At 40.4% G+C, this 279,568-nt stretch overlaps 13 protein-coding genes, 4 long non-coding RNA genes and 3 other non-coding genes across 31 annotated transcripts; 8 read left to right on the top strand and 12 right to left on the bottom strand.

Annotated features, from left to right (window-relative positions):
* Nucleotides 1-16,534: 16,534 nt before the first annotated feature.
* Nucleotides 16,535-23,643, bottom strand: LOC116720901 (uncharacterized). 2 transcript variants are annotated; one of them, XR_004339484.1, is made up of 2 exons: nucleotides 16,970-23,643; nucleotides 16,535-16,711 (listed from the first exon to the last, which is right to left on the bottom strand). XR_004339484.1 is itself a non-coding variant. In XM_032564342.1 (2 exons), the coding sequence occupies exon 2, from the start codon at nucleotides 22,969-22,971 to the stop codon at nucleotides 17,194-17,196; it is 5,778 nt and encodes a 1,925-aa protein (XP_032420233.1). In that variant the 5' UTR covers nucleotides 22,972-23,202; nucleotides 23,461-23,643; the 3' UTR covers nucleotides 16,535-17,193. The 2 variants fall into 2 exon arrangements, 1 of the variants encoding a protein (XP_032420233.1); XM_032564342.1 differs by having other exon boundaries at nucleotides 16,535-23,202; nucleotides 23,461-23,643.
* A 262-nt stretch (nucleotides 23,644-23,905) lies between these two features.
* LOC116720900 (uncharacterized) lies at nucleotides 23,906-30,649 on the top strand. Its single transcript, XR_004339483.1, has 2 exons — nucleotides 23,906-24,979; nucleotides 30,175-30,649. It is a non-coding gene; the product is annotated as an uncharacterized LOC116720900 (long non-coding RNA).
* A 15,300-nt stretch (nucleotides 30,650-45,949) lies between these two features.
* cyp7a1 (cytochrome P450, family 7, subfamily A, polypeptide 1) lies at nucleotides 45,950-52,251 on the top strand. The gene is made up of 8 exons (XM_032565780.1): nucleotides 45,950-47,385; nucleotides 48,091-48,331; nucleotides 48,421-48,630; nucleotides 48,807-49,001; nucleotides 49,106-49,305; nucleotides 50,840-50,973; nucleotides 51,127-51,305; nucleotides 51,577-52,251. Exons 1-8 carry the CDS (start codon nucleotides 47,303-47,305, stop codon nucleotides 51,877-51,879), a joined length of 1,545 nt encoding a protein of 514 aa, XP_032421671.1. The 5' UTR covers nucleotides 45,950-47,302; the 3' UTR covers nucleotides 51,880-52,251.
* Nucleotides 52,252-54,636: 2,385 nt separating this feature from the next.
* tmem70 (transmembrane protein 70) lies at nucleotides 54,637-60,305 on the bottom strand. The gene is made up of 3 exons (XM_032565782.1): nucleotides 60,107-60,305; nucleotides 57,074-57,173; nucleotides 54,637-55,268 (listed from the first exon to the last, which is right to left on the bottom strand). Exons 1-3 carry the CDS (start codon nucleotides 60,221-60,223, stop codon nucleotides 54,832-54,834), a joined length of 654 nt encoding a protein of 217 aa, XP_032421673.1. The 5' UTR covers nucleotides 60,224-60,305; the 3' UTR covers nucleotides 54,637-54,831.
* Nucleotides 60,306-65,245: 4,940 nt separating this feature from the next.
* mrpl37 (mitochondrial ribosomal protein L37) lies at nucleotides 65,246-73,147 on the bottom strand. The gene is made up of 8 exons (XM_032565781.1): nucleotides 72,660-73,147; nucleotides 71,697-71,880; nucleotides 70,072-70,187; nucleotides 67,995-68,183; nucleotides 67,765-67,919; nucleotides 67,509-67,640; nucleotides 65,694-65,768; nucleotides 65,246-65,544 (listed from the first exon to the last, which is right to left on the bottom strand). The coding sequence occupies exons 1-8, from the start codon at nucleotides 73,018-73,020 to the stop codon at nucleotides 65,467-65,469; spliced, it is 1,290 nt and encodes a 429-aa protein (XP_032421672.1). The 5' UTR covers nucleotides 73,021-73,147; the 3' UTR covers nucleotides 65,246-65,466.
* A 506-nt stretch (nucleotides 73,148-73,653) lies between these two features.
* Nucleotides 73,654-75,924, top strand: LOC116721292 (uncharacterized). The gene is made up of 3 exons (XR_004339570.1): nucleotides 73,654-74,923; nucleotides 75,191-75,281; nucleotides 75,726-75,924. It is a non-coding gene; the product is annotated as an uncharacterized LOC116721292 (long non-coding RNA).
* Nucleotides 75,925-78,128: 2,204 nt separating this feature from the next.
* On the bottom strand, nucleotides 78,129-80,978 carry LOC116721380 (uncharacterized). Its single transcript, XR_004339585.1, has 3 exons — nucleotides 80,650-80,978; nucleotides 80,437-80,526; nucleotides 78,129-78,667 (listed from the first exon to the last, which is right to left on the bottom strand). It is a non-coding gene; the product is annotated as an uncharacterized LOC116721380 (long non-coding RNA).
* Nucleotides 80,979-88,015: 7,037 nt separating this feature from the next.
* LOC116721869 (casein kinase I-like) lies at nucleotides 88,016-106,694 on the top strand. The gene is made up of 11 exons (XM_032565895.1): nucleotides 88,016-88,145; nucleotides 91,286-92,221; nucleotides 93,781-93,850; nucleotides 96,255-96,403; nucleotides 96,493-96,727; nucleotides 97,715-97,800; nucleotides 97,919-98,003; nucleotides 98,112-98,260; nucleotides 100,662-100,742; nucleotides 104,986-105,092; nucleotides 105,696-106,694. Exons 2-11 carry the CDS (start codon nucleotides 91,973-91,975, stop codon nucleotides 105,748-105,750), a joined length of 1,266 nt encoding a protein of 421 aa, XP_032421786.1. The 5' UTR covers nucleotides 88,016-88,145; nucleotides 91,286-91,972; the 3' UTR covers nucleotides 105,751-106,694.
* Nucleotides 106,695-108,189: 1,495 nt separating this feature from the next.
* On the top strand, nucleotides 108,190-119,845 carry LOC116722226 (major facilitator superfamily domain-containing protein 12). The gene is made up of 11 exons (XM_032566430.1): nucleotides 108,190-108,968; nucleotides 111,275-111,394; nucleotides 114,666-114,876; nucleotides 114,953-115,070; nucleotides 116,812-117,027; nucleotides 117,106-117,198; nucleotides 117,277-117,369; nucleotides 117,834-118,004; nucleotides 118,130-118,224; nucleotides 118,673-118,803; nucleotides 118,875-119,845. The coding sequence occupies exons 1-11, from the start codon at nucleotides 108,821-108,823 to the stop codon at nucleotides 118,916-118,918; spliced, it is 1,440 nt and encodes a 479-aa protein (XP_032422321.1). The 5' UTR covers nucleotides 108,190-108,820; the 3' UTR covers nucleotides 118,919-119,845.
* Nucleotides 119,846-124,847: 5,002 nt separating this feature from the next.
* On the bottom strand, nucleotides 124,848-170,619 carry depdc5 (DEP domain containing 5, GATOR1 subcomplex subunit). 7 transcript variants are annotated; one of them, XM_032565188.1, is made up of 43 exons: nucleotides 170,121-170,611; nucleotides 169,543-169,610; nucleotides 169,364-169,451; nucleotides 169,198-169,244; nucleotides 168,153-168,238; nucleotides 167,986-168,069; nucleotides 167,570-167,619; nucleotides 165,156-165,225; nucleotides 163,392-163,470; nucleotides 163,242-163,303; nucleotides 160,932-161,001; nucleotides 160,781-160,853; nucleotides 160,598-160,701; nucleotides 160,432-160,506; nucleotides 158,787-158,921; nucleotides 158,635-158,696; nucleotides 157,794-157,867; nucleotides 156,720-156,789; nucleotides 156,584-156,620; nucleotides 156,388-156,508; nucleotides 155,742-155,965; nucleotides 155,469-155,669; nucleotides 154,537-154,672; nucleotides 154,342-154,436; nucleotides 153,809-153,865; nucleotides 152,691-152,874; nucleotides 151,200-151,360; nucleotides 150,813-150,933; nucleotides 150,296-150,463; nucleotides 142,125-142,347; nucleotides 138,930-139,066; nucleotides 138,749-138,848; nucleotides 138,480-138,542; nucleotides 136,307-136,413; nucleotides 136,072-136,152; nucleotides 132,500-132,632; nucleotides 132,166-132,265; nucleotides 130,933-131,106; nucleotides 127,038-127,207; nucleotides 126,757-126,928; nucleotides 126,371-126,431; nucleotides 125,811-125,893; nucleotides 124,848-125,738 (listed from the first exon to the last, which is right to left on the bottom strand). In XM_032565188.1, exons 2-43 carry the CDS (start codon nucleotides 169,598-169,600, stop codon nucleotides 125,440-125,442), a joined length of 4,695 nt encoding a protein of 1,564 aa, XP_032421079.1. In that variant the 5' UTR covers nucleotides 169,601-169,610; nucleotides 170,121-170,611; the 3' UTR covers nucleotides 124,848-125,439. The 7 variants fall into 7 exon arrangements, with proteins under 7 accessions (XP_032421079.1, XP_032421078.1, XP_032421076.1 ...); XM_032565187.1 differs by having other exon boundaries at nucleotides 130,873-131,106; nucleotides 152,691-152,847; XM_032565185.1 differs by having other exon boundaries at nucleotides 130,873-131,106; nucleotides 170,121-170,610.
* An 864-nt stretch (nucleotides 170,620-171,483) lies between these two features.
* LOC116721873 (ras-related protein Rab-36-like) lies at nucleotides 171,484-183,479 on the bottom strand. The gene is made up of 12 exons (XM_032565900.1): nucleotides 182,833-183,479; nucleotides 177,323-177,392; nucleotides 176,595-176,679; nucleotides 174,371-174,462; nucleotides 173,840-173,941; nucleotides 173,702-173,766; nucleotides 173,543-173,594; nucleotides 172,878-172,959; nucleotides 172,711-172,801; nucleotides 172,482-172,595; nucleotides 172,318-172,358; nucleotides 171,484-171,759 (listed from the first exon to the last, which is right to left on the bottom strand). Exons 2-12 carry the CDS (start codon nucleotides 177,382-177,384, stop codon nucleotides 171,544-171,546), a joined length of 1,002 nt encoding a protein of 333 aa, XP_032421791.1. The 5' UTR covers nucleotides 177,385-177,392; nucleotides 182,833-183,479; the 3' UTR covers nucleotides 171,484-171,543.
* LOC116721872 (zinc finger BED domain-containing protein 1-like) lies at nucleotides 180,307-181,878 on the top strand. The gene is made up of 3 exons (XM_032565899.1): nucleotides 180,307-180,428; nucleotides 180,514-180,984; nucleotides 181,081-181,878. The coding sequence occupies exons 1-3, from the start codon at nucleotides 180,327-180,329 to the stop codon at nucleotides 181,606-181,608; spliced, it is 1,101 nt and encodes a 366-aa protein (XP_032421790.1). The 5' UTR covers nucleotides 180,307-180,326; the 3' UTR covers nucleotides 181,609-181,878.
* Nucleotides 183,480-185,902: 2,423 nt separating the features above from the next.
* On the bottom strand, nucleotides 185,903-185,976 carry trnan-guu (transfer RNA asparagine (anticodon GUU)). The gene has a single exon. It is a non-coding gene; the product is annotated as a tRNA-Asn (tRNA).
* A 783-nt stretch (nucleotides 185,977-186,759) lies between these two features.
* Nucleotides 186,760-189,562, bottom strand: LOC116721119 (uncharacterized). Its single transcript, XM_032564632.1, has 2 exons — nucleotides 188,358-189,562; nucleotides 186,760-188,261 (listed from the first exon to the last, which is right to left on the bottom strand). Exons 1-2 carry the CDS (start codon nucleotides 189,070-189,072, stop codon nucleotides 188,089-188,091), a joined length of 888 nt encoding a protein of 295 aa, XP_032420523.1. The 5' UTR covers nucleotides 189,073-189,562; the 3' UTR covers nucleotides 186,760-188,088.
* Nucleotides 189,563-192,365: 2,803 nt separating this feature from the next.
* On the bottom strand, nucleotides 192,366-192,439 carry trnan-guu (transfer RNA asparagine (anticodon GUU)). The gene has a single exon. It is a non-coding gene; the product is annotated as a tRNA-Asn (tRNA).
* A 242-nt stretch (nucleotides 192,440-192,681) lies between these two features.
* On the top strand, nucleotides 192,682-192,752 carry trnag-gcc (transfer RNA glycine (anticodon GCC)). The gene has a single exon. It is a non-coding gene; the product is annotated as a tRNA-Gly (tRNA).
* Nucleotides 192,753-197,860: 5,108 nt separating this feature from the next.
* On the bottom strand, nucleotides 197,861-224,604 carry LOC116721259 (homer protein homolog 3-like). 4 transcript variants are annotated; one of them, XM_032564880.1, is made up of 12 exons: nucleotides 224,127-224,604; nucleotides 223,982-224,030; nucleotides 219,927-220,083; nucleotides 218,730-218,861; nucleotides 218,518-218,622; nucleotides 216,549-216,557; nucleotides 216,111-216,223; nucleotides 211,427-211,583; nucleotides 204,516-204,623; nucleotides 204,352-204,432; nucleotides 198,510-199,535; nucleotides 197,861-198,349 (listed from the first exon to the last, which is right to left on the bottom strand). In XM_032564880.1, the coding sequence occupies exons 2-11, from the start codon at nucleotides 224,002-224,004 to the stop codon at nucleotides 199,350-199,352; spliced, it is 1,071 nt and encodes a 356-aa protein (XP_032420771.1). In that variant the 5' UTR covers nucleotides 224,005-224,030; nucleotides 224,127-224,604; the 3' UTR covers nucleotides 197,861-198,349; nucleotides 198,510-199,349. The 4 variants fall into 4 exon arrangements, with proteins under 4 accessions (XP_032420771.1, XP_032420769.1, XP_032420772.1 ...); XM_032564878.1 differs by having other exon boundaries at nucleotides 216,111-216,244; nucleotides 224,127-224,602; XM_032564881.1 differs by lacking the exon at nucleotides 204,352-204,432 and having other exon boundaries at nucleotides 216,111-216,244.
* Nucleotides 224,605-224,755: 151 nt separating this feature from the next.
* On the bottom strand, nucleotides 224,756-254,301 carry LOC116721258 (regulator of nonsense transcripts 1-like). Of its 2 annotated transcripts, none has more exons than XM_032564876.1 (24): nucleotides 253,915-254,301; nucleotides 253,277-253,413; nucleotides 252,783-252,872; nucleotides 251,079-251,246; nucleotides 250,814-250,994; nucleotides 249,375-249,536; nucleotides 249,183-249,267; nucleotides 248,587-248,685; nucleotides 247,996-248,104; nucleotides 247,745-247,904; nucleotides 247,523-247,641; nucleotides 246,626-246,790; nucleotides 244,842-244,980; nucleotides 244,589-244,732; nucleotides 244,245-244,458; nucleotides 243,780-243,897; nucleotides 242,560-242,716; nucleotides 242,159-242,301; nucleotides 241,800-241,974; nucleotides 241,608-241,689; nucleotides 239,432-239,593; nucleotides 239,115-239,353; nucleotides 227,744-227,863; nucleotides 224,756-227,595 (listed from the first exon to the last, which is right to left on the bottom strand). In XM_032564876.1, the coding sequence occupies exons 1-23, from the start codon at nucleotides 254,083-254,085 to the stop codon at nucleotides 227,747-227,749; spliced, it is 3,336 nt and encodes a 1,111-aa protein (XP_032420767.1). In that variant the 5' UTR covers nucleotides 254,086-254,301; the 3' UTR covers nucleotides 224,756-227,595; nucleotides 227,744-227,746. The 2 variants fall into 2 exon arrangements, with proteins under 2 accessions (XP_032420767.1, XP_032420768.1); XM_032564877.1 differs by having other exon boundaries at nucleotides 244,842-244,956; nucleotides 253,915-254,300.
* Nucleotides 254,302-262,859: 8,558 nt separating this feature from the next.
* LOC116722188 (uncharacterized) lies at nucleotides 262,860-263,408 on the top strand. The gene is made up of 2 exons (XR_004339727.1): nucleotides 262,860-262,927; nucleotides 263,075-263,408. It is a non-coding gene; the product is annotated as an uncharacterized LOC116722188 (long non-coding RNA).
* Nucleotides 263,409-267,435: 4,027 nt separating this feature from the next.
* On the bottom strand, nucleotides 267,436-274,228 carry LOC116720898 (pyroglutamyl-peptidase 1-like). Its single transcript, XM_032564337.1, has 5 exons — nucleotides 274,056-274,228; nucleotides 273,646-273,698; nucleotides 270,863-270,979; nucleotides 269,712-269,944; nucleotides 267,436-269,617 (listed from the first exon to the last, which is right to left on the bottom strand). Exons 1-5 carry the CDS (start codon nucleotides 274,084-274,086, stop codon nucleotides 269,416-269,418), a joined length of 636 nt encoding a protein of 211 aa, XP_032420228.1. The 5' UTR covers nucleotides 274,087-274,228; the 3' UTR covers nucleotides 267,436-269,415.
* Nucleotides 274,229-279,568: the final 5,340 nt, after the last annotated feature.

The raw sequence follows: 279,568 nt of genomic DNA, 5'->3' as shown, positions 1-279,568 counted from the left end.
TTTGATTAATCTTTACCTTTATTAATAATACTGATTGAGAGCAATTTTATTTTATAAAATTTATTTTAATTCATGACTAATAATTTATAGTAAGTAAATGAATTTCATTATTATTCAAGGTCACTGTCTGGTTGTAGCTGCACCAGGTTGGTTATAGCTATGCAAACAAGTGCACATTCACATGCCTGTGCACATGTGTGACTCAGCACTCACCCAGAAACAAACCAACTTCCTGAATCTGCTGGTAAATTAGGAAAATTAACTATTGCCAACCTAAAACTGCAGCCCTCAATATAAGAGAGAAAAATGTTTTGTCAGGTTTTATGAGGTCAAGGTGCTAAAGTGTTTATTGAATTCCTATTATCACCAGGTTTAACCTTGACAGTTGCAAACACCAAAGATAGGATAAAGATCTTCAGTTTGTTTGACCTTGTAACACAGCAATCTCCACAGAAATTGACACATCATTGTTAGAGTTCTTTGCACTGATATAAATGTTTACAACTTTCCCATATGTTAGCGTATGAGGGCTTAGAGATATATGTCGATTATTTAAAATAAGGTAGCTAATTAACATAATCAAATCATAAGAACTTGTCTTTATTTGTTCATCTTTGCAAACTTATCAGTGAGAGAAAATAATTGAAGTATATATCAAATAGTAGAAATTTTAGTCTATACAGGACATCTGGCTTGTTATTTATAATATAACATCATGTGAGGTAGCAAACAAATCATGTTGCTTTTACCCAAGGTTCACTATGAAGATGACAGATTTATTAACACATAAGTTTAATATTTCTGCACATGTCTAGTACATTTCTTTGACAAACCTAGTTCTCCCTCATCTGTACTTTTGAGATGTCTTACAAAAACTCTCCCTCACAGTGACGTGCGGTCAGGGGAGCCTCACCTGTCATCATGGAAAAATAATATATAATAATAAAATAATTTATATTGCTATTTTCACCCTGTGGTTTGTACAATAAAGTACCTATTTTTCATTTAGCTTAACCAATTCTGATTTTTTTTTTTCTTCAAAATTGCTGAATTTTCTCATTCAAATGCTCAGAAGTGAAGCCTGTGAGGCAGCAGTGAGCTGAGCCTCACCTGGGATTGATCAACCTCTGGCTAACTTCTCTGGCTGCCACTCTATGGGAACATGCTCCTCCTGTCTGTACGTCGCCAATTAAATGGTTAAAAAACATTTAATGTATGAACTGATTTTCCATAATTTAGCTTATATAATATAATGTACAGTGTTTTTTGTTACCAACTGTGTGTGTAACGTGATTCGTGTGCTGAGGAGCGATCAGAAACGGCAGAGAACAGATTCGAGGTGAGGCAGGCAGTTCTCTTGCCTCATAGCAGGGGGCGCTCATGATCCCAGACATTGTGGCTTCACAACTGCAGAGTAAGAGACAGTAACAGCGAGCTAGTGATACAGTACAGTCAAGTGCAGCGACATATTTATAGTTTTCTCCTCTTACCACAACAATCACTTATTAATAATCGCAAAAACCATAACCTAAAACCATACTACTGCAACACACTGAATGTTATGCTCTTTGTGTGGGAAATATTTGAGTGTTTTTTTGTTTGTTTGTTTTTTGTGGCGTTGTTGTCAGTTGCTATGGCAACGAGTCTGCGCGTAGCTGCACTGATACAGAGGGCCAGAAATAAGTGGTTTTGAGTTGTACTTTAGCGGTTTTTCCCTTTGCTGTGGAGCATAGCACAAAATTAATAATATCTACATGTCCAAGTTTGATGGAGTTAACGGAATTATTCTACGCCGGCAGCGCGGCTACGGATGGCATGTAAAATAATAGTCTTTTTGCCCTCCAGCTTTGTCCGCATGCGCGGAATTTCTTCATGTAAACAATAACATGTAGGGAGTCTATATCTGATTATAATTTGACCTCACCCAACCCAGAATGTGTTGCCTCACCACCTGGCCACACCAGCTATGAACCTCACCGCAGGTCACTGCTCCCTAAATAGTTTTGCAGGTACATCAAGTCTTAGCAGCTGTTTATATTGTTGACTGAAATTGTTGTAGCTTAATAATTTATCATTTAGAACTTTATGCTTAAATGGTTGCCACTGCAAAAAAATAAAATTTAATTAAAAAAAATCACTGCACTTAGTAAGGAAAAGTGAGTATGGGTCTAGTTGAAATTACTTTAAATCAAGATGAGTAGTACAATGTTTTTATTTCAAAGAGAAACAGGTTCACTTTTTTTTAATTCAAATCAGTTCAATTTATTTATACAATGCTAATTCACAGTACATTTAGTCACAAGGCCATTTACAAAACAGTCAATCCAATCAAATATTACAAATTTCAAGTCAAATACTCACATTCCAAATGGATCCTTGTTATTAAACAATCCATCCGTCCGTCCATCTGTACATCCATCTATTGATCCATCCACTTAGTCTGAGGTTGAGCTGTGAAAGTAGCAGCCTAAGCAGAGAGGCCCAGACTTCCAGGTCCACAGCCACTTAGGTCAGCTCCTCCAGGAGAATCCCATGGTGTTACTAAGCCAGTCAAGAAACATAGTCCCTCCATCATGTCCTGGGTCATATTGATCAAGAATCTAATATTTAATTGGACTATACTCTATCATTGTCATCATGTGGGGACAATGCAAATCAAATGTCTATGTTTCCCCAAAATGTATAAAGTTGCTGTTTCTGCTGCTGTCAGAGCTGGAGGGCTGTGTTGATCTGAGACTGTAGCTATTAAACAGACCAGAGGCCATACTTCACTGGTTATGAAGTATATTATGAAATAACAAATTTACTAAATAAACCGTAATAATGTCTGTTTAACCTCCATAGCAACTTGGCTGCAGACTGCTATAAAGATCAGAAAAGCTGAGACTTTTTACCTCTACATAATTTTTGATGTTAGCACCTCAGAGATCTAAAATTGCAAGACTGACAGATATCAAGGCAAAGAAAACACCGTCACTGCCAGTCGGCCCCTCCAGACATTCAGGGGCCTTTATTAATGGTTGAATTGTAACATTGACCATAGATCTAAAACTTTAGCATTCATTTATTGAGAATGACAGTGCTATTAAATTTTATTTAATGTGTCCAGCAGAGATAAAATTTCAAACAAATTGGGAAGTTTATTTTGTAAAATTTACTTTGTATTTAAACACTGTTAGTTATACTCATGTCATGTCTCAGCATTAAGGAGGGCCTAAATCAGACGTCTCCAGCCAGCTGCTCCAGCACACCAATACTAATGAAGAGCCTTCTGGTGTAGGTGCATCACTGAGGTGTGGGGACTTTTTTCTCTCTTTGTGGTCTTATGGCAGACTGAGCCCAAATTTAATTGTACAACAGACGTTATCACTTACAACATCTTCATGACACGCACATGTAGGGCTATGGGTGTAGACACATTTAACAGCATTCAGAGGGGGTTCTATTCAATCAGCCTCACTTCTGGTGCCTGCTCCCATTTCCCAATGTTGTTGGTAGACATGGAGGGTTCTGGCTGAGGGGCTAGGATGTGGGGGGAGTGTCCAGCTAATCTCCCATGACCCTATAAACTCTATAAAAACATACATCAGCACCGCATTTGAGCAGTTGAAGACAGGAAAAGCCTGGAGATTTTCCACACCCCATTTTGGGGTTGGAGGCTGGGCAGAGGAGTGGTCTGTCTGGACTGGGGTTGGGCGTCAGGTCTTCAGGGGTCGATTGGGGCTGGGGTTTTGATTCTCCCGGGGTCACTCGGATTTTTTATTTTGGTTCATGGCTTCAGTGTCTGGTCTGCCAGCCGAGAGGCTGCTGGATTTCAGCAGAGAGCGGCTGTGTGGGCTTCACATCTAGGAGTGTGGCTTCACTTGGTGGCTGGTCAGCTATGTGCGCCATTAATGATGGGGGTGTGTTGTGGAATGGGGTATGCCGTCGGCATTTTTTGTACAGGTGTCCAGATAGCAGTTTTTTCTCAACCAAGTACAAGAAATTCACTTTAAATACTTGTTGATACTGAGTAATTGAGTTATTAGCAAACACAGTAACTTTTGACAACAAACTTACTTTATTTAGAACAGTCTGACTCTTCTTTTTAAGCCTAAAGTCTGTTTTAGCAAATCATAAATAGAGCATGACAAGCCGGTGATACCAGGTGCACAGTAGTACCACAGTCTTCAAATGCTTCATCAAATTACTAATTAAAGATCCACTTTATGCTAGAGTTTAGATCTACAGCCTGAGTCTGACTTGAAATTTGGACTGGATTAGGCCAAAGGTTTTGACTTTATGGTTCGGTCAGACTTGGACTTCTGTGGCACATTTAGTAAGCCTGCAATACATACACTAAGAAAGCCAAAAGAGAATGTGCAATAAAGTTGTGTTATTCTACTTATTATAGTCTAAACAGAAAATTTGGTAGTTCCTGGTTGTAGAAGGAAAGGTGCAGATGTTGATTAGTGTCCTGTTTCTGGGAAGTCTTTTAGCCCCCATGCAGAAACAAAGTGTTATTTGCTATGTGTACAAAAGAGAAAATGTGCAAATCAGGAGACTCCATACTGGGACTGGTACAGCAGTATCTGAAAGGAAGGCAGAGTTATGCCCGTTTTCCATTAGCTCTGCTTCGGCAGCCCAGCCTCTCTCCGTTCTACTTCGTAGTGATAACTTTTCCAGACTCGGCTATAGGTCTGCAGCAGATCGCTACCTCCTGGTGGTGGGGAGTAGTGAGCCCCACCTTGAGGCGTTCTATGCCATGTGCTGTGACTTATATCTGTGGGACTGAACAAGAGTTATTTTTCTGAGACTAAAGAAGAAAGAGTTGAGCTATTTTTTATAGCCTGATTGTTTTCTTCAAGTTTCTTGTTCCTTTTAATGTGCTGCTTAACTGTTTAATTACGAGAAATTACATCTAGCTATTTTAGAAGAATAGGATATCATATAATAGAAATATTCGTTATTGTCCCACAGCAGGGAAACTCTGGTGCAACACCTGCAAAACAATTGAAGTACTTAAATTTACACAAAAATAAAACATAAAAACAAATAAAGACAAAGTTGGAGCCTAAAAATACCGTGAAGTAATTGTAAACAGGCATTCTCCAATCCAAAGAATGTGCAAATGAGTGGACAACTTCAGAAAATGTGCACATGTTTGAGCAATAAAAATAAAACAAATTGTAACCCACGTTAAAATCTGACAAATAGGAATAAATAGCTGCTCAGTTAAAATCTGAATAAATAGGAATAAATACTTGCCCATGTTAAAATCTGACATAAATAAGAATAAATAGCGGATTAAAAGTCTGAACAGAGAATAACGTCGCTGCCCCTTTAAGGAACCAGCGTCACAGACGCGACGCCTGGGTGACGCTGCGGTGCACACACCAGAGAGCAGAGGAGGAATCGGAGGAAAAGAGCAGTTGATTGATTAACGGAAAAAAAAGTTAATATTATAGTTAAGAAGACATAATTTACCTGGTCGGAAACTGACTGGGATTTTATGAGAACTGAGTTACATCGGTTTTGGTGAGTTTTGTGTTTATTTTCTTACATATTCACCGTGTTGTACTTTTCCTTTTGGCAGAAAGCTAACGCTTAAGACGTAGCTGTTTGAAAGAAATGCTCCGTTATAAACTGTGATCAGGTTAATGTATAAACGGTTATCCAGTTAATATGTTGAGTTTATGAAGAAGAATTTATTTGTATAATTTAAGGATTTAAAAAGAGTTTTGTCGTGTTTGTGGCCTGTTACACAGGTCAGGTTTTTTTGTTCGGTTGGAAGCTCGGTCGGAGCGAAGATTGGTCTGCCGTGTGCGACGTCCACATTCACAGACGGGATTCAAGATGGCGAGCCAGACCTAGACCTTCAATTCATCTTCTCCATCATATCAGGGAGGGACTCTCCTGCGTATGATAATTCGCTGCCGGAGCGGTAGGAACTTCAGGAACTGGTTCAAACCGAACTGAACAGGATTAAGAACTGATTTAAGAACTGGTGAAATTATCATTATTTTTCTGGACTGAATCAAAACTGAAGCTTTTCATTGAACTGAGAACCTGAATTCACATTTGGACTTGAACTTGAGTTTAAAGTGGCATACTTGGCTTTTCATATGTTATGTCTCTGAATGTGAATTGAATAATTGTGGTCCACTTTGATTTGTTTGAAGGTATTTCCTTACCTGTGAAAAAAAAAGCGAGTTAACTCAGAGAAAAAAATAGGAATCCTGAAATAGGTGCAACCTAAGAAAAGGAGACTGGTCTAACTAACTTAAATTAGTTTGACTAAAATAACCTAGGAAAAAGAGACTGGTCTAACTAAATTAGATTAGTTTTACTGAAATAAGCTAGGTGAACTAGTGAGTAAAAAGAAGTGATACATTTTTCTTTTTCTTCTTTTTTTAGGGGGGTTTTGTGTATTGTGTTTCATGTGTGTTTTGCATTCAGTAAATTGCCGGCTTTTTGCATTTAAAGCAGCGGTCTCTGGTGTTGTTATTCTTGCTTCCCCACTCCTTAGAGCCTAGAACTGGTCCAGTAGCGCAGTTAGCCGTGTGATACCGGTGCTACAAACTTGGCGAGCCAGCCAGGAGTGGCTTAAAGCATTTAAACTAGAAACCAGAGACCGTATAATATTGTTCTTAGTGTAAAAAGAATAAAAAATGGATGTCGTTCAAACCAGTAGTGTAAAAATCCCTAACTCAGTCATAGTTAGCGGTATAACTGATACAGAAGTAGATGACGAACTAAGTGACTTTCTGAAACAATATGGTTCCATTCAAAGGGTAATTCCAGTAGATCCCACTGAACCAGAGTCGGCCAAGCAGGTTATCGTAGAGTATGTGTATGGCATAGCTGTGCAATCTCTCTTACCTTCATTGCCATACAGGCTTAACAGTAAGACTAAGACTGATGTCACTTACCACATCAGAGCCTTAGCCAGTGTTTACACACCTGTAGCTAGCAAAACAGCTACACAGACTTACCTTTCAGAGTTAAAGGACATCGCAAAACAGACTGGTAAAGACTTTGCAGCTGTCCTCAGAGAAGAGCTCTCTCTCATCAGTGAGACTGTCGATCTAGATCATTCAGAGTCCCAAGATGGAGACGCAGAGCAGAACTCACCTGATACCCCAGAGCAACATGCCCCTGAAAATGCTGCACAGGTAAGCCCTCTGCCCAGTATGGCTCCGCAGCAGCATGCTCAACATCATTGGTCCCCACCATCGACACCATCTAAAGAAAAGGCACAACCCGCTCTGAAACTCTCTGACGTCAATCCATCTGATATACAAAAAGTAATTGTTGAGCACATAGTGAGAAATGAAGACTCTGCTCTGCAGGTGCACACTTCCTTGAGACTCAGACCCTTCTCTGGGCGTGTCCCACGTCCCAACAGTGAAGTAGATTATGAGACATGGCGCTCCAGTGTGGAACTTCTCCTTAAAGATATGACACAGTCTGATCTTTACAAGTCGCGAAAGCTTCTTGAAAGTCTCTTATCACCTGCTATTGACATCGTGAAGCACCTGACACCTGATTCTCCCCTTAGTGCGTATTTAGAGATCTTGGACTCTGCTTTTGGCACAGTCGAGGATGGAGATGACCTCTTTGCCAAGTATCTCAACACAATGCAGGATAATGGTGAGAAACCCTCAGCTTACCTACAACGGCTACAGGTCATGCTGAGCACCACCCTCAGAAGGGGAGGTGTAACTGCAAGCGACCTTGATCGGCATCTTCTCAGGCAGTTTGTCAGAGGCTGTTGGGATAACATCTTGATAGCTGAACTCCAGCTAGAACAAAAGAAGCAGAATCCACCTACCTTTGCTGAACTTCTCCTGTTACTCCGTACAGCAGAAGACAAACGTTCTTCCAAAGCTTCACGCATGAAACAGCACTTCAACGTTTCAAAACCAAGAGTGTCTTCTCATTATCAAGGCATTTATGTGCAGAGTGAAGAGGACTGCGGCTCATCTCAGCCAGCTCCTGATCACAGGTCTGAAATCCAAGACTTAAAGAAACAAATAGCTGACCTACAGTCCCAGCTCACACGCATCACGCAGAAAGACAATAGAAAAGCTAAATCTGCTGCCAGACCACTAGCTCCCCAGACAGCTGGCACACATTCCCCAGCTATCACTCACACATCTCAAAGGTTGCAGCCCCACAGCCGAGATGCAAGCATCAGCACAAGCAATAGACCAAGGCCCTGGTATTGCTTTAGATGTGGAGAGGATGGGCATATTAAGCCTCAGTGTGAAAGCGAACCAAACCCATCTCTGGTGGCTGAGAAGAGGAAGCAGCTAAAAGAAAAGCAGTTAGCATGGGACAGACAACATGGCACTTCAAAGCCTGATCCTTTAAACTAGACCCAGTTCCGGTTGTGGGACAAACGGGGACTGGAACACAGGCAAAATGTCCCAAAAAGAAGTTGCACAGAGCCCATGTGTACTCTTACACACAAAGACAGTCAGTAACTTTGCCAAAAGGTCTGATTGGAGCCAAGTGCACCGCACAAGTGACCATAGCTGACAAAGACTGTAGCTGCTTGTTGGATTCAGGCTCCCAAGTATCAACAATTCCCAACTCCTTCTATCTAGAGAACCTGTCTCACTTGCCTCTCAATTCTTTGAACGACCTGCTAGAAGTGGAAGGAGCCAACGGTCAAAGCGTCCCTTACCTTGGCTATGTTGAGGCCACCGTCAGATTCCCAAAGAGCTTGCTTGGAGTCGACATCGAGGTACCTACGCTGGCCTTGGTTGTACCTGACATGCGCTCCACATTGTCATCAGTGCTTATCGGCACGAACACTTTGGATATTCTCTATGAGAAGTATGCAGAGATTGCACCTCAGAACTTTGAGTCTCTTCCCTATGGCTATAAAGTTGTCTTAAAGACCCTTGAAATCCGGAAAAAACAGTCTGCTGATTCCAGCCTGGGGAAGGTGAGACTTCATGGTAGAGACCTCGAGACCATTTCAGCTGGACAGACCAAAGTCCTTCAAGGATCAGTGAGCTGCAGGACATCTGACGTTGGAAAGTGGGTGATGGTAGAGTCACCAAAGTCATCGTCCCTGCCTGGCGGCATCCTGGTGGCAGATAGTCTGGTGAGTCTACCACCAAAGCCATCACGCTGCATACCAGTCACGCTCAAAAACGAGTCACAGCATGACATCACCCTGTCCCCAAAGGCTGTGATAGCAGAAATACACGCTGTCAAGAGTGTTCAACCTGTCAAGACCCCTGACTCAGATTCTCCTACAAAACCTGGCCAAAAACCAAATCTCGACTTTGACTTTACTGATTCTCCTGTACCCAACGAGTGGAAAGAGAGGATAACAGAGAAATTGAGCTCCATCCCAGAGGTGTTTGCAATGCACGAGCTTGACTTTGGCCGCACTGACAAAATCAAACACCATATAACTCTCAGTGATGAGACACCATTCAAACATAGGCCAAGACCTATACATCCGCAGGACATAGAGGCTGTGCGTACCCATCTCCAGCAACTCCTCGATGCAGAAGTCATCCGTGAATCAGAGTCACCTTTCTCCTCGCCGATCGTAGTTGTCAGGAAAAAGGATGGCAATGTCAGACTCTGCATAGATTACAGAAAATTGAACACACAAACAGTAAAGGATTCATATGCCTTACCTAATCTGGAAGAGTCCTTCTCAGCGTTGACCGGGTCCAGGTGGTTCTCGGTGCTTGATCTCAAATCAGGCTTCTATCAAATAGAGATGGAGGAAGCAGACAAACACAAAACCGCATTCGTCTGCCCTCTAGGATTCTTCGAATTCAACAGGATGCCTCAGGGGATAACCAACGCCCCTAGCACTTTCCAGAGACTTATGGAGCGTTGTATGGGGGAGTTGAACTTGAAGCAAGTCCTAGTTTTTCTGGATGACCTCATCATCTTCTCCTCTACATTGGAGGAGCATGAGGAAAGGTTGATGCATGTGCTCAACCGATTGAAAGAGTTTGGCTTGAAACTGTCACCAGGGAAGTGTAAGTTCTACCAAACTTCTGTAAAGTACCTCGGCCACATTGTGTCTGAAAAGGGCATTGAGACCGATCCTGACAAAGTGGCAGCATTAAAAACCTGGCCAAAACCAAACAACTTGAAGGAACTAAGAACCTTCCTGGGTTTCTGCGGTTACTACCGCCGGTTCATTAAAGACTATTCAAAGATCGTGAAACCACTCAACGAGCTCACTGCTGGCTATCCACCGCTAAGAAAGCACGCTAAAACCACAGTGAACTCTGAGAAGTATTTCAATCCAAAGGATGACTTTGGTGATAGATGGACGCTTGCGTGCCGAACAGCGTTCGACACTATAATCGAAAAGCTGACAACCGCTCCCATCCTCGGGTTTGCTGACCCCAAGCTCTCCTACATCTTACATACAGATGCAAGCACTTTGGGCCTCGGTGCTGCTCTCTACCAGGAGCAGCAGGGACAGAAGCGCGTCATTGCTTATGCGAGCCGAGGTCTGTCGAAGTGTGAGTCCAGGTATCCTGCCCACAAATTAGAATTTCTTGCCCTTAAGTGGGCAGTAACAGAGAAATTCCAGGATTACCTGTACGGAAACACATTCCTTGCTGTCACAGATAGCAACCCATTAACTTACATTCTTACCTCGGCTAAGCTCGATGCCACGAGCTACAGATGGTTGGCCGCTCTGTCGACATTCAATTTCCAGCTACAGTACAGAGCCGGTAAGCAGAATCAGGACGCGGACGGACTGTCCAGACGCCCTCATAGCAGAGTACCTGATGACACATCATCACAAAAAGAGTTGGAGAGGATACAACAATTCACAAAAAGACACTTGTCAGAAGCTGATTATGCACACCTGAATGACAGCTCCATCAAGGCCATCTGTGAGAAGCACTTGGTCCATGAAGTAATCAACAATCAGCCTGGGGAAACATCACCCAGCACCATCTTGGTTGTGTCACTTGCCCACCATCCAAAGGCTCTCCCTCAAAGCTTTGAAGAGGAGGATCAGCTTGGTGGCTTACCTGTCATCCCCCCGTTAGCACCAGCTGAACTAAGAGACAAACAAAATGCTGATCCTTGCATTAGTGAAGTCCTCAGGCAAGTGGAGTCTGGAGAGAAACCCCCACCATCCTTGAGGAAAGAACTTCCTGAGCTTGGTCTCCTATTGAGGGAGTGGAACAAACTGGAGGTCTCAAATGGTGTTTTGTATCGCAGGCGACAAGAGGGTGCTCAGACTCACTACCAGCTTGTACTCCCCGAAGCCCTGAGATCCGTAGTTCTAAAGAGCCTCCACGACGACATGGGCCATATGGGTACAGAACGCACGCTAGATCTTGTCCGGAAGCGATTCTATTGGCCCAAAATGTCAACTGAGGTGGAAAATAAAGTCAGAACCTGCAACCGTTGCATACGACGTAAGACCATGCCTGAGAAAGCTGCACCACTCATCAACATTGTGGCCACAAGACCACTCGAACTCGTGTGCATGGATTTTCTCAGTGTGGAGCCGGACTCAAGTAACACAAAAGACATTCTGGTCATTACCGACCATTTTACGAAATATGCAGTGGCAGTCCCACTGTCGACAGTGGCAGTGTAACCCACGTTAAAATCTGACAAATAGGAATAAATAGCTGCTCAGTTAAAATCTGAATAAATAGGAATAAATACTTGCCCATGTTAAAATCTGACATAAATAAGAATAAATAGCGGATTAAAAGTCTGAACAGAGAATAACGTCGCTGCCCCTTTAAGGAACCAGCGTCACAGACGCGACGCCTGGGTGACGCTGCGGTGCATACACCAGAGAGCAGAGGAGGAATCGGAGGAAAAGAGCAGTTGATTGATTAACGGAAAAAAAAGTTAATATTATAGTTAAGAAGACATAATTTACCTGGTCGGAAACTGACTGGGATTTTATGAGAACTGAGTTACATCGGTTTTGGTGAGTTTTGTGTTTATTTTCTTACATATTCACCGTGTTGTACTTTTCCTTTTGGCAGAAAGCTAACGCTTAAGACGTAGCTGTTTGAAAGAAATGCTCCGTTATAAACTGTGATCAGGTTAATGTATAAACGGTTATCCAGTTAATATGTTGAGTTTATGAAGAAGAATTTATTTGTATAATTTAAGGATTTAAAAAGAGTTTTGTCGTGTTTGTGGCCTGTTACACAGGTCAGGTTTTTTTGTTCGGTTGGAAGCTCGGTCGGAGCGAAGATTGGTCTGCCGTGTGCGACGTCCACATTCACAGACGGGATTCAAGATGGCGAGCCAGACCTAGACCTTCAATTCATCTTCTCCATCATATCAGGGAGGGACTCTCCTGCGTATGATAATTCGCTGCCGGAGCGGTAGGAACTTCAGGAACTGGTTCAAACCGAACTGAACAGGATTAAGAACTGATTTAAGAACTGGTGAAATTATCATTATTTTTCTGGACTGAATCAAAACTGAAGCTTTTCATTGAACTGAGAACCTGAATTCACATTTGGACTTGAACTTGAGTTTAAAGTGGCATACTTGGCTTTTCATATGTTATGTCTCTGAATGTGAATTGAATAATTGTGGTCCACTTTGATTTGTTTGAAGGTATTTCCTTACCTGTGAAAAAAAAAGCGAGTTAACTCAGAGAAAAAAATAGGAATCCTGAAATAGGTGCAACCTAAGAAAAGGAGACTGGTCTAACTAACTTAAATTAGTTTGACTAAAATAACCTAGGAAAAAGAGACTGGTCTAACTAAATTAGATTAGTTTTACTGAAATAAGCTAGGTGAACTAGTGAGTAAAAAGAAGTGATACATTTTTCTTTTTCTTCTTTTTTTAGGGGGGTTTTGTGTATTGTGTTTCATGTGTGTTTTGCATTCAGTAAATTGCCGGCTTTTTGCATTTAAAGCAGCGGTCTCTGGTGTTGTTATTCTTGCTTCCCCACTCCTTAGAGCCTAGAACTGGTCCAGTAGCGCAGTTAGCCGTGTGATACCGGTGCTACAAAATTGATGTCTTCCATGGCTGTATGTGGGCTATCTGAGAAATGACTACGGTGCATCGAGGAGTTCTGGACAAGAGGCTTTGCAGTGTAATCTTTTGCTGCTGAACCACTGCTGTGGGTTTATTTCAAATTCAAATTCAAAAATACTTTATTAATCCCAAAGGGAAAATAAATGCTGTAGCTCATCAAGCTTCTTCAAATTGATAAGAACTTTTGAAGATGGTGATGGCTGTCAGGAGAAAAGGTCTCCTGAAACGGTCTGTATCACACTGAACCTGAAAATGCCTCTGACTGAAGATACTCTGCTTTCCCAGGACAGTCTTGTGAAGAGGATGGTCAGGGTTGTCCATAATTTTCTTGATTTTATGAAGAATCCTTCTCCTGTTGGCCCACCTGAATTAGCAGACAAGCCCATGTCAGAATCCCTACAGTTTGCTTATTGCCGTTGAGCTGGAGTTGATGATGCCATCATACACCTGCTTCAACAAACCCACCCTCATCTGGACAAAGCAGGCAGCACTGTGCGGATCATGTTCTTCGATTTCTCCAGTACATTTAACATAATTCCAGGGTTTCCCCCAGAAAACTTGCTAAGCCCGGTGGTCGGGGCTTTGTATTAAAAGATGTTAAGTTGACAGGAAATATAAAAATATTACTGGGTAATTAATATGTTACGGGAAAACATCACCTGTGAAATGCTATTTAAGCCCCACAAACTATAGAGTCTTAAAAACAACAAATAAAAAGAAAATATAATGAAAATGAGTATTTGCACTTCTGTTTAATTCAAATTAAGTCAGCAGCTCCAGAAGGCCCCCCAGGCCTTCAGGGGACCATAAATGCTAACATTTTGTCACAGACCACAGATATATACATATAACATTTGTTTATTAAGACTATCAATGCTGCTAAATTTGATTTAGTGGTTTCAGCATACATAAATGAAAAGATCTGAAATTGTTTAACATTTAAATTTAAGATTTTAAGGAGCTGGCAAGTTTACTTTGTAAAAGTTCAAAGAACAATCTTCATAATTAGATTGTTTTGTTACCATAGCAACAGTCTGATGCTGAGTTTAATCTTTGCAATGCAAAGCGTCAGATGCAGTGGTCATATTGAACCCTAAGGATTAGGAATGGGATGTCATTTAAGCTCATATGTGAGGCAAGGCAGGCGAGCGGACACTTTTGGCAATATATTGTATCATTTTGCTTCAGGCAATAGCTGTCTTTTCAATTGGCCAAAAATTACAATTGAGATATGGAAGGTAGAAATGTTGTAGTATTTCAAATAGCATTTATACCAGTAGTATGACAACACAAAATGTCCTGGGCTGCTTGGACAAAGACTCATAACAGAAATGATGGAGGAAATAGGCCTGTAGGAGGCAGCTGTTTTACCTGTGCAACACACACACACACACCAAAGCAATACAATGCAACATACAGCAATAGCATTGAATCTGAAAAAGATTTTAGTCAAAAAAGCAATAAATCTGCACTTCATCCTCATCTTAGTTAACTGTTGGCCATTCCAACTATTGCCTGTGACACATGTCTTGACTCGTGAAGCCACCATACATGCCACATATTTTATAAAAACAAAAAGCTAAACTTTGAAACCCATTTGTTTTTTGCTACAGAAGTATTATTACTAAATATATTTCCTAAGCCATTTAACCCATGCAGTCAACAGTTCTCACTGCAGCTGTGCAAAGGTCTCGTAGCTATATGATAACCAGATAAAAAGCTGACAACTAATAGAAAAGATATTTGTTGTCCTTAACCTTGACCTTGACATGGTTACAGTTGTCAAGGATAGTGCCTGTTGCTTTCTATCAGCAATTTAAGCAGTCCAATTTCAAATCAATAGTAAGCTGACTTTGCACCTTGGATTAAGTATACTGGCAACTACTATAATTCATCTAGTGCAAAAGTGCAACCAAATGTTTATTATTAAATAAAAGGCTCCATGTCATTCTACAAGAAAATGTGCAGTGTGAGTATCTATGAGGAATCCCATGAGCTCATTACTACCAGAGACCAAGTATTGTGAAAGAAATGTCCTTCCAAAGATTTTTTTCTAAACACACCATAGATTGGGTAACTTGTTTGACTTGTGTCAGATTTACAGACAGTTCTCTAAATAACATCCGTTTCTTAGAATTTACCGTGACGAAATATTGGTGGATTCTAACTCTATGTTATCAGAAGGATAGTTTACATTTTGCGGGGTTGTGTGCCGTGATTGCTAGTGGCAAGTGTCTTTCCTGCAGTAGACAGCAGTGATTGTGCTCTCAGTACAGACATATGAGTTGTTTTGACTTTTATTTGACGTCCCTGTTAAATCCAGCATTTACACAAAATGAATCCGCAGTCTGTCTGGCTATGGGGGAATGTTACTGCCATAGGTCGAGAGCACACATTTTCAGTTTGAAAGCAGAATTTAATCTTTGTTCCCAAAACTTGTCATGCATGCACTCAAAACTTCTGCTTTCTTTGAAATATTCGGTAACACTTTATTTGACGGGTTGTGAATAAAACTGTCATGACACCGTCATAAACATGACATAACACCTGTTATAACATGACTTAACACCTGTCATGAACATGAGGAAGTCTTCATGAATATTTATGACTGTTGTCATAAAGTGTCATTCTGTAAATCATAACACTTTAATGCAAAGTTGACATTATTCAAAATGTCTTTACTGATTAAACTTTAACCTTAATAGCTTAAAGACAACACCGAATAAAAGTCGTTAAATTTATTAATGTTTTGAAGAAAGAAAAAAATCATGAGACACCCACACCCCCAAATAACCTTCTGTTTATCCCCTCACTCAGCTGTGTCCCTTGGCTCCGCCACATTTGCTGGAATTTTTCTAAATTTGCCATGGGCAGGGTTTAGCCTTCAGAGGTCACCTACACTTTAAAAAGTCACACTTTAAAAATTGCTGTTGATTTTTAACAGTTTAATGGTTTCTACAAATATCTTCTAGGTAGATTGTTCCAATAGATGAATAGATGAGATAGCTATCTATATAGATATCTCTTTCTCTATACAGATAGATACAGAAGTTTTATGAGTGAGGAGGAAATCTGAGCGTGAGCACAAAGATTTGAAAGAGCACAGAGAATATTTCAAAGAGAGCAGAAGTTTTGAGTGCCAGCATTACAAGTTTTGATAAAGAAATTAAATTCTGCTTTCAAACTGGAAATATGTGCTCTTGACTTATGGCAGGAAAATTCGCCCATACTTGTGCCAATGCAAACAATTCAGTGGTGCATTTTTCTGCACTATCATTAGTGTGTGTTTTTTGTTGCAGTGATTCCTGTGATGGCTGTGTTGAGGACTAAGGCTTCCATTCATGGGTTGTGCTTTACCACCCCTCGTCTTATCAAGTTTATTTCTATCACACATTTCAGCAACAGGGCAGTTCAAAGTGCTTCACGTGATAAAAACATTTTGGAGTGCGCTATAGGTGACAGCAACAACTCCAGCACTTTTAACTTTATTTTTGATTGCCTTTGTTTTAACTACATATGCGTAGCGAAGGTTCTACGTTCTAAACTTGAGGCTGGTGGAATATTTACACTCGCCACTGTGTGTCGATCAGGACAAACTGAGGAGGGGATTTCCTGTTTGTGAAGCTCTCTTTATTTGGTTGTTACAGCAGTAGTACAGGCTTGGAGTTGGATATGTGTGGATGTGGAGGTGAGGTGATGTGGTCTAAATCACAACAGAAAATAAAGCCCACGTTAATTCACCTTACACATTATCACGTACAAGTTGCTGCAGTGACATCTGCTGGCCACAAACTAACGACACGTATATTGAATGCTACAACCGATAGCTAACAGGCTAACCCACGTGGAGTTAGTAAAAGGTCGCATTAAACCGGCGACTCTTATGAATATAACATCAACATGTAATACAGACGGAACTACTAAATTAACTGCCTTGATACATTTAACAGCAATTACTTACAGTAAGTCAAGAACGCACATCGACCTCAACCGAAACGGTAAGCAGCAGCTGCGTGTCTCCACTCCCAGAGCTATAATGCTTCTGCAGCTGCTGAATGTGCAATAACGAACTCGCCACCGGGTGGCGCACCTCCCTCTCCCAGTCCAAAGTAATAAACACCCGAGCCTTTGTAACAGCCGCCCCCAAATGTATGAAGTACATTTGTTACAAACAAAGGCGACGAACTAAGTCTTCAATGATGAATCCTGACCGCCGGCTTCTTCGGGTGCCGCAGGAAGAACAACCATCCTCGCTACTGGTCGAGTGTAGACTCTGTCCTTCACTTTAACATCCACCGACCTGATGCGGCCGTCAGCGCTGGGATGCACCTTAGTCACCCGTCCAACGGGCCACAAGGCTCTGGGAAGTTGGGGGTCCATGAGCATGACCACAGCATCCTCGTTCAGGTCAGCTTGAGTGGTCTGCCATTTCTGCCTAACCTGTAAATTGGGAAGGTATTCCCTGATGAATCTGGACCAGAACTGGTCTGCCAGCACCTGGGAGTGCCGCCAGCGACGTCTGCTGGGAAATTCAGTTGCCGGGTACACGACCTGAGGCAGTGACCCATCCGGCCGCCCCATCAACAGATGATTTGGCGTCACAGGGTCAGGATCAGCGATACTGGAGGAAACATAGCCTAATGGCTTCGAGTTCAGAATGCCCTCCACTTCTATAAGAACTGTCCTCAGCACCTCCTCGGGCAATGGTTGAGCCCCGACGGTGGCATACAAAGCCGTTTTCACGGAGCGTATTTCTCTCTCCCACACTCCACCAAAGTGAGGTGCACCAGGGGGATTAAACTTGAAAGCGATCCTTTGCTTGGCGAGGGATTGCTGCAGGTCCGAAGACATCTTTGCCATGGCCTGTTGTAGCTCCCGTTCCGCTCCACGGAAGTTAGTTCCTTGATCTGAGAGAATTTCCACCGGCGTACCCCGACGGGCTATAAATCTCCTTAAGGCCATAAGAAAGGAGTCAACATCAAGGTGCGTAAGTACATCAAGATGGACTGCCCTGGTAGTCAAACACTTGAAGATTATGCCCCATCGTTTCTCGTTGCGCCTCCCGATTCTGACCTGAAATGGTCCGAAGCAGTCTGTGCCTGTGGAGTAGAACGCAGGCTTGAAGAGGCGCAGATGCGCAATTGGCAGGTCGGCCATCTGAGGAACCGTAGGCTTGGCCTTCCATCGTCTGCAGTCAGAGCATCTGGACTGATGACGTCGAACCGCTTCTCTTCCTCGTAATATCCAGAAGTTCCGACGAATGTCAGCGAACAATCGTTCGGGACCAGGGTGGCACAAACGTCGATCGTAGTCCTGTATTAGCAGTCTGGTGAATGGGTGGTTCGGATCTAGAACAATGGGATGAACCGCTCCTAGCTCAAGATCCGTCGCGTACCTCAATCGGCCACCTACTCGGATTTCTCCTGCTTCATCCAACTGGGGTGCCAAGGCATGCAACCTGCTGTTGATGGCAACCGGCTTGCCTAAACTAAGAAGCCTAATCTCTTCGGGAAAGCTGTCGTGCTGTATCTTATTGATAAGGTGTCTTTCCGCCTTGCGATAATTTTCCGCACTCAGATTTCCATCTGTCCCCTCTGCATCCTGCAGGGTCTGTGCTGTTGACTCGAGCAACTCCTGCCAGTCCTTGTAGGCTTCAGATTCTGAGTTCAGACAGGTAGATGTCGAAGTCACACCACAAAAGGCTGACTTCCAAAGTTCTATGGGTTCCTCTTCGAGTGGGATTGCTGGTGGCGTGGGCCAGTAGTCTGGAGTCTGAAGTAAAAAGGGGGGTCCTCTTGTCCATCTGTTCAGCTCAGACAACTCCTGCAAGGTCTTACCTCGGGTAATGTCATCAGCTGGATTGCTGGCTGAATCTACATAACGCCAGGACTGTGAGTCTGTTAAATCTTGAATCTCCGTCACTCGGGTTCCCACGAATACTTTATAGCGACATGAGTCCGAAAGTATCCATCTCAACACCGTGGTGGAATCTGTCCACAAGGTGGTAGTGTCAATCTTCAGGGTGAGCTCAGCGCTTAACAGCTTGGCTAGCTGGGCTCCTGTTAAGGCTGCAGAAAGCTCCAACCGAGGTATGGAAAGCTGTCGCCTGGGGGCTACCCGTGAGCGAGCGAGGAGGAAGGCTAGGTGTATTTGTCCCTGACTATCCTCAGACCTGAGGTATGCCACGGACCCATAAACCTGTTCCGAAGCATCGCAGAAGATATGTACTTGTCTGTTGATGATCAAAGCATCTTCAGCTGCATGCGTGTAATGTCTGGGTAAGGTGACTTGGGGCAGTAGTTGGAGTTCACCTTCCCACTGCGCCCATAGTTGCTGTACATCCGGGGGGAGCAACGGGTCATCCCAATCCCGCCGCTTCTCCCACAGCTGACGAACCAACACCTTGGCCCGAGTCGTGTAGGGTAGGATGTAACCCAGAGGATCGTACTGGGAGGCGAGAACCTTGTAGATGTTCCTCATGGTCACGGTCCCATAGCTGAGAGGCCTGTGTTTGTAGCCAATGAGGTCTTGCTGAGGGTTCCAGCTAAGCCCAAGTGTGCTTTCAGATGGATCGTGCTTGTCTTGGGTCAGCCAGAGCTCTGTAGCAGGGGAACGGGCCTCACATGGCAAGTGGCTGATCACCTCCATCGCATTACTTGACCATTGACGAAGGTCGAATCCTGTGGAGAGAAGCAGTGCTCTTAGCTTGTCCACCAAGGCCTTCGCTGAATCCACGAATGGTAAGCTTTGCAGCCAGTTGTCGACGTAAAAACACCGCTCCACAGAAAACCGCACATCCTCTCCATCCTGACTATGGTCAGTGACGTGACGCTGGAGGGCATAGGTCGCACAACAGGGACTACAAGTGGTGCCAAAGGGAAGCACCTGCCATTCATAAATGTCTGGTGGTCGGTCCTTGACCTGATCCCGCCACACGTACCTTAAGAGGGGTCCATCTTCTGGAAGGAGGCGAACTTGGTGAAACATCCCTTTTATGTCGCTGCTGATGGCGACGGCATGTTCCCGGAACCGCAGTAACACTCCTATAAGTGATGCACTGAGGGTAGGTCCAGGTAGTTGGAAGTCGTTCAGATTAAGGCCCTGGTACTGGTGAGAGCAGTTGAACACCAGCCTGTCCTTGTTATTATGGTTCACCATATGATGAGGAATGAACCACGACTCCCCCTTTGATGCAGTGTCTTGAGGGCCCAACTTCACCACACTACCGGCCTGGACCAGCTTCCGAATCTCCTCCTGGTATGTGTTAGCCATCGTTGGGTTCTTACTCAATCTTCTTTCATTGCTCCGTAAGTTGAACATCACCGATTCAGAAGAGGCTTTGAGGACAGGCATGGTTTTCTTCCGTAGCAGTGGTGTAGCGTAACGGAGAATCCCATCAACATACACCCGTTCGGTCCTCTTCTCCAACAGGTCTACAGCTTCTTGGTCCAGCTTGGAACGGGTTACTGTCTTCTCTTTCTGGTAGGGAAGAACGTCGGTCTGCCAGAGTTTCTCCACATTCCTCAGCAGCTCCGCATTAGCGGGGGGAGCAGATGTAAACAAACACTGGGAGTGTTGGAGACCACTGTCCTCTGTTCTCATTGGTCCCTGGAGAGCCCATCCGAGCCTCGTTCTGACTGCAGCTGGTGCTCCCGATGGACCCAACCGAACCGGTTCAATGGGAGTAATGAGGTGAGGGTTGTCAGTCCCAATGAGGATCAGAGGCTGCACATTCTTGAAAGGATGTAGAGGCAGATCGGACAGATACTTGAACTGTTTCTGGAGTCTGTCGATCGGGTACGACTGTTCTGCCAGGACCAGGCGATCGGCCGTAAAGGCTCCATTCACTGCGAAGCGGCGGCGATTGCTGAAGGAAGGAGATATCTGAAAGGAAACGGAAGCACCTCTCATGGTCTGAATGTCCTGCCTTATGGTTCTCAGATTCAGAGTCTCTGGGGTGCCCTGCAGACCAAGCTTGTGTGCAGCAGGAGCCAGGAACATGGTACGTTCAGAACCATCATCGAGTAGGGCATAGGTTTTGAGGCTCTGTTTCCCGTGATGCAAGGTGACCTGGACCACCTTCAGCAGAACTCTGCCGTACACCAGCGGTCGGCCCAAATACAGCTGGTCAGTGGTGCTGATGAGGCAACTCTCCTCTCTAGTGGTGTCTTTAGTGTCTCTGGTGTTCACATCGTGAAGCACCTGAAGATGTTTCCCCTGAGACAGGTTACAGGGTTTCCGAAGATCACACTGGGCTGCATGGTGAGATCTCACACAGTGCCAGCATCTGTTGTGATCCTTTATCCACTGCGATAGTTGGTCCTTGGACAACCTCTGAATGCCCGTACATTGGCTGAGGTAATGTTCATTACTTTCACAGTATGGGCAATAACGATTCGATTTGATGCCCGTGCTCCCCGAAGCCCTGGAAACGGAACCGTCCTTGGTTCCATGCAGCACCGTCGTGACCCTCTTCTTCTGATGTCCTGCTTTGTCTTTATTTCCTGCTCCGGAATCATAATTGTCCGAATTATGACACCAGGTCTCGTACTGGAGCCATTCAGCGAAATCCACTAACGTGTAGACTGCATTGGGATGGCGGAACATGGCTCGACGGAAGTCTGCACGCTGCTCTGCAGGTAGTTTACTCAACAAACGGGCCACATGAGATCCGCATCTCAGCTCAGCATCACCCTCTGGACCCAAAGTCCTGAGTAACCCGACCAGAGACTGAACTTCGAGAGCGAACCTCTCAAACGCCACCGAGTCACCTCGGCGGACGTCTGGAGCATCCATTACACCGGCAATCCTGTTCAATGCCATCTGGTGTGGCTGGCCGAATTTCTCACTTAGAGCCCTCATAGTGTCTGAGTATGGGGTGGCGGAGTTCAAATAAGAGTCTGCTATGAGTTTAGCTTCTTCGAGTTTGAGGTGATCCACCAGGATCTGGTACTTGAACAGCTCTGTCCCTTCTGGTGGTAATAGATTAATCAACGCTATCTTTAACCGAGCAAAGTCCCTGGGATCTCGTCTAGCGAAGTAGGGGATGCTTGGCCTAGGACCTTGATATGTTTGTTCTGTGACAACTGGCAACATCGAAGGAGAATACAAACTCGTTGGTCGATCCGGGCCTCCTGGCCTCAATGATCCCCGACGATCTATCGGCATCTTTTCTTGTGTGGGGACAGATCTCATGAACCGTGGTTTTCCGCCCTGTGGTGCCATGGTCCGATTCTTTAAGAGTTGTAGATCACTCATCAGCTTTTCCAACATGACCGAGACAGGCTGGGTTGATGGAGAAGGTTCATCCTCCTCCTCTGTCTTGGGCCACGGTGGAGGTTCAGGCCATTCCTCCTCCCCCTCCTCACCGTTACTCCACCATGTCGAAGGAGGAGGCGGGGCGTATGTCGGTGATGGGATTTCGAACCGCTGCTGTGAAGTAGCCATACTCTGTGGCATATATCCCATTCTCCTCCTCATTTCTTCCTTTAAATCCCTGAGTTCGGCTAACTCAGAACGTACTTCTTCTTTAGCCCGCTCATATTCGATTTCTTTCATCTTTAACTGCTCCAGCTCCGAGTGGTATGGTGCGAAGCTCTGCTGCTGCTGCCTGTGATGTGGAGAGCCAGTAGAATAATCTCTGTTATCCTCTTCTGCCAAGCTCTTCCGCCGCTGTGGTTCGGTAAGTGTCTGTTCGGGGTAACCAACCCACTCATCTACCGTGATTTCCCACTGCTTACATCCGGCTGCGGTAGATGGGGGGCTGAGGGGTGTCATCTTGGCAGCTCCCTCCTCCGACGGTGAATACGAGCTATCCTCACATCTCGGCTCAGCTCGCACACCTCGATAATCAAACAGAGGCTGAAACCGGTGTTCCTGATCGTTGGTTTCATAATCCTGTAAATAGGAAGGCGGGCGGGTTTGCCGCTTTGGTCTCATCGTTGCTTCACGGCTGAACTGCATGCTGAAACAGTGGTAAGTGTCCCACTCCGGCTCGAAGGACCATAAATTGTAGCGAAGGTTCTACGTTCTAAACTTGAGGCTGGTGGAATATTTACACTCGCCACTGTGTGTCGATCAGGACAAACTGAGGAGGGGATTTCCTGTTTGTGAAGCTCTCTTTATTTGGTTGTTACAGCAGTAGTACAGGCTTGGAGTTGGATATGTGTGGATGTGGAGGTGAGGTGATGTGGTCTAAATCACAACAGAAAATAAAGCCCACGTTAATTCACCTTACACATTATCACGTACAAGTTGCTGCAGTGACATCTGCTGGCCACAAACTAACGACACGTATATTGAATGCTACAACCGATAGCTAACAGGCTAACCCACGTGGAGTTAGTAAAAGGTCGCATTAAACCGGCGACTCTTATGAATATAACATCAACATGTAATACAGACGGAACTACTAAATTAACTGCCTTGATACATTTAACAGCAATTACTTACAGTAAGTCAAGAACGCACATCGACCTCAACCGAAACGGTAAGCAGCAGCTGCGTGTCTCCACTCCCAGAGCTATAATGCTTCTGCAGCTGCTGAATGTGCAATAACGAACTCGCCACCGGGTGGCGCACCTCCCTCTCCCAGTCCAAAGTAATAAACACCCGAGCCTTTGTAACAATATGAGTACAGCAAACCTGTACACAAGAGTCATCTTTCTCATTTATTCAAGAGAATAGTTGCTGACCATCAGGAAGAGCTGGTATTGATGGAGGCGTACCATTCCAGAGGAGCTGTGGAGGAGGCTGCAAGGTTGGGGCTATGCTAAAGGCTAGGCTTGCCAATAACCAGAGGTGTTGTAAATCATCACTTCCCTCTGTGATCATGGGAAATATTCCAGTACCCAGTAAGATGGACAAGTTGTCTGTGTGAGAGAACAGGAGGTGGAGTGTTACGACCCGGCTCGGCCAGGGGAAAGGGAAGTAACATTAAAGAAACCTAGGTGGTAAGGTTTAACAGTTTAGAGGTTTTATTGTTTGGGTTCAACAAAAATAAAGGGGGTAAAAATTAACAATAGTCAAAATGTAGAGACTAACAAAAGGGTACTAAACAAAACAAAACCCCAAAACAATCAATTGTAAATCAAAGAACTTAACCAAACAAAAATAGACTTTCAGAACAGGGTACACAAAACAAACTACAAATCTCTAACAGAGAATCAAAGATCCCACACAGGGACAAAGTGAGTGACACAAGCTATCCAAGCTAACAAAGGTTGTCAGAGCTAACAAAGGTTATCAGAGCTATCAAAACAAGTTTACAGCAGTCAAACCCCTAACAAAGTGGCAAGCTGTCTAAACAAAGAAACAGCCCGCGCCTTCTCCCAGGATGTCCTTGGTTCTTAAAGGGAGGCCTCAACAGTGATTGGTGGAGCCGGCAATTGATGACCCAATCACGGTAGGCCTCAGGATGTAGCACAGGACAAGCAGGGCAGCACCCACTTCCAGGTGGAGTCAATCTGATTAGCCACTGAAAAACAACAAACACAGAAAAAGGCCACTGGCCGTAACACCTCCCCCCTTAAAATCCCAAACCAAAGTGTTTGGAAGGAACGTTCCCAACCGAAGGTAACTATATAAGCTACACTCTAGATAAAGCATCTGCTAAGAAGTTGTCTGCACCTTTCTTATGTTTGATTTCAAGATGGTAATCCTGTACCAGTAAAGCCCACCGCATGAGTCTCTGGTTGTGGTTGTACATGCGAGAAAGGAAAACAAGGGGGTTGTGGTCGGTGTACACTATGATTGGCACAGGACTAGACCCTAGGTAAACCTCAAAGTGTTGAAGTGCAAGTAGCAAGGCCAGAGTTTCTTTCTCAATGATGGGGTAATTGAGTTGGCTGGGTGTAAATTTACGGGAAAAATAACAGACGGGATGATCAGCTCCGTCCCCACCTTCCTGTAACAGTACAGCACCAGCTCCAACAGCACTAGCATCCACTTCAAGTTTGAAAACCTTTGACATGTCTGGAGAAGAGAGGACAGGTGCATATGACAACAGAGATTTTATACTTTCGAAAGCATGCTGACATTCAGGAGTCCAGACAAAGTCTACTTTTGGGCTCAGCAGAGTAGTGAGAGGGTGGGCTACTGTCGAAAAATTTCGACAGAAGTTTCGGTAATAACTGGCCATGCCAAATGTTGCACACTTAATAATAAATCAGTGTGGTGTTGCGCAGGTTCTTTTATTTTGACAATTGCTGTGGAAACATGAGAGCGACAGTGAGCGCCTTCACTGACCAGCCGTTGCTACGCTTAATTGCCGTTGGCTCGCTCACAAATAAATATTTACGACATGAGTCAAATAATAAATATTTACAATACAAGTCAAATAATTAACTAAACACTTCCACATATATACCTCGCTACTCCGCCCTAGCCCACCTTCTCCACAAGAGACATAAACAGCAGCGCTAATTGACATTTACCTGTGGAAACATGAGAGCGACAGTGAGCGCCTTCACTGACCAGCCGTTGCTACGCTTAATTGCCGTTGGCTCGCTGAGTCAGGAGTGCTGCTCACCGTGCTCTATGTGCCCACTGGTGGCGAAGCGTTGTCACTGCAGTCCAGTGCATCTCAGTAAGATAAGTGGAGCTTAACAGCACAGCCAGGATAAGACAAATGGAAGCAAATAAACAAACAGAAAAGGGAGGGGGTGTAATTACATCTGATGTCCATTCTCTCACACAAAGAAACGGCGAAGGGCTTTTCTGGTGCTAGGGACAGGAAACTCAACGATGGCTTTTATCTTGGCTTCTACAGGGCATACTTGTCCCTGGCCGACCTGTCTACCTAGGTAAGTGACAGTTGCTTTACCAAAGTCACACTTTGCTAGGTTTACAGTAAGCGAAGCTTCAGCAAGCCGTGTGAACACATCTCTTAAGATTTTTATGTGTTCTTCCCTGGTAGAAGTATACACAATGAGATCATCAAGATATGCATTACAGTTTGGTAACCCAGACAGAACAGTGTTAACCAACCGTTGAAAGGTGGCCGGGGCATTACACATGCCAAACGCCATGACGGTATATTGCAAAAACTGGTCTGGTGTCACAAAGGCAGAGATCTCTGATGCACGATCCGTTAATGGTACCTGCCAGTATCCTTTTAACAGGTCCAGTTTACTTACAAAATTGGCATTGCCAATGGTATCAACACAATCCTCTATACGGGGAAGTGGATAGGAATCCATAACAGTAACTGAATTTACCTTTCGGAAGTCTGTTATAAAACGAGGAGAACCATCAGGTTTCATCTCTAAAAGACAAGGGGAGCTCCATGGGCTGGAACTATGCTTAGCAAACCCATGTTGTAACATGTAGTCTGTTTCACCGTTCATCAAAACTCTTTTAACTGGGTTTGTTCTGTACGGATGTTGTTTTATTGGTTTGGCCCCGGCAACATCAATATCATGTTTAAGAACTGAAGTTTGTCTTGGCACATCATGGAATAGTTCTGGGAAACTTTTGACCAAGACAATAATATCATTTTTTTGTTCCTCTGTTAAATGTGAAAGCTGGTTAGGCAGAACCTTCAACATTTTAGAGTTTGACAATCGTGAGCTTTGGTAAGAAATGGGACGCAATGTTAAACCATCCTCTATAGCAGAGTCAGAACAATCCCTTACAATCAATGCTGAGGAGCAAGGTGAAGGTAAGGATTGACCTGTTTGAAGGTCAGGATTACCGTTTGGGTCTCGAGAACAGTACGGTTTCAACATATTTATGTGACAGACCCGAGATTTCCTCCTTCTTTCCGGAGTGCAGATTACATAATCTGTCTCACTCAACCTTTCCTGAACCACATAAGGTCCTGAAAACTTGGCAGAAAGGGTAGAACCAGGAACAGGTAGTAAAGCTAGGACTTTTTCCCCCTTAGCAAAAGAACGGGACAGAGCAGACTGGTCATAATGCTTTTTCATAGACCTTTGAGACTCACCTAGTGTTTCTTTCGCAATAGCACAAGACTGATGCAGTCTTTCTCTGAATTTGCAGACATAATCCAGAATGTTTTCCTGGGGAGAAACATTTATCTCTAAGAGTTTCTCTTTGAGAATTTTCAGAGGGCTACGGAGTGTATGGCCAAACACCAACTCAGCGGGGCTGAATCTTAGAGACTCTTGAATAGACTCCCGAGCGGCAAACAAAACAAAAGGTATGCCTTCATCCCAGTCTTTTTCTGTTTCTGTACAATATTTTCGTAGCATAGACTTTAACGTCTGCTGCCAACGCTCTAAAGCTCCTTGAGATTCAGGATGATAAGCGCTGGAGACTGTATGCTGTATGTTCAGTTCTTTTAGGACTTGCTTAAAAAGTTTAGACTGAAAATTTGTGCCTTGATCAGTTTGAATTATTCTAGGAAGGCCAAAGGTGGAAAAAAACTTTGTCATCGCTTTTACTACTGAGCTGGAGGTAATCTTACGCAGTGGGATTGCTTCTGGGTAACGAGTTGAGGCACACATTAAGGTGAGCAGAAACTGATTGCCAGATTTCGTGTGAGGAAGAGGTCCAACGCAGTCCATGATGATTCGCTCAAAAGGTTCTCCAACCACGGGTATAGGATGGAGAGGAGCAGGAGGGATAACTTGGTTGGGCTTACCAGTTACCTGACAGGTATGACAGCTGCGACAATACTGGCGTACATCTGTTTTTAATCCGGGCCAGTAAAAATGTTTCAGAACATTCTGATAAGTTTTTGTTACTCCCAAATGTCCTGACCAGCTTCCTTCATGTGCCAAGGCCAAAATGTTTGCGGTAACCTGATGGAATCACAATTTGGTGTACCACATTCCAGTCAGCATCAGGGAGGACAACAGGGCACCATTTTCTCATCAATGCTCCATCATTTACATAAAATGCTACTGGTTCAACTCTAGCTTTGTCAGCACTTACAACACTTGAGAAGCACCTTGTATGGGTTGGATCCACCTTCTGAGCTGCACAAAGCTGTGATCGGGAGATGGGAGAAGAACCAAAATCAGCTTGTCGCACATCTGGTTTCAGCTGCGGGACTGCAGGCAACTGTGTTGTAGCCGGTAGTTTTTTCTCCTCTGAAAAGATTGACATAAGCACACTGTCAGACAAGTCTACATTTTCCTCTGAGATTCCCTTCAATTTTTGAGCCCTGGTGAGCACACAGGAAGTAGAGACAGTAGTCTGTGTTGCGTCTTCCTCCTTAGGAAGGGAGCAGGGGACATCTAATACTTCTAGGGATGGTGTTACCTTACCACCTGCAATATCATTACCAAGTAAAAGGGAAATACCTTTAACTGGAAGCGCAGAACAAACAGCAATGGGGAAAATACCAGAAATCAGTTCTGATTGTAACTGCACCAAGTGTACAGGCCGGGGGGCATAACTCATTTCCAGTCCTTGCAGAACAACACTGTAGCCACAAGATGACAACTCAGAAAATGGTAAGGAATCTGTTAAGATAACAGATTGGGAGGCACCGGTGTCTCGCAAAATATGAACTGGATGTGGATCTGCAAGTTTTCCTGGTAATGAAACATATCCAGTCAGCAAAAAAGGTTCATAACATGGATCGGGACTATAGCTAAGTTCAGCCTTTCCTAGGGTATGAGACTGGCTCTTTATTAACCCCACACCTTTAGGTTTGGTTTGTGTGTTCTGTTCTTTTCGTTTCAAGGCTAAACAATTAGCAATGAGATGACCCGTTTTGTGACAATAGAAACACTCCTTGTCATTCTTTTGAGGAGTTGATTTGGGTTGCTCAACAGCTGACTTTATAGACACACTTTTATTGAGCACGGACTGAAAGGTAGACTTATGTGTAAGCACATACTCATCAGCTAACACAGCAGCAGAAGACAGTGAGCTTACCTTTTGCTCATTCAAGTGAACAACAACACGTTCAGGTAGACAATTTTTGAACTCTTCCAATAGAACAAGTTCTCTCAGAGTATCAAAATTTGTCACCTTACTTGAAGCACACCAACGGTCAAAGAGACTTCCCTTTTCTCTGGCGAACTCTACATAGGTCTGAGAGGGGCTTTTCTTAAAAGACCTAAATTTTTGCCGGTAAGCCTCAGGAACAAGCTCATAAGCTTTCAAAATGGCAGCTTTAACAACATCATACTTTTGGGTGTCTGAAAGAGGAAGGGCGGCTACAACCTCTTGAGCTTTACCATAGATTTTGCACTGTAGAAGCAAAGACCAAACGTCAGGTGGCCACTGTAAAGCCTGTGCTATTCGCTCAAAAGCAGAGACGTAAGAATCAATCTCTGTCTCTCAAAACTCAGGTACTAAAGAGACATACTTGGTAACATCAAAGGGTCTAATAGAAGAGGGCCCCCTAGAACTACTAGTAGGGCTCTCACTGGTTGTTTGAACTGGAAATCTGGCCTTATACTCAAGCTCTAGCTGTCGAAGCTTTATAGCTTTTTCAGCCTCAATTTCCAACCGTTTAATTTCAAGCTGATATTGCCTGAGTTGTGCTTTCTCCTCAGCCTCAGCCTCAACTTGCAATCTGGCGAGACGAACCTTCAGGCGAGCATCAACTTTGGACCCAACAGATCCAGAGGAAGCCGAGAGGGGATCAAACCTAGGAAGTGTGACAGGAGTCTGAATCCCACCAACCACCTTCAGGTCCCCCACTGGTGATAGCTCCTGAGGCCTCTCTGCAAGGTTTGAGGGGCCAGCAGATTCCATCTCTGCAGCAGGCACAGCAACAGTTGGTAGAGCAGATGAGATTGGAATCTGTGAAGGCAAAGATAACACATTCAACTCAACCAGTTTATTCACAATTAGATCCCTTAGTTCCTTCTTCAGCAGTTGCTTGGAATAGGAAATGGAAAAGTAACTTGCAATCTCAGCTAAATCAGCTTTACGACAAGATGCAAGTTTTTCAAGAGAAGGCTGTTCCAAGAACTGGTCAATATTAAACTGAGCCATTTCTGAACCAACAACGCAAACTTTACAGCAGCACCTCCAGGCAACAAAGACAAACAAATTTCCCTAAACTGTAGCCACGGGATTGTGTTAAATAGATCCCGGACGAGCCCCCATTTAATGTTACGACCCGGCTCGGCCAGGGGAAAGGGAAGTAACATTAAAGAAACCTAGGTGGTAAGGTTTAACAGTTTAGAGGTTTTATTGTTTGGGTTCAACAAAAATAAAGGGGGTAAAAATTAACAATAGTCAAAATGTAGAGACTAACAAAAGGGTACTAAACAAAACAAAACCCCAAAACAATCAATTGTAAATCAAAGAACTTAACCAAACAAAAATAGACTTTCAGAACAGGGTACACAAAACAAACTACAAATCTCTAACAGAGAATCAAAGATCCCACACAGGGACAAAGTGAGTGACACAAGCTATCCAAGCTAACAAAGGTTGTCAGAGCTAACAAAGGTTATCAGAGCTATCAAAACAAGTTTACAGCAGTCAAACCCCTAACAAAGTGGCAAGCTGTCTAAACAAAGAAACAGCCCGCGCCTTCTCCCAGGATGTCCTTGGTTCTTAAAGGGAGGCCTCAACAGTGATTGGTGGAGCCGGCAATTGATGACCCAATCACGGTAGGCCTCAGGATGTAGCACAGGACAAGCAGGGCAGCACCCACTTCCAGGTGGAGTCAATCTGATTAGCCACTGAAAAACAACAAACACAGAAAAAGGCCACTGGCCGTAACATGGAGCTATACAGATCTTGGCCTGTAGCTGGACAACAAGCTGGACTGGACAAGCAACACAAAAAAGCTGGACAGGAAGACCCAGACCAGGATCTTGGTCTTACACTTCCTTAATTTTATGCATTTTTTGAGTTACAAAAGCAGATGTTCTTAATTTTATTTAATATTTTAATCAACCTTTTTAGCTAAAACAAATAAACAAAACACTGCACACAAATCTACCAAACAGATCCATAATTATAATTGATTACTAGATATTATTTTTAATCTTCAGCCAGATGCTGCTTCTATTACAAGAGTCAGTTAGGGTTTGTGCAGCGCACTCTCCTCCTCGTTGGTCTATTGACTGTTGTATCTTTCCCCGTCTTTGTTTTCAGACAATGGTATGGCCCAATATTCTCACACGTGATTGGCCACAAGGCTGCCATGATAATCAAAACAAAGTTCTAGGTGAGCAGGGCGGAGTCCACACAGCGGATCTGCTGAAAGAGTAAGAGCTGAGCAGCCAAAGGGAAAAAGGCTAAGGGTAGCATAGCTCACATAGACATTAGCTCCCAGTAGCAGGACAGAGTATCAAACTACCTGTCATATAAAATGTAATCTGAAATTATTTATAATTACTCGATGTGTCATTATAATCGGAGAGCAAAGAGTGCAGGTTTAACTGAGGGCAGACCACCAGGACACGCCATCTTGCTTCTTGGTTTGACTGCCTGTTTTTCCAGCCAGTGAACCATTCCGCCACCCAGTGGTCATTTTTTAAAACAAGTAATCTCATCTGTACCTCTCAAAAATGCACAATATGTCTATAAACGATTTTTGAGAATTATAAAGAATTACTGAAATATTCAATTTTTCAACAAAATAATGTCTTTGCCACTTTGGTACAAGCACAGTGACAAACGTGTCATTAGACAATATGTAACGGGTACCAGGGTTCCGGACCCGTCAGCAGCAGATGAAGCTGAAAAACAGCATGGAAATGAGCACATGGGAGACGCAGTCTGTGTTACTCCAACTTCTCTCAGCTTATTTATTGAACAAACCAGCTCATTTAACTGTCAATACAGCCCAATTTATAGTTCAGTAATTTACTGTACATATTAGACATATTCCATCATTGACATCAACATTCGCTTTCCTTAAACCAGAAATAATCAAATAACATCATATTTTGTCCCAATTCCCTCAGGTAACATGTACCTTCAATTCACTGCACTTTATATGCATATTTAATCACACACAGTGACATATTTAATGAGCATGTATCTGAAGTTATTGTAAACTGGCATAACTATATTAGAATTCAAACTACTTTAATTAAGTGAATGCATTACATCACAATTTAACCTTTCACCATTGTTTAGAACACAAATAAACCCTGGAGCCTGATCTACATATCCCGCTATTATCTGCCGCTACAGTGTGCTAACCAACTAGCATCACGGAATGTTAGCTACTCCCTCCAGCCACTGCTGGCTCCGAAATACAACAAAACTCTTTCGATATCTTTACACTTTGACGCATTTCCTTAAATATTTCTCGAACAGTACCAAATAATAAAAAAGTACTTTATTAAAACGAACTTGAAGGTTATTCTCACCTGAAAAATGGAAATGGAAATGAGCACACGGGAGACGCAGTCTGTGTTACTCCAATTTCTCTCAGCTTATGAGAAAACGGCAGAGCAACAGGCAGCTCAGAGTCTCCATGCGCCACCTACTGGTGAAACACCATTACTACACCCATCGTCAAAGAAATGCATGCTCCTTTTTTTCTATTGTGAGCACACACCCGTGGGCATCACAAATAGATTAGACTCCAAGCAAAAATCAGATGACCCAGCTTTCCACCAGCATTTAAACACACCACTTACTCACGAATCTGAGGCTGTCCTGGAGCGTGAAATGAGTCTCAAAAATCCTCGTGCATTCATAACCTGATCTGTGCGTAAATGCAGTTTTATCTGTGTGCATCGGGCGACTCGTGCTACTTATTTCACATTTGTAGGCGCAGGAGAAGGTTGGAATTCGGAATTATCAGATTTGTGAGGTTGAAAATAGTGTGTAGAAATTTAACGTTTGTAGAAATTGCAATTGTGTGTGTGTGTGGGTGTGTGTGTGTGTGTGCTTTTATTTTGTATTCGCAATTTCTTCATACACAGGAAAAATAGGAGAGTAATTTTTTCGGAGTTAACATCATTTTCATCTAAAAGAGTCCTGTTTATACATTAAAGAGTGAAATCATTTCCATTGGTCAATAGAATCGGAGTAAAAAAATAGAGGAAATTATATCGGAGTAAAACAAGAACACGCCCACTGAAGTTCCTTAAGTTTCGTTTCTTCCACCATCTTGTTATCCTGCAGTGGAAACGGAGGCAACGATTAGCTGTGTGCCAGGTAAGTCCCCAAATGGGTTGTAGATATATTTTACGTGGGGTTTTATGATTTTTTTTATTATTAAGACTAATTATGATGGCGTGCTGCTGTATGGTAGTGGGGGAAGGAGGGGTGCAGCGAGGAATTAACATGGTTGGCTAACTAGTTAGCATGTGTGCTTCAGCTAACTTAATTTAGCCGTTTACAACAATGTAAGCAGAAAAAAAACATCAGTGTTGTACAATTCTACGTCCATTATTTTATTTTCACAAGTCAAGGCTGCCGCTATTTTTAAGCTGAGAAACGGAGTTTAAAAGAGGAGCGAGCTGTACTATTGGAGCTAGCTCTGCTAGCATGTGGAGTCAGTATTCCGCCCAGAAAATGGCGCGGGAGGACTATGCTAGTAACTTCTCTTGAACGTAGAGCAACGATTAAAAAAAAAAAAGAATTAAAGTTGTGCTTTGTATGCAAACTGTGTAAGTTGTCAGTAAAACATTTTTGATTTACTATTTTGTCCATAAACCCCGTTTATATCGAGTTGTATGGAGTTGTTCCGTTTTAGTTGTGGTAATTGGCTAAATTCAAGTAAATCCTGCAACCAAACTGCACAATAAGTTCCCAAGCTTTATTTATTAAATCCTAAGATGGATGTGAGAAAGTTTAACAAAATGATTTTTAAAACCTTCACTTCATCTAGGTTGAGCAAGATTTTACATTGATGTTTGGGGAAGCCATCTCTGCAGAGTTCCTGGAGAAGTGGCCCACTGTCTACAAGCAGAAAGTCCTCAAACAAAGTCGTGGTCTCACACAGTCTGATGACCTTAAGAACCTTCTTGACAATGCTGAAGGCACAACAGAAGAGGAAAATGGTAAGTTGCAATGACTTATAAAGAAAGTGTTTACTGTAACAGAATTTTATATGAATTGGTTCAATATAAGTGCACCTCCTCCTGCCCTCAGTGTTTGGTAAGCTTACTCTGGAAGTATTAACATCGTTGCAAATAAGAAGTTTTGGTAACTTATGTTTATTTTACTTTTTCTTCTAGGATGGGACATTGACACGTCATCCATTTTGATCCTAGTGCACCTCCTGCCACCGTCACCTCTTGGGCGCAAGAGACCAGGAAAACTCTCAGCCAGACAAGCCAGTGAACATCTTGTGAAGTTTGTCAAGGTAAGGTTACAGTAAAGGGAACATTTATGTTGATCAAAATTCTCTATTTTTCCCTTTTTATATATATATATTTATTTATTTGTATTTCTTGTGAAGTTGGTCTTAAATTTAATTTCAACTGACATTTAAAAGATGCTGAAAAGTAATTTGCCTTATCTATTAGAACCCTGTCTTCTTTGAAACCCAAGACTAATCATGTTTTATTCTGTTTTTGCCACAGACAGGAACCAGCATCCAGGAGCACCTTGATGGCATCGCAGAAAGCCGTCAACCATTCCTGCTTGCAGTAGGGACTCAGAGGAGCGTGATTCACAAGTACTTCATTGTGATTGACAAACATGCCATACCTTGTAAATCACAAGGTTCTCTTGCCTGTTTTGATGAGCTTTTTAAAGCTCACTTTGTGTTCGGCACTTCATATGATCATAATCTGGTCAATGTGTACAACTTTCTGCAGACCTCCATTTATGAGATAGATGTTGAGACAACCAAAGTGAATCCTAGGGTTGCAGAGTTGAGGGCTCGGATGCTGCGTTAAATAGTTGTTTTGCTATGATTCAGTTACCAATCAACACCAAGGTATTAAATGTAAAATGGGCCAAACATCATGGAAATATGTATCGTGCAGATTTAGTTGTTTGTAAAGAAGTTTTTTGTGAAATGCCAGTTTTCCATAAGATCTACAATGTTGTTGTGAAAGATGAGAGGTTACTGTTTGTTACAGTAACAAACAGTTACTGTAACAGCATCCAGGAGTGTGTCTGAATGAGCATTTCAGTGCTTTTCAAGTTTTGTATACAAGAGACGGACCTCATGTTATTTATGTAGAAGAGCTTTACTGTTACAGAGCTTTTGATTTACAGGTGTCGTGTCATACAGTCATGAAGATGCAAATGTTTATATTGTTCCATACTGTTTCCTGTGAACAATAAAAATGGCTGTTCAAATACTGATTTCTGGTCTTTGCATTGTACTCTTACAAACTCAGCTGTGTATTATAGCTATAAAACAATTGCTTAGTGAGTGAAATAAAGTTAAATTTGGCACTGTTTTAGAATTTAATTAAATGTTTAACTGCACAATATGGAATTAAATTAAATTAGGAGTAAAATTTTATACTATTAAGAGCACAATTTTACACTATATGGAATAAAATGTTATTCTATTTTGTGTAAAATTTATTTTTAGTTAGACTAAAATTTTTCTCTACTTAGAATAGAATGCAATTCTCTTTAGAGTAAATTATATTCCACTTGGAGTTAAAATACGGTAGAGTACTTTTTCTTTTAAACAACTTGGAGTAAATTCTCTTGGCATTGATTAAAATTTTTGCACTAAATGGTGTTGATTTTAATCTGTAATTTCAACTCTTCCATGAGAGTAAATTTTACTCTATTTAGACTGGGACCAAATGTTGTCTTTTTTAGAGTAAAATTTTTTTCAAATTGAGTACATTTTAATCTGGAAATTTTACTGTGTATTTGTGTATGCATTTGACCACAAATTTGTGCGGAGTTATACATAAATTTTCTTTTTAGGGTTTACAACATGTTTCACAGATACATCCAAAGTTACACACAAAGATGCTTACACCGATTACAAATTAAGTATTACACACATGCATACAGGTATTTTGAGACTATTTTCACTCCATAATCCAACTCCCATTGTTAATTTCAAAGGGCCAGACACTTTTTGTCTTGCACATAAAATTCCAATGACACATATTGATGTTTGTGGTTGTAATCAGTTACTTAGTAACGCGTTACTTTTTTCAGCAGCAAGTAATCTAACGTGTTGCTATTTCAAATCCAGTAGTCAGACTACAGTTACTTATCGAAATCACTGTGCGTTACTATTTTCTTTTGTAATTTAATTTTATTTCCTCTACACGTCTTGATTAGCGACAGCCGTTTCTATGCAACAGTATCAGAAGCGACAGAAACATAAACAATGGAGGGAAGAGGGAGATGCGCATTTTGTTGCTGGAAAAATAGAAACTATTTTGAGTTTTGCTCGCCAAGTCTGATTATTATAAGCAGCTTTGGGCTTGTTTTCTTCTAAAGTCGCTTGCAGATTTAATGAGTCGCAGGTTGCGGTTTCTGGGCTTGGAAATAAGCAGACATAAACCCCAGAATGTGTCTGACATTCAGTTAGTTTTAGCTCTCCATGCTCTCCATGTCCATCATTTCCCGGATGATCCGTCCCGTTGTGTCTTTGTTAATGTCAAGTTAATATTTTACCTGACAGACGTCGAGCTTCACGTTGCGCTACAAAAAACTGCTAACATGGAGGCTAATATGAACAGTGCAATGAACGTGAAAACAGCCACGAATGAACGAGTCCGTAAAGCTGTGCAACTAAACGCCATTATAATTATTAATATTAAGATAAGAGTCACAAATCTGTGCAGCGGGACATCTGATTTGTGGAGCGGCAGGAGGAGCGCTGTGTTCTGACAGCAAACACAGGGCCGTAACGCACAACCTGGAGGCTGGGGAGGGAGAGCAGGGGGGTCTAAAACTCTTCTTAGTTTTCAGACAATACTGGAACCAGTGGCAGAGCCAGGGAGCATTAGGGGGCGCTATAGCTCCCCCTGGAAAAGTCATAGCACCCCCAGAAAATATTAGATTGTTTTTTGTTTTGTGTTTTCATCTGATTTAACATTACTTATATGTAGTTGTTGCAGCATTTTCATCAAAAGACATAAAATAGAAACAAATTATTATATACTGAGTTAAAAAAAAAAACATCCTACAAGAGGATTTGAACTTTGTCAATGCGTATTATCACTTCCGTGACATGATGGCGGCTCCGCCTCCATTCAGACGTGGAGCAATTCTCCCCCAATCATTCCAGGGTATTTGTCAGCAACTGACCAATAGGCTGTCCCAATTTGTCAGAAAGTGTACGTTCCTTATCTAGATGAACTGACTTCAACAATATTGACAGTGTTTATCATAGTAAACTACCATATGTTAGTCAGCACAAAGGTAACCGGTAGTAAGCATAACATGTTTTATCATAAAGACACTTATTGATATCAAATCAAGCCCTGTAGTAGTTAAATTAGGCAATTAAATAAACACAAGTTAATTAAAAAAACAAAACAAATATGACAATATGACCCTTTCCACCTGACGTCACTGTCTTCACCACGATGGATGTCCAAACCTATGCTCTCCTGTATAAAGCCTGTCAAAATGTATACATGTGGTAGCCTAACGTCGCTTTTATTTAGTTGATTTCGCAGTAAAAATGCTCACAAGCTGCTGGTCGGCTGCACAGACAGACAAGGGTCAAAACCAAGCTTGTCATTTTATTTTAATGAGAAAAGATAAGATAAGATAAGATAAGATAAGATAAGATAAGATTTATTTGTCATTGTCATCAACAGATTACGAGATTGAGATTTGCTCGACTCGAGATGCTGATGGACGCAGCCATCAATCATAATGACTGGCAGCTGCTGGTGTAACCGCAGATTTACAGCGAAAACTTTATACAAGGTAAGAAGATTAACGTTCATATACGTTATAAGTAAGTATAATTAGAAAGATATAAAATATAGCATTATGGAGAAGGTAGCATCTAACCATCAGCAACCATGCGAAACAATGCCACACCGTCATGTAGCCTAGCATGTATGGAAAAAAATGATTAGCATCTTGTTTTCTGTACGTTTTTAAGTTGCTCCAGTTTAAGGGGAAACGCTGTTTATGACACAGTGACGACATAAATCATGTGGTGTGAATTCAGGCAAAGTCGGTAATTTGATCTAGACGTCAGCAGGGAGGAGAAATGGGTCGGTTTTTAAGCTAGCTGTTTCAGGCTTCTGTGAATCCCACCGTCTATGAGCCCAACCAGGTATGTTACCTTCACAGACAAATTAGCTTGATTCCAGCAAGTAGAAACCATGAATAAACACAAAACCAACTTGGAAAAACAACTTTAGCCGCTCAGTTCAATACTCCCAATTCTCACTTCTGATCTACATCATGGAGCTCTGAATGATTAAGTGACGTAGTTGCAAAGGGTCAACATTAGGGTATCCCCTTTGTCATGAATGCGGTTTTAACCTAAACAATATAATATTATCTGGAAGTCATCTGGCTAATGGCTCAAGGCTTTGTGCTGACGTCTAAGCGTCAAATAAATGCAAATCAGTCTATAGTAAAATAATACTAATGCATTGATAACTATAGGGGGAAAAAAAAGATCCGTCCTAACTCCCTCAGTAAAAGGCTTAGCTGCCCCTTAGCACCTGCAGAAACAAATTCTGGAGCTGCCGCTGACTGGAACACACAAAAACACAAATTACTAAAGTTTATTTTGTACTGTTGTAACCATTAAACAATCTCCCCTTCAGTTCAACCATATAAGTGGAAATATATTGTTGATGTTACTATTATAAAATAACTTGTAATTAAGTATTGGCAAAAATCAATGTAATTTTCACGGGTGGCGAAGCGTTGTTGTTAGCAGCTGCTGAAAGTAACTAAAAATGTTACTTTTAATGTAACTTAGTTACTTTCCAAATCAAGTAGTCAGTAATCTAACTAAGTTACTCTTTCAAGGAGTAATCAGTAATCTGATTAAAGTTACTCTTTTCAAAGTAACTATGCCATCACTGGTTGTAATGTGACAAAATATGGAAAATTTCAAGGGGTATGAATACTTTTGCAACTATATTGTCTTTTTGCTTAAAATTAATGTTTTCCATATATTCAGTAAGAAGGTTTGTCCAGATGTTGATATAAAGTTGTTGCACACTCAAACAATAGACGTGCAATGGTTGTAAATTTCTTTACTTTCCGTCTTTTTCTGAAAATACAACATTCATAAATCCAACATGCGTCACACACTGATGGCTGCTGTGTTCTACTGAGTTTACGTTCTCCAACACAGATACGTAGGACCCAGTGCTGCCCATAGCGCCTGTCTGAACTGATCCCTGTCTAAACTCATTTCACTCTCAGTCAAAGTGTTAGTTACCAACATGCATATGGATACACAGCTTAATATGGACAATGAGACACAGATCTTTTTAATTAAAAAATAAAACAAAATATTCATTGGAAAGAGAAGAGAATCACATTTTTTAATGAAAGGGGGGGATTTAAAGTCCTCTGGTCCCCCACAAAGTAGCTACTTTGATTTCCTGTTAGAATTGTTTTCTTACCAAGACACAAGAAGTGGAACTTGGTATTTATCTGGAAAATGTTCAACTTCAATGTGATTGCCAAATAAACTGATAAAGTCTACAACTCAAAATGGTTGAGAATTTTTCAGTTACTGATATCCAGAATATGTGAACAGGTATGCTGGTCATAGTTGCATGAAAATAATTATTGATGCTGTTCATGGTGCATTCTGTGAAAATGACGGAATTGGCAAAACCCTCTTTAAATATTTGTGTTTGAATGATGTCAGAACTTTGAATTTTTTTTACACTGTATAAGTTGTACATTTGTGTTGTTGGTGACAAAAAAAACGTTATTACTGATTCTAGTCCAGAAATCAGAACTGGGAGAGAAGGTCATATCAGTTTCCCATTTGTGTACTGGAATTGCTGCTGTTATGGCTGAGGTGCACATATTAATTTACACAGTCCCCTCTGACCAATCATTTTTATCAATTCATCTAATGATTTAGGTGGTCCTAATAAATTGTTAATGAAGTTTATTTTATATTTAATGATGTGTTTAAGTTGAGAGCAGAGGAGAGAGAGCAGAGCATGGCGATCGTAAATGGAAAAAAGAAGGTATCCCTTCAGAGTACAGCCTTTACAAATGAAATCAAATCTGAGTATTTTTATAGAAAAGCCCTGGGACATCATGCATAAAAGAGTGCGCAGTTTTCACACGAAAACTTGATGTAAGGGCACATTTAGATAAATGTGGCGTACTTATAGCAGTATAACTATTTATAATATTTATTATTATATATTTTATTTAAAAGATTCTATCAGGGCACACAAGGTCACCTCAAAAAAAAAAAAAAGCAAACATAAAGATTGTGCCTGTTTGAACAGGAGAGCGTTCAGTCGGATTTAAAGATACAGAGAGTATCTGAGTGGGAAAGTGGACGTTTATTCTAAATAGAGAAATAATATGTATAAGTTGTACATTTGCAGAATAGAGATGCTTTCTGTCCATAAAGGGGCATTCCCAAAGCGGGCGGCTCCACTGGAGGATGGCTGCAGCAGGACCGGTACTGGTACCGCTCGGCTCCTGCTATAAGTTCTGCTCAGAGCTCCAGGATGATCAGTCTGGATTAATCTAAACAATAATAAACCATCATCAACATTTACCAGCAGATCGATGTGATCTCTGATCAATGGCTCCCTCTGAATCCTTCCATTGGGATTTTCTCCATCAGAGCCAAAACTCCACATTTATTCGACTCACATTCGTGCAGCTACTTATGTACATGTGATTGCATACACACCTTGTTCACCTTAAAAATAATCAAACCCGAACTGTTTGGAGTTAATCTGCTGATCCATATGAAATGATACCATAGTTGCATTCAGTCTTTATGAGACAAAAACTGAAGAAAAGTACTATTTACATTCGAGTGAAGTTTTCACATCCTTTTATTTTTATTTTCTTTATTTTGTGTGCGTGTTAGGTTATTCAATCAATGAATCAATCAAATTTTATTTGTATAGCACATTTCAGCAACAAAGCATTTCAAAGTGCTTTACATCATTACAAACACAAAAACACAATGCAACATAGAATCAACAAATAAAAACATTACATTAAGTCAAGAGCCATCATTAAATTCATAATTGATTATGTTTCTAATCCAACTCTAAACAGGTGGGTTTTTAGTCTAGATTTAAAGGAAGTCAGTGTTTCAGCTGTTCTACAGTTTTCTGGAAGTTTGTTGTAGTGCATAGAAGCTGAATGCTGCTTCTCAATGTTTGGTTCTGGATCTGGGGATGCAGAGCAGAACCAGAACCTGAGAGGTCTGGAAGGTTGATACAACAGCAGCAGATCTTTAATGTATTGTGGTACTGAGCCGTTCAGTGATTTATAAACTAACAGGATTTTAAAGTCTATTCTCTGAGCTACAGGGAGCCAGTGGAGGGACTGGAGAACTGGTGTTATTGTCTGAGGATAAATGCGGTTTAGTTTCATTGTTTACGTTTAAACAATAAAATATTAAAACCATGAAAAAAAACATTGGGTTTGATGCTTCTTAGTCTAAATAACTGAATGTCTTCAGATTTCGGTGTATTTAGGTGAGTTTTGACGCTTTGTAGTTTATTATTGTCCACAGAAAACGTTTGCGTGGATGCCGCACATTTTCACAGCATGTCAAAAGTTTGCATATATTTACACACATTTTCTCACCATGTTCATTTTTAGACATGATGACTAGTGCGTATGGAGCCGCACATTTTTTGTGCACACACGTTTTATACATGAGGGCCCTGGTGTGAGCATTAAGCTTAAGTTATGGTACTTAGTTTACAAGCTTATATGTTACTTCTCCCTACTTGTAAAATAGCTTCCAGGATGTTTTAATAAATGAAGATTTAATTCATTAAAAAAATCACTGTAAACCAAGTCTCTGGTAGCCTTCATAATAATCAGATTTAAGTACTTATAGGTATTAGCTTCAATTCTGCTTCTTCTCTCCCCTCCACAAGTGACATGCAGCATGTTTACGTTTTTATTAGCCAACTATATTAGAAAATACGGTAGAAAAACTTTTTTAAAAAGCAGACAATCATTTTTCCATCCAGGAAAAGGTCAAGTAAGTTAGTAAAAAACATTACATTTTGAAAGGGAAGGAAATGTCGTTTTCTACAAAACAAACAAATAAACTTGAAGTTAAGAAATTGACTTGTGGTGCTGTTGTTAGGCAAAGCATCAGAGAACAATTGTATACAGCAGTTGTGTGAAGTATATTTGGGTAGTTCTTTAAAGTGTTGGACATTGAGGAAGTTCAGTTTGGTGAACGTTAGAGAGCGAACTTGTGACTGCAGATACAGATGATTCCCTAACTCAGTATGCTGAACTAAATACCACTGCTGTGCAGTTGCCCTTTTTTCAACAAACACTCCTGTAGCATAATTGGAGAGGCAGTAGAGTTTTTCAGGAAGTTGTTGGTTGGAGTTGTAGGGGTTATTTGACCAAGTTCAGATAACTTGGTCAGCAGCACAGGAATCTACAAATACTAACCAAATTCAAATCTAAACAATATTTAGGTTTTAATTTAACTTCTTTGGGTCTCAACAATTTGTTTAATGAGGAAAACACCCATTTTTGATGTCCATAATGATAATAACCTCTATTTAACCAGACAAGAACCTAGTTGAGTTCTTTTCTTCAAGAGGGACCTGTCAAGATAGCAGCGCCATTTACTGTCAGAGGAATCCTTTAATCTAGTTATAAAAACATAAAAGCATAAAAATAGTGAAAACAGCTAATAAAAAACATAACTACCAAAAGCAGTGGCAGTTAAAGTGGTTATCCTTTAACCCACTTGGACAAACAGCAACCATCACAAAACGTTCTCTCACAGAAAACACAACAGAAACATTTAATCAAATCTACACTTCTTCCTCACCCTTAAGCTGTAATGACGTTGATAAGTTGGTAAATGATTTTCAGTCTAAAGTTTTAGATATCATTGATTCCATTGCCCCAATTAAAATGAAGGTTGTGTCTGGCAAAAAGAAATCTCCATGGAAAAATGCACAAACAGTTACAGTAGATCTGCAAGACAACTCTGCTGTAGGGCCGAAAGAAAATGGCGTAAAACTCACCTTCACGTTCATTATGACATCTATAAAGAAAGACTACGTAACTATCATTTAACACTAAAACATGCAAGAGAGGCTTTCTTTGCAGATGTCATAAACAAAAACATTAACAATGCTCGAGCTTTATTTGCAACAGTTGACAGAATCACAAACCCTCCTGTGACGTTACCACCTGAATTCCAATGTATTGGCGCCTGCAACCAGTTTTCCAGCTTCTTTTCAGAGAAAATTTAAAAAATCAGAGGATTAATCTGCACATCCACTATAAAGTCAGTACCAATGTTGTGCCCAAACAAAACAAATACAGGAAAAATGACCCAATTTCAACTACTTAATTATGAAACCCTACAGGAAATTATAAGTCAACTAAGCTCAAGTTCCTGCTGTCCGGATGTTTTACCCACACATTTCTTTAAGAAAGTCCTGCCTGTTATTGCTGCTGATCTGATCCAAATAGTAACTCATCGCTCTCATCAGGCGTTTTCCCCCAGGCTTTGAAAACAGCAGTAATCAAACCACTGATAAAAAAGAACAATCTGGACAAATAATGCAGAATTACAGGCCGATCTCTGACCTCTGACCTCCCATTCATCAGCAAATTTATTGAAAAAGCTGTTTAAACAGTTAATTAGCTTCCTAATAATAACCAACCTCTTTGACTCCTTCCAGTCTGGTTTTCATGCTCACCACAGCACAGAGACTGGCCTAGTCAAAGTGTTCAATGACATCCATATAAATACGGGCTGTGGGAGAACCACAGTGCTGGTTCTGTTGGACTTCAGTGCAGCTTTTGACACTGTTGACCATGACATATTACTGAATCGACTGGAGAGTTGGGTCGGACTCTCCGGTCCAGTGCTTAACTGGTCTGAATCTTACATAAAGAACAGGGATTTCTTTGTTTCAACAGGAAACTTCTCATCGAAGAGGTCAGAGGTCACATGTGGGGTACCCCAAGGTTCAATCCTAGGACGCCTCTTATTCAATATTTATATGCTCCCACTAGCTCAGGTTATAACAGGAAACAATATTAGCTACCATAACTATGCAGATGACACACAGCTCTACATTATGATGTCACCAGGTGACCTTTGACCCCATCCAATCACTGAACAGATGCTTAGAACAGATAAATGTGTGGATGTGCCAAAACTTTCTCCAGCTGAACAGAAACAAAACTGAAGTTATTTTCTTCGGACCTAAAGAGGAACGATCTAGAGTTATAGATCTAGAGTTATAGATCTAGAGTGCTGTTGTTGTATCAACCTTCCAGACCTCTCAGGTCTTCTGGTTCTGGTCTGCTCTATATAATGTATTATCAATTTAAGTAGACAGAAGGTAAAATGAGCCAGCAACACCACCTAGTTAAACTAGGGATGGAAAAATAGGTAACCAATCTCTGGTTAAAGTTTACCATAATTTATTACAATAAATTTATTTTAAAAAATTGCAGAGGGCAGCATCTAAATATTAAAACTAGCTGTAGAGAAGTCTGTAAGATAAAAAAATTACAAAACTAGAATCTCTGTCAATAAGAGTCTTCAGGACAGGGAGGAAGCATGCAGTCTCAGCTAGAAGGGCCGAGTCGACCTCTTGTCGTCTGCTCAGCTTCCCTTGGTGGCCTTGACCTCCGGCACTCGATCCTCTCCAAGTCAGTGCTCCTTGGTGACCTCGACCTGCAGTGAACCCCAACGCTCGGTCCCTGGCCCTGTTGTTGCGCAAGGTACTCCCTCCCCTCCCCTTCTAACTTCCACCACTGAGAGGCTAACACACTCTCCCTGTGGAGTACCAGCCTCCCCCAACTTACTTCTTTCTATGAGAGGGTCAACACCTAACCAGCTATCTCCCCCTCTGGTACTTAGATCCCTAGTCTGCAGAATACAACCCGCCTCAGAATTCCTCAAGTTCCTAGTCCGAGCTGCAATCCTGCGGGCCTCGAGCTCCTTGGCCTTTGGCCTCCTGACCAACAGGATTTTCAAGTCTCTGGTTTCCACCGGCTGAAAGGCCCACCTCCAGATTCTCTTCATGGTTCCCACCAGCTGCACAGCTGACCTCCAGATCTTCTTTATGGGTCCCTCCGGCTGTACAGCCAACTTCCAGACTTCAGGGCCTTTCATTGCCGCCAGCCTGTAGACACTCTGCTCCTTTGTCATTGCTGGCCTCCAGACTGTAATTTTCTAGCATAAGATTTATGTTTTTTCTGTCAGAAGAATGGCACCCAGAGACAATGCTTCCTTTGGGGAATGAATAATTCAAATATTACTTCTGAAGAATAAGCCAGGTTTAAGGCTTTTGGTAAGCAGTCCTCTCTCTGCCAGCAGAGTCAAAGTGGGAAAGGAACATCTCTTTGTTGTCGCCCCTACAGATGGTGGGCTGAAAGGGAGGGGCATCGTTTGGCGTAGAGGGTATACTGGGCTCCCCCACTCTGTCCACCTTTGGGCACCCCCCACTTGTCCTACCTGCTGTCAAAAAAATAAAAGATAAAAACAAAAAAGCACACTAGTGCCAGTAAGAAATGAATTATAAAAAATAAAAGGAGAAATAAAGAGTTTCTTCAGGAGGGATCTTGTCGCACTCAAACAGTGAAACTCACTTTCTTGCTGCTGAAACTGAAAGTAGGTTAATGCATTGCATTGTGGGATTAATAGTTTTTATACCACTCTCCTACTGTACAGTCCTTTATTTAAATCAAATCAAAACAAATCAAATTTTATTTGTATAGCACATTTCAGCAGCAAGGCATTTCAAAGTGCTTTACATCATATTAAACACAGAAACACAATGCAACATAGAATCAACAATCAAAACACGACATTAAGTCAAGTTCCATCAATAAATTTGTAATTGATTACGTTTCAAATACAATTCTAAACAGGTGGGATTTTAGTCAAGTTTGCATCCATAAAGGTTTACCTGTTACACTCCTACTGTGTTATATGGAGCAAAATACCTGTTGCTATTTTTATTCCCACTCACTCTCACAATCACACAGTTTAAAATGATGTAGACAGCATTTTAATGGGCTTCTGGCACAAGACTCCGTTCACCTCTTTCATGGAATTTCGAGCAGGGACTCGGCCGTCCCTCATGGGACTGGTGTAGTGCCAAGTATCTTTACCTCTTAGTAAAATCTCAGACTGATAACCAGTTGAAAAGGAGTAAATATTAAAGATTTACCATAGACCATTTAGAAGATTCATCTCTTTACCTTCTTTGATTGCAGCTTTTGAAGTTGTGCTGAGTTCATTTTCCGTCCAAGCAGATATTAAGATTAAGTCTGTAACTGCAGACTCTCTGGTCTTACAAGACTTAACTGACTGGTGAAAATGTGAAAACCTATCACTCTGAAAGAGATTTCAAAGCTTTTTAAATGGGCTTTCTGATTCTACCTTCCGCTATGCTATCTAAAAGACAGACTGGACAGGTGTCATGTTGGGGTTGAAGCTTTACTTCCACCATGGCCTCGTCCTACTGCTCACACTTACTCAAACTTTACAGAATTTTCTTTATTATTTTTATGGTGTTTGTTGTTTTTAGATGTGGTTTTTCTTGATAAACCAGTTTCATTTTCCATCCAAACCAGTTCCAACAGTTCAAATGCAACCGAAACAAAGGTGAGACCTTGAATCTATTTACTAACCCTGATGCCGTATCAGAAAACAGTCTTTCAGTAACATTGTCCATGGACTCTGGTCAAGGCCATCACTCTTGCACACGCTATGCATGGAATTCCAGTTCCTAGAGAGATCCCTGAGAGATTAGCAACCTGGGTTTCATGTTTTCACAATATCCCATGATATTTTAAAAATTACAACTTTGTTTTATTATCAAGTCTGAAAGTTTAAAAAAAATACAAAAAACCATTAAAAGATTAAATGATCAAAGAATCATCTTTGAAAAAGCCTATTGCAGACAAGACATAACTTATTTTTACTTAACATACTTTTGTAATATGCCTGAAGCAAATCATACACGTTATGTGAAGCAACATGCAACTTTAAGCTCACCTTTCCAGCTGTCCCTCCCATAAGGAGGAGGAATATAAAAGCTGTCACTTGCTGCCTGTTTCATCACAACAGACACATGCACTTACTTTTCCAGTGAATGGCAGCAACAATTGATCCTAAGTATTTCTGCACTAGAACAGAGAACTTCTATGAGAATTCCTATGGGACTTTCAACTTTAATAAACTTAATTTGATTGATCTGTATGGGGCATTACTAACAAATAAGTCACTTTCAGATTCGGATCTTGTTCTTATCTTAATTGTCGATATCGTCGTCACCATTGTAACATTCAAATGATGATAAGTATTGCTTTGATCTGGGGAGTAGTGGTTGGATTTTGTTGCCTGTTGTGGCTTGCTCTGGGGATAAGACGCAGGTAAGACTGGACTGATGAAATGTAAAATGCTACAGTACTTGGACTTTGTTTTATTTCATCCTTTTTCATGAAATTTCTGTGTTTAACCTTTTGGTGTAATCCATAAATAACTTTATGATTTAAAAAAGGTGATGAGAGGAACAATAATGGTAATACAACCTTTCTTTAGCCTGGAAAGTGTCATCGAGATCCAGCATCTCTTCTTACAGAATGATTTGCTACATTGCTAATTTACAGAAACTGTTATTGTGTTATTTATAAAGTGTCAGTGATCATTGCTATGAAGTGATGAGTCATTGTGGCTGCTATTGAGCAAGAAACACAATGTTTTGCTCCTGGTTGTTAGGAGGATGTTTGTTTAAAAAAATAGTAAGATAGATAAGAGTTCAGTAAGTCTAAAAATGTCCGGCAACACTGCCTCCGCAGAAAAACATGAATCAAACGACTTTTTGTTTATTTTTTTTATTTTTTAATTAAGGAGGAATTATACTTTAAGTGTGTATGTATACAATACATGCAGTATCTCTTACTATATCTGAAAATATGTGGGATTTCACAAGTATGACTCTTTTTTATTTACCACAAATTTACCATATTTACAACAATGTAGATTTTGCAGCGAGTGAATATCAACGTCATTAAAGAGTTGACATGTTAAAAGGGGGAATTTTTAAAATGTTATTGCTATTTTGGTGCTTTCTGCAGGCAAGCTGGTGAGCCTGTCATTGAAAATGGTTTTATTCCCTACCTGGGCTGTGCTTTGCAATTTGGGGCAAACCCTCTTCAGTTCCTTCGCAGCCGGCAGAAGATGTATGGTCATATTTTCACCTGCAAGATAGCAGGCCAATACATTCACTTCCTGTGTGACCCCTTCTCCTACCACTCAGTCATCAGACAAGGAAGACACCTTGATTGGACAAAATTTCATTTTGCTACATCTGTTAAGGTAGACACTGGTATTAATCAAACATATTGAGAAGAAAATATCTTAAGCTACAAGAACTTTAATAATAATCCATGACCTTCCATCTCTAGGCATTTGGTCACGACAGCTTTGACCCTCGTCATGGTTACACCACAGAAAACCTTCACCAAACCTTTCTGAAGACGCTGCAGGGGGAAGCTCTGCCCTCCCTGATAGAAACTATGATGGGCCACTTGCAAGATGTCATGCTTAAGTCAGACAGACTTAGTCCAAGTGAAGATGAGTGGCAGGTGGACGGGATCTTTGCCTTCTGCTACAAGGTGAGCAAGTCTTCTCATCTTCCATAGGATGAGAAGACTTGATTCAGTGGATTCCATCAATAAAGAAAGTGTTTTCAGATATTGGGCAGACTGTGTTTAAGGAATAGGATTACTGCTAAAAGGGGATGTATTTTAGCCAGTCCTGATACAGTCCTCTCTGTTTTGGCGTTAAATAGGTCATGTTTGAAGCTGGCTACTTGACTCTGTTTGGTAAAGAGCTTGGAGAAGACAAATGTCACATCAGACAGGCTGCACAGAAAGCGTTGGTCCTCAACACTTTGGAGAACTTCAAGGAGTTTGACAAGATATTTCCTGCTCTTGTAGCTGGCTTGCCCATCCATGTTTTCAAGAGTGCCTACAGTGCCAGAGAGGTCAGTGCATAGTACTCAAGATAATGTCAGGATGCAAAAATATTAAGTCATAACAGCTTTCTTAGTCCTTTGAATTTAATTTTTATGTGTTATTTAATTTGCAGAACCTAGCAAAGACGATGCATGCAGAAAACCTGTCCAAGAGGCACAACATGTCTGACTTGATCTCTATGAGGATGATACTGAATGACTCTTTATCTACATTCAATGATGTGAGCAAAGCTAGAACCCATGTTGCCCTGCTTTGGGCTTCACAGGCTAACACACTGCCTGCTACATTCTGGAGTCTATTTTATATGATTAGGTAAGAAAATTGCTCTCCAGTGTTTCTCAGTTCCGGTCCTCAGGGGCCACGGCCTGCATGTTTTAGGTGTTTCCCTTCTGTCACACACCTACTTGAATAAGTGGGTGATTAACAGGCTTCTGTAGCACTTGATGGCATGCAGATGAGCTCATGCAAACATTTGAATCAGGAATTGAGACCGGACTTGAGAAACTCTGCTTTAGAGCAACATTTCCTTATTAGCACAATGGTCATTATGTGTTGCTGTTGCTGTATTACAGATATTTGATTTGGAAGTTAAACAATAAGCCTACTGTCCTGAGCACCAGCTTCTGGTGAGCTGTGCTGGAAGATTGTATGGAAAATTGTTAGAAATTTTTAACACACTGTCATTGCTGTATACTAGCTTCCATATTTATAACAATTAATAAAGCCTCCCTTCTCAATAGGCCATTAAATGTTCAAATGTTAATTGTTTTCTTAACCAATAACTTAATATTGCCCAACAACATAAAACCTCCCAATAATTAGAGGTGGTTTCTGATATGGGTGACCTGGGCAACCACTCAGGGTGGCATGAGAATGTTGAGTTGAGCAGGTGAAACCTCTCTGCAAACAAAATGACGCAATTTTTGTCACGTGTCTTCGTCAGTGACAGCCGATTTTGGCACATTGAATGAAGTAAACAATATTTTGCAAATAATGCAATAAATTGTTTGTTATGCAATTGGCATAAAAACCCTTTAGAACGTATTATGTCTAGCCGATAATCTAATAGTACATAATAAATCCTTGTTTCTTGGAAATAAGATTTATTAATCATGTTACTTCTGTTTATATGCTGTTTGCTCTCTGAAAGCTGGCAGAGTGGATGGCATAATCCTCACAGGACACCAGCAGCACCTTGCTGCACATTCTCTTAAAAAGGCTTAACACCAATTTGAGAACAGTGTCTTGTACAAAATATGTAATATACTGACAAAATGCTTATATATGTGGATTTATAATTTTGGTAGTCATTATTTTATTATTTAGAGTGAGGTACAGTTATTACACCTAATGTAATGGGCTATAAATTAAGTTGACAAAAATGATCATTGGTCACATGACACCTTTCATTCTCAAATTATTATAATATGCTACAAAAGTAACACAAGAACCATCCAGTAATGTAATAATATTAACTTATACAAGTGGAAAGTTATTATGGTATTACCATTCAAAATGTTTATTGTATTGGCTAAATTTTTTACGTTGTATGTGTATGTTTTGTATGGTTGTATTTTTTTTTTAGGTATTTCTGTTTTAATATATAACAGTGCAGTTAACCTAGGGGTTTTTGAAATGTGCTATAGAAAATGGTCTATAGAAACCCATTTTAAATAAACCATTTAAAAAGGTTTTAAATAGTTTAAACCCATTTGGAAACTAAACTCTTGATAACAATATATTGAAAGATTTTTTTCATGTTTGTTGGAAAATCAAAACATGTCATAAAATACAGGCAACAACAGATAAAGAAACACAACTGAAATGACTTCATACTTGTGCCCAGGAGTCCAGATGCTATGAAAGCAGCTCAAAAAGAAGTCCGGAAAGTTCTGAGGGATTCAGGTTTGACAATGGACCATGATAAGCCAAACATGCTAAACCTGAGCAGAGACCAGTTAGACAACATGCCTGTGTTGGGTAAGATTACTAAAATATATCTTTGATTTCTACAAAATGAGTATCAAATATGTGTAACACAGGAAATTAAAGTTTTGAATATTTTACTTTTTCATTCAGTTAAGAAAATTTGTATTGTCAATACTTTTTTTTTTTTTAATCTATTGATTATAGACAGCATCATGAAAGAAGCCATGCGGCTTTCCAGTGCCTCTTTGAATATTCGGGTTGCCAAAGAGGATTTCCTGCTTCACCTTGACAACCAAGAAGCTTACCGTATTAGGAAAGATGATGTCATAGCCCTGTATCCACCCATGGTGCATTATGATCCAGAAATCTATGAAGATCCTTATGTAAGATCCCACATTATCCTAATCTGCTGGACTTCCTTAGATATAATACTTTTTAAAATCAATTTGAATAATAAACTTGACCACTTTGTTTGATAAATATGATAAATTGGAGTGAATGTATGACTTTAATTGAATTGACTTTTTTTCCAAAGGGCTTTGAGATGATGTGTTGTCAATTGGCGCTATATAATCAAACGGAATTGAATTGAATCTACAAAGTGAAACATTGCTCTCTATTGCTCTTCATTTCTCATTCTCTTCCTTCTTGCAGGAGTACAAGTTTGACCGTTTCCTGGATGAGAAAGGTCAGGAGAAAACCACGTTTTATCGCAATGGGCGGCGGCTGCGTTACTTCTACATGCCCTTTGGCTCGGGGGTCACAAAATGCCCTGGAAGATTTTTTGCTGTGTATGAGATCAAGCAGTTTCTAACTCTGATGCTGTCCTGCTTTGACATGGAATTATTAGACCCTGCTATCAGAGTTCCTCCTCTAGACCAGTCCCGTGCCGGTCTGGGAATTCTCCAACCTACATACGATGTGGACTTCAGATATAAGAGGAAGGAGTACCACTAAACCCAGTGCTTGCCGTGCTGATTGACTGAATTACTTACTGTAGATAATGTAAATTTTACAGTACAATCTGTGTGTAAATAGACTAAATTATTTTTCAATGTCCTGTTTTTTTTTTTTTTATAAATTCAGGTTGTAGAAGATAGGCTGTATGGAATCATTAGAAATGATCACATATTTCCAGATCTTTACTGGCATTCTGTCATATTCAGTACTTCTCAGAGCCATGTACACTAAATAGTTATAAACAGTACTTACAAACTCAACTCACCATGAACTTTAAATGTGCAGGTTAATAAAAATCTAAAGAAATAATAAAGGCACATTAGCAAAATCACAAATAAGTATTAATTAAAATTTGATTACATTTATTGATTTTCCTGTGATTTATGTCACTGCATGAGCAAATGCCAAACCTGCAAACTCCAAGCTACATCTTAACCAGGTGGACACAGCATCTGCTATCAGAGGGCAGATTATGGGGATCCCCCTTAGCAGCTCAGTGTGGAGGAGCAATGCCAAGAACACGTGTTAACTCTTGGAGCAGAATGACTGTGCCAGCAGCATGGCTCCCAAAAGAAATGGCACGTAATGAAAAAGTGAGAAATGGTGCAGATCTGGTCAACATTTTGTTGGAACTGTACTTTTGCACTGGCTAGTGTGAACACCAGAACTACAGTACATAACAGTAGGCTGGCATATTATTCCTGGTTTGGGTTTTCTTTTCAATAAAGTTTATGTGAGGATATTGATACACACATCTCTATGTGTATTCAAATTGAGAGGTTGCAGATCCTGCTAACATCATTGTAGACTTTAATCTTAGCTACTTGACGCTTTTGGCATTTTGTCTTTCGGACAAAATAAAATATCTGGGTTTATTTGGGGTCATCAAAACCATAACCTCTAGGTTCTCCATTGGTGTGTGTTGCTGCAAACAACATAATGCAGCTCAGTTGAAATAGGTGGAAATTAGAGCCAAGCGTATGACAATGATGTCACCTCTGATTTAGCCTCACCACCAAGATCATGCTCCATCAAAAACTCTGCGTGCTTCAAAGCAAGTGAGACCAACTTGTTGTCCGTCTGCTAGCTGAAGATCATCTTGATAAGCTTAAGGGGGTAAGAGATGGAGCTTTAAATTTGGTGCTACTTGGCCATTATGAGTGAAAGTTATAGCGTTTCATTTGCTTTGGCAAGTTCGCCAAGTCTGCCACTTGGCCACTCCCTCTAAACATGCTCAGAAACTCATGATATTGATAACTTTTAATCCTCCATCCCTTAACTGTATCCTGAACAAAAATGAAGCCGGCAGTGTGTAAACATGAAAAATGTCTGAAAATGGCCACCTCTCTGTACATCTTAGAGCAGGGGTGCTCAAGTCCAGTCCTCCTGCAACTTTTAGATGCATTCTTACTCCACCAGACCAGGTTCAGCTCTGAACAGGCCTGGCAACGAGCCATTCATTTGATTCAGGTGTGTTGGAGTAGGGAAGCATCTGAAAGTTGCAGGACGGTAGACTGAAAGTGAACACCCTTGTTTTAGAGCAGTGGTCCCCAACCACCGGGCCAATTGGTACCGGGCTGCGCAAGAAATAATGAACTACTTCCGGATCTTTTATTTTGAAAATCCTAAACCGGATTTTACCAGTTACGTCTTGCGAGTCAAAATTGAGCCAACTTGCAGCAGAATGAGTAACAAAACAACATCAGAGTACTGCGCGCGCGCGCACCCCCAACAACAGCATCGGACTCAATACTTACGACGCGCGCGCGCGTCGAAATGGTTTTTTGACAAAAACTATTTTGTGACAAAATAGTTTTTTGTTGTTTAAATTATCTGTGGATAGTAATCGGTCGTGGGTTGTGGTGTTTTGAGGCATGAAGTTGCTCATTTGGGCTTGGAAATAAGCAGACATAAACCCCAGAATGTGTCTGACATTCAGTTAGTTTTAGTCAGACTCTCCATGTCCATCATTTCCCGGATGATCCGTCCCGTTGTGTCTTTGTTAATGTCAAGTTAATATTTTACCTGACAGACGTCGAGCTTCGCGTTGCGCTACAAAAAACTGCTAACATGGAGACTAATATGAACAGTGCAATGAACGTGAAAACAGCCACGAATGAACGAGTCCGTAAAGCTGTGCAACTAAACAAAATTCAAATTATTAATATTGAGATAAGTGCCATCTGAGTTGTGGAGCGGCAGGAGTTTTGTGCTCTGACTGCAAATGCAGGGCCGTAACACAGAACCTGGAGGCTGGTGGTGGGCAGGGGGGGATGCTCTAAATCCCATTTATAGTTTTCCAGACAAAAGTGAAACGCACAACACGCAAAAATTACTTTTTCTTTTTTGGACTGTTGTAACCATTAAACCATGTGCCCTTCAGTTCCTCCTTCTAAGTAAGTATAGTCAAAGCTCCATGTCATTTTTGTATTTAGGGTTGTTGTCAGCAGATGCTGAAAGTAACTAAAAGTAACTTGTAATCTAACAGTTATTTTCCAAATCAAGTAGTAATCAAGTTACTTTTTCAAGGAGTAATCAGTTATCTGATAAAAGCTACTTTTTCAAAGTAACTTTTATCATTGGACATTAGCTTCATTTTTTTGAATTAAATTTAAATTAATTACATTTTCAAAGATGCTCTAATTTATTGTGATGCACCTATTCTGTAAAGTGAAAGTAGAAATTAACTGACATTCCTGATGCGTCAAACCCTTTAGATGTCGGTCGGTCTAACTGACATGGATATCCAGGCTGTCCTGATATTTAATAGTTTTTATTAAAACCAGCACATTAAACCACTAAGCATAGAAAAATCACCAAGAGGTAAAGATGCTTGTGAAAAACAATACATGAATGATGTATACCTCTACAAATAAGAAAACAATTATTTTGCCTATTTCTATTTCTATTATTAATGAATTAATCTAACATTAAGGCCGTCTTCAGTCTTCAGGTTTTGTCCATGTCCTCTTTGGTAAAGCTAAAGGGCTTATCGTAGCCCATGAGATGGTTATAGTCATGAGGAATGGGGAAAAGGTCTGGATTCACAAAAAGCCCCATGGGGCCAGCATAGAAGTTGGCGAACATCTTGCTGACAGCTGGGATCCGGACTTGACTCTGATGGAACACACAACGTTTCTCAGTCAGGAAGACACTATAGGTGATGGCAGTGTAGGTATCTCTATCTGGATTGTGGTACAGACGAATAACGTAGCCCTTTGTGATGAAATGAAGGATGACGGGGGTGAGGAAGGTGAAGAAGCTGATGATGCCACAGGAAATAACCTCAAGGGCAATGTTACCCAGTCCCAATCCAGTCTTCAAAAGGATTTGAGGCATAAGGATGAGGCTGGCGCCGCTGGTACTATAAGAAAACATCTTCACTCCTGTATAAACAAGATTCACAGGTCATTGCAAAAAGTAATAAAAAACACCTTGTATATGAATTCTAATTTAGACAGCGATTTTTTTTCCAAACAGACCTTCAGAGCAAAATAAGTGGTTAGGAGAACAAAACTTAGGACATACAAAGACAAAAATATAGGAAAACAAGTACCAGCTTAGTGAAAGAAAGAAGGATTGAACTTTTTGAGTTGTGGATCTACAGACTTTGTACCTGCATCTCCAAATGGAAAACAAATTCAGAGGGACTTACCATAATTTGAAAAACTTATACACAAAGCAGGGGCTCTGCAACCCAGAGCTCCAGGACCTCTAGCCATTATTTAGATTTTTTTCTTCCTTTTCAGAATTGGCCATTTCCAGGCACTTTGATGAGGACAGGGTCAGACCTGTGGTGGGTAATTTACTATATAGTAACATCTGCTGATCATGTTATATTACGTGCTCACCAAGCAAACCTGTCTGGGTCACACATTCAAGGTTGGATGTTGTTTTTCTACAGCTGCATAGGAACCAGATGATCATTCCCTTGTTTTGGATCCCTTATTGCTGCTATAAAACCTCTGTGTTGACTCTCCCTGGCAGAGCTTTTATTCACAACTGCTTCATTATTGTCATTTAAGCTCTCTGTATTCAAAATACAAATAAACCTACAAAATATTGAGTGATTTCATCAAGAAGGCTTGGTAATTATCTTTTTCTATAACAGACTGCACTTCAGAAAAAGGGCTTTGCAATTGCAGGCTGATCTTCTATGCTGGAGGCATTCACACAAACAGGAACTCAATCCCTGTTTACAAAAGTGTGCGAAGTTTCCGCACACTTTCTGCCGCGCTTCTTCTTCTGTGCTGTTTTCACCATCCAACTTTTACATTATTCAGCTTGTTCTGCTAGTGCCGGCTATATCCTTTGGTATTCATAACCTTTATACTTTTTATAATATTCAGATTTTTATGAATTTTTCAGCCCCATTGAAATGAGCAGCTCCCTCCTGTGGCAGAATTGAGAATTAAAATATAAAATGTCCTTTGTGTTTCAGCACCTGTTCAGCTAATGACAATGAATCATCCAGTTTCAAAGCTGTCAGGGAGGAAACAAGACAGCAGCCATCTTGAGTTTGGACAGTTAAACAGCTTACAGACTTGCTGACAACACCTGGGGAAAAGTGATTAGTTTTAAAGGACTGTTTCATATAACTTTGCATACAGGTTGTTTAAGCATTTTACATCCAGTAGATTATTGGTTGCTAATATGCTATGGTTGCATGGCGTGTTAAAATTTGCATTGTCAGCTATCATGCTAGCAAAACTAACATAATTATGATACCCTTTAAGCTAATATCATTTTAACTAATTTGAGCTTTTACATTGTTTTTTTTCATACTGCATGTAGTAAGTTTTTGTAGTCACCATGCTAGTGCTAGCCTAAATGCTAACATTAGTATTTTAGCTAGATTTAGTGTATTTTACCCTACGAACTGTTGGGACCTTTGAATTTAGCTTTGCAAGCACTGTTCTGCACCAGTTTCTAATACTGTTTGGATGGGATTTTTGCATTTTCTCCAAAAACATTCAGCATACAGCATTCACATTGCATTTTCAGAGCAAATGCAGTTTTTCTTGTTTGCTTTCTCTGACAATATGCTTCTGCAATGAAATCAAACTACGTTATCCTCCTTAGCATGTCTATGTCAAATTTTATTTGAATTATGACTGGTCCCAAATTTATAATCATCATACATCCACACTTTCTGATGATAAAATGAACAAAACATTTTGAGGTTACTGACCCCTAATAGCAGTCCCCAGGCTGCCCGTGTAAACCAGGTTTCCATCCTCAGCGTAGCTTGTTGTAGAGAGACACCGGCTGCCCTGACAGGTGGAGTGGACCTGCTTGGACAAATGAATGAATAGACACACACACACACACACAAAAACAAGAGTTACATTGATAGGTTCCATTATTTTTGCAAATATGCAAAGAATGCCAGAGGTAGAGTAAAATAAACCTAATCAGAAATCTGTCAATTTAAAAGAAACCCAAATTCAGCTGATAGCTTTAAAGTCTTGTAGAGCCTTTGTGAACAATGTAACTCAAAATTTTAGCAGTCTTCAACTAGCTTTTGACACTGAATTCACCACAGGTACAGATGATGTGATTATATATTTTATTTATCGAGTTCAAAAAACTAAAACTCCTACGACATAAAATCATTACACACAGAGCAATATATTCTAAATGTTTCTTTCTATTTATTTTCTGTTATCCTGGTTCACAGCTAATGTAAATTAAAATTTCCAGTTAATGAGAATACAATTACATAAAACCAATGGTAAAAAGAATTTAATATACTAACGTTAGCCTTGGAGGAAATGGGCATTTAGAAAATATGTCCAGCTAGGCTCCTGTACAATATCTACTCCCAGTACTTTGTCAGGGGGTCATTTTGTATGAATTACTGCATCAAGTGACTCATACAAAATGAATCACTTGATGAAGCCCACATGATCTCCCCTCTACTACAGAGGTCTGCGACCTTCAGGCTGCGTTCACACTGCAGTCTGAAGTGACCCAAATTCGATTTTTTTGTCAAATCCGATTTCTTTGCTGGAGCCGTTCACACTGCCACACATATGCGACCTGTATGTGTTCTGCAGTCTGAAAGGGCAAAGGACCTGAAAGTGTCCCGCATGCGCAGTAGAGGGCGCAACAGCGTCAGAGTTCTCAATGATCTGCCAACCGCCATAAAAAGAAGTGCTCAGTGTTTGCGGAAGTAAACATGGAGGCTAACGGTGGAGCATAGCTTACATATTTGAAGTTGTCTTTTTTATGTATTTAAAAAAAAAAATTATGAACATCTTTGTTTACAAATACAAAGAAAAACAAAGAGACAGAACACAAAATATTGCAAAGTATGCCAGAGGTGTAGATTTCAACAGTAAATACGTTGGTATGGAAAACAAAAAGAATAGAGAGCAGATATTACAGACATGACAAATTAAAAATATTCAGAGATCTACAACATTCATACAGTATATGTTTACAGCTTCTCTGTTCATACTCTTGGAACTGTTTGACTGACCGTAGCACTGAATGCTATGTGCTGTTATTAAAATATGTAACCCGACTGTGGCCGTTTAATAAATTGTTAAACGATTAAGAAACGATTCTAAGTGCTCTGGTAGTTCTTAACACAATTTTTAATGTTTCTGCCACTTCTTCATTACAGTCACATCACACTTATAACAATATTTAACCCTCAAATAGCCAGGATCACACTGGTCACAGATTTTGATGGCCATAATAATCCGTGACCAGTATCAATTTGGATACAATCGGATACGTATCGGATATGCAAGTGGCCCAGGAATTTGAAGTGTGCTGTTCAGACTGTCATGAAAAGATCAGATACAGGTCGCATTACGTCAAAAAAATCTGGATTGGGTCACTTCAGCCTGAAGTGTGAATGCAGCCTTAGAGTCAAAGAGCCATCCTGCTAAATAAATCAAAATTAAACAATTAAAACGCACAGCTCTAGAGACTGTGTGTGTACTACAGGGTTTGACAGCATTACGCAGAAAGGACTAGCTGTAGCGTTTCTTAGCACATCTGCAGTAATCTTTGGCTATGTCTGCTCATTAGGTTTATTTGTTAAAAATAATTACCCAAGTAGCTTTTTGAGAAAAAAGTACTAATAGGAGTAGTTTTACTGCACTGTACGTTTACTTGATTGATATTATGAACTATTGCTACTCTTACTTGAGTAGATTGCTTTTGAATTTAAGGAAATAGACTTCAGTGATTGGAAACATTAGATAAGATAAGATAAGATTTATTGTCATTGTCATCAACAGATTACAACGAGATTGAGATTTGCTCGACTCGAGTTAAGATGCAGGTTATGTGTATATACATAATATACAAAGATAAAGAAATAAATAGTACAAAATGAGAAATAAAGAGACATCAGAAGATGGTTGCAGCGCCTGGAGGTGTCGCAACAGAATTTACATTTATAACAAAGTGGTGTCAACAGCAGAAGTTCTTATGCCTTTGAATTTAGTGCCATGATTGCCATCAGGTAAAAACTGTTTTTTAGGCTATTTGTCCTGGATTCTTAGATTGCTGCAATGTAGGAGCTAATTCTTATGCACTTCTGAGCTTAATTCCTCAGCAATTTTTATATGTCACTGTTCACATCATTATTGTTTGTTTTGTCCTAATAAACATAGTTATTTTATTTGAAAGGTTACATAGACAATCATTATATATTTATATTAAATTATAGCCCGCATACTGTGGTCCCAGCCTTCCCCACAATAAAAAATAAGCCAGAGCCCCCCAGCTAAATTCCTGAGGAGCCAGGTCTGCCTACTACAGCCTCAGATCAACACAGCCCTGCAGCCCCAGCAGCAGCAGCAATCCCTCAACAGCAACATTGTACCTATTAGGAAAAACACAGGCTACCTTTGCTTTGCATTGTTCCCATACTATGACATTGATTCTATTTTAGATTCTTGATTAATATCTGTTGTGATTATGTTATTGTACGATGTTCTAAGATCTTGTTGCATATGCCCCTTTTCAACTTGCCCATCAGAGGGTATTGCTAATCATATAAATGATTTTTAGATCCCTTTTTAAAATGAAACGACGTATATTTCTGATTTCCAAATTTGCTAAAAATGGATTTGGACATTTACATGGCTCTCACAATTATGAACCAACAACATGAAAATGTCCTCTAAGTGTGTGACTTTAAAGTGAGTGCTAAGCTGTCTAAGTAGAGCCAGGCAGCAGCAGCCAGGGTCAGTGGTGTTACCTTGCTGCGGGGGGGAGAAAACCTCCCAACAGTCCGAAGAGACACGTTGTGCCTCCATGAGAGGGAAAAGAAACGCACAGCGGGACGCGGCAGAGACTGAACTAACCTAACCACCATAGTTGCAGAAAACTTTCAAGTCAACACTTTGAACGATCATTGCACGATCTGTTCCGGAAGCTCTAGCCACTCCAGTCGCTCATTTGCGCATGCGCTGAAGAAATACTTCCGGATTATCTAAAACTGTACATCAATAAATTCTAACATAATTATTCATATTAAAATACTACTTGTTATGAGAGGACCTGTTTTCCTAGACGACGTTATAATGATCTTAATAAATAATAATTGTCGTTGTGTTCAAAGAATACAAGTACATTTTTGTTCAGAGAGCAAAGTACAGTATAGCACATACTAGTAGAAATATCAGCCAGAGGTAGAGGTAGAGCATCCTGTACAGAAATTGAAGTTAGATTATGCACTGGGTGTTTTAATTCACCCACAGATTTTTGAATGAGATGGTAACTGAAAGTAGTTAAATAGATCAATTTTAAAAGTCACAAAGCCAGGGATTTTAATATTGAATTTACATGTGTGAATAAAAACAACTTTGCTAAAAATACAATCAAATCAATTAAATATATATTCTTTTCTTGAATACTTGTGAAACCCAACAACAACATCATCCTAATGTACAACAAAATCCTTACATACTGTTGATTACAAACCAACAGACATCTCCCCAAATCTTTTTGTATGAAACGGGATTGTTAGCTAGTAGCTATAGTTGTTTTGACAATAGACATGAATATTTATTTATATGTTTGTCCATCTCAGGGTGAAAGCTTAACCTTTGATTTTTGAAAAGATACATGCCTCAATAATATTTTGTTTATGTCAGCTCTTTGAAAGTGGTAGCTTTAAGCAAGTTAACTACATGAAATTGTTAACAATGTTATCACCACATGAAGTTAACCCCTTGGACAAATTGTGTTTTTTGAGAAAGTGACGTGTCTAGTTTAGTTATAATTTCTATTTTTGTAAAAAGGTAGATATAAATTTCTTGATATTATCGTCTTAAACAGGATCCTCTTCCTCTTGAGTTTCATTTAAGCGAAGCTTTGAGTCCCTCTGACCAACACAGAATTCACTACAGATTGTTAAACCAAAAATAATACACTTTTTGCCAAAACTGGGTATACTTCTTTTAACCCAGTGTTATATGTACACTAGGTTCACAAATGTTAACCTAAGGATTCAGAAAGTGTATAATTTACCCATAATGCCTGTTGACAGGAGGCGGTTATGAGCTGTAATTTGAAGTCACAGACTTGGGTTGAAGCCTTAAATACATTTAGGGGCCCTGAACAGATAGACCTACTTTTATACTCCTGATCACTTTTGAATTTGCCTTTGACACAAACTGTTTTATGGTCAAGCAGAAACCAGCAGTGGTTAAACTTAACTATGTGTTTTGCTTGACCTCCACATCCATAACTTTATGTTCATTTCTGTACAAATACAGGAGCATTCCATTAATTCAAATATCACTGAAAAGCAAATGTCTGGGCTCTGTGTCTTTCATCCTTCTTGCTAGACAGATCAAACTTGTCAGGTTGCATGGGGTCAGCTGTGAACAGTCCTGTCCATATCCAGCTACAAATTCTCTACTGGATTGAGATCTGTGCTTTGACTGGGCCCTCCATAACATCCACCTTGTTGTTTTCAACCCATCTCTATGTAGCTTTAGCTGCTCGTTTTGGTTCAGGGCTGAACCTCTCATATCAGCAACAGACTTTTTATCATTCTTAGATTGCACTATGCATGAAACTATATCTACTATTATTAGTGTCATTTGTAATTAGCCTACAGCATTCTACTGATGATTTTAAACCTAGAGTAGCAGCAAACAGGCAAAGATGCTCTAATTAATTAAGTGTGGCATGTTACATTGATTATGTAAAAGGAACATCTGCAAACACTGAATTTACTGCACACAAGTTAGGTTTAGCATTTGGAACAGGTCTGTAAAATGTGCAAAACATGCAATCACTAAAAAATAAGTCCAACTAGAAAATTTCGGAAGAAATTTAGCCGGGGCCTGCCAAGGCGTGCCCGTCGGTTTGGGCCCGGCGTTGTCACGCTACAAATTAGCATCGATGCTAAAGAACGCTGCAACGTAATCAATAGCATGTGGAGAATCACAAGAACGTTAAGTAAGGTGGACGTGCACCATTCAGTAAGATTTAAAATTTTCTCAAGGCTTTTATTTTGGAAGTTTTGTTAAACTTCATTTGAAAGGGCCAAACTAATCCCATGCGTAACAGTCATTGGGTTAAAATAGTTATATAATGCTCAAAACACAAGTAGTTGATGTAAAAATATTAAAGGCTTTTATTTTGAAATGTTTGTTAAGCTTCATTTCAAAGCGCCAAACTAATCCCATGTTTATCAGTGCTTTGGATAAAAAATTCACATAATGCCCAAAAGAGCAAATACCTGATGTAAAATTGTCAAGGCTTTTAATTTGAAATTTTCAGTATGCTTCATTTCAAAGGGCCAAACTAATACCATGTGTAACAGTGCTTTGGATGAAAAAGTCAAATAAAGCCAAAAAGAGCAATTATGTCATGTAAAAATATTCAAGGCTTTTATTTTGAAATTTTTGTTAAGCTTCATTTCAAAGGGCCAAACTAATACCATGTGTAACAGTGCTTTGGATGAAAAAGTCAAAAAAAAGCCAAAAAGAGCAATTACATGATGTAAAAATATTCAAGGCTTTTATTTTGAAATTTTCATTAAGCTTAATTTTTATTGCCCCAATAAACACATGTCTAATAGTCATTGGGTAAATCAGTTATATAATGCTCAAAACACAAGTAGTTGATTTAAAAATATTAAAGGCTTTTATTTTGAAATTTTTGTTAAACTTCATTTCAAAGGGCCAACCTAATCCCATGTTTATCAGTGCTTTGGATAAAAAATTCACATAATGCCCAAAAGAGCAAATACCTGATGTAAAATTGTCAAGGCTTTTAATTTGAAATTTTCAGTATGCTTCATTTCAAAGGGCCAAACTAATACCATGTGTAACAGTGCTTTGGATGAAAAAGTCAAATAAAGCCAAAAAGAGCAATTATGTCATGTAAAAATATTCAAGGCTTTTATTTTGAAATTTTTGTTAAGCTTCATTTCAAAGGGCCAAACTAATACCATGTGTAACAGTGCTTTGGATGAAAAAGTCAAAAAAAAGCCAAAAAGAGCAATTACATGATGTAAAAATATTCAAGGCTTTTATTTTGAAATTTTCATTAAGCTTAATTTTTATTGCCCCAATAAACCCATGTCTAATAGTCATTGGGTAAATCAGTTATATAATGCTCAAAACACAAGTAGTTGATTTAAAAATATTAAAGGCTTTTATTTTGAAATTTTTGTTAAGCTTCATTTCAAAGGGCCAAACTAATCCCATGTGTAATAGTCATTGGGTTAAATCAGTTATATAATGCTGAAAACGCAAGTAGTTGATGTAAAAATATTAAAGGCTTTTATTTTGGAATTTTTGTTAAACTTCATTTCAAAGGGCCAACCTAATCCCATGAATAACAGTCATTGTATAAAATCAGTTATATAGTGCTCAAAACAGCAATAATCTCATGTAAAAATTCTCAAGGCTTTTATTTTGAAATTTTCAGTATGCTTCATTTCAAAGTTCCAAACTAATACCATGTGTAACAGTGCTTTGGATGAAAAAGTCAAATAAAGCCAAAAAGAGCAATTACGTCATGTAAAAATATTCAAGGCTTTTATTTTGGAATTTTTGTTATATTCAAGGCTTTTATTTTGAAATTATTATTATCCTTAATTTTAAAGTTCCAAACTAATCCCATGTGTAACAGTTACTGAGTTAAATCAGTTATATACAGCCCATAGCAGCAAGTAGTTATAAAGGCCAGTTCAGTCCTGATCTGTTTCAACTGAGGGTTCCACTATAGATAGAACTACAGTGATGCGTATTTGTAGTCCTAATCATCAGCCAATAGCCTCTTGAGTTCCGTTGCTATGTTAAATAAGTTTCTCACCAAGGTGTGAACTGTTAGTGACAGAGCCTGAGACAGCCTAGAAAATCCTGTCGCATGACTTTGCTCTGAAGCACCGTGACAGAAAACCGTACGATCTAGATAAATTTCGAAAACATTTTACCGGAGCAGACATGCGTATCAATGTCAGGACCGATTTTGATACCAATCGTGCGATATTTGTGGGCGTGATGGCGATTTCAAAATTATTTTGGGGTGAAAAAGTTCTCTTGATATCTCACTCTAATCAGTGAGAGACGCACTCTAATTTTAGGAAAAATGAGAAACTTTGGGTCGCTTAGAGACAAATTGTGGACAAACCGTAATTGGTATCGACGAGCCGTCTTCACTTTCGAAGAGATCACAGACGTATCTACAAAATGAAATTTGAATGGCATTTCTACGTGAATTCGTGACGACACAGAAAATCCTCAAAAATAGGGTATTTCTAGGATTTTTCCCATTGACTTATAATGGGTTTTTTTTCGTAGTTTTTTGCGAATTATGTCGCCATGTTAACCCCGAATCCCACCAAAAGTAATAGCTCCAATGGCGTGAATTTTCTGCACGTTTTGATACCTCATTTGTAGGTGTGCACGCAGCGGTACGAGCCGCATTAACGGTTACGGATGAAAAATAAAGAATTGGGAGAATAGCAATAGGTTCCTGCCATTGCTTTGCATGGCAGGCCCCAATAAAGCTCCTGGAGGCCCCTTGGTGGTGTTGGGGCCCTAAGCAGCCGCTTAGCTTGCATATATGGCTTGGGCTCTGCTTCGGGTCGTTGTCTTGATGGAAAAGAAATGTTCTCTGAAGCCACAGTTCTCTTGCAGATGGAAGCTGTCTTCCAGGATCTCGCTGCATTCATTTGACCTTCTACCTTTACAAGCCTCCAGGGCCTATTGCTGAGAAGCAGATTTACACATGGGCCACATCCCATCCATGTATTGATGATCAAGTTAACTGAACTCCATGGGATGTCAAGGCCTTAGAGATTATTTTGTATTGTGCCTCTTAAGCTAGATCCATGAATGCTATCACCTTTGGTAGTAAGATTTTCTTTAAATAAGATTTTAGCTCTCCTTTATTTGAGCGACACAAGATGCAATCCTGAACCCAATTTTTTTTATTAAACTCTTACATGTGGATGGAGGCAGAAAATGGGAAGTAATTCAGTTCATCAAAGTTAACATTTAATTCTGCATCCCATACTTGACAAGCAGTGACTCTCTGCTAATAATGTGTTCATATACAAACACAATCAAATGACTGAAGTGAGCAGCAGTCCTAAGCTGCTCCATGGAGGTACAGCGCCAGGAATTTGCTGAATGTTTCTGGTTTGTATCCTGCCAGACCAGCTGGGACCTGAAAAGAAGAGCCATCTGTTAGCGTCAGTGTTCACCACCACACCTCTTCTGATGCACGACGCATGTAATGAAACCAGTTATAATATGGAGATGACTCAACAAAACATACTAGTTACAGACACTGAACTGAAAGCTGAATTTTCCTACCTTCACTTCTTTCCTCTTGATGAAGGGTCGAACCTTTGCAAAATCATACAGCTCAACATCTTCATCCAACCACGCCTACAGCAGACAAAAACACAGAGGAAAAACATTTACCTGAAGGTTAGGAATTAGTCTGCAGCTGGTTCCTGGAGTAACATCACCAAATAAAGCATAAAAAATCTAAATAAGATGAAGTGGGTACAGTTCACAGTCTTCCACTGCATCAGGACAGGACAGTTAACTTTTACTTATTGTTTTACCAAATTTAAGGAGTAACTAATCTGGGTATTAAAGTTCAATGGTCTTGTAGTGCCTCCAAGTGGACAAATAATTATTAGCTGAAATAATCAGAAAGCAGTTTGGGCAGCTGGAGACTGTCAATAAATAGGATTAGTTCTGGCATTCTCAAATGAGTGATTTTTCATCAGTGCAGACAGAGAGTCTGCACAGTGTAGCATGAGCTAATAACATTATTATTAGGTCATTTCTCCAAGGTCTGAGTAGTACTTGAGAAAGTTCCATAGCAGTGGTATTGAGTAGTATAGCTAGTGTCTAGTAGTTGTGGCAATTACATAGTGGCCGATCTAGCCTGTTGAAAAAAATATAGCGCTTGCTTGGCTTATCTGGAGATCAAACTGCCACGCTACGGTGTGAAATGTTATGATGCTGTTGATGCTGGAGCAATATTTACTTAAAGCTGTCGATCTTCCTGTGCACATCTGCTAGTGTGATGAGGTATAGCAACTCTAAAAGTTGGCAAAAAGTCTACATAGAATTGAGGATCGTGCTCATGATTGTAGAATTGTGCCATTCATTGTGGCAATATGTTAGCGTAGCTCTGTTACATTAGTTCTGAATTGTTAATTTTGTTGACTTTTGCTCATAATTTTTTGGTTGAGGAATTGCATGTTAGGACAATTTTTGGATTTTAGCATTTACATTTTTACGTTTGGACAGCTATGATGTGTAACTGTGGCAACTTTTCTCAAAAAGGTATTATTTTTACAACTAGCAGCAACTGATTAGCATTTCAAAAGGTCAAATAATACTCCTCTAAGCTATAACCTATGGCAAACATCTCAGAGGAGCTAAAATGGAGGCTTCATGGACTCAGAGCAGGACCAAAGACAGACAGAGAGAGAAACCATCTCTTCTAGGATCAAATCCAATGTCTCTCTGCCAGGTTTAACAATAATCTCAATTTAAAAAGATAAGAACCTCGTTGAGATTTATGATGTCTTTTTCAAGAGGGACATGTTTCTGACCAGGAGGGATTTAAAGAGGAGCAGCAAAAGCAAATGAGGTGGATTAGCAGAGTTTTCTAACAACTAATGGTGTCATCCAGGACATGTTACTGTGGAATATCGTCTCTGCTGAACGGAAATTGAGCTATTAGAATGTCATAACACCATACAACAGTCTTCAGTCAGAGGCCTCTCCCGATTTGTTTCAAGACTGAATGCTACAGGAGATCTATCCTCCCCTGACAAAATGTGAAAAAAAATTCAGCTGAATGAACTCTGTTGCAATCTAAAACCCTTTTTCTATTTTTTTTTAAGTACAATTCTTTACACTTTAAATCCCATCTGACTCTTTTTGAGAAAAGCTGGCTTTTCTCAAAAAGAGAGATCAGAGATTTAACTCCAGCATTCTGAATCATAGCACTTCCACATTCGCAATATTTTAACAGTAAACATGTCACCAAAAATTATTACTCAAACCCTTCTGTTTTAATCTGTCTTACAGTGACTGGGATTTTTTTCTCTTTGCTTTACTTTGTAATGAATGTAATGAAACTTCAGAGAACATCCAACCGACCTGATTCTTGATGCCGTCATCTCCAGAGAGATCCGTGGTGTTGAGCTGGAATACCAGAAACTGGAAAATTCTGCCATTGGTCCCCACTGCCTGTACGGTTATGGGACACTCCAACAGGCTATGTGGCTGTGTCTGACACACACACACACACACACACACACACACACGTTGTATAAAACAGATGAATTATCAAGACTAAGGAGAAACAGTGAGCGCTCTGACAGTTTTGCCTGTGTGTTTCTTTGTATACCCTTACCCCGTACAGTTTGTGTGCACGTGCCAAAGCATTTCCAAAGGTGAACATGATCATCTTGGCTCTGAACTGCTCTGGGCGGAGCTGACAGTTAGGATCAGATGTCTCCAGGAAGTAAAGTGTGTGGGCATGAGGATAAGGGTATTCTCCCCTAAAGCCTGAGCCAATGGGAGAGAGGTGATTAGAACTGGACCAGCTGAGCTCCATCTAAGGGAAAGCTGGAGAGGACTCACCTGTGTAGTTCACCTCCTCTTTGTACACACTAACTTGTTGAAGGTCAATAGTGGGTGAGACGGGATAGAAGCTTTCCAGGACCCGATCTGATGTCTCTAACACTTCCTGTTCCCCGCAGATCTGAGGAAGAGGATCCATGCTGCAGTGCAGCAAACCATTCTGACCTCTGATCTGGAACAGGTCTTCACCTGATAGGAAAGCAGGAATTAATTTTGGGGTTTTTTTAAACAAAAATTAAGCAACAACAGTCTATATGAGTTCACCCACTTCCAGATCCAGTCGTCCAGAGCTTTTCAAAGTGTGGGAGAGCGAGTGATAAACAACTGGAATAATATTATTATCATTATTAATATTATTATCAGGAATAATAATGTGATATTATTCCTGAGTCTTTTGTTGCTGCTGTACTTCATGTGCCAGTCAGACATGTTTCACTGATGTGAGGTTTACCCACTTTAGTTCTGCATAGTGCCATAAGATATAAAGCTTCAGTTGCCTTGTCATTTACTCTGCTAAGATCATTGTTGTAGCTCTGAGTTGAATATTTAGCTTCAAAATAAATATTTAGCTTGTTAACTAAATATTTAGTTTGAAGTGAAATTTTTAACTAATTATTTGACTTGCTAACTAAATATGAGCTTAAGCATTAGGCCTGCTGACTAAATATTTCACTTGAAACTCTCAGCGTTTCTCCTATCACTATCCAGGGGGGCTTCCGTCCCCCCAAGAAGATCATGACATAGAGGAATTGGAGGAGTTCATAGTTAATATTATAGATTTACAAATTTAAAAATACTCTATTGATCCCAAAGGGAAATTAAATGCTGTTGTAATTCATTAATTTAGATTCTTCAAAGAGTTATTATGGATAGTGATGGATGTTGGCAGGAAAGATCTCCTGTAGCAGTCTGTATTACAGCAAATTTGAAGAAGAAGCCTCTGACTGAAGACACTCTGTTTTCCCAAGACAGTATCATGAAGCATTTCTAAGTAATGCCCTCCTCCCCCCCCAGAAGATCACGACATATAGTAATTATAGGAGTTCACAATTCATTTCATTGATTTTATAAGCCTTTCTAGGTAATGCCGGATCCCACTGAGTGATTTCTGTCCCTACATGGTCGCTCCTCTACTTGATGTACGCATTGAGCAGAACGCAAGAGTGTGTGAAATAAGCCATTCTTGCCGAGTAAGCTCATGCAAGCTTGTCACAAATTTTCAAAAGTCCCAACGCCACAGTTGACTAAAGATGGACAAAACCTGAGTTTCTCCTCACCGACACGCGCTGAGTCAGATGTGCTCAGATGTGGGTGAAGATGTGTTCCCGCCAGTAGATAGAGAGCACACGCAAAAACCTGCAGAACAGGCGGGGACATCTGTTTTTAATAGGTTTTAATAGCAGCAACTTGTTCTCCTGAAGTAGAACAGGAGTAACTCTTATTGCTGGTAGAAGGCAGGAGTGCACCGATTGCAGTATTCTGGCTGATCACCGATAATTAAAAAGCCTGACTGATTTTGGTCTACACTGATGTGTTTCTGTACAAAATAGCTGCAAAGTTGGCTAACTATTGCTAAATGTAGCCATCATATCATATCAACAGAAAAGATCAGTGGATAAGATTGATTTTGCATGCAAGTATTGACCATTTATCAATCACCCAAAATTGAAGAAATCAGGGTCGATCAATCTACACAAGCCTAAAAATCCCCTCTGCTCCCAAGGCCTCTAACCTGACATTTTAATGAATGACCTGGGGAAAATAGAACTTTGAAAAACAAACCTCCATTTTTTCCTCTTATGACAGGCTAAATTAACCCAAATTATTGCTATTAAAAGTTTGACTGTTACTTTACAAACAGAATCACATAGTGGTGCATCTTCAAATCCAACACATGAAAATCACAACTGTAAGTAATCATAGTCATATTTCTTTTTTTTCTTCTTACTCACCTTAGTTCTAAAAATCTACCCGTTTAGTCGCTGGCATAAGCTTGGTGAAGTTGGCCAAATATTTGCTGTTACTTTTTCTGGTTTCATTCTTTTCCTCATGTTTTTGTCATGCAGACATACTGTACCTCGTTTCCAGGTAGCTGCTAATGAGTAGTTCTCTGCAAGGATCCTCCTTCCAACGGCTGGGTGAGTGGGCTGCAGGGACGCACAGAGGTGCAGCAGGTTGAGGAGCAGAGTGTTGCTAAAGAATACACACAGGGAGAGAATGTTTGGACATGTTGCAATGATAAGACCATCATATAATGTAAGTCTGTTACAATGTTGTTCTTTTAAAGGCTGAATTTTAAAGACCCCATGACCAGTTGCTGTTATTATGCATGATCATCTCAAACTAATAGTGTTACCCATTTACTGTTACTCATTCTTAGAAATGAGTTCAGATCACAGTGCAGATTTGTGGAAAACGCAGTAGACCTTTTTTAATTCAAAATGATGAGTAAAATTCTTAGATTTTCTTCCCTCCAATAAAATGTTAGAATATACTTTTGAAATCATAAGAAATTATCCTTTCCATCAAGAACCTGATTAAGGGCCGGGTCTGACAGACAGACCAGCTGTTCAGGATACTAATTACAAATAAAGATATTTTTCTAAATGATGCCATATGATAGGATTTTTTAAATTAAATTAGGGGTGCACTGATTGCAGTTTTCTGGTCGATTGCAGATCACGATCGCTAGTCTTTTCTCTGAATGAAAGTCGCTGAGTTGGCAACAGTGGGGTGACTATTGTTAACTGCAAACATACAGACATGATCTGGTAACAGTCAAACCGCTCACAGCAGAGAGGGCAGCAGTTGATTTTTAGACCTTTGCTGAGGTAGATAAGATCAGCTTCAAATACAAGAATCAGACAATCACAGATCTCCCCAAATTAAGGAAATCAAAACAGATTTTCAGCTGGCCAGTTTAGTGGTCCACCCCTAAATTAAATTATTCTAAATGTTATCCATGGAAACCCAGACTAGATGGATTTTTTTACAACCCAATGTAGTCTAGTTCTTTCTTGCAACTTTCCCTGTAACAATATTTCAAAATTTTGGAACCAGCAGCCTAGGAACAACCAGCTTGTTTTCCCACGCTCTGTGTTGAAGTCCAAACCTGAAGGAGTTTTAGTGGAACATTTTAACACAATAATATGAACAAGGGGCTTTTCTGCAGGGGCTGTGCTGGAGCCCACAGGTTAGGTTAAACTGGGCATGAACAACACGCAACAGTTCAACAGTTCACTCTTTCAGGGGATATCAATGAACTGGTCTTACATGTTACTGGTACATGACTATAACATTTATTTGATGGTCTATAGACAGATGTTTATGAGTAATAATCAGTGCTCTGGAACATCTCTGCATGATGCTTAAGTCTTAATATGCCTGAACAGAAAACCTTCCTCTCTAAATGGGTTCTGTTGTCTTTTCTTCTTATTCTCTTTATCCACATGTGGTGTGGTGAGTGTGCTCATGTCTTTTTTTCCTTAAAAACAAAGCAGTTTTTTTGCAGTCCACTCTAATGTTGCCCCTTTACAATCATGTCCATTAATTAATTTTTTTCATTTTGTATCACTCATTCCTCATGAAAACAAGACAGAACTAATCTTTGATGGTTTCCTGAAGGTTTTGAAAAAAATTCCACTTGTTTAGAATGTTCAACTGCATATTCAGCATCTCAACCCGTTTAATAAGTGAGCCTACCTGTATTTCTCCTTTCTTGGCCGTGGCTCCGTTGTGTCCCAGAATCGTGCGTGTTTGATGGCGTTCTGCACGCGCTCGTCCTGGTCGGGCAGCTGGTTTTCAGGCTTTGCAGCCAGAGAGATGAGGTGAGGCAGCAAACCAGGGCTCACGTGGGTTTTGGTCAACCACGCAGCCTGGCGCACACCTGGAACACATGTGGAAAGGAAGGAGTTTTGCTGGAATAATCTAATCACAGGTCAGCCTTGATGTTCATCCTGATGTTAGAACCAATAGTTTATTAAGTAATAAAACCTCACTTATTGTCAGAAATGTTCCCACATTAAAATCACAGTTCGACTTTTATAGTGTTTAAAATGTATTTAATTAACTTCATTTTATATATTTAAGTACAAATTGATAAACACAATGCTATGTTAAATACTTTAAATGTCTTATTTTCCTTACAGGTAGTATTAATAATTATTAAGCAGTTGTTATTTTTCACAGCACTGTGTGATGGAAAAAAGTGACATGTTCTGATAAATGTAGCTGATCAGAATAAAAAACTCCATTCATAAATCCAACGCGTTTCTACATCAACAGCTAGGACTGCTACAATAACAAGTTTTACCGTTCGCCCTCTCAGATATCAATAGACTTTAATTTCTACCGAATATCTTTCACTGGAACTGGAAGACCCTTTAAACACCCCAAACGAATAAACAAAACACCCGAAACAACAAATAAAATGGATCATGAAGTCTCCGTAAATAGATTTCCCCTTCAAAAAAGGGACTAGTTGAGACAAATGGGCCATACTTTTGTTAGTTATAGCACCAAAAAAAAAAAAAAAACAAGCATTCATGAAGATAGAAATTATCCAGCTCGTTTTAATTTATTATGCTGTTAATTGATTTATTGCTTGTTGTAACAGACTTATCAATAGATTCTTTTAAGGCAGTCAAACAACAGAAGCCCACCCACCTTCCAGTATGCTGGTCCTCTGGTTGAATACGTAGCACGGTTTGTCTTTATACAGCGCCATCTCCTGAGCGGGTGGAGACCTGTAGTACCTCGGGTCCTTGAAGCTCATCTCCCATGGAGGATAAACTGGCTTAGCCAGGCCAGGGATATAGTGCATTCGATCCCCGTAAGTCACCATCTCCAGTCCCGGGATTTCCACCTTCTCCCTGGGTTTCTTCGGAGGGGGTACCTTGGCTGCCAAGCAGTGGCTGACTCTGAGGTTTCTCCGAGTCTGAAGGCTCGGTGCTCCATGTGCGGACAGCTTAGAAGCATTCAGGAAAATATTTGGAGAAAATAGAGAAACTGTCGCTTTTGGGATCATGATGCGGTCAAACTTCTTCGGTTGTTCGGAAGATAAAAAATTCTTTTGATAACTGTGGCCTTCACTAAAAGACTAAAGTGCTTTCAGGTGGCCGCCATGATGGCGTTTCTTCATAAGCTGCTGCTGCTGGTTACAGGAGCCTTTAGCGCCCCCACAGGACTGGAGCGTTACACATAACCTCTTTTGGCCGTTTACAGCCTTCGTATTTGATCGAACTTCTCCTAGGGATTTCGATTGATCAGCTTCAAACTTGCTCAGTCTGTTCATAAGGCATGGCCGATTTTTAGTTATCAAAACGGTGAGTTTTTGAGCATGCTGAAGGAGGGTTACCAGGGGTCAAACTTCACCTACTCGCCAGGAAAAAATAAACTGTTGTATCTCCTACACAAAAACTCACAGAGGCACCAAACTTTCAGTGATTTATCATCATCAGGTGTCCTACAATACCCAATGGTCAAATGATGACATCACTTAGGCCACGCCCCTTGAGAACAGGAAGTGTCATGTTTTACTGTGAACGGTCGCTATCTTACCCCTTTGAACTAATCAACATGAAACTGTGTCCAGAGACAGAAGACATGTTGGTGTGTTTTGGATTCCAACCCTGACCGGATTCAATGGAGCAGGTGGGCGTGGCGGCGTGGCGAAGTGACCTGTAACGCCATTGCCATACGTTTGGCTCTAAATTCCACAGTTTCGGGCCGAGCTGCTCCAAACACACTGGGCTGGATCCTTATCCACCCGCCGACAGGAATCCATAACAAACTTTGGTGGGCGTGGCCTCATTTATCTATAGCGCCCCCTAGAATATTTTAAATGATCAGCCCCATGTTTTAACCTAGAATTACGAAACTTGGTACACATGTGTATCTTGTCAGGACGTACAAAAAAGTATCTTGGAGCCATGGTCTAAACCCAACAGAAAGACAGCCATTTTGAATCTAAGCCGTCATTTTCTCTTTTTTATAGACGTGTATCTGATCGAACTCCTACAGTTTTTCAAATACAGACGTCACAATCACTCAGCAGACACTTGAGGGATCAAAGGTCAAAAGTTATCAGAGCATTTCTCATACATCAAAGCATGTGGGCGTGGCTAAGTGTCAAACTTTGACTTTTCGCAATGAAACATCAAGGTTTAATAACTTCCACATACAAGGTTAAAGCTGCATCAGCCTTCATATGTCTCACTACAGACCAGTCCTGATCACATTGCCATGGTAGTTGATGACATCACCTTAGCCCTGCCCATTTCCCACAGGAAGTCAGCTGTTTTTCTGCTGTATGCCTTACTTTTTCTCTTTTATTTATATGGGTTTAATCATGTGCAAACTGACTTAAAATGATAAGATGATGAACTCTGCCAATGCTTGCTGCTGGCTGAACAGTGGTGTTCAAATGGTGAATATCAGTCTCTCGCCATATTCATACCATTGTCTTTAAATCACACATGGATGATCCGATTGGCACCAAACTCGATATGTATGACCTTTGTTCACCTCTAAAGAGCCCAACAGCATTAAAATGTAATTTGACTCCACTGCGCCCCCTAGGTTAATACATCAGCTACATCTCCTTGCTACATTGACCGATCTGCACCAGATTTTTTGTGAGTCATCGGGGAGCGCTGCCGAACGCATAATGTGTATCGCCTGGTGGACGGGCGGGGAAAATACGTGACAGCTTCTGTGGTGGCGAGCGGGCGGCGGTGCTGGAACCCCCGCAGTGGCCATTAGGCCGGAGCGACGCTGAGCTGCAAGGGCCGTACGAGGCTGCTCGCATCTTTAATTATTTTACTTGTTTTGATGAGCACTAGTACTTGTACTGTCACTTTAAGAGAGCGTCTTATGACATCAGTACTGTACTACCTTCAGGTGGCGCTAGCTAGGCTGCCTGAGAAGAGGTAGGAAATTTTCTTTTCTTTTGGTTAAGCTCGCATTTTATGAAATATATAAAATAATTGTAAGTACATGCAGCTGTGAATGTTTATTTGTTTTAATACATACAGAGGAGTTTTCTTTTTGACAAGAACATTTTTCTTAAATGTTAGAGCAGATATTGTTATTAGTTAGTCACAGGGTTTCTCCATGTGCTTATCTGCTAGGGGAATTCCAACTCCTATGAATGGAAGAGCTGCATGTTAAAGGGATTTTTATTTCTATTTGTGCAGGCCTCTGCCAGCAACCTGCATTAAAGAACAACCAGCAACTCCTGTGGTCCGACTCCCTTCTTCACCTGAACACAACACAGAACACATCAAGGTTAACCGACTGTATTAGACCAAGTGATCAGAAAAGAACACTAATAGTATACACCGGCTACACATAGCACTTCCTATGTGGGACCTAAATGTCTCCTCAGCTGTTGGAGCTCTATTTGCAGTGAGGAGAATTTGATACAGCACCTACGTAGTTAACCAGGCGTCCCACATTCAACAGGATTTGATGCTTCTTAACTTCTGAAGTCAGAATTAAGGACAGTGTATCCAGAAGTACAAGCTAATGTGGCATAAGTATTTTATGGTCTTTTTTAAATCAGCGTCACATCTGCTGTTGCTGCTGTTTTGCCTACAGAAAACATTTGAAAAAATCAACTGGGGCTTTGATGACTGCAAAATTGAATTGGATTAAATGCAACATTGTACTGTATTTACTGATACGGTGATACCACTGTTTTATTCAGGTTGTTTTGCTTGTTTCTTTCAGGGACTGAGGCTCCTCTGGTGGCGGTGTCTTGTTTTGTGTGTTTATTTTATTGGAGCACCTTTTTCTTTGTTTGCTACGGAGCCCCGTAATTGGCTGTGTTTTGTAGTGTCTTGGGGGATTCTTCTTTCTTCACTGGATGTTGCTTCCTTCCCTCACGACTTTCCCCACTGGTAAGTCTCAGTCTCCGTTAAGATTTAAATATTTTTACTTCAACCAATAATTTTGTTTAACTGTATTCACTGTGTCTTAAACATTCTGTTTTAGGATTTTGTCAATTGGAAAGTGTTTTTATTTTTTTTATTTTAAATATTGAATGTCAATAAATTTTGCAGAACTTTTTGGAGCATGTCTCCTTCTTCCAGCAGAACTTACCTGTGTCCTTATTACAATTCAAGGTTCCTGGAGTGTTATTCCAGGTGGCGTTGCTGGTTTCTTTTACTCATTGTAACTTTAACATCTTCTATCTGGGCTTCATAAACTTAAAGAAAATCCACCCCAAGTTGCCACAACAAAGACCTTAAACCTACTTCAATGATATTTTCTTTTACAGATTAGTGACATCCTTCATTCATCCAGACATTGAGTCTTTCGTGGGAGATACAACCTTTTTTCTATATGTTTCTTTTATTTATAAAGCTGTAAATAAATAGAATAAAACATGTACACAGATTATATTTTAATGTCCATGTGAAACATGCTTATGCAATACAATTTGTCAGTTTTGACAGAATATTTTTTTCACACATTTCCACCTAAAAGAAAATAAGACTTATTCTGAGAACTTTATTTTTTTCTAACTAAAATCTTTACTCATAACAGCTGAGACTGCTGCTGTGGTGCACGGAGAGTTGTCTTTCTGCCTTGTCCTCTCTTGTGTTTTACTGCCAGAGAGGTCAAACTGAGGAGGAGGATCACAGCTTTTCCCAGAAGCATCCAGTACCACATCTGACCCTGCAGACCTGCAAATATACAGAGGGATGCATGCAAAGCTGTTTGTTCCTCTTTCTCTTCTTCTACCTCTCCCTGCTTCAATGACCTACACCAATACATCACTGCCATGCATTATCAATGTTTCTAGGCATGAAGACAACACAGAAAATGATTCTATCTGCTAAACACCTGCACAGCCCTCATTTCATCTCACAAAGTAACAAAAAATACTACAAAGGAATAGAGCATAGATCATGTACAGGGAGAACGGTAATGGAATGAAAGTCAGGCACTGAAACAGAACATTAGAAATTAGAAACAAACACTGAGGCAGAGGTGGAAAAAAACAAAGCACTAATCAGAGAAAATATGGTTCAGCTGTGGCAGGGAGAAAGCAGGTAAACTGAGAGAGGAGACTAATTTATAGAAGGTCAGCAAGTAGGACATAAGGCTTCAGAAACCAAAAGGAAAAAATCTGAGAAAGAACAATAAATTCACATATAACACAAGAAAAAACAAAGAAACTAATCACAAAGGAATGAACTCATATGGCAAAACCTAAACAACAATGACAAATACAGTGAAGTGAACTGAATATGGCAAGAGTTATAGAACAGAAATTACCTGCAAGACAATGATTGTATTGTCAAACAAAAAGAAAGAAAACCCAGACGTCCAAGGAATGTTTCAAACCCACACTAAAAAACTAGAATGTAAGTGTTGCTAAAATCCTTTTCTGTTCAATGATTGCCTGTAAACTTCATATCCTGACTGTCCTTATGAGATAACCTGGTATCACACCTTTAGTGCTATCATCTGGGCATGAAAAGGAACCTGCTGTGGTCCCCAAACTCAGGCTCATATTTTTTGTGATCCTAAAATTTGCATTAGAGTATGCTTTTCACTTTAATGACCACAGTTATTAAATATCTTTTTGTGTCGTTTTTCAATCTTTTCCCCCCACAAAGACTCAAAACTATGAGGTTCCTGGACTCTGCACACATACAGTGCCTATATTCACCCTTTGGATGTTTTAACTTTTTATTGGTTTTACAAATCAATCATGATTAACAATATTTGGCTTTATTGATCTCCATTCCACTCATGGTGAGTCTACTGGCACCATTTAGCTCAGGGGTGTCCAAAGTGGGTCCTGGAGGGCCGGCATCCTGCATGTTTTAGTCTCTCCCTGGTTTAACGCGCCGGGATCAAATGATGGCTCGTTAGAGGCCTAAGAAGAACATTGACCTGCTGAAAAGGTTGTTGGTACCAGGGAGAGAACTAAAACGTGCAGGATGCCGGCCCTCCGGGACCCACTTTGGACACCCCTGCTTTAGCTGGACCTTTGTTGATTTAGGTCAGTCACTTTAAGGGGGGTGAATATTTATGTACTTATTTTAAGCTAAATATATTTATTTAATTGTAGTTATTTTGTAGAAATCAGTTTTCACTTTGACAAAAGTTTTGATTGTATTTTTTCTTTGTCAAAATATTTTGTTAATCATGATTGATTTGTAAAGGCAGTAAAACAGTAAAACTATGAAGGGGGTTAATACTTTGGCACTGTATGATTGGTCTGCAAGGGATCCAGAAATTGTGAGGTTTTCATAAAATACTACAGCTTTAGATCAATCTCCAACAACTGTAAAGCTTTGTACAGGAGGGAGGTGGAGGAGCTTGTGATCAGTGCAAAAATAACAATGATGTGGCAAAGACCAAAGAGATGCTGCTGTGTTTGTGTATTTGTGTTAATTCCTGGTCAGAGAGACAGACAGATTTCACTCCTCCCGTCTTTCTGACATGCTGAATAACAGACATGGTTGTGATTCTACATTAGTGTTACAGCGACACTAACCATTCATAATGCATATGACCTGTTTTAGCAAAATATGTAACAGAAAAAAGTTGAAACTTACTAGAAATATAGAGATCTGGTTTACTGTTATGTAGGTCTGTGCTGCAAAGCTTCTGGTTGCTCACTGTGGTCGGGGTGGATGGCGTTGACTGGCTGCCTGGAGCAAAAATGATTATTCCATCAATAAACAAGTTTAACTTCATTTAAAACATATAGAGAATCTGCTATAAGTCTCTGTTAAAACAATAATTCCTCTCAACGGTCTACATGCTCTATGAGGCACTACTGCAAACTCAGTGACTCAATAAAAATTGTGGGTCTTTTTTAAGTAATTTCTCTAAAACTAGGATCAAAATAGAATGTGTGTAATTAGATCTGACTGTTATACTTCAACTTGACTGTATTGGAATAAATTAGATTAATTTAAATGTACTTTTGATCAATTTGCATGCTCTATAGCTGGAGATAAGTTGGAGGTGTTTGTCTTGTAAAGTGCCTCTGGTTGACATTTTGTATAGCTTGAAAGAAAAGAAAACAGAAAAACTGATCTCAATTTCAAGTGGGAACACAATAAGTGCAGAGCTGTGTTCTTTCTAGATATAAATAACACTTTTTAAATGATGCCAATTCAGCTCACTGATGAAAATCCTACACATATTACTTTCCTTCTGTTAGCCTTGTAAATATGAAAAGAAATTGATGATGGAAAGGAAGAAATGCCTTCTGAGTAAATCATTGACAAAGCATTTTCTGACCCTATGTTTGGCAGAAAAAAACAGAAATCCAGGCCTCAATTGAGCAGTCTATGAGAAAAGTACAGCCTGGAAGTGTGCTTGGCTCTCCTGGGTCTGATTTGCCAAAACAAGTGTGTTATGGAAACTAAAGACTTTCCGGGAGAAAGTAAATAAAATGGCTGTTTTGATTTTTTCAAAATCCTTATGATAAGACAACTATGGAAATCAAAGCTATATAAATTGCTTCTGAATATACAGCTATTCAAATATTTCCATACAAAAATAATAATAATAATAATAATAATAATAATACAAAAACACTTGAGCTGTCAAAATATCAATCTTTTCTAGTAAAGCCAAACTTTTTCTGACCTCTTTTAACTTTAAATTGTATTTCTCTAACACGTGTATTTTTAGAGTACACTTCTCAGAGTGCACTCTCAAAAGTGTATTTGCAACAATTAAGTTCAATGTTGTGTTTGTATCCTACATCATGACTCAAGCTTCACCAGAGACAGATCCTGTTCTGACTGTGGTGGTGCAGGGGTGGAGCACAACTCCCATAAGGAGACCGCAGTCCTCCATGCGGCCGTCATAAGTTCAGTTCCAGGCTCATGACCTTTGCTTTACGTCTTCCCTCTCTGTTATTACCCACTTCTCTCAAATAAAGGCTGTCTTTATTTGACAGCAAGAGTTTTTTTTGAGCCAAAAAACTCTGATGGAAGAGTGATCATTTCCTTCCAGTTTCCTTCTTTATTTGAAGTAAACTAAATGACTTACATTTGTCATCCTAAACACACTTAATGAATTCAGTGTAAAAAACTGAAATAAATTGAGTTAGATGATCATAATATATTGAGTTGGATAGACATAACTTGAGTTAGTTAAACTTAATTGAATTACTTGTTACCAATTGAGGCAATTCAATTAAGTTGGTTCAACTAATTTCTTTTTACAGTGTGTTATTTATTCTTAAATGGTGCTTTTGTACCTTTTAAGAAATATCAAATAATCATTGATACAAGTTAATGAAAAACTGTTATTAATTTAATATTCTAAAGCTATGAAAAACAGGCTGCAAATTTTGTCTTGCATTTCTGTTAATGATTGTTAAATTGCAACGTAAAAGGCTGTTTAATGAGATTTAGGCCTTAAACTTCTTGCCAATTAAAATTCTGTAGAAAATGTTCACCTTGCCTGTGATGGCCTGGTGACTCTTCATAGTCAGATGGTGTTTCTTGAACACTGACAGTTGAGATGGGCTGAAACGCTGCCTGTGACCCTAAAGGAGACAAAATAGGCTCAGACAATGTGTATAAATGTTTTTTTTCTTTATCTTGCCTCCCAAATGTGGCAGTGTGGCATCAGTGATGCTTCCTTTGAGACAAAGTTATGATGATCTTACCTGTTATCTGAATGTAGACTAGAGGACTAATTGCATCAACTGTTTTATAATCTGGATGAGTGCTACAGCTGTAATTCCCAGTGTCTGCTATTTTTGCAGACATGATGTGCAGAACCACAGTCACATTGGGCTGAGAGGAGGTCATGTTGATGAGACACTTCTGAAAGACAAACACCAACAATGATGTGATCACAGATGTACCAGCCTTTCTTAGCAGTGACTTCCAGGGCTTAGCATTTTGCTAAGTTTATTATTCTGCAGTAACTTTAGTGAAATCTACATTTTACAGACTTTTCATACTCTAATCATAATGTTTACAGAAAGCCTATCTCGTGACTCCACATTGAGCTGAAATGTTTTATCATGCATATAATGCTCCTAAAGTCCTCAAACAGTGTGGTTCATTAAGCAGTTATGATGAACTGTTTGTTTACATGTGTAATGTATGTCTTAAATTATGGTTCATTTTAAAAGCCGGGTAAACCAGCTGAATAGGATTCCTTTTAAAGAGTAGACATTGTCTTTAAATTCGAATTACATAAACAATTGGACTGGTGTCATGCTCCAGTTTCAGGCAACAAACTAAAGCTTCAGATAATATTAAAAATCTTTCTTGACTAAATCAAAAAGAGAAAATTTACATGAAGCTCAGGGAAACCAGCAGAGAAACAACTAAAACAACAGAAAGCAATAAGGAAGGAGTTTAGGGGAGTTTAGCAGAAGATCCAGTAGTCAGTGAAAGAGAAAGAAGAGCTTAAATACTGAGGTACATGTGGAAATGACAAAGGAATCCTAAAAGCTAGTCACAGCTGGGGAAGGAAGTAAGTAGAAGCAAATGAGGAAATGATGAAAAGCTGGGGAGGGGAGCAGAAGGGAAAGTTCCAGTCAATGGAAATTTGATGGAATTTAAAAAAAAAAAAAAAGTATCATAAATGGTGTTTTTGACATTTATGATATTTGGTAAATTCAATTAGAAGATGAAAATTTATTGGACAATGATTAAATTAAATGAATAAGCACAGAATATTTATTCATTCATTTGCAAGTAGATCTCAATTTAGATTGCAGGTACGTAATTCATCTTTATTTTAAAAAAATATATACATTACATTGTAAGTCCTAGGCTTACAAAAAGACACAAAGAAAGAATTGAAGAATACATAGACTGGAACAAACACACAGCAGAACCACATTTTCTTTAAATGAAGGTGGATATGGGACATTAGAAGCAGGTATGACTGATTATTGCTGCATGACTCACAAAATTGGAATACAGAAAGAACTGAACAGGTCACTGAAGACCTGACTGAACCAAAAACCAAAGACTAATACTAGAATAAGAATCTAAGACAATGAACAAAGAAACAAACACGAAAAAGAACTAAGAAGTCAACTCTGAATTTTACTACAGAACACTTGTAGTAAAAAAGTAACATCCTGAAATAATCCATTCATAATCAAATGACAAGCAAAAACAAAAAAGACCCATGACAGAAAGTAAAATAGTTCAGATGAATCAAACATTCTAATATACTGGTAACACATAATTCATGCCATAATTGTTTGGATTTGACATCACAAATTAGTTTAGTTTTGTTTTCATTTTACTTTTCAAAGGAATTAAATGGATACATTTAATGAACTGTATTAATAACTAGATGTTTCCCTTTTCATAATCTTATAGTTTTCATGTTTGTGGTTGGGTTTAGAACTAAAACATGTTGGACGCCATTTTAAATCTGTTTCTCAGCAACTTTGACTTTTTTATTTACCAGTAAGTTAAATTAGTTAAAGCAGTAAAGTTTTTAACAGTTTTTGTTAATGAGTTGATTTATTGCAACATTTCTGTGAAATTTGAAAAGTATTTTTGACCTACCTTACTTTCACCTTCTTTCCACATCTGTGCAAAATGCATGGAGGATAAAAATGTGAATTTACAACTCAAGTTGAAATCTACTCCGACTCGATGTTTGAAACCGTTTCCAGGTGAAATGCTCACATCAGCTCCATGAGCAGCTCCTATGGAACCAAGCATGCAGCTGCTTAATATCATAACAAGTCTGGATGAGTCTAGCTTTTAATTCCTCTTTTAGGCAGTTTTTGAACTAATATCTTGTAGCTTAGCCTTGTTATTTAACTGTATGAGTTAAAATCAATTCAGTTTTTTAATACATACAGTTAACATATGGAAATGTATAATCAAATCAGCCAAATTTCATAAACAGATTCACATTCATTACATACATCCCCACTTAATCACAATGCAGTTAAATTTAGTTTAGAATCCCAAAGTTTTCAGAAACATTAGGCAAAGTATGTTTATGGTACCTCTCACAAATTTAAAGATCTAAGACCATTGAGGCTCTTCTAACATGAAGAAGAAGAAAATGCTCAAATTGAATGGACTTTATAGCATACTGTATAATGTTATAAAATACAAATAAATCAGCACTTGGCATGTGCATCAAATTAGTGTCTATGTCTTTTCATTGATTCAAAATTCATAAAAGTCTCACCATTAGCTGGAATCAAGGAGATCAAACTTATCACCAGCACCAACATGTTTCTGCTTCTCTCTGTGTATCAGTTACTTCCCTTTACGTGTAGATTTGCGTTTCTCCATCAAATAAGGTTTCCTCCGCACCGCCCTGCAGACAAAATACGCGCGTGCTGGTTCAGCACTCTTATCTAGATAACTAAGGACACCGTGAAGGTTCAAACAACATGTTTCAGCGAAGTTGTCCCACTTCATTCACTGTTTGCACTATTTTATACTATTCACTTCCTTCTGGGTAGGAAATCTGAAAACATGAACATCAGTGAATAAAAGATTGTATGAAAGAGAGTTTGATGGTACTGTATATGTCATGTTCCGTGTTTTTCTGTGTCTTTATTTTGAGTTTCCTGTGTCTCTGAGTCTCCGTGTTGTCCTGTCTTCCCCTTGATTGCTCCCAGGTGTTTCTCGTTCCCTGATTGCCTCCTGTGTATTTAGTCTCACCTGTGTGTCTGTTCTTTGTTGGGTCCTCGTCTAATGTGCGTGCTGTCCTTTGTGTTATCCAGTCTTGTTAACGGTTGCTACCGGCGTCGAGCCCTGGCTTCCGCTCGGCCGCGCTGCCCATTGCTTGCACTGTGTGCTGCACTATTAAAATCACTATTCATCTTACCTGGGTCTACAGCGTCTGCTTCACCACCCCTACACCCGCAAATCGTGACAGAATATATAAGACAGTTTGATAGTATATATACAGTATAAGAGAATTTGATAGTATATATAAGATAGTTTGATAGTATGTCCATCCATCTTCTTCCGCTTATCCGGGGTCGGGTCGTGGGGGTAGCAGCTTCAGAAGGGAGGCCCAGACTTCCCTCTCCCCGGCCACTTCTTCCAGCTCTTCCGGGGGAATCCCGAGGCGTTCCAAGGCCAGCCGAGATACATAGTCCCTCCAGCGTGTCCTGGGTCTTCCCCGGGGCCTCCTCCCGGTGGAACGTGCCCGGAACACCTCACCAGGGAGGCGTCCAGGAGGCATCCTGACCAGATGCCCGAGCCACCTCAACTGGCTCCTCTCGATGTGAAGGAGCAGCGGCTCTACTCTGAGTCCCTCCCGGATGACTGAGCTTCTCACCCTATCTCTAAGGGAGAGCCCAGCCACCCTACGGAGAAAACCCATTTCGGCCGCTTGTATCCGCGATCTCGTTCTTTCGGTCATGACCCAAAGCTCATGACCATAGGTGAGGGTGAGAACATAGATCGACCGGTAAATCGAGAGCTTCGCTTTTTGGCTCAGCTCTCTCTTCACCACGACGGACCGGTACAGCGCCCGCTTGACGGCAGACACTGCGTCAATCTCCCGCTCCCTTCTTCCCCCATTCGTGAACAAGATCCCGAGATACTTGAACTCCTCCACTTGGGGCAGGACACCCCCCTGACCCAGAGAAGGCACTCTACCCTTTTCCGGCTCCAGACCATGGCCTCGGATTTGGAGGCACTGATCCTCATCCCGGCCGCTTCACACTCGGCTGCGAACTGCTCCAGCGAGAGCTGCAGATCACGACCTGATGAAGCCAAAAGGACCACATCATCCGCAAAAAGCAGAGATGAGATCCTAAGGCAACCAAAACGGATCCCCTCAACACCTTGGCTGCACCTAGAAATTCTGTCCATAAAAGTAATGAACAGAATCGGTGACAAAGGGCAGCCCTGGCGGAGTCCAACTCTCACCGGAAACGAGCCCGACTTACTGCCGGCAATGCGGACCAGACTCTGACTCCGGTCATACAGGGACCTGACAGCCCGTATCAAAAGGCCCGGTGCCCCATACTCCCGGAGAACCCCCCACAGGGCTCCCCGAGGGACACGGTCGAACGCCTTGGGGTCTTCGGGCTGCGCTTTGTCTGGCCCCTGGCCTAGGACCTGTCTGCCTTGGGTGACCCTACCAGGGGCATGAAACCCCAGACAGCATAGCTCCTAGGATCATTGGGGCACTCAAACCCCTCCACCATGATAAGGTGGCAGCCCAAGGAGAGGCTGATCGTATATATAAGACAGTTTGATAGTATATATAAGAGAATTTGATCGTATATATAAGACAGTTTGATAGTATATATAAAAGAATTTGATAGTATATATAAGACAATTTGATAGTTTATATAAGACAGTGTGATAGTATATATAAGAGAGTTTGCTAGAACATGTGATAGTTTGTAAGTTTTGGCCCATGGGGCCTCTCATAGGATCAGCTCCCGTCTTCTTCCCCAAACTCTGTCTGAGGAGGAAGGAGAGCGAGGGCTCCTCACTTTAGGCGTTCTGGTGAGACACTGTCTGCATTTTGGTTCTGCCTTTCTCCCTTTTAATTTAACATTGCATTTCAGTCAGTTTTAGTTTAAAAAATAAAATATTTAAATAGTCTTTGTCCCTTGCTAATGATAACAAAATTTATGTAGTGACTTATTCTTTTAAGCAGATTTTCTTGGCTAGGAATAAACAAGCGTAAAGACCTGATAGACTGGTCCACTGTTCCATGGCCAGGAATAAACACTCTCAGGATGTATCTGACGTACATTTTACATGTATAGGGCTTATGTAGAAAGACAAGCTGACCTACCCAAGCTTGTAGGTCAGCTGATATCAGACCAAAACAGGATATACATCTGTGCATTTTCAACTGAAGAAGGCTGTGGTTGAACATCAGCAGGAAAGGCTGCAGCTGATAAAGCTGATCAAAACACTGCATATGATGCCTTACAAATTTGACAAAAAAGTGAAAAGATTAAAACAAGAACAATATTTCTAGGCAATTTTTTTTAACTGCCTAGAAAGACTTTATGCTATCCTTATATGATAAATTGAACATTCTGTACTGAATTTGTCATAATAAGCTAGCTGGATTATTCAGTTCAATTCAAATGACTTTATTTACACAGCTGAAATCAGATATTTTCACATTCTATATAAATAATCACTGTTTTTGTCTCTCTTTAGGTCAGTTAGTATTACAGAAATTATTTCTATTTCCCAAATGCTAAACTTACAAGAGGCAGAAATTTATTTTAAAACTTTTTTTTTTAGAACTGTATATACACTGTATGTACATTTTGTTAGTATTTGCTATAGTAGCTTATCAAGATGTGGCTGTTCCCCTTAACAGAGAGACCTGCCAAGGAGAATATTGATCAGAGAGGCAGGTAGCCTGTGGTGAACTTGGAACTTGAGGTTGAGGTGACCCTCTCCGTCACTGGAGAAAACTCCAATGTCCAGGTATTCAGCTGGGCGCTATCCCCCACCCATCTGTCTGTCTCCCTAGATAACTCCAGAACAGGAGAAGATCCAGGAACCAGAGATGTCTGTAGCTGTGGAAAAGCTGCAGACATCCATACAAGACAGCCTGCTTACCTTTTCAGATTCTTATTTGTAAAACATCCTTCTATCCATCCACTGTCTTTCACTTGTCTGAGATCTTGTGCAGATCCAGTTTATGCTCCCCAAGCTCATTCTGGCAGACCTCCAGTCATTCCCAGGCCATAAGAGATACATGTAATCCCCGGGGTGTAATTTGGATCTGCCCCAGGCCTCCTCCCAGTGGCAAACGCTTAGAGAACCTCCAAAAAGAATTCCACAGGAGACTTCATGGTCCAAACTGCCTCAGCTGACTCAACAGACCGAAGCAACAGTCTCATTACTGGAAGCAAAGTCTCAATCTGTTTGTCTTTCTCCTGTTCCATATTTCCATTAGACTTGAACACAACACCAAAATATTTGGTCACTTTTTCTTTAAGCAAATACTGACGCCCAATCTAAAGAGAGAAATTCACTTTTTTCCACTTGAGAAACAAGGACCCCCTCCCTGGGATGCCAGCCTATCACAGTGGAGGGATTTGTATGTCCCAGAGATGATTATGCTGTCAGGAGCTTTATGCCCTATGGAGGGTCAACTTCAAATGATCACTCGGCAGTAAAGACCTGATAAACTGGTCCACTGTTCCATAGCCAAGACAAAAGCCACACAACTCTTATCTATGTTGCAACAATTCACATATGTTGTGAATTGGTGCAATATAGACAAGCTGACTTGAATTGGATCACAAACCCAGGCTCTGTCTCTGTCAGGCTTTCTAATAACCAGAGAGATACTTTCATATCTGCTCTTGAGATGGATTAGCAGTGTTTGTCAACAACTGATAGTGTCATTCAGGACATTATTGTGGAATATTTTCCCTCTGGGCCAAGTTCAATTTCCGGGCCAGGCAACTATAGCTACCTTGCTGGCTCTACTGAGTAGCTAATAGCTACTAAGAGTAGCTACTAAGATTTTGTGGAAATGGAGCTGTTAGCATGTCATGACAGCCTTCAGTCACAAGCTTCTTCAGACTCTTTACAAGGCTGATTGCAGAGATCCTACCAGCCCACAGCATAATCATACACAACAAATCTTTGAAAATTTGATATGGGTTATAATGACATTTATTTTCCTTTAGGGATAAAATATTTTGGAATTGAAGTGATTTTCTGTCCATAAAAATATATCCGATTGGGAATCATATGTACTTATCTAAATAATTGTTCTGCTAATTAAATTTATTTCATATTTTAAGTTTTACAGTATACAAAAGCAATTTTTTTCTTTTGCTGTTATTCTATTTCAAATAAATATACAAGAACAATGAGTCAATACATTAATATAAAAAACTTTACTAATAGATCAGTGGAAGTGGGGGAAAAAGTTTCAAACTAATACAAGTGTTTGTGCCTACTGTTTGTCTCACACATAGAGGTACGCAAAATGTATGCAGATTTTATTCAAGTACATTTACGTTCGGTTTTTCTCTCAAGACCGACATTTTCAGCTGTATCTACGCAAACAGCGTTAGATCATTGGCGCAGCTTTGTAGTTGGTTAGCCAAACATGCACAGTAAAAGAGATGATCAGGGAAACGAGTCGAAGAAAACCATCATAGTTCATTCCAAGCAGGAAGTATAAGAGCACACACAGTCAGTTAAGGTATGTAAGACTGGTTTTTTTTTTAAACTGGTTAAATGTATAGGTAGGAGTGAGTTCGTTGTGTTTCCGTATGACGAGGTATATAGGCAGAAATTCAGCGGTAGCTAGTGAGCTAGCTAGCTAACATGTTAGCATTTGGTAGTTTCTGACAAGCTACGTTTCACTGCTACATCAGAAGCTATTGGAAGCTTTCAGGTTGATAATATAGTTATCCAGCTAAGCTGTTCTCAGCCGTTTTTCATATGGTTCCTGCTTTCCCTTGCGGAACCGTGAGTCATTTTTGCCGCTATATTTTCTCCAGACTGCGACTTTAAATTTGTTTCAATGAACCCGAACATCTCCAGGCCAAGCACAGAAACTGTTGTGGCCTAAAACCCAACTTCCTGCGCTGTTTTCTTTCTTTGTAGCTTGGCGTGTAACAACACAATAAATACGGGTTTTAATGAATAAACAAGCAGCAAATGTTAAGAGCAGGCCTACAGTAGTAGCCAGGCTGAACCTTAATGTTTAGGTGTTCAGCTAACATTAGCTCATCGCACAAACTTTTCGTCTCCAAGTATAAATACTAGTACATGCTGATGCGAAAAGTCTGGCTTTGGTGTGCCCGCTGGTTCTCCTATTAAGTCGTGTTATGAAGCGAGTAGGATGTGATGAAGTCCAGTTGTTCATTGGAGTGCGGATGGTAAACCAACGCCATGTTGATGTTCAGTATTTCCCCAGAACATCAAGAGCTCTGATCACCAATGGAAGGGACTCAGTTCAGCGCCGAGCACATTAGTTTGCTGTGTATAAGGTGTAATCAAGTAGTAGCCATTGCTGTTCAGCACGTTAACGTTTTTTTTGCCAGTGATTTCCTAGACAAAAGTGAATGTAAGGGTTGAATAAGAGGTGAGATTGTTTTGCTCTCTGCGGACGAGATTTCTCCTGTGGTGCTTGAAGTGTTGAATCTTCTGCTCAGTAATGTGGGTCAGACTCTGAGCCAGTGGCACGCTGTGCTGTGGAAAAAATACTTTTGCTTTTGAGGTTTTGTGCTCTCATGTAGGCGTAAGATTAACTGAATGCAGACTACACATAAAACTGCCACTGCTTGACTCGATGTTGACAGCTCAGTGGAGGCCATGCCGCAAAAAACAGCAGAAAACAAGGTGGTGCTCAGTGGGAAGATTCACCACCTTTTTGAGGTGATTTAAAGAATAAAATATACATTTAATGTCTTGGTCTGTTTTCTTGCTAATCTTTTAAACAGGAATTAGTTAAGCTGTATATTTTATATTTCACATAATTTCATATTTTTTACAAAAAGATTACTGATTACCGGACCTTAGACTGTGTTGAAGATTGTGCAATAAGCCTGATGCACAAACATCTGCTATTTTATTTTTATTCAGGCCACGTTTATATGAGATCTCCTAATTCGGCTATTGTTTGGTTTTTTGTGCCGGGGGCACCATGTTGTGGGAGTGAACGTGTCTAACCCTTCCTTACCACTAGCTATAGAACACCATTGATTATCTGTTTTTCCTGTGAGTTGCTCAGTCTGACAGAGGCTGCTGTGGGAGGGCAGAAACAACAACAGAGCCTGACCTGCTTTGAAGGGTATAATTAAAGGCTTAGATCTAACTTTAGCCAAGCAGTGTTTCTTTTTTTTTTACATTTTATTATGAAATCTGATTTTAGCCAATCTGCTTTTTGTTAACTTTCAGGCAACCTAATTTCCCACCTTATTAAATTCAGCTGATTGCGGTTCCCTCATTCGCAAAGGGTTGAGATTCTCAGGCAAAGAGCTGATACAGCTGCACTGTTGAGACTTTTTTCATTTTCTTACAAAGTAGTTATTTTCTATGCACAGAATTCCCTAAAAAATAAACTAGTTGCTGCCATCGTCCTCAGATTTTTGTTTGATCTATTAATTACCCATAAAAATACATGTTGATAATCTGACAAAACATATATTTTATGTTATTTAATTATTTTTCATTAAGCATTTTGAGAAATTACTTAAACAATAAGGGAGGGAAGCATGTTACTGTGCTGGTAATCACAGTGTCACTGTGTCCTGCAGGGGTCACGTTATTCTGTTTTTTCCCTGTTAATGACATCAGCATGGATGCATTGATGGACTCAACTTCTGTCTCAGACATTTCCTCTTCCTCTTCAGACTTTTGTTTCTCCTTTGCCTTTTCATTAGGCTGGGTTGATTATACTTTCCCGTTATGAATTTGTTTGCAGTTTTTGCTTCATTAAGCTTACAGTGATTAAAGAGTCATTCATCTCAAAAAGTCGTTCATATGTTAACTCAGCGTCAATGCAGGTCAAAAACACATCAAAAAAGTATTTACTTTATTTAATCCACAGAGCAGCTTCCTGCTCAACGATCACCATAATACAAAGGAGACTAATAGTAACTATAAATGCTTGTTTGTAATTCTACATCTGATCTTCAATATTGATTTTATTATTTTTTTTAGGTTTGTTATACCTGTTCCAATTTTAGCAGATTTAGATTCAAATTAAAATATATATTAATCCCAACGGGAAATAAAATATTTTTACATATATTATGTTGTTTTTCTGTTATGTACATTTATCTTTCCTTGGACTTATTTTTTTTTTTAAATCATAAAAGTTAACTTTGAGACTTTTTCACAAAGTCAGTCAGTGAGACAAAGCTTATTATATCACTGCTTTTCTGGTGTCTTTCTAACAGATTCACAGCCTGATGTTATTCAAAAAGAGTAAAAGAATGAATATGGATAGAAGTGGGGGCAGTTTAAAGACTGTGTGCAGCAGAAACGGGCTGCTTTCATATGCAGTTAGCAAATAATGTAGTCTCTGCATCACAGAGTTTATGCATTCAGTGAAACAAAGTATTGCTTTAATTCATGTCATGTAGCACAAGTCAGTGCAATTGATTCTGACACAGCATATATTAACAGTGCCAGCGTATAAACACAAGCCTCAACAGGGAGTGTTATGTTATTCCTGGGTGTCTTTTAAAACACACAAATTATCAACTTTGTTGCATGGGCTGATCTTTTTAATGAAGCCACAGATCAATCATTGACTACTTGAATATTAAAATCCATGACATTATGAGTTGACATGAGATCTAAATCATCTATTTCTGTATGTTTTCTCAGGTTTTCTCAGCATTTCTGGAGCTGTGGACCTAAACCTTATGTGGTGCTATAGACCAAGTAGCGGTGCTGGTACCGGTACTGAAGTCCTGCTCGGTTCCTGAAACGTATGGCAGGAAGTCAGATAGCAGATCTAGGTCTTGTCCTAGCTGAAGGTCGGAGGTGAAACCTCTGAACTCCTTTACTGGGTCTTGTCATGCTGGATTGACCTTTCTAAGCCTTGGAGAAGGGCATCCTTCTGGTTTTATAAAGCATGCCAGCATTTGGCTAGCTCCATATCCTTGCACATCAGTTCTACATCTTCCTTTAACATCTCTGGCCCCTGCAAGGGGGACAGAAAGTCACTCCTAATTGTGCCTCTTCACCCTGTATTCTTCAAATTTGATGCACTTTCAATCAAATACGCTTTTTACCATCTCTGTCTTGAATAATTTTAAAGTTATTAGTTTTTAGATCCCGTTCTGTAACTCCAATCCATTTCTCTTTTTTTTTTTTTAGTCATCTTGTGTCCATACCATTGTCGCACAAGATTCCACATTTTAATTCAACTCACCCTTTAAAGCCAAAGTGTGTGCCTCTGTGTTGGGTCACTGCAAGACCTGGAAATCAAGCCGCTAGGCAGTAGTTTTGGTGCTTGTTTTGGTGCATGGAATCAGCCTAATCGTGGAGAGGCCAGGCTACCACAAACTGATGGACTTTGACAAGCGTGGAGTTGGTGGAGGAGGAGGCGGAGGGAAGGGGGAGGCTGAGGATGGGAAGAGGATGTCTGGGAAGGCAGGGGGAAGATCGGGACACAGCGGCCGAGTTGCTGGCTCCGGCTCAGGAGTTCTGATGGTTGGGCCAAACTTCCGGGTCGGAAAGAAGATCGGGTGTGGGAACTTTGGAGAACTACGACTTGGAAAGAACTTGTACACCAATGAATATGTGGCCATCAAACTGGTAAAAATCCTCTTCATCTGTGTATATAACTAAGTTTTTATATAGTTAAATACAATACATTACAGTTGTGCATTTGTTGCTTGCTCTTGGACAGAACTCTTTTGAAAAAGAGGTTTTTAATCTCGATGGGTTTTTTTTTTTATCCTGGTCAATTAAATATTAAATAAAATATTTACGGAATTGGTCAATAGTCCTCAGATATGAAAGACTTAAAGTAATTTCCTTACAAATGAGAACCCCAGTGCTGAGTGTTTATGTAGTTTATTCCAAGAAGGTGAGATTTATTTTTCTCTTAGCTGAAAATTACTTGCCACTTTGATGTCCTGATTTGGTAGAGTCAAGATGGCCGCCCTGTCTCCTGTTTTTCACATACCTGAAGAAAAATAAAAAAACTTCTCATAAATTTATAGTCACCTGATCAGTGTGACTGAACTCCTTGGAGGAAGTGTGTGTTAATTTATTCTGGAAAAGAGACACAAAATCCTGAAGCTCCAGTAACCTGACTACATAAAGGTGCACACCCTGAGACAAATACTTAGTTGAGACAAATTTTCATTCAGTTTCAACGTCCAGTTTTCAGGCGCAGTATGTCAGCATCCTAGGCTTTGTATCGTTAGCCCCCTTTCACCAAAATTCTCCAAATCCCACATTATGAGGACATCTCTTGTCCACAGCCAACTTCAGGAAAATCCTTAGATTTTCTGTCAGATTTAGTTCTGCTCGCTGACTAGGCCATAACAATACTTTCATTTTCTTCTGGCGAAGCCATTCTTTTATATTCTTATGCATGCTTGGACCTAATGATGCTGAAAAAAAAAAAATCTTCATCATGAACGTCCAGCAGACATTTGAAAGTTTTGGACCAAAAGCTGGTGGTATTTATAGCTGTTCATGATTTCATCCAACTTGACAAAGTGTCAAGTTTGATGACACTTGACGCTAAAGTGTTACTGTTAAATGATTCTGTGTTTTTCTTCTGTCTCTTTTAGCTGTTCGCATGCACATACATACACACGTAAAGTTCACAGGGGAATGCCCTCTTTAGGGCTTAGCTTATGTAGGAGCAGAAAGAAATGGGATTCTGTTGTCAGGGGCCATTCTGTGTTACAGCACTGGTCTTTCTCTGTTGTTCCTAAATAATGTTATCACTTATTTGGCTTTAATAAATTGGACTGATGATCTTAACTTTGTTTTCATGGTTATTCAAGACGATCCCTCCCATAAAAAGAGTCAGTGGCAACAAAAGAGAAAACTAACCTCAGAGCATATTGCTGCCAGTGCAATATTTCTCTGTGGTTGTGGTGTTTTTTGTTTATGTGCATTTCACTTGGTGTTTGTTTTTCTTGCCAAAAATTAAAAAGAATGAAACATTTTGTGCCAATAACACAAAATTGTGAAAAGAGCTGAGATCATAATTAAACATGTACCATGCTGAGCTTAGTTGAAGATGGACTGAATCACATCTGTGATTTCTCACTATGGTTTGGGTTTAACTGGACAGGTTTCAGTGCTGTTCATGACGATTCCGTAAAGATGATTCTAATTTGGTTCTTTTACAGGAACCCATCAAGTCCCGAGCGCCACAATTACATCTAGAATATCGCTTTTACAAACAACTGGGAAGTTCAGGTAAGGGATGACAATGCTTCTTAGGTATGTCTTTTTTTAGTTTTTAAGGATGAACATACACCACTCACAAAATGTGTGTATGTTTGGCTTTTGGGTGAAATTTATGGAAAATGTCAAAAGTCCACTTTGCAAAGATATATTATAAAAGTCTCACCTGCCTTTAAATTGCCAGGAGTTGAGCAGCTAAAGGGCGTCACGTCTTTACCCTCCTGTGACTGTTCCAGTCTCTGTTGTAACCAGCTGATTACGCTCTAAGCTCAGCGGTCAGGTTGATCTGAAAGCATCCTGTATGGTTCATCAGTTGTTGGTGTCGACTTGGCCCCTTGTTATAAGAATGTGAACATCATGATAAAGAGGACTGTTCAAACCATTTCTGATTGAATCAGAAAATGTATTGATGATTGACTGATGAAACTGCTGTTGTGAATTTTGCCATTGAGCTTCTTGTTAGAGAAGAGCAAGTTGTGCAAGAAGAACTGAAACATTGAACAGTTGAACACGTGCATTCAAACCTTCAGAGAAGGTCATGTTAAGTTCACCTGGAAAGATTTAGGTTCATACTGAAGTTTCACCCAAAATTCAAATTTCCCTAACTTTTGTTGGTGTTTGCATATATTTAAGGATTGAGCACACATAATATCGAATGTCCCTTATTTAACTGCTGACCTGAGAAGGTCTGCATCAAGCATTCTATAAATTCAGGGACAGACTGTTCACATGTTGGCTTATGCTGCATACCACAGTGAGATGATGATCAATATCTCATATTTAGCTTGTCAAAATTCTTTATTTTATGGAAACCAGATATGTTCAGTTTTAATTCACTACAAATAATCTCTTATTATTTGTAATTATTATTTTAGTTACTTTACTAAAACAGGTCAGTACAATCATGCAAACAGATTCCACGTTTTTTACATTACATTGCTGGGTTTGTTTAGAAACTATTTACCAGAGCATGAAGTCACTCCTCCTGGACAAACATGCAACCATGGTATACAGTCGCTTGAATGGTGTAGTTGACTTTGCAGCAATCCCTGAGCAAAAAAAGCATGTAGAAATCTCAGCTTTAACTGGAAGAAACCTCCAGCAGAACCAGAACCAGGCTCAGCGTGAGCGGCCATCTGCCACGATCGACTGCGGGTTTGAGAAGAGAGCAGACACAGAAAACGTGTTATCTTATTATATCAAACCATAAACTATTCTTGTTAGTCACCAAAGTATTGTTGGCCATCAGAGGGAGCCCTAACAAACTTTAACAAGCTTTTGCAAGTGTTTAATTTTGGGAGATCAGGCGATATTTAGAGCTGAAGCTGATCATATCCACCAATCTTGTCTCCCTTGGCAAAGGTATAAAAATCAACCACTGTCCTCTTCTGCTCTGCTATGACAGACCCGAACACCAGGTCATGTTTGCAGTTAACAATAGTCACCACACTGTTGCTAACTCAGCAACTTTCTTGCTGTGTTTTGCAACATTTAAAAAAAAAAATGGTATCAGTCAAAATCATAATCGGCAGGTCAGGCTATTTAAAGATCAGTAATCGGCGATTGGCTAGAAAACTGCAATCTGCCAAGTATAAAAGCAGTGTATGGAACTATTTGAGATTCTAATTATTATGGTTTACTCTTGATATGCAGCCTCAAAACAGTTAGTTTTTCCCACTACTTTATGGTTTGATACTTCTGACGTGATGGAGGTGATGGTGAAGTGAAAAACTTCAGATGTTTCTTATATCTTCTTATTTTTGTAAAATTAAACTTTCAAAGTCGTTGAAATTTAAGCCACAATTTCAGATTTCAATATTGTTGTTAATGACTCAGATAATAAGAGCTGGTGATTGCCTTGTAGATAAAATCTTAGGTAAAAACCATACTTTTTTTTTTTAGCCTGGCCATTGCCTTCCTATGCAATTCTGCACGATTCTAATCTCTCTTCATAGCACAGTATCGGATTTCTCCCATTCGTTTGGATTGCCTCCGGAAGGTTTTCTAACAGGCCAATCATTGAACATAAGAAGTTGTGAGTGATGATGTTGATTTCCTGCGCTGTTTTGGAATTGTAGTTTTAGCAATGGGAGCAGCAGAACACTGAACTAATAACATGGATGGTTATTAATTGCACATCCAATTTCTGGTAAGCTTCTGTTATGTCAAACTGGCATATTACATAGGTTATTGATTGGGTAAAATTGCAAACTTCCACACAGTCCACACTCCAGAAAGCAATCGCTTCTCAACAGTCGAGAGCCCAGACTCTCTGGACGAACAAGTGGCTGGTATTTACCAGACTAATCTTTTTCAGTCTTCTAATGAGATTCAGTGTGGAGCACTGAAAGCCTTTTTTTTTTTTTTAAAGACGTTGATGGTTTTGTTGTCCTGTTTTCCTCTGCTGGTCCTCCAGAGGGCGTACCTCAGGTGTTTTACTTTGGACCATGTGGGAAATATAACGCCATGGTTCTGGAGCTGCTTGGACCCAGTCTAGAAGACCTGTTTGACCTCTGCGACAGAACTTTCTCTCTAAAAACTGTACTCATGATAGCCATACAGCTGGTAAGACATTTAGCTCTTTAAGTCTCAGGCCTCAGAAACAGCTTGTATCTAGTTGTTGTAAATGGTGCTGATGTCGTCGTCTCCCTCAGATAACCCGAATGGAGTTTGTCCACACCAGAAGCCTCATCTATCGAGACGTGAAGCCTGAGAACTTCCTGGTGGGCCGACCCGGCTCCAAACGGCAACACACCATTCACATCATAGACTTTGGCCTCGCAAAAGAATACATAGACCCTGAGACAAAGAAACATATCCCATACAGAGAACACAAGAGTTTGACTGGAACTGCCAGATACATGAGCATCAATACACATTTGGGGAAAGGTGAGTGTCTCTATGACTGCTTTTGTATAATAAGAGCACCTCGATTCTAATCTCACAGGATGTGGTAACCAAAACATGTGCCTTATGTTTTGCTTATTGATTAATCATTGCAAATAATATAATGCAAACTAATAATTTTGTCTCAATTCCTGAAGACCAGACTCAAAACGGAGTCTTTTGTTAACTTGAGGCAGTAGTTGACCTTACAGGAAGTTCTGCAGCAAGAAGCTTGCTACCTTCACCATCCATAGAGCCATTTTTTTCACCAGTCCAGCTAAAAGGAACCGGTTTAGAGCCACAAATATCACAAACATGACTTATTAAAAAAGGACAACTAGTGATCTCCTAGGAAATGCATCATCTTTAAAAAAAAAAACAAAACACCATTTTATGGATGGACTTTTCTCTGGGTTGTGTTTTGTTTGGTTGTTTTGGTGAAAGAAATCTTAAAAAAAGAAAACACTATCAAATAAGAAAAATAGATGGAAATATTACTGATATATCAGTTACATATCACTATAATATAATACTGTCATTGCATATCAGTCAAGGACATTCAGTGAATGTATTCCATGTAAAGACGAAAGCCTTTCATTTGTTATGTATGATTTTAGAAGCACTAGTTCATTCGGTCAGTTTTTACTTATTAGAAAGGTTCAAAGAGCCACCTCTTTTTCATTCTTCATAAAAATTGGCAAATTGGTTGTAAATGCATGTACATATTGTTTCTCTATTCTCTATTTTATTCCTCTAAAGTTAATTTATTTATATTTGTGTGTATGCTGAGAGCACTTGAAAACTGAAGTTTGCTCACACAATCCTGATCAGTTAAGCTGCTTTTGATTCTAATAATGCTCGAATTTTCAGATGTTTATAAAAACCCTGCCAGTGTTTTATGGAGCAAACTCTAATGTTAGTCAGGCTTTGATCTTCAGCTTCACACCCTTGCTCAGGTTTATTTCTCTTATCTTAACTTTGACTTTGTAGAGCAAAGCAGAAGGGATGACCTTGAAGCTTTAGGCCACATGTTCATGTACTTTCTGCGGGGCAGCCTGCCATGGCAAGGACTAAAGGTAAGAAAAACACAATTAGTGCTCATCTTATTTTTAAGTTGAAACATTTGCTATTAATCCATGGCAAGGTTCCATATGGAACTTTCCTCTGAATTACTTCCACTCCTCTCTGCCTTAGGCCGACACTCTGAAGGAACGCTATCAGAAAATAGGAGACACAAAGCGAGACACGCCGATAGAGGTGCTCTGTGAGAATTTCCCAGGTTTGTAATCATAAGTCTAGTTTTTATTCACTGCTTACTGTGATAAAGTATCAGATTCTGCTGGCTGACTGTGTATGTGTGTGAATTGCCGTTGTGTGAAAACAACAGAAGAGATGGCCACATACCTGCGATATGTGCGGCGGCTGGACTTTTTCGAGAAGCCAGACTACGACTATCTGAGGAAACTCTTCACAGACCTCTTCGACAGGAACGGATACATCTTCGATTATCAGTATGACTGGACCGGAAAGCCACTGGTTAGTGATCAGTGTGGGTCCTGTGCTCTTTTCATGCAGCAGGTTACTCTGATGAGATCTTCTTGCAGGTTTTCTGTTCAAACATTGCTGAGTTCAGCACAGTATGGAGGCTGTGTTGTGGTTATCTGATTGGGTTCAGGTAGACAGAGATTCAAATCATTCAGCAGCAAGCACTCGCACTGTGAGCCCAGGTGTGGAGGTGTCTGAAGGTTCAGCAGAGTTTAGGAGGAGGGATGTGATTTTTCAAATCTGTCTCCGACTCAGAAATTTTTTCATAAAGGGCTGGGTGATGCATCAAATTATTGATTAATCAAATTTTTGGTTTTTGAATGTGTTATTTGTGGAATATCAGGATTTTTTTCCACCAATGCACTCCTTGGGTTTCCATAGTTCAAAGTGAACACTTTGTAAAAACAAAGTGTGTTTTACAGCTTCTATTATTTGGACTTTGAATTGAGGTCAACTCTATGATGAAGTATTAGGGCCAAGTTAAGATATTTTTTATTATTTTAAGTCATCTGACAGTAATAAAGTCACTATATTACCAGACAAAAGTAGTAATAATGAGAACTCCAACACAAAAAATTGAAAAAGAGGAATGTAGAGCATCTTGAGAAGTTATACTTCAGTATAAGTTTTACAAATAAGAAAATATTTCATCCTGTTACTCACCAGCATGAAATTATTATGAGAAGCAGGACACTGTACTGAGCTGGTCATGTCAGATTGAAGCTTTTTTCTCATTAAAATGACTTTTACCTTGTAATTCTTTTTATTAAAGTATTTTGTTTCTTACACACAAACATAACAGAGCTCAAAGGCACATACAAAATCAAGAGAATAAAATGGCCAGAGCATACAGTTGACAGTGACAGTAATGTTTTGCCAATGATCCATAAGGAAGATTCAAACCTCATGCCCCTCATATGGCTATAGAGAGACAACACATAGTTGGACATTATTCATTGTTGCAATATCCTAAACCTAAATGGTCAATCATGTTGACATGTTAATAGAATAGAATTTATTGTTTGTCATTGTACATATATATAATGAGATTAAATATATTGCAACATCTGGGCAGCAAAAAAGAAAGCAGATCAAAGATAATAAAAATAAATAGATACAAACCTGATCCACAATATGGAAATGTTATTATCCCCCAAGAAAATTACAGAATATACTCCAGATCTTTCAAAATTTGTCTAGTTTGTTTTTTTGTTATATAACTTTTCGTCTCCAGGGCCAAAAACAAACATTTTGCTTTGGTAACATTTGTGTCAGTTTAACACACATGGACTTATACACTGTTTAGCCTCCAGAGAACAGATGTTCAATAAAGATCTTATGCTTTTAGGTGGATTGAATTGCCCCGAATAGGTATGCTTTTAACATATGTTTGGGTTACACAGACCAAAAAAATAGAGACCCGATCCAGCCACCCCGAAATAATGAATGAACAAAGTAAGAAAAGTTATAAAACAAGTTGAAAAAAACTTAAAAGAAAAAAAATATTATTCAGCTTCATCGCAGTCTGTCAGGTATATGCAGTTCACCGACTGGTAAGCAGTGGGAGGACAGGGCTACCAGGTGGGGGCATTGCTGCCACAACCTGTGACCTCATATGTTCCTCGAACATGTGAGGTCACAACAACTCTTTCCTCGTAATTTTCAAATGTTTTTCTGGTAAAATTATGTCTTTATTCTGATAGTATGATGACTGTATTCTTGTAATTAAACAAAAGTTCTTGTCCTGGCCTCAGTACTGTGTCGTACAACTCACAGAAGCGATAGTTGAAATAAAAGCCTCCTTTTGAAAATTGTTTTTCTCATTTATAATTTATTTTTATTAGAAAAGAAAGCAAGAAAAACGTTGATTAAATCTGCACTGGCATGAATAAATCAGAGATTTTTTATTTGTAAGCCATATCACTCAGCCCTACATAAACCTGACTTGTCCTCATCAGTCTGATAAACATGCCGCAACACTTTTTGATTAACATTCAGCTTTTGGAAACTTCTTTTTCTTTGCCTTTGGAAGTAGTTATGTGCTCCTGGAAAGCTTTTTAGAGCTGGATTGGTCCAAGCTTTTGGCATTGGGTGAAATCAGAATAAACAATATTCACTGTTAGTTAGTGCTAGCTAACAGAAAATACCTGTAGTGATATGCAGGCCTGTATTAGTTTTTTTAAGGTTTCTTTTTGGCTCTAGTGGCCTTCATATGAGGTCAGACAGGAAAGTGGGTAATGAGAGAGGGGAAAGCATGCGGGACTCAAACCTGTGACAGCAGCTTTACCCCTGCATCACTGCAGCACCTCTCTGTTTGCACAAATATAATCATGTTGTCAGCTGAAGTTGCACAGTAACAAAGTGATTTTTCCCTCCTGCTCTCTGTGTTTAGCCGACTCCTATTGGTCCTGTGGCGACTGAAACTCCACTTCAGACAAGCAACCGGGAGAAAGCACCTCAAACCAAAAACCAGGTACACGCTCATGAGAACAAATACAGAACCAGGTAGGGGTTGTGCACCGAAGGGCTGAAAAGGTTAATCAGATTAATTGATTATAAAATAATCATCAAGTAATTTAGTAATCGATTAATCTTTAACTGGAGCATACAGACTCAAAATTAGTCCATTTGCTTAAAGAACAACATATTCAGAGCAGTAATTAAGCCAAAACTGTGCAAAGAATAAATGCATTCTGCATAATTGATATGTTACTCATTAGCTAAAAAAATCCTTAGTCACTCATTGGCTACTCAAAGCCAATGAGTAGCCTGGCTTTAAGAGTCAGTCAGTTTAAGAGTCAGCGAGCGCTAAGCCCAGGGAGGTGCTAGAGGAATGGGTGCCGGTCCCGCAGCGTACGGCCGGGTCTGCAAGGAGCTTGATGGCCCCATTAAGAAACCCCGTTTTTAAATGCTGCGTTTTGTTCCAGCAGCACTATTTGTAAAGCTAGTCCAAGACGAACATGTTGAGTCACAATTTTATTTATTTTTTTATTGTACCCCGCCAGGGGCTCTTTTTGTGGGCTCTAGTGTCCCTTGTCTTTTTTTAGGAAGTAGGCTGACAGGAAAGGGGAGAGAAGACATGCGGCAAATGTCGCCGGGTCCGGGAGTCGAACCCGAGACGGCCGCGTCGAGACTCAAGGCCTCCAAACATGGGTCGCACTATCCCCTACGCCACCACGGCACGCCCGAGTCACAATTTTATTTAAGTTGAATCTGCGCATCATTTTGTCCATTTAATTGATTAGCTTTATAATTAAGTCGATACTTTTTTATTTTTTTGCTTTGTATTGTCATTATGTTTAGTTATACTGTTTTTGAGAAATTAGTATGGAAAAATGTTTGTATTTCCAAACTTTATTCCCCATTCTAGTCTCAATGTCCTTCCTCACGTACTTCCTGTCTTTTTCCTTCTATCATTTCTTTGTTTCCTGAATTCTTTCCTTCTTTCTCTCTACTGTCGTACTTATCTGATTTCCTCATCTGTTTCCTTCCTTCCTTTTGCACCTCCTTCATTCTTTTACATTGAACTTTTATGTTTTGTATTTTGAAAGTTATTTAATGGAAAATTGAGTCTTGAATTTTCAGATTGAAATATTAGGGAACAAATGCATGCCAGTTTGTGGGCCAGTCCTCAGACAGTAACATGAGACACCAGATTTTTCCTTCGTTACCTGGTATATGAGTAAACTGCTATCAACAGCTACTGAAAAGCATCAGGGACAAATTGGGACAAAACACAAACTCAATATGTTGACAGAAAATAATGTAAACATTCCAAGCATTAAATGGTCTCCATGTTATAACTGAAGTTCAGAAATTGCATATCAATGCTTTAGATCAAGTTTGTCTTTTCTATTTCAGTTTTTTAAGCAGCCTTTTCATCAATGGACAAGCAGCCTGCTGCAAACACTTCCATATCAGATAAACTGGATTTAATTAACCAAGAATGAACCAACTGTGATAGATTCCCTCTGACCTTCATGTTTTCTCTGAACTCTGAAGATGGCTTCAAAGCCACCCTCAGTTTAACTAGTAGTCCCATTGAAGTTGTATGTCTGTGTTTGGTTATGGAGTGTAAGGTAATGACTGCTTGTCCAAAGCTTTTCTTTTTATTGGTTCAAGAATCTAAAGTCTGACACTGACTGATATTTGGTAGTGAAGGAGAGATCATCTAGAAAGGAGAGTGTGGCCAACTAATGTGCAGCATATCATCCTTTAACAGCCCCAGATTTTTTCTAAACTTTTTCTTTGGAATATTTACCACAGAGTATAGTTTATAGTACCAAAACTCAAAGAATGAAATGACTGGACATCCCCAAGGCTGGAGGTGTCAGTTAGGATTTATAGTTAACGCTACTCTTAATTTCCTTCCTAAGCAAGTTGCAAATTGGTCAGTGCAAATTGCCATGAGGGTTTTATTAGCAGTGGAAGTAGTTGTGCTTTCATATCTCACTTGGGTATAAGTCTGTGTTCCTACTTGGGCTTGTAGGAGCACACTGACATGCCACATGTCAGTGTGGCATGATATGTGATTCAGGGTGTGAAATTTGCAGCAAATGCTTGAATGATGCAAAACACACACACAAAAAATAAATGTAACAAAAAATTCTGCCACTACAGGAAATGGAAGCAAAATAGTAAAAATAACAGCACACATGAAATGCTGAAAACTTGCTTCACAAAACAGAAGCAGTCCAGACCACTAGGAGTAAAGTGGAGTAGGTAATATTAATTATGTAAGTATGCTGCTGTTCTATAATATTATGAAAGGTTGCATGTTTGAATAAGACATGAAGTATAGCAGATGTTTTCTTCCTTCCTCCAACTTTCTTCTGTACATCCTGTCTTTAGTGAGAGTGTGGTCCTGGTCCCATCTGATTTGTTTGTCTACAAGTTTGTCCCACCTCACTGCTGATAGGCTGGGCCGGTCTGAGAGGAAGGGTTAGCTCTGCTGGCTTTCTGTCTGTCTGCATGACCCTCTTGTGTCTGGAGCCAGGCTGACTGTGAGGAAGTGTCTTTGCATAATAAATTATCCCTACAGATGGAGATGTTTCTACAGAAATTCAGAACTATATATATATATACTGTATATATCTATGCCCCACATATCCTTGATTTAGCCACAATTATTTTCCTGCCCAGATATTAACTCATACGACTTCGCAAACTTTTTCATTTATGTCAACTTTTCTCAATTTATTTCGTAAATCTTTTGAAGTGGTCCTGAGAAATAGCCAGAGGAAAATTTTTCTTGGATGGATTTTTTGTCTTGTTTTTGTACAATTTTAGAAAGAATTGAGTTTTTGCAACTACACATGAACATCTATGAATCACTTAATCATAAAAAACACTAAACTCAACATCTGCAGGTAGTATTGTTGAAAGTGGCCGTTTTAAAGTAGCAGCCTCAATGAATGGTTGACATGCCTCTGTAGAAAATGCAGTGGACCTACAGTATTGGGGTCAGGGACCATAGCTGCTTACAAAAAGGTGAAATTCTCAAAGGCTTGAAATCCCCTCTAAAAATGCCTATAGTTGCCTATTTTAGTAGTTTACACACAAAAATATACCTTACTATGGTATAAAGATAAAACACACCTGTAGCATGCGAAGCACATAAAACTGCTACTTTTGTTCATTTATAGAACCCTGCCCAGATTGGTCACCACTGGCCACCAAACACATGACTTCATAAACTCCAAGCAAAACATCCAAAATAAAAAGCACACATGAACATCTCTAAACTAACACTTTATCTAGTTTCAGCAATGACTCCTCCTGGATAAGCATGCAGAGACAGTCACTTGTGTTGTGTCGTTGACTTTACAGCAATCTCTGATACCGAGCATGCATATGGCGACAGCGAATAGGAAAAGACCCTCTTTAATAGGAAGAAATCCCCAGCAGAAGCAGAACTGGGCTCACTATGAGCAGCCATCTGCCATGACTGACTGGGTGTTGGAAAAGACAGAGCAAATATACAAAAAAGAAACTGAAACAGGAGTACTTTCTATGTTAGAGAAAAGTAAGACGTTAATGGCAGCAGGAGCTCATTTAGCCGCTTCAGATTCCAGATACCGGATTAGTTTTTCACTCCACTTGTGCAGGGGGATTGCTACAATGTATGTGGAAGAAATTTAGAAAGGATTTTAAAACCTGGCATTTTAGCAAGGATGTGTTCACTTTGAGAATCATTGAGTCCGTTAAGGTCAAAAAGGATCATTTGTCCATAAAGCACTTTTCCTTGAGTGTCAATATTAAGTCATTGAATGTTTCAGCCTTTCTTGCTGAACAAACTGAAGAACTTCATGCTTGTGTCGGTGGAGTATTTCAGTTGTTAGATAGAGCTGTAGTATTTGAGTTATAATGATAGGATGTTTCTGCTGGAACAGCACTTTCTCTGCGTGCCTTGTATTGGTAAAAGCAACAGTTACTGATTGATCTTAATTACAAATAAACTGGAGGATTGTTTGTTCAACGTCACCATAAATCTTCTACTCTTCATTGATGTCTGACATCACGTAGTGATTTCCATGGATACGCTGTTGATCATGTTTAGTTGCTGCTTCTTGCATGCCCTATTGTCCAGTTTCACAGTTAATGATGGGCAGAATTGCTTTTTTATTTTGCACTGACCATGTTGCTTTGTTGCCACTGAGTATAAGAGGGATGAGATGGTGTGCTCATCCAGATTTTCTAACTATTCTGTCCTCCAGGTGATGAACTCGACCAATGGAGAGCTGAATACAGACGATCCTACTGCGGGACATTCTAACGCACCAATCACAGCCAACGCAGAGGTTGAAGTCCCTGACGATATAAAGTAAGAACACACTCATCTACACACCCTGTTCAATCCTTACTTTTTTCATTCATACTTTGTATAAATGGATGGGATTTGATACAATACAGAACCTTATAGAATTTTTAAGAATAATTGTTCTGTTTACACAGTTTTTCCTCTTGTCAGCCACATCATTTAAACAGAATCTCTAGAGAAAAATGTGGTTTCTGAATCAGTTTCTGAATTGAATCGTGGTCCTAAAACTTGATATTGAATTGCTGGGCTCTGATTGGCATCTCTAATCAGTGCATTGTGCTATGGAGGTGATCACCATACCATCCAGAACCTCCTGCAGCACCTGTCCTGCTCCAGCTCTGGATCGGCTTTAGCTGTTTAAAAAAAATGTAATCAGTGGATTTGATTATAAAATTACTGTTTGCAAGTTCCTAAAGATGAATTTGTAAAGTTGTTTAAATGTAACTGAACTTTAACATGTCTTGAGGGTAGATCTGGGTAGGGTAGATCTATCCTGTACCCTCACTTCAAGACAGACAAAATCAAAATCCAATGAAGTTGTGTTGCCTGTGAGCATAAAGCAGCTGCTGCTGTGGAAATCTTTCTGAACTGACTTGTATTTTTCAGGTGCTGCTGTTTCTTTAAGAGGAGGAAGAGGAAAGCTCTACAGAGACACAAGTGAAAAGGAGAGACCGGAGAGAAACCTTTGTTCTTTTCTTTGTCATCTTTTATTTCCCCTTCCTGACGTATTTTTCAAGCCATTTTTCTTGAACTCTTCCTCCTCTGTTTAGCCCTCTCCTGTACTCATGCAGTCCCCTGTTAGTCTGGAGCAACAAGCAGGTGGTCTGCTAGGTTCCTCTGGGCTGTACAGACATTGAAAGGCCTTTTCCGTTTCACCACAGAGCTTCAAATGTGCCGCCTGTTCCAGCGGTGGACATATTCAGCTATTGTTGGGACAATAAAGGAGTAAATGACAAACTGCACAAGCTAATCATCAGACTGGATTCAGCTAATCTACTGGAAGACTGACTGATTTCTTTATTTTTTGAGTGTTCTTCCTTACTGACTGGATCAGAAGACAAGTGTATTTCAGGAGATCCAGACAAGAGGACTTATAAAGCATGGAATCTAGAGACCACGTGTGCAAACAAAACATGCACACAGAAATCATGCTGCACATTTTGTCGAGCTCATCATAAAGAGACTTGATGGATGGACAGAGATGCAGTCGTTGCACATAGTTTTTATTCCCTGGGGTGAAAGAAGTTGCGCAATGAGTGACCTGGTCCAGGTTGTAGAACGGGCCGAGCTCGGTGCATTCCTCATTCGCCATCCAAGGGAAACCCTCACAACCACCAGAAAACTCAGAACTTAAGAAAAGATGTTTATGTCAGATTTATGCTTTACCCTGACTTTGAGTTGTAACTAAAATAAGACTGTTCTCTTTTCATTTTTTTCTCCTGAGTTGTTCAAGTTTGTTTTGTAGCTTCTAGTGTGATCCTCAGAATGTATTTTTTTTTAAACTTTTGAAGTTTTTGTTTTGGTTTCCCTCTTTCAGTTTGAGGATGGAGAGATGGATAATGCCATTAAAAAAATAAAACACAATAAAAAGCTATCTTTATTGAAGTGACTCAAACATGTTAGATTACCTTCTATTTTTTGGTAGTTCTCCAATTAGTCTTTTTTTTCTTTTTCCATATTTCTGCATTAGGCAGATATAAATTGTGGCTTTTAGTGATGCAATCATCAGAGATTTTGTAACCTGTATTGTTTTTAGCCAATTCCCGTTTCTAAATTTAAAAATTAAAAAAAAGTTATCATTTGGACAACTTTTCTGGTAAAGTTTTTAACTTTACCAGAAAGTTGAATAAAGTAGATTAAACCAATACAATAAGATCCTCTTAGTCAGGTGTCAAACTCCAGTCCTCGAGGGTCACTGTCCTGCAGGTTTTAGATGTGCCACAGGTACAAAAAACGCTGGAATGAAATGGTTTAATTACCTCCTCCTTGTGTAGATCAGTTCTCCAGAGCCTTAATGACCTAATTATTCTGTTCAGGTGGTGCAGCAGAGACACATCTAAAAGTTGCAGGGCAGTGGCCCTCCACGACTGGAGTTTGACACCTGTGCAGTCTAAGTTATGGTAGAGGTTTCCTCAAGATATCTCTCATCTTTCCAACACTAGTTTTGTCTCAGAATAGTTACTGGTTTTTGCATACCTCAAAATGTAGCCTGACCGCATGCTTAGTGTCTTACTAGGTAGTTGCAGAGTGAGTGAGACAGTTAGGGTGGTGGTGGTGGTGGTTCAAATTCACAACCCAGCAGATACAGAACTGACCCCTACTTCCTGAGCCACTGCCACCCCAAACTTCACTAAACAATGGGCAAAGTGTTAATTTCTAGAAATACAAAGTGCCACTAATGATTTAAAAATGGGTTGTATGATAAAATGAAACCTACCAGTGCCTGTTAAGCTTAATTTTCCTCCAAATACTTGAGCAGTTTCTGTTTTGACCAAATGGTTATCTAAATATCAGCCTGAATAAGCAAGAATGTCTCAAGATGGCAGAAAAAGGGAGATTTCTACAAAAGGTATAACTACCATAACTTTGTAAAATCTAAATTTGGAAATTTTATCAAATATTTCAGATATTGTCTCATTTGAGTGAACTTCTCAGTGTAGTCTAATCTCCATCATTGAAGCCATAGAGAAGCAACAGATGAATGTTATAAGAATTTGTTCAAAAATAATCTACCTATTAATCTTTTAAGCTTTTCTTATATGTTTTTTCTTAAACAAGAAGGCCATAAAATCTTAAAACCTCAAACGTGAAAGTTAATTTAAGAACAAGGAAAAGATGAGTAGATGTGGCTTGATTTCTGCTTTGTTTTAACTGCTATTAAAACTCAATTTTAATCGCTATTTAATTTAAAAAGAAAAAAGATTTTGGCAATTAATTTAGGAAGGTGACTATATGCGACATAGTCACATAATTGCTTTATTTAACAAAATTGCGGAAGGGATTGGGAAGAGGAAGTTCCACCCGCTAGTTTGTTGTTATTGGCTGAGAGGAGCAACGTGGTTGTCCTATTGGTTCGTTGTAATATGTGCGTCATAGTTACCGGCGACCTGCATTGTTTACGTCTACGTTAAAGCCAGGTGAGGGTTAGCGCTGGGACCAGCTTCGGAGCTGTCATGTGCTTTCATTTTTGTGAAATGTCAAGAACAGAAGACAGTGGAGCAGTTTCTGTCTGGTTGGAAGATAAACGCCTGGTGTGAGTTTAGTTAGCTAAGGTGTTCTGTTGTTGACGTATCGTCATAACTCGTCGCTCGTGTTTCATAAATATTTAGCTGGTGGAACTTGTTTAAAGTAGTAATGGGGAAAGCCGTCCTTCGTCCGCTGGTGTTTTGTTTCGGTTTGTGTCCCTTCTGTGATGCTCCTCCTGGCTTTACAGCTCCTCGCTGACTGTCAGCTGATTCAAAGCGGAAAGAACAATATAAGCTGATGGAATAATCTTTACGCTCTCCCTCGTGCTGGGACAATACGTTGGTTGGTAAACGAATGTAGCCTACATGTTTATTTGTCTTTAAGAACGTAGTTATTGAAAAAGAATAGGGAACCAATCCCTTTTTTGAGGGTGTGGGGGCTCAGAGATGTCCGTCTAGTCTGCTTGAATGATTTGAAGCCATTTCAGCTGCTCAACTTGATGAAAGCGCGTGCGGAGTTCCTCCTTTTAACCCTCACGAGCCAGCATGTCGGACACAGAGAGGTCTCTGCCCGCTGTCAGAAAGCTCAGCTATGCTGCGGGACACTTTCTCAACGACCTGTGCGCTTCCATGTGGTTCACATACTTACTGGTGTTCTACCACTCAGTGCTGGGATTCCAGAACACGGATGCAGGTGAGTCAGTCTGTCTGAAGCGATGCGTAATATCGTTTTATTCTCCATTTCTAGGTAAAGGACTATTTCACAGTTTTTTGCTTATTCAGAATTACATGCAGCTACAGTTAAAAAAAGAAGAAAAAAATTCAAAATGCTGAGCTACGTGAAACTAATCTGTTACTGGTGGTGAAACCGTGTGATCCGTGGAACTTGCACTGTATTTGTACCACCTCAACATTTGTGTTTTATTTCTAGCCTTTAACCCTGTTACATTGGGTCCATATTGACATCCACATTATCTAGAGTGGGCCAGCATGTGAATATTCTACTCTAAGAGTTTTTAAAGCACCTGTCTGTAAACGTTCAAAATAGTTTATAGACAAGTAAACTATTTAGAGCTTACTTGGGGTTCAAATGTTCCAGATGAACTCCTCTGGAACATCTGGAGATTATTGTTGACAGAAATCAGGATGTGAGTGGCTTTGGGGGATCTGGACAGTGTTTGTTCAGATCTGTTTCAAATGTAACAAAATTGGTGTACATCTTGAGAACCTTGTATTTTGCCAAATCAAACTTAACCTGGACTTATTCTACACTGAAGACACTTTACTTAGAACCCAGTAAAAGTTAAAGTTTGACTATATTATTTTTTTTGAATTTGGTTAATATTTGAGTTTGCACAAAGCTTCACAGGTCCAAAACTGAGTAATAATGAAGCTGTCAAATTATAAATTAGCCTGATCACATTTTACTTGCCGAAGTATCTTAACTTTAATCAGATTCTTACTTTCATTTAAAACAACAACAACAACAGAAGAATGGTCCCTGAGGCTGTGTGTGGGAAATCAAAATGAACAGCTTGATTTCAGCTGTTCATTTTGAGCATTTTGAACTAGTTTCCAGTGAATGCATCTCTAACCTCCCTGACTGCCATTGATTTTTGCTCATCTGGTTGGTTTGTTTTAGGGTGATTGGCTCCAGATGCTGTTCAGTGTTTCATCTTTCATTTGAGACACACAATGTTCTAAACACCCTTTATAACTAATCTAATGGTCAGGTCTTTACATTGCACAGTCTTTCTGAAAGGTAATTTGCCCTTTTAGAGATTTCTTCTGTTGATGACTATTTTCCTACATTTAATTGTCAGATCACCAAATATCCAGAGTTGTGTTTGTTTGTCTCAGAGGCTATTTGAAAGTGGATGTTCCACATAATATTTTCAGTAATTAAGGGGGAAATGTAACCAAATCAACTTGACCCTATATAAAAAGAAAATATAGGGTAGCCTTCATAAGTCAACATAGCAAAGTTCCAATGAGTGCAAAACAAAAAAAAGGACCCATCTCTTACCAAAAGTTTGGGTAATTTGAACTTTAGAAGGCCTAAAAAGAACTTATAGTTTTTGTACTTAAAAAGGCAGACTTTTTAGATTGAGAAAATCTAAAAAGATGATAAAGATGGCTAGTTCTGTTCTGTTGTGGGAAAATCTGGAGATTATTGTGGACAGAAATCAAGAAAATTATGGACAACCTCATCAGATTGCTGTACAAGTGTCTTCATTTAGACTCTACTTCTGAAATACTGACTGCTACAGAAGAACCTTCCCGCCCACAGCCATAAGCATTTTCAACAACTCTTGGGAGAAACTCTTCTAAAATGTGTTAATCCTTTTGGGATTAATGCATTATTTTTCAGTTGAACTTAATTATTTTTGTGGACTGATGAAACATAAAATGTAGCACTCTACGGAAAAAAACCTTAAGTCCAGAGACACCATATTTGGCGAATACATTGCTGCTAAGGATGGTGTGACCAGGTTACGGAAGCAGTTACTTTTTCACAAAGTACCCGGTTGGTTTGGATTGCTTGTTGCCCCTAATAAATAAAATAATCATTTTTTTTAAGTAAACATTTTGTAATTACTCAGGTTATCTTTGATATTGCCATTTGTTTGATGTAAAGCATTTATTTGGGACCTAGAAAGTAAAACAGGTCAGGTGGCAAATCATTTTCTGACATTCTCATGTAGTTATTTCTTTGAATTTAAAGAGATATACAATTTATATCCAAAATAGTAATTTCCACTTTCAGTTTTTATTGCGTTCTTGCAAAATATGCTTAAATGTTTCTAGATACACAGTAAATCTTACTGTAGCTGCAAGGCGGTCACATAGACTCTCTTTTCTTTCATAATGACTATTTATAGCGAAAGTAAATTTAATTCCAATTACATATGATCAAGTTTACCACCATTAATACCTGTTCTGTTTAATCCAGTCAGTATTATAGAATTGCTAATCTGTAACCATTTGTGTGTGCTCCAGGTATCTTGTTGCTGGTTGGTCAGATAGCTGATGCCATCTGTACACCCCTGGTTGGCTATGAGTCAGACCAAACCTCTGGTTGTGGAAACTATGGCAAGCGGAAGACCTGGCATTTGGTTGGTGAGTTTGTTAGTACAGTTGGACGGAGAGAATGCATCACACTGCAGTCTCATGTTACTGCAGCACATGGTTTAGAAATGATTTACCTTCCTTTAGGAATCATGAAGGTTTATTCATTTGCTCATGAGTCATGTTGTAAACTCAGAAGTTTCCAGTTCAAGGTATAAAAACAGTTTTTATAGTTTCTTGGTTTTAAATTCTTTGGGCCTTTTGTTTTTCAGAAAAACACTATAGAATGACTTAGTTTATTGGTGTTTATTTACATCATGTAGTATTACTGGCATGTGAATAATTCATAAAAGAGTCTAGTAACTCATCACATGTAGTGTATGTAAATGGGCTCATTCTATTTTTCTGTAATTAATACACAGATATTTAAAAGATAAGGATGGGTATTTTGGAAATGTTAGCTTAGAATCCTACTTAGAGTATGCTCCAGCTGGGACACCCAGTGGTTGAACTCAACACTTTGTGCCAGCTCAGCTGACAAGGTCCTTTAATGACATCTGCTCAGGGGAACATGGTGTGATCCATAGGGTGTTAAGAGTACAGTTGACTTGACAGGAGCAAACCATCTTGCGACACCTGCAAGCACCAGAACGTCCCAAATGGTTTCCAGGTTTAGATCTGATCTGCACCTGTGGAGGACCAATAGTAACTCTGGGACTTGTGTATAAAAGAGTGCTTTCACACTAAAAATCTGCAAGAGATCATCATGAGAAAAATGTTGGGGTCGATGCTCCTTGGGCTAAATAATTGAATGGAGTCGGGTTTCAGTGTATTTAGGTGAGTTTTGGCACTTTGTAGTCTATTGTCCAAAGCACAAAGTTTGCATGGCTACTGTACGATTTCACGTTTGCGTATGTCTACGCAAACTTTCATGACGCGTTCATTTTTATACTTCCAACTTGTGTGTAAAGTTTTACGCCACAAATTTTTTGTGCGTACACACACTTTATACATGAGGCCTCTGGTGCTCGCTAACTTGGCTTTCTAATGTGTTTCTTAGATCTGTAGCTCAAGCTAATTAAGTAGTTGATTTCTGTACTTTGATCCCTTCATTTTACTTTTGTTGGACGCAGTTGAGAGTGGATACATTGCCATCCTTTAATACCTGCATGAGATGAGGATGTTTTGATTTGTCTTCTTGAGGATGTTTGTTTTGTGCACATGCGCATTTTTGAAACCATGGTTTAGAGCCCAGTTGAAATTCAGAAATACATGATTAATCCCAAAGGGAAGTTAAATGTTGTCTTAACTCCTATTATGTTCTTCAGAGAGTTGTTGTAGATGCTGATGACTGTGGGCAGGAAGGATCTCAAGTGGCGAGTTTGAAGAAGCCTCTGATTTGCTCACACTGTTGTTGTATGTCAGTGTGATGAAGAGGATGCTCAGGGTTGTTAGGAAGTTTCTTCAGTTTATGAAGAATCAGCCTTTGCACAATAATCTCCAGATATCCCCAAGTGGCCAGATAGCTAAATGTCCCCAGAACAGAACCAGCCTTTTTTTTATCAGCTTTTTAGCCTTTTTAGCCCTTTGACTTATAAAAGCACTGTTTCAAACTCAGATGGCATGTAAGAGGTTGGCTGTATATTTCTGAAACTTGTTACCAGCTGAGTGAGCACACACTGAAAACCAAAGTTTCACTTCTGAAAAGTCTTTGCTCCATCTACCTTGCTTTGTCCTGACTCCACTAATAATAGACTGGCTTTTTGCTCACAAGGTTTTGGATCAATTTTCAGGTAACCGTGTACACTGGACCAGCTGGTATTGGTAATGACCAATACCAAAATGCCAAAACAAGTCAATTTCTTAATTATATCTCTTATCATGCTTTGTTGGAACATGAACCTATCATTACTATTAACTTCCAGGCAGTAAAAAGCCTGGCATTAGTTCACATTTAACAAGGTTTGTCTGGAGATTTCTTTTTTTTATCTTCAAAAAGTAGAAAATTACAAGTTTAAGAAAAAATATAGAAAACATTTGAGACATAAATCAGAATTTGTAGAACGATAATTTATATCATTGTGGAGCAATAAGAGTTTTGTTTTGTAACCACAAAGAGTCGAGAGCCTTCAAAACAAGAACCATTTGTCCTACATGCCTGGGTGAGTACAAGAGGAAGTATCACAAATAATCACACAGAATGCTTTTAGCTTTTTTTATTCTCTTGTGTGAAGCAAACTGGAAAGTTGAATGTAATAAACTTAAGCTTACTACAGAAACTGAATGCAAACAAGCTCTAACAACCTATTTAATCACAAATGCTACATTAAATGAGCCATAATGAGCATTAGTGAAGATTTTCATTTTATTTGCAACTGCTGTTGGTGTTACCTAAAACAGAAATGTGTTCAAAGTAGTAGCAACATTACAGAAAGTAACATAAAATAGTTCTAGTAATGTAGTAGAGTAATAGAAAACATGACAGGCTTCAGACATGTCATGAGAGCACACACCAGTAAAGGAGCAATATCTTTGTCACAGACCAACATAATTCATGTTATGGAGTGATTGGCCCAATCCCCAGCTTTTAATTCAATTAAAACCTTGCAAGATGACGTCACGTTGATGCACTGTTTCTAAGGGAAAGCTAAGACATGCAGAGGAAATGCAGAACGCAGTCAAACTGTCCTGGAATGAAACACCCACTCCACTCTGCTACAGGGCCAAGATGGCCGCTCGAGTTCAAGATCCTCACTTGAGTCGCAAAAAGGAAAGACTTCAGACTCGACTTAGACTTGTGGCATAAAGACTCAAGACTTGACTTGGCCTCTTGAGACTTGAGTCTGAACAGTTTTTATACTGTGTAATAAAGACTGACATAAAGCTGGAATTTCAGCTGATGAACTGGATCATTAGCCTGTAACATTGCTGGGTTATGGGATATTAATGACTCATAACAATCTGTTCATGTTAGCTGTAGCTTCATAGTAATGAGCAGATGAATGTTTCTCTAAATGAGTGCTGTACTAAATGACTTTGAATCATTCAGTAAACAAGATGAATGTGAATTATCCCCAAACATTTTCTCACTGTTGATCAAGCTGCAACATTAATCCATGGTCACTTCTGGCTGAAAATGTAAAAATAAAGCATGTTGTGTTCTGTTCATTCAGAACTTGACTCTTCTTTTCAAACACATGGCTATTATTATGAATAGCCATCTATATTTTATTTTCAAAAAAAGAAAAGTGTGATGGTTCTATTTTTCTAGATGCTCTCCAGACATTTTTCAGAAGCCTCTTTTCATCCTGTTTATGTTCAGGCACGCTGAGTGTGGTTGTGTCCTTTGCCTTCGTCTTCAACCAGTGCCTGGGCTGTGACCCTAACACTCCTCAGTGGGCCAGCCTGATCTACTTTGCCCCATTCATCATCATCTTTCAGTTTGGCTGGGCCGCCACGCAGATCTCCCACCTGTCTCTCATCCCAGAGCTGGTCACCTGTGAGCATGCTAAAGTGGAGCTCACTGCATACAGGTAGGGGATTGGCTCCAAAGCAATGGGCAGGCTGATGGACAGGTCCTGAGTTAGTACTCTCCCTGTGTTTGTTCAGGTATGCATTCACTGTCATAGCCAACATCACAGTGTATGCCCTTGCTTACCTGCTGTTCCACGGTCAGGCTGGAGAGGATGAAGACTCTCTTGGACCAGCAGACACTAACGTCTTCAGGGTGAGGACATGGATGGAGGCTTTTTCTGATATTTAACTGCTGTCTGTGGGATACTGGCAATAATTTCATGGGAAATTATATGAACTGATGGAGAAGTTAGGTAAATGTCACTTTGCCTTTTTTTAGAAAGTGATAGCTCTTTAAGTGGCTGACCCAGGAGGAAATATTTAGTGCCTTTTTCTTATCCTTGAACCTCTGAAAACTTCACACTGTGCAGTGGATGCTTGATCTTTCAAGTTTTAAAAAAAAAAATTTTTTTTTATTTTTTTTTAGAAGTAATCTGAAAAGTGTGGCATGCATTTTTAAATTCAATCTGGAGTCAGTTTTAAACAGAACAATCTTCCACTGCAATTACAGTTGAGTCTTCAAGGGAAGACTTATAGAGACTTGGGCTGGACAATATGGCTGAAAAAATTATTAAAATATAATCGTTTCATATCGGTTGACATTGATAATTATTTAGTTTTTTTTACTTAAATATCTGACATGCTGCCAAACTGGTGGCTTGACCTTTCTTGATTTTTTTGTTTGTTTGTCTTTTCACTCCATGCCATTGCTTTTATTTTGAAGCAATTCTGAAGAACAGTGGCAAACCGTGAAACTGCTGCTGCGCATGTTACTCAACAAGTTGTTGCTAGGTAACCATAAAGAGTGAGTGAATTGATGTTACCCACCTAGATGGCGGTGAGAGTTTGAGGAGCTAAAGCCCTTCCTCTGCCTCCATCTTCCAGAATGCTGTGTGGTTCTGGATTGGAGTTCAGTGAATATTCTCTACATTGAATATTTTATCAGATGTATTATCTGTTGATAATGATCATGTGTCTCACAATATATATTGATTTATTGTCCTGCCCTACTATAGACTGAGGTTTTGTTGTTTTTTTTGCTAAATTAGTTAAGTTGAGTGAGACTGGATTAAGTATTTGTGTAACATCACTTTTCTCATCTGAAGTTCAGTCTGGGCTTTCTCTAAACCAGGGGTGTCAAACTCCAGTCCTCAAGGGACCCTAACCCTGTCCTGCAACTTTTAGATGAGCCTCTGCTGCACCACCTGAACAGAATAATTAGGTCATTAAGGCTCTGGAGAACTGATCTACACAAGGAGGAGGTAATTAAACCATTTCATTCCAGCGTTTTGTACCTGTGGCTCATCTAAAACCTGCTGGACAGTGACCCTCGAGGCCTGGAGTTGCCCACTGCTGGTTTAAAGCGTTCTGAAGAGGCCTTGATTAAACCAGGGGTGCCCAGACTCAGTCCTTGAGGGCCGGCATCCTGCATGTTTTAGTCTCTCCCTGGTCTAACGCACCGGGATCAAATGATGGCTCGTTAGAGGCCTAAGAAGAACATTGACCTGCTGAAAAGGTTGTTGGTACCAAGGAGAGAACTAAAACGTGCAGGATGCCGGCCCTCCAGGACCCACTTTGGACACCCCTGCTTTGATTAAACCGTTTGACTGCAGCTCTGACTGCATGTTTGGGACGAAGCTCCACACACACAGTGGGACATGTCCTGCTGCCCCAGACAGGTTTCCTTCCAGGGTTCTGCTGTTTTTGGCTCCACCCAAAAACAGCAGGGTGGAGCTGCTGTCTGATTGTCGTCCCTGTCAGACAATCAAAGCCTGGGATTTTGTTTTAGAATAGATCATTTCCAGCATCTTGGCTGAATCCTTTAGTCTGTGACTTAGTGTGAATTGAACCAACAAGTAAACAAGTCTGTAATATAATGCTGTACTTGAACCCAGAACCTGTCATTGATTGTGTTGGGGATCGGCGCTCTCTTCGCTGCTTTCTTCCACCTGGGAACCACAGAGAGCCCCAATCACAAAGCCAGCAGGGACTCTGGAGGAGAGGAGGAAGAGGAGGCTGAAGGGGAGCGAAGGCCGCTGCTACCTTCTTCCACTGTTTCTTCATCCCTTCTGCAGTGGAAATGTTGGCTCCAGCAGCCTTCCTTCTACCAGGTGAGCCTCTCCACTGGTACCAGAGCAAACGCAGCGTGTTGGAGAGCAGCTTGACAGCAGAGCATTGTGTGTGTGCAGGTGGCCTTACTCTACATGTCCACCAGGTTAATCGTCAATCTGTCCCAGACCTACATCTCCATGTATCTCATAAACACTCTTGGCCTGCCCAAGGTAAAACTCACTTATTATGTCGCTCATGTATTTGGTTTTCATTCCCATAATTCACTTTTTATACTGCTTTTCAAACAGAAATATATCGCTACAATCCCGTTAGTGATGTATCTGAGCGGCTTCCTGTCCTCCTTCATCATGAAGCCTGTCAGTAAACGCATTGGAAAAAGTGTAAGCAGAGCCTTCCACATGTTGGAATACACATTTCTTTAGTGCTTGATGCTCTGAAATATTTTAGTGTGGCAAAAAAACAAACAGATTTGAATATCTTACAAAAATAAGCTGAGTTGAGTTAAAATCATTCTAACCCAGCCTGGCAGTATGTGAGTGATGCTGTGCTGGAATTAGAGTAAGTCAGGTAATTCTGTTTGACTGTTCCATTTCAGATGGGGATGAATAGTTTTGGTTACATAAATCCACCCTGTATTTGGAGTTACATTCCCAGATGAAGCTCAGACCAGACAGGCTTGTTTTGTTGTTGTTGGCCTCATCAGATTAAACAGGCCTTAAAAAAGTAACAGGAACTGAATCTGACTCTTTTTTTTTTTTTACTGCATTCCTAAAATAAGGAAGTGAGAAACATGAAGCACTGAGTGTGGAATCTCACCTGATTATCTCTTCTTCTGTTTGTTTAGCTCACTTACTTTGTGGGCCTCCTGCTGATCATGGCCTTCTCTTACTGGGTGCTGCTGGACAACAAGATGGGTCAGCAGATCTACGGGGCTGCGGTGCTGCTGGGGGCCGGATCGGCCACCATCCTGGTCATATCCCTATCCATGACTGCTGAGCTGATCGCAGATCAGACGGTAAGTCCTCCAGGCTCCTGTTCTGGAGGAAGAGAGTAGACAAGAGGAAGGGAGCTGAAGGACAGTAGAGTGACCTCTTTGTTACGTACAGCAGCCAGTTCTGATTTGTGTCTCCACCTCTGCAGCAAAGCGGAGCGTTTGTGTACGGAGCCATGAGCTTCACCGATAAACTGGGCAATGGAGTCGCAGTCATGATGATTCAAGCTATGCACCCCTGCCAGTTAGTACACACATACACACATACACAAAATGATGCAAAAGTTCAAATGGATAATAGTGACTGCATGTCATGTTTCAGCAGGAACTACTTTTTTAATGTACTTTCAATTTCGTTGTTTTTATCGATCCTTTGTGAACCTGAATATCTCTTTAGCACTTTATTGTGCTTTAAAATGATACTATGTGGCTGGAAAACATATAATACTGCCTCTTTAAATGTGACAGAATAAATCTGTAGGTTTGTTTCCATTTCCCCCTTATTTGTGTGTGTGAAATACATGCTAGTCTTCTTTTTGGATGACTGCACCCTATACCAACCTTTAAATGCATACAGGAAGTGTGTTACTGTGATCAGCCCATATTTATTCTTGTATAGTCAGACCATGCCAGGGTTCTTGAGTTTCTAATGCTTTACTTGTCCAACGGTCTCTGTCCTGTCTGTCCATCAGCACGGTGGTGTGCTGCCCAGCCTGTGTGTGGTTTTATCACTACATCATGGTCATAGTGACGGGGGGCGTGGCTGTCGTTGCAGCGTTGGCGCTCTGCTCCATCCTCATCTGGCCAATCAGGATCAGAGCACGTGAGTGAAGCTGATGACACACCAGCATCTTCATGTGAGCTTAGCTTTAGTCTTTCTTCTTCTGCTCCCAGGTGGCCTGCAAGTCGTCTCTGATGGTTCCATCTCAGTTAACTAAGAGTCGGACTGGGCCGCCTTCACCTTACTGGGAACTCAGGCCTTAGATGGACAGCAGGGACACTCACAGTTGTTTCTGAGATTAGCTTCAAGTTTTTTGCTGGAATGTCTGGGAAATCCCATCTTAAATAAGACTAAATATTTCTTATCCTCTACACTAGGCTGACACCTAGTTGCCATCATTTTCTAGAAATGTTGGGTGCATGAGATAAAATTATTATATGAGTCCAAATCATTGTGTTGTAGAGATGAGGTCTTCCTTTGAGTGAAAGCAAACACAGCAGACTATATGGTCAGATAAACAGGAGTCCAGCTTGACCCTGTTTTACATTTTAAACACTAAAAGAGTATGACAAAGGGAACATTTAAAACACCAGACTGGTGGGTAAACAGGACCGGATCCTGACATCACGCTACGCCCCAACAGGACTGAGCTGAAGGAGTTCATCATTCATCTTGTAGCGAAGCAACCTGCTGTAATTCCTGTTATTTTTTGTGTGTATTTGTTTTATGCAGGGGAAAGAAAAGTGTGGATGTTTAAAAAAATATTTAAATCAGTTTGTGTTATACCAAAAAAAAATCCTCTAATGATCAAACTGAGCCTAAAAATCATTGTAAAATGAAACAAAACTTGAATAGTGGGACTGCACCTGACTTTGAAATACTTAAAAGGGATCAATGTCTATTAATGGTATGTATTAATGGAATAATGAGGGGAATCTCATTGGTGGAGCAGCACATCTCAACTACGTCTGACTGGGAACAGTGGGAAGAGCTGTTGACCAAACTCTGAACCAAAGCTGAGCTCTGACTTTGGTGACCATCTAAACTATTACCTGGTCTGCTTCACCTTTGTAAAAAATATTTAATTGATGAAGGGATTATTGTAAAGGAGCTGAAACAATAAAACCTGTTTGTGTGAGTATTAGCTCTATTGTGTTTTACTGACTTCAGGACGGGTCTGACATTTTCATCTTGGGTAGATGTCTGCTGTGAGAGACATAATCTAAAAAAAAAATCCAGAAATCACAATGCATGATTTTTTAATAATTTATTTGTATGCTACTGTCACAAATAAGTATTTGAACATTTGTGAAAATCAATGTTAATATTTGGTACAGTAGCCTTTGTCTGCAATTACAGAGGTCAATCATTTCCTGTAGTTTTCTCTAGGTTTGCACTGCAGCAGGGATTTTGGCCCATTCCTCCACACAGATCTTCTCTAGATCCACCAGGTTTCCACCAGGTTTCTGGGCTGTTGCTGAGAAACAGAGTTTGAGCATCTCCAAAGATTTTCTACAGGGTTTAGATCTGGAGACTGGTGAGGCCAGTCCAGAACCTGGCTGTGTGCTTCAGGTCATTGTCATGTTGGAAGATCTACAGTGCTCTTAACTGAGGGGAAGGAGGCTGTTCCCCAAAATCTCACATTAAATGCCCCCAGTCATTTATTGTGCGTTACAGTGCAGTCGTCCTGTCCCATGTGTGGAAAATGGGACAATAATAATTTTCACTCGCTGTGTTTGGAAGACACACCGAGTCTTCCAAACACTCGGTGTTTTCCAAACTAGGTTTGGAAGACTCGAGACTCCAATTAATCGCTATTCAAGATCTCGATGCCACCAGAAATGAAAGAGAGCGACAGAGCTGCATCACTCTCTCCTTCTGACTGGGTACTGATGTTTCGGTACCCAATCGAAACCTAGTTTGGAGTCTTCCAAACTCGAAAAAGTGAAAAATTTCACTTTTTGGTGAAATTAAAACCAAAAAGTTCTATTTTGGTCTCATCTGACCACATAACTTTTTCTCATAACTCCTCGGGATCATCCAAATGGCCATGAGCAAACTTTAAGATGGGCCTGGACATATGCTGATTTAAGCAGGGGAACCTTCTGTGTCATGCATGATTTTAAACCAGGGGGCCCAAAGTGGGTCCTGGAGGGCCGGCAGCCTACATGTTTTAGTCTCTCCCTGGTTTAACGCACCTGGATCCAATGATGGCTCGTTAGAGGCCTAAGAAGAACATTGACCTGCTGAAATTTTTTTTACTACCACCAGGGTGAGTTTTAGTGCATTATAAACAGTAACCTTGGAAACACTGGTGCCAACTCTCTTCAGGTCATTGGCCAGCTCCTCCTGTGTAGTTGGGCTGATTCTTCACCTTTCTCACCTTGTTGATACACAACAAGGTGAGATTTTGGATGGAGCCCCAGTCTGAGGGAGATTGACAGTCATTTTTAGCTTCTTCCATTTTTTTATAATTGCTGCACCAGTTGATCTTTTTTCACAAAGCTGCTTGGCAATTATAGACCTTGTGGAGGTCTATGATTTGTCTCCGGTGTCTTTGGACAGGTCTTTGCCATGTTAGTAGTTGGAGTCTTACTGATTGTGTGCAGCATAAAAGAATCTTTATGCAGCTATCGACCTCAAACAGGTCCTTCTAATTTAGAATAATAAGTAGAACGGAGGTGGACTAACAGGTCTTTAAGGTCAGAATTGTTGCTGATTGGCAGGTGTTCAAATACTTATTTGCAGCAGTAACACACAAATAACCTATTAAAAAAATCATACATTGTGATTTACTCACATTTTTTTTAGATTATGTCTCTCACAGTGGACATGCACCTAAGATGTAAATTTCAGACACCTCCATGATTTCTAGGTGGGAGAACTTGCAAAGTCGCAGGGTGTTCAAATACTTATTTTCCTCACTGTACAACAAAATGGCAGAAGAAACCAGGTGTTCCAAAGGTCTAGTCAAAGTCCAAACTTTAGTCTGGTTGAATCACAAAAGTTGTGAAGAAACTGACCACAACCTCTTTGAACTGTTACTTCAAGTTCTTGTGGCTGAATTTTGTAATAACTTCCAAGTTATTTAGTCAGAAAGTGGAAATGAGTCTCATTGCACTGAAAAGTGTTCTCCTTTCTACCATGATTATTAATGAACCATCAGGCACATGTGTGTTTTTCAGTTCAATCAACACACCCTTATGTGAGCAGAAATCCTGCTATATGGCTAATAAGACTGTTAAGATGTTCTTAATCTGTCACATGTTGGGAAAACCTCCCACCTAGTGCAGCTGGAAGGAAAAGGCAAGATCAGCGGAACATGAGGTTTATTGTTCCCCAATTTGCTGTAAAATAATCTTTGTTTTTGTTCAGGGAGGCTTTGTTGTTTTTTCCTCATTCAGTGAGCTCCATGTGACTGAACTAAGGATCCATTGCAGTTTCACCAAATCACTATAACCGCAGAGTATTGAGAGGTGGAGTGGTCAGTTTATTTTTCCTATGAATCTGAAAAATAATAAAATATTCTATTAATATCGTTATGCTAATGCTGACTCTGCAGTTTCTACTTTATTAAAGTGGAAGTGATCCTCTGCTGCATACAGATCCATGTTTCAGTTCAGTGTTAAGTGGAAGATGATTTGAATATAAATGCATAAATACCATAAAACCTTAGTAATAAAGAATATCATTTATCAGGCACGTGCAGAGGGGAGGGCGAAGGGGGCTTGAGCTCCTGCCCTTTTTATCCTTGGTGAAATGGTGAAAAAAAATGTAAAGAATTTCACAAACCTGGTTATCTAACTGGCCGTGGGTCTGGCCCTACGTTTGCGTCTGGCTGGGCAAGGTAAAATCGGTGAAGTCGTACTCGGAGCCCTGGGTGTCCGCTCCCAGCAGCTCCGACTCCTCGGAGTCCAGGAACGTCAGGGTCTGCGAGCTCGGCCCGTACGCCTCCACGCTCATGTTTCCTGCTTCTTCTCGATGGTATTCCTACCGTTTCGACAGTATTCCATAAAGCATCGGCATCCCAGAGTCGTCCCAACCACAGACACAAGATAATGAACGCAGAGGGTGGCTAAGGAGATGGAGTCTCGCTGTGGACAAGTGGATAGTGTTCCGTTTCCTGTGGTTCATCACTAACACTCGACTCCTAAACAGGCACGTCCAGAGGGGAGGGCGAGGGGGGCTTGAGCTCCTGCCCTTTTATCTTTGATGCCCCTAGTGCCCTTTTTGAGATGGTTTGTTTTTACAAAGAATTTGTTTTTTTATTTTTAATCTGTTTTATTTTTAAGCTAAATATAATAATTTAGTAAAAATAAACTAGTCTGGCTGCCCTCAGTCTAATAATGACTCTCAGAGCCTCCATGTTGTTCAGACTCCGGGTCCATGGTGAGGAGGAGGCAGATCTGTGTCCTCTAACTATCAAATAATGGGCAAGAATATTTTTTCATACACTGGTTTGTGAATAAAAACGTAGGTCTGATGTTGACGTTAGAAAAACTGTTTCTATTTATATTTTCATAATCGTCCTTGCAATAGCGGGACAAAATCCGCCTCGCCTCTAAACTCAGAAATGCTTCGGCTGCAGAGAAAACTTCTGACTTTAACTTCATCATTCTGCTAAAAGCCCGGTTCGCTACAGGCAGTCTGAGTCGGTCCACCGACAGATATAAAGAATATCTGTCTTTATATCAGACATCCTGATATAAGACACGGTACCGCCTGTCACAGCGAGTGAAGCACCTCAAAGCCCCGGTACCACCTGGTACCACCTGCTCTCTGTTCGCTCTGCTTCTCCTTAATGTTTCTACCAGGCGGTTTAAAGTCGCTGCTGACGGGATCTGGGCTGGAGGTGAGCAGCTGTAGATAGAAGTTATTGCAGAACCTCAAGTGTTAAAGGAAGATTCAGCCCAAAGCATTTAGAGTTCACAAAATAAACATCAGAGAAAATATTATAGCAATAATTAGAACCGCAGCAAAAAGCCAAACATGCCAAAATGAAATGAATCAAAATGTCTCCAAAGCATCGGGGGACTGGTAGGGGCCACCGGGGGATTCCAGGTAGATTCCAGAGATGTGCATCGCAGCAGCTGTTCCTCCAGGGCCGGCCCAAGGTAATATGGGGCCTTAGACAGAACCCCCCTCCCTCCGGAACCCGTCCTACTAAGAACCTCAGCATCACTAACATGTTTAAATATAGATAAGGTGAATCTGTGAGAGGGAGACCAGGTTTATTGGCCCAGTTTAAAATCAATCACTGATTATTGGTTATTTGCTGTGATGTATTTGTGAACAAACCCAACTCAAACACAAAGATTACACTATATTGTAACCATGGTAACACAACAATCAAACTATCAAGATGATCCTTTAAACTTTTACAAAGTAAACTTCCTAATTAAATCCTAAATGTACTATTTATTTTTCTCAGCTGATGCATTAAATAAAATGTAATAACATTGTCATTCTCTATAAACGATGAATTCTACAGGTTTAGATCTATGGTCTGTGTTACAATTAAACCATTTTTAGGGGCCCCTGAGTGTCTGGAGGCCCCTGAATGGCCCCTACCAGCAGCTACTGAGTTTTCTTTGCCTTGATATTCCAGTCTTATAATTCTAGATCTAGAGGTTTAACATCGAACTATTATATAGAGTTAACCCCTTTGAGTTTTCTGATCTATAAATCAGTCTGCAGCCAAGTTGTTGTAGAGGTTAAATAGATATTATTAGGGCTTATTTAGTAAAATAGCAGCAAATTAGCTTATTTCATAACTTCATAACCAGAGACCTTCTCTCCTCTGTTTATCAGCTACAATCTCAGATCAGCTCAGATCTCCAGGACTGTCAGCAGCAGAAACAAAAACTTTTTACCTGTTGGGGAAAATATAGACTAGATTTGCTTTACATTGTCCCCACATGATGGCAATGATATAATAGGATCCAATTAGATTCTTGATTAATATGGGTTGTTGCTATGTTGTTGTTTTTGTTCAATGTGCCCCTTTTTTAAATTTGAGCCCCTGCCCCTCCATAGGTCTCTGCACGGCCCTGTTATTTATGATACCCTTTCTGATCTCAGTGAACAGACTTTCTGTTTTGTTACAAAGAACCATCTGATATGTGACAGAAACCAAACTCTGGGACTGTTGTCTAAAATGCTTAGCTTGGCTTTTAATAATACGCATGAATTGTCACAGGTGGGGTTGAAAGTCCATCATAGAGCAAAACAAAGACAACAGCATCTTACAATACTGTTATCTGTAACAAAGTGGTTGTTAAGCCGCTTTGTCATTAAGCATTCACTGATACAGGATGTTCACCTCTTTAGACCACATAAATCTTTCAGAACATACACTTTAGCTGACATGTTTAAAGCTAATTAGTAACAATTTTGAACAAGTTTGAACTTGGAGAATATGCAAAAAATGGAGTCAAAATGCTTACTTCTTTAATTATTCAACACATACACCAATTAACCTTGATGCTGCCTTTATTTGAGTGGCTGCTGCAGTATAATAAAACCGTTTAAATGAAAACCTGAAGTCTTTTTCAATACTGGGACAAGAATCATACTTACTGTACTGATGTGAAAAATGTTTAGTACTTTCTGTGTTTCTCTAAACATCTTGGTCATATTCAGACATGATTCCATCCAATAAATGTTCAGAAAAAGCAGAAACAGGATTAAACAGGACTCAACATGTAGCAAGATGAATAAAAATAACACAAGTGTCCGTTAGGGGGCGCTGGCATTCATTTTCTCCTGGCAGCTGTCCCAGAAGATTTGTAGTCTGTTGTCCTTGTTAGAACAGAAGTCGGTCAAGTCCCTGAGCAGGCGGTCAGCCAGCCGTTCATCGCCCAACACCCCCGTCCTCCAGGCTTTGGTCAGCATGGTGTTGTAAGCCCAGTAGTAGCCCACCCTCTCCTCGCCGCCAAACGGTCCCTGGCTGTTGGAGGTGGTGGAGTTCCTGCGGCGCCGCGTCTGCCCGCCAGAATACTTCCTCTTGGAGTACGGCAGCTGCAGGAACACGGTGCCTGCAGGACAGGGAAATGTTCACCTTTCCAGGACATGAGACAGTTTGGGGTTCCTACTGAGATGAGACAAACCTGTAACATGGATGTACTGAGGCTTGTTCTCAGCAGGGAAATTAAAAGATGATGGTGAAAACTTGTCATGTACAAAGCCAAACCTGGAAGGAGGAGGAGAACAAGTCATCACAGAAAGACAATGAAGACTAAAGGGTGGCTAAAGAGGGGCACAAGAGGTGCAGGGCCAGAGAGTGTCCTGGGTCCCAGAGAGTCATTCATGTTGAATAAATACAAAGGCAAAGGGTCAGCTTCTTCAGATATAAATGAAAAAAAACAACATATATTTATATATATATATGTAATTAGTTTTATTTAAAATCAATTTTAGTAAGTAATAAAGTATAGCAGCCATTTTCAAGCCAGCTGACTAGCAGTTTGTCACTACTGAGGAAGGTCAGCAGTGGGTTGAAGAAAACCTGAGTCAGTCTGGGACTTTCTTTGGATTGTATTTAAAGCACAAGGTGGTACGATGGGACATTATAGCAATGTTTTGGTAACTCTTCAGGATGAGCTGGTACCGGTAGCTGGTCCACATCCATCCAAAGATAAAATGTTGATTAAAATTGAAGAGCACTGACCTGTAGAGGATGGCTTCCTGAAAGAGCTGCATTCTGTCCCAGTACGTCTCTGGTTCAAACCCTGTTGGAAACAGGAAGACCAGAGATGGACTCAAACAGTCACATGGCAGAAGTTCGTCAATGACACACACTCAGCTTCAAGGGGACAATTCCCCATGAAACCTCCCAATTCTGCCCAAGAACACTAACGTGGATAAAATATTTGATGAAAATGGCCTCCAAAACCAATCAATAATCAGCTGGATAAACTAGGATCAATAAAATGATGGAGTCCATGCATCAGGAAGGCCAGAATGAGTCATCAGTCCAGACTGGGTCTAAAAGTTGAGGTTACAACCTTTTGTGTCAGGACTATAATGTTTAAGAAGCTGTACTGCATTTACTACCTTCGAACAGGTTGTCGCTGCCGTTCTTCAGCAGACACTGGATGTGGAGCGGGATGAAGAGCTGGACCCTCAGTGGGTCTCCATACAGATAGGATGTCAGCGCAAAGGGGAACTCCAGAACAGGAACCAGCAGGAAACCACAGGAAGCTGCTTTCCTGTGCCAACCTTGAACCTATCAGAACAGAGTAACCTCAGAATCCACTCCGTCGATTCCAGATGGCTAACTGTGTCTCTGACTCTCTCTTTGCATTTCCTTCATGTTCAGTTAACCAATATGTTACCATCTCAAAAAGCACTGCAGCCGTGACAGCCATCCAGTGGAGCTTGATTTCGAAGGCAGCATTAAGAGAGAAGTTGCCATGGTAATAGCAGCTGCACCATTCAGTTCGGTCGCTGCGGTTATTGATGTCCACGTCCAGTGTGACGGTTTTCTGCTCTGGGACGGTAGCAGCTGCAGAACAGATGGACAACGAGGGGCCGGAGGGTGGAGAGAAAGTACAACAGGAAGTAAAAGGAGTAGAAGGCGACCTGGATGGAGCGAGGCGCAGTTACAGAGAGAGATGGATGCAAAGCAGTGATCCAGAGCACAAAGCAGAAAACCAAGGTGTAGCTGAGGACACCCAACTGGGCCTAAAACATCCGAATGTCATCATACAACTCAAAAATATACAGATCAAATATTTGATTGCAACACTTTCCAAAAATAGTTTCAGTATTATAAACATAATGTGTTGTCAAATGAAGTCATAAAATCTGTATCACATCAGTGATATTCTACGATTAATTTTTCAGCATTATGTTTTGGATCATGTCCTACTGTGGGGGTGATGACAGCGATCAGAAAGGGAAATAAAGATTACAGCGACTGTATTAACTTCAGTGGAAGTGAAGAGGATAAAACTGCTGGATTCCCCAAACTGACTGACGCACACAGGCAATGGGTTACACACAGGATTTTCCAAAGGGACCCTAAATGGTACCCAAGTAATCCCACATTGGGCCTATATAAGCATGTTACCTGGAATGCCATTAATCTTCTAAATGTAGTCATAAAAAGTGGCTTCAGATCAACACTGAAAACACATTTCCAATATAAATGTGTGTAAATGTTTGTCTATGTTCTGCTAATGTCAAAAGAACACAATTACTGTGTTTAGTTTAAATAAGAAATTGAACTAAAATCACGCCTGAATGTTCAGGAGACGAGTCATAGCATCATCCATCAGAGGAGACGTTGCTGTCTCATTCAGGCGTTGGAGCGCTAAGTGTGCGGCATTTTGGGAAATTGTAGTCAGTGAATTTAGAGAATAGCTATGGATTGTTGAGACTAAATAATTCTGTGTTTTCCTTTTATCTCTTTTAGTTAGTTACTAAGCTAAAGCCAGAGGAAAGGACATGTTAGGAAAAGTCCTCAAAGCTAAGATTACAGAATACTAGGAGCTAGGTAACGCCCTCTTTGGGGCGGAGCTCACAGAGAGGGTAACAAAGGGAATGGGAAACTCTTGTGGGATACCATTTTGACTGTTAGCTCTTAAAGGTAGCAGGTCATAATGGACCAGCTGTATTCTGGTGTTAATAAATGGAATTCATGAATTCAACTCACTGACTCTTCTGTAACCTCATACATCAAGAACTCATCATGGAGAACGGATAATTCTCCACAGGATTCAACATGTTCAAATGACACAAAACCTTTTATGAACAGTGTGATGCTGTGAGAGCTCTGGTTTTTTTAGCTGCACATTGTCTGAAAAAAACAAAAACAAGCCATCTTCCTAATACGACTTCCTGCTGTCTTCTTCGTGGTTTTCGCCAGTAGTAACAGCCAGTTTTTGTGATCATGTGATGCAAAAAAGTGTTTCCATTGTAGTTCTGCAAAATATACCTATTTCAATATGACTGAAAACCACCTCATCTCACGTTTTTATCCAAAAACCTGAGATTTTTTTTAATTAGCGTGTTTCCACGAAGCAAATTTGCTTTCGGAATTTCAATTTTCGCAATTTTATCATTCTCTTTCAAAAATAATAAATATCCAGCCTCCTTTCTAATATAATCTGGTTTTATTCACTTACTGTGCAATGGACTTTTTTATAATCAGATGTTTTAACTTATCCCCAAGTTAAAACCTCTGATGTTAAAATTCAATGAGAATAATCTGAAATGGAATTATCAACTTAAAGGTGATAAGCAACACAAGGAAAACGTTCAGGTGGAAGGCAAAAACCTGAACATTTTCAGGTGGACAGATTAAGGCAGATTAAGCGGAAGCAGAAACATTTCTAGGATTAATGAGTGTTTTCAGTTGAAACACAGGAAAGCAGCAGCTGAAGACATTGTACACCACAGCGCAACTGACCCACAGCCACCAACACCACAGCATGCACCCAACCCCACATCAATACAACTGGACCGCCTTCACAGTAACCAGTTCACATGCACTGGTCTGACTGTGTAGAAGAGGAAATTTAGATCGCATCAATGATTTGGCCCTCTATCACTACTGCTACTGCATGCAGGAGACAAACACCAACTGCCTAATGCAGATCTGCAGCCTGCTGTGAGGAGAGCTGAACCCTGGACCTGTGTGTCACACAACAAGACAGATAATGGTGCTGAAAATGTTGCAGAGTTGGTGGTGAGGAACATTTCTGGATTAATAGAAACTTGGTGGTTTGTACATGTAGATCTCACTGTTGTCAGTTTGGGCAACATATTCAATCTGAAAACATGATCAGGACATTAACATTTATTGGAAAAATGTGATCAAACAGAGTTGAACTTCTGAGCTGGCTGTGATGTAGCCAGAATTTTGACTCGGTGCCTTTTTGGTGCATTTCAGCTGGAACTGGGTTGTTAGGCTGATCAAGATGGAAACCAGATGGAAACTAGAAACACTGATAGTGGCTCCTAGTGGTGGCAAAAGCACATGAAGGCTGCTGCCTCTAAAGGGGCAGCATTATGTGTTTTCAAGCAACATAGTGCCATTTTATAGCACAATCACGTAACTATGTTACCTTCAGTAAAAATGCTATATGCATCAAATATGACCTCAAAGAAGTTTACTTCTTTCAAGAGGTGAACATCTTGAAATTGGGCCTCTGCCTCTTTAAGAAACTCCTGCTCTTTCTGAAACTCCACCGTCAGGAAGTCATCACAACATGGCTCCTCTATTAACCCTTTAACAACGTTTTTACCAGCGTTGCTCTGAGGAGTAGCTTCTACAATGAGCTCAGCAAATGCACAGTTCTGCCAGGTGTTTGCTAACAGCTGCTGGCTAGTCTGAAGGAGCTGAGTGAGGGAGTCATGGGGAGGGCTGCTCTGTGAGGCGGAAGCTCTGAAGCTTGGAAACTGAGGAAACTTGGAAACCGCCTTAAAGGCAGTGCTCCACAGAGGGATTTTGCACAGCTGAGTGGTTGCCACGGAGATTAAAGGATTTCTCAAACATGCATGTAAAAAATCAAGGCAACACTCCAGGTATGTTTTTGATGAGGGGACATTATAACATGATGTAAAGCTCAAAAAAGTTAATTTTATATCTTTATCTTTTATATCTTTATATCTAAAATGCTGAGGTCTATGTATAAAAATAACAAATGTTATGGACAATATCATTACAACTATAACAATCTGTCCTAAGATTAATTGGTGGTCTACATTAAAATAATTGGATCATGTGAAACATTTCTGTTTAATATCTTGATTGTATGAAACTGGAAACAAGGTCCTCCATCATCATGATGTCACTCTGACCCTCATCTAGAATAGAAGAAGAAATGCAGGAGGTCATTTGAGCCCTGCATGGTTTTTCTTGGTGAATCTTGCCACAAACTGAAAAGACTGAGATTTTTTCTTTAGATCAGAGAATTGGTGTGTGGAAGGCAGAGGGCTCACTAGAGAATGCAGAGCAGGTCAACTATAATAATTCATAAATAAATAGGTGAGATAGTAAAAGGGCTGGATTTCTCCAGGGTTTCCTGGAGCGTGTGGCTCCCTCTGGCTCCCTGTGACCCGGGCCATTCCCCACAGCAGGCTGTCCAGACCCACATGAGGCTGGATGGGGATGAGGCGTTGTGTTCCTGGCAGTGTGGGCTGCGAGGAGCGGGCTGGGTATACCTAGCAGTGCAGCAGCTTGGCTGCGTCCCCCAAAGCTGCGGCTGAAGGAGCTGTGCCTACTTGCGTATGAGGCGGGCCGGCTGGGCAGCCAGGGCAAGAGGAAGGCGGGCAGGTCGCAGGGCCGCCGCTCCTCCAACACAAATGCCACTTCAAACCACTTTCTCTGGAAAAGGGCAAAATCCTCCACGGCTGCAGTGGACCAGCCGCCAGCAGCCTGCAGCTGGGAATTGAGGCCTGCAGTGACAAACCTCTACATGAACATCATGGTGCAAAGAAACAAGGCATGGACATGTATGAAGCTAAAACTGTCTCATAATTCACAAATGCACAGGACGAGATTTTGATGCAAACACAAATATATATTGTTTTACAAGCTGTTACTGGCCTGTGAGTTTGTGTGTGAATTTTGAGAATCTCCTCACGTTTCAATCCACAAATGTCTTTTTTTAATAAATGGTCTATCTGATTGGATGATCAGCAACCAATCAGATAGCTTCCTTGTTTCACCCAATCATATGAACGTTGGGGTAACCTATGTTTCAGCCAATCACATTAACCCATTCCCGCAGCGCTGTAGCTATGACGACGCACGACAGTTTGACCTCAGCCTGGCTTCTGACAGAGGAGCGGTAAGTGAAATATCTATCTAATGTATTGAGCTGTTTATCCCCACGTTATCATTATTAATGTTAATCAATTTAATTGTGCAACTATCATCACAAGCTAGTGATCTTCAGCACACCTAACTCCTACATTAGCGCATCAGCAGAGCTCTAATGAGTAAGCTGTGCTACCTAGATTGCTAGCACTTCTGCATGCTAATAGCATCAGGCTAGCATCTTTCTATATAGTTGAATTTATTCAAGATAATAATAGCCTTTGTATATTATGAATTGTTATAAATCCCTGGTCTTTAAATGATAAATTATCATAGCAGTGCAATAGATCACATAAGTCACGCTTCTCAGAAACACAAAGTGATGTTTTTCCAGAAGCCAGGCTGAGAAACAAGGAAGCTATCTGATTGGTTGCTGATCATCCAATCAAATAGAACATTTATTACAATAAAGACATTTGTGGATTGAAACGTGAGGGGATTCTCAAAATTCACACACAAACTCACAGGCCAGAAACAGCTTGTAAATCAATATATATTTGTGTTTGCATCAAAAATACAAGTGTGGATCTCGTCCTGTGCATTTGTGAATTATGAGACAGTTTTAGCGCCATAGAAATCCCATCCAGACAGCAGCTGTCCTTCCCTTGTGGCTAAGCTGGGTTAAAGTTGTGTACCTTCTTTTTCTCCTACTATCCTGTAGAAGTAGAAGCCATAGATGAAGGTGCGCATGGCGTCTCCAGAGGCGTGGGCCACCACTCCTTCATCCAGCATTTTCTACCCAAAACAAAGCAGAGAGCACTGAACATCATCATAAGCTTAAAATACTTTCACATTTAAAATGACTCTAAAGAGGTTTTCAGTAAACCTGCACCAGTTTATCAATTTCTGCAACCACCCACATCTACATTCATAACTTCGTAAGTTTCCTGTTAGCATCATGCATGCCATGCCTGCAAACCTTCCCTTGTGGTCATTTACTAAAAGCAGCACATGATGTTTCTCTTTTACCTGCATGATGTCCACAGCCATGCCTTGTGTGGCCACGCCCTCCACGTTGTTGACCAGCCAATGAACAACTTCAGCACTTATAAAGCAGTTGAGTGGGAGGCCTTTCTGCTCTGGGAGCAGCTGCACACCGGTCCTAAAACACCCAGATGAAAACACACACACCCACACAGGACAGATAACTAGGGGTGGGGCCATACCAATACAAATGTTTCCCCTCCTTTGTCAAAACCAACTAATCTTAGTGACATCGCTTTAACACGATCTGAACTGTTGACTTTGCTGTATTGTATTTGATTATTTTTTACTATTTTATATACTACTTTGTTTATCGATTTCAATCATATTGGAATTATATGTTTGTGTACAGCATTTTAAGTCTAGTGGGTATTTAAAGTGCCCTATAAATAAAATTGGTATGGTAAATATACTGGCACAATAAACTGAATATAACTGCACTGGATTGAACTGGGATGTAATTGTTAAAAGTTTTTTGGCTCTAGTATCCTTTATTTGAAAGTGCTATGACAGGAAAGTAGGGTAATAAGAGAAAACATGCGACAAAGGTCACCAGGTCAGAAATCGAACCTGTGACGGCTGCATAGAGGACTAAGGCTTAATTACGTGAGCTGTGTTCTAACCCCTGCACCGTCACAGCGCCAAACTGGAATGTATTTGATTCAATTTTAGCATCTCTGTTTGATTTTATATTTCTGTTTTTATTGCAGAATGCCTTGAGATTACTTTATTTACTTACTTACATCACTCTTAGATACATATATATATATAAACTGTATGTCTTATGGTTATATTTGTATTATTAATATGTAAGACCTCGGATTGAGTAGTTTGTCTACTAATAAGCAATTTCCCCTTGAGGATCAATAAAGTATATTCTATTCTATTCTATAATTTTGCACTGGACAAATACAAGTTGATGAAATGAGCACACAGTTACAGAACAATCTTCCTTGAATATGCTTGACATCTCCATATGTCCCTTTAAAACAGCCATTATGATGGCTGAGTCAGAGCAGACTACAGATGACATAAATTTATGGAAATATTACACTTTCTGCTATAATGGTGTGATGTGGTCTTGTGTTAAAGTTCATCATTTAAGGCCATCTTCCTCCAGAAGAGGATCACTATATCAGACCAGATATTAGCCAGAAGATAACCACAATAGCTTCTGTGTGTGTGGGGGGGGGGGGGGGGGTTCTGCAGCAAAAAGCATCTCAACAAGAAGGTGAGGAAGAAAGGAAAGAACAAATACATTCCCTAAATTGAAGTCTGGAAATTGCTGGGTTTCAGACCCATGACCTGGATGATGCATGAAATTCAGATGGAGGTCTGGAAGTGGATTTCTCTGGTTCAAAACAGAGCAAATTGGACCACAGCGAGTATGATAATGCCATAAATGGGCTGGAACAGACGAGATATCTAGAAAAAATACACATATATTTAGGATATGATCCGTATTATCTCGGTAAAAAAAGACTTCTCTTATAATCTTGAGGATTAACCCCGTGTCGAGGCGATCGACGTTCAGTGATTCTTGAGAAGAGGGACAAAACACGTCCTATGATAAAGCACAAAATTTGAATAAAATATACACAAAATATAATTTTTTCAAATATCTGACTAAACTAACCTGGGCCATGTGAGCACAACAATGTATGTTTTCCTGGTGTTTGCTGAATATTTTTTATTTTACACATTGTAGTAGCTGGATGGTGTCTTTAAAATCCCTTGTCCTGGAGCAGAACTCAATACATTATAATAGTTTAAAACAATTAAAAGAAAACTAAGATCGTATATTATGGCAATTAAGTATAAGTATTCCAATAAATAATTATAAAAGTATCAGTAAATTGAATTAAAATTCATTTTTATACATTTTCCAATTTGTCCCAAGTTTTGTTAACACCGTAAAACAATAAAAAACAATTTAAAAGCAGTGACACTGTTTAATAAAATCTTGTTGCCTGTCTTTAAGAACCGCTCGAAATAAATCCAATTTACAAAACTTTGATGAAATTTTGTGAAATAAATGTTTAATTTTAGTATACTGCAAAGATTTCATGGACCTGATGAGCTACAATATGGCCTCCTTCAGAATAACATCATATAAATTGAGGTAGTTTGGCATTTCGTCAACTCTGTCAGAGTTTCTAACTGACATTGTGACTCTTTCAGTGGTAGTGTTGACACATCTCACTTAAATGTGCACTTAATTCATTTTAATGTATTTTACATAAATGGCATTACTTCACATGTATCAAGTTTTTCTTTTTACTCACTAGTATGTCACCATCTTCAGTTCTGTGTCAACTCCATCAGATGGACTTTATGTTGTTTTTTGTTTTAAATATTTCTTTTATTTCTTGAGAAACAGTTGTCTGTAAAACGGAGTAAAAATATCACTAATAGGGTCATTAAAAAATAATTTTATGTTTATTTTTGTCAGATGGTGATGACAAAGTTCTGGGTCTGGTTCATTAAAAATGTAATTTTCAAAAAAATGTTGCAACTGGGAGCCTGCACCTTATCATCTTTACATTTCCAAAACCTTATTTGTCATCTTTGTATACATAAGCTTGAGGAATAATTAAAAAAACATTGGGGGAAAATTTAAACCCATTTTGTTCCACTTCTTAAGAATCACTGCATTAACTAACTACAGTATCTGGTGCTGCAGACCTCATGTTATATGACGAGCCAGAAGAAAGTTTTCAAAAGCCTGGAGAATAAAATCATTTAGTTTCAGGTTGGGTAAAGCATTAGGGATCAAAAGAAGCATTAAATGGCTGTCGACTTGTTTCTGTCGGGTGAGTAGTGAGTTGTGCTATTTTAAGTATGATAACGATGCTATCGCTAACAGCAAACTAACCCATGTTATTTCTGTGAGCTTGGATCTCCTGGTAAATCATTTATTTAGCTTCTGTAAACCAAATTCTTGCTGGAGTTGTATGTTAATGTTGAGACGTTGTAGGACGCTGGATTCAGGTAGAACGTAGGTCAACCATTCACAGCGATCTACAGCAATCCCATGTTCGTGTCTGGCCACGAACCATGTAATCACAGCTCATTGTGACTGTATGGTTGGGCAGGTTATATTTAATTTATCTTGCTTTTTTTTTTACTTGAAAATCCCATCGAATAAACATATTTTCTGTCCGGGACTTTACTCCGCCTGATTTTAGCTGTAGATTGTTGATCCACTTTTCTCAGTAAGTTTTTTTAAAATGAACTCCATTGTGACCAACTACTTTCGAAACACAAAAATAACGTTTATCTTTCTCTCTATTAGAACAGTTGGAACAACCGTACAGGACTCAGACTTTAGACATTTTGATGCTGGATCAACAGACGTAAACGGGCTGCATTTACTTCTTGCCCTCCATCTGATTGGGTGACGTTGATGCTACGTCATCTGAAACCCAGCATTTTTCCATACTTTTCCAGATCAAGGCAATGCTCCAGTCAAATTCCATACTTTTTCAGATTCCATAGTAACCCGGTGATTAAAGCAACTCTGCAGTGAATCACTCCAAACACAACTTCAATCTTACGTGGGATGTTTGATGGCATCCAGAATCTCCATCAGCGTCGATGAGGAGGACAGACAGAGAGCCCCGGCTGCTGATTGGCCACTGTGGAGAGACCAGCAATTAGCACTGAGCAACACTTCTTCACACTGAGATCTCCAGTTCCTGTGTATTTCACTATCTGAGACAACATACCACATACAAGTTTTAAACATTTAGAAGGTATGAGCAGTTTGACCAGGCTGTAAAGCCGGCTGACCTGGTGTCTGTGCTGCTGTTTGCAGCTTCTCCTGCAGGGGTCGCTGCTCCAGCTGCCGCCCCTGCCTGGGCTCCTTTCTCTGCTGGCTCAGAGGTTTCCACAGGCAGCTACACAATTACAGGCACTTTTATTAATTAATGCATTTATTCTAGGAGAACACCTAAAGCTTATTTTCCTAACTGTAACATTTCCTCACTCCCATCTAAACACATTTACTGATGGTTAAGCTGAAGTTCTAACTAAGTAAGAAATTTTACTTGGCTTAGGCTTGTTACAAAAACTACTTTTGTAGGATGATAAATTGCCCCAGGAATTAATGCAATAAATGATAAGATTGTTGTTTGAGTCCATTTTCAAGTAATATAATATATAATGGCATAATAAACCAAAAACACATTCTAAAAGATCAATAAACTTTTAATTTTAATGAATATTTACTGAAACCAGAAAACATTTTAAATATCCAAAATAAAAGAAAACATCAAAAATAACAAATACAATGAGCTAGTTGAGACCAAAGCACCAGACTGAAGACTTTATCTTCCAGTTTTTGGTAGAAAGAGAGAAAAGAGAAAAACAACAAATTATGCAAATGGAAATTATTAAGCTTTTTTTAATTTATCATGCAATTAATTGATTATTGCGACAGGACACCTTGGCTTAACTGACAGAGAATGCTATTCTTCTCTAAAGCTGTTACCTGGTTGCTGCACAAACATTCTCCAAGCTTTTAAAACAAGACTTTTCATTACTGAACAGCAACATTACTCCAACGCCGTCCAAGACAGCTTCCACCCCAACACACACACACACACGCAAACACACATGCATCTAACAATGACAAGGTTTCACTACAAAGAGAACAGAGAAGTAGTAGCTCTGAGATGTGCTGAAAGCTGTGCTCCAGTAGCTGCTAATAATAAGATAAAGGTGAATTTTAGGGGAAGGATAATTGCCATGATGTGCAAGAGGACATTTTAAATACAAAATACAGCAGAAAAATGTCCTTCTAAAATCTGTAAAACAAATTCTACATGCTACCATTCTTTCTAATGTTATAAGACAAATAGCTCATTTATAATCTTTGTCTTCATTTAGCCTGACAATTCCCCCTCAGGGTAGTTTACACAAATCACAGTCTTTGTAAATATCTATGGCCTGATTAATAATGACATGATAGGACTGATAATCTGTGAACAGCAATTCAAAGTGCTACACAGTTTCTTAGGTCTGGACTTTGATTAGGCCACTCTAATATAAGTATGCTCTGATCTAAACCGTTCCAGACTCCTTGGTCTGAAGTGTTTTGCAGCTTTTAAGAGGTTTTCTCTAATTTATTTAAATCAATCCATCTTTTCATCAGCTTTCACCCGTTTCTCTAACCCTGCTGACTTAAGCAACCCAACAGCATGATGCTGTCAACACCTTGAGTCACTATGTGAACAGTGTGTTCTCTGCCATGCAGTATATAGCATCTTGGCAAAAAGTTGAATTTTGTTCTTCCACAGATATGTGGTGTTCCCAATCTGGATTGTGGTAAATGGAAACATTACTGTTCCACTTAGTTAATACTTAATTCAATTCAATTTGTTTCATAACTCACATCATCCAAGTATCTTCAAAAAGTCATTGTGGATGATGATACTGAGGGTAGGAAGGATCTCCAGTAGCAGTCAGTTTTGCAACAAATCTGAAGAGGTCTCTGACTGAAGACTGTTGCTGTTTGACAGCATCATGCTAACAGCTCAGTATCCTGGCAACAGAAACGATATTCCACAGTAATGTCCTGAATGAGACCATCAGCTGGCCTGCGCTGTTAATTCACCTAAGTTCCTTTTGCCGCTCCTCTTTAAATCTTTGTCTGTTTACATTTCTTTTTTTTATGGATAAACTGAAAAAACACATTAGACTAATCCATTTATACTCCATTTTAATTTTCTTTTATCTGGTAAAAACCAAAACAACCAGCTGTTTGATGCATGACAAAACAAGAAAATGAGACTAGAGAATGGAGACTTTTCTACTTGGCAGTAAAACACATCAGGCAAATCTGAAAGGTTGCTGATCAGCAGGAGTCAGTCGAGCAATAATAAAGTATTAGTATGAAGAGATGCAACACATAACACACACCAACCAAACAGCTCCAGCAACACCCAGGGATCCAGTTACTGACCTGAGAGTGATAGATGTAGGAGGAGCGAGGGCTACGTATAAAATCCAAAACAAAGGCAGCGTCCTGTCAGCATACAGGAAGAGCATAACCCACAATCAAACACCTGAAGCCCACCAACAAGAGCAGAACAGATGCAGAAAGACATGAGCAAAAGCCCCACACCCAAACACAAGCAAAGGACAGCTGCTTGATCCCAGGATATGATGCTGATTAAATTAAATTCTGATTTCTCTGTAGAAGCCTGAAGCATTCAGAGAAGAAGTGCTCACCTTACGGGGACTGTCTACATATGTAGGAGCCATGGCGATGCTAGACAGATCGCTCACAGCAGGGGTAGCCTTGGACTGCTGCTGTTGCTCCTCCAGGGTCCTGAAGGAAAACAGGGAAATAATGCAGAGGAGAGAAAGATTTATGCTTTCAGATTTACTTCAGCAAGCCAGCAATACTTACTTCTGGTTCTGCTCCATCTCCAGCAAAGCTGTCAGAGCTGAAGTGCCCCTCTTTCCTTGTGGAGGTGCCACAGGCTCAGGTGGGTAGGGTGGGATAGGACTGGTGACCTGCAGTCCTTTCATGGGTGTGCCCTTCTGCTACAGCAGAGACACAATCAGCAGGTTTCGCCCAGTGTATTATAAGCCTGATGGGCCACCAGGCTTTACTTGTGCCCCCACCAGGCAAAGTATTTCTTATTTATTGAAGTTTTTTTTTAATGTTTGCATTTTTTAAGATTTCATAGTTGGTGTTCAGGAATTGGTCTTCCAATCTTTCAATAATACATAATTATCAAGTGTTATTTTCAAATTTCCTGTCAGCTTTATACACTTTGTAACTCAAAAACACGACGGACTGCTGGATAAATGACTGCCCTAGCACCCAACTGCCAGGTTTAGCAAGTTTTCTGGGGGAAACCTTGAATCAGGAAAAGAGACGGACAACAGAGACTGTCCTGCTTTTAAAGATCATCACTTGCAGGAGGAACTCTCTTCTAGCCAGTAGAGCTGAAGAAGAAGCTCAAGATGTACATTATAAATATAGTGCTGTTTGGTAACACAACCAGAACACAACAGTACCAAGGCTGCAACTTACCATTATTGTAGTAATCTATAATTCTAACAATTGATCAGATAAAAAAAACTGGAACATTTTTCAATTGAACACTTAAGCCTTTTTATACAAAATCAAAAATGCAACTCTATGTCACCATTTGTATCATATATAATACAGACGTTTCTGTGGTCTCCATTTTTTACACCACAATCAATACTTACCCAAACAACCTATTGTATACAATTTGAGACTTGTATTCTGCCATCTACTGGATTATCATTGCACTGCAGGCAGAGAAACAGCGTTTTTTTGTCTCACATGAGATTGGTCATACAGAAAGTCTTTGCCCATTTTTGACGACTTACAGTAAAAATAATATATACATTGTTATTCACTTTTTTAAAGTAGTGTTTTATGTTTTGAAATAATGCACAATTACCTAGAAATGTGTTTGTTATATTACATTTAAATCGTGTTAAAATATGATACACATATCATATTTGATACTGCAGGTACTTAAGGTGCTTTATCACTGAACAGTAATGTCATATTTTTATAAAGTAATCAATGTCATAGCCACAATTCAGCCTTTTCAGCAAACTTTTGTTTACTCAATAATTATCATTAAATGTCATTTCAAAATAAATTTAGTTTTTTTTTTCACAATAGTAGTTATTCTAAAACCATAATCTTTATTGTGTATCGACTAGTTATTTATATATATTTTAGATTTTAAAAAAAGAGTAGAGGAAGAAGAAGAGAGAAAGAAAATACTTGAAATAGTCATCAACATGATAATGTGTGACAATTCAAGCTATATAGAGCAGTAAAGCTAAGATGATGAGAATTATGATGAGGACTGGACTCCCCCAGCCATGCATGATGAAAGATATTCAGATACCAACTATGATGAAGACTATGATGATCAAAGTGTAACCCAGGTCCAAACAATCACCCTGGACACAGTCAGAAAAGAATCAGTGAACACTAATGTGAAAAACAAATAATACAAATGGAGAAAATACTGTCAAGTTCCATATGTTAATGTCATTGCCAGGGTTGAGGAAGGCTCAGGAAGGAACAGGTGTTACATCACTCTATACATATATTCATATCATCAGTCACTTTGTCACTGATGAAATGCTCCAGGGGATTGCAGGACATTTTCCACTGGTTCAATGCCAACAAATGAAGAAATAGGTTCACTGCCTGTCATACTAGATCACAATTAGGTTGTTGTCCTGGTTCACTCTGAAGTCCATTCACCCTCTTCTACTCTTCAATTCATTTCATTTCCATTCCTCATGAAGCAGTTTTCCATCCACTCCAAAACTCATGACATGGTTCTCAAGCCAGCCATTGTTGTTCATGGGAGATGTTGCTCTTCTTGATACATTATCAGCCTTTCTGAAGTTCGGCTTTAGATCCCGAAGATGTTGCATGTACATCTAGTGGCACACTGTTACAGTAACCATCATCAATGCTTGAAACCTCTACAGAAGAGATTAGCTGAAGCTACAACCTAAATGCTTTAGTTGGCACTTTTCCTACAAGTGCAGGAAAGGTCAAAATCAAGTATGGTAGGCCACTTTCCTCCCCTGAAGCGACTTCAACGGCACCCTGTAGAAGACCAAGCTGCAGTGTGCCTCTTGATGTGAGAAAGAATGGCATTGATCATTTTCCAACATGGGAAGCCCAACAGAGTTGCAAGCACTGTTCTGGAAATCACTTCGAACACATTTACTGTAAAAAGTGTAAGGTGCAGCTTTGCCTGAACAAGGACAGAAACTCTTTTGGTTCCTACCACGATGTGAAATAAATGGCTGTAAAAAGTTGTTGGTGGAAAAAAACAACTAAAACTGTTTCATATTTTCTAAATGTTACAGGCAACATTTGTTTTTGCATCTAAAACTCACATTGTTGTGAGCCAAAAGTTCTAAGAAAAACCTGCCGTATCAAATGTGATACAAAACATATATCATAAAATAAATGACATGGCAAAAAAAAGATTTTTAGATTTTGCTTCAAGGTTTCATGAAGCTCCTCAAAAAATACACATTTCATTGTCTGAAATGCAATAACAGCATTTCATTTATAGCAAAGGACGCATCTGCAGCTAAAGATTCTTCCAACAGCAGCATGTGAAAAGCTCAGTCCGTTCTGCTGCACTTCTTTCAGATTTACTTCAGTGTACGGTTAATCTGGTGATTATTATTTGCATTATCCTATTAATAATTGGATAGCAAAAGGCACTTAATAGGAGGTTTTATTTTTAAAGACTTTAACCAGGTGAAGCTAAAATTATGCCACTTGACAAGCATAAATATGGGTAGAACATATATGCAGAGAAATTTTGTTTTTTTATCTTAACAAAAAGCAAAATGTATATTTTTTGTACAGTTTTGGCTTCATTACTGCTCTGGTTATGTTGTTCTTTTAACAAATGGCCTTTTTTGAGTCTGCATGCTCTAGTTAACAATTCATCCATTACTAAACTAGTTGACAATTATTGCAGTAATCATTTAATTGCTATTAATCATTTGTGCCCTAAACAGCACCAAATATTGGTTCTGACTCAGAAAGTCATGAGACGAGCCTCACCCTGATGATCCTGTCAGAGCGATGCCGTCGCCGTATGCGGTTGAGGCCCTCCACAAAGCGAATGAAGCCGTCCAGCAGGACCCAGTCCCCACAGCCACCCATCCCAGTACCCGCCCCCTCTCCATACACGTCCCAGTGGCCCTCCCCGTCCGCCACCCGCCGAGCCCCTCCGGCTGGCAGCAGCAGAAAGCGGGTCCGCCAGAACTTCAGTGAGTCGATCAGGCTGTTGGGCAGAGACAAACTTTTCAACATCGCTTCAACCACACATCTGCAGTGCTTTTCTTCTGCTAAAAAATGAAAGAAAACTAAGGATGAATTATTTTACTTAACTAGAAAAACATAAGCAATTTGTGCAGCTAAAATCAGGTAGGGTACAGGCGCAGATTTAGATTTAAAAAAATGATTTTATTCAGACAAGGAGTCTGTTCTTGATGGAATGAGATAGGCATCTCTCCAAAGAGAACAATATAATGTAAGAGAAAGTATTTATCTGGAAATAAATAATTTCAGATTTATCTACATTTTATACAAAATAGCAAGTTGCAAATTAATCATACCTTTGTCAACAATCATCATAAAAGTCCTTATTGCACTCAAAACCCTTATTTTATTTTTATCTTTGGTGATGAGCTCCATATCTTTGAGTTTGTCATCACTCTAATCTTTGGCCTCAATAAAACTCCATCACATTCAAGTGAAGGAAATATTGTTGCACCGATTGCAGTTTTCTGATCAGTCAGATCTTTTAAAAGCCTGACTTACCAATTTTTTTGTCTGAAATATAGTATTTATAGTAACAAAGTCGTCAAGTTGGCAACAGTGGAGTGACTTATTAACCGCCCTGTGCAGACCAGACCTGGTGAGCGACCTGGTCAGTTAGTCCTCTCTCACTGCAGAGCAAAAGAGGACAGTGACTGCTGTTCAGACGTCTATGGAAGTAGACAAGATTGGCAGATAAAATTGTGTAAGTATCAACCAATCACCGATCACCCAAAATAAAATAAATCAGGGCCAACTTATTGGTGCACCCTAGAAAAAACATGTTAATATAACATAAAGGTTACTGTAAACTTAAATCTGCCAGAGGTATCAATAGTATAACTAAACAGTACCTTTGATGCAATGCTTTTAGTGAAGGAATATAATAATCTTCATCAGTGAGATTCCAACTGCCTGCTTAGTTCAAACCACTCTGGCCACTGCGGTCCTTCATGTTCTGCTTTTCAGCTTTTTAAGCCTCTCGTTGTTTTGGTGATGGCTGGTACCCATGAGCAGCCATCACCAGAGTTACTCTAGAGACACAAGCAGTAACTCTACCATCACAGCCAATCAGTGAGAGACGGATACTATCTGTTGCTACTGAAACAGCTTAATAACAGAGCTTTGTTTGGTAACTAGGATCAATTAAAATGGAAGTGTGACTGGACTTCCGGTTATGGCGTCTCAGTGAAAAGGTGCATGTGCGTATGGCTCGCTGTTAAATCCTTAAATGAATCCGTAATTAAGATCAATATTCACAATTTCGCTCGTTTATGGTAACGGAAAACGTTTAGTGGGGATCATGCCACCGAAAAATGCCAAAGTTGTCCAACAACCAACTAAAGCGACTCCACGAGAGAATGCGGCTAATGTAGCTCATGCTAACGAGACAGCACCGGCTAACTCGACAGAGGCTCAAGAAGCTCCGACCAACCATGATATTCTCAGAGCAATTAACCTGCTGAAGGAAGATATGAACAAACAATCTGCTGATATGATGAAAACAATTCAGGATATCAAAGGGGATATGCAATCGCTCACTGAGAGAACTGGGGAAACAGAAGTGCGAATTTCGCAGGTAGAGGATGACGTTACTTCCCTTCAAAGCAGAGTTAAATCACTGGAGAGAACCGTGGAGGTGCTTGGTGATAGAGTTGCGGAGCAAGAAGACAGGAGCAGACGCTCCAACCTGAGACTGGTCGGGCTGCCTGAAAAATCCGAGGGAGCGGATCTGTGTGGCTTTCTGGAGACATGGCTTCGAGAAACACTAGGTGAGGACTTCACCTCCTCCCGATGCGTGGAGAGAGCTCACAGGATCGGGCCCCTCAGCTCTAAAACTGCGGCTCCAAGAGTTGTTATAATGAAGTTTCGGAGTTATAGAGACCGGGATATAACTCTGAAAATGAAGGAAGTGCATTATGAGAATCACTGTGTCACCTTTTTTCCTGACTTTTCGGCCGAGACTCGCAAGCTGCAGAGGCAGTTTGATGGAGTGAAAGCCCGGCTTCGAGTCCTTAAAGTCCGGTATGGTATTTTGTATCCAGCTCATCTGATCATCACACACAATGACAAGCGACGGATCTTCAAGTCAGTGGAAGAAGCCGAGAAATATATCGATGGAATAAGCCCACAGGCAGAGAATAACTCCAGGACATAGTGTGTGCCCATCGCTTCCCCTCAACAGTGGATACAAAAGGAACAAATTGCAGTGGACAATATTGTAAGTTGACAAACGTTTTGTTGATGTATGTGAAAGCATGAACACTGCTATTAATATTTCTTTATTATACCTTTGTATTGTTACCAAATCTAGCCTTAACTATTAATATTTTGGTCCAATTATTCTTTGTTCGGCCAGCCAACCCACATATTACCTTCGTTATGCGTGTGGACTTTTACGTTACCCACTTAGTGGATGCAACGTTTCATATAACCCGAGTTCAATGTTCAGAAGGGATTAAGACCACATTTCGTTTGGGGAAATGTGTGGTGATTTGGGATCAAGGGCTCACTATGGGTACAGTTTTTTTGTTGACTTTACATGACTTGAATGTGAGAATAAGAAGAGGCCAATGCATTATATTTGTTTACATCTCCAAGTACACGATTTATGTCTGATTGCCCGGTAATCAATATATCTAGTTGGAATGTTAGAGGTCTGAGCAAAATGGTCAAACTTAAACAAGTGATGGGCAGGATCAAACAGATGAAAACTACAATATGTTTTTTACAAGAGACACACTTGATTGAAAAGGATGTAAATAAAATTAGATCTAGGTGGCCGGGACAGGTATTCTCCTCTAGTTTTACAACTCACGCCAGAGGAGTAATAATAATGATCCACAAATCAATTCCATTTGAACTTAAAAATAAATACCTTGACCCGGCAGGGAGATTTATCATTCTTAGTGGGACTATAATCTCTACATTGGTCAACTTTGTATGTCTATATGCCCCCAACGAGGATGATCCTACCTTTTACCAAAATCTGTTTTTAACCATGTCAGCTTATAATGGTTCATTTATAATTGGTGGAGATTTCAATTGTGTTTTAAACCCTGCAATAGACCGTTCAAATAGTTCTGTCATATCCCACCAACAAGCCAGGAAAACTGTCGAGAAATATATGAAAGATCTTAATATAGTGGAGGTTTGGAGGCAACTTCATCCAAATAAGACGGAGTACTCATGCTTTTCAAGCACCTCCAAAACTTATTCACGAATAGATTATTTTCTGGTCTCCTCCGGTTTATTATCTACAGTTCAAAAATGTTGGTATGAAGCTATTCTACTTTCTGATCATGCCCCAGTTATTCTGTCAATAAAATTACCAAATTATTGTCGGTATTCAATCCCATTTCGATTTCAAGCTAAATGGTTTAGATCCCAAGAATTTGAGGAATTTCTCAAAGAGAAAATAACTGAGTATTTCAATTTTAATACAACCCAAACCAGTGCATCAATAAAATGGGAAACCTTTAAAGCCTATATAAGGGGGGAAATAATGAGTTATACTAGGCATAAATCAAGACTCCATTTGTATAAATTAAAAAACATTGAAAAACAAATCAAAGAATTACAAGAGCAACTGTATCACTCTAATGACGCTGACAAATATAGGAGACTTCTTTTACTAAAATCGGAATATAATGAGCTCACTACCAACAAAATAGCAACTAATCTACTGTGGTTACAACAATCATATTATGATCAGGGTGAGAAGGCAGGTAAACTCTTAGCTTGGAGGCTTAAAAAGTTACAGACGAATCGGGCTATAAATTCAATCAAATTAAATAATGGTGAAAATCTGGTAGATCCAAAAAGTATAAACGATGCATTTGTAAAATATTATGAAAACTTATATACATCCCAATATCTAGACAACACAAATAAACAGAAACAGTTTCTGGACCAACTTCAATTTCCAACTCTGTCAGAAGAGAATAAGAACAATTTGGATGAAAAGCTGAGTATTGAAGAACTTAAAATGGCCTTAAGCCGCATGAATTCGGGTAAGGCACCTGGCCCCGATGGCCTTCCAATTGAACTTTACAAGAAATTTCCAGATAAATTACTGCCCCCTCTACTCGAAGCGTTCAATGAATCTTATGAAAAAGTTTTGTTTGCTATGGATCACGCCTTTCTATCATTAGATGCTGAGAAAGCTTTTGACAGGATCGAATGGAGCTATCTCTTTGATACCCTTAAGAGATTTGGCCTGGGAGAAAAATATTTAAAATGGATTCAATTACTATATACTGAGCCAGTTGCTAAGGTCCCAACAAACGGTCAACTTTCAACATGTATTAGCCTCTGTAGATCGACGCGACAGGGATGCCCTCTGTCCCCCCTCCTTTTCTTATTTGCCATTGAGCCGCTTGCCATGGCAATACGTAAATCCCCTGAAATCACCGGCATTCAAATTGGAGATGTGGAGCACCGGTTGTCTCTTTTTGCAGATGATATTGTTCTGTTTTTAGCTAATCTGAAAGAGTCTATTCAGGCTGTTGATAAAATTCTGAAGGAATTTGGTGAATTCTCAGGTTACAAAGTTAACCAAAAGAAAAGCTCCTTATTACTGCTTAACAGAAATAACCCCCCAATACAAACACAATTTGCTTATACCTATGAGGGCTTTACCTACCTAGGAATTAAGATTAACCCAGATCTAGAGAAAATAGTCTCTATAAACTATGATCCTTTAATTCAGAAAATATTAGATTCCCTAGATAGATGGAATGAGATGCCAATTTCAATGATAGGTCGTATTAACATCATTAAAATGTCCATTCTCCCGAAGTTCTTATACCTTTTTCAGTCCATCCCCTTACACATTCCAGCTTCCTTCTTTTCTTCGATAGATAAAGCCTTTATCAAATTTATATGGAACAATAAACGCCCCAGATTGCGACTCTCTCTTCTTTATCTGCCCTATGAACGAGGTGGGCTTAGAGTACCAAACATTAAGTTGTACTATCATGCAGCACAGCTTTGTGCTGCTACTTGCTATTTTTCCACTGGTGACATACCCTCTTGGGTACAAATAGAGAACAACTTATTAACATTATCTTTGACATCCTATCTTTACTCAGCAGATCTTAAACATCTATTAAAAAACACCAAAAATCCTTTTCTCAAAAACACAATATCAGTTTGGCACCACTCACATCCAGTTTTGGATGAGGTGTCCGAGCTCTCATGTCTATCACCTATTTGGGGAAATAATAGATTCAAACCAGGAAGAGCAGACAGAGGATTTAGAATATGGTTGAATAAAGGCGTAAATAAAATAGGGGACCTTTATAGTGAAGGAGTTTTGATGTCCTTTGAACAGCTGGCAAATAAGTGCAGTCTGCCTCAAAAACATTTTTTTAAGTATTTACAGATTAGAAGCTTTGTTTTTGCGTCACTGAAATCCACTGCTGACCCTCCACTCTCTACCATAGAATATTTAGCCACTCACCACAATCACAGTAGGGGTCTACTTTCCAAATTTTATAATATCTTGCTTTTAGCCTTAAAAGAAAATAGTCTCTCATATTTACAAGCATGGAAAAGAGATCTGCAAACTGAAATCTCTGAAGATGAATGGAACAACTCTTGTCTACTGGCACAAACGCAAACTATTAACACAAGGTTTAGGCTATTACAATACAAGTGGTTGTTTAGGACATATATCACTCCTATAAAACTTCACCATTTCAACTCAAATATTCCTGATGTGTGTGTTAAATGTAATATAGATAAGGGTACTCTTTTTCATTGTATGTGGCAATGTATGGAACTTCAAACTTTCTGGAAGGAGGTTATTGTGTTCACCTCTCGTTTGATTGAACAGGATGTTTCAATGGACAGTAAACTTTGCCTACTGCATATTTTTCCAGATGGATTTAAAGTACCTATAAAGAGAAAGAAGCTTGTGAGTTTTTGCCTTTTGCAGGCTAAACATTTGATTGCTCTGAAATGGAGGAACCCAGAAAGACCAAAGATAAATGAATGGATCAAACTACTGATCCACAACCTGGCAATGGAAAAACTGATTTATATAACAAAAGGAAAACTTGAAGACTTCGATGATATTTGGTCCCCCTTCCTATATTTTATCGAACAATGTGACATGTAAACTCAACCTTTCCTTTCTTTTTGTGTAGAGAGTGAGCCCTGGGGTTTTGTGTGTTTTTCTTTATTATTATTATTATTTTTGGGGTGGGGGGAGGGACGGCATTGTGTTAATTTTTATTATTATTTTTTTTTCTTCTCTTTTTTCATGTTCTTTTCTTGTATGTTTATATAGCAGAACATTCTAATAAAAATATTTTGGAAAAAAAAAAAATGTAAGTGTGACTGAACTGAAATGACTTGTATCAAGGTGACATTTGTTATGAATTGGCGCGATATACATAAACTGAATTGAATTTGAGAAGGTGATAATGGAAAAGGCACTTCAAAAAGCCTTCATTTCCAAACCAATTATTCAATCAGATTAACATCTGGAAACTCTGCAGCAATCACATCAGAGAGAGAAAATAAGAAAAGATCCTTACTATATATACACTGCCTGGCCAAAAAAAAAGTCACCACTTGGATTTAACTAAGCAAATAGGTACAAGCCTCCTATTGGATAAGTACTGCATAGGCGATTATCTTTCAGCTGGCAACAAGTTATTTAACCCCAGCTGATGCAATGAGTAACTCCTCATTTCTTAAACAACCATGGCAAAAGACACATCCTGTGGTCGTGGAAAAGACGTTAGTCTGTTTAAGAAGGGTCAAATCATTGGCATGCATCAAGCAGAGAAGACATCTAAGGAGATTGCAGAAACTACTAGAATTGGGTTAAGAACTGTCCAACGCATCATTAAAAACTGGAAGGATGGTGGGGAACCATCGTCTTCCAGGAAGAAATGTGGTCGGAAAAAAATCCTGAATGATCGTGATCGGCGATTACTTAAACGTTTGGTCAAATCAAATCGAAGAAAAACAACAGCAGAACTCAGGAGTATGTTTAATTGTGAACGCAAAAGCATTTCCACACGCACAATGCGAAGGGAACTCAAGGGGTTGGGATTGAACAGCTGTGTAGCCGTAAGAAAACCTCTAATCAGTAAGGCTAACCAGAAAAAAAGGCTTCAGTTTGCTAGGGAGCATAAAGATTGGACTCTGGAGGAATGGAAGAGGGTCATGTGGTCTGATGAGTCCAGATTTACCCTGTTCCAGAGTGATGGGTGAATCAGGGTAAGAAGAGTGGCAGGTGAAGTGATGCACCCATCATGCCTAGTGCCTACTGCACAAGCCTGTGGGGGCAGTGCTATGATCTGGGGTTGCTGCAGTTGGTCAGGTCTAGGTTCAGCAACATTGTGTGCCCAAAGAATGAGGTCAGCTGACTACCTGAATATACTGAATGACCAGGTTATTCCATCAATGGATTTTGTCTTCCCAAATGGAACGGGCATATTCCAAGATGACAATGCCAGGATTCATCGGGCTCACATTGTGAAAGAGTGGTTCAGGGAGCATGAGTCATCTTTTTCACACATGGATTGGCCATCACAGAGTCCAGACCTTAACCCCATTGAGAATCTTTGGGATGTGCTGGAGAAGGCTTTGCGCAGTGGTCAGACTCTCCCATCATCAATACAAGATCTTGGTGAAAGATTAATGCAACAATGGATGGAAATAAATCTTGTGACACTGCAGAAGCTTATTGAAACAATGCCACAGCGAATGCGGGCTGTAGTCAAAGCTAAAGGCGCTCCAACAAAATATTAGAGAGTGTGACCATTTTTTGGTAGCGACTTTTTTTTTGGCCAGGCAGTGTATATATACACACACACAGTTATATACAGTTCCCGGTACATTAGTGCTGTTGCTAGGCGCTGCATGTTTCTGCGACAACATTCATTTGTGTGCACCTGAAGTCCTCAGAGCCAGCCGAGCAGATGTACTGGTCCAGGTAGTTCCACTTGTATTCCTCCAGCCGCTCATGTCCAAACTCCACCCAACAGGACACAAACTGAGCATCTGAGTGTGGAGGACACAGGCTGTAGCTGTACTGGATCTGAGCTGATTCATACGGATACCTACAGACACACACACCAAATCCTCACTTCCTTGTTTTAAATTGGAAACCAAAAAGTATAAACAGTTTTCCCCCCCGAACATGTTTTCTTTTTAATTATTTTAATGAAAACTACTTTTAAAATATCTGTCATGCTAATAAAGAAAAAACAATAATAAAATCAAACCAAAATGTCATTACCTGCCGTCTATATGTCATTGAGTTTAGTCTTTTTTAGTTTTTGCCAGAGTAACTATCAGATAATCAGCTGTAGTTTTTTCAGTAGTAACAAAAAACATGCCTTTTAGAGGTTTCAAGAGCTGAGATTGATTTTCAGTGAATTTGAGTTGGATGATATCAGAAGCACTCACTTCGGCAGGTAGCGAGTGACAGTGATGATCTTGTCTCTGAGGCAAACCTTATGGAAGGTGCGGCCCATGCTGAGCCAGTAAACCGTCTCTTCTTCCTCCGCTCGACGCAAAGACACCAGACCTGGGGCAACAACAATGACAAAATGCTGTGGGTTTTTTTTTCCTAGTGTTTTCCTGTCCCTTCATAGGCTGCATCCCCCATGCATAGCACTGACCATGACAAAGATAATGCTGAGGACAAAAATGAAAACTGTTGCTTTAACTCTATGCTTAAAAAAAGTATTCATTTTCGTTTAGAAGTTATTTTCTGAAATCTAAATTTGTGTTGTGTTTTCCTCATAGCTGTATGCCAGGAACTGGTTAGTTCTCTGGATCAGATTTAGTTACCTCTAGTGTACAGAGGACTGCTGCCAAGGGGTGTGGCCACCGCAGGAGGAGGTTTTCTGTTGTTTGTTTGAACTATTATTTGATATCCCTGCATTAACCTCTGACAGATAAACTCTTCAAACACCTGAGACGCCGTCATCACTGGAGCTTCATCTTCGCGTCTATAAAAAGAAAAGAGAAAGGCAAAAGTCATGGTCAAAAGGAGGATATCTCCCTGCCAAAACAAGTAAAAACAATTTTGTCTTCTAGAGTAGAATGAAGAGTTAAACATTTATTTGAAAAATTGGGTTTTTAATATTATTGTTAACCATTTTAGAATTCATTTATCATTTTTAAACAATAAATTCTTGTATTATAGTTTCAGAATCCTCTGAAGTGGATCGTACCAACTCTGGAGTACCATTTCTGATCAGTTCACAAAACTCCTTAATGCCTTAACAGTAGTGGGCACATTTCCACTAATCTGCTAATGCACTAATATTGGAGATTTGAAAACACAGCACACTTAGCTTCCCCTAAAATAAAGTTGTAATAATATGAAAATAAAGTCAGAACATTACCTGAATAAAGTCTTTCCTGGAATAAAGTAATATTACTTGAAGGTCATATATTAGGAGAATGAATTAGTAATTTTATGATAATTCCATATCCACAAATAATAAAAACGTAAAATGGGGAAAGTTGAATATATTGTGAAGTTATACTTTGGTTTCAGTTTTACACATAAAGAAACATTATCTTTCAATACAAAAGCCTCAAATAATCACTAGCAGGACTTTGAAAATGTATCCGTTATTTTCACAATCATTTCAAAGAAAGACTCATGGAGCTGATCTCTACTGAGGATTTTCCTCATAAAACAAACTTTTCTCGTAATTTTAAGACTTTCTTCTGGTAATAATGCGTTATGATTCTACTGATATTGTGACTACATGCTTATAATAAAAAAAATTTTTACTCTGGCTGTAATACTTCATTGTAGGATTGTAGACTCTCATTAGTAGGTTTATATATACAGTATATTCAGTACAGACCAAAAGTTTGGACACACCTTCTCATTGAATTCAATTAGAAAGTGTGTCCAAACTTTTGGTCTGTACTGTATATATATATACTGTATATATATATATATATATATATATTAGTCGTTTCTGAAACTCCGCCTCAGAAAGTCATCACAACATGGCTCCTCTATTCACTCTTTAACAATGTTTTTTCCCAGAGTTTCACTGAGAAGTGGCTTGCATAATAAGCTCAGCTGATGTGCATTTTCACCAGGTGTTTGCTAACAGTTGCTGGCTATTCTGAAAGAGCTGAGTGGGTGAGTCAAAGGGGAGGGCTGGTCTGTGAGGCAGAAGCTCAGAAACTTGGAAACTGGATGAATGAATCAAGGCAATACTCCAGGTATGTTTTTGATGAGGAAATAACTTTATAACATGATGAAAGTGGATTTTACATAATACTGCCCCTTTAAATTGTCACATTGTTTACCTTTCTAGATCACTGTGTGGCAAGAGGTCATAGCAGCCTTCAGTGTAGTCATTCTGCAGCGTCTGACGGTCAGGGAAGTAGTCGGTGGTGAGGGGGAGGCAGGCTGGGGTAGTCAGGGACTTCCAGTCCACCCCCACCGTGCAGCAGAAGCTGGGCACTGTCGGGGGTGCAGACAGCAGCAGGGCTTCACACACAGACCCAAAAATCCCCACCGCAAAGAGCATGACATGTACCCACAGTGGAGAGGCACATGTGTGGGAGGGATTTGGGAGGAAAGTGGAGTGAAAGGGCAGGAGTCAGGAGTGAACAGATAGGGAAGACATGAAGATAGAAAAGAAGAAGAGATGATAATGCAAACACAAAAGAAGAAGAGAGAGGAAGAAAAACAGAAGTGTTACTTTTAATGACGCCATCTCCCCCTGCTGGTGATTCCTGCAGGGGGCGTAGCTGTGCAGCAGTGATCAGACATGCAGATTGCGCTCCTGAAACAGTCACTCTGTGATCCACATCACCCACAACAAACTGAAAGTGTGTCCTAAGCTCAATCAGGGTGCTGAGTGGATTTAAGCAGAGAAATCTCATTATTCATGCTAATAAAAGGTAGTAGGAAAATTCCTAATCAGAAAGTTTGTGCCAAAGTAGCAGACTGTTTAAAGTTTCACAGAATCACCCAATTAATTATCCTCAGAGAGAGAGAGATGTGTGCTCAACATGCAGTCATGCAGATAAAAGGCAGAAATAAACTAAGTTTAATACAAACAGATCATGGTGAGGGGAAATTAAGGAGCTCTAACTGATTGGCTATAGATAACAAAACTCAGAAAAACCAGGAGAGATTCAAGAAACAAGCTTAGGAAGAAGTGGACAGAGGGAGGAAGATCCCACATGACCTGTGTGCGGTGTCTCTACCTGCGACCCCTCTCAATAGACGCCCACTGGAGAACCCTGTCTGCCAAAGCTCAATAAGCCCTCACAGGTTAAACACACCTCTGAAGGTTTATGGTCATCATCAGTTTGGTGATTAATAACAATTTCAGCCTGCTGGTGAAGCTGTACAACAATTTGAGCAAGCCTTAAAAAGATCTCATTTTAGTCCAGCAATGATTGGATGGACTCACTCGGATCAGCACCACTGGAGAACTCCTGGAAGGAGGAGCTTCGGTTGCTCAGAGGTCCTGCACACAATTTCACAATCACACAAAAGAGATTTGTGGTTGACTATTTACACTGATGACGCATGCATTGTTTTTTTACACATTTTCCTTAAAGCAGCCAAACATTTTAAAGTGCTTTGATTTGACCTTGCTAGAGGTCATATAAGAGTCTAATATATGTGAAAAAAAACAAAACAAAATCAGGCCTGATTTTCTACATACATTATCAAATATACAGTATATTATTGTAAAAACAAATCACTTCATAGTGAAATTGTGTGTTTTTGATATTATAATGACCTAGAAATTATTACTAAAAAAAACAAAAAACAGCTCCACTGAGGAGGCCTCTTAGTGGCCCTGGGGCCCTAAGCGGCTGCTTAGTTTGCTTATGCCTGTGTCTGACTCTTAATCTGCTCCACACTGGGAGAAAGAGAGAGCTGCATCAGGAATCTACAGAGCTAGGAGACAGCAGTACGGCTGGTTGAGTAGGATACCACAGCTGTTGTTGCTCCCTGGACTCCCAGTGAACTCTTCCGTTCCTCCACAAATGTAAAGGCCGTTCTCGCCTGCTTGCCTGGAGGTTGTTCGCCTTAAAGACAAAGACAAATCGGCATCTCTCCATCTTCCCTGACTACAGGTGGAAACTGACTGCAGAAGAAACACTTGGTCCCAGAGTGAGTCTGTCTTACCGTCCTGTGGCTTCATGATAAGCCAGCTCCAGTAGCTCAGCAGATGTGTGAGTTGGATCTTTCTGCTGGCTGCCCTGTAGCTCTGCCATGTTCTGCCTGGTCTGGTGATGGATCTGGATTGCCTCTCCAGAAGGACCTGAAGAATAAAGTAACACACATTGCCAATTAGGTGAATAGTAGCATATTTAGAAGTCTCCATTTTGGTAAAGACCTGATCATAGAGAAAAAACTTTTCCCAAAGATTTGGGATTCATAGAGTAGACCTGTCTCTACAACATAGTAGCTTGTTTTCTTTACTAAATCTTTGTCTGTATTTATCTGATGTTGAAAAAACACAATTTTCCAATTTAGATAAGAAATGAAATTAAAATCAAACGTGACCAACCTTGTTAATGCCATAGCTCATTAAAAATCATGGTAGCGACAGATGTAAACAGTTACATGAAATATCTTCACAATTCAGCCATGTCACTAGCACTCATCATCAGCCATCAGAGGAGATGTTGCCATCTTATTCTTATACTGCATTTTGGGGAAATTGTAGTTGGCCATTTTACAGAAAAACTATGGATTCACCACGTTAGAATGACACCCAACTTTTTAGGAGCTGTGTGGTGCTATGAGAGCTCTGGTCATTGTCAAAGGAACAAAATCAAACCTTTATCCTCATTAATCAAAATCAAACCATTATCGTCTTCTTTAGTAACATCCAGCAGCTGTTAATTACGTGACTCGTTTGATGCAAAAAAAAAATTAAGTCTGTTGCAGTTTTGTGAAATACGTCTACTTCAATACGGCTGAAAAATCACCTCATCCTAGTTCAAAAATGTGAGTTTTTTTTTTAAATTAGTGTGTTTCCATTTAGCTAATTTATTTTCATAATTTTGATTTGTGCAATTTCATGGTCAAAAGAATTAATGATGTCTTCTCACCAACAGGGAAAGTGTGCATCCAGCGGCGCCGGTTGGAGGTCAGCTTCATGGGCATCCTGGATGGTGTGAAGGGGTTTATGAGCGCTCTCTGAGGAGTGTAGCCTCCAGGACGGATATGCAGGGTGGACTCAGCACTGCCCACTGTGAACCTGCCGGGGGCGCTGGAGTCCCGCTGAGAGTCCATCATTTTCTCCAATAACTCTAAAGAGCAGCATGGAGGTGACCACAGTGAACACATCACGATGGAGGCACTAGAGCTAAACAGTAAGTTACCTCTGGTGCTGGTGTATCCCAGAGAGCTGCTGACTTCATACTGCGCTGGAGGACCTCGGGGGATCAGCAGCATGTTGGACACAGGACCCAGGCTGTCATCGGAGGCCAGGCTCGTCTGCTCCTCTGTTCCCCCTGAGCGGACAGGAGAAGACGTGCCGATGCCGGTGCTGATGTCCACAGACCCCCAGCTTTTCCTCCCACTCATCTCTTTGTCTCGACCAATCCTAGAAGAGAGGAAAAAATATTATGGCACCCGTTTGTGGAATGGTCTGCGAGAGAACCTGAGGGCTGCAGAAAATGTCGTCTTCAAGAGCAGCTCAAGACCCATCTTTTTAACTGTATTTTCTGAATTGGATCATTTCCGCTCAGTTAATATATATTCCATACAGTTGTGTGTTTTTGGGTGGGTAATTCTTTGTTTTAATTGGAGGGTTTGTTTTTACTGATCTATACATCACTTTGAGCTGCATCTAGTATGAAGGGTGCTTTGTAAATAAAACTGACTGATTGACTGAAGCATCTGTTCAATAGAACAAACTCTCTCTCATATTGATTTTTCAAAAGGGACTGCTCAAGTGAAATAACTGATTGTTTATGTATTAATATAGATTGTTACATCAGCTGCGCAATAAAAGCTCTGGATTACCTGAAGTTGGAGCTCCTCTGAATTCGTGATGGACCTGGAAGCCGGAACACCTGAGCATCATAGGCATCGTAATCTACCTGTATAGGCAGGCTGTTGTCTGAGTCCTTTGGAGAACAAAGAGCTACAAGAGTCCATCAGGTCAGGGTTGGATTCCTTCTAACAGATCAAATAGGTGAGATGGCGACTGGTAACTTACAGTGGTCTTTGTTGCTCTTCTGGATCTCAGCATGAGGCTAGAAATAAGATCAGTGTTCACCAAAGTAAGTTCAGACGTTTAGCTAACAAAAAAACATAATAGTAAATTAATTAGTTGGGAAGACTAGAAGATGTACCTTGCGATCAGCCAGTTTGATCCGAGGAGTGAATGAGCTGCAGGAATTCTGGCTTTTGGACGTGTAGAAGCTGCAGAAAAGAGACAACATTAACCCTGATTTCTTCATTGTACAGTAGAAGTCAGAAACCCTCAAAGTTAAGGGCCGAAACAACAACTGGATTCAAATTTTGATTCTTGAACAATTATACTCACATTACAGAATTTCACAGTAATGATGTGAATGGATTCACCCTGAAGCATAAGGCTCATTTTCAAAGTAATTATATTAGAATTTAAAAACATTTAAGAACATTTCAGTGCTTTAGAATGGATGTCAAATATTGAGTGAGTAAAACAGAAATCGGCTACTTTTCAGAAGAAAATAATTTGGTAAAAGTAATTGTAAGAGCCATTCATATGTAGAGACCTGTTGAATTAATTAGAATATTATTGAAAAACACATTTATTTCAGAAACTTTATCACACACTGATGGAACACATTGCACAGTTTAATTACGCACATTGATGTTTGGAAGTTTTTATTTCTGCTAAGTATGATGATTTTCTGTTTATAGTTACTATAGTTACATGACATTTAAAATTTGAATTTTACACAAGACCAAGAAAAACTATTTTAAAAACAGAAATATGAGCTTACTGGAAGTATGTTTAATACCTGCATAAGGGTTGTTATTTTTAATTTTTTTTTATATGACAAATGAGACTCATCGGGGCATACCGTATATTCCAATTTATTGAATATTACTGTACAGTGCTGATCAGAACTCTCCATACACTCATCATGATGGCAAACACTGAAGGCCATTACACAATAGAACTGAACTTTGCCAGAAAACCATTCAATGAAATGGCATCCATCATTTCTGAGAAGAATAGTAAGACGTTTGTCAGAAGCTTTTTGATGGCAACAGAAAGTGTGGTTTCTCTGTAACTGGCTAAATACTAGTAAGAGTGTATGTGTTTATATTTGAGCTTCTCTGCATTATTTTTAGTCTACGTGATTTTAAAGAAATTCCACCCCTAATTCTAAATATTTATTCTTGATTTACCATTTGTAGTTAACTGCTCCTACCTGTGGTTGATCCAGTGGGGAAGGTTGTAGTCGTCTCCTACACGTGAGTCCCCAGGTGTCGTTTTGTTGTGCAGCTTAAGAAGAAATGACAGAACAGAACTTGTAAATGAGTGTATCAGAAGCAACAACACTAGCTATGTTTCCATTACCAATCTGCGCAAATCTTTATCTATATTAACGCCGAAAAAGCAAAATTTTGCAATTGCGGTGTTTCCATTAAATAAGAAATGAAATTAAAATCACACGTGAATACGCTTGTTCACGCAAGAAGTCATTAAAAATGTTGGCAGCAGTGAAAGCAAACAGTTACATGAGATATATTCATAATGCAGCCATTGCGCTTAACATCATCCGCCAAAGGAAACATTGCCGTCTAATACGTAACAACAAGCCCCTATACGTTGGAGTGGCTACGTATGCGGCATTTTGGGGAAATTGTAGTTGGAGATTTTACAGAAGAGCTATGAATTCAACACGTTAGAATGACACCCAACTTTTATGAACTGTGTGATGCTGTGAGAGCTCTGGTGGAGCCAGCAGCACACTGTCAAAAAAAACCCTCCTCCTACTACTTCTTGTCATCTTCTGTGTGGTTTTCGCCAGTAGTAACATCCAACTATTAATCATGTGACCCGTGTGATGTGGAAAAAAAGTCTTTCTATTGCAATTTTGCAACATACATCTATTTTGATATAGCTGAAAAACCACCTCATCTTAGAACAAAAACTTTATCAAAAACTGACGTGTTTCCATTATGTGAATTTATTTTGGTAATTTAAATTTGCGCAATATTATGGTTAATGGAAACTCAAGTACAGGCTCATACTTCAGAATGTCTCACCTTAAACAACGGCACAGCGTGCAGTGGCTGCTCACCCATACACACCAAGTCTACACCGATACCTACAACAGGTCAACACAATTTCATCGTTCGCCTCATTCACACTTCACATGTTCTCTTCATTTTTGAGGAGACAATGATTGCTTTCTGACCATTATCAATCATTCGCTGTTTAGTCAGTATCATAAGCAGACGGTCAACTTCAAACACTCCTACTCCCGGAGTGATGACCACGGACATCTGGCCAGTGCGGTCAAAGTTACGGTTGATGTAGTGCTTGTCAAACACTGAGGGAGACATGTAGAACATACTGTATATTAGCCTTTGTAAGGTAAAACGAGTAAAACATTTTCCAGAGGTGTAACAATACAACAATCCACATCAATTAAATTATTAATGATTCAATTACATCGAGGCAAAATGAAAATATTTCCACAACAACATCCTCATCTTTAAAATGATGCATTTGAAATGTGTTTCCATTTTGAAGAATAGGTTAAGTGGTTCTGTTCTGCTCACATGTTTTGTTTGAGACACTAAAAAAAAGATGAACTCTTAAAGTCTTCTTAAATGTACTGGTACATAAAAAGGAACTGAAAAGTCTGTTAATTTATTAAAGCTTAATATCTATCACATTTGTTTCTATATGAGTGAAAGGTCATTAAGGGCAATATTAAGCTAACGGGTTAAAAAAAATGCACTAGAGCATGAAAAACACGAGATTATTTTGAACAGGTGATCTATTTTTTTTATAAAATAAAAAATGCTTTTTTTCATTTAAATGCATGGTGCTCAAATTATGAATTATTTTTGCAAGTGTATATATATGTAATTAATGTGCTAGAAGGGGATAAGATGCATTGTATCAACTTGTGAATTAAATCAAAATCGCATCATGACAGACTTTCTATGTTTGGATGACATCATATTGTCATCCAAATAAATCGATAAATCTGGTGACTTAAAGGCCTCATATTTTCACAAGCATCAAAAAGACATCAAACTTGTTGATCCTTTTCATCTTAGCAGTGAATAATTTCAGCATTAATCTTTGTTTACTCTTAACTAGGAGCAGCCTGGTTATTAGTGGTTTAATATTCTTTTGTTGCCTTGCCGATAAAAGTTCTGAATGGACCGGATTTGTCTTATAATTCATAGAGTAATTTAGCACCACCCTCCTCCACCTGTTTCTGTGCATTGCTCACTATCTGGTTGAATGAAGGCTTAAACATCACTTTGATCATGGCTTGCAAAAAAAAAAAAAAGACAAATTTTTCTAACTACAATTAGTGACAGTCCCCCCAAAACCTGCAGTGAAACCATGGAAACTAAAGGAGCAAAAGTTGTTATCGACATCAGATTGCAGTTGGAGATTTTACAGAAGAGACCGTCACAGACTGTCTTACTCTGTCAAAAATTAAATAAGATTATGTTTCACATTTTTATTTTAAAATTACCAGGGCATTTTTACTCCTGTTAATCGTACAGTGGTAGATTAATTCTCTTACCATTGTAGAACTAAATATCAGACCAACACAAAGAATGCATTCCAATACATCTAGCATATATTCAAACTAACTGGGGGGCTATACTGTAGGTTCATTGCATCAAATGGTTAAACCTCATACTTTAAAACCATTTGCTCCAACTATTTTATGCATAACCCAAGTAAAAGTAAAACCCAAGTGAAACCTTTAAATTTTTTCCAAGTTTCTAGCTTTTTCTACAACACAAAGAAATGTCTTGACACACAGAGCCATAATGATACAAGAAGAGGTTCAGTCTTACACCACTCACCATTAAAAGAAAGATTAATGGCCTCCAGGTAGTTTCCCTGCACGGCAGTGGAATTATAACCCACAGGAAAACCAGCTGGCATCAAAGGAAATGAACAAAAACTTTAGGTTATAAATGGATCCTGATCCATTTATAAGGTCAGAAATTATTTGGATTTCTCCACTACCTGCTTCTTTAAGTCGAACCAGAAAAGGGTACTGAATGAAGAGTTTCTTGATGGTGACCAGTAGTGACGTCCACTCATCCCGTCTCTCATTCTGAGCCACAACCCTGATCACAAAAGTGTATATTGACTGCTTCCATCAAACATCGCCATGGTGATGGGCTTTCCTTCTGTTGGTATGCTTACCTGTAGAAGTCTTCATAATAATGTCCCTCATGATTCTGTCTGACGGATCCTCTTAGATTCTCAGGAAACTCCTCTGAGGGGTTTAACAACATAAGCAAAATCTTATTTTAATATTGCTCAAAGAATAAGATCAATCATCATATCCACTCACCCAAAGTTTTGGCGTTGTAAAATGTGCGTGAAAACAGCACAACGGTCACTTCATGACTACAGTTCTTCTCCTGTCAACATGAAATGTTATAAATGTTCATCTTTTTTTAAGTTTTTTTTTTATACATAACTTTTGGTGATTTTTAACATCCAACCTGAACTATTACAGGAATACATATAATGGAGTATTAGGGCAGGCAAAGAAAAAGAAATTAAATATGAGAATAAAGTCATAATGTTATGAGAAGAAAGTTGTACTAATACAAGAATAAAGTCAAGGTCAAATTTATTTACATAGCACATTTTCAGGATGTAAAATGTGCTTTACAAGGAAAAAAACAAACAAAATGCTAAAAGGCGTCAAAAGGTAAAAGATTCAACTGTCTAACATTAGACAGGGGAAAGACCTTAAAAGACTGTTAGATTAACAAAGACACTGGAAAGGAAAGGGACACAACACAAAAAACATTTGTGTCAATGTGTACAAAAGCCAGATCATGAGAGAGTCTTCAAAAGAGATTTAAAAAGCTCCAAAGTTTGTGCTGATTTATAACTTGCTAAAAAAACATTAAGGTGAGGTCAGGGAGTTTTATTTATATAGCACATTTTCAGTTACAAGGCAATCCAAAGTACTTTACATGAATTAGAAGAAAATACAACACAACAACAAACCAAAGGAAAGAGCAAAAGAAGAAAAAAAGAAAACAAAAAAGTAGAACCCCATGTTTAAGAATAAATAGTCTGTGATTTATCAACTAGTAGGGGTTTCTCTGGATTCTTGTTTTGATAATGTAAGGTAATAAGTACTTTGTCTAGAATCAGGGGTCTCAAACTCCAGTCCTCGAGGGCCGCAGTCCTACAGTTTTTAGATGTGCCACAGGTACAAAACACTGGAATGAAATGGTTTAATTACCTCCTCCTTGTGTAGATCAGTTCTCCAAAGCCTTGCTAACGACCTAATTATTCTATTCAGGTGTGGTGCAGCAGAGGCACATCTAAAAGTTGCAGGACTGCGGCCCTCGAGGACTGGAGTTTGAGACCCCTGATGGAGGAGTTTCTCTGGATTCTAAGTTTGTTCTAATTCCTACTCTGGGTTGAGTGAAATCCTCTGGATCTTTTTGTTGTAGCTAATCGGTTTGATTCCTGTTCTGGGTTGAGTGAATATATAAACTAGATGCTCCTGTTATAAGTATAAGTACTCCATAATGTATAAGCTACAAGGAGTTTCTCTGGATAGCAATAAGCTAAATATTGGTCTAAAGTAAAAGACCATACAATTCCATGGGTGACTTCAGGAGGGGCGAGGGGACGGGAAGGGGCACTTGTTTCCATAGACTTCAGGAGATTTGAGACAGACCGACACAAGGGAGCCAGATTCAGAATAAACACATTTCCTTTAGATCAGGCAGACTTGAAATTTTCATCCTCCCTAGAGTCTCAACAAGTACATCTCTGTTAATTGCAGTCATCCAAATTAGCGTGGTCATTCCCACTGGGCCGGAATTAGCAACTTCTCCAAGATCAATTCCATCCTGCTAGTGAGTTTTAGCGTCCAAAGTTTGCCTACGAAAGGATCGCAACCAACTTCAGCCTCTGCCTCACAGCATGTCAGTCTGAGTGTTCGCTAGTCGGCCCAATCCATCACAAATTTGTCGATATGCCAGGTATCTGCCAACTCCAAACAGCTGAAATCCTGTTATCATGACTCCAAATAAATCCAGGATGTATCCCTCCGGGTATGTATCCCACAGTACAAGTGGACTCTCCTCTCCACAGTTTTCTCATTTAGAAAATTTGATCAATTGCATTGAAACTAGTTAACCAGATAATTTGTAGATTTGGAGGATGTGCAAAGAAAGGCTACAAAAAAGCAGCACAAAAACAGAGCAAGCAGGGGGAGAATGGGTAGTGAGGGGAGAAGAGGAAAAAAGCGTCTGCCTTCACCGACTGCTAGAGGTGAATGCTGCACCAGGCTGGCCAAGCTTAACCTTGGCCAGCTGTCTTAGATGAAAAAAGCTAGATTGACCACTTTGGTTCCTGATCTCTGAACCGAATCTGATCTTAATGGATGGATGCATTAAGAACTAACCTCTGTATATGGGGAACCCACTCCTACTAACTCCCCTCATTTTGGTTTCTTCTATTTGATTTCAAATCCTGGTCCATTTTATTATTTTTAGTCATGTTGCAATACATAAAAGCTTATGCTTAAAATGGGCTTCAAACAGAAGTGTTGAACAACACTCTAAGAATAAATTTAGCAACAGGTCAAGACTGGAGGTTAGTAAAACAACAACTAAAGGACACAAACCTTCCATTTAGTGAACAGGTCAGACAGGAAACCACTGACCGCCTTCTCAAAGTACAGATCCCCTAAAAGTAAAACATTCTAGTAAAACCTTTGTCTATGAAGATGCAGAAGAAGGAGCTGCAAGTTAGATACCCCTCAAGTATGACTTACCATATATGTCAAAATCCCACATCTCACAGCTCATCTGGATGAAGATGTAAACCATAGCAGACGTTGATCTAAAAACCACCTGAGAAACCAGAACATCATGCTGGTATAATTAATAACTCAACATGAAAGAAGTGCTATGAAGATGAGATGAATGTATTGAGGATTGACTTGGATGTTTTGCTCCTTGTTTCCAAATATGCCTTCATTATTTTTCTAAAAGGACAGTGTGGTGAAATGATGTTTCAGTGTCTATAGAATGGAAAATCGGGTCAAATATATGGAGGTACACTGCCTGACCAAAAAAAAAGTAAGACAAGAAAGAAAAAAATAAATAAAATGAAATCACACATTATGATATTTCCTTTCACCATGTCTAGCTTGGATTACAGAACTCACACACAGATATTGTTTTGATAAGCTTCTGCAATATCACCAGATTTATTTTAATCCAGTGTTGCATTAATTTTTCACCAACATCTTGTATTGATGATGGAAGAGTCTGACCACAGGTCACTTTTTCTCCAGACAGAATAGATCAAAGATTCTCAGTGAGGTTCAGGTGTGAAGTCTGTGGAGGACGATCCATGTCTCTCAATCACACTGTCATAATTTGAGCCAAATGAATTCTGGCAATAGCTGCATTTCCAATAGCAATATATTTGCACAAACTGAAATTACTAAAATAAATTTTCTTAACGGAAACATGTTAATTTCAAAGAATTTTTTTTAAATAAAAACTTATTGCGCTATAATGAGGTGGCCGTGTCTACAATATTCTTTGAAGAATTTGAATTAATTACTTACAACAACATATAATTTCCCTACGGGATTAATAAATATTTTTGAATATAATTGAATTTGAATTGACTAAAATAAAATAGATGTATTTTGCAGAACTGCAATGGAAAAACTTTTTCGCATCACACTAGTCATATGATCAACAGCCGGGTGTCACTACTGGTGAAAGTCATGAAGTAATCAAGTTTATTTGTACAGTGCATTTCAGCAACAAGGCAATTCAAAGTGCTTTACATCATAAAAACATGAAAATACACCACACAGTCTTCTGTGTAAACATTATATTTACGGTAGTCAAGTGCCATTATTACATATCAAAATGTTGGTAAGTGTTTCATTTATTATGGTTCAAAAGCAACTCTAAACAGGTGGGTTTTTAGTCTTGATTTAAAGGCACTCAGTGATTTGGCTGTTCTGCGGTTTTCTGGAAGTCTGTTCCAGATGTGTGTTACATAGAAGCTGTTCTATGTACCACCCTGCTTTTCCATGTTTGGTTCTGGTTCTGTGGATGCAGAGCAGAACCAGAACCAGAAGACCTAAGAGGTCTGGAAGGTTGATACAACAACAGCAGATGTTGTATCAACCTTCCTAATGTTTTGTATTGCTAAGCTGTCCAGTGATTTATAAACCAACAGTATTTTAAAGTGGAAGGACTTTAGAACTGGGTGATGTGCTCTATCTTCCTGGTGTCAGTGAGAACATCAGCAGCTGCGTTCTGGATCAGCATTCTATTGCCAGCTGAAAGATAATTGCCAATGCACTAATTATCTAATAGGAGGTTTGTACCTATTTGCTAAGTTAAATTCAGGTGGCGACTTCTGTTTTTTGGCCAGGCAGTGTATATTAACAGTGTTTGTATGAGACTGTGTACAACTATGGATCAGTAAAATTAGCTATAAAAATGTCACCATATCAAAGCCTGACTCTCCAGGAAAGCTCCTTACTCATTTGTTTTTCATAACTTACTCTGGTATTCTCGCTAATGTAGCCACAGGTCACTTTTTCTCCTTTCACCCATAATTCACTGGCCTGGGCTCTGAAAAAAAATCCCCAAAAACACAGAAACATTAACAACAGTAAACATTAACCTCAACTAAACAGTGTGTCCAATGGAGAATAGCACCCAAAATGTCAGAATTTATCAGTTTTGATGTCAGCTTAAGGCACACTTCGGTCGCAGGTCACATTTTTGTCCATGTGGACTGGCTGAGCAGTGGAGGAAAATCAAGCTGTTATTAGCTGTTCAGTAACGCAGGACTTCAGGTTTACTTTGAAGCTTAGAAAGTTTAATTGAGAAAATGTTCCATAGGCTGATCTAGTTGGATCACTGCATAAACTTAAATATCATGAAAAACCTTTCAGTCTGGACAGTGTGGGAATAATTACAGAACCTTAAATACTACAATATAAAACCGTCAAACAGTCTCTCCAGTGAATGTTTTGTGTCTAACTGCGCATATGAGGCAATGGTTCTCTAGACCGAGCAGATGTCTGAGACCTGTGGGATGGAGTCGGGACTTTATCAAATACATTATCAAATACAAAAGAGGCTGTTCAACAGTTTGCTTAACATGTTGATAAAATAAGACTTTGCACTACAACTTTTGTAGTCTGTATTTGACCGTTCAGTAACGTTCCTGGTTTGGTGTCTTTTTTATCTTTCCAGTAAGGGTTTGATGTGTAAAATACAGAGATTCGATTCTGATTTTTAAGGTCACGATTTGACTCAAAAACTATTTTTAATTCAGAAACCAATTTTTTCTATGCAAACACTCTAGAGATTCTGTTTACATTATGTGACTGAAATTAGCTGTCTGGGTTTTTTAATAAAGCAATACTAAAGAATTATTCAAAATACATACAGTGGGCAAGACGGTCTTCTATGTGGTCAGTGAATGCGTAATGCAATATGCAGTGCAATCACAAATACCAGTGGCAAAGACGTACAAAATCAATTTAATTTTTTTTTAGACATTTTGAACAGACTCAGAATTCCCAGGACTAGGAATTGTGATTTTCTATAGAATCCATCTTTTATACATATCTAGTAATAACAAATGATTGTTTCTGGTCACCAGATTTATCAACAAAACTGTCGGTTCTTCAGGTTTGCCTAGTAAACTTGAAACCAGATGTTTACATATATTGTATTAAAAACTATACAACTTTTTGCCACACACTGACATTAAAAACACAGGTCAGAATATTTTCCGTATTTGACCAGTTATTTTTTAAATGACGGGAAAATTTGAAGCCCGTCGGTCATTTGACAGGTTATTATTAACACCCCTGATTGGTGCTCATGGGCAGACATTATAGACTTGAAGCAAAGATTTCATCCCAGAGGCAACTAAAATCAATTAATAAATACAATCCTTTCTGAATATGCTATGGTGGACACTGAACTAAATGCGTCTTTCTGACCGGAGCTGACAGCGTGTTGAAGAGTTACGGACTGGACGCTTTGGAGTGTGTGGTCAGGAAGCGCATTTCAAACCTTTGGCTGACATGACGCGTTTAATTCCAGTCTCCATTAGAATAGAGAAAACTAAAGAGTTTTCAATGTTATGTTAATCCATTTATAGTCTAAAGAGAGGACCCGGCAGTTTAACTTGAGGAAATAAATAAAGGTGCAGAAATTAATCAGGCTGTAACAAGCGCAGTGCGCTGCACAACCAGTGCAGATTTCTCTGCAGATGTGGACCAGGAGGAATTTGTGAAGCTGTGTGTTCAGACCGCAGTAGGTGAAGTGCTGGTAATTTAAGTGGAGTCGTTTAATTTCACTTATTATAAGTTATTGGGGCCACAATCAGTGGTTTTTGTCACTCCAGAGAAAAAGGTAGATGCATTCATCTCCTTTATGTGTGATGGGATCTGGATTCACGGTTCAACTAGGTGAATATTAACTAAAAATCCCCAAAGTAGCATATGTTAATATGATTATAATTTGACGGGTAAAAATAGCAGATGACCGATTTTGTTTTTTTTAATGCTGTCGGTCAAATGATGGAGAACAAAAAAGTCTAGGGCGACTCCTGATTAAAAGAGACATTTTTTAGGGCCAGGACTTTAACACATTAGTTTTGATCAATAAATGACACATTTTCTGAGTGCAAAGTAGATCTTGACACCACATCACAAACCACAAGAGGAACAGTACGGACATTTTAATGATGAAGGGAAAATTTAAGTAGAACAACAATATTGTAATGTCATATGTCCTTATATTGCATAATTTTATTTTGCACAGAACTAAAAAAAATATACTTAAAACTGCTAAATTGCTGAATAAAATTACATTTCAGGCTTCTAATCCCAAGTTTCCAAAAATTTTTCAAAGTCAATTCAACATCAAGTCCTGTGAAGCCAATGTAACGTACCTGATTCCTGCGAACTCCACTTTCTGAGTCACATAAGCACATGTGCTCACCTAAAACACAAATGATATAAATTACACACAGTATTAAACAAACGGCCAAAAAAAACTACACTAGGATAGAAAAATGTGTTCAGTCTCTCAGGGCTGCAAAAATAACAAGACAGAATTATCTTATTTCAGTCCTAGTTGGGAAGTTCATGCAGCTTTTTTTGTTATCTGGGTAGAGCTTTTTTCTTGGGTAATGCATATTACACTTTAATTCTGCAGTAAAAAGAAACCATGAAAACTTCACAAATGTATGACATATCCTGGCCAGAAAGAATGTTGTTCTTGTTGTTGCCACTTCAAGGGTGGGGGTAATGGAACTGATTTCCTTGTTATTGTGGAGTATGCATTGGCAGCATTCACATGGCCCACCAGACTCTTCTTTAGCCTCCACATGTCTCCTCTGCCAATGTACTGATCTTTGAACGTCAGTTCCACCAGATCGAGTGTTACATCCTTTTGGTGGAAAACACAAATCTGTTAGAAATTCTGCACTACCAGCAGGTGAACAAAGTTAAAGTCAGTCAAAATAAGCATACCTTAGGGTCAACTATATTAACAATAACATCCTGATAGGCACGAAGCTTGAAAGCCTGTGCTACGGTCTGGTCCACACTGATGGTCTCTGCAAAAGAAGATGATGTCCAGCATGATGATGCAAAGCATGAAGTCATTGCAAAGGTTCTGCAGTGTGGCATCAAGAGATTTATGGCAGATTTGATGGTTTATGCTCCAAGATGTAAAAAAAAAAAACTTAGAATGTGACAAAACAAAAAAGAACTAACTTTTCTCTGCACAAGGTTCACTTCAAGTTCAACCCAGAAAAATAAGGTGGCCAAAGACAAAAGATTTTTTTTTTATTATTTCCCACTAAGATGAAAGTAGATAGTGAGAGCTACATTTGAGCTCTCAAATGTTGAGAGCTATGTCCTTGCTCTCAACATTTTGAGAGAAAGGACATAGCCAATTTATATATAAGGACACACCAATCACTAAAAAACCTGACCTGCAGATTCTGATTTCATTTTTTTTTCGTCTGAAAGAAATCTGAAATCAGTAGTCACTAAGTATAGCAACAAAGTTTCTAAATTGGCAACAACAGTGGGGTGACTATAGTTAACCGCGCACGTTAAGACGTGACCTGATCGGTGGGTCTGTCAGTCAGTCCTCTCTCTCTGCAGTGCAAAGAGACAGTGGTTGATTCTTAGAAAGTAGATAAAACTGGTGGATGAGATCGGCTTCACATGCAAGTTCCAGCTGATCACCGAACTCCCAAAATAAAATAAATTGAGGTGGATTTATTGTTGCACTCCTATTATGGTAAATGGCCTGTACTTGTACAGCTCTTTATCAAGTCCAGAGGATCCCAGAGCACTTCACACTACACTCATTCAGCCATTCATGCACACATTCACACTGATGGTGGCTAGTTTCAGTACACTAGCCAGCTGTGGCTTGTCCTGGGCAGACTGACAGAGGTGAATTATAACTTATTCTAGTTCTGTACTTCTTGTTGGTCACCACTGCTGCAACAACCAAGCCTCAGTCAATGCAACTAATCCCCCAGGATAACACTTTATTTACCTTTCTGAAGATCCTCTTTTAAGCTTTTCACCTGAAGCAGAAGAGGACTGCAAACCAAAAGACACAGTCATATCACACTCATCGAGTGTCAACAACAAATAAAAAAAAGTTCAGCAAAACAATATAAGCCATCCAGATCATCATTTCTTGTTTTAAGTCGTCTCACCTGTAGTCATCTGTAGGGTGAGCAATCTCAATTATGTCTCCCAGGTTGACTTGAGGGAAGATTTTTGGGTTGACAACCAGCTCATCATCTGCTCAGTGAATAAGCTCATTTTCAATACAATCCCACTAAAACATTTACATCAATAGGTGCTGACTGAGGCATTCAAAGTTTCTTCTTACCACTTCCGCCAAAACCTTTCTTGTGCAGTACGAGTTTATAAGACTTATTTGTCCTCATGATGGAACAACTAAAGAAAGAAAAGTTTGCCAATACAGGTTATTTTTCATTTAAGCTAAAACTAGAATAGTGCCCGACAAAAGTATACATTACTTTTGAACATTTCAGATTTTTTTCACATTATAAACACAAATTATTTATAGAGCCTCTCAAAGGTTTATAGATCTGAAGTTTTACTGGGCCACATGAACATGCTTTGATCTAAACTACCTCTGGCTGGATGTTTAGCTAGAAGCTAACTCTTGCTATACCAGATTTTCGTCTATGACTGCACTGTATTTAGCTCAATGCAACTTCCCTATATAATAGCATCCCCACAGCACGACGCTATTACTGTCATTTTTCACTGTGGTAATGGTGGGATTGTGGTGATGTGCAGTGTTAGTTCCTAGATGTAGCATGTAGCCCCAAAAGTTTACGTTCCTTGATGCCTTGAACTAAGTCGATGCTGCAAGTACAATTTGAAAATATAAAAGCTAATACATTTATAAAAACGAATAAACACTACATGTAATCGTACCTGAAAACACTGGGAGCCCCAACTCCCAGAGGCAGCTTTGGAAAGGTAACGTTTGCCGTCTAGCATGGGACTCCGAGAAAGCTGACGTGTAGTGTGTCAAATGACCACTAAATTAACACGAACCCTTCAGAACAATTCGTGATGTTTCTATATATTCTCACATACATTTTATTTTTAATATAATGAAAGCAATGAAGAACCGTTTAGGCTGTACGTATATTTAGTCCTATACTAGCTTGGAACGTTCCCACAACACTTCCTCCAAACCTCTACCGTGATTGGCTCTCTACATGAGCAACATCTAAAGCTGTAGCGTGATTGGTTCTCTACTGTTTGAAGATTGTTCGTTTGAAAGAGTGCTCACTTCGGCTATGTTATTAGTCGATCCTACTAAAAGTCTAATACTCGGTGTATGTAGGCATTTTACAGCGTCAGCTTTAAAATAACAAGAAAAGAAGTCAGTGTTTCAGCTGTTTCAGTTTTCTGGAAGTTTGTTCCAAATTTGTGGTGCATAGATGCTGAAAGCTGCTTCTCCTCGTTTGGTTCTGGTTCTGGGGATGCAGAGCAGACCAGAACCAGAACCTGAGAGGTCTGGAAGATTGATACAACAACAGCAGATCTTTAATGTATTGTGGTGCTAAGCCGTTCAGTGATTTATAAACTAACAACAGTATTTTAAAGTCTGTTCTTTGAGCTACAGGGAGCCAGTGTAGGGACTTTAAAACTGGTGTTATGTGCTCTATCTTCCTGGTTTTAGTAAGAACTCGAGCAGCAGCATTCTGGATCAGCTGCAGCTGTTTAATTGATTTGTTGGACAGACCTGTGAAGACGCTGTTGCAATAATCAATGCGACTGAAGATAAACGCATGGATGAGTTTCTCTAGATCTGGCTGAGACATTAGTCCTTTAATCCTGGAGATGTTCTTCGGGCGATAGATGGTCGACTTTGTTCTTGTGAACAAAGAACATTAAAAATGATAAATTAAGGTTTAGTGCTCTTTAGTGCACATTTTAGATGTGTCCTTGCTCCACAAAGCCTGATTCAATTGACTGAATTACCTAGTCGCCAACATCAAAAAGGTACCAAGGCCTGCTGACCCTTTCATTTAAATGAGCTGTGTGTAATAGGGAAATGTTTAACCAGAGGTGGACCTAGCAACACAGCAGTGTAAGAGTCAATGATTTAAAACGCTGAACAGGCTAAAAAAGACTTGATCAGGAGCTCAGTATGCAAAAATGAATGTCATTAAACAAAAACAATAATTTGAGAACCCCTAGCATTACTCTAATAGAGTCTTCAGTCAGGGGCTTGTTCAGGAGGAAAAATACTGGAACCCTTGTTTATAAGAAACAGCTGCATTACTTAGAATTTTTACCCATGTTTTAATTTATGTCCATCCATCCATCCACTTCCACCAAAGTCCTAACCCTTGGCCATCACCCATCCCACAGTGCCCCTGACCCCTTTGGCCCCTCCCACAGGTGGTGATAGGAAGGGGGGCCCACGTTTTCTCTTCAAGCTGTCCCTGGCTGAGGTCCATGCATTAAGGCCCGGCCACCAGGGGCTTGCCAGTGTGCTCCACCTGCAGGCCTGGCTCCATAGTGGGGTCCCAGTAACAGTGGGTCCAATGATGTTCTTCTTCATAAGGGGTCATAGTTCATAAACATTTAGAACCATTCACATAACCATTACTCTTGAGACACATACATTTTATAATACATACTTCCTCCCTTGCTTTACACAAGATGGATGAGACATAGTCCACTAAACACTGATTAAAGGAAAAGACACCTTAGACTCAGAAAGATGTAATACATCTGCTCACAGGAAGAATTTAAGCAAAAAAGATATCTGCCTTTTCCAAACAGTTCCTATAGTTTACTTTTAAAATAGTAAATCCATCTAAATCTGTATTTTATGTGCCTACTGTCCACATAATCAGGACATCATTTGAGTTTATTGTCATATAACATGCACCGTGAAAAACACTGGCAGTGTCAACCCATTAAGATTTGATTGAATTATTTACAAACTTAGAAATACATGGTGGTTTGAGAAAGAAAAGAACATATAGAGTAAGCAATAAGGCACATTTCAGTCTGGTGGAACATGGCCAGTTACTTTGATTCTTGCAGCTGTATCTATGTGGAGCAGCTCTCCCCAACAGGCAGACTATCAGCAGCAGCTTCTCCTCACCTTGGGATATGTGCCCTCTGCGAGAGTGATACGATCCGATTCTGACAAGACAAACATGTTTATGTCTATACAAGAACTCTTATTGTGAATTTCTCTCTGGGATTAATAAGGTATATTTATTGATTCATTGTAAGTTTCTGACATAATCAGACTTATTTACTCACTGATAGTATTCCCACAGCCAATACTAGCTGGAACACCTTTCTCCATGTCCTTCATTATACAGTTTTCAAAAGTCAAACCAGCCACCCTAAAGAAAAATGCCTGCACGTTCTCCCCTGCAAATGACAGCAAATAGTTCTAACATAGACTTATAACATAACATGTACTCAGTGGATGAAAGCTGTTTAAACTGCAGCATACACAACGGACAGCATGAAGTCTAAGTGTTACCTGTTTTGGCTGAAAGTGTCCAGAACTCTGCATGCATCTCTGCTGCAATATGGACAGCATCTTTTTCAGTTCTCTCCCTTTCATCTGAGGGCTTTACATAAAGTTAGTTGTGCAACAGAAGAATGTATGTTCTTTCAGCATATGCATCCGATTTAGAAGACACTCACCAGAAGGTCAGTCTTGGTGCCAACCAAGAAGATGAAACAAGAATTGGGATCATTTTCTCTCATGGCTTCCTCCAACCACTGACTATAAAAAGAACCACCTCAAATTGTATTGTATACGTTTATATTCAGCACATATTTAAGTTAGAATAAATTTAATTTAAAGTTTGATGTTATTACAGAATGATGCTAACAAGACTAACAAGCAGTTCAGACTTTTTTGTAATTTCTTTTTTATGCAACTTTTCAATTAAGCCAGATTTGTGGAATGTTTGATTACGTTTTCCAGTCAACAGATTCTCCCATCTTAGATGTAAATCTCTGCAGTGTTTCTAAAGCTACCTTAGACCTTTATTTCTATGTAATTCTCTGCATGCCGTCTCTGTCAGCTTAGGTTAGCAAATGAGAAATTTGAATCCATGCCACTTCACCCCAAACCCCCATTTTTGTTTTTACTTACAGAAATAATGTAAATTGCTGGATTGATCCACAACTTAAGTGGCAGCACCACGGATGATAGCTGCAGCCCTAGCCACCTGTCTTCTTGGATGGGTTGTACTGAAATTAATTTTGTTGTGCTTCCATACAATAACTATAAAAGTATTGATCATCAAGTTCTAAAACACATTTTCTACAACACTGGAAAAAAATAAATAAATAAATCTTACCGTGCATGATTCAAGGATTGAATATCTGCCATGTCAAACACTGTGACAATCACTGGACAAAATCAGTAGGATCTAATTAGCTTATATGACTCCACATCTGAAGCGTCTCATTCAGCAATAGATGTACAGTGAAAGATAGATATTACAAAAACGTCTCACCTTGAGCGCCTCTATAGTATGTAGATGCAATGCATTTGAATTTTTCCTGCCCTGCTGTATCCCAGCTAGAAGAAAATGTCAACGATCAGCACAAAGAGGAAAACACACAGGATGGATGATTTTTTTTATAACACTTACATTTGAAGGGAGAAAGGTACTCCCAATATCTGAAACCTCTCGATCTCAAAATCCACTCCTATTGTGGCTTTGTAGTCTCTTTCAAAGACATCTTTACAAAATCTGAAAAAGAAAAAAAAGTTAAACACTTCCTTTATCCACTAGCATTACAAATGGTGGGTGCACTTAATAATAAAAGGGTATCACCAAATACAAAAGATTAAGATTGAATATTAATACACAGAAACTGTGTATTAATATACCACTTTCAACTTTTTTTTTGTTGAAAGTGGTGGCTTTCAACAAAAAAAGAAAATGCTGAATGAAAGATAATGATAATGATAATGATAATGATAATGTAGTCTGGGTATCAGTTCTCCTTAGGCAGTATCAGCTCCACTAACTGTTTTTTAGGCCTGGGGTGGAAAGTGAACATCATACACATAGACTCCAATTGAAGGCTGAATTCTGAGATTATATAAAATTGATGTTATGGGTGACAAAGTGATGTTCATCGTAATTGGGGGAAAAAAACAACAATTGGAGACTCACGTCTGCAGCCTGGCAGCTTGGTGTTTAAAGGCTGCTTTAGTCTGAATGTCCCAGTCTGTCTTCAGCTGGAAGGAGGCCTCTGGAGTGTAGCACTGAAAACAATGGAATCAGAATCAGGTTTTATTTGCCAAATACATTCACAAATGCAAGGAATTTATCCTTGGTTACAGTAGCTCACAGTGCACATAGTGACATTACACACAGTAGACACATACAATCTAACCCACTCAAGCACACATATACACATGAAATCTTACATACTTGTAAACCTTTATCAAATGTAAAGCACAAGTTTAAAATATATGAATAAATACATTAAATGCTAATGAGAAAAGTGAGCTAAAATATATAAAATTTTAGCCAAAAGCTATAAAAGGAAAGGTCCAACATCAAGTCCGTCCCTGTTACTTGTCATTACAAAGAATAATTCTGATAATCCTGAATGTGGTGACCAGTGATGGCATAGTTACTTTCAAAAAGTAACTTTAATCGGATTAGTGATTACTCCTTGACAAAGTAACTTAATTAGATTACTGATTACTTGAGTTGGAAAGTAACTAAGTTACATTAAAAGTTACTTTTGTAGTTACTTTCAGCAGCTGCTAACAACAACGCCCCACCTCCTGTCAAAATTAAACGTGTAAAAACGTTAGTAATTTGTGCGTGTTTTTGTGTGTTTCTATTGTCTGGAAAGCTATAAATAGTATTTTAGCCTCCAGGTTGTGCGTTACGGCCCTGTGTTTGCTGTCAGAACACAGCGCTCCTCCTGCCGCTCCACAAATCAGATGTCCCGCTGCACAGATTTGTGACTCTTATCTTAATATTAATAATTATAATGGCGTTTAGTTGCACAGCTTTACGGACTCGTTCATTCGTGGCTGTTTTCACGTTCATTGCACTGTTCATATTAGCCTCCATGTTAGCAGTTTTTTGTAGCGCAACGTGAAGCTCGACGTCTGTCAGGTAAAATATTAACTTGACATTAACAAAGACACAACGGGACGGATCATCCGGGAAATGATGGACATGGAGAGCATGGAGAGCTAAAACTAACTGAATGTCAGACACATTCTGGGGTTTATGTCTGCTTATTTCCAAGCCCAGAAACCGCAACCTGCGACTCATTAAATCTGCAAGCGACTTTAGAAGAAAACAAGCCCAAAGCTGCTTATAATAATCAGACTTGGCGAGCAAAACTCAAAATAGTTTCTATTTTTCCAGCAACAAAATGCGCATCTCCCTCTTCCCTCCATTGTTTATGTTTCTGTCGCTTCTGATACTGTTGCATAGAAACGGCTGTCGCTAATCAAGACGTGTAGAGGAAATAAAATTAAATTACAAAAGAAAATAGTAACGCACAGTGATTTCGATAAGTAACTGTAGTCTGACTACTGGATTTGAAATAGCAACACGTTAGATTACTTGCTGCTGAAAAAAGTGGTCTGACGTCAGTTACTATGTAACGCGTTACTGACATCACTGGTGGTGACATTCATTTAACTGGCAGTATTTCCCAACTCTGGTCCTAAAGGCAAATTGCCTGAGGAGGAAACCACCAAGTAACGTAGTTTCCTCCTCAGCATGTCAAAATTCAGCAGGGGCCTGCTAATGAACAATCATTTGACTCAGGTGTGCTAAACCAAGGAAAGAATGAAAACATTAAGGATACTGGCTGACTTTGGACACCACTGATCTACGTAAGTAAAATAGTCACTTGTATCCTACAGCAGGGGAGCTCAAGTCCAGTCCTCCAGAGCTACTGACCTGCAATTATAGATGCATTCTTACTCCAACAGACCAGGATCAGCTCTGAACAGGTCTGTTAACAAGCCGTTCATTTGATTCAGGTATTTTGGAGCAGGGAAGCATCTGAAAGTTAGGGGATGGTAGCTCTTGAGAACTGGACTTGAGCTCCCCTGTCCAACGGTTTTCAACTCCAGTCCTGCAGGTTTTCAATGCAATCCTTTTCCAACACACTTGAATCAATTTAATGACTCTAAGTCAAGCATTTCCCTAACTTTATGAATGGGTGAAGAGGTAATTCAATTCAGCTGGATTGGAGCAGGCATGCATCTGCAGCTTGGAAGACAGTATATCTCTAGGACTACGGTTGGACACTCCTGGTTCACAAAACTGTAAACACAGTGCAAAGATTCTGGTGGACCTACATCTATTTAAAATAAATTATTATCATCACAGTAAACATGAAAAAAAGAGGATATACTTGAGGGAATTCTAAGATGATCCTGTCGTTGCTGACTGGTGGTGGAAATGGCTTCATACCATTCCTGTGATCCTGCATGATGGCACTTAAAGAAACAAAACAATCTGTAAACTATCCAACAACTTATATATTTATGAACTGCAATTAAAGAAGAATGTGTGATAATGGTTGTATTTATTCTCTGAACATTAGTCTAACTACCACAAATTTTTTAACATTTGACCATGGTATTATGGGGGGAATTTTCTCCATATGGTAGGTTGCCACATTATAACATGAGTGGAAGTGCCGACATAAGAGTGGAATGACGTTTGTGCAACTGCTTGGATAGTGATAAAACCGGAGTAGCTGGGGTGGCTGCAGTTTATAAAACTATCAAGCACTACACCGGAAATAAAGCAATTCCCGTTCAAATAAAGGCAAAGTCACAAAACTATGTATCAATCAAATAAAATATCATTCCTTTTACAAACTATTACAATTATTTTAGTTTCACTTTTGATTATTTTAGATTCCTGTCTCCCCTCAACAATATTCCACCTTTCAGATTACGATCACTGTTTTATTGTGATAAGTAGTAACCGGATATGTACTTTCATTTTGTTTCAGACATGAAGATTCCTTAGATACTATTCATTCACCTCACATACCCGTATCAATATGTTTGATCTGAAAACACCGAGTGTCGGTAGGGAACCGTGTCTTTTAAATGAATAAGTCAAACTCACCCCAAATGATTCAGGTGAAATGTTTGCTTCCTTGGATCCCCGCGGATGACTGCTCTCTGCATCCCTCACACTGTTGCATGGGGAAGTCGTTACCATGACAACCGTACATTAACGTATTTGTTATGTGATTTCGCTTTTCTATATAAATTTTAGCAAATAGTTTAATTGCAAAGTGGCTAATCAGATCTGCAGTGTATAAGTTGCACCATTTGAAAGAGAAGTCATTGTTTGATATAAAAGTGACAATGTTTTTCATTTGAACGCAAAAGGTAAATCAAGGTCTCCATCCCACCTTAAGTGCTTTGTTCTAATTGTATGGTTCTACATGTTTCTGTAATGTTATTATAAAACAACAAATAAGTTCATATTTGCAAATTGTTTTAACTTAGGGCACCTGACAGTTAAACCATAAACTGATTGCGCCACCCTGTGGTCAGATTCTGAAACTTTGTTGTAACAGCTCCTGGGTGGAAAGCAGAAGGCGAACATTTATATAAGTAAAACAAACAAACAAACTGCCCCAATTGAATGTGAACTTTATATTGAACAACCAGAGGGCTACAAGAAGGAATCTCAAGAAAATAAAAGACTGGTGTATAAACTGCAAAAATCTCTTTATGGACTTAAACAGTCGAGCAGAAACTGGAACAGAATGTTGCATGACTATCTATGTGAAATCAAGTTTGTTCAAAACCCTGCTGATCATTGTGTTTACACAAAGATTACTGATACTGAAACTGTGTTTATCATTATATGGGTCGATGATTTGATTATTGCTGCCAGTGATACGAATATCCTTAGAGATATAAAAGAAAAACTTAACTCCAAATTTAGGATGAAGGACTTAGGAAACTTGACACATTTTCTTGGCATTGACTTTCAGAAAGATGCTGACAGTATTAAAATGTCACAGTCGAAGTATGTAAAGAAAATACTGGAAAAGTTTGACATGCTGAACTGTAAGCCACGAACTACCCCTTGTGAGCAGAAACTTAACTATGCTGATAATGCTGAAGTAATGAATGATGTCAGAAAATACAGGGAGGCAATAGGGAGCTATTTGTCTATTTGTCAACATGTACAAGACCAGATTTAAACTATGTTGTAAGCAAACTGTCACAGTACTTTGCAAACCCAACCACAGAACAGTGGAATACTGTAAAGCATGTTTTTAGGTATCTAAGAGGCACACAAGATAAAGTACTATGTTTTAAAAAGGGTGCCTGTGATAACCTTATATATGCATACAGTGATGCTGATTGGGCAGGCGATGTAACAGATCGAAGAAGTACAACAGGTTACTGTATGAGTCTAAATAGAGAGGGTCCGTTGGTCTCGTGGAAGACCAAAAGACAGCCTACAGTATCTCTATCTACATGTGAAGCAGAGTACATGGCATTAGCTGTTACTGTACAGGAATGCTTATACTTGAAACAACTGTTGTTCAACATGGATGGTAAGGATTATTTAGCTAAGATTTATGAGGACAATCAGGGTACCATATCCTTAGCCAAAAATCCTGTGTATAGACAAAGATGTAAACATATTGATATTAAATATCATTTTGTCAGATCAGTTGTAAATGAAGGAAAAGTCTTTCTAGAGTACTGTCCAACTAATGAAATGGTTGCAGATGTACTAACTAAACCAGCAGCAAAGGTTAAGTTGAGGAAGTATGAAATGTTTATGTTTGGTGTAACATGAATGTATTTTGGTAGAAGTATTAAGAGACAGAGGAAGTTACCCAAAAGTGAGCAAGTGGGGGTGTTGACAGTATGAATGTTTTTGTGCTCTCATTTGTTGTTGTTTTTATCATTATTGGATTATTGTGTGTCACATCACGTGACCTGTCTAATTTAAGACACTCATGTACAATAAAGGGTGTGTCCTTAAGCTAAGAGGGTTCAACACGAAAGCCACAACCCGTGTGAGTCTCATGTTGTCACGTTGAACGCTGTGCCGAAGAGTGACTCTGCTAACACAAACAAACAAACAAACAAACAAACAGGAGAGACATTAAATATACTGTAATGACGCCACCACCGCAGATGTAGTCCCGCCAACAGGGTTTATTAGAAATAAGTACAAGCTGCTATTTCTGAGGCTGCAGCTCACGCCTCATACAAACGGGCACACTCAACTGTTAGCTTCACTGCTAACTCCTAGTGATGTTACGTGATGTGCCGAGGCTTCGAGGCGTGTGTCGAGTAATGGAGGGGGCGTTTCCGTAAAGCGCGTATCGAAGCTTGCTTCATTTAGGGGAGGAGCCCAAAACGATGACGTCCGAAGCCTCGCTGCCCGGCTGTACCACGTGACTGCTTCGGGAAGTGGCTCAGAGTTTGGCGCGGGGTTTGACAGCTTTAGAAACCCCACAGGCTCCATTCAAAATGTGGGTTGTTGTAGGCGAGTTGCGGTCAGTTGAGAGAGTAGATAAAGTTTTGATAGTTTGGATAGTAGAGTTTGGATAGTGGTTATTTAGTTTGAGACAGTTAGTTTGGTGTTTGGAGAGTTTAGGAGAAAGATAGATAGATAGATAGATGGATAGATAGGAGATTTAGGAGCGCGAGGACAGGATAGGAGTAGGATGGAGCCAGCGAGAAAGAGGAGGATTTCCCCTATGTGGGAACATTTCGATTTGATAAGCCCTAACAAGGTAAGGTGAACTGAACATTTGCAGATGCATTAGGTTTGCTTATGAGGAACTGTATTTTTCACTGTTTCTTATTTTCTGTAAAGGTGAGGTGTTTATTGTGCTCCAAGGAGTTGGGGTACAATAATAACACCTCATTAATGCTAAGGCACTACCGTGCCTTGCATGAGAATAGGGAGGAAACTGGAGCTTCACCCAGCCAAGGTATTTCATTACTATATTACAAACACACTATCACAATTTTTGCATGCTGATGTTTGCTTGTTGTGCAAATAAAGACAGGTAACAGACACTGTATTTATTCCCTTTTAACCAGCCATCAGACAACAAGAGCTGGATGAAGCTCTAGTCTCCATGATAGTGAAGGATACCCAGCCTTTCACTATTGTGGATGACGTTGGATTCAGGACATTTGTGTCTAAGCTGGATCCCAATTATGTTCTCCCTACAAGGCAGGTATGTGTGGGTCCATACATGAAACAAATGACTACATTATTGTATGTGTCACAATTCAGCAATATATATATATTTCTTCCTTTAGGCTCTGAAGGCCATGGTGGAGGCCAAATATGAGTCTGCTAAGGAGCACGCTATGGCTAAAGTAGAGAAGGTGGCTGCTGTTAGCCTTACATCAGATATGTGGACATCCATCAACATGGATGCCTACCTGGCAGTGACATGCCACTTTGTGGAGGAGAACGAAAAGCTGAGCTCGGTGTTGTTGGGAGTGCAGGCATTCCCCCAGTCTCACACTGGTGAAAATATTGCTTGTGTGAAAGCTTCCCTGATGGAGGAATGGGGAATCTCAGGCAAGGTGACATGCATGGTCACCGATGGTGCTCCTAATATGGTGGTATGCATGGGAGAGCTGAAGCTTCGCCACCACATTTGTGTTGCTCACACCCTCAATCTTGTTGTGAAGAGGGCGCTTGACCAGCACCCTGTGCTCTCTGGCCTCCGGGCCAAAGCAAGGAAGCTGGTTGGCTACTTTAGAAGCAGCACCACTGCTAAGGTATGCTCTTTTCTTTTATTCCAATATATAATGTTAATAGTTTGTCTGTACTCCTACTGCAGTGACTTAATGGCCTACTCTTCTGTATCTTTAAAGGAGAAGCTTACACAAGTGCAGCTTCAGCTGGGCATGCAAGCAACCAAGCTGATGCAGGAGGTGGAAACAAGATGGAACAGCACCTACTTGATGCTGCAACGTCTGGTGGAGTTGAGGGAGCCAGTAGGAGCGGCATTGGCTGGATTACACACTGACATTCCCTTTTTCACTGCCAGTGAGTTTGACATTGTTGTAGCGTGCCTTTCTTTACTCTCTCCTTTCTATGACGCCACCACGGAGCTCTCTGCAGAAGAACACGTGTCGGCATCAAAAGTTATCCCCCTCCTGAAAATGATAGAGAAAGCCCTTCAGGAGGAAGACACCAAGTCGGCACCTGCAGTAGCAGTGGAAATAGGAGAGCAGCTCATCAGACAGCTCAGGGAGAAGCTGCACATGCTCCAGTCAATGAGCATCTTGTCGCTGGCTACACTCCTGGACCCACGATTTAAACTTATAGCATTTTTCAGCAACACAAAAGCTGCTGAAGCAGTGAAGCGCTTGACTTCAGAGTGTGCCGCCGTCATCTGACGGAACACAGAAGAGAACACTCACGAGATTCCCCAGGCTTCCACCTCTCAAGAATTCACTGGAGGTAATCTTTTATATTACATTTTGAGATTACTTATTCCTATTACAACACTTACTAACATGACCTGTGGTTTCCATTTAGGTAGCAGACTTTGGCAAAGATTGGACACTAGTGTCATGGAGGCAAAGAGGACTCAAAATGTGTCAGCAGATGCCACCGTAGAGGTCCAGCGCTACCTGTCAGAGGCAAACATAAGCAGGCTGGAGAACCCCCTGGAGAACTGGGTTAATCATCGGTCACTGTACCCCAATCTGTACAAACTTGCACTTATTTATTTATGCACCCCGGCATCATCTGTGCCATGTGAGCGTGTCTTTTCAAAGGCTGGAGAAGTAGTGTCAAAAAAGAGAAATCGTTTGAAACCAAAAACTGTGGAGAAATTGTTGTTTCTTAATAAAAATGCATGAAATCATCCAAGTTACACAAGCATTAGCCTATTCACTACCCCCTCCCTAGTTCCACAAGCACTTTCACTGTCCTCTGCCTGATTAAGCCCATGCCATTTTTCTAGAGTCACAGAAAAACATTATTACACAACATGCCATATCACATGACACTACTATTTTGGGAATAATTACACACAGAGAATACATTCAAACAATATTTTATTATACACATATGTGTATACATAATTTATGTAGACAAATTATTTCGTCTTACACCTTTTGTGAAGTCATTCCCAAGAGCCATAATAGACAAAAATTCAATGCATCACTTGTTAAGATACAGCTGGCTGTGCTTATACACCTGGCCAGTAGGTGGTTTCGTGTGCACATGAAGCTTCAAGAAATGAACCCTTTCTGAACCAGTTGGCTCAAGTGGTTCAATGCCTCATGAGGCTTCATCTCACCATCACTACTAACTCCCCTCTGAACTCTCCCCACTTCCGGTCCTGGTACTCCCGCTCCACCGATCCCCCGCCCACATGACAGGCCTATCACATGTGAGCGGGAGCCAGCAGAGTCAGACAGGGGAAGCCCATAACGCTACATATAACAAAAAGGATCACAATGCAACTTATAAAAAATACAAATAACCACATGAACCCCAGCAGAACTAAAACACAGAATCGTTACAATACATAAAAATCACAACTTATCAAACGTTTTAACCTGCTACCGAAGACAATAATACATTTCTGGTTGATAACAATTGCTGCCGACCTGATTGTGTCACAATAAAATTTTCTTTTGCAGGTTCGCCGTCTTCTTTCTCCTGCTCTGGGTCAGACTCTGGCTCCTACATGTTGGACAGACAAGTCGTTGACAAACTAAGAGTTGTTCTAAAATGCGCCTCAGAACAGGGTGGGCTAGAGGTCTGTGGAATTCAGACCAGAGCATTGCAGTTCTACTTTTTATAGATCATAAGCGAAGGATTTACATAAGAAAAGGAAGGATTTAAACGCATTGTATATATACTTTAAGGCCAATGCTACAGCTACAGCTACAGCGCCAGTCTCAATTTTGCACGCACGTCCGACACTAGACTAGTATGGAGCGTCTGGAATCAGGTGAATTGTTCATTTGGGCCGAAGATGAAATGTTCGAAATATTTGATAGACAATGCTACAGTTTAGTTCAAGTTCACCAAGAATTCATTGCTAAAATATTTTCGTAATTTTGACTTGGAAAAAAGCACAAAAACAGGTAAAAAACAACAACAACCACCAATAGCTAGCTGGGTGGGTAGCAAAACTCGACTAACCTCATTGTTGCATTCTTGCTTACCGAAATTATCACGGCTAATTCTTCAAGCCACTTAGCTTCAGCTAATTTCGCGGAATTGTTTTTTAAGTAAAAGTAATACCATGAATGTGACTAGAAATAAACAAGTAGCTAAAATGTGAACGTAATTGTTTTATGCTTCTGCAGTAAGTCCCCTCTGTTATCTTTTACTCTTCAGAACCATCAGTATTGTTCGTGGCGTTGGTTTCAAACGGGTGGAAATTGAGACTTTTTTTCAACTAGCCAGAGATAACGATTTTTTATTTATTTATTTATTTTACTGGTCACTCAAACACTTCACCAGCCACTGTCTTTCTTTTGTGTGTGTAACATTTCTCTTGATTACAAACCTCACCAGTACAATCAAATTATATAAAATATATGATTTATTCTTAATTCTAAGAAACGATTTATTGACAAGCGGTTGCCATACATTAGTACTTAAATAGATTAATTTAACATAACAAAGCATGGACACCTTAACAGGGGTGTATCGCAACAATTTCATTTTAAATTAAAGCCACAAGCTGCGTCAGGCGGCGGCCCTCGCAGCTCAGCGCCGCTGCGGCCTATTGGTCACCGCGGGGGTTCCGGGATATAATTAATTTAATTTCACATAATTATCGCGGTAGAAGCCATTTGTTTGTTAAAATTTTATGAAATATATTTGTTCTATTTGATGTTTGTTGTGAATGACGTATACATTAGTCCAACGTTTAGAAACTACAGCGGCTGTAATTGTCGGGTTCTGGGGGTTTTGGTCCTTTTTTCCTTTTGGTTTTTCTTTTTTTCCCTCTTCCTGGTGTGGGTCTGTAGCATCACTGTGGCCCACTAGATGGAGCCAGAGGCTGTCTACCTGGGATGCGCGCCCATGGGTTTTACGCACCGACAGTCATCATCTCATCATCCTGTGGAGGTTAAAGAAGCTGACTGCCAGCACTTCGACGCCTGAGTGTTTTACCTGCTTGGTAAACTGAGCCCCTCGGAGTTAGCCCTCTGAGTTTTTTTTTCCCTCTAAGTAACTCTTCGTTGTCCTCTGTGCTCTTCAGGTATTGTTTACTCCTCGAGACGACTTGGATTCTCCAGAGTGGCTTCCATCCTGACTTTTTGGTTAAAGCCCTCCTCCTGACGAGTAACACGAGTAACAGTTTAGTCCAAAGCCTTTTCTGCTAAAATAAAATCTTGCATACATATATATACATCCATCCATTTTCTAACACCCTTGTCCCTAGTGGAGTCGGGAAGGGTGATGGTGCGTATCCCCAGCGAACGTTTCGGGCAAGACCTGGACAGGTCGGGGTGTGAGTGTGAGTGTGTGTCTGTATATATGTATTCATTCTTTGTGTGAAGATATCTGTATTGAACTTTACACAGGGTAACCCTCCTTCCACAATACTGTGGGAGCATTCCAAAGATAATCATTAATATGTGAGAAGACAAATTTTCAAGATGTACATGCAACAAATGTAAAAAATGTGTTGGCCAGGATTCAAACCCAGGCCAACTGCTTGGAAGGCAGCTATGCTAACGACTATACCACCAACACCTGATGGAGTTTCAAGAGGGGTTGCATTAACCCGAACTGAGCTTTTCATCCTGCATGTGCACGGCCTGCCTTTTATTTTTTCTTGTGGTTTTGGGAACTGACCCACTGACAGGACACACATCGATTCTCCATTGACAGACCATGACATCTTCCTCAGCGTCACACTGGAATGGGAGAGTTAAACTGTTAAATCTAGTCAAAACGTTTGTCACAAACTGTAGGAATGAAGCAAACTTTGTCGCTTCACACCCTCCTCTGGAAGTCTCAGATGAACCACCTGAGCCTGGGAATCAGCATCCCCCTCATTGGATAGGTTTTGCTTTCCTGTCTTTATTATTTAGTATAATTTCTTAAAAATTATTTTAAAAAACCTATGCGCACATATAAGTTTGTGTGTGTGTCTAATTGAGGGCGACAGTTGGGCCTTGTGTGGGTCAGATCCACAGTTCCTGTGCCATGCACATCACGTTCGTGTGGCATATCAGTGTGGATCAGATTCAATGATAGTTTTGTACAGGGGTGCTCAAGTCCAATCCTGAAGAGCTATCGCCCTGCAACTTTTAGATGCATCCTTACTCCAACAGACCGGAATCAAATGGCTGAATTCCCTCACCAGCAGTCATTCAGTTCTGATCAAGGCTGGTAATGATTCAGGTATGTTGGAGCAGGGAAGCCTCTGAAATGTGCAGGATGGTATCTCTCGAGGACTGGACTTGAGCACCCCTGGTTTTGTGAATACCCTCTGATAACGTCCTGCAGGTGCCCCTGCTGGTGTTTCTCTCCAGCAGTCAACGGGTGAGAGGCGGGGTACATTCTGGACATTATGTACAGCAGGGCACTGTGCTGTATCATTTAGTCTTTGTAGAATTTGAACAAGGACACTAAACTGGCATAGTTGGCATACAACAGGCACTGTCCATTAAAAAGTGGTGTCACCATTATACAGGGAGTTGGAAAATTAACCGTCCCTGGGTGGGCTCGAACCACCAACCTTTCGGTTAACAGCCGAACGCACTAACCGATTGCGCCACAGAGACAGTTCCGTCATGCCTTCCATTTTGAGAAAATGAACTGTTTTACACATATCTGTTAAGATCTAGAGTTTTTTTAGTTTTCCTGGACATACTTTGTCTAGAAATTGTCAAGAACATCATATAATGTTCTTGACAGTTCCAGAACACATTTGTTCTTAATATATTCCTGCAAACCTAATAGCTCCTACTGAGGAGAGAAGCCTTCAAACAACATATAGGGGCAATAGAACTGTGCTTAGAACACTTGTTTTGTTGTAGTTTAGTTTTTATAGAATTATAAATTCCTCTTTTGTTAAAACATGTATACTGTATTTATTCTTGGATGTAAGTAATTCAGCAAAAAAGCTTATAGTTTATAGATGTTTATTGTTTTAGAATAAGCGTAAGTATAGTCTGCTGTAAACTTCAAAACATAATGGTGAGAATTATGTACATATCAAAAAGTTGAATAGACAATGGTACTCCTCATACAGCAGAACTTGTTTTTCCATGCTTCTTTCCCACTTTTCATACATGATCTCCTCGTTAGTATAGTGGTAAGTATCCCCGCCTGTCACGCCGCGAATAGGTGTAATACGCCGACACCATGCAAAACAGGACATGCCTGCAGACCCGAGTTCGATTCCCAGTTCCGGCAGAAGCTTATGTTACTTTACCCAATCTTTTCTATTTTTAAGTGTTTATATTCTAAAAAATAAATATTTATAATCAATAATCAATGCCAGTCATGCAAAATTATAAACCATTACTTCCACCCACTCATGGAAAAACCACATAACTCTTATGAAAAATGTATAAACAAATTTATACATTGTTTCGTTATTTATTTATTTATTTGTTTCCTTTTTTTATATTGGTTTATTACCAATATATGGTTCCATTTCTGGAACTGATCTTGTTTTGGAAGACCAGTTCCAAAACAATGCATTATTTTGGAACTGATCTTAAATCTTGTATAAATGTACATTGACAGTCAATAAATTATATTCTATATGCATAGTGTAAATTGATCTCACATCATGTGTAATTTAGTAAAAAAAAAAAAAAAGAAGCACATTTGTTGACATATTTATATTTACTTTGTATTAACAGAGGCAAACAACAGTTTAAATATTTACATATTCAACTTTTTACAATATAAAATCTTGCCATATTTACAGCATATTTAGATTTTTTTTTATCTATATAAATATATGGAATATAGAATAATAATAGAATACCTAAACATCTCAATAGAACCATGTAATATTTATTTTTTCTTTTCAGCCACCCATCTTTGTCGCTCTGCCTCATAAAAAGGTGATTTGCAGAATTCCTTCCAAGTCATCTCCTTAGCCATACCCTGAGACTTGTACATGGACAGAACCTTTGCAGGACAATATATGTATTTCCCTGCCACACCAGGGAACCCAGAGTGGATGTGTGGGCTGTTGGGACCTTGTTTGAGGTCCATGTGGCAGAACCTGCAAACCCGGCCAGTTGGCTGAGGTTCTGTTCTTTTTCTTTTCTTTTCAGCCCTCTCATCCACCCGCTTCTTGGTTTCCAGGAGTTCCTTTTGGAAAAAAGTGGTGGTGGAGAACTCCTCAAAGGTCATGTTGGGCTTTGATAGTCCATCTGCAGCGTATGTATCATAAACCTTTTTAGAGCAGTAAAAGTACCTAACGGGCCCCTGCTGAAAGAAGAAGTGAACGGAGGAGCCAGAAGTCTCATAACGAGACTTAGGCTGTCCGCAAGAAAGACACCTTTTGGTTTGTTTCTTCTTCTGCTGCTGCTGCTCTGATTGTTGACTCTGCTTTTGTAAAATTCCCTCCACTATTTTTTCTAGGGATTCGGCTGTAATTGGTGTTGCTGAAGCGGGAGCAGGTGGGTTGAAGACATCGGGCTGGATGGTGGTCACACGAACACTAGCTGGCTGGCCCTCAGTTAATGAGTGCCACAGTTCCTGTGTGTCCAGTAGTTTTTCAGGGCTTGTATTCATTGCAGAACTGGTGTTAAGGAGCTTTGCCACATGTTTCACATACCCAGAGATGTGTCGCTTAGTAGTTGGATGGAACATGCTGTTAGGATCCGTGGCAGCCTGATGAACAATCTGAGCATACTCCTGATCTACCACTTTCAGGATGTCTTTTTCCCCATGGTGTTTCTGAAGCAAGCCAAGCCATCTATTGCCTCTTTCATTTGCGGGGTCCACCGTGTGTGGTCTAACACAAAGACACGTCCACCTGTCTTTACAGGTCCAGTGCGGGCACTTCTTGGTGAGGACCTCAGAGGAAGAGGATGTGAAGTCTCTGAAACACAATGAAGTAAGTAAAAATTATCAGTCTAAGGTATAAATTCCAAAATTTAATGCAGAAATGTATATACATAGCACTGTGTTTGCTCACCTTTTGGAGAAATTTGGAAAATTTCACAAGAGGAAGGACTAGAGGCCGGTTGGGAGGCTGATCCCTCAGCAGGCGGAGGAACAGTTACAGATGGAGGTTTTATTTCCTCAGTGTTGGGTGATGGCAGAGGAAGCTTTGGATGAGGTCCTTCTCCTCTTTTCAAAGACTTGTGCTTGTCCCAGTCAAGAGGTACTGGCCGACACCCTGGTTCTTTGTACTCAAGTCCAAATCTTTCTCCAGTGTCCCTGTTTGAGATGTGAAGTGCAGGGTACTTTTCCTGGCCAGTGATTCTTTTTGACGATGTATTTAACTCAGCTATCAAAGCTGGATCAAATACTGCAGGAAGGACAACTCCAGGCTGCTTCAGGTCCACCAGTCTCTGGTAGTTCCATCGCACAACTCCTGTCATGCCCTGCGCTTGGAACAGCTCAGTGGAGACCACATTTCCAGTTACCCACTGAGCCTGATGGAAATGGTAGCCCTCCTGCTGAGACGTACCTCGCACAGGAATCCAGATGGGGACCTTTGCTCCTTCTCCTGGCACATGGTTGAGCTGAAGCGTCCCACCATGTCTGTACATTATTCCCTCAGACAGCTCAGGGTCACTCAAGCATCCTCTGAGAATATGTACTCGCTGAATACGCCACGTCTTCAGCATAGAGAACTTGAACAGAGGGACGTCGTTAGGATCCTTGGCCAGGTGAAAATGCTTCATGACTCTCTCCACTCTGTCCAGCAGCTCTGTGGGCGGTGGTATTTTGGTCCTGCAGTGCTCCCGGATGTGTTGTTTTGTTGGATTGGGAGGCACAATACCACAGGACACATAGGCCTCCTTCAGCTTCTTCAAATCCTCCTCATCTACTACAGAGAAAGCAGCAGAGAGGAGCTGACAGAAAGTGCTGAAAAGAGGGTGATGTTCTGATGTGCACTCCCTTGAAAAGCGCTGCAGACAGTGGAACAAGTCCAGCTTCACAACAATGTTTGAATTGTAGCATGACCTTGAGGCACAGGTATTTGTTAGGGATCCTGAAGTAGCTGCAGACACGATGGAAGGGGTTGTTCTCCAGGCATCCCAGTTTAAATGCTCACCAGGGATGGATTCTTCAATCTTGAAAGAAGCACAGCAATCCCTAAAAAAAATATGTGAAAGGATCTTTAACAATCAACGGAAAAATTAGTGAATAATTTCCCTAAAAATAAATAAATAAATAAATAAATAAAGAAGAGATTTGGTCTGAATTTGATATCCTAAATCTTTTGTTTTCTCCACAAGATGGTAGCAGCAAGCATAAACATTACATAAAAGACGCGATCATGACGAAAAACATGTTTTATATCCATCGGCATCACTTACCTAATAAAATGAAGAAGGATGGATGTGAAGATATCGCTTTTCTTTGATATGTTTCCCCTTCTCCGCGTAACGCCGGTAATTTCTCCTAAAAATCTCAGTCGAAAAGCCGGAAAGTTGCCTTCTTCTGAATCCAAGCAAGGAGGGGGGCGTGTCACTCCCGGACATGAGATTGGACAGCGCCACCACGGCATAGTGGTCAAAAATATATTGCGTCCGTAGTGGTTTAGGACTACCATTGGAAATGAATGGGAAACGGTTTAGGGCCGTTTAGCTAAACAATTCTCAGCTGCCGAGACCGGGGTTCGATTCCCCGACGGGGAGTCTACTTTTTTAAAACAAAATTCTGCTTATCTTCTTTGATGATCAATATAATTGAAGTTGATGGGAATGTAGAAATTACAAGATGTGAATGACAGAACGAAGGAAGAGGTAAGAGTTTACTTCAGAAGCTGGTGTTTTTGCTGCTGCTGCCACTTTCAGCTTCATAAATGAAACAATGAATAACATGTATCTCTGGTTGGATGGTGTGATCTGGTAAGTAGTTGACGGGCTGTGTGTCTCTTCCAGTCTTCAGTTTGGTAACGCCTGTTTAAGGTCTGGTGTTTGGTTCGGTGAGAGGTCTGTGATTTCACATTCAGGATAGGCAACAGTGGCAATAGCTTAATTACACAAGGGGAGTCCCTCAGGCTATTGGTCCTGCATTTGGAACAAGCAGCCTCCCCACTCAACACACTTTCCTGAATAATGAAGACAGTGTGCAGGTGGTGGCTGTCATTGTCCATAATAGCCAGGAGTTTCTGCAGTGTTCACCACGGAAGAGGATTAGGGCCACTGAAAAAAAAAAAATTATGGCCCAGAAAAAAAAAAATCTCAGAATTCTCATGTATAAAAAAAAAAAAAAAAAATTCAGTGTCCCAGAAAAAAAAAATAAAAGAATGTTCAGTGTCCCAGGAAAAAAAAAAAAAAAAAAATTCAGTGTCCCAGGAAAAAAAAAAATAAATTCAGAAACCACAATTCTGACTGATGGGCGCCAGCAAGCAACCAGCTTCAGAACCACATACAGACGCCAGTTGTGGCGGACAGCTGACGTTTTGGAGAAAGACGTCTGATTTAAGTCACTTTTTACGTGCCAGAGGAGTCCCCGAAGCTTCTATTGCACTAATGGAAGAACAAAAGGTGAGTAAATCAAATGAGATAGTTTGGTGTCTAAAGCCGAACGGTTATGGCTAGTAGTTAGCATGTTTGTTAGCTCACGCGGTTATAGGAATAAGCTGATTTACAATGTTAAATCACACAGATGAATAAAGGATGTAACAGCTGTTGATTGCTGGAATTGTCCCGTAAATGTTTGGTGCCTTTATTTTATTGTTCTGTTTGAATGTTTTACAATGAAACTAAGGTTAGCTGAATGTCAGCCACCTTCTAAATAAGATGCCTGCAGTGTTAAATTGTGTAACTTTTAGTTCAGTGGAGGACAGAAACTATAGTATAAAGAGACATAAACGTTTATATATGCAAATATTTAAAAGGAAAATGTATGACTTGCACCGATCTGCGGCTGGCTGTAGATCTGATCGTAGGATCTCTTCACCAACACCAACTAATGTGCATATCTGTGCTATTTTATCTTATGTATATCATATGTTTGTGTTACTGCGTTGGAAAAAGTTACATTATGAGGATCACAAAATCATTTTCTTGCAATGTGATGTGTCAGTTCAGGACTGAAATTACATCTCAATCCCTGAACTAAACTATCAGCACATTTATCGCACAGGTGTGGAAATGGTAGGCTTCGTTTAACTAAATCAAAGTTAATGTGATGTTTAATTTTTGTAATAAAAAAGGAACTGTTAACAATATTTCCTTGTGTGTTTTGATGCATGATACCTTTTACCTTAAACAGACTGTATATTTATGAATCTGTGTTTTTATACTTACATGCTAACCAATCCAGTTCTTCCTTTTTCAGTAAAATAGAGGATTGAACATTTACTGCTGCTGTTATTGTAATTCTCCCCAAAACAGTAAATCGTTTTAAGCAGGGACCTAAGGGTACAATCTAAAAGGTAACTTTAACGTTGATGTGCAGAGTAAATAATTGTCCTTTCTCATCTGTTTGTGTGCAGATTGACTGGGATGTCGCAGCAACGCTGGAAAATTATGGAGACGGAATTGCTGTTTTCAACTTCTGCTAAAGCAAAACACTGTCCAAAAAAGGCCTTCTGCTAAAGACTGTTCCCTTCTTAAAGTGAAAGAAGCTAGAAGATGTCAGATTTGGATGATATCATTAGGCTTTACTTCAGACTGTCTTTAAGTAACAAAGAAATCCTTCATATTTTAGCGCACAGTCATCATACTATATTAAGTAATCGAACTCTAAAAAGAATAGCCATAATTTTTTTTTTCAGTAGCCCTAATCCTCTTCCGTAGTTCTCCTCTCTGCCACTGTTGCTAGAGAATCCAACTTTGTTCCAACCCTGAGGAAGGTTTTGTCTTTTGAATTGAACAGGGATACATATACTTCTCAGTTTTGGGTTTACATTTTTCCTTCATCAAAACTGACATGGCATGTTTGAATTAAAATCGAGTAGTACATTGTCTTTATAATCATGTGGCATCATGGCTTGAAGGGCAGTTGAAAAAAAATCAAGCGTCCCTGGGTGGGCTCGAACCACCAACCTTTCGGTTAACAGCCGAACGCGCTAACCGATTGCGCCACAGAGACTACTGCATTGTACAAGCATTATGTGCAGTACACGTGTGTTCTCACCGACTTGTGATTGTTCTACTGATGAGATATGTCTTCAAATAGCATATAGTGCAGTCTGGAGTAAGAGGACATTAGAGGTCTGTTTGGAACACTTCTAAAAAGGTTTGCTGAAAACATCAACCCCTCCCCCACTCCCTAAGACAGGATCTGATTCCGAAATATACTGATGAGGTCAGCTGTACATACTTGTCATGTGTGCATTGGTGGTTCAGTGGTAGAATTCTCGCCTGCCACGCGGGAGGCCCGGGTTCGATTCCCGGCCAATGCATGAAGCTTTTGTCTTTCAGCTAATGTTTCTTTTCTTGTAGTTTTGCTGTGATAAAATGCTAAAATTCTCAATTGTTACAGTATGTATATTCTGTACATGTAGTTTCCACAAATATTTGAGCAACTAAAGAAGCTTGTAGTTATAGAGTAAGTATATTTATAGACTTCTTCTAGATAAAGGTCAGTTGTAAATAAATCACTCATTATAAGGCAGACTAATCATGCCTACATACACTACACATACGTTTGGACAATGGACCGGGGTTTGATTCCCCGATGGGAAGACATCTTTCTATTGCTGTTTATTTTCTTTATAGATCAATGTAGAACTTGGGATATTTGTTTCCAGTATGTAACATGAATGCAATCAGCTGAATTTTCATTTTAAATTGCTGATTCATTTGTAAGCTAAAACAAGCTTGCTGAAATGTTATAAGTAGAAGCAGACGAAAAAAGTGAAAATGCAAATTTTCTGAAATAGCAAAATTACCATCTCATCCCTTTCAGCATACCAGGAGTTTTTTCCATCATTCGGTGCAGTACTAGGACATTTATGGGAGGACTCACAAAGGAGTGAGAGCAGGATGTTTAAATACACCGTGTTCCAAATTATTATGTAAACTGGATTTAAGTGTCATAAAGATAAAATTTTTTGTGGTGCTATTAAATTTATAAATGGTATTGTGTGTCAGGGCTCTTTGAATCACTATAATTATTTTCAGAGAGCTGGTTGATTAGTTTGTCTGATGAGCTCAATTAAAGGAAATCTACTTAAGTAGGATGTTCCACATTATTAAGCAGGCCACAGGTTTCAAGCAATATGGGAAAGAGAAAGGATCTCTATGCTGATGAAAATCATCGGATAGTGTAGTGCCGTATGACAAGGTATGAAAACATTAGATATTTAACCAAAACTGAAGCGTTATCGTACTGTGAAGAGATTTGTGGCTGATTCAGAACAAAGATGGGTTTGTACAGATAAAGGCACAATGAGGAAGATTTCTGTTAGACAAATTCATCAGATTAAGAGAGCAGCTGTTAAAATGCCCTTACAAAGCAGCAAACAGTTATTTGAAGCTGCTGGAGCCTCTGGAACCTCAAGGTGGAGGATCCTCCAGAGGCTTGCAGTGCATGAACCTACTATTGGGCCACTAACCAGAGCTCACAAGCAGAAAGGGTCGCAGTGGACCCAGCCGTACATGAAGATTAATTTTCAAACAGACTTGTTCACTGATGATTGCTGTGCAACCCTGGATGGTCCAGATGGCCGCAGTAGTGGATTGGTGGTGGATGGCCACCACGTCCCAACAAGGTTGTGACGTCAGCAAGGAGATGATGGAGTCAAGCTTTGGGCCAAAATCATGGGGAGAGAGAGAGAGAGCTGGTCTGCCCCTTCAGAGTCCCTGAAGGTGTGAAAATGACCTCAGCAAAGTATCTGGACTTTCTGACTGATCACTTTCTGTCATGGTTCAAAAAGAAGAGCCAGACCTTCAGTAGCAAAATCATCTTCATCATAACAATCCACCATCTCATGCTGCAAGGAATACCACTGTGTCATTGGCTGCTATGGGCATAAAAGGGGAGAAACTCATGGTGTGGTCACCATCCTCCTCTGACCTCTGACCTCAACCCTATTGAGAACCTTTGGAGTTTCCTCAAGCAGAAGATCTGAGGGTGGAATGCAGTTCATATCAAACCAGCAGCTCTGGGAAGATATTCTGACATCCTGCAAAGAAATTCAAGCAGAAACTTTCCACAAACTCACAAGTTCAATGGATCAAGAATTGTGCTGTGATATCAAAGAAGGTCCAATGTTAACATGGAACTCGGTCTGTTAGGATGTTTTTGATTGAAATAGCTTTTGATTTTAGTACATGTGACCACTTAATGCTGCACATTCAAAGAATGACCGTTTGCAGTTTTTTGTAAACCATAAAATGTTTAGAAAATCTGCTGTGCATAATAATATGGAACAGTTTGAGTTTTTTATTTTTGAAAAAAATACTGTTCTCATGGGGAGCTTTGTTCAGTAAAATGTGATTTATACTGTAATAGTTCATGACTTGAAAATTATACTGACCATCATTTGCATTGACCATTTAAGAAAATCTGAGAAAATATCACTTGCATAATAATTTGGAACACAGTGTACTGTGAGGGTGAATGCACACCAATAGCCAGGGGCTGATTAGCTAATGGGTTGCAGTTTTCATGGGAGAGAGCATAAGGCAGACTAAGCAGAGAAAGTGGCAGAAAGGGGCGAGGGAGAGCTAAGAAAGTGAATCTAAGATTCTGGTGGCAGGTGACGAAGGAACCGACGGTCTAGTGACCAGCAATGCAGTAGTAGGAACCTTGGATGGTGAAGGTGCGACGAAGGAGCAGGAAGCTTGAAAGATGATGGACAATCAGGAAACTTGGAATGCAATGAAGAAGCAGGAACCTTGGAAGGTGGCAGCAACAGAGGACCCTGAAGTCTGGAGATTTCCGGCAGTGATGGAGAACCCTCAAGTCTGCAGGCCTCAGAATGACAGCTGGAGTCTGATGGGTGACAGAGGACCCTCAAATCTGGTGGACCCTGGTGGTGACAGAGCAACCCACAAAGAGGATCTGGAGGTCGGCCTTTCGGCCCATGAAACCAATGAGGAAGATCTGGAGGTTGACTGAGTTCTTGGCGGGACCTAGAAGTTTGATGATTTTGAAACTCAGGAGGGCATAAGCATAGGAATCTGGGTCCCGCAGGACAGCAATGCCAGAGGAATTTGGGGACCACAGGACCTCAGCAGCAGAGGTGCTTGAGCCCCCCAAGACTGCGGCCCGACTGAGTCTTTGGAGGCCGCCATCGGAGCAGCTCGCAGCTTGAAGGCCAGCCTCGCCTGAAGGGCCTTAAAGTCTTCCTGCTGAGTCCTTGGGGAGATTTTGACCCACATAGATTCTCGAGAGCTGGGGAAGACAACTCATGTAGAGGTGCTAGGGAACTTGGGTTTTCTCAAGATGAGGAAGCTCCATAGTGACCACTAGTCTCCTGAGCTTCACAATGATGTCCAGTCTCTTAAGCTAGTCAGATTAGGTGCTCGGGAACAACGGAGAGCCTCTGGAGACGAGGAGAGCTCATTTAGGGGTTATGACAGGAGATCACAGGGGAGCTCAGGAGACTGGAAATCACAGGGAGACTGCAACAGGGAACTCATGAGGAATCTGTGCAGCTTGCAGATGAGCTGGTGCTGGTTGTGCATCTGCATGAGACTGAGAGGCTGATGTGGCTTTTGCTTCATGGGACTGATTTATGTAGAATAATTATGAAATGTGCAATGACAATGAATGGCAAGATATCGGGTCTGGGATCAGGGGAGGACACAAGAGGATGTGCTGGTAAGGACTGGTTTTACCTGGGAGACATGGAATGTAGGATGGACACGGAAACTGGAAGGAAGACGGAGACAGACAACTGTGAAACTGATGACAGATTTAATAACATAGGGTTCAATAAAGCATAGAGCGAGAGAAATTTTCCTTGAAACAGATTTAAGAAGAATATCTAGGGGAGGGAATATCAAGAAGAGGAGAGACAAGCCTTCTGTCCAGGTGAGTACTGGGATGTGTTTACAGTAGCGTGAATCTGCGGTTTTGCTCAGCAGTTTGTTGGAGAGTGGAAATTGTATTGGACAAGATGTATTTGCAGTGGCATATGTGATGATGTACTGTAGGGAGGCTGGAGGGACACCTTGGGTGGCTGATGATGTGGTTGCCTCTATTCTAAAAGAGTGACTTGAGAAGTGGCTATGGGGAGACTGCATAATTCTAGGGTCTGTCTAGACCTAGAGTCTGCCAAACCAGGCAGCGGTCATGGGAGAGCCTTCAGGAGTGAGAGACAGAGGTTTGGATTTAGGGCTGAACTTATGACATCTGCAGATGAATTTAAACATGGAGGAAAAGGCAGAATGCGTGATCGAGATGGTGCATGGGCCTTTTCCCTAAGACTGTTTGAGAAGGAGGTCATAGCAGTTCAGATAGAATTTAAGATCAGAAAGAGGTAGGTCTCTGGATGGGTTAAATGTATCGGGGTGGGAAGAGCATCGGCAGCAGAACATAGGTGGCGGAAGGCTTGAAATTTAGATCAGGACCTAGCATCAGCAATGGCATTAGAATAGCTGGAAACATGGCGGGCGGTAACGCCTGCCAGGTGATGTGACTGACAAAAGACATGATCAATTTCGAGGAAGAGCTGCCTTTGTCAATTGCTATGACTATAGCATTATTATCACATAGTGCAGGGATGCACTTTGTTTTCCAGTGGCACCCCCAGAGGCAGCAAGCCACAACAATGGGGCTGATTTTGAAAAAGGGAGCAGAGTCAGACTGTGTGAAAGTTGTGAGCCACCTGCCACAACTTTCTTGCCTCAAACAACCTTCCAAAACCTAAGGATAGGGCTGCATCTGTAAAAAGAATTGTAAGCCAAAAGGATGACGTCATTGTAAAAGGAACTTCCATTCCAGTCAGAGAGCAACTTTGGCCAGAACGCAAGGTCAGAGCATCAGCCATCATCCAGAGAGACCTGATCCAGCAAAGAGGGAAACGAATTGGCCAGGTCAAGCAAGCATGAGATGAGGGAGCAGCCCTAGGGCATAATCTGCTTGGAAACTAATCAGTTAGAGTGAGACTTGAGAATAGAAAGCAGGTTTAGTTCACACCTTTAATATATAGCTGATACCATGGACAGCTGAACCATAAACATTTTTTTTATGGGAAAAACACACATTCAGACACACATAATGGCTTATTCTTTTACTTAAAGCTCATGTAACGTAGAGTGAGAAATGTATTTTTTGAATCTTAATTAGTAATATGCAATGCATCAATAGTATGTCTAAAACTCAATATGTCATCTTGTGGATGTTGAAGTCTTATTGACACGTCATTGTATTGTATAAAACTAAGTCTAAGTTTGAATTCATGACATTTTCTCTCAGGCACTGTGACCTTGTCTGAACATGTTTGACCTGTCCACATTTGTTTAAATAAATTTCCTGTTTTCCTTACTTAAAATGCATATGCAAAGTTGATATAACTCGACAATAGGATATCCCTCACAAAATAACAGCACAACACAATAAACTACAAAAAACATAGCTTTTATTTCCTCCCTGACAACTCAGAGTCTAAGACAAAGCTGTCAAGTCTCTTCACTGCCATTGGAAGAAGTGATCAATAAGGCCTGAAAAGAGAAAAATCATGCAAGCAATCAAGACCATTTCAAATTATATTCTGCAAGTTACACAGAAAATATAAATGAGTTATCTATCGAGTACAACCAAACTCATTATTGTTCATAAGTCAGTGAAACAAATGATAGAAATCAAGAACATTAAATGAAATATTGAAGGTTAAAAAAAAAAAGTTCTTAAATGCGATATGGTCATTAAAATGTACATTCTTCACCTAAAGGTTAGTATAGTTTAAGATAACGCACAGAAGGTAATCTTCAAAGTAAAATTAATATGGCAAATATTTGTGTGCTTAAATATATTCTGTAGGAAAGCCTTATTTATCCTAATTCAGTTTCCCTAAATTCTCTATGCCAGGGGTGTCCAAAGTGGGTCCTGGAGGGCCGGCATCCTGCACGTTTTAGTTCTCTCCCTGGTACCAACAACCTTTTCAGCAGGTCAATGTTCTTCTTAGGCCTCTAACGAGCCATCATTTGATCCCGGTGCGTTAAACCAGGGAGAGACTAAAACATGCAGGATGCCGGCCCTCCAGGACCCACTTTGGACACCCCTGATCTATACTAACACATTCTTTAGAGTTACTCTGACATAATAATTTAAAGTTTATTTTTTTTAAAAGATGCAATTATTAACAGAGGTCTTAGGTACTCTGAACTTAACATTTGATCTTTGGTGTCAAAATTCAGATCTGGTATTTCCATCAATCTAATAATACAGTCCTGTTGATATTTGATCATTTACATAAAAAAAAACAACTTAAGTTCAATGTCTTCCCAGTATTACCTAACATATCTTGGACATGTTAAGCTAACTATAAGATTATCTATTTAACTAGAGTTGTTTAAGTTTCTTATATAGGCAAGTCTAAGTATTTTTTCTTGCTCTGTCTTCGCCTTCATTAAAAAATTGTCACCAAACGTTTTGTTCCTTTTTATATTCTTACAGTCTCAAATTGCAACCATGCTCTTTATTCATTATAGCACTGTGCTGCTATCTTTTACAAGTTTAATGAAAATATAAGTACCTGTTGGAAAATCTATGTTGGTAAAGCACTTATTTAAAATTTGCTTACTGCATTTAGTTAATTTTTGAATGCAACTTGAAGTAATAGATTAGGTCTGAGAAGCATTACGACATATGATGTTGCTTAGGCCTCTACCTACTGTAAATTATCTTGATGAATACACAGCAGCCAGTGGTTGAGCACAGATATGGAGTGGCTCTCCCTTCCAATAGTGATTCATGTGCTCTGTAGCACAGGGATCAGCTCAAACCTTTTTAGTTTGCTTGTCACTATAACAATGGGAAATGTAACCACATTAGGTGTTCCTTTTCTGTCAGTTGATTCCAGGTTGACATCTTTCCTCAGCTCTTCTTATTTGTCAAGAAGTTTAACAAGGCTCTGCCGAAGATCGTTCAGGTCAAATATCTTAATGTCCAGAATTTCTATGGCCCTCTCGATCTCAGTATCCATGCGATCTCGTTCCTCCAGAGAATTACTTAGTGTCTGCTCTGTGTTCTGGATGCGACGCTCCAACTCTGAGCTTCGCATCTCCATTTCCTACAGTGAGCATAAGACATTGTTACAATAAGAACCACAAACAGAGACTTAGACAATATAATCATTTGCTCATCCCTCATATCATCATGAAGTTACTGGGAGTGTGTAGAAAATTACATTAAAAAATGTAAGAATGAACCTAGTCTTGGAAAATAATTGATTTGGTCAGGATTCCATTTTTTTCATTACCTTACTATAGCTTAATTTTCAGAAAGATAAGGAAATTAAATGAAATATTAGACTTATATAGTGCTTTATTAAGACACTAAATAAGTGTCTTAATGAATGGAAATTACTCATTTCCATTCATGCACACCCCTACACGCCAACTGTGGCAAGTCCTGGATCATAGCCACAGCTGCCCTGCTGTATTGTGCCATTGGGCCTTCCGACCATCACCAGCAGGCAAGGTGGGTGAAGTGTCTTGACCAAGGACACGACAGAGGCGTTCATCACATAAAAAAGTAGTATAGATGCTCTAATATATAGTAAACGCTAATATTTTCTTTTTTAAAAAGACTGTTTTGTCACTTGAGGCTCTCTGTTTCTTGTTTGAAATAGAGTTTTTGGGAAGGAAAAAGAAAGAATGTGAAGAGGAGAAATGGAACTTCTGCCTAAGCTGCGTACATTAGACGCTTTAAAATAAGCATCTAATCCCTAGTTTCTTCCAATAATCTTAAGGATCCCCCAATTATCAGGATGGCTCTTAAGATAAGCTTGAGAGAAATTCCTGTCTGTGGTCAGAGTGCTCTGGTCCTCTCTGAAGGGCTTTGGGACTGCTCTGATCTAAATCATGGATATTCAACATGTCCAATATTGCATCGTGTATGGTGTTCCCTGATGACTAGTGGTGTGCCAATCGATCATCCACCAATAATCAGACGATTTCCATAAAAAAGTGTATGATCACTGATTGTCGATCACCAGTATCTCATACTTTGCAGCCTGCAGAAGCCAGTGAGCAGCACATCTCCCCCTTTTCTGAGCGCACTGCAGCAAATCATAAGCAAAGTTGGGTGGAACTTTGACGCTCTGAGAGTGGTGGAAATTTTGAGTCTTGCAATGAAAAAATACCTCAGGGTGAAGCACGTCAAAATGCATCAACATAGTGATTTAATATGACATTTAGAAAACAAGCACTTGACGGAGTATGGCTATATTGAGGCTCACTGCAGAAAAAAAAGACATCCGGAGCTGCCAGATAGCAGGTACAGCAGCGCACAATTCCCAACACTCACTTGGATGAGCATAAGAAACCCCCATCAGAAAGCTAAGCAAATAACCTGAAAAATAATTTAAGTCATCGAGCTAGCAGTGGAAGATGCTGGGCTCTGCTCTTGCTGTTGGATCATTGCTACGCGCTTCTGAGATGCAATATTTCACAGACCTAGAGGCATTGGAGCTCTACCAGACAGTATTCTCTCACATTAAACTTCTCCTTAACTTAAAAAAAGTTTTAAAACTTTTGCTGTCCTAACAGGAGATCAATAATCTGTGGAAAAAGGAAAAAAAAACTAGAGCTCCTCTGCCTCCTCTGTGTATTCTGCAGAATTACACGCTTGGTCAAAAACAATCAATCAGAACCAGAACAAAACAATTAGCCATGCTCTGAGGCAGTTTTGATTTAGTGACACAGGGTTATTTATTTTAATGCAACTTGCATTTGACTTTGAATGAATGTTTCCTTTTTTACTTAAGAATATTTGATATAGGCAGTATTCTGAGATTTATTTGACTTTATGTATAATCTTAGGCTGTTGAGAGCCTTATGCTCAGTTCACACCACACAATTTTAGAATTGTCAGTCGACCGTCAGCCGATTTTCAAAACCCGGGAGACCACATACTAGCCGACAAACCGCAGGTATAACGAGTTTGATCGAACCGTGTGTGGTGTCCAGCCACACGGTAAGAGCACATCACACACAAACCCATTTCTCTCACTGACATTCAGATTAAAGACAGAAAATCCCGTAAAAACCCACTATATCATACGTGAATTTAGAGTGAACAAACACACTAAATTTTATGGTTCCATTTTGCCAGATCAAATAGTAGAATTTATACCTAAAGAGAGCAGTGTTGTATAGTAACGAAGTAAAAATACTTCACTACTTTACTTAAGTATATTTTGGAGTACTTCATACTTTCCTGGAGTATGAAAATTTTTGATGACTTTCACTTTTACTTCACTATATTTCCGAACTTAATTGCGTACTTTTACTCCGATACATTTTCAATGTGTGGTTTAGTTACTCGTTACAAAAAAGCGAGAGAGAGAAACGCAAGTGTTTTGACCCCACCTACTGATTAGCAAGTAGCAAGCAGGCTACCGAACAAAGTCCGTAGCCTACTTGCCTGGGCTTGTTCATCACCACCAATAGGATACTTCTTCTTCTTCTTCTTTTCTATTATGGCGGATCACAAGCAACTTTAAGGTGCATACCGCCACCTACTGTACATGAGTGTGTAGAAGCATTGCTTCATATCTATTAAATTCTACTTTTTAATTTTGTATTCTTAAGATAAATAAACAATGCTTTCCTTAATTTGTGAATATCTGTTATGTTTCCTTCATTTCCTAATATACCTTTAAGATTCCATTCATGCCCCATATTTCTAACTATTCTCTTTAATTCTTCCCTTTCGAGTTCATTTGACTTACAGTTCATCAATATGTGTTCTACATTTTCTTTCTCTCCACATCTCTCACATTTATCATTATTTTTCCTCCCTATTTTATAAAGCATGTCATTTAAGTAGGTATGACCTACTCTTAATCTACTAATTATTATTTCTTCTCTTCTGTTTCGTTCATTAATGCTTCGAATTCAAACTGACTTTTGTACTTCATATAATCTTCTTCCTTTCTTATCTTCATTCCACATTTTTTGCCATTTCTTGATTTCTTTACTTTTAATTAGGATACACCTGTTTCGCTTCTCCCATTAAACACAAAGCAAGTCTCGCAATCAGTAGCAGCCACATGGAAATTCTATCTTACAAAAACTCCCCGTCCAACTTGAAGAAACACATCGAGGTAACTTCTTATGAAATGGTTATAATCCTCCTGTTTCAGTAACTATAGCTTGGTCACTAGGCACTACTGTATTGTGAAATCTTGACCATAAATGAACTTTGTTTGGCATTGTTTCAGTTCCACACGTGGTGTATTTAGCTTAGGCCTAATGTTGACTGTAGCAGGCTACCTAGACTCCTCTGTTCAAGGGGGGACAGAAGCCATAGCAATAGCAATTTAGACTAAATTTAACGAATATAGGAAAGGCATGCAAGTTCAAAACCAGGTTTACAGATGCCAATAAGCTGCATTTCCCTCCCAATTCTTTTTTTCTTTTGCATAATGACCAGTTGTGTGCACCACCTACTGACTGTAGGATTGACTGATTCACTGATTTGTGAAGTAGAGTAATCGTAACAGCTCTTTTTCTTCATGTTGGCCGCATTTTCTGTACTATTTATTTTTCTCATTTTCAGCACTGACCTTACTTGAAGGGAAAACTTAAGGCTTACAAAAACTTTGTATTTTCTGTCCTGGAGGGTATACTAAGAAGCTGGTTCAGTTGTAAAGCAGGTTAAGTTAACCTTGTGCTATAGGTAAAGCACCTAATTTTCTTAACTAAATGATGCCTGCAGGTATATCTATTAGCAGGTTTAATTTTGCCTGCACTTGGTTGGGTACATTATTTTAAGTGTATTTGACAAGTTTACCAAAATATAAAAAATGTCATTCAAACTGCATTTGCTTTGTTTTACTTTTTACTTGTACTTTTCATTACATTACTTGAGTACATCCATTTTTACAGTAATTTCCATACTTAAGTACAAGAAGTTTCAAATACTTTAAGACTTTTACTCAAGTAACATTTCAGTCAGTGACTTCGACTTTTACCAAAGTCATATTTTGGAGAGGTACTTGTACTTTTACTTGACTCTGAGATTTCAGTACTTTATACAACACTGAAAGAGAGAAACGAACAGCCAATCCATGTCATTGGTATCAGTGATCGGCCCTCATGGGGGATCAGTATCAGAATCGGCAGGACAAAACTTGATTGGACCATCCCTACAGACAACAAATATAAATGCAGTTTGTTGAATGTGACGGGTAGCCAATCAGAAAGCAAGGTACGGGAAACATACACAGAAGATAGACAGAAAACAAACCAACTTGCCATTGAGCACCAAATAGTCCTGTAGATGTTGGAGACATTCTTGTATTGTTTTTTTCTCTGTTAAATATATTTCAAAATCTATCGTCGTCGCTTCGGCCATATTTGTTTCCTCTGAACTCAAATTTGGTCTTGAGAGGTTTTGTGAGTTTTCCCATTTGACATCTGAATGTTGGTGAGTGAAATGAGTTTGTGTGTGGTTTGTTGCTCCTGCCATGCGGCTGGACATCACAAACTGTAAGATCAAATGCTACATTTTCTTTGGTCTCCCAGGTTTTGAAAACAATATTAAAATCTTGCCGTGTGAACCACTTGAAGAATTCTTACTAAGAATTGATAAGTTGATAATTACCAGTAATTACCAGTAATTATCAACTGGTAATTATCAACTACCACTTGATAATTAAAACTTCAACAGTTTACAAAATAGAAAAGTAAATTAGTGTTGTAGAATTTTAAAAATTAATTTAGGAGAAGCTAAATATTTAACACATTTGCAAAAGTGCTAAACAAATAATTAGCTCTGCTATTAGCACATTAAAGGAAGTGTGCCCACTACTGTTAAGCACCATCGAACGCCTGGCTATCTAGGACTTATGCATTTAGCTCATCGTCTGTCACGCCTACCCTTAATCTGAGAATGGCTTCATCCCGCTCATGTTCCATCTCATGGTACTCTGCCTTCTTACTTTGTAAAATGTGAATTTCCTGAAAATCAAATGAAAGGAACACATTGCATCACTTATTGTGATGTGCACATAAATTAGAGGAAATATGAGGCATTTTCCAACCTCATCTTTGGCCTTCAGCAAGGCCTCCAGCTCCTCCAGGGACTGGGTTAGCTCGTCCTTCAGCAGCTCGCTGGGTCCCTGGCCTCCATGGGCTTCTAGTTCAGAAACCTAAAATAACAGTTTGTAAGTGAGAAGGCTTTACAAATTCATGTTGTCAAATGCAAATAGGAGACAGTAAGTTGTGGTTAAAATGTCAAATTAGTAAAAAAAAAAAAAATCCTTAAAATGTTGAACAACTCTCCACTTGGCCGGTCCTTTTTATTATCAAGAGACATACAGATGGAACATATATAAAGAAAACAAGCCATCTTAACATGCTTGCTTGTGTAATATGTATGTGTGTGGGGGTTTTTATGTCTCAGTGGTCAGAACTTTAGTATGTCCAATCCACTATTTTTAAATCACATTTAAGAAAATGCAAGGCTGTACATAATCTACTCAGAAACATTTGCAAAGCAGCTCTATCATATTCAGAAGTATCATTCTTGAGTAATTAAAGGAAAAAACAATCAATATAAAGCCATGCTTCGTCCTTAAATAATTGTTCCCTTTGTGAGAGGTGACCCTTATAATTGTATAACAGTGATAATAGAATTTCAGACAGATCACCTTTAACAGTGTGCTAAAATGGAGTAGTCTTCATAAGTAGAATTAAAGAGCAAGAAAAAAATGCCAACTGTAATTGTCCAGACATCAGGAACAAAACTATTCAAGTAGTTCCAGGGAGGTTTCTCTGCTACTGATGTCAGTCGACAAAACTTTCTGCTGACTTTGAAAGTGAAAAAAATAAATAAATAAATAAAACATCTTTGCATCTGAACTAGATAAAATATGGCCTTTTAGGGCTGTCTTTGGCTTAGTGGGAGGAGTCTTGAAATCTTCAAGTTGCAGGCTCAATTCCAGCTTCTTCCTGCTGGTGTGATCCTGGGCAAAGTGTATGAATGTTTGTAAGTGGGTGAATGTGACTCTAATGAGTAGAAAATTGCTGTATAAATTTAGAACATTTTCTTTCATTATAGACTAGTACCTGTAAGACCGCTTTGAGTTAAACAAGGATGAATGGACAAGGATAATTCAAGGTCTGTTGAAAGTATTAGTTGTCGACAAAGTTTCACTTGAGCACATTTAAAAAGAACAAAAAGAAAGGCAGAAACCCCAGAAAAATTTCTCAGAAACACAGTGGACTGTTTTAAAAGTATATTGTACACATTAGCAAGAGCAGAAGGAGCAAAGAAAAAAAGTGACATGAATGTATAACCGCTCCCACTGGTGATTTTTCATTTTCTCCTAACTGGGCCATTGAAAGTAGGATATTGCTGTCCTACAAACCCCTCTCTCTCTTACATTATCCACCCTAGAGACTTGAGCCATTTTCAACCACCTGGCCCCCTTGCTCAAAAAGTGAAGAACTAGCTCAATCTAACAGATGTAGGCCCCTCAATCGTATGACTGTATTTGTCGAGGTGGAACTATTTCTCTCTCTCTCGCTCGCTCCCCCTCTCTTTAAAAGCACCTTTTGAAAATACCTTTTAAGCACTTAATAAATGTACTTTTCTCTAACCCTTACCCTTTATTAAAACTGTTGTTTTGTAGGTATGATGTAATATTCTAATCATAAACGTCATGTTTTTATTAGCTTTGCACAGAAAATCATCATAGATAACAGAAATAAATGCTTCATAGCATCAATCTGTGTCTAATTTATATAATGTGTTTCACCTGAATAGTTGGGCTACTGAAATAAATTAACCTTTCAATAATTTAATGTATTGAATGGAGCTATATACAGGTACATCAACTAAAATTTTAATCTTGTGAAAAGGTTAATTGCTTTTTGTCACTCATTTCCAAAACTGGGACTCAAAGATTTATTGCACATAGTTAAATATTAAGTCTTTATTTCTTGTAATTGTGATGATTATTGCTTACAGATAATGAAAGCCAAAATACAAATTCTCGGAAAATTGTCCAAAACTGAAAACTGAAAAATCTGCAATGGTTTCATGGTCTCTCAGTCTCGTTCAGTAGGATACAGAATCACGGGGAAGACCGCTGACTGGGCAGATCTGAAGAAAACAGTCCCAGACTCCTTCCACAAAGACAGGAAGACACAAGAGATCATAGCTAAAGAAAGTGGTCGTTCTCAGAGTTCTGTATCCAAGCATATAAAGTTGAGCAGATTAAGAAAGTATTATAGGAAAAGGTGCAGCAGCATCAGGGATAACGAAAGTTACTACGGATCTATGAATCCCGGATGACTGGCAGAGGTGGTGCTTCAAGCACTGATCCTGTAAAGCAGTGGTCCCCAACCTTTTTATCACCGCGGACCGGTCAAGGCTTGGCAATTTTACTGCGGCCCAGTAGGAGGGGAGGGGGAACAGAGGGGTGAACCCTCATACAGGTTCACATGGCACAATTTAAAAGTTTTTGCACCGATTTTCGACAATCTTAGAACGTTCCGAGTATGGCTGGAGATAATCGGAACTGATCATCCTGCAGTGTGGTGTATTACATAGAACCTTGGGACCGCTCCGATTTAAAATCGGGCATTTTCAACATGGTGATTGTCTTGGCCCGACTATCACAGCCTGTGGGGTTTTCCCTGACTGGGAGCGAGAACGCAGCCTGTAGAATGTGACAGGTAGCCAATCAGAAAGTGCGGCGACGCAAGCATGGAGGAGAATCCCAAACAGCTGACATGGCACACCCGAGAGTCCGGTGGACATCAGAGATGATATGTGGAAACAAAATGAATGTTTATTCAGCATTTTGCACAAGGAAAATCAACAGACATGATAATGAGAGGAACTGGAGCGAAACTGGTACCGCAGTTAATAAACCCGGTAACGTTTCAGCCATCGTTAATCTGACATAAATGGGTTATAACGATAAGGCTTCATTCAGTCAGGACTTGATGCAGACACCAGCTCTCTTAAAATGAATCCACAAACTATCACTATTGCTTCTACATCGTCATCCATTTTTGTTTATTCTAAATTCACGTATGTTGGTGGTTTTATGGGATTTTCTTATAGAATCTGGATGTTCGTGAGTGGAATCCATGTGACTGGGCACACAAACCAATTGAACCTGTTGTACTTTTATCGGCTCGTGCGTGGTCACAGAGGTTTGGAAAATCGGCCGACAATTCTTAAATCGTGCCGTGTGAACCAGACCTAAGACTCACAAGCTCTACTCCTTTCCTCTGGACCACTGTCCTAACACTCTCTGGCTCTGGTCACTATGGTAACATTTACACATCCCTTCAAAATAAGATACAGATGCGCTACAAAACCAAACATTTTACTTTCATGAAAATTTTAACAAACGATAATGACAAGTCAATGGAAGCCCTGAGCTTGTTTCTCTGCAACGAGACGGTCCCATCTGGGAGACAATGACACCTGAAGTGTGTTGCTTATGCACAGGGTGCTTGGTCTCTACGTGGCGAAGCAGTTTGAAGGCTTCATTCCCTCATTAGCGAACCGGACCCTGCATATCATGCAGAGCAGGCTTGGAATTTGGGAATCACCTACAGGTCCAGGATAAATCCATCCTCCTGTCTCTTCTCTGGGCCTTTTTCCCTTCGCAAAGAAACTTTCCAAAGACATCTGATCTGTTTCTTACTCATTTTGCTGCTTGTGGGATCAATGTTGGCATGCAAGATGTAACCAATAGAATCCATTTAAAGGATTTTCAAAAATAAAAAATCCTCCAGACACAGTTTTACATATTTCATAAAACTGAAATATTTAATTATTTCTTATGCGGCCCAGTACCAATTGGTCCACAGAACGGTTCCGGTCCGCTCCCCAAGAGTTGGGGACGAGTCGACTGCTGTAAAGGATCATTCTTTTGCATGCCCAGGTTGAGAACTAATGACAACAAAGTCACCTGTAACCTGCTGTGGACCCACGTGACTCTGTATAATTACACGACACCCGGCATGCAATCCCTCAAACTTCTCTCGAGAAGCAAGGCTCCGAGGGACCAAGCACTCTGGCGGTATCATCTCTGATGAACTGTAACTACAGTTACAGTGCTTCAAGCGCTGAATGACTTATGTCAACAAGGTCACGAGGAATCTGCAACATCTAAGAGACAACCACTACACCACTCACCCTAATGTGATGTAGAAGTATGCTGCTCCAGAATTCCTTTAAGGGGATGGGGTGCAGCCACATTCACCCTGTAAAAACCAAGCAAAGGTACTAGGTGATTTCCAGGAGGCCGCACAGTATATAATGTCCAATGGCACCCCAGTAATGGCAGCACACGAGGTCGACATGCCCCTTGTAGAGTGGCACTACAGCCAGCAGTGGCCGGCCCTGCAAGGCATTGGCCTTGGCGATCAAATCCACAACCCCGTGTGCAAGTCGCTGCTTAGAAAGTGCCTGGCCTTTCCGTGAGCCCACAAAGCAAACAAAAAGGCTATTCATCTTTTGGAAAGATGCCGTGGCATTGATATATGCCTCAAGGGCATGAATAGGGGACAGTGGTTCAGAGGAGCATTAGGTGTCAAATTGGGCAAGATGGAGCGGCTGGGTACTGCCTGCTGCCAGTGACACCTTAAGAATAATTGCCACATCAGGCCACAGTGTAACACCTGAGCCATTAGGATTCCATGGGCAGCAGGTCTCAGCTATCGAGAGAGCCTGCAATTCCCCCACGTTTGCAGAAACCATCGCCAAAAGGAATGCCGTCTTCAGTGAGAGCCATTTGAGGTCCGCAGGCGGCAAGGGCTCAAATGGGAGGGACAGAAAAGCCTGAAACACCAGAGAAAGGTCCCACAGCGGTGCCACAGGGCGGTTGGGTGGGGGCAAATGCCGAACACCTCTCAAAAACAGTACAACGTCCTTGTCTCAGCCCACTGAACAATCATTCAACCCAACATGCCAACAGGAAATAGCAGCCACATACACTTTCAAGGTAGATGGAGACTGTCCCCAATCCATTAATGCCTGCAGGAAGGTCAGTATGTCAGAGACTGAACACTCCACCGAGTCCTGCCCTTTATCCCAGCATGGGTCACAAAGACCATCCACTTGTTAGCATAGATAGCTTGCATGGATGGTGCCCATGCATTACCCATTGTACGCCCTACTGACCCAGCATATCTTGAAAAAGTGGACCCCAGCCTTGCAGAGGCTAAATCCAGAGCTGAAGCCGGTCCAGGTTGGGGTGCAAAATCTGTCCCCCCATCTGGGAAAGAAAATCCCTCCTGGAGGGGAAACGCATCGGCAAGCTGGAGCTCAGCTCGTGCAGTAGAGGAAACAAAGTCCTCGCTGGCCAGAAGGGGGTCACCAACAGAACCCTGTGCCCCTCCTGATGAATCCTCAGGAGAGTCTGAAAAGTTAACTAAATGGTGGAAAGGCATAAAGGAGGGTCCGAGGCCAGTCGTGTGCCCGCACAGAGAGCTGGTGTTTTCCAAGGAGAACCAAAGGGGACAGTGAACTGCATCCCTTGAGGCAAAGAGGTCCACATCCGCCCTGCCAAAGACCTTCCAGATTCACTCCACCACCTCTTGGTGAAGCTTCCACTCTCCTGGAAGCGGCTTCTGACAGGACAGAAAATCTGCTGGCATGTTCTGTGGCCCCAGGATGTAGGCTGACCTGAGGCTGGCCAAGTATGGAGCTGCCCAGGTCAGAAGCCGTTGAGTAAAGCACAACATTTCCCTTGACTTGGTTCCCCCCGGTGGTTGATGTGAAAAACCACAGCGGTGTTGTCTGAGCTCACCAGCACATGCTTCCCTTGCAAGCCTGGAATAAAGTTCCAAAGAGCCAGAAGTACAGCCTGTAATTCCTGGGCATTGATGTGTTCCCTGCTCTGCCACTGGGACCATGTCCTCTGTGCCATTTGACCCCGCCAGGTTGCACCCCAGCCCATGGAGGACGCATCCGTAAACACAACTTTCTGTCGACACAGGAGGGAACTGAGCGGGACCCCTGTCATCATAAACAACCTCACCCTCCACTGGGACAGAGACTGAAGACACTGAGGTCCCACCCGAAGTCTTCAGAGACGATGAGTGTTCCGTGTGGGGTCCAGATTCAAGCTGTTCAACCACATCTGGAGGGGCCGCAATGACAGCAGCCCCAAGGGCACTATGCCATAATGTGAGCATGCCCAAAAGTCAAAGATACCAACAAAGTAAACAACAAAGTAAGATCAACTGAGCGCGAGCAGAAACGCCACCGGCGAGTCAAAAGAGTCACAGCAAACTACTGCTGTAGAAAAGAAAAACAAAACTTACTAGTCATCGCAGCGGCGACAGATCTGGTAAAGGTGAAAACAGCTTGTGCAGCCCCTGGAGGGCAAGACTTACCTGCAGCTCCCACCAAACTCGGTCACAGGGCTACTAACAGCAAGTAGCTAGGACAACAGTGGTACACACAGAAGCAACCAGCTTCACATGACCACACCTGTACTGAACACACCTGCGCGCGAGAAGAACAAAAGGGATTGAACGCCAGGTGTCATGTGACAGGCAGGTGTCCCCGGCCACCTGCCTGTCCAGGTCTCCTGCCTGTGACCTGTCCCTGGCAGGTCACAGGAGACTTTGTTGTCATTAGTACTCAACCTGTGCATGCGCAAGAATGATCATTCAATGCTTGAAGCACCGCCTCTGGCGGTCAGTAGGGATGAAATAGAAACACTGTTTTCAATATCTGTAAGATTTGAAATATTTCACTCTTTTTTAATGAATTCATATAATATATGGGTCTGAAACGAGTGAGAAATAATATTGAACTTTTCATAGTAGTGACTTTTATTTTTAGATGTAGTGTCACGATTTCTGAGGAAGGTTGAAGCAACAGCAAATAGCATGTTGTTGTCCCAAGTGTTACACAATTTAAAAAAAGATTATGATGTGATGGTTTTTGTTGCCCTTGTACAATTGTTTTGTTTACCTGTTCTCTGAGTCTTTCAGTCTCCCCCTGATAAGCTGCTAATTGTTTCTTCCATTGTTCCACATTAGCGTTGGCCTCATGCAAAGCCGCCACCAACTTAGAGTTACTGTCCTGTAGAGTGAAAAGCTCAGCTTCCAGGTTAATCTCACAAATAGATCTGCAAAACACAAAAGCAGTTTTGATATATACAGTGCATATATATATTAAAAAAATCTAATACTTTGGTTAAAATGAATATATTTCAACATTCATAAAACTATTAAAGCTTGGTAAATAACATTGCTGGATTAATTTTAGATCATTTACATTTGTAACCTTTTTGTTGTGTTACAGATTTATACTTCCAATTCTTTGGTACAGTACTTGAGTAACACAAAGTAATCAAAGACTAAGAATTTCAAGGAGTAGATGGATCCGTCTGGAGCTGGGACAGAGGAAACAAACTCTAGGTCCTGTGGATTGGGAAATGTTCTCCTGACTGCATACTTTATGTTGGCTATACAAGCCTGTAAGTATTGTTTTCTTCAAAATCTACTGTTTCTTCAAAATTAATTCTACTGTCTTTAGATAGTTAAAAAACATTCTGTGAACATATCAAACATTAATTATATGCACACAAAGGTCTTTCTAACTTTGATTTGTAGGTGAAAGTGAATTGTACAGACAAAAATTATTTAATTTATTTTCATTCTATGTTTGCACTCTGATCTCTAATACTTTGTCCGAGCATTGCCCCTTCACATCTTCAAAGCTTGAAGTTGTTTCCATGGCAACTATTTACCATGGAAACCATTCATGATGCTTTTGCTGTCTTGGTAATTCAATGGTGGGATTTAAAAGTGTGTGGGTGTCTGAAAATGTTGAATGAAAAGATATTTTTCACTGTTGTTGGATGTAAGATGCACTACCTTATTGTTCTTCCCTCCCCATCTTAAAAGTAATTACTAGAAACATAAATTATTTCAATATTTGTCTTCATGCCACCTCCTCCCTCCCGCAATCCTCCTCCAGCCCTCCTATCCATCATCCTTCCACCTCTATCTGTCCTCTTTCTGCCTCTATTTCCTTCTCAACTTCTCTATTCGCTCCTACCACTCATCCTCCTTCCATCACTGCTGACCAGGTGCGGACTGAGCTGAGACGACTTCATCCTAGAAAGGCTGCAGGACCAGACCGGGTGTGTCCGAGGGTTCTAAAGGTCTGTGCTGCGGAATTGGGGGAAGCTCTACAGCAGGTCTTTAACCTGAGTCTGCGACTGGGTGTGGTTCCCACACTATGGAAAACATCCTGCATAGTCCCTGTTCCAAAAAAGGCTCGCCCAAGTGAGCCAAATGATTACAGGCCAGTTGCTCTGACGTCCCACGTCATGAAAACATTAGAGCAACTGGTCTTGAACATGATGCAACCCCAGGTGCAGAACGTACGGGACCCTCTTCAGTTCGCCTACCGACAGAGGGTGGGTGTTGAGGATGCTGTTCTCTTCCTGCTTCATCGTTCCCTCTCCTACCTGGATGGAGGGGGCTGCTTTGTGAGGATGCTTTTTTTCGACTTCTCTAGCGCCTTCAATACTATCCAGCCCCTTCTTCTACAGGAGAAATTGAACATCATGGCTGTGGACCCCCATCTGGTGTGCTGGATAACAGATTACTTGACCAACAGACCACAGTTTGTCAGGATGGCGAGCTGTAGGTCCACCACTCTGACCAGCAACACAGGTGCTCCACAGGGCACGGTTCTTTCGCCCCTCCTCTTCACTCTCTATACCTCCGACTTTAAATACAACTCAGTTACATGCCACATGCAAAAATCTTCGGACGATACTGCCATTGTGGCGTGTATAAAGGAGGGTGGAGAGGGGAAGTACAGGAGCCTGATGAAGGATTTTGGGGCCTGGTGCCACAGGAATAAACTCGAACTGAACATCTCTAAAACAAAAGAGATGGTTCTTGACTTCCGTAGGGTGCCCCGCTTTCCTCAGCCTATTACCATCGATGGTATAGAGGTGGAGGTGGTCAGCACATACAAATACTTGGGCCTACAACTAGACAATAAGCTGAACTGGTTCTCCAATATAGATAATGTGTACAAGAAAGCACAGAGTAGAATGTACTTTTTGAGGAGATTGGCCTCCTTCAATGTGTGCTCTAAGCTCCTGTACATGTTTTATAAGTACATTGTGTCTACTGTTATATTCTATGCAATCGTTTGTTGGGGGGGCAATGCAAGGAAGAGAGACACACAGAGACTGAACCGCCTCATCTGCAGAGCTGGCTCCGTGGTCGGTGTGAGCCTGGAGTCTATGGAGACGGTGGTGGAACAGAGGACACTGTCTAAACTCAGTCTAGTCCTGGAGAACACCAGCCGTCCTCTGTACACTGTTTTCTCCAACCAGAGGAGCTCCTTCAGTGACAGGTTCCTCTCACTGGGTTGTTCAACTGAGAGGATTAAAAACTCCTTTGTTCCACGGGCCATTAGGCTTTATAATGCTGCTATCTGTGGGAGACGGGGTAACTAGCATTTTAACATATTTAAGCACTTTTACTAGACCTCTTTTTAGTGGTAATGTATTTATTTATTTATTATATTCTTGTACCTTTTATGGATGTCTCCAGCTGTACGATTTTAATGCTGTGTGGATGTGAATTAATGTGTGAGCAACAGATAATCTCAATTTCCCTACGGGATTAATAAAGTTCAACCTAACCTAACCACATTATTTACCTGTTATAGTATGTTTGTCACAGAGGAGCAGTAAAATTATTTCTTTAATTTTATAGTTCAACAATGAAACTTAAATGTCTTTAATAGGTTATAGACACTTATAATGGTATTATCTTGTTGTTTGCATTTCTAACATAAATACCAGCAGTTCAATTCAGTTTACTTATATAGCACAGATTCACATGAAATGTCATCTCAAGGCACTTCACAAGACAAATGGATGTACAAAATGTGTAGTAAATTCAATCATATAGACAGATTGAAGTTTGTTACATGCATTCCAGTTAGATCTGTATAGACATTTTTTAATAAGCATATTTGTGAGGATACTGCATTATTATTAAATTTAATATAATTTCATACTTTTGTTTTCTTTGTCCAGGTTAACTTAAAAATGTAGCTATTATTTTTACACGTTAAATATCTAAACTACATCAAAGTAATTGCTAGGGATGCATAAATATGAAAAATTGGGCCGATGTTGATATCAGATATTAATACTGCTGTGAAGCCAGTACAATATTTTATTTAATACATTTTTTATTTGATTACTCGATTAATCGCCAGAATAATCAATAGACTACTCAATAACTAAAATAATAAGTTATCAATAAATAAAATAATTGTTTACAACAGCTATAGCTTCTGCACTCCTCTATTTAAATTATAATAAGTAGAGTAATACATTACATCGCTCTTTTTTTCTATTTGGCTTTCTCTATGTCTTTCTCTGTCTCCATGTATGCATTGTAGGATTATTAAATGGACCACAGAAGCCCGACCCACCACCCCATCATAAAGAAATAATTTTGACCCAACCCAAATTTCAGTTCAGACTCGAGCTATCGATCTAAACTCTATCAAAAAATGCCTTTTAAAGCATTTGAAGACTAAATATATGTAATGCTCAGTGACGTGCAGTCAGGGGAGAGCCTCACCTGACATCATGAAAGAATAATATAATGATAAGATACATTTTATTGCTATTTTCACCCTGTGGTTTGTACAATAAAGTACCTATTTTTCATTTAGCTTAACCAATTCTGATAATTTCTTCTTCAAAATTGCTGGATTTTTGCATTTTCCCATTCAAATGCTCAGAAGTGAAGCCTGTGAGGCAGCAGTGAGCTGAGCCTCACCTGGGATTGATCAACCTCTGGCTAACTTCTCTGGCTGCCACCCTATGGGAACATGCTCCTCCTGTCTGTACGTCGCCAATTAAATGGTTAAAAAACATTTAATGTATGAACTGATTTTCCATAATTTAGCTTATATAATATAATGTACAGTGTTTTTTGTCACCAACTCTGTGTGTAACGTGATTCGTGTGCTGAGGAGCGATCAGAAACGGCAGAGAACAGATTCGAGGTGAGGCAGGCAGTTCTCTTGCCTCATGGCAGGGGGCGCTCATGATCCCAGACATTGTGGCTTCACAACTGCAGAGTAAGACACAGTAACAGCGAGCTAGTGATACAGTAAATAAGGGAAGCTACACGCAACTAGTCTACGTGTAGCTTGGCTGATACAGAGCGAGAAAAGGTGGTTTGAGTTGTACTTCAATAGGTTTCCCCTTAGCTGTGCAGCATAGCACTAAATTAATAATATCTATATTTCCAAGTTTCATGGAGTTAACGGAATTATTCTACCTTGGCAGCATGGCTATGGATGGCATGTAAAAGTATAGTCTTTTTGCCCTTCAATGTTGTCCGCATGTGCAAAATTTCTGCATGTAAACAATAACATGCAGGGGGTCTTATGATTTTGATTAAGTCAGTGCCTCACCAGCCATGAACCTCACCACACGTCACTGGTCATGCTGTATTTATGATTTGTTAAAACAGTCAAACCCTAAACCCTAAAACAGACCATAGGCTTAAAAAGAAGAAGAAGAGTCAATAACTAGATTGAAATGTTTAAAGAAAGTGTGGATGGGCTCTTTTGTTTGAATGCTCCATTTTATTACCCTTCCGACAGCATCTTCTTAATCCTCTCCTTCTCAGAGGCCAGGGTGATATCTGCACTCTGGCTGCGAAACAGCTTGTCCTCTGGTCCATTCACACACATCACTGGGGGAGACTGGAGTTCATCCGAGAGGTCCTGAGAAACACGTCAGTAAATGGACTCTCTTGATGGAACGTACATTATAATCGACAACAAAGTGACTGCCTATAAAGGTGGAAATCTTTTCAAAGTTTTAATAAACTGCTTTTAAAGTTCAATTTAAAAATATAGAGAAGCAACCATTTAGTAGTCAAGATTGATGTCCTCAATGAGCTCAGCATCTTAGGAATTTGCCGAAATGATGCTTACTAAATTAAATCAAGTTTCAGAACTTGAGTAACTTAAATGTCAGTTTTTAGATTTTTAACTCAGTTTCTTCATAAAGACAAACAAGACTCACCTGTGAGAACTGGATGAAGTCCAGGAAGTGGAAACACAAAGAAATTTGTCATTAATAATCACACCATGCTTACTGCCCTTTCAAAATACACTGCTGACAAAAACAGCACCTTAGCAGTAAAAGGGGATTTTCAGACATAACTGATGCAGGTTAGAACAGATACTAGAGGAACTTCCTCAGCTCTATCACATGTGGAGGGATAGTATAGCAGGGAGCTGGCAATGGCAGTGAAGACCCTTCGACAACACTAACAGTGGTTGATGGTAGTATTGTTAGGGTTAGGGTAAGAATTTTGGATGTGCATTCCACTAGCTGTTATTGTGCACTTGTTCTGCATCTGGGGCACTTTGACAACATTACAAAACATACAATGTTGTAAACAGTATGAGGACATCCATGCCCGTAACTTTGATCAGGTGGTCAGGTGCAAGTGTCATGGTGTTCGTTGATCCTTGGAACAAAATAAATGAATGTTTTGGATGGCTGAAACATTGAGAATATGTGTAGGTTGCCTGGTAAACCTATTTCAAACAGCTCCGGAGTACTTCTGGGGACTAGGGACTACAACCACCTGTGAGTAGCTGCAACACCAAATATATCTTAACACTTGAGACTCCCTCTGAAATGGTTAGTACTGCCTATTTTAATAGTTCTGACAGCAAATATACTGTACCTTGATATGCATTAATATGCACAGTGGAAACCACCATAGCATAACAGGAATTAATGTTCATGATCTCCCTTCTCTATGTTTTTGGTGGTACAGCTAATCAGTGTCAAGGAACAGGACTGGTGTTCCTGGACTGGCTTTGTAGATGCAAGCTTTGCAAATGCCAGGAAATAGTGTGTCAAGTGGGCTGCACAGTGGGGCAGTTGGTAGCACTGTTGCCTTGTAGCAAGAAGGTCCTGGGTTCGATGCTTTCTGCATGGACTTGTTCTCCCTGTCACCTGGTTCTCTCCTGGTACTCCGGCTTCCTCCCACAGTCCACAGTTAATTGGTCTCTCTAAATTGTCCCTAGGTGTGAGTGTGTGTGTGAGTGGTTGTTTGTCCTGTCTGTCTCTGTGTTGCCCTGCGACAGACTGGTGACCTGTCCAGGTGACCCCGCCTCTCGCCCGGAACGTAGCTGGAGATAGGCACCAGCACTTCCTGACCCCACTAGGGACAAGGGTGTACAGAGAATGGATGGATGGATGGTGTGTCAAGTAGCGTTGTGCAAAGGTGTTTCAGCTTCCCCAGCTGTATTTTCTCTCAAATATTGTAGAATTAAACATGAGTGAATGGGTGGATTTTCTGTGAATAATTTTGAGTTGTACTCCACAGAAAAATCTGTGAGGACTCACTGTGATTTCTGACTATCCCACATACTAAGTATTTCCCACCATAAGTCTACCTGATCTTGCTGTTTAACAAGTCTACAATACACTCTCTGTATGGCGACCTTCACTTACTGTTCTGGTTATCAGAGGACCTGAAACTGATAGCAACACTATCGCTTCTACCAAATTTCACCTTAACTGGCTGGTAATTTATGGGTGAGGGGGTTATATTTGGCTGTTCTTGTGTGTATTAAATTTAGTCACAGAAGCAAAACAGAATTTGACAGTTTTTCTACAGCGGAAATACACTGTGGTTTATCAGTTTTTATTGATCAAAAGCCAGATGTAACCAACATTTTTATTGATCGATTTACTCTATGAGGCTTCTGGGCAGCTGAAAGTACAAAATGCAAATGTAGTGTCCTGCTGAGTAGCAGACGATAATTTTATCATTGTCCTAGATTTCCTCACTCTTGCTTCCCTTTGAGGCAAGTGACCCAGCTCATATTTCTTTAGATTTTCTTTCCACTCTCTCCCTCCTTCCTTTGGTACAATTACAGTAAGCTTGTGCTTTAGCCTAACATTAAGATATTTTTCAGGATTGTTCTTTTTATTATTTTTGCAGATTTCGAATGGAAAGGGTAACACTCACCTGAGGGGCTGCAATTGTGAGAGCTGTGTTGGCTAGTTCTTTGTCCTGAGATTTTTCTCGGGCCAAACGAGCAGCATCTTTAACCTCCTTGAACTTCTCTGAAAACTTAAAAAATTCAAACAATTTAGTTAATTGATTCAAAACTATGAGTGATGACATATCAAGGAAATTGAGAGGACAGTTATACTTGGTTTAATTTTTGTTTAATATACCTGATGCAACTGCTGTTCCGTGGCAAAACCCAGTCCATAGACAGTATTGGCTCTGCTGTCGGCCCACTGACCAAACTTCTGAGATGTCTTAGTAAATGTCATGCTTGGTGTAACAGTGCAGTTGATAATTGCCTGGGTATGCAAAGGTGATAAGTCAGGTTAAGAACCTGAGATTCAGATACAAAAACAAAAATGGTGCAGTCAATAATTCAGTTAAATTTCAATTATTTATTTCAATTAATTAATTATTTATTTATTATTTATTTATATCAATTTTTACCAATTAAAAACAAAAGTCTTCCCAAGGCATTTTACAAAATTGTTTCTGGTTATCAATAAATACAGTCAGATTCAGTTTTCTATTCACTTTGGTCAAATGTTTTTGGTCTTGGGAAACCCAGACTCATTGAGTCAATGATTTGCAGCAACAACACTTTCTCTACAAACACATAGCTGTGGACAGTGGATTGCTTTAAGTCTTTAACCTTAAGATATCATCTCAAAGTAATTGGCAAAATAAGTCAATTTAATTTCAATCATACAGACATAGTCACCACATTTCAATTTGATCCTAGTTATCAAATAATGCAGTTAAATTCAGGTTACTATAGTATAAAATACTCCATTCAGAGCAATGCAGACAGATTTATGTCAATATAAAGAATGATAAATGCCCAGCAGACATTTTCTAGACCTACATACAGTGTTTGTTTATTAATGTGGAAGTAGTCATAGCCTAGTCCTGAAGGTTTCCACATCATCTTTATCTTCACAATCCTGAAACAGATTAAAAGTCCCAGAGCTTTACTCCCTGTTTTACCAACTCTAAGAAATGATTATGTAAACTCCACATTTCAGCTGTGACACGTTTGGCATAACATGCTGGACAGCCAGAGCAGCACTGAAGATTACTGTGGAGCCAGAGAAGAGTGTTGGCTACTGAGAATCATCCCGCACTGCCCCCTGAGAAGCAGAAATATGGGTCATAGTAGGTGCTAAAAAAGACCCTCCCCCCAGTCCCTGATGTGACCTCTTCCTCATAATCCAAATCCCTGAAGGAAAGAAGCTGTAGAAGCTCATATGCTGACAGGCCACCCATGTCACAGGACAACTTTCAAGATCCAGTGAAAAAAGTCACTTTATAAGAATATTACTGTTTGACAGTTTTCTTTTAATTATAGTGTCTTTAGTACTCACTTTGGTTCCACCCACACTAATAATACGATAGGCATTGCGGTTGGCATCATAGAAGAAGGACACTGTCACAGCATGCTTGCTAGCAGGTATCCAGTTCCTCTTGGTGGTGGGATCAATCTGGAAAACATGGGCACGAGTGCTGAATATCGGCTGCTCCCTGGAGAAAGGAAGACAAGAAGGATCCTGAAATTGTGAAGAAAAAAAGAAAAGGTTTGCAAACCAAAACCAGGAGCAACTCAAAAAAAGCATAATGCACAGAAGGCAATGTTGGTAAGAGTAATAAAGAAATTGCAAAAACCTACTGACGTCCTGACTTTTTAGCTTAAGAGAAAACTTTAAAATATGTGTGTGCAGCCGATCAGATCCTTTCCCCTAGAATTATTTTTCTACCACTCACCAGCTGTACAAAGGAAGTTAGCAAACAATGTTGCTAGCTCACTTGAATAATGTTTAGCTTCTCTGTACAGTCTGAGCTGCACTAGAATGGTTTTGAGAAAAAAAATCCAATATATAAATTATGTACAAGGCAACAATGTTTGTAGTGTTAAGGGATTGTTTCCTCATTAATAAGAAAAACTTTTTCAATGCTTCCTCTTCAGCAGTTATTCATGCTACTGTCCTAAACCCCAACTATTTTAAATCTAGGTCATATAAAAAGACATTGATCACACTCACATTGATTCAGTCAAGATGTACGTTCTAAATGTACAGTTGAACGACAATAAAGTCTGTCTATGTCAGAATTTCTGACTATTTGGATGCAGTTGTGAATAGAATTCCAAAGAAGAAAGATATCAGCAATCTATGACCAATTTTTTTAATGCTCAGCAATCTGAGAAATAATATGAGGAGTCTGCAAGTTTTTCTCCCCAGTACTTGGCCATCAGTTCAAATAGCAGAAAAGATTTTAACTGAATAAACTTTTAAGATTTCTGGACCCTCTTTATGTCCAGAAAAGAAGGTGCCATTTAGCCAAACTTTGGCCATGATGTATAGCTTCATGTTGTGAGAATATCAAACACTTACCAAGTATCATGCAGGGTGGAGGAGAATAAATAATTTGCAGTTGTTTGTCGGGCACAAATATAAGCATCTTCTAACCACAGAGTCTTCAGGCAAACTAACGTATTTTAGAATCCAGTGTGACATTGTCTCTGATATTTAAATCTTGGACCAAACTTGGTCAGCCACAGAACAATAATCTTTCTAAAATCTTTCACTTTTGACCCCAAACATTCAGTTGTCTCCTAGATGTCCAACTATCAGACAGAATTTTATTTCAGCAAAAAGCAAGTTTAAAACTATGCATCCAAACCAATGGAAGAATGCCCACACTGAAATATTATTTATAAGTAACTCAGCCAAAGTCCAGAGAACCAAATCTTCCTCTGCTCTACTAAAAAAAGGGTTGAGGAAACAAGATACCCAGAATCTGAGTGGAGAACTTTTAAAATGTAAAGTGGGTTCATATTGTCAAGTATGGTAACAGACTCTTACCAAAGAAGACTGAAAGCTGAAATTTAATCAAAATAACCTTTAATAAAACAATAAATGAAGGTAATGCAAGATGGATATTACACCTTTTAAATAACAGATTTAACAGATCAAACCTTTAAATTGAATCACTGGGTTAATGTCCCATTATATATGATCAAATGTTTGAATTAATTTATCATGATTTAATTTTGCATCACTAAACCCTGGTAATTTAGCAGTGGTGGGTACACTTTTCAGAGCCACTGTAGTTGTAAAAACTACTGCATGATGATCAGTGGTTTTCATACGCTTCTGTTTTTGATAAGTAATGACAATGTAAAAATGTTATGTGCTGCCGTTAATCTGAGGTCACTTAATCAACTGTTTGGAACCAGATCTATTATATTATATATATATATATATATATATATATATATATATATATATATATATATATATATATACTGTATATATATATGTATATATATATATATATACTGTATATATTGTTCTTCTATATGAACCTTCCACCATGACTGATGAATTATAATTTCTAGCTTGCTTAATCAGAAGACTTATTCTTTGGTTTTTAGTTACTCTGGCATAATAACTATTTGTATGCTTTAAAAAAATATGATAAATATTTCTAATCCATTTTAACAAAAATAAATTGCTAAGAAAAAAACACGACATAGATGATGCTGCTCATTCTTTTTAGTCAGCTATCTAGTTGATGTGCTGAACTTAAATGTGTAATTACTGAAACCAGGACACTGCTTCAGTGCAGGATCTTTAAATGATTGGGTTTCTCCCAACAGAATTGGGTTATTTTTGCCTGACAGTGGGCATTAATAGCCAATCCCATAAGTCAAAGCTTTATCCAAAAATCTTGTGGGTGGAGTAGTCGTTTTACAATTGGAAGATTGTAGGTTTAATTTCAGCATCCTCCTACCACTTGTCAGTGTACCCCTGGGGCTGGCCCTTAACCCCAACATGCCTACTGACCTACATATTTGTATGCAGGTGTGAATAGGTGAATGTGGCTTTTCTGTAAACCATTTTGAGTGGTCATATTGACGACCCAAAGTGCTTTATGTTGGCCACATCATTCTCAATGGTGGCCAGTTCTGCTGCCAAAGGTTTGTGTTGTCAATTGGCTGCTGGGATGGACAGGTGGTTGGCTTGACTGCGCTGGGGGATGTAGAGGCAGAGTTGGGGCGCAACCTGCCCTTCTCTGGATCAAGGCTGCTGCTTCAGTTCTTGACTGCCAATCTGAGAGTCAGAGCTTTCTGGCCCTCCCTGCTCTTGGGGGCTGAGTGCTGCAAGGTTTCTACTCTTCTTACCATTGTAACATACAGTATTTGCAATTCCAGGTATCATTCATCCACTCTGACACACATACTCTGACCTTCACACCAACACACCTATGCAAATTGACCAGGGGGTTAACATTTATACAAACCGTTAACCGCATGTCTTTAACAAGTTGTTAAAACCGCATTTTGTTAAAGCAACTTGTCTACTTTGATGTCAGATAAAATCCTGATATTATAGACAATTAAGCAATTAGGATAGCATTTCCACATATCATTTCTGTAAAGCAAATCTGCCCTGATTTATGTAGGCAATTGGTTCCTGAATGTGGTTTTCCTAAAAAAATTTAAGTGATTGATTGATTTCTTAATATAAAATGTAAAAAATATTTCATAAACAGCCACGACTATGAATTATCTCAAGATTATGGGATTAGACCAAAGAAAATGGTAAGTCAAAGTGTCATTTTGATAAATGATTTAGTCAGAATCAACCTTTGAGTTTGAGGGGGGGAAATAGAACACTGCTAGATTCAGTTTGAAAGCAAAATCATCAGAATGTGTCTGATTAATGTAAACCACAGAAATATTCATCAGAATAACTGTTTTGCTTTGGGGTTCACTCATTGCAGTTTTCTGGTTGATCTCCTTTCTTCAAAAGGCCTGACCTGCCGAATCTGAGTTTTCTGAATATGAACTTTTTTGTCTGAAAAGCTGCTAAATATAGGACAAATTTGATAATTTGGCAACAGATTATTAGTGGTGACTATTGTTGACCGCCCACGTGCAGACACCTGGTGGGCGGGCCTGTCAGTCAGTCAGTCAGTCAGGTCTCATGGCAGAGCAAAAGAAGACATTGACTGATTTTCAGACCTATGTGGAGGGGAAGGAGATCGGTGGATAGGATTGGTTTCACATGGAAGAATCGGCTGATCACCCGCCTTCTAAAAACAAGGAAGAATTTTAATAGTGCCCCCTAGTCTCATTAACATACCTGTCAAGTCTCCCGTTTTAACGGTATTTTACCCTTCTGTCGGCCTGCTCCCCTATTAGTATCCCAGCACCCGCCCACCTGTCTCTCTCTCTCCGACGGCAGCAGCGGACGGATAAATGTTTCCGGTATTATCAAGTCCAAAACTTGGTAGGTAATTTCTAAGGTATGGATTTCAGGGCTTTGCATCCCGAGTTCATAACTACATAGGCAACAAACCTCAAGATTGAAATCTGCTGAAGAATCACGTCCCTGAGATTCAAAAAGTTTGTTACCTTTCTCTGTGGTGAGGAAACATCTTAGAAGGCGACCAGAACTCCTTTGCTGTAAAAACAAAAAAAGTCAGATTCAGTCAGGAATGGAGCAGATTGACAGTTAAATAGAGGTCTAGTTTGTTCTCCTCCAGGCACCATTACTTACCCCATTTCGTTTGGAAACCTTGTTGAATGTTATCTAACAACTATAGCCGCCGCTGTCTCAGTCCGTCTCCGACTTTCAGTCCAAACCACCAGATACTTAATCCCGCTTTATTCTCTGGGTTTAAGCTTCAGTGCCCGGAGCTGCTCTGCCGTTTAGGTGTTAGTACCCGCTGTCCACGGAGCAACAACACTCCCAGCTGACCTCAGTGACTACAAAGCCCACACTCCGGATCAGCTCTCAGTCAGGTCAAACAACACGCATCCGCTCTCTGCTTTTCCTCTTTCTAATTCCGTCCTGTTAGCCGGAGCTCTCAGGTTTCCTGCAGCAGTGTTCAGCTCTTTATTCAGGCAGCGGCGGAGCGCCCGGTAGCCGTGCAGCGTCTGGACTGCAGCCGCTCCCGCTGCATGTGGAAGGCAGCAGAGCAGGAGGAAAGTGTGTCAACCTGCCTGCAGCCGGCGCGGCGCCGCGCGGCGCGCCCCCGTGCGCTCGGACAGCTTTGTTTGAGCCAAAGGTTTGACGGCGCGCAGGAGAAAAGTCACGCTTTCCAAAAGCTGCTCAGGGGGACATCGCACATACTGCTTCTCCTGAAATATATTTGCTAATTTGTTCGATAAACAAGAGCATCATGATGAGAGTAATCAAGAGAAACTTTATTTGTCATGATTAGCAGATTTTAAAGAAGCAAAACAAAACTGTTTGGTTTAATTCTGCAAAAAAACGGCGAGGGATCGTGTCCTGTTCCTACTAAAACATACAGATATTATTTGTGGAAGTAAGTTATTGTGTGATCATTTATTGGTGGTTTTTAGGCTCAATCAAACTCAAAAAACGGTTGGAAGTTTCATTACCTGTTCATGAAAAAGATGTAATGCATTATGAGAGCTAGTAAGTACATTTGACTCAGCAGGGTTTAATTCTAAATCTGATGTAATGTCAATAAAAGATTCTAAATAGTTCATTGCTGTAGATTAAAAAAAACAGCAAATTCATAAATTCTTTAGGCTTGTGCAAGATTTTAAACTGTTACATTTAAGACAAACATCAGGTTGGTTAACTGCTAGCCTCCAGTGCTAAGATGACTAATCATGTGGTCAAAAGGGTAAAAAATACTGGTGTTGTATCACAAGTTGAGCTGGAGTGAAATAGGAGGAGTAAGTTTCTCTAATGCCGGGAAATGACACCAAACTTTTAGTTAACTTTTCATATTTCTGGGAAAACATTGGATTAGAGAATAAATAAAAAAGCTCATTTAATCAAAAGTAGGTCATTTTTAACTATAACAGATCTCAACCAATTACTTTTTTTTTTAAGTCAACACTGTATAAGCACTTCATAATATCTTTAATCTTATAGCAGGATTAAAGCTGCAGTATGTAACTTTTACAAAATTATGTTGTTTTTCACATTTGTAACATTTCAACACATAATAAAAGATTGAGCTTCTCTAACTACCTCCAGTGCTCTTATTGCCATCCAAAGAAAAGCACTGCTTCTGGTCAGAAAGAATCAATAAGAGCCAGGAGGGTCGTGGTGCTGTCAATCAACATCATGTACGCACTGCTCAATGTGCTATTGGCACATTGAGTGGCCAGCAGTGGCCATGCTAACTAGCCTGATCGTTTATGACAGGCTCTGTTGTGGGGAACCAGCTGTAGCCTAGCAGAGAGTAAGGGTGTGAGCAGCCATTACACTGCAGTGATTGACAGTGCTGAGACCCTCTTAGCACTGATTGGTTCCAAGTGGTGCATTTTCTGGTTAGAACTTGGAGAACTGGCAGAAGGCAGAGGAGCTTCACAGATTATCTTTATCATATTAAAATGTTACATTACTAGTGATAGTTTTTTATATTATTTGTTTGTCAGGAGATTATATATTTATTGACATTACATACATTTTGCAAAACTTACATGACTTCTCCAATTTTATTTTCCCTTAATGAACATAAATTATCATACTGACATAACAAAAACAAGAAAAAATGAATACAAATAAATACCTAAATAATAATAATAATAATAATAATGATAATAATAATAAAGGGGTGGGAGGTGGCATTGTGGAGCTAAAATGTAATTATATTTAACATTTTTTATTATTTTTTTTAATTAAACCTAGTCACATGATGGGTCAGTTAAATCATTCTATGCATTATGAAGGCAAAGATTTTATGCATTCCACAAAATTTTGCTGAACTACCCTTCACTGTTAAGGAAATGTTTTCTATCTTCAAAAATATTACTAGTGATAGTTTTAACAAATATGTAAAAAAAAACATTTTTTTTAATAAAAGTTACATTCTGCAGCTTTAATGCTGAACAAGTTTGTTATGGTAGAAAATGGAGTTTGAAGACTTTGCAATATCGTTTATTTAAAGTCAGGTTTACGTTTAAAAGCGTGAAAGAAAATGTGTCCTCACTTTTTCCCCTACATATCCTCATGCTGTTCTCCTATTCAGGACCTTTAACTGTGGAAACCTCACTGCATGGATTTTGGCGCGAGACAAATCTCAGTAAAGTTCAGCTCGCTTAATTTGGCTTAACAGAAAAATCATTAGGAGCTCCAAGCTTTACTAAGTTTAACCAGAGGAAAAACATGACACTTTCAAACATTTACAAGACATTTATGGTGCCTATTTTTGTATTACTAAGATCTGAAATGATTGTTTTTTCAAAATTCAATTCTAATATAACCACCTGTTCTTAAGCAGACATGCTCTGAAACATGGCAAGGTACACTAGCAAACATCTCTGAACACACTTCTTCAGGAAGCTGTAAGATTTCTCAAAGTTAAGGAAATAAAACAGGTGACCCGTGTGTGTGTTCAGTCTTAAAAGGTCACAACTTTGCAGCACAGCAGCACAAACACTTTTGAGCCCACTTGAAATGCCAAATATTTCTTCTAGATGCTTTGTTTCAAGTGTTGGGTTTAAAAGAGTTGCCATAACGACTGCTTCTGGAGTTATGTCTCCATTTATTTTGTCTTGCTCCACCTCCCAGAAGATCCCATGTTGGAGGAGTTTAGTGTGAGACAGATCTTCTCCACCATTTTCAGCTTTTGGAGCAAGATTCCAAATCCTCTCATGGAGGACTTCAGAGGTTTAGGGACACAATGACATAACTGTCCCCTTCACACCTGTCCACCATCATCTAGACCTGTCCCACTCCCTGACCAGTTGACGGACCTCGCTGCTCTGAGGACGCCGGCTTCCTTTCTGTACGTCTTCACCTGTGTGCAGCCAGCGGTACTTCCTCGTGCCTTGCCAGCCTCCTTCTCCTCCCGTCCAGCTCTACTCCCATTTTTGCTCTCACTCTTGTGATTGGTTGGTTTCTCATGGTCTCCTCCTCTCTCACACTGAAGCGGTGCTTCGGTTGCAGCACTGGAAAACGGGTATCCATGTTTGTTCCTTTTCTATTACCCGGATTAAAATACGAACAAACCAAACTTCAGGCAGGTCTCTGTTCCAGCGACCTGAAACAATAACACACATAACATGCAAGGTAGGAAATCTGAAATTAATTTTAAAGCAAAATAAAAAACTTTCATAAGTCATTACAAAAGAACAATATTGTGTTATTTGCTGTGATGAACAGTAATGACAGGATTAGATGCTTCTCACATTCTAGTACTGGGACAGTCCAGTCACTCCATGTTGGTAGGCCCGTTCGCCCTGGTATGTGGAGTCCTGGGACAGAGCCACATCAAACTGGGACTTGAATTCATCTCCTAGGTAACTGTCCTGGAATGGGACAAGTACATCAAGTGGTCAGTTTTTTAAATGTTCAATTCTGGAAGGAATTAACCATGTGTACATCAAAACTCTTCCTGGAAACAGGAAGATGAACAAACCTCAGTTTGTTTCATGTACAGTGGAACCTTAAAATATCATTTTAATTCATTCAAACAGGCAGCTTGTGTCTTGTGAGAAAAAAAAAGTTTCTCCGGATAAAATAATGAAAATTAAAATTGTTCCGTCCAACCCTCAACCACACCTTTGCCAAAACATCCACAGCACTAAAAAGAAATCACATTTTTAGTACAATACTGTTATCCATCTTTTGCAGCAGCATAAGTACTTTTCGTTTAATTGGTGAATGACTTCCCTTCATGTTCCATGTACATATTCTTAGCATTTATAATCCAGAGTCGTAATGCAATGCCACCCAAATAATGATTTCGTACAAGGACTGCAATGTACTGAGCTGAACAGGAACCAACCAAAACCAACAGATTAGAACCAAACTAAAACAGAAAAATGCGCGTTCCCCCTAAACACACTCCCTGATGAAGACACGCACAGGTAAACAAACCCAAAAGAGAAAGTCCATCACATATCCATCGTTGCCGCGCACCACTAAAAATCACAAGAAAGTACAGCTGAGCAGATCAGATTGAAATGAGTCATAATCATAATTACTCACATCACTTGTCCTTATGTGTGAAGAGGAGAACAAAAAGAATCAGAACATACTTAGAGATCAGATCCCTGACACTGTCCGGTCCAGAGCGTTTGCCTCCATGATCTTCCGCTGGCATCATTTCAGCCTAAACTGTCCATAAACTCCATTGCTTTATCCGGCAAAATAAAAATTTTTGCTTCCCCATTGTGCAGAATCCTTAACCTGGCCGGGTAAAGAAGGGAGAACTGGATGCCTGCCTCCCGTAACCTTCGCTTTACCGCATCGAATCCTTTCCGCCTGCGCATGGTGTCTGCCGAGAAATCCTGGAAGAACATGATCTTAGAGTTCTGATGCACCAGGGCTGGTCTCCGCTCCCCGCACGCCGAGCGGCTTCGAGAACCTGCTGTTGATCTCGGTAGTTATAAAATCTGATCAGCACCGGTCTTGGTCTCTGTAGACCCGGGCTGTGGAGCCAGTCTGCGGTGCGTCTTCTCGAGCTTGATCCGGCCGCTCTTGGTCTCAACTTGTAGAAATTCGGGCAGCCATTTTTCAAAGAATTTTAGGGCTCTATCAGCCTCTATGCCCTCTTTTAAACCGAGCACTCGAATGTTCTTTCTCCTGCCTCTATTTTCAATGTCACCAATTCGTTGTGCCATCGTGAGGCCCTCTTTCTCCAACTTTTTTATGCGGGCCATAGCCTGGTCCAGGCCGTCTCCTGAGATGCAATCCTGTCCTCCGCATCTGTAGTGCGTCGGACCAGCTCCCTTATCTCCGTGGCCTGGCTCTTAAGCATATCAGTCAGAATGTCTACTTTCTGGGAGATAACTGATGAAATGTTCCCAGTGATTTCCCCAATAATTTGGCGAAGAGCAAGATCGAGTGGGGTGGCCCCACCAGCCGCTGGCAGCTTAGCAGCTAGCTCCATGTTAGCCATGTTACCTGTGCCAGCCAGTTGAGACTCTACTTCGCAGGTCTTGTTAATTTTCTTTAGGATTTTGGGCGGCATTGTGCTAGAGTGAGTTGGAAGAGTGTTTATCAGCGTTGTATTACCACATTTAGTTGGAAAGTCGTAGTAAGAGGGTGGTATTCTGCTCAAATATAGAATATATGGTGCGCAGTCAACGAAGTCGACCGCTTGCTACGCCCCCATCTCGAACCCTCATATTTTTAATTCTCAACAATCTTGGATTCTTGCATATTGTGTTTTGTTGACATAGGACACCCATTTGGACCACAAGATAGTGAACTTGTTCAGTTGAAAACGAATTCAAAATGTTAATCTTTCCATCTGATAGATTTCATTCACACACTCTTTCCATTCTTCTATAGTGGGAGGCTCAGGGAGAAGCCAGCGTCTGGTGACAGTTTTTTTACAGGCTGTAATTAGTATTTGAAACAGATATTTTGCATTGTCAGGTAGGGATTCTGTGCCACCTAGAATAAAGATAGCGAGTTTAAAAGGTATTCTTATATTCAAGATATTTTCAATATTTTTGTGTATTTCTATCCAATAATGTCTTACAGTCCCAGAATATATGCCAGTGGTTGGGTTCTGTGTTTCCACATTGCCTCCAGCATTTAGGCTGCCCACTGGTACAAGAAAGTTTCTGTTTCTGTGTTATAAAAAATCTAAGCAATCATTTCCAGTTAAATTCTCTCCATAAGTACAAATTGGTACATCTCCAAACTGTCACGCAGTAACTGTTCCATTCTTCTGTGATTTCCATCTTACTCTCCTTTTCCCATTTTGTTTTCACATATAAAGTTGAATGTGTTTTTTTTACTCATAAGGCCCTTGTATAACCGTGATATAATACCTTTTTTGGATTTTGCCTTTTCTGCCATATTTCTTTAAGCACTGGTTCCTGCTCATCTGTATGCCTAATAATTTCCCGATTAAGATAATGAGATACTTGTAGGTATCTATAAAAATCCTGTTTTCCCAAGTTATAACTTGTTTTAAGTGTTTGAAAGTCTTTTATTTGTTCTTTATCAACAAATAAAGAGAAATGTGTTGTTGTCGAGTGTTCAATAAGGAATGGACAACTAAATACTTTTTCACTGAAGTCTGTTCAAAAGCTGTATGCCTTATCTGTCCAGAAACAGTTGCTGTTTTTAAATAAAACAACATCAGCCATTTCTGATGCATGCTAATTATGCTAACAACCAGTCAACACAAGGACAGTCGTCTACCATGCAGAGGTTTGCAGTTAGTTTGCAGGCTCAGCAAAACACCTTTATCTGACAAACTGCCATCCAAGAATCAAGTACAAAAGCAAGTTATTTGCTGGCATCCAAATCAGCCAAGACCAGCAAGCCTTTCTCCGAAAGGGAGTTTCAGGACATAAGATACCTGCTGTCTCCACCATGCACTCTTTTAGAAAGCAAGAACATACTTGAAAAAATGAGTTTATCGTGCCGTGCTGAGCTAATTGATGAAGATTTAGCTAACAAGCTAAACAAAAAGGTGCAGTCATTTACATTATATTCCTTGGCACTAGACGAAAGTAGTGACATAAAGGACACTGCTCAGCCTTTAATTTTTAACAGAGGGATCACTGACAGTTGTAAGATAACAGAGGAGTTTTTGGCCATAGAATCTCTAAGGAGGAAAACACAGAGATAGGACTTGCTTGACAGCGTGTTGCGGGTCATCGAGAGGCACAAGCTACCTTGGAGTACAGTCATGGCCAAAAGTATTGAGAATGACACAAATATTATATTTTCACATGATCTGCTGCCCTCTGGTTTTCATGTGTGTATGTCAGATGTTGTCATCACATACAGAAATACAATTGCAATCATATTATGAGTAACAAAAGCTTTTAATGACAGTTAGAATGAGTTAATGCAGCAAGTCAATATTTGCAGTGTTGACCCCTCTTCTTCAGGACCTCTGCAATTCTCCCTGGCATGCTCTCAATCAATTTCTGGACCAAATCCTGACTGATAGCAGTCCATTCTTGCACAATCAATGCTTGCATTTTGTCAGAATTCCTAGGTTTTCGTTTGTCCACCCGTCTCTTGATGATTGACCACAAGTTTTCAATGGGATTAAGATCAGGGGAGTTTCCAGGCCATGGACCCAAAATCTCTATGTTTTGTTCCCTGAGCCAGTTAGATATCACCTTTGCTTTATGGCAAGGTGCTCCATCATGCTGGAAAAGGCATTGTTCATCACCAAACTGCTCTTGGACGGTTGGGAGAAGTTGCTCTCGGAGGACATTCTGGTACCATTCTTTATTCATGGCTGTGTTTTTAGGTAAGACTGTGAGAGAGCCGACTCCCTTGGCTGAGAAGCAACCCCACACATGAATGGTTTCAGGATGCTTTACAGTTGGCATGAGACAAGACTGGTGGTAGCGCTCACCTCGTCTTCTCCGAACAAGCTGTTTTCCAGATGTCCCAAACAATCGGAAAGGGGATTCATCAGAGAAAATGACTTTACCCCAGTCCTCAGCAGTCCACTCCCTGTACCTTTTGCAGAATATCAGTCTGTCCCTGATGTTTTTCCTGGAGAGAAGTGGCTTCTTTGCTGCCCTCCTTGAGACCAGGCCTTGCTCCAAAAGTCTCCGCCTCACAGTGCATGCAGATGCACTCACACCTGCCTGCTGCCATTCCTGAGCAAGCTCTGCACTGCTGGTAGCCCGATCCCGCAGCTGAAACACTTTTAAGAGACGGTCCTGGCGCTTGCTGGTCTTTCTTGGGCGCCCTGGAGCCTTTTTGGCAACAATGGAACCTCTCCCCTTGAAGTTCTTGATGATGCGATAGATTGTTGACTGAGGTGCAATCTTTCTAGCTGCGATTCTCTTTCCTGTTAGGCCATTTTTGTGCAGTGCAATGATGACTGCACGTGTTTCTTTCGAGATAACCATGGTTCACAGAAGAGAAACAATGATGCCAAGCACCAGCCTCTTTTTAAAGTGTCCAGTGGTGTCATTCTTACTTAATCATGACAGATTGATCTCCAGCCCTGTCCTCATCACCACCCACACCTGTGTTAATGGAGCAATCACTGAAACGATGTTAGCTGGTCCTTTTAAGGCAGGGCTGCAATGAAGTTGAAATGTGTTTTGGGGGATAAAGTTCATTTTCTAGGCAAATATTGAGTTTGCAATTAATTGCTGTTACGCTGATCACTCTTTATAACATTCTGGAGTATATGCAAATTGCCGTTATAAAAACTGAAGCAGTAGACTTTGTAAATATTAACATTTGAATCATTCTCAAAACATTTGGCCATGACTGTACTCTCGCCAATGTTACCACAGATGGTTCACCAAATCTGACCGGCAAAAACATCCGGTTGCTCAGAAGAATCCAGAAGAGGGTGAAAGAGGGCAACCTTGAGCAAGAGGTAATTTTCTTACACTGCATAATTCACCAGGAAGCTCTGTGTAAATCCATATTGCATCTTGACCACGTAGGTAAGCCAGTTGTAAGTCATTAACTTTATTTGAGGGAGGGGACTTCACAATCGTCAATTTATTAAGTTTCTTGAAGAAAGTGACCCTGATCATCAGGACTTAATGTACCACTCCAAAGTCCACTGGTTAAGTTTTGGGGGAAGGATGTTAACAATTTTGGGAGCTAAAACAGGAGATTCTTTCATTTTTGGAGCTACTTGAGAAAGCTGATGATTTTCCTGAGCTAAGTGACACAGACTGGTTTTGTGATTTAGCTTTTGCTGTGGACATACTGACACATATGAACGAGCTGAATGCAAGGGAAAGGCTAGTTTGTGCATGAAATGTACACAAATGTCACAACCTTCGAAGACAAGCTAGTCCTATTCAGAAAGCAAATGTCAAGCAAGTTATTCACTCATTTTCCCACACTGGCTACACTGAAAGAGGCCCCTCGACTCGCGGGGCCTCTTTCAAACCACTGATAAAAAAGAACAATCTGGACAAATCACTACTGCAGACTTACAAGCCGATCTCCAACCTCCCATTCATCAGCAAAGTTCTTGAAAAAGCTGTTTGAACAGTTAAATAGCTTCCTAACTATATCCAACTGCTTTGATGTCTTCCAGTCTGGTTTCCAGTCTCACTACAGCACAGAGACCGCCCTCGTGAAAGTGTTCATCCATCCATCCATCCATCCATCTTCTTCCGCTTATCTGAGGTCTAGTCGCGGGGGTAGCAGCTTCAGAAGGGAGGCCCAGACTTCCCTCTACCCAGCCACTTCTTCTAGCTCTTCCGGGGGAATCCCGAGGCGTTCCCAGACCAGCCGAGAGACATAGTCCCTCCAGCGTGTCCTGGGTCTTCCCCGGGGCCTCCTCCCGGTGGGACGTGCCCGGAACACCTCACCAGGGAGGCGTCCAGGAGGCATCCTGACCAGATGCCCGAGCCACCTCAACTGGCTCCTCTCGATGTGAAGGAGCAGCGGCTCTACTCTGAGTCCCTCCCGGATGACTGAGCTTTTCACCCATCTCTAAGGGAGAGCCCAGCCACCCTACAGAGAAAACCCATTTCGGCCGCTTGTATCCGCGATCTCGTTCTTTCGGTCATGACCCAAAGCTCATAACCATAGATGAGGGTGGGAACGTAGATTGACCGGTAAATCGAGAGCTTCGCTTTATGGCTCAGCTCTCTCTTCACCACGACGGACCGGTACAGCACCCGCTTGACAGCAGACGCTGCGCCAATCCGCCTGTCGATCTCCCGCTCCCTTCTTCCCCCATTCATGAACAAGATCCCGAGATACTTGAACTCCTCCACCTGGGGCAGGACACCCCCCTGACCCGGAGAAGGCACTCTACCCTTTTCCGGCTCAAGACCATGGCCTCGGATTTGGAGGCACTGATCCCCATCCCGGCCGCTTCACACTCGGCTGCGAACCGCTCCAGCGAGAGCTGCAGATCATGACCTGATGAGGCCAGTAGGACCACATCGTCTGCAAAAAGCAGAGATGAGATCCTAAGGCCACCAAATCGGATCCCCTCAACACCTTGGCTGCCCCTAGAAATTCTGTCCATGAAAGTGATGAACAGAATCGGTGACAAAGGGCAGACCTGGCGGAGTCCAACTCTCACCGGAAACGAGCCCGAATTACTGCCGGCAATGCGGACCAGGCTCTGACACTGGTCATACAGGGACCTGACAGCCCGTATCAAAGGGCCCGGTACCCCATACTCCCGGAGAACCCCCCACAAGGCTCCCCGAGGGACACGGTCGAACGCCTTCTCCAAGTTCACAAAACACATGTAGACTGGTTGGACGAACTCCCATGCACCCTCCAGGACCCTGCCGAGGGTGTAGAGCTGGTCCAGTGTTCCACGACCAGGACGAAAACCACACTGCTCTTCCTGAATCCGAGGTTCGACTATCCGACGGACCCTCCTCTCCAGGACCCCTGAATAGACCTTGTCAGGGAGGCTTAAGAGTGTGACCCCTCTATAATTAGAGCACACCCTCCGGTCCCCCTTTTTGAACAGGGGGACCACCACCCCAGTCTGCCAATCCAGGGGAACTGCCCCCGATGTCCATGCAATATTGCAGAGTCGCGTCAGCCAACACAACCCTACAACATCCAGAGCCTTAAGGAACTCCGGGTGGATCTCATCCACCCCCGGAGCCTTGCCACCGAGGAGCTTCTTAACCACCTCGGTGACCTCGTTCCCAGAGATTGGAGAGCCCAACCCAGAGTCCCCAGGCTCAGCTTCTTCAATGGAAGGCATGTTGGTGGGATTGAGGAGGTCTTCGAAGTACTCTGCCCACCGGCCCACAACGTCCCGAGTAGAGGTCAGCAGCACCCCATCCCCACTATAAACAGTGTTGGTGCCGTACTGCTTCCCCCCCCTGAGACGCCGGATGGTGGACCAGAATCGCCTCAAAGCCGTACGGAAGTCTTTCTCCATGGCCTCTCCAAATTCCTCCCACGCCCGAGTTTTTGCCTCAGCAACCACCCGAGCCGCATGCCGCTTCGCCTGCCGGTACCCATCAGCTGCTTCCGGAGTCCCACAGGCCAAAAAGGCCCGGTAGGACCCTTTCTTCAGCCTGACGGCAACCCTCACCGAAGGTGTCCACCAACGGGTTCGAGGGTTGCCGCCGCGACAGGCACCGACAACCTTGCGGCCACAGCTCCGATCGGCCGCCTCGACAATGGAGGCACGGAACACGGTCCACCTCCCCCGGGACGTGCTCGAAGCCCCGCCGGAGATTTGAGTCAAAGCTCCGTCTCACAGGGGACTCCGCCAGACGTTCCCAGCAGACCCTCACAACACGTCTGGGCCCGCCAGGCCCGACCGGCCTCCTCCCCCACCACCGGAGCCAACTCACCACCAGGTAGTGGTCAGTGGACAGCTCCGCACCTCTCTTCGCCCGAGTGTCCAAGACATACGGCCACAGATCCGATGAAACAATGACAAAGTCGATCATCGAACTGCGGCCTAGGGTGTCCTGGTGCCAAGTGCACATATGGACACCCTTATGCCTGAACATGGTGTTCGTTATGGACAATCCATGACGAGCACAGAAGTCCAACAACAGAACACCGCTCGAGTTCAGATCGGGGGGGCCGTTCCTCCCAACCACGCCCCTCCAGGTCTCACTGTCATTGCCCACGTGAGCGTTTAAGTCCCCCAGCAGAACAAGGGAGTCCCCAGGAGGAGCACTCTCCAGTACCCCCTCTAAGGACTCAAAAAAGGGTAATCTGAACTGTCGTTCGGCCCGTAAGCACAAACTACAGTCAGGACCCGTCCCCCCACCCGTAGGCAGAGGGAGGCTACCCTCTCGTTCACCGGAGTAAACCCCAACGTACAGGCGCCGAGATGGGGAGCAACAAGTATGCCCACTCCTGCCCGACGCCTCTCACCTTGGGCAACTCCAGAGTGGAAGTATGTCCAGCCCCTCTCAAGGAGGCTGGTACCAGAACCAGAGCCATGCGTCGAGGTGAGACCGACTATTTCTAGCCGGAACTTCTCGACCTCACACACTAGCTCCGGCTCCTTCCCCACCAGAGAGGTGACATTCCACGTCCCAAGAGCCAGCTTCTGCAACCGGGGATCGGACCGCCAGGGTCCCCTCCCTCTGCCGCCACCCATCCCACACTGCACCCGACCCCTTTGGCCCCTCTCACGGGTGGTGGGCCCATGGGAGGGGGGACCCATGTTTCCTCTTCGGGCTGAGCCCGGCCGGGCTCCATGGGTAAAAGCCCGGCCACCAGGCGCTCGCCATCGTGCCCCCCCTCCAGGCCTGGCTCCAGAGTGGGGCCCCGGTGACCCGCGTCCGGGCGAGGGAACGCCAAGTCCAATGTTTTTATTCATCATTGGGGTCTTCGGGCTGCGCTTTGTCTGGTCCCTCACCTAGGACCTGTCTGCCTTGGGTGACCCTACCAGGGGCATGAAGCCCCAGACAGCATAGCTCCTAGGATCATTAGGGCACTCAAACCCCTCCACCACGATAAGGTGGCAGCCCAAGGAGAGGTTCAATGAAAAGTGTTCAATGACATCCATATAAACACAAACTGTGGGAGAACCACAGTGCTGGTTCTGTTGGACTTCAGTGCAGCTTTTGACACTGTTGACCATGACATTTTGCTGAATTGACTGGAGAATTGGGAAGGATTCTCTGGCCTAGTGCTCAACTGTTTCGAGTCTTACATAAAGAACAAGGATTTATTTGTTTCAATTGGAAACTTCTCATCAAAGAGGTCAGAAGTCACATGTGGGGTACCCCAAGTCTCAATCCTATGAGCCCTCTTATCCAATATTTATGTGCTCCCACTAGATCAGGTTATAACAGGAATTAAGATTAGCTACCATAAATAAGCAGATGATACACAGCTCAACAAGACCCTAAAGGGAGTCTTGTGTGAAGACCCTGGAACTGATTGATCTCCAATGTGACTTTGTCTTAAAAGAGAAGTTCAACTCTCTTAAACTGGATGGGTTTTATGCTTCATTAAGTGCAGCCAAATTTCCAAATATCCGGAAGATGGCACAGAGGATGCTGGCGTTGTTTGATTCTACTTATGTGTGTGAACAAACTTTTAGTGTGATGAACATCAACAAAACACCGCACAGATCTCAGCCACGTGATGAACACCTCAGATCTATTCTGAGAATTGCCACAACAAAACTAACACCTGACTTCGATACTCTGGCAAAAAAGCGTGATCAACAACACTGTTCCCATAAAAGTGAATGTAAGTATTAACACTTTAATGCCTTTTTATGTTTATATTTGATATGTATGCATCTGGTGCTAGCCCGGCCCGTCAGTCAAATTTTAAAAGTCATTCCCTGTTTCCTGTCAGCCTACTGTCATATAAGGGACACTAGAGCCCACAAAAGACCCCCTGGAGGGGTAAAAACAAACAAACAAACAAAAAAAGCCCCACCAACACATGGTCATAATAAACATAGACTTGCAATAAGACATATGCAAATGCCTCAAGTAAAACAACTGCATTTCTGCAACTTGAACATAGTGGGATATATCATTGTCTTAAATACATTCATTCTAGTGTTCTAAGTTTATGCTCTGATTGCAAACTGTTCCATGATGTTTCAGCAGAAAAGCTAAAAGCTTTCTTCCCTTTTTCTGTTTTGACATGAGGAACACTAAAATTGAAAAAGTCTCGAGACCGGAGGCTGTAGGTTCTGTTGTTTAAAGTTAACAAAGATGAAATATAAGAATAGACTTGTAAATAAAACATATCAATGGCCAAGCCGGCAGACATCCATTTTATCTTAGCATAAAAGAAACGTGTACAGTGAACCCTCGTTTTTCGCGGGGGTTACGTTCCAAAAAGAACCCGCGATAGGCGAAATCCACGAAGTAGGAACCTTTATTTTTTTACAATTATTATACAATGAAATACTCCATAATACATTGAAACCAAAGAACAAACCTTTTTACAGGCCCAAACATTTGTTTAACAAATAAAAAGTACTGTATAAACTTTTTTTTTTTTTTTTTTACAAATAACTACTGTACTGTAAAATAATAATTTTAATATGAACTGAAAGCGGATTCCCGTGCCCAAATGGCGGAGATCAGCGCCGCCCCACCGCAACCTGAGTCATTGGATTAGAACGGGAGAAAATAAAAAAACAAAACAAAGTACAGTAGGACAAATAGTGACTCACGTGTATTTCACTGCTCTTCTGACTGAGCCGCTGCTTCCTGACTCTCTGTAGCGGGTTTTTTTCTTCTAAAACCCGCGGTGCAGGTGTGTTTTTTCGAGAGAAGAACATAGTTATCGGTAGCTGCTGTCGCTCTTTTTTCTTCTGGGCAAAAAAATTCTTATAAACCGACATGCCACCATCGATTATGTTAAATTTGGCAAGCTGTTTTACGTACGTGTACATATTAAACCGCAACGTTGTTGACACACAGGTAGAGAAGAAGCGGAGAGACTGTTAGAGACCCTAACCCTAGCCAATCAGAATGCAGAACACAATGCACGATGCAAATTCGCGAAGCAACGAGACCGTGAAAGGTGAACCGCGAAATAGCGAGAGTTCACTGTAAACCACACTAAAGGTGACACAACATGTCTAAAGGAAGAGCAATTACCCAATTAGGAATGGAGAAGGGACAACATGTTCCACAGTGGGATAGAGGGGATTGGTGAACATACCTGTGAGAGTTCAGGCTGGGAGAGCCCGGGCTGGCTCATCTGTGAGGGCTGACTCATGCTGATGTAGCCTTGTGTGAGGGGCCCCTGGGAGAACGGCTGGGAGCCCTGGTCCTGGCTAGCCTGGCTACCAGTCATGTGACCTCCGTCTATTCCCACATCTCCACGGTTTCTTTGACGAGCACCTCGAGTTCCGCTGCCACCTGTGCTGGCTGATTTATTCTTCATGCTTCCACCACGACCTCAACATAAGAATCAGGTAAAGTGATTTGATCTAAACGATGTAGTTGGTCCATCACTGACAGGAACGCTCCTCTCACCTGCAGAGGGGCCGTTTAGCTGTCCTAAATAACCAGGTGGAGGGATAGGAGGCATCATAAGGTTGAAGGGAATAGGAATGTTCAAGGACGACATTGGACCGGGTCCGGAACCGATCATACCGATCTGATCATGAGTCTGGAAATACATGTTGGAAGGTCGGCCTGTAGAGGGAAACAGTGTGTTTATCCTTCTTCTATGAATGACTTCACAGTATTCATGTGTTTTTAGTGCTGGACAATGTGACAGAAAAACTTATCACAATATAAGCAATTCATGTCAGTCAATATCGATAACTGACGATATCAATAATTATCGATTAATTTTTTGTTTAAAATGTTTGAAATACTGTCAAACAGGAGGCCTGACTTACTGTGTTTTATCCAGTTTTCACTCCATGTTGTTTTTTTAAGCCCGGTGGCAAAATCTGAAACTGCTGCTGTGCAACTTATTCAATAGGTTGTTCATAGGTAACCAATGAGTGAGTTACAGTAGTTGATGTCACCAACATTGCTTAGCTGAGAGGTTGAGCATCTAAAGCCTTTCTTCTGCTTACATCACCCAGAATGATGTGCAGCTCTGGATCGGAGTTCAGTGAATATTCTATATATTAAATATTCTATCAGATATATTGTCTGTTGATAATGACCATGTGTCGATTGCGATGTACATTGTTGCTGATTTATTGTCCAGCCTTTGTGTTTCACACAGACAGTTAATCCTGTCTCAATGAGACCAACTGACTGAATAGGTGGAGGCATCAACAATCACCTGGATCTGTTACTATCTGACAACCAGACCAGTTTGTGAGACTGAAGGACTGTGTGTCCAGCCAGGAGCACCACAGGGCACTGTACTCTCTCCATTCCTTTTCACTATCTACACTTCAGACTTCCAGCACAAGTCTGACTTCTGTCATCTACAGAAATACTGAATTGACTTTGCAGTTGTTGGGTGATTCAGAGCTGGACAAGAAGCTGAGTACAGAGACCTGGTGGAACGCTTTGTGTCATGGAGGAAACAATCATCTCATCTTCAATGTAAACAAAACAAAGGAGTTAATTGCAGATTTCAGGAGAGATGGGGTCAAAGGTCAAACATTATTTCCATCATGGGAGAAGAAGTGGTGGAGGGATATAAATACGTTGGTGTTTATCTGGACAACAGACTGGACTGGAGAAGCAACAGTGAAGCTTATATAAGAGCAGACTGAACTTTTTGAGGAAGACAAGATCCTTCAAGGTTTGCAACAAGATGCTGAAGGTCAATAAGTCTGAGAATCATTTCTTTTGCCATTTTCTGTTGGATCAGCAGCTTCAGAATCAGGGACCTACAACGGCTCAACAACCTAATAAAGAAGGCTGGTTCTGCTCTGGTTCTGTTCTGGGGACAACTTTGAAAAATCTGGAGATAATGATGCAAAGAAATATTCTTCATAAGATCAAGAAAATTATGAACAACCCTGACCATCCTCTTCATGAGACTGTTTTAGGGAAACAGAGTGTCTTCAGTCTGAGGTTTCTTCAAATTTGCTATAATACAAACCGCTACAGGAGATCTTTCCTGCCAACAGCCATTACCATCTACAACAACTCTTTCAAGAATTTGAATTAATATGCGTTATAACATTTCTTTTCCCTTTTGGATCAATAAAGTATTTTTGAATTTGAATTTTTTAACTGAATTTGAAAAACATGGCTATCTGCATACTTCATTACAAAGATTTGAAACGCGTCTAGAAGAAATAAAATCTTGTTTCACCAAAGGATACATGTTCTGATGAAATGAGTCACAAGTTGTAGCATGGATATGTGGAATATCTTGGCTATCTCCTGACTTCAAACCGAAATGTTGCCAGATATGAAGACAGACTCAAAGTTTTGCACTCAGTTTATTCGTTTTCAGCCTTGGATACATCTAAGCTCCTCATGAAATTAAAAACAGAAGCCTGCAGCAGGTGATCTAAGGTACATCATCTTTCGATTAAAAACATGCAAGATCAGGCTTTCTGGTAGAACATGTTCTGAAAGGGAATTTCTAATCATCAAAATCTTTAATATGTAAATAAAATTCTATATCTGCCACCCTAGAGTCTAGACAATTAATATCCAAGTATTAACAACTTTTGAACATTCCATTGACGTTGAAGGTGTGTGTTCTGAGGGAAGAAGTTCTCACCGTTGCTGCTGCGGTCATAAACAGAGCCAGGAATCAGAGCCTCCCTGGCATCATACATGGCTGTGCTCATGAAGCGGCCACCCTGGGAACAAACAACATGTCTACCGGCTTCTAAGTCTCACATTTGCACCCAGTTATAAAAGCCCTATAGAGTGAGGAAGCCTGAATGCCCTGAACACACATTTAACTCACCGGGTTGATGGCGTTGACCAGCTTCCGTGGCTTGTTGAACTGCATGAGGCTCTCTCTCAGGTTGTTTAACGGGCCTTCTACCAGAACCTTCTGCTCCTTGTAGTAGTTGAGCAGGTGGTTCCACAGAGGCTGCTTGGACAGGGCCTTCGGATTCCCCACAATGATCACTCCATATCTGTAGCACAATGGAGGAAATAGTAATAAACAGCATGTTAGCTACACCACATGCTGTGTGTAGCTAACACACAGAATGTGTGTACAGGACACACATTCAGGACAGGATGATGACATGAAGCTACTAGTATTATTGTGAAGAAGGTCAAAGTTCAAGTGTTCTGTGTGAAGTAGTGATGCTGTACCGGGCCCTGGTGAGCGCCACGTTGAGACGTCTGGGGTCATTGAGGAAGCCAATGCCCTGGTGCTCATTGGCTCTCACACAGGAGAGGATGATGAAATCTTTCTCTCTGCCTTGGAAAGCATCCACACTGGCGATTTCCACTTCCTGTTATGAAACAGCAGTTTACCAACTCAGCTGACTGAATGACATTTCTTCTGGTTCAGGGAGCGAACAGTGGTAATTCAAACTGGGTTGTTTTTGTAGGTACCTATGAACGAATGAACAAACGAGCAAAGGAAGTGAAAATGTTAGTGCAAATGCTTTTATTCAACACATCATTTTCTTGTTCCCATGCTTATCCAGTCCTGAAAAATGACAAAAGCTAATTCCAGAATTCTGAAGTGAAAACCCAGCTGAACTGACCTGGTAGAGCTTGGTATGAAGGGAGCCACTGAACTGCATGTACTGGACCAGGTAGGACCGCTGTCCTTCATAGGGAGTGATGATGCCTATCTGGTCGGGTTTAGCCCCAGCTTTCAGTAACCTTGTGGTTATTTTCTCCACATTGGCAGCCTCAGTTCTGCAAAGGTATCACAGACATTTTAAAATAAGATGCATTATTAAAATGTCATTATTTCACCCATTATTTTTTTTTGTAGCAGTCCAAAACATTCTCACCAACAATACAGGTAATTGTGATCCAGCTCTATTTCTGTCTAATGTCAGTTACTCTATAATCTGGAGCGTTAGTGGCTGAAGCAGCTCTGTCTAGCTCCTAACATCTTCCTTTGTAGACCCTCATTCCTTAAGTAGGGTCTATTTTAATATTTTTAGACATAGCTGATGTTGATGTTTTTATAGGTTTCATAACTTAATACATGTACAAATAAATTTCAATTAACACAATAGCACTATATATTTATATTACATAGAAAATAACGCCTGACTAAAGTCATCTTGCCATGCATCAACAAGCATAACTTCACTTCAGTGGTGGGACTTGATTAAAATCTATAAATCAAGTTAATTTGAGGCTCAGTAATTAATAAATAAAAATTAATCACATTTTAATCAAAAACCATACATCGACAAAAACATTTATCATTCAAGAACCCCTTTTGCTGCTAAATTACTGAATGAGCTCAGAAACAAGTAAAAATGTTTTTAATGTGTTTAAGTTAATCAATCATATTTTCATTGAAAACCCTGTATTGACAGAATAAACACTTTCAATTCAAAAAATGTTTTTGCTGCTAAAATTTTTGAATAAATAGACATGAGCTCAACAACAAAGATGTTTAACAATAATTTTTTCAGCATCTAATCAGATTGTTTATTGAACCAGAAATTAACCACAGTGAGATTAAGAGAAGTGAGTTTGTCTTCCATCGCTGTTGGTGGCTGTCGCTTGTGCGTCAGAGTTATGGGTCCAGGACTTTTTATGTAAAAAAAAAAAAAAAAAAGATTAATTGCATTAAAATCTATGCAAAAAATGCACTGAAATCCAACCCCTATGTTATATGATACATAAATATCTGTTGAAACCTTACTAGTATGTCTATCATCTTCATACATATGTTGTCCAACAAAAACGGCAAGATAAATCTGTAAAGCTTTTTAACAAAGTGAAACCAAATCCAAACCTGTTCAGATAGGATGTTCCAGAGCTCGCTATCTCCTCTTGGCCTTGGGTGACATAGAAGAACATGGGCTTGTCTGGCTGTGGCCACTGGAAATCAAAGCCTTTTTTCACCCGATCAGCTGTAGATGGAGCAAAGAAGAACAGGAACACACCCCACATCTTTCATCGACTTCTCTCTATACATACAGGTCAGATTAGCCTTGAATTAAGAGACTGTTCAGCACAAAGTAAGTCCTAAATAATTAATTTCCTCATCCATATCACTTTAGTTGTCTAATACTCCTTGTATTTGAATGCAAATTCAAAGTTTCTGCATTAGACATGGGTCACAAGAAATTTATAGTTAATCCTACAACAATGTGTCCGCTCCAAGACCTTTCAGCTTGACAAGGAGAACATTAATTGACAGTCAGTCAAACTGACAGTTTGATTGACTGTCAGTTATAACAAACTACCACGAATTTACCAGCAGTAACTCCATTCTGCAAGGAGCCCTCATAGAAGATGTTGGAGGGGAAGGCGCTGAGGGCCGGGTGCATGCGGTACTGGACTTGCAGACGGATGGGCCTGATGCCCAGAACCACAAGGCGCTCAAAGAGAGACTGGGACAGGCCTGCTTTTGCTGCCTTCTTACACATCACCACAGGCCCCAGCTGGCAGTGATCCCCCACCAGAATCAGCTACAGAAAGAGAACACAATGAAGATGAAGAAGGTTCAAACAAGTAAGTTCAGTTGTGGATCTCAAAACAGCAGGAATAAAACAGCAGTAATACTCCTGCTGTCATTTCTGTTGGTTTCTTCACTCTTACCTGTTTGGTCCCAAGGACAACCGGCACCATGCACTCTGGTTCTGTGGCCTGAGTGCTTTCATCAATCAAGATCGATCGGAACTGCATTTTAGCCAGACGGGGATCTCCTGCTCCAACACATGTGCAGCAGATCACATCGGCATTCTGGGTGGAGGAGAAACCCAGAAAAACCCAGGTTTCATTTGGATAAGCTTTGCTGCATCAGCTCCTTACTCTCATCAGGTTATTCAGTGTCACACTCAGCCAGTCGTACCATGAGAAGCTCCCGCTCAGCAGTGCGTCTCAGAGCTCTGTAGCGCTTCTCGTCAGAGGACGACAGCTCTCCAGTCTCATCCTTCAGCTGCTGGAGTTTCTGCAGCTCCGGCATGCTGCCCACATCAACCAGAGAGAAACTACATCCATGAGGTTCTGTTCTCAATGTGAACCGGAGCTGGAATTACTTGTATCTGTCATAAAGTGGTGCGGTGTTGAGGTGGTGAGGCAGAGGCAGCGGACCCAGGTAAGATGAATATGATGATTTTAATTATAAATAAACCCAGCAACAGGTAGTACACACACTGACAACGGATAGACTAGACATTGACGAGGACCCGACGAGGAACAAGGAACACAGGTGGAGTTAAATACACAGGAGGGTAATCACAGAGACGAGACACACCTGGGAACAATCAAGGGGAGGACAGGACAACGAAGAGACTTAAGGACACAGAAAACTCTAACTAAACACAGAAAAACACAGATCCTGACAGTATCACTATGTGACTCTTATTAAAACAATGTTTTTTTTACTTTGTTTTTTTTATTTGTGAAAAAAATTGAGCTCCTCTGCCTTCTCCGTATGAACCTGCTGCCTTCTGAACAAATACACAGCTCCGTCAGAAACACCCAGTCAGAGCCAGGAGGAGGGTCTTAGCACTGTCAATCAACTCATGTATGGACTCACACCCTCCATCTTTCTCACTGTTACATTACAACTTCTTCCTCATTCAGTTTGCTATGAATGCTAGGCAAGTAAGCATAGCCATATGAGTTACAAGTTACAGTGCACGCAGAGCATCCAGCCCTTCATATGGAAAAGGCAGGTCATACCTTCTCTGTGTGAACCTCCGAGCTAGATGTTCTCGATGCATGAGCTTATAATTAAGTTCATGCGTGGCTATTGGTTTACATCCTTTGACTGCATTACCTAAAGGTTGCACATTTTAAAAAATTAATTTAATGCATAGCAAAATAATCAGCTGATCTGAGTATTTATCATAATATTTGGGCCAGCAATGAATTTCTACAATCTCTGTTGCCGAGTGTCGCTGCAAACATCAGTTGAGAGTTGGCCAAGTCCCGCCCACATAGCAAGGAACAGAGCGTATAATGGAAAAGCTTTCTACCTGGGGTAGAACCGAACCGCACAATAACAGGTTAGTGAGCAACGTGCCAGTGGAAAAGCACCTTTAGAGATATTTTTAACAAATATGTAATAAAAATTTTTAAAAAAGTATTTTTGTAAAAGTTGAAAGTGAAACTGTAGCAAATTGTTGATTTGCCACTTTGTACATTGAAAGTTACCCCAGATAAAAGGTAACGTTTATTTACATCTCCTAATTTTGCTGGTCAAAACACAAATACCACATTGCTTACAAACATCCACTGATTAATCAGTCAGCCAGAGATCAAAATTAGCTTATCAGATTTTCATTGGCTGTGCCTGGTAAACGTATTCCACCCTCAGAATTCACAATGATGTTCTCTTTGAACTTTACCAAAAACATCTGATAAAATGTGCGGACCAATGCGTGGAAAGCATAAATGGTGGGAATTTTAGAATTTCTCCATTTTCAACTCAATTTAAAACTATTACCTCAATAAATCTCAAAGCCACATTTTTACTCTTTTACATTTCAATACACTAGCAAAATAAAAAAAATTAAAAAACAGAACAGGCAGGGCAGATGGTAGAGAAAATAATATGTAGGGAAAAGCCTGATCTCTAATCACTTAACATGAAAACAGTGACTACACACACCGTCCCTTGTGGGTTACCTTTCCATGTTCCGGATCTGGTTGTGCAGAGCCAGGAAGGACACCGGAGAATCTATGGCTTCCCTGCTTTTGGCACAAAGTCTCACTACCTTCAGCCCCGTCTGGTGAATCTTCTCAGTCAGCTGATCAACAGCAATGTTACTGGGAGCACACACCAGCACTGGTCTGGAAGAACAACACATGGGCAACATGAAAACTGTCTCAGTTAGTCCTCAGAAATACAGCTTATGGCCAAAGAGATCAGTCATTTTCAACATCAGAGAAAATAAAAAGCCTAGTCCCAGTAAGGACTGGGGTATGTAAACTTTTGATCAGTCATTTTGGAAGTTTCTATTGTCATTATCATTTTAAAAAGGTTAAAACAGTTCCATCCATCCATCCATCCATCTTCTTCTGCTTATCCGGGGTCAGGTCGCGGGGGTAGCAGCTTCAGAAGGGAGGCCCAGACTTCCCTCTCCCCGGCCACTTCTTCAAGCTCTTCCGGGGGAATCCCGAGGCGTTCCCAGGCCAGCCGAGAGACATAGTCCCTCCAGCGTGTCCTGGGTCTTCCCCGGGGCCTCCTCCCGGTGGGACGTGCCCGGAACACCTCACCAGGGAGGCGTCCAGGGGTTAAAACAGTTGTTTGGCAAATTTATTTAACCACCACAAATAATGAGTGAAGAGATTTTCTTTTATTTATATTTTTTGGAAAATGACCACAAAAAAAAAGATCAAGGATTCTGATAGGGTATGAAAACTTATGAGCACAACTGTATCTTGCCAATGATTTTTTTTCTTCATTTAGAATCAAATTAATGTGAGTCTTGAAGGATACACCAGTTTAAAACACCCAGTCGAAAATAGAGGAAGAAACTGGTTTTCTGTAAGTCCAGTAATTAAACTGTTGTAGTTCCTTACCCGGTTCCCTGCCTAGCCAGATGGTACACTATGGTGGCTGAGGTGACCGTCTTCCCTGTGCCGGGGGGACCCTGGATCAGACTGAGGGGCCGTTGCAACACTGTCTTCACAGCATAGACCTGCGTCACAACAAAGCATGTTCATTAAACCCAGTTAGTAAAAGTACCAGGCAGCAAACAGTAATGATCATTATGCTGTTAGTATTGTATCTCTCAAGGTCACCTGAGAGTGGTTGAGGTCAGGCAGGCCTTGAACAGTGAAGCGTTTAGGCAGCTGGCACTTAATGAGCACGTCCTCCACCTCGTGTCCCAGCAACTTGTGATAGATGTAGCCAGAAACTGAAGTCTCATCCACAGCAAATGTTTTCAGGGCGCTCTGCATCCTTCAGAATAAAAGCACAAAAAGGCAGCTACTACACTGATTCTTTACAACACAACAGGTGCAGACAAGGTTGTTCGCCTGTGGCTGAATACCTGTCAAAGGAGGTGGACTTCCACACAAAGTCCACCTGGAAGTTATGAGGGATCTCCACCGGAGCTCCGGCACTACTCCGAAGCTCAATGGCAATCTCATCGCCATAGTCTTGGGTTAAATGTTAAGGAAACACCAAGACTCCTCCACGTCTCCCAGACTTGAACTAACATATACAAAAACAAAATCCCACTAAAATATACTGAAGTCTGTGGATGTGAATACCTTTTATAGAATTGTAGCCGTGTAAAGTGGTTTCTGGCTAAAACATAATAATTTTAATTCATTAACTGGATAATTTATTAATTAGACTTTATAGCATTTCTATTTGTTATTTAGAAATGTTGGAAGGATGCTCTAAAGATAACGTGATATAGTTTGTTCATATTGTTATAGTGTGTAAACATACAATACAAAAATAACCAGTATGACATGAGTGAGATTATTATGGCTAACAGTCCAGCTTAGTTTAAGTAGTTTGCCAGAGTTGCCACTAGATGGTGCTATGCCTCCTTGTTCCACCCATTGCCTGTTCTGCCCATCAGAACAACACTTGTGAACAACTGTGTGCCTGTTGACAGTCAGAAGGATACTGTCAGGAACTTTGATGACATGTCCAATGCCTTTCCATGGAGGGGCCAGGTCTCCTTTATATCTGAGGCAGATTTCATCACCCTGCATCAGTCGCATATCTCAAAAAAAAACAACAAAACAGAAGATAGATGTTAGAAATGAGCCAAGAGAAACGTTCAGAGCATAATTCCTGCTGCAACATGAACAAATATTAGGGTTGTACCAATTGCAGTTTCTGGCCAATCCCCGTTCTTTAAAAAAAACCTGACCTGCCGATTCTGATTTTGGCCAATATTGATTTTTTTGTCTGAAAAGTTGCAAAATACAGCAACAGAGTTGCTAAGTTAGCAACAGTGAGGGGTGACTATTGTTAACCACAGAGGTTCAGATGTGACCTGGTGGCCGATCTGTCTGTCAGTTTCTCACTGTTGAGCAAAAGGGGACAGAAAATCAGAGTAAGTGGCTGACTTTCAGTCCTTTGTGGAGAGAGAGAAGATCGGTGGATAAGATCGGCTTCACATTAATCAATCTCCCAAAATTGAGCAATTTGGGATGGATTTATTGGTGCTTTCCAACAAATGTGTGTATGAAGATGGTAAAAACTTAAGATAGTTACCAGAGTCAGTCTTGGGAAGGGTGAAATAAGCAATCCTTTTTTTATTCAGGCCCAGGTCCCATCTAATCGTTATATTTTCTTGAGTCTGAAGAGGTAAAAATAATAATAAAAATAAACTGATCACAATAATCTAATTTTTCTGCTTGTATGACAAGCATACATCAAACACTTTATGAATAATTGCCAGTCAACCTGTGACTCTTTCAGTTTCTTATCATAGTCAGCCTCCAGCTTTACAAGAGGACCAAAGATATTCTGGTACTGATAGGCGTCCTCGTAACGCAGGAGGACATGCTGTGGCTCCTCGTCCACTCCGGGCTTCTCCAGGTCCTCCAGAGTAGCAGTGGGATTTTCCTGTCAGGAAAAACAAAGACTAAGTCCAGCATGACAAGGGTCAAATAAAAAGCCACATAAACCAGTTCCATGGTTGTACTAACTCTAGATAGCTTCCCACTGAGCACATCGAGAGTAAAGAAGCCTTAGGAACTAAGGCACAGATAAATCTGATAAACTGGCCCAGATTTCCTCAACTTTGAGAGATTGGTGATTGGCCAATACTGATCTTATCCACAGATCTTATTTACCTCCACAAAGCTCTGAAAATCAGCCACTGTCCCCTTTTGCTCTGTACTGAGAGAGGACTGACTGACAGACTCGCCCAGTAGGTCAAGTCTGCAACTGTGCAATTACCAATCATCACCCCACTGTTGCCAACTTAGCTTCTTAATATTTACCATTATTTCAGAAAAAAATATTGGCCAAAATTGGAATTGGTAGTCAGACTTTTTACAGATCAGTGATGAGCCAGAAAACTGCACCATTGTTATTGCCTGGCCTTTGCCTTCTTGTGCAACTCAAAAAGTTTTTTGCTTTCAGCACAGTCTGAGCTCTGTACCATCGATTCTCTACCGGGCCAATCAACGAACAGAAGAAAAAGTTGTGAACAATGACATCTGCGCTGTTTTGGAATTGTAGCCTGCCTGTAGTTTTAGCAATGGCAGCGGAGGAAGTGAAGGAAGCCATGTTGGCAACACTTCCAAATGTTGAATTAACATTAACATATTGGCTCTTCTCTCTTTGCATTGGAGGATGGTTGTTTACATCACAGGCAATTTCCGGTAAGCTTCATAGCATTGAACTGGCGCATTACATACGTCACAGGCAAGCGTTAGCAATTGGGTAAAATTTAAAACCTCAACACAGTCCACGCCTCCAGGAAGCGATCATTTCTCAACAGCTGAGAGCCCAGACCGTCTGGACAAAGCAAAGCGTATTAGGAACAGCCTATGTTTGTGTCACACTATGACCGCTGGCAGGCAACTGAAAACAACAGCATCGGAGGATTTTATCAGAAGCCTCTGAAAAAAAACCTTTTAAGGGACTAAGAGAAAAAGGAAACAATAAAAAAACAGACGAATGGAAGAATGTAAATGAGAAAAAAAGAAAAATAGGAAAAATTAGAAAAAGAAATAAAATGGCCTCAGCAGATACTGTATACATGCACATATTAACCTGACCATGCATGGAGTTCAAATGCAATACAATCCATATAGCTGTCTAGACAAATCAGATTCCATGCAAAGAAGAGTTATTGTAAATAAATGAGTGTGGGACAGAAAGGCTAACATTACCTTCCACAGCTCCTCCAGCTTATTGATCTGCTGGGCGGTGATCTGCCGGGCCCGGAGCTGCTCCTGTTCTGAGGGGATTTTAACCAGCCAAGACAGGAAGCAGCGGTCCTGGATGAGTGGCTGCCACTGGGAGCTGTCCCAGTTAATGTCCTTCAGGCTACTCTGACTGGCACACGGTTGTCTGGGATTCATTTGGACAGAAATAAGTATTCTTTTAAAGCGAGCCTATGATCAGGAATATGTGAGAGCAGTGTGAGCGGGGCACCTGCACAGCAACACCACCACTGAGTCGGCCTTGGCTGGGATGAAGCCCAGCAAGAAAACGTTGCGGCAGCCACAGTTGTAGCACTCCAACACCGTCTCTCCCAGAGGGCCATCTTTGTGCAGGGTCACCTCCTTGGACTTGGCCCTCACCAAGTGGTTCACGATATGGCTGCAAAGGCAAGCCAATGAAAATTATCACAGAGTACAGGAAGTGACATCACTCCTGTACTTACAGCGCACTCAACATGCCTCTAGAGTGCAAGTCGTTTTTTAGTTGTGTGCAGCTCCAAACACTTTGGCAGGAAAACCAGCAAGATACAGCGACAAAATGTAAAGAACCAAAAAGTAATGCAGGTTCATATTATGTATTCCTAATGTAACATTCTATACAAAATGATTCTGTTATTGGTGCAGCACTGATAAGAATGACTCTCCAGTGCCTTGTTTCTTAAGCTTTTACACAATTTGTCATGTTACAACTAAAAACTAACAGGTATTATTCAGGATATTAACAGATAGACCAATACTAAAGTAGTGCATACTAAAGTGAAAACAAAGTATCATTTTCAAATATATTAACAAATAAAAATCTTTAGAGTTTTCTGCACTTGTATTCAGCCTCCATGAATTAATTCCCTCTAACTACTGTTAACTGTCATCACGGCTGCTAGACTTTTGGAATATGTTTCTACCAGCTTTGCATATCAAGAAATCAAGATTTTATTTTTTGTCAATTCTTCTTCGCAAAACAGTTCAAGTTTAGTCAAATTTCATGTGGAATGGCTGTGAAAAATAATGTTCTCCTTGAACTTACTGTAGGTCTCTTTAACTAGGCCATTTCAACACTTAAGTATGCAATGATCTAAGCCTAGCTGTGTCTGGATGTGTACAGGTGAAGATCCACCCCAGTCTCCAGTCTTCTTCAGCCTCTAACAGGTTTACTTCCAGGATTGTCCTGATTTAGCTCTGTCCGTCTTCTATTTTCTCTGGTCAGCTTCCCAGTCCTGGCTCAAGAAACATTTCCCCCCAGCATTATGCTGCCACCACCACCAGAATAATAATAATAATGTTTATTGTTATTAATACTGCTATTATTGTTATTTATAGAAGTTGAAATTTGCTATTGATTCTGCATGGTGGGTAAAAAACCATAAAGCACTTTGTGAAACATTGCTGTGTTTGGGAAAAATGATTCCCTGTGTCACCTTCCAGAAGTGAGCTTAACAAACTACCCCAAGTAATTACAAATTGAAATTCAAAAATAGTTTAAAAAGGGAAATTAAATCTTGTTTTTGGTTTTTGTTGGAAAACCAAAAACCAACTCTCCCAGAATCCTTTGCTCTGTGTTGACGATATTATTGGTCATACTGATGATTCATCAGCATGTGTGCAATGTTTTCTGGGTGATGTGCAATGTTCCATCCTCCACACATATCATTTAACCTCCAGGCTAAAAAATGTCATTTGATTAACACTTTTTTATTATCATGAGTTACTTTGCTTTGGTCTATCACCTAAAAAACAATAAAGGTTGTAGCTGTAACAAGTTAAAGTTATGAGAATACCTTTGCAAGAAACTGTACCAGTATTCATTTCAATCAAATTTAGAATTACATCAAGTTTTTAAATATATTTTAGCAATGAAACAACCAAAAAGCTCAATTTAATGAACAAATGCTTTCTTTGTTGTGCATGTGACTGATACCTGCCGGATGTATTTCCACGGCCGTTACAGAACCATTTCTTGCTGGTGTTGCAGTAGACCACACAGGCTGGATCATGAATTCCACAGTAACTACAGAAATGCCAGGAAGAAAAAACAGAAAACTACACTGAGGTGACATATGAAACCTCAGTAAACAAAAGACAGAAATGCATGAGCAGGCTGTCAAAGTTTGTCACTACATTCTACACTCTGAATGTCATGGATTTTATATTAATGTTTTGAAATAAGTACTCAGGTGTTTTCAGAGATATTTGTTTTTTTACAAAGACCCATCTACAGATGTACAAGGCTTATAAAGCTTAAAAACATCACTTGTTTCATAGTCCCATTTGACTCTAGCAGTTCATGGTTATTATCGGTCTGTGACTTGTTAGTAAGTGGGCTCATTGGTTAAGTTCTGCCTAGAAAGTCAGGCTGAACCCGAGGGTGAAACAACAACTGGACGAGGCACATGCAACACTCAGGTCTTTTACCAGCAGGCATGCAATGGGAGGTCCTTGCTGTAGTAAGCATCCTCTTCATCTTCTTCAAAGTTTAATTCTGCAAGGAGCTGGCTGGCTTTCCCCACAGGGTCATCTCCATTCTGCAGCACAACATCCGAACCGTTGACCTGAGGAGACAGATGGCTGGATCATAAAAAAAAACATATACAACACTAAATCCACTCACTGGAAACCTCTGTTTTAGAAAGCCTGGACACAGTTAACTGGATGTGATGATCAATCAGCTCTCATCAGTTATATTATATTACAGGGACGCCGCTCTGACTGTGTACTGTACGATTAAATAACTGTTGACAGCCTTGAGCCACAGCTTGTGTCGGTGTTCAGTAAACAAACTGCGTTCGTCTGCTTTTATTATTGAGCCATTGGAAATTAGCAGTGACTGGTTGCACAGAGCAATAATTAGGACTCTTGCTCTTAGGCGAACTCTAACATGCTAACTGTAAAAGCAGAGCAGCTAACCTCCTAGGCAACCAACGGCATTAAAGCAACACATCAGGCATCTTCCAGGCTGTTAGCCACCATCAGCTAACTTGTATTGTGTCAACACAGTAGGAGACGCATTTTCTAAACAAATGGTGAAAAAAAATGTAAAGAATTTCACAAACCTGGTTATCTAACTGGCCGTGGGTCTGGCCCTGCGTTTGCGTCTGGCTGGGCAAGGTAAAATCGGTGAAGTCGTACTCGGAGCCCTGGGTGTCCGCTCCCAGCAGCTCCGACTCCTCGGAGTCCAGGAACGTCAGGGTCTGCGAGCTCGGCCCGTACGCCTCCACGCTCATGTTTCCTGCTTCTTCTCGATGGTATTCCTACCGTTTCGACAGTATTCCATAAAGCATCGGCATCCCAGAGTCGTCCCAACCACAGACACAAGATAATGAACGCAGAGGGTGGCTAAGGAGATGGAGTCTCGCTGTGGACAAGTGGATAGTGTTCCGTTTCCTGTGGTTCATCACTAACACTCGACTCCTAAACAGGCACGTCCAGAGGGGAGGGCGAGGGGGGCTTGAGCTCCTGCCCTTTTTATCCTTGATGCCCCTAGTGCCCTTTTTGAGATGGTTTGTTTTTACAAAGAATTTGTTTTTTTATTTTTAATCTGTTTTATTTTTAAGCTAAATATAATAATTTTGTAAAAATAAACTAGTCTGGCTGCCCTCAGTCTAATAATGACTCTCAGAGCCTCCATGTTGTTCAGACTCCGGGTCCATGGTGAGGAGGAGGCAGATCTGTGTCCTCTAACTATCAAATAATGGGCAAGAATATTTTTTCATACACTGGTTTGTGAATAAAAACGTAGGTCTGATGTTGACGTTAGAAAAACTGTTTCTATTTATATTTTCATAATCGTCCTTGCAATAGCGGGACAAAATCCGCCTCGCCTCTAAACTCAGAAATGCTTCGGCTGCAGAGAAAACTTCTGACTTTAACTTCATCATTCTGCTAAAAGCCCGGTTCGCTACAGGCAGTCTGAGTCGGTCCACCGACAGATATAAAGAATATCTGTCTTTATATCAGACATCCTGATATAAGACACGGTACCGCCTGTCACAGCGAGTGAAGCACCTCGAAGCCCCGGTACCACCTGGTACCACCTGCTCTCTGTTCGCTCTGCTTCTCCTTAATGTTTCTACCAGGCGGTTTAAAGTCGCTGCTGACGGGATCTGGGCTGGAGGTTCGCGGCTGTAGATAGAAGTTATTGCAGAACCTCAAGTGTTAAAGGAAGATTCAGCCCAAAGCATTTAGAGTTCACAAAATAAACATCAGAGAAAATATTATAGCAATAATTAGAACCGCAGCAAAAAGCCAAACATGCCAAAATGAAATGAATCAAAATGTCTCCAAAGCATCGGGGGACTGGTAGGGGCCACCGGGGGATTCCAGGTAGATTCCAGGTAGATTCCAGAGATGTGCATCGCAGCAGCTGTTCCTCCAGGGCCGGCCCAAGGTAATATGGGGCCTTAGACAGAACCCCCCTCCCTCCGGAACCCGTCCTACTAAGAACCTCAGCATCGCTAACATGTTTAAATATAGATAAGGTGAATCTGTGAGAGGGAGACCAGGTTTATTGGCCCAGTTTAAAATCAATCACTGATTATTGGTTATTTGCTGTGATGTATTTGTGAACAAACCCAACTCAAACACAAAGATTACATCATATTGTAGCCATGGTAACACAACAATCAAACTATCAAGATGATTCTTTAAACTTTTACAAAGTAAACTTCCTAATTAAATCCTAAATGTACTATTTATTTTTCTCAGCTGATGCATTAAATAAAATGTAATAACATTGTCATTCTCTATAAATGATGCCACAGGTTTAGATCTATGGTCTGTGTTACAATTAAACCATTTTTAGGGGCCCCTGAGTGTCTGGAGGCCCCTGAATGGCCCCTACCAGCAGCTACTGAGTTTTCTTTGCCTTGATATTCCAGTCTTATAATTCTAGATCTAGAGGTTTAACATCGAACTATTATATAGAGTTAACCCCTTTGAGTTTTCTGATCTATAAATCAGTCTGCAGCCAAGTTGTTGTAGAGGTTAAATAGATATTATTAGGGCTTATTTAGTAAAATAGCAGCAAATTAGCTTATTTCATAACTTCATAACCAGAGACCTTCTCTCCTCTGTTTATCAGCTACAATCTCAGATCAGCTCAGATCTCCAGGACTGTCAGCAGCAGAAACAAAAACTTTTTACCTGTTGGGGAAAATATAGACTAGATTTGCTTTACATTGTCCCCACATGATGGCAATGATATAATAGGATCCAATTAGATTCTAATTGGATGGGTTGTTGCTATGTTGTTGTTTTTGTTCAATGTGCCCCTTTTTTAAATTTGAGCCCCTGCCCCTCCATACGTCTCTGCACGGCCCTGGTCGGGTGGTTACCTGAACATTAAAACTGTAAAAATAATCTGAAGGACATTTGAGTTAACATTATTTAGCTGCAAAGTCGGGGGTTTTATGTTTCAGGCCGCTCCGATCTAAATTAGGCATATTCAACATGTTGGATTGGCCAGTTTATCACTGAGACGTGGGGTTTTCCCCGACTGGGAGCGAGAATGCAGCCTGTTGAATGTGACAGGTAGCCAATCAGAAAGCACGGATTCCTCTCCGCGCTTCCTCAGGGGAAAGCAAGGAGGGGAATCCAAACAGCTGACACGGCGCAACCCAAAGTCCAGAGGAGATGATATGCGGAAACAACATTAATGTTTATTCAACATTTCGTGCAAAGAATATCCACAGAAATGACAAGGGGAGGAGTTGGAGCGAAATTGCTACCGCAGTTGATAAACCCGGTAACTTTTCAGCTGTTCATCGTTAACGTGACATAAGTAGGTTATAATGATATTCATTCAGGACTGACAGCCACACGCAGGTAGATTGTAGTAAAACACTGATTAATGCGTGGTTTTAAATGTAGTTAACTGGACTTGTAGGATTATTTTGTGCCCATTGTTGGACACCACACGGCATGATTGAATCCGTTATACCTCTAAGGTTTAGAAAATGTGCCGAGATCGGCCGACGATTCCAAAATCGTGTAGTGTGAACTGGTCATTACACTGAGGAAATAAGGAAGGGAGGAGTCAGTGGAGAGCACTAGAGCTGAGCCTTTTATCATTCAGTGTCATCAATAGAAAGAGAAAAAGGCATGGAAGAGACGATAAAGCCGATAAATTAAAATGAGGTCTATAATTTTCATTTATCATCTGATTAATTGATTTATTGTTTATCGCGACAGGCCTAAAAAATACTCTCCAGGCTAAACCGGGTGGACAGAGTATTTTGAATGAATATGATGGTGACACACACAGGTGGGTCTGGTTAATTTTGCTCAAACTTCTCTTTAAAAGATTTATTTATTATTCTGATGTTTCTGCTATTTTTCCCGTTTTTCCTCCAGGCTGGGAAAACAGGCTGGAGCAGTTCTGTTGGTTCATGTGCTTCTTCCTACATCCAACGGCCACAAGAAGAATCCAAAACATCTCATGTCAAACTGTGGACCACATTGTCAGATATGTGCAGGTATGTGGTTATTCTAATGATCCTACTTCGTGTGTAGAAGCACTTTCTTATTGGCTTATTTTGCTATTTGAATGCTGTTCAAATAGCAAAATAAGCCAATAACAAAAAATAGTTCATATTTTTTGTTATTTGTCTTCTTCGCATTTGTCAAAGATGGGAGCCAGTGTTGAAGCCTTCCTCATTGGTGTGGAACCAGGACAGCCCTTCCTCCTGCATGTTGGTGAAAACAAGAGCAGAACCAAAGACACTTCACCGTCAGAGATTACAAGACCATCCATGACCATCCATGGCAGCTTTCGATGAACTCTCTAAAGCACACTTCACCTTCAGTGCAAAGTATCATGAATTCCTCTACAACTCCTGTACATTAGTCCAACCTACAGTTTTCAACATTAATGGGCTTTTGCACGACACTTGAGGTGATGAATATCCTTGTCTTGTTCTGTGTTTTTCTGTGGATTTATTTAGAGTTTTCTGTGTCCCTGAGTCTTCGTGTTGTCCTGTCCTCCCTTTGATTACTCGCAGGTGTTTCTCATTCCCTGATTACCCTCCTGTGTATTTAGTGTCACCTGTGTGTCTGTGTCTTTGTCGTGTCCTCGTCTAACGTGCTCCCAGTCCTACGTGTGTCCACTTGTAAACCAGTTGCTACCGGCGTTGAGCCCTGACTTCCGCTCAGTCGTGCTGCCTGTGTTTTTGGACTGTTTTGACTGCTTTTCTTCATTAAAACCATCATTTCTCACTGCATCCTGGGTCTGCTGCGTCTGCCTCACCACCCCTCAACACACTGCTTCATGACAGAAGGACCCGACCAGAACGACGTGAGGAAGCAGCTTTCATGACTCAGGCGTACCAGGAGGTATGGATCCAGCAGCAGTTGGAGTTGGCTCAGAGGGATCTCTACAGGGATGTAGAGATCCTGCCATCTCCGCTGCTGCTGGAGGAAATGGGGCTGGATTCGGACTATGATCTATGGAGGAACCAATGTCATACCCCACCAGCCACCACTCACACCAACATCTTTAAGATGGATTCCGAGGAGGATTTTACTCACCTGTTCCACCAATTCAAGAGAAACTCCGCAGTTTTAGAAATACTGTTTGAACTATACGACGAGTTCATTCAGAAAAAACACTCCGCACCCGAGCCTGATTCAGCCGGCGTTCCAGCCGGCGCACCCGAGCCCGATTCAGCCGGCGTTTCAGCTGGCGCACCCGAGTCTCATGCATCAGCTCCAGAGACTGCTTCAGGCCGACAGGCGGCCCCGGTTAGTGGGTTCTCGGCCCCACCAGAGCCCCCCAGTGTTCCTCCAATCCACTCTTTCAGCATGTTAACATGAAAAACTTGCTGTTTTTCACGGCGATCTGGCATGTTGAGCTCATAAGTAACGAGACCTACTTTTCTATTTATGATAAAAGGCCCCTGCCACTTGGCTAAGAGGCTGCTTTCAGTAGTTGGCAAAAGAAGCAACACTTTTTGTCCTTCCTTAAAGATCCTCCTACGAGCCGTTTTATCATAGTTCAGCATTTGGCGCTGCTGAGCTTCTACTAGATGACTATTAGCCAGTTCCTGAAACTGTTCAAGCTTGTCCCTCATTTTCAACACGTATGAGAGTGATGTACACTGTTTTCCAGGTGTGGCCCCCTCCCAAGCCTCTTTGAGGACATCTAGAGGACCTCTGACAGTATGACCATACGAGAGTTGAAAAGGAGAAAACCCAGTAGATGCTTGAGGTACCTCTCTATAAGCAAAAAGCAGAAACAGTAACCACTGATCCCAGTCTTTCCCTGAGTCTTTCACAAACTTCTTCAACATGGACTTCAGAGTTTTATTAAACCTTTCAACGAGTCCATCAGTTTGAGGATGGTAGGGACTTGTTTTGATTCCACTAATTCCCAACAGCTTATAAACTTCCTTCAATAAATTAGAAGTGAAGTTTGATCCTTGATCTGTAAGGATTTCTCTGGGAATACCCACCCTTGAACACATCTGTATCAGACAATTAGCTATTTTGCGGGCTTTAATTTTTCTCAATGGGAAAGCTTCGGGGTACCTTGTTGCATAGTCGCACACCACTAGAATGTATCTATGCCCTGAGCTACTTCTCTCCAGTGGCCCAACAATGTCCATGGCAATGCGAGAGAAGGGGGTGTCTATTACAGGCATAGGAATAAGTGGGGCTCTGTCACCTTTCTTACTCGGAACTGTCAACTGACACTGTGGACATGATTTGCAGTACTGAACAGTATCTGAAAACTGTTGAGGCCAAAAAAAACGATTAGACATTCTGGAGAAGGTTTTCACATAGCCTAAATGACCTGCCCAAGAAACTGAATGGGCCAACTGTAAAACTATTGGCCTTAAGCTTGTGGGAACTACTAACTGGTCACCCACTTTGCTACGACGGTACAGGCGTTCATTCTTTACAATGAAAACTTCCCGAACTCCCTCTGTAATCAGTGTTGATTCTTGGGCACACTTAGCAAACAGAGTTGCTAAAGAGGGGTCCTGCCATTGAAGTTGGGCAATATTGCTTGGAACTACCACTAGCTCATCAAGCTCTGGTTCAGAAAGTAACTCAGCAAGTTTTGTCCCCTTTATTTTATCTTGTCTCTTCTGCATTCTGGTTTTTCTTGGGCAGTGCTTTCTTAACCTTTCCTCACCAGGAACTTCAGTGTTAGCAAAAGGCAGCTCATTCAAACCTGGCTCTGACTGAGATTTTTTAGAGCTAGACCAAGTGACAGCTAGCAGACCTTCGCCTAAAATATCTACATCTTTCTCTCTCTTTGCTAACAGGTCCCCAAGGATCGGCATATCCCGGCCCAGTACAACCTCGTATGGAAGTTTATCCATCACTCCTACTATAAGTAAATGCTCCTGTTCATGAACTTGAAGGACAATATTGGCAATGGGATAATTGACATCATCACCATGAACACACCAGACTTTAACATTACCACAAAATGTGGTGTCTCTGGGAAGACAATCTTGCCTAATAAGGGTGCGGCTACTGCCTGAATCTAATAGGGCGACGCAAGGCTGTCCCTCAATAAAAATACAGATGGTGTACTCCTGAGCACTAGCGGGTACTAGACTCAGGTTCTTCCTCTAACAAATCAAAACACTCTGGTGAAAAACACATGCAAGTCTTACTGACTTGCTGACTTGGGCAATCAGCCTTAAAATGACCAGTTTGGCCACACGAATGACAAACCAATGGACCTCTCTGTTTAAATTCCCTAACACGGTGATTGCTACTGATTGGGGAATTTTCTTTGGGATATTTAGGTCTGCATCCATTCGCCCCCCCTGACTTACCCACCATAAAAGGAGCTGAACTGGGTTTCAAAGTCATGTACCCCTCTTGTGGGCGACGGGCTGCAAGGAATGCCTCTGCCATCTCTGCAGCTTCCTTTGAAGTGGTGGGGTTGCGCTCTTTCACCCAGGTTCGAAGATCCGGGCTGAGAACTCTCAGAAACTGCTCCAGCACCACGACATCTCCTATTTGTTCTCTAGTCTTTTTCTTTGGCATCATCCACTTTTCATACAGATCATTAAGGCGTGTCCGCAGCTCTTTGGGTGTCTCGTCGTCCTTCACCATCATGGCCCGGAATCTGGATCTGTAAGTCTCAGTACTTATTTCAAACTTTTCCAACAAAGCAGTTTTTACCTTGTCATAGTCCATTGTGTCATCAGTGTCCATGGCTACATAAGCAGCTCTTGCTCTACCGCTGAAAAGTGGTGCCAGATGCAGGGCCCATTCTGTCCTTGGCCACTGACATCCGGTTGCAATTCTTTCAAACGTTGTTAAATAATGTTCAATATCTTCATCCTCACCATAGGGCTGCATCTTTGGACCTTTCCAACTGGTTGGTCTCAGACTGGATGCTTGTGGTTCCTCAGAAGTGCTGGGAAGGTTTCCTCTCTGTTGCACTAATTGTGGGACCTTTGGTCTTACTGCAGGACCGGGAAGTGTTCCGGGATCAGCTACTGCACCCTCCAGCTGCATCTGATGCTCTCGGCGTTCCATTTGGACCTCCTGCTGAAGTTGACTGAACTGGTGTTGCATTTTCCTCCACCGTTCATCCTGGTGTTGTCTGTCATGCTCCCATTTTGCTTCCTGGTCAGCATGCTGCTGCATCAGACCTTTCAATAAAGATGAGAGTTCAGAAAAACTTTGTGCCTCAGGGCGCTACTCACCGGAAGCTTCTGGCTGGTTTTCCTCATCAAGGGCCTCGTCTGTGGAACAATCCACTGTCCCCAGATGCCTCCTTGTCTTGGCTGATTTCTGCATATCCGTCACCTATCGGCCTGGAACCACCGCTGCCACCATTTGTAAAATAGTGTGGTCAAGGAGCCACAAGGTGAACAAGAACAACAGCACCAGCCACCAGTTTCCAGAGTCTTCCAATTAACTTTTATTTGCTTCTTAACTCTCTGACAACCACCTCCCCTCTTGAGCTTCCCAAAAACACTCTTTTTATATCCAGTTGGCAACACACCTGCACATTAGTGGACCAAGCCACAATTAAACAGATAAAAAAAACAAAAAAAGCAAAGTCTAAACAGAAACAAAAATACAATTATTAATCTAATTTACAAACTCATCTACATAATGAAATAGTCTGCAAAATAAACCCTGTAAGATAACTCAAAAAGTTACTTTAAAGAAAAACAAACAGATCAATATTCAAAGAAAACCCTCTAATTGGTAGAACCCAGCAAGGCAATCGGTGACATCATCTAGCCATTTAAGCAGGAAATACTGGGCCGGCCCCTCCCATACTCCTGCCCTGCTGCAGATCTACAAGGGACAAACAATGGTAAGTAAAAAGAAACACATATACCATGAATATATTCTGAAACAAAATAAACAAGTTCAACCAATAGTAAATGCATCAGAAATAAGAATAAGGGACAGTGGTGAACACAAACTGAACCACTTTGTCACACAATTAACCATGATGCAGGAAGCAGAGCAGGAGAAGCAGGAATCCTATGAATCTGCACCATGTTTTCTGCCTGCAGTTATGGAATAAAAGAGCATAGACCATTTTTTTTTGTTGTTTTTATTTGGAAATTTTTTTGTATGTAAACTAGAAACAAGTGACAATATGAGTTGCACTCTCTTACCTTGATCACCTTTAAGTCTGACGTTTTTTTATTTTCATAGACAAATAGTTACTACAGAAAGTTTTTTAAAAGAAAAAAAAAACATGCATTCTGAACTCACTCTACTTTAGCTTATCTGAACTTCTCTCTTTCTTACTGCAAAAGGATGGGATGCTTTTCTTACTTTGTCCCGCTTTTGGAGCCGGTAGTTTATATTGAGGAAATGAATAAAGGTGCAGAAGTTCATTAAACTGTAACAAGCGCAGTGCGCTGCACAGCTAATGCGGACGTGCCTCCGCCACTGCGAAGAATTAAACTGAACTCACCCAGCGGTTTTAACAAATGGAGCATTACCCTCCTGTCTCCAATAGGAGAGCGGCGCTCAGAAGAGCGGCAGAGCTAACACAGCTGAGTGAAGCTGACACCCCACCCACGTCAAAAAATTCAGCAAATAGTCTGAGTGGTTAGTGCTCCGTTAGTGCAGGTTTGTGCCGTTAAAATTTTCGTTTGTGCAGCTTTGGTTTCTGAAATATTAAAAATTATTTTTTATTTCATCCAGAGTTCACCATCCCCCCATGTTGCTCTAAAACAAATCAAACTGGGCTACTTCGTTAGTGCTCCGTTAGTGCAGGTTTGTACCGTTAAAACGGTCGTTTGTGCAGCTTTGGTTTCTGAAATATTAAAAATTATAATTATGGCCGATGACTTCACCATCCCCCCATGTTGCTCCAAAACAAACCAAACTGGGCTACTGCTCATTATGAGATATTACATAATTTTCTTTCGTACGCCAACTGACTTCCCCTAAATTGATGACTGTGGCCTGCTTTGGACATAACCGCAAAGCAAGCAGTTATTAATTTCGTATGTTATTGTGTAAGTTAAATTCTGCAGATTTTCAGCTGTTGTACAATGTGTACCTTCTTTTGTTTTGAACTTCAATAAAGATTTAGAACAAGAAGAAATTTGTCTCATTTCAAGAAATGTTTTTAGATAGTAATGTTTTCTCACCAATATAACTTTCTCCACAATAATTGAATCCTGTCAAGACATAATTTCAAATCTTTTCTCTCCTGCTTGGCTTTTCGTAAGGTTGCCAGGTTTGGAAGGTGACTTGGCTCGGGATCTCCAATATCCATCAACTCTGATGCCTTTGCTGACCTCCATACAGCTGGTTTCCTCCTACCCTCACACAACTCTTTTGAAACCTGTGCACAAAGGGTTCCTGACATGAATCTTTTGGACTTCCCAGTGTGCAGGGAGATGGTTCTATGGCCTTCGATAGAACACTGGAGCACCATTGGGCTGTTGACCGTTGGCTCTCTGTCACATGTCATTATGGCCTTGACACTCTTTACAGAAGCCTTTGATATCAATGTACTTACTAGTGTCAGTTGGATAAACTTTTGCTCTTTGCAATACAAATGTACATGTGCTTTTCAACTTTATCCAAACCAGATCATTAATTATGTGACTCCAAGTGCCAGGTTTTAAAATTGTGTATTCCCTTTTGCCAGATGATGAAAACTTGTCATTGTATTCAACTCTTTCTGGTATAAATTTAATCCATTCTTCAAATGGAACTTCAAGCTGAAAATCTGTAAATTGTCCAGAAGAAGTTGTGCCTGAGTCAAACTCTGTGTCCACAGGGCTTTCAGGATCACTTTCTTGATCATTTATTTCCAAGCTTGACCATATGTTTTGTCTGTTTAGCTTTACAAATATGTACAGGGCTTTTGCAGACATTTTATTTCCCGTGCACTTCCGGTTTTACTCTGCAAAAACTTTATTTGCTCAAGCAACTAGCATGTTAGCTATGGATTTTTTTTGTTGTTGTTGTCGTTTTTTACCCTTTTGCTGCATAATCAGCAGAAAGTAAGTCAACAATGTGAATGTAATTGTTGAAACCACCTCTGAAACCAAAGCACAGTTGAACATGTGTGAAAATGTGAAAATTATACACATTACGTTACGGTCATGGCTGCATGTCCTGTCTTGACAGGATTCAATTGTGGAGAAAGTTATATTGGTGAGAAAACATTACTATCTAAAAACATTTCTTGACATGAGACAAATTTCTTCTTGTTCTAAATCTTTATTGAAGTTCAAAACCAAAGAAGGTACACATTGTACAACAGCTGAAAATCTGCAGAATTTAACTTACACAATAACATACAATAAAAGCTAAATCATTGTTCTGCACTAATCAGTCCAATTTTGCACAACTGCACTGTGGCACACTTGCTGTACATATATTTAAATATACATATCTGCATTTTTTGAATCTTTGCAAGCACTGCTCTAAGTTGCTTTTTATATTAACAGCATTTTATATTTTTACAATTTATAGCATTTTATATTTTATTTTTATTTTTTATTTTATCTACAACTACTACTCAGTGGTAGTTGTTATTGTGTCTTGTCTCTCTGCTGTAACTGCGAAGTAATTTCCCTGCTGGGATGAATAAAGTACTTCTATTCTATTCTATATGAAATTAATATCACCAGGGGTAATAAAACTCTGGACAAGCTGTACACAAACATCAGACAAGCATACAGGGCTAAACCCTTAGCACACCTTGGCCAGTCTGATCACGTGTCCCTGCTACTGATCCCTGCTTACACCCCCCTGTGGAAACGTGTCCCCAGTACAACCCGGACTGTCACCATCTGGCCTGAGGATGCCTCTCACCAACTACAGGACTGCTTCCAGAGAACTGACTGGGAGGTTTTTGCACATCAAGACCTGGAGAACTACACCTCAGCAGTCTTGGACTACATCAGGTTCTGCAAGGACAATGTCACCAGGAACAGACTCATGAGGATCTATCCGAATAGGAAACCCTGGATGACTAAGGAGGTCCGGGGCCTCTTGAAAGCCAGGAACATTGCTTTCAGGTCTGGGGACAAAGCACTCTACAGTTCTGCCAGAGCCAACCTGAGAAGAGGCATCTGCCAAGCTAAGGCATCATGCAGAGGGAGAATAGAGAAGCAGCTCAGGAGCAACAACACCAGGCAGGTGTGGCAGGGTGTTCGGCACATCACAAACTACAGATCCAGCAACCAGCCATGCATGGAGGGAACCACTTCCCTGGCAGAGGAGATGAATATCTTCTTTGCCCGCTTTGAGGCGACACCTACCACAGCTCCATCACAGCTGCCTGTCCACAGCAGCTCTGCTCTCACAGTAGAGGAGTGTGAGGTGAGGCAGGTGATGAGGAAGGTGAACCCAAGGAAGGCTGCGGGACCTGACGGTGTGTCGGGACGGGTGCTTAAAGACTGTGCAGACCAACTGGCTGGAATCTTCACAAAGATTTTTAACCAGTCCCTTTCTCAAGCCACTGTCCCTCCCTGCCTAAAGTCCTCTACCATTGTCCCCCTGCCGAAAAGAACCAACATCAACACCCTGAACGACTACCGTCCAGTGGCACTCACACCCATCATCATGAAGTGCTTTGAGAGACTGGTGCGGAGTCACATCCTCGCTGGCCTGCCTGCTGAGCTGGACCCTCTCCAATTTGTCTACAAAGCAAAGAGGTCCACAGAGGACGCTGTATCCACAGCACTTCATGCTGCCCTGACCCACTTAGAGAAGCAGGGGAGCTACGTCAGAATGCTCTTTGTGGACTTCAGCTCAGCATTTAATACCATACTTCCCCAACCTCTGGTGTCCAAGCTAGCAAACCTTGGGCTCCCATCAGCCACCTGCAGTTGGATCCTGGACTTCCTAACAGGTCGCTCCCAGAGGGTCAGACTGGGCCCCCACACCTCCACTGCTCTGAGCCTGAACACCGGATCGCCACAGGGTTGCGTGCTCAGCCCACTTCTCTACACCCTCTACACTCATGACTGTGTCTCCAACCACCTCAGCAACAAGATCATAAAGTTTGCAGATGACACGACTGTTGTTGGTCTCATCTCAGGCGGGAAGGGGGAGCTGGAGTACAGGGATGAGGTGAAGCAGCTGTCAGAGTGGTGCAAAGTCAATAACCTGCTCCTCAACACCTCCAAAACAAAGGAGCTGGTGATCGACTTCAGGAAGAACAAAACGGACATCCAGCCTTTCACCATCAGTGGGACCTGTGTGGAGAGGGTCCCAGTGTTCAGGTTTCTGGGCATGGAGTTGGAGGACAAGCTAACCTGGAGCACCAACACCAAGGAGCTGTTGAAGAAGGCACAGCAGAGACTGTACTTTCTGAGAATACTCAAGAAGAACCGTCTCCCCTCAGACCTGCTGCAGGCCTTCTATCACTGCTCCATAGAGAGTGTGCTCACGTACGGTCTGTGTGTCTGGTACGGCAGTAGCACATCCGCGGACAAGAAGGCGCTCCAGAGGGTTGTTAGGGCAGCAGAGAGAATCATAGGCGGCCCCCTCCCCACTATGGAACAGATTTACACTTCCAGGCTCCACAAGAAAGTTTTGGACATTTTAAATGACTCTTCACACCCTGACCATGGTCTCTTCCAGCTGCTGCCGTCAGGCAAGAGATACAGAGCAATAAAAACCAGGACAAATAGCCTAAAAAACAGTTTTTACCCGATGGCAATCATGGCACTAAATTCAAAGGCATAAGAACTTCTGCTCTTGACACCACTTTGTTAAAAATGTAAATTCTGTTGCGACACCTCCAGGCGCTGCAACCATCTTCTGATGTCTATTTATTTCTCATTTTGTACTATTTATTTCTTTATCTTTGTATATTATGTATATACACATAACCTGCATCTTAACTCGAGTCGAGCAAATCTCAATCTCATTGTAATCTGTTGATGACAGTGACAATAAATCTTATCTTATTTGTTTTCTTTACTAAATTAAACCATTAGTAGATTGACATCAATTTAAATAATGTTAGTGGTTGATTTTTCTCATAAATGAGGTGTTCATTTTAGTGTATATCCGAAATAAATAATAAAACTGAATTATACAGTCTCCTTGCTTCTTCCGTTTTTAGCAGATATTTGATACCCTATAGGAAAAAATAATCATTCTTCAGATTGATTTTTTTTAATATGAAAATAGTTTTAACATAGCTTAATTATGCTTCATATGTGGACTGGTTGGTAAACTGATGCAGATCCAGATTTATTAGAGCTAATTGAGAATGAGTGTCTCTGGGTCTTCATGATGAATACCACAGACTTGTGGATTCTCGACCCACAAAGACATTGTTTCTTTAGGCGCTGTTCCATTAGCCCGTCTCTAACCGATTCGGTTCCGGTCCGCCTCGGCCGGATTTGTTTTCCATTAGTAAATCCGGCGCGGCTCAGCCCGGCTGTTCTCAGATGTCCGTACTAGAACTAGCAGCACCAAGCAGGGTGCAGCTGTTAGGTATCGTTTTTTTTTTTTTTGTCCTTTTTGGGGTTTTCTTTTCCTTTTTGTTCGTCTGTGGTTCCGTTGGTTGTCCACCGGATAGCGCCAGAGGCTGCCTCCCGGGCAGGGCGTTACCTGCGGTTCAGCACACCTGTTGGTCATCATCTAATCATCCTGAGGTTTCAGAGAAGAGGACTGACTGCACTTCTTCACCTGAGTGTTTGCCAGTGATGGTACCTTGAGCCTACCCGGAGTTACTCTCTGTGTTTTCTCCTAGCGAATCTTCTCTAAGTAATCCTTTGTTGCCTCCCTGTTCCCAGGTGTTCCTAGCGACGCCGTGTGATCTCCTCGTAAAGATCTCGTTCTGGCCCTTTGGATAACCCATCCTCGTGACGCCGTGGTGAATACCCACTGGTTGCCCGAGTCCCACTTCCATCTCCTCAGTTGGATCTCAAGCCGAACCCGGACCTGCCAGTTAGCAGTAGGACCGCTCCTCTGCCTCCCTCCACGCCTGGATCTACCTGTCCGTCCTCCACCGCAGCCTCCACGTAGCAACCCGGAACCACCCCCATCGAGCAGTACTCTGGAATCCAGATCACCTCCCAGGACCTGCAAAATAGGAGACGAACCCCGAGCCCGCAGCCTACCCTCTCCCAGCAGTCATTATTTGACAACATAAGTAAGACCGTTCCAGTAGTACCCATGTAGCTGTCATTTCCTACAACCTTGAACTCAACATTTTATCTGTTGTCCTCCAGTATGCCAGCTACTCCGTGATTCCCCCCGCCCCCCGGAAAGACCCTGATCCATCTTATTTTGCTCAGATGTATTCAATAAACATTATACTACTGATTTCTTTACTCCTGTCGTGTTCTGCATGTGGGTTAAAAAACTAGATCCAAACATGACAGCAGCACTGAAACCACTTCACTGACAACTGACTGCAATCATTGATTGGCTCATTATTTACTTCACTGAAAGTGTTAATTTTTTTGTTTATTTAATCCATCAGAACCGGAACCTGGAGGTTCTGTTGAACTGATACTGAGAAGCAATGTATTCAACATGGTCGAAGATATAGAAAACTATAGTACATATGATATTTGTAAATATTATTGGCTAAAATAACAGTACTATTATCAGACAGTGATACTGGCCCAAATTTTCATATCTCCCAACCTGGCCAGCAGGGAGACTGTTGTTGTTGTACATGCAGGATGTTTATGTTGAAGGCTAATAATGCTCCATACGTTATTAAATAACCAACAAGCACAAGAGATAACCACAAAAAATATACACCAACAAGTACTTTATTTCTTCACAGTAATGTATCTGATTTGCTTTGCAATGTGACAATAAATACATAATAACGAGCACATTTATTAGGTCAAGTGCACAGTGCTGATTCCATTGCAGTTTCCCTGAGATTATTGTGCCTTTACACTGCTGTCACTGATAGATTGTGCTAAGCACTTAAAAAATGAACTAAAGTGAAAAATTCATGCTTGTATTACCTTAAACTAGTGATATATACAAATCACTATTGCAGTCTCCACTTGTTGTTTTGACTTTTTTTAATCATACAACAAAATCAACTCTTTTCATTAATTTCTACAAAATGTAAGTGGGTTAGTAAGGCTCCTGTTTAGTGTCATTGCTTATGATGGCAATGTTTGTTCTCTTTTTCCCCATTCATTGTAATCAACCTCAAGTAAGTTCAGCATTTCCTTTACAACAGCCTGAAGGCCTCTGCCTAGCTCCTCACTGCTGTAGGGTCCCCCTAATGGAGGCACATGGACAAACGCAGAGCACCCCTGGCCTTGATGCAGTGAGGTGTAGTAGGTGTAATCACAAAGATACCTATCAAGTCCAAAACATGGCAGTTAGATCATATAAAGTCAAGGTTAGCTTCTAGTTCTGGGGCTTTCATGCATGTGTAACGTGAATCACTTGCCTTCCAGCATCCTTAGATACAGACACAGTTATCCCGACGTTTGACCCGTTGACCCTTTTGCACACCGTGTCCATGTCTATAACTGATTTTATGTAGTCTGGTCCGTTCTCCATGCAGCAGTGGGAGGCAGGGCAGAAACTGCGGTTGTCCACACGTGTATAGCCCATGTTGTGGCCACACTGCTCCAAAGTGACTGAGGTTGCAATCCCAGAAACACCTACATGGACAGCTAGCTGCTCACAGGGGACCAAGGTTTAAAATTAGCTGACTGTTTATTAAACATAAAGATATGTACAGTTCTGGTCAGAAGTTTATGTACACTCATAATCTGAATGATGTCAGATTCAGTTGTGGCTTTTGACAATGAGCAGGCATGAATTTATTATAGTTTTTAACAACTCCACACAGTCAAAAGTATATGCATAGGCTTATACATTGTTTAATTTCCCTCTAGTATTAAAAAAGTAATCTTTATTAATCTGGGATTACTAAATGTGAAAGTAACAATGTGTTACTCTCACTTGTTCATGTGAGTAACCTCTAATTTCAGTGGAGTTTGACAATATAATTTAAAGCAAGTACATTTTTCTTGCTGAGCCCTTGTTGATGTAAAACTCTTCCTTGAGGATGGGGACAGTGGTGTTCCTGTGGCCTGAGATTGTGGCTCAAACATGGACAAACCTGAGGCAGTGATGCCATAGGCACACAAAAACAGACTTTTGAATGGAGAAAACAGACTGATATGAATGGTGCTGACCTCCAACCTATAGAAATTTTCTGGACTACGGTGAAAAGCTCAGTACATGCCAAAATGAAGAACACATTTAAAGAAGCAGTTCTGATGCAAAGAGTGGTCAAATATCCATCAAGTCAGATGGCTACAAAAAGTTGCAGGTTTCCATTTTATCTTCTAAGTACTTTTGTTTCAAATATGTATATGAAAATCATGTTTATAAATTTGACTGCTGCATATTCAAGTGTGTGCACCTAGGTCTTGAAATAAAAATCAGGAAAGGTTTATGGTCTACAGGGAGTAAACCCTGAAAAAAAAGAATAATTCAAATGTTCTGTTAAAATTCCACAATAAATACAATAATTCATACTTATGATTGTATGTAAACTTCTGGCAAAACTTATATTTTGCTAAATACCTGGGGCTGATGTTCTTTCCACAGAGACGGTAAAATGTCTTGAACAGCCTGATAATCAACAGGCAGCTCACACACGTGAAGATCTACCATCTCCCCCAGTCCTAATCGCTGCAATTCCTATGAGCACACAACACAGTTTTACTTCTCACTGAAAACATATCTGTTCCCCATACCACACAGGCACACAGCAAAAGCTAATACTCTAACAAATCAAGAAAGTTATTAACAATTCTGAGCATTCTCTTCATGAGACTGTCATAGAGTCTTAAGTCGGAGGATTCTTCAAATTTGCTTTAATGCAGACCTCTACAGGACCACCACCAATCCACTACTGCGTCCATCTGGACCATCCAGGGTTGCACAGCAATCATCAGTGAACAAGTCTGTTTGAAAATTAATCTTCATGTACGGCTGGAGCCACTGTGACCATTTCTGATTGTGAGCTTTGGTTAGGGGGCCCAATAGCAGGTTCATGCACTGCAAGCCTCTGGAGGATCCTCCACCTTGAGGTTCCAGAGGCTCCAGCAGCTTCAAATAACTGTTTGCTGCTTTGTAAGGGCATTTTAACAGCTGCTCTCTTAATCCGATGAATTTGTCTAACAGAAATCTTCCTCATTGTGCCTTTATCTGTACAAACCCATCTTTGTTCTGAATTAGCCACAAATCTCTTCACAGTACGATAACGCTTCAGTTTTGGTTAAATATCTAATGTTTTCATACCTTGTCATACAGCACTACACTATCTGATGATTTTCATCAGCATAGAGATCCTTTCTCTTTCCCATATTGCTTGAAACCGATGGCCTGCTTAATAATGTGGAACATCCTACTTAAGTAGATTTCCTTTAATTGAGCTCACCAGACAAACTAATCAACCAGCTCTCTGAAATTAATTATAGTGATTCAAAGAGCCCTGACACACAATACCATTTATACATTTAATAGCACCACAAAAATTTTATCTTTATGACACTTAAATCCAATTTGTGTTCCAAATTGGATTTAAGTGTTCCAATAATAATTTGGAACACAGTATAGATAGAACACCACTCACCTTTAATGCCTACATGTTAAAAAGTCTTAGATCCATTTCACCAAGATAACATCACAATTAAAAAGGTGCAGTAGTTTGTTCTCCAAGATGTGGAGTTGACTCACCTTAACACTTTTCCAACCAAGGCCAAAATTACTCAAGGACTGGACATGGGTATCCCTGCTCTAATCACTCCTGAGTGGAGCTATAGTCCTGTTACAATTGTGGTAGTAAGAGGGTGAAAAGCTGAAATAAGATCCATAAATAAATGACTTACATGGGTTTTTGTGCCCTGAAGATATGAGGCTATTTTGCAGTGCAGGAGGCTTCAGGATATTGTTGTGGAAAAAAACTATAATCGAACACTGTTCAGGTAAAATTACTCAATCAGGTTTATTTATGAATTGTGCACAACTGAGAGAGCTCGTATCAAATTGCATCAATAATGAAGCAATTCTGGATGAAAAGTTCTGCCAGGCAAAGACAATACATGAGTTTTATACTAAGGATAAAGGCTCCAAAACAAGGAGCGAGACAGTTTGGTTCTGATGCAGCTGTGGAAAACAACTCCCAACCTTGTACATGTAACCCAAATAGTTTTATTTTGGTGGGACTATACAGGAACTTAGAATAAACATACAGCAATACAACTAGCAGATGTGACCTTATTGTAATTTTCCACTTCAATATCCAAGAGTGTCCAACAACTGCCTGGCCTGTCAAAAGCCAGCCCCTATACGCTTTGCTTCGTCGAGAGGGTCTGAAACTCGACTACTGAAAAATGTTTGCTTGCTGGTGGCATGAACTGTGTTGAGGTTTTAAATGACTACATCAGATTCTACTCAGTGTATAACATTTGGCCATTTATTACTAATGTAATAAACCAGCTTTAGCTTGCCGAAATTGTGTGTGCTGTAAACAACACAGTGGAGATTAGGGCCATCACATATTTGCCAGCATTACGACATCTTAAACATTCCTATTGCTCGGACATTGTTTAATTCTTGGAAGTGTGGCCAACATGGACTGAACAGCTTTATTTGTGAGGATTTGGGTTTTTCTCTGTGTTAATTTAGGTTTTTGTGTTGTTTTCAGTTAATTGAGTCTCTGCGTTGTCCTGTCCACCCTTTGATTGTCCCCAGCTGTCCCTTGTTTCTCCTGATTGTCTCCCTGTGTATTTAAACCCACCTGTGTTCCTTGTTCTTTGTCGGGTCCTCGTCTTGTCTTGTCTTATGTCTGTTCTGCGTCAGTTGTTAGTTATAACCAGTTGCTACCAGATTGTGAGCTCTTAACCTTCCGCTCTATCTGTGCTGCCTGGATTTTGGAATTGCTTTTTCACCATTAAATCATCATTAATTCACTCCAACCTGGGTTCTCTGCGTCTGCCTCACCACCTCTCTACCGCACTTCATGACATTATTCACTTCTCTGACTTTGAGATCAATGGCAGAAATGCCAGACGGATCACCGAAAACAGATGAAAATCCAGTAGAATTGCCAAATGACCAGGTTAATAACTTCCAGGACCACTGTCATCTGTGGAGCATCTCACTGAACACAGAATTATGTTGTCACTAGAACACACCTTGCTCAGCATTTGGAACAGATGTGTGTGATAGCATTCTTCTCATAAAAAAGAAGGAACGTCTGTTCTTTAAAAAAAAACGTCAAGTAGAGACTGGATGAACAATAACTGATGACAGAAGACTGGTGTAAAGTTATTAAATTAGATACACAACCTGATGATTACCTGGACTGCCACCCAACTCGAGTTCACAGCATGCTCACCAAAGGGCTCAAACCCTGCAGGAAACAGAGAACATCAGAAACATGCAGAAGGTATGCACACCGACGTGTGTCAGCCCTTAAGCAGAGTCTAAAGTTTACATCAAGTTAAACATTAATTGTAGCAAAGGCACATGATGACTCATTATTTTCTCAGTTTCATATTTAAGCCAGAAATCAGCAGCAAAATAACTCTAATGTGCATCCATGTTTGAAAACTGTGCCATCTTGCGATTATGTTGCCCTGGTAACAGCTAAATCCTTTTTTAACCACAGCTCTCTTATGAATATTAATTCCACAGAACTGTTGAGAAATCAAACACACACATCGAAACACGTTTAACTCTGTCCACTAAACCAATCAGAGAATCTCACCTGTCACCACTACTTTTTTCTTATTGGCCATTATCCTGGTGTTTCAGGAACAGAAATGTTCTGGATGAATAATAGAGTCCAACCAGGAATCACAGGTTTGTTTCTTCTCACTGGTGGCTTCTTCTAGTTCACTGTAAAAAGAGAAGAACACACTAAATATACATGAACTCCACTGCCATCTGGTGTCTGGAGACACTCTCTAGTTCATTCTGTAATTTAAAACAACCACTGACCAAAGCAACATTTTAATTGTTTCTGAGAAAAAAAATGGAAATGGAACTCTTTTCAGTTTAAGTATTTTGAGGCAATACACTATAAACAAAGACAGTAAAATAAAATTATATTTTCAAATTCTTTATAAGCTAAATCAAAGAGTTCATTCAAAAAATGAAAGGAACAAACGACGCTCCTGCAGGTACCGTTACTACGCGGTGAGTCTGTCCAGAAAAGCAGACTGTTCCAATGCGGGATGAGCAGAAATCTGTCACAAAAATGATCGCAGTGCCTTTATTTCTTACCCAATTTCTATAAATATGGCTTAAACTAAAGCTGAGAAAATTGCTGATGTTTCTAAGTTTTCTCCCTTGATATAAATCTATAAAGAGTTTGGTTTCTGTCAAGATGTAAGAGAAGACTAAGCAAATTGCTCTTTTATATTGCTCAATAATTACATAATTGCCGCTGTTAATTTTATGAGTTTGTAAAAATGTAACAAATTATGACTCATATTTTATATATGAGACATATGAAATATGTCATTCTATTTGATGATTGTTATGTTCAAAGAAACCAGGCAATTAGTCCCGTTTTTGTCATTTGCCAACTGGTAAACATGAGAAGCAAAGGATAGACAAGGAACACAGGTGGGATTAAACACACAAGGAGGTAATCAGGGGAAACAAGACACAGCTGGGAGCAATCAAGAGGTAAACAGGTGTTGTGGAAGTTTTCCTTTAACAAAGAGTAACAAAGAGTGAGTATTTCAAGAACCAGAGAAAAAATATATTCTTTTTTTACCCCTTTTGTGGGCTCTACTGTGTCTTATATGAAAGTAGGCTCACAGGAAAGGGGAAAGACATGCTGTAAACATCGCCGGGTCTGGGAATCGAACCCACGACAGCTGAGTCGAGGACTCAAGGCCTCCAAACATGGGTCGCACTATCCCCTATGCCACCACGGCATGCCCCAATATATTTTTAATTCGCATTTATTTGAAGGCTCAACAGTGTTCAAAGTCTGCTCACTGATCCCAGTCAGGAGAAAGAGCCTGGAGCAGAACACAGCTTACAGTTTTATAGGGAGAGGTTCATAACATTCACATAGTTTGATAATCTACTTGGTTACAGAACAGACAGCGAGCGCACATCTTCTTTCACTGGGAGCCATGAGAGATAAAGAAACAATTCAATGACTTAATTGTAATTCTAAGGCCAGAGAACCTGCTGCAGAACCATTTTTCATGAGCTCATACATCACACAAGAATCATAATACTGTTATGCATAAATTCAGCTAAAAATCATAGTAACCTTAAAATTTTCCCACTACACAGGAAAACAGAGATTCAACTGAACACAGAAACCTAAATCCTCACAATCACACTGGTACTTGGTTTAATTGATTATTCAGATTTATGCTCTGATGACATTTTTATCCTTTTTCTGGACTTTTATAATGCTTTTTACACCATTGAACATAATTTCATATTTCACACTTTAGAAAAAATTTGGTTTTGATTCTTACTTAAGCAGTGCTATCAGAACAATGTAACAAATGGAAATTGATCAATCAGATTAAATGCTGGTACTTCTCCTGCATTTATAGCTCCTCCTTAAACGAGAAGTCAGGCAGCGATGTCTCATATCGCCTTATCTTTTCCTCCTCTGCACACAGTTACTCACAGACTCTACTAAACTGAGCAAACTAAAAGGTAACACAGTAGCGGGTCGAGAAATTATTGTCAGCCACTTGACTGATGATACATTATTTCTAAAAAAGGCTCTTCTCAAATACCTTTATCACTTGACGTGATTAACATTTTCTCTGCTGCATCTGGACTTTGCCTAAATATAAAAAATGTTAACTACTTGCTCTTAAATATTGTTACATTTCCACTATTTGTAGCATACCTGTAAAAGAACTTAGAATAAACATATAGCAATACAACTAGAAGGGGTGACCTTACTTTAATTTTTCCGCTACAGAATCTATTAGTTATTTAGGAATTATCATAAAAAACAGAGTTTCCAGATGTACTGAACTTTAGTTCCATTGTTGACAAAACTCAGAAAAAACCTGAACCAGTGGCAGCAGATAGATTTAAGGTTGAGAGTTCAAATTCTGTTAACCATGCGGAGTGACTTTCACTTCTTATGCTGCTTTATCTCTGGATGTAAACAAAAAGGTCTCCAAAGATATTGACAAGATGCTATTTAATTTCATTTGGAAAAACAAAAATATATTTAAAAATTCAGTAATTATGTATTCTTATGAAAAAGGTGGACTCCGCTTTTTAGACCTTGACACCTTTAATAATAATAATAATAATAATAATAATAAGCAATAAATAGGATCAATAATCCCAGAATAATGCCCTGATGTCACTCCCATCAGCCTGGGATAAAATAAAATTTTCGGACTTCCAGTGGAGGGCACATGCACAGGTGACTGTGTCCGCAGCACCTCACTGTCCTCGGACTCGAGGGTCCAGAGGCCCCGCTAGGCTCTGGTCCTCGCATACTTCCAGAGGGACCAGGTTCTGTTGGTCTCCCGAGCAAGCCGGCCACTCACCGTAAACCGGATGTCACCCTCAGTGAGTTCCGGTCATTTTCGATCTCCATAAAAACGTTTAAAAATGCATTTCTCCGGGGAAAGCCGTATATTGCCGGAAAGGCCAGAGTCTGCAGAATAGCCTGGTGTGGTTGTCTGGTTCCTGGGACGTCTGCAGGAGGAATTAAAAATCAAACCGTAATTCATAAAAACGGTCAAAAATGCACTTTCCCGGGAACCAGAAGGTTCAAAACCAGGATCAATGATCCCAGAACGATGCCCCGATCACGCCGATGTGACTCCCATCAGCCTGGGATAAAATAAAATTTTCGGACTTCCAGGGGAGGGCACATGCGCAGGAGGCTGTGTCCGCAACACCTCACTGTCCTCGGACTCGAGGCTCCGGAGGCCCCGGTGATTTTTCGACTTCCATAAAATTTTTTTAAAATGCATTTCTCCGGGGAAAGCCACATATCGCCGGAAAGGCCAGAGTCTGGCGAATAGCCTGGTGTGGTTCTTTGGTTTCTAGGGCGTTCGCAGGAGGCAGGAAAAATCCCGAAAGTTTAGCCCAGAAGGGCTTGTAGAACGGTCAAAAATGCATATTTTCGGCTAAAATCAACCACGGGCCGATAGCCCGCGGTCCAGAGAAGGGCCCTGTGCGGTGGAATCGTCTTTAAATTGTTTACAGAAGCCGAGATAACCTTTCAAAGTTTTGCGGACCTCCAAAGCATTGCCCCCCCCCCCAAAAAAAAACAGGGCCTCACCAAGGCTTTATCGATAGATAGGATTTCGAGCCCTTACGGAGGAATATGCCACCGGCGGGATTTCAGGAGAGTTTGAAAAGAGCACTTGGGGCGAAAAATGACAAAGTGTTTTGATCCAGGGCGCTTCTAGGGGGCTTCTGGAGCTCAGATAAGGCCCCTTTTGGACACTTTTTTGGCTTTTTCCAGCATTTTAAGCCGTTTTTCCAGAATTTCTCTCTGGTTCTCTGGATCTCTGAGGCGGTAACGCTGCGGGCTCTGGCCGGTCTGGTGAGTGTCCTCGGTCCTTCTGATGGGCCTGGCGCCTCTCTGGGTCGGTTCTGAGCTCCGTGGAAGCGTGGAAGCACAGTCAAAGGCGGACCGGGCTCAGGCCGAATTCGGTGCACTGTGGGCGGCTTCGCAGCTCTGCCACGTGCCCGCTGGAAGTCTGAGCTCTAGGTTGACGTCTCCGTACAAGCACCACACACGTACACCTGACCGAACAGCACTCGTGGCTTGCCATGGCGGGCCCCCGTCGGCCCCGGCACTCTGTGTCGGCGCTTCGACGGACGGTTCCTCCAGCCTCGCAAGCTCGCCTCCAGGCCTGGGCGTTTCGGGGCTGTCCGCCCCACTCTCAGTCCCAGCCCGCGGCCGTCCTATCAGTAGCGAGACCGAGAGGGTAGGGTTGGGTTAGGGTTAGGGTTAGGGTTGGGGAAGAGGGCCAACCTCCCGAGTGGGAGGCTGGAAAGGCACGGGCCATCCTGCCCCTTCGGCTGAATTTGGGGAACAATAGTCTGCTTGGGGGGGGGAAGAAAGGAAGGAAGGGGGAAGAAAGGGAGGGGAGAAGAAAGGGGAAGAGTGAGGCCGATCCCAGAGTCGCGAGTTCGATCCTACCAGTCGCCATACTATGTTTTAGTGAAAAGATTTCCCACAATTAATGTTTAAGTGTTATGAAGTAACGGCTGTTTTTTTGTATCTTGAAAACATTTTAAATGCTTTTTTGTACAGATAGTGTAGTACTGTAAACTAAAACCCAACACTTGTCATAAAAGGCTTTCTTTTTAAAACTTTGAATTGCTTAATTAATTTTGCTTTTTTATTCTGATATATTCAAATTAATGTGTTAAATTATACTGTATACTATATACTTGATGTATATTTTAATGTCCTTAATCATACCCAGTGCTTATTTTCATTTTTCACAGCAAAACAGTGACTGAAACTAAAATTGCAAGTGTCTTTCCTAAAGTACTTTGAGTGAAGTGAATGATATCTTTTTTCTAGTGTATGCTTAAATTACCAATAATTCAGAATTTGAAGCAGCTAATATTTACTCACAAAAGACCATAGACCTTATCGGTTTAAAAGAACCAAATATTTATTCAACAATTAAGACAGTGAATTAAACATTTTTAGTTAGTCCCAAAACATTGTAGCATTTGGATGCAACACATTTCCATTGAAGTCTCCCATTTCTTTTTCTTAACCAAGAAATTTGTGGTTTGCTGAAGGACTTAAATCCTTTTACTGTATGGTTTGTTGAATTACTTTGTGTACACAATGACAATAAGAATACATATCTGTATCATTAACCCAAAACAAAATAAACACACTATGAACTAAATAAAACTTATATACAGTGAAGTTATTTAAAATAAAGAAAATGTTTATTTTTTCTTTTTAATTTGTTCCAGCCACTGCTCTTTAGTGAGACTTTCATTAGAGGGACAGTAAATTTGCCCTCTATATTGGCTGTGTCCTGTTTCAGCTATTCTAAACTGCCCGCATTTTTTGCATGTGTTGTGCAAAACTTTGCGAGTCAATTTTCGAGGTTCTCTACCAGGTTGAGCAGGGGCTGCTCTGGGAGCCAGAGCAGGGGCCAGAGCAGGGGCCAGAGCAGGGGCCACAGGATAAGCATGTGGAGGAGGGGTGGAGAGGTTCCACAAACTCTGTTGCTGTTGGGTAGTGAGGATAACAGATCCCTGTGGTGCCATTGGAGTAATTGC

The sequence above is a fragment of the Xiphophorus hellerii genome, chromosome 6 (assembly GCF_003331165.1).
Source record: "Xiphophorus hellerii strain 12219 chromosome 6, Xiphophorus_hellerii-4.1, whole genome shotgun sequence".
NCBI lineage: Eukaryota > Metazoa > Chordata > Actinopteri > Cyprinodontiformes > Poeciliidae > Xiphophorus > Xiphophorus hellerii.
Note: the sequence above shows the minus strand (reverse complement) of the source record. Positions and strands in the feature narration are given on the sequence as shown.

Bases quoted from the DNA above. Each gene is read 5' to 3' on its own strand.
- LOC116720901 (XM_032564342.1), bottom strand. From the start codon at position 22,971: ATGCAGTTCAGCCGTGAAGCAACGATGAGACCAAAGCGGCAAACCCGC.
- cyp7a1 (XM_032565780.1), top strand. From the start codon at position 47,303: ATGATGATAAGTATTGCTTTGATCTGGGGAGTAGTGGTTGGATTTTGT. The intron at 47,386-48,090 runs GTAAGACTGGAC...TGCTTTCTGCAG, and splicing joins GCTCTGGGGATAAGACGCAG to GCAAGCTGGTGAGCCTGTCA. The intron at 49,002-49,105 runs GTCAGTGCATAG...TTTAATTTGCAG, and splicing joins GTGCCTACAGTGCCAGAGAG to AACCTAGCAAAGACGATGCA.
- tmem70 (XM_032565782.1), bottom strand. From the start codon at position 60,223: ATGGTGGTTAGGTTAGTTCAGTCTCTGCCGCGTCCCGCTGTGCGTTTC. The intron at 57,174-60,106 runs GTAACACCACTG...TTGTCCAAGCAG, and splicing joins TTTCTCCCCCCCGCAGCAAG to GTCCACTCCACCTGTCAGGG. The intron at 55,269-57,073 runs GTCAGTAACCTC...TTGTTTATACAG, and splicing joins CCTGGGGACTGCTATTAGGG to GAGTGAAGATGTTTTCTTAT.
- mrpl37 (XM_032565781.1), bottom strand. From the start codon at position 73,020: ATGATCCCAAAAGCGACAGTTTCTCTATTTTCTCCAAATATTTTCCTG. The intron at 67,641-67,764 runs GTAAGGGTATAC...TGTGTGTGTCAG, and splicing joins GTGCACACAAACTGTACGGG to ACACAGCCACATAGCCTGTT. The intron at 65,769-67,508 runs GTCGGTTGGATG...TGTCTGCTGTAG, and splicing joins ATGACGGCATCAAGAATCAG to GCGTGGTTGGATGAAGATGT.
- LOC116721869 (XM_032565895.1), top strand. From the start codon at position 91,973: ATGGACTTTGACAAGCGTGGAGTTGGTGGAGGAGGAGGCGGAGGGAAG. The intron at 93,851-96,254 runs GTAAGGGATGAC...CTGGTCCTCCAG, and splicing joins CAAACAACTGGGAAGTTCAG to AGGGCGTACCTCAGGTGTTT. The intron at 105,093-105,695 runs GTAAGAACACAC...TGTATTTTTCAG, and splicing joins GAAGTCCCTGACGATATAAA to GTGCTGCTGTTTCTTTAAGA.
- LOC116722226 (XM_032566430.1), top strand. From the start codon at position 108,821: ATGTCGGACACAGAGAGGTCTCTGCCCGCTGTCAGAAAGCTCAGCTAT. The intron at 114,877-114,952 runs GTAGGGGATTGG...GTGTTTGTTCAG, and splicing joins GTGGAGCTCACTGCATACAG to GTATGCATTCACTGTCATAG. The intron at 118,005-118,129 runs GTAAGTCCTCCA...CCACCTCTGCAG, and splicing joins AGCTGATCGCAGATCAGACG to CAAAGCGGAGCGTTTGTGTA.
- depdc5 (XM_032565185.1), bottom strand. From the start codon at position 169,600: ATGAGGACAAATAAGTCTTATAAACTCGTACTGCACAAGAAAGGTTTT. The intron at 160,702-160,780 runs GTAAGCATACCA...TTTTGTGATCAG, and splicing joins TATTATGAAGACTTCTACAG to GGTTGTGGCTCAGAATGAGA. The intron at 125,739-125,810 runs GTTTGTCTCATC...CCTGTCCTGCAG, and splicing joins TCAGTACATCCATGTTACAG to GCACCGTGTTCCTGCAGCTG.
- LOC116721873 (XM_032565900.1), bottom strand. From the start codon at position 177,384: ATGCAGAGAGCAGTCATCCGCGGGGATCCAAGGAAGCAAACATTTCAC. The intron at 174,463-176,594 runs GTATATCCTCTT...CATTGTTTTCAG, and splicing joins TCATCTTAGAATTCCCTCAA to TGCTACACTCCAGAGGCCTC. The intron at 173,767-173,839 runs GTAAGTGTTATA...ATTTTCTTCTAG, and splicing joins GTACCTTTCTCCCTTCAAAT to CTGGGATACAGCAGGGCAGG.
- LOC116721872 (XM_032565899.1), top strand. From the start codon at position 180,327: ATGATAGTGAAGGATACCCAGCCTTTCACTATTGTGGATGACGTTGGA. The intron at 180,429-180,513 runs GTATGTGTGGGT...TTCTTCCTTTAG, and splicing joins ATGTTCTCCCTACAAGGCAG to GCTCTGAAGGCCATGGTGGA. The intron at 180,985-181,080 runs GTATGCTCTTTT...GTATCTTTAAAG, and splicing joins GAAGCAGCACCACTGCTAAG to GAGAAGCTTACACAAGTGCA.
- LOC116721119 (XM_032564632.1), bottom strand. From the start codon at position 189,072: ATGAAGCATTTTCACCTGGCCAAGGATCCTAACGACGTCCCTCTGTTC. The intron at 188,262-188,357 runs GTGAGCAAACAC...ATTGTGTTTCAG, and splicing joins TTTCCAAATTTCTCCAAAAG to AGACTTCACATCCTCTTCCT.
- LOC116721259 (XM_032564878.1), bottom strand. From the start codon at position 224,004: ATGTTTCCTCACCACAGAGAAAG. The intron at 220,084-223,981 runs GTAACAAACTTT...TCCTTTCTCCAG, and splicing joins TTTCCTCACCACAGAGAAAG to GGAGCAGCCGATATTCAGCA. The intron at 199,536-204,351 runs GTAGGCGTGACA...TGCTCACTGTAG, and splicing joins AAGCCATTCTCAGATTAAGG to GAAATGGAGATGCGAAGCTC.
- LOC116721258 (XM_032564876.1), bottom strand. From the start codon at position 254,085: ATGAGCGTGGAGGCGTACGGGCCGAGCTCGCAGACCCTGACGTTCCTG. The intron at 248,105-248,586 runs GTATCCTTCTGA...ATTTAACCCAAG, and splicing joins TGTCATCAAAGTTCCTGACA to ACTATGGCGATGAGATTGCC. The intron at 242,717-243,779 runs GTTTGGATTTGG...ATACCTTTGCAG, and splicing joins GGAACATCCTATCTGAACAG to AACTGAGGCTGCCAATGTGG.
- LOC116720898 (XM_032564337.1), bottom strand. From the start codon at position 274,086: ATGGCCAATAAGAAAAAAGTAGTGGTGACAG. The intron at 273,699-274,055 runs GTGAGATTCTCT...TGTTTCCTGCAG, and splicing joins GAAAAAAGTAGTGGTGACAG to GGTTTGAGCCCTTTGGTGAG. The intron at 270,980-273,645 runs GTAATCATCAGG...GTGTGCTCATAG, and splicing joins CGAGTTGGGTGGCAGTCCAG to GAATTGCAGCGATTAGGACT.